Source organism: Diceros bicornis, chromosome 9 (genome assembly GCF_020826845.1).
Source record: "Diceros bicornis minor isolate mBicDic1 chromosome 9, mDicBic1.mat.cur, whole genome shotgun sequence".
NCBI lineage: Eukaryota > Metazoa > Chordata > Mammalia > Perissodactyla > Rhinocerotidae > Diceros > Diceros bicornis.
The window spans coordinates 87,464,591-87,743,419 of NC_080748.1; the positions used below are offsets into that span (position 1 = coordinate 87,464,591).

A 278,829-nucleotide genomic window follows, 5' to 3' on the forward strand; every position below is an offset into this window, starting at 1 on the left:
CATGCCTATTAGAATGGCTAAAACAAAAAATAGTGATGACACCAAATGCTGGTGAGGATGCGGAGAAACTGGACCTCTCATCGGCTATTAGTGAGGGTGTGAGACGGCATGGCCACCCTGGAGGATAGCTGAGCAGTTTCTTATAAAGTTGGACACACACTTAACCATGTAACTCAGCATCGCACTCCTTGGGATTTACTCTAGAAAAATGAAAACTTATGTTCACATAACAGTTCATAGCAGCTTTATTTGTAATAGCCAAAACCTGGAAACAACTTAGATGTGGCTCAACCTCCAGACGGACAAGCACACTGTAGTCCATCCACACCATGGACACTCGAAGCAATAAAATGGGAGGAACCATCAACACGCAACCTCAGGTGGATCTCAAGAGCACTGGGCTGAGGGAGAAAGCCACCCTCAAAATGCACAAGCCCAAGATCCCATTTGTATAACATTCCTAAAGTGACAAAAGTGGAGGGATGGAGACTGGTCAGTGGTGGCCAGGGGTTAGAGTAGGGGGAGACCATTTGGGGGTGCATGAGAGAGTGGACTGAAGTTAATTCTTTATGACTTTATGAGAGGCAGGTACAGAAAACCCAAGCCCAGGTGGCTTACAGGAGAAGTGAGCTCATTTGTTGGCTTGTGTAACTCAAAGCCCAGAGAAAGAGCTCGCTAATGCCTGGATCTCAGCCCCCCTGCCTTCCTGTGGATCCTTGGGGTCCGCTCTCCTCTCACACAGGCCCCACCATGCAGCCATGGAGCTCTAAAGCCTGGGAGGGGCAGCCTCGGTCCTGGAGGCTCTCGGATGCCTGGGGACTCCTGGGCCCCTGTTCAGGCCACTCAGAGAAGATGGGCCCACAAAAGAAAACCAGGGTGGTTTCTGGGAGGAGGGACAATTGATAGAGGTGGACAAATAGCGAGTGTCGCCCACTCATGTCTTGCCCACTTCCCGCCAGCACAGGGAGCAGACACCCAGTGTTTGGAATAACGCCCCAGACAAGGCAAATTCAGGAATGGCAGGGTGATTATGCAAAACCAATTGCTATCCATTGAGTAAAGAACCCACAAAGATAACCCTAGTGGGGTTTGTGATGTTTTGGAAGCTGAGCCTCTCCTTCAGTGGTGTTGAGTAGTTCTGCAGCTGGAGGGGTCTGAAGCTGCCGCCTCAGTAACTGAGATCACCCAAACATATTAGGACAGCGACAGCTGAAGGCAAATCACAGCAGCACACAAAAGCTGAACTCTAACTCACCAAATGCTCCTCTCTACTCACCAAACATTCCTCTCTAACACCCAACACTCCTCTCTAACTCACCAATGCTCCCTGCTAACTCAACAAACACTGCCCTCTAACTCACCACACACTCCTCTCTAACACTACACCCTAACTCACCAATGCTCCCCATCACTCACCAAACGCTCATCTCTACCTCACCGAACGCTGCTCTCTAACTCACCAAACACTGCTCTCTAACTCACCAAATGCTTCTCTCTAACTCACCAAATGCTTCTAAGTCACCAAACGCTGCTCTCTAACTCACCAAATGCTGCTCTCTAACTCACCAAACGCTGCTCTCTAACTCACCAAACGCTCCTCTCTAACTTGCCAAATGCTTCGAACTCACCAAACGCTCCTCTCTAACTCACCAAATGCTCCTCTCTACTCACCAAACACTCCTCTCCAACTCACCAAATGCACCAAATGCTCATCTCTAACTCACCAAATGCTTCTAACTCACCAAACGCTGCTCTCTAACTCACCAAATGCTGCTCTCTAACTCACCAAATGCTGCTCTCTAACTCACCAAACGCTTCTCTCTAACTCACCAAACGCTCATCTCTAACTTACCAAATGCTCATCTCTAACTCACCAAATGCTTCTAACTCACCAAACACTTCTCTCTAACTCACCAAACGTTTCTCTCTAACTCACCAAACGCTTCTCTCTAACTCACCAAACGCTCCTCTCTAACTCACCAAGTGCTCCTCTCTACTCACCAAATGCTCCTCTCTACTCACCACTGCTGAGTCCTGGCCATTGAGAGATTTTTTCAGAGAAACAATCAAACAGAAATGATTGAAAGTTTGTAGATTTACTTGCCTGGAAACGTTATATTTGGGTTATCATGCTTTTCAATTATTAGCAGCTGGGCTAAGTCAAGCAGCAAAGCTGAGGAAGGAAGCTATGGAGGGAAGCCATCTCCCAAGAGTAATTCTGACAATTTAGAGCTTTAAGTGGAATTTGGTTTGGGATGAGAGAAGCCAACTAAGAGAAAAGAATCCTAGAGGTTCTTAGCTGGATCTGAGTGTGGGCATTTTGGTGAAGCCCGGTCATGATTCCCGCTGCTGGACCATCACGGGCTCAGGGGTTTTTGAAGGTAAAATTTACATACGATGAATTGTACTATTCTGGTAAATCGACAGTCCTCTGTAGCCCTCACCCAATAAGATATAAGATGTCTCCATCCGGCCAGAAGTTTCCTTCACTCCCTTCTCAATCGACTCCCCCCACCACCCCCCAGGCAACCTGGGGTCTGAGGCGTCCATCACAGATGAGTCTGGCCTGGTTAAACCTCGTGGAGATGGACGCGTGCGGTCTGCACCCTTGGTGCCTGGCTTCTTCCCCTCAGCAGACTATCTGTGAGATTTATCCATGTTGTTCTGCTGGACATGTTTGTCCTCAGGAGGAAGTGTGGCTCCATCAGGACCCCATATCGTTTTCCTCCCGTTCCACAGCGTCTGGAGAGATGCTGTGCCGTAGCCCCCTAGCCAACGCAGATGGACCCCCAGATGCCTGAGGAGGGGGCTTGTGTCGGGGTGAGGGGCCCAATTTCCTGACCACTGTCTAGACCAAGACTGTCCTCTCCATCCCGCCAGTGCCTGTGTCTGCGGCCCAGCAACGTGGCACAAAGGCCCCCACCAGCTGGTTTAGAATCAATGGCAGAAGCAGCCGGTGAGGAGTGGGTGAAATGCGGGAACCTGAGGCGTGAAGCTGCTCCAGGCAGTGTGGGAGAGGTCGCGAGCAGCGGGGCGACCCGGGCTCAGATGCAGTGAGATTCACCTTACAAGGACGGCTGCGCCTCGGGTGAAATCAGTGCTGGCGTCTCCAAAATTAAACAGCAGAACATGCAGAATTCTCTTGAGCAGTCAGAACCGGATTCTTGTTGCTGAGACTTCACTTTTCCTTACTGCGAAGCAGGAATTGAGAGGCTCAACTGTCAACAAACCAAAGCTCGTTGGCTCACGGGGGGCCTGGAGTTCTTATTTCAAACTTGAAAGGGCCTGGAACAAGACCACATCGTCGCTAATTGGACCTCAGGCTCCCACAAGGCAAAACCCAGCTTATCGTAACCACCCACAGGCTGGAGACGGACGACAGCCGCTTGCTGCTCTGACACCGGGACCACAGGCAGAGCCGCCCCGCGCTTCCAGACCCGCGTCTCCCGCCAGCTGGAAGCCGGCCCTGCACCTCGCAGGACCTCCGATGCGGTGGGAGCGGGGAGGTCACGGCATGCAGCTCAGTGTGCAAGGCCGCTGCGCCCCTCGCCCCTGCCCCCCTCGTCTGCAACCCAACAGCTTCCCCCCTTCTCCTGCCTTCTGGAACCTGTGTGGTCGCTCAGGAAACAAAACACATTAAGTTGTCCAACCTGGAAGCAACGAATAACTGAAAATTAGAGCCAAGCTTCACAGGAAAAAGGTGTGGAACATTGTCGCGCCCTTGCCCGTTCTGTTTTCCATGCAGCGGAGCATGAACCAGCCGTATTTAGGTTTTCTCTCTTTTCCAGAGTAAACACGCTTTGGGCTTTTCCCCCCTTGGGACTTTGGGTTTACCTGCCCTCCCACCTCCCCCACGCCGAGGGACGTCAGGGGGCTCTGGCGGCGGAGGGCTCTGCCAGAAGGGGTGCTCGCCTCCCCCTCACTCATGGGGCCAGAACTTCCACAGGGGACTTGATACTCACGAGGATTCGGACTTCTTCTTCACACCTTTTCCAGCACCCAGATGTTGGGTGCAAACAGTAGGTGCTCCATTAATGTAGGAAAAAATCATAACCCTCACACAGACTCTCCGTACACAGCAAGCTGTGCACTATTTAGCATTTTTTGTACCGCTCTCTGAAGTAGAAGAACAAATTCCTTCTCAAAACTCTCCAACAAAATACAATGTTTCAGTATTTGAATATGTTTTATTTAACTGAAAGCACTGGCTTGGTGTAAGTTCAGCCAGGTAATATATATCAGGAGTCTTAAAGGCATTCGTATCCCTTGTTCCAATATTCTACTTCTGGGAATTTATCCAAAGGAATGAATTCAAAGTATGGAAAAAAATCTTTATGCCCAAAAATGTTCATTATGGGATAGCACTATTTGTAATCGTGAAAAATATAAACAACCATAATGTCCAACAGGGAGATTCTTAGATTCTTGTGGTAAATTCTCTTAAAGGTAATGATGATAAAGCAAGAAAAACTGATGCTTATCTAGAGTTAATGACATTCATTCATACATCCTGAGTTATGGTGAAGTGTTCTGTGCAATAATTCTGTTTTGAAGGAAATAAGATTGGATATATGATACGTGAGAACAACTTTTTTTTTCTAGAACTACAATATAAAACTTGTCAAGAAAATATGGTAAAAACGTTCGCCACGGTTCTCTCTGGGTGATGGGACTCTAAGTGACTTCATTTTTCATTTTGTTTTGTATTCCAGATTTCCTGTAATGAGCACTTTATAATGGAAAACTCCCAATGAGAGCCTGGCTTCCCTTTGTATGTAGTTTCTGCTCGTGTGTGTTGACTGCTGTTCTGGCGCCATTTCCTCTGCATCCTCTTTGCTGCTGAACTGTAAGTTCCTTGAGCAGACAAATGCCACCCTGGAGACCTGGCCTCCGCAGCACCCTGAGGGGCCCTGCACACAGGGGCGGCCCATTCGTGTCCTCAGAGCAGGATGAAGGGCTTACCTGCGTACTTTCCCCTCTGTGCCAAGGAGGAAACAGACAGACGAGGCTCTCAACCTGCCAAAGTACACACACTGGCAAGGCTGGATTGCCACTACACCCCACTGATAAACTCCAATGGGGCATTAATATTTTTGGTCTATTAATGCCATTCCTGGAAATAATGTGACTCACTTCCAAACACTTCCATTGTTTCAGTGCATACTTTCCTTATAAGGCTGCTGTTGGTAGCTGAGGAATTTGCCTGCTGAAGGAAAGTCCTCATAAATTCCCAAACAAGGGTCCCCTATTGTCTGCCTCTCTGGCAGGCGGACAGACATCGCAGCTTTGGGTTCACTTTCTTCCAAATGTGCACACCTTCGAGGACAGAGAACTGGTCGGGGATAGCCATAACCAGGGCCCTTTTGGAGCCACTTTTCTAGCATTTAAGAGAGAAATCGACTTCCAGGAAGACAGCCAAAGGGATAGCTTTTCTTGGGCGAAATACTCAGACAAAGCAAGAGTTATACCCAAAATAAGGACAACTAACAAAGTCCAGCAAGGAACTCTCCAAAAATAATGAGGAAATTTGGAGAAAAGACCAGCCCCAGTCCAGCTACCAATAACTGCCCCACGGGTGGGAAGAATAGCGGGAGAGACACAAATAGCCTGCCGTGCTGGGGCTGGAGCAGCCCAAAGCGGTTACTTCAGCACATCTGGGTTTCCACTACCTATTTTTAAAAGAGAGAGAAAAAGTGAATGTCCGTAGAGATGAGACTGGTTACTGGTATTCAAACACTAAGCTTGTAATCGTGATAGACGCTTTAAAAGATCAAGCAAAGGTGCAGTGTCGGTAATACCCCAAAGCACTGCGAGAGAGCATGGAGATGGCAGTACAGAAGGAACCGTGGGCCTGAAAAAATTATCACGAAAGTTCACCCTTGAACGCCGGGGGTAAGTGTGGTGGTGGCTGTAGTATTCATGCAAATGCTCGTGATCACACTAACCCTGTCTACTGCGCGCAGGATGCGTACACTTGTTTAATCTCATAGCACCCGAACAGGGCAGCGTTCTTGTGTCAAGTGTGCAAATAAGGAAACTGAGGTTCGCGGAGGTCAAGTGTGTTGCCCAAGATCACATAATTAATAAGCAAGCAGGGCCACATTGCAACCCGGATGTAACTTTCAAATTATATCTTACCAGCAATATGGCAATGAATAATTCAAAAGATAATTCCGGAAACTTTCCTGACCAAAAGTGAATTTTGGCGTTGATGTTACAGGCAGCAAGCCCTGCCCCAAAGCAACTTTAAAAGAAAGGCTCCTCCCCCATCTCCAACCTCAGGCATCTACTTGTCAAGTTTTTAGATTAAAGAGAGAAAGGATAATATGAACACCCACGAAGAAATGAGGGATGATATCTGAGTAGTTTGGATTCACCCTTAGACTGGAAATGAGGATACTTTGGGGAAAAATGTTCGATAAACAGTTCCAGTGTGTCGCCTCTCTGCTACGTATCCCCAGTTAGGCGCTTCAGATGGAGCACGTCTAGGACATCACTCCTGATTGTCCCCTGGAGACCTGTGCCGGCCCCTGACCCTCCCCACTGCCGGGAACAGGGCTCCAGGGCCCAGGTTCCCAGCACACCTTCTCCAATCCTCCCAGAAGGACGGAGACCCGGGTGTCCACTTTCTCCCAGTCCAGTCTCTCTGAATCAGGAAATGAATTGGGCGCCAGCTCCCCGGGAATTTCTGCAGTCCTTGCGGACATTCTGTAAGTCCCAGTCCACCACGAGAGTCAGCCCCTTCGATGTGAAGCCAGAGGGAAAAATCGCCAGCAGGTGGGGTCTGGTCAGATGTGGCCTGCGGATTGTTCACACTTGCCTTGACCCGCAACCTGGCAGTAATGTGATCACAATCCACCCATTTGGATTTTTTGGACCCCACTTGTGTTGTTGAGGTGGGGTTTTATTCTATTTAAAAACTGTAGTAATTAGAAGAAGGTGATTATAATTGAATCTAGGAAGTAAAGATGCCTTTAATAAATTCTACAAAACTTCTGTGTATCATATTGCAATAATATTGAAACCAATTAAGAAAAAGGGTAAAAAGATACTGAAGCAGAGGGAAATTCAGACTATCTTCTTAAACCAGAAATGGTACATATGTAGAAAGCACTGTGAAAAGGTATTTAAAAGCGATGAAAACACAGGTACAACACACCAGATTTATAACACGAAGCCCAAACATTATTTCATATGCAATGTTTCCCAAATTTCAGAGTTTTGCCATATCCTTATCTTGTGAATTATTATCATTTATTTAATGCATCTTTAATAGACTCAATTTTTAAATTTAATACATTTATTGCCACCTGAAACAGTATCTGTAAAATCACAGACTTGTTGTACTGGCTGTTCTTTTTCTACAATACACTGAAATAAATTAGCAAATTTTTGTGTGTGTGTGTAAGGAAGATTAGCCCTGAGCTAACATCTGTCACCAAGCCTCCTCTTTTTGCTGAGGAAGATTGGCCCTGGGCTAACATCCGTGACCATCTTCCTCTACTTTATATGTGGGACGCCGCCACAGCATGGCTTGAGAAGTGGTGTGTAGGTCCTGCCCAGGATCCAAACCTTCGAACCCTGGGCTGCCAAAGCTGAGCACGAGAACTTAACCGTTACATCCCAGCAGCCCAAATTAGCAACTTTTAAAATAAAATGTATCCATCCATGTACCACCTGAAACCTTCTGTGTAACCCTCTGTGCTTGGGGACTTAAGGAAAGGGATAGCAATTTACATCTTCCCCCATGAAAACACAGATGGCACAACTGATAAAGCACATGAACAGAGGAATAAAGGCAGTCAAAACAGAGAACAGAGCAGATTTCCTTCCCACCCCCAACCAAAAGGGCACTTGACATACCTACAAAAACATTCTGAAACATCACCACTGGAGTATGCTATGCTACCTATTTTATTAGGGAAATCCTCAAAAATATGCAGGCAAGCCGCACTTAAAATCTAAGGTAATTTTCTATCTCAAGTAAATTCTCACTATAAAAGGACTTCTCCTTGTGGGGCAATAATATATCTCTGGAAAGCTGCCACTGTAATTTGTGTTAACCCTGAAAAATGCGAGAATAGTATAAATATTTGAATAGTTACCAAGACGGCACTCTAAAATTCAAACTATTTTTTTACGCTTAATTTTAAAAATAAGCATATGTATTGCAGAGCACTTGAGAAATACAAGAAAACACAAATAAGGAAATACAATTCACCCAGAGTTAACCACTGTTAAGATTTCCACATGTTCCTGATATCTTAATACCTACGTAAATGCATAAATATGTATTATATCAATGTAGATACGTATTTTCACAAAACTGTGTTCCTGCTGTATATATGGTTCTGTAACATGCTGCTTCTACTTAGCAGTATCATTAGCACTTTTCAAGTTTACTAAAAACTCTTCTAAAATACCATTTTAAAGCCCCATGGTATTTCATAATTGGAAATTATGGTAATTTATCTGGCTGGCGGCACCTCTTTGCTCCCACAACGACCAGGCGCAGACACCCCCGCCTGTGAGCTCGGTGGACACGCGGGCAAAATGAAACATTTGAGATATGTTGTCACTGTGCTGGTTCCCTGCTTTCTCCAACTTTTTCACTTATCTGACCAAATATTTCAACAAATAAAAGGGCTCCTAAGAGTGCGATGTGTGTCTCCACTTACTCAGACCCTGATTCATGCCCCCGAGTGGAGGGCTATGTTTTCATCTGCTGTGTCACTGTGCATGGTGGGGTTTTGGGTTTTTAATACCTTTTATACTCTCTATGTGCTCAGACCTCCCGGTCCTCCCAGCCCTGGCTTCTGCTCTTCATATTATGCTCATGAATCTCTCAGTTCACACACATTTCTCTTTCAGTCCCTTACAAATTTACTGTTTCCTCATTGTAAGTTTTGTACACATTTCTTGACTTAACGGATCCTAGGATCTAACTGATGGTGTTGCTATTTTGAATGAGTCCTCCGTCCTCCCATGGTTGGCTAATTGGTTATTGCTGGCGTCTGGAAATGCTATTGGCTTTGTATATTAATTTTATTGTCCATCATTGTAATTTCCTCTCTTGGTTTTACTAATTTTGAGTCCACTCTTTCAGGTGTTTGAGGGAGTTTTGTGGCTTGAAGCTCTGATCTTGGAATCCATCAGACCTGTCTTTGCATTCCAGACATGCTGTTTGCTAGATCTAGGTCTCGGGCAAGTCATTATATTCTGTTTTTTCCCCAGCTTTATTGAGATATAACTGACAGCTAACACTGTATAAGTTTAAAGTGTACAACGTAATGATTTGAGATACATACATATTGTGAAATGATCACCACATTAAGGTTAGTTAACACATCTATCACCTCACATTGTTACCATATATATATTTTTATGCTGAGGAAGATTTGCCTAGAGCTAACGTCTGTTGCCCATCTTCCTCTTTTTGTATGTGAGCCGCCGCCACAGCATGGCCACTGACAGACAAGTGGTGTAGGTCCACGCCCAGGAACTGAACCTGGGCCGCTGAAGTGGAGTGCGCCAAACTTAACCACTAGGCCACTGGGTCTGGCCCCTGTTACCATATTTTTGTGTGTGGTGAGAACATTTAAGATCTGCTCTCTTAACAAATTTCAAGTATTCAATACAGTACCGTTACCCATAGTCACCACGCTGTACATTAGATCCCCAGAACTTATTCACCTGATAGCTGGAAGTTTGTGCCCTTTGATCAACATCTCCCCATTTCCCCCACTCCCCAGTCACCAATTGAAAACCACCAACTGACTCTCTGTTTCTATGAGTTGGACTTTTTTTTTCTTTTTTTTTGGTGAGGAAGAGTGGCCCTGAGTTAATACCTGTTGCCAATCTTCCTCTGTTTTTGCTTGAGGAAGATTGTTCCTGAGCCAACATCTGTGCCCGTCTTCCTCTATTTTGTATATGGAGTGCCACCACAGCGTGGCCTGATGAGGGGTGTAGGTCTGCACCCAGGAACAGAACCTGCAAACCTGGGCCACCGAAGCAGAGCATGTCAAACTTAATCACTGTGCCACCAGGCCGGCTCTAAGTTGGACTCTTTTAGGTTCCACATATAAGTGAGATCATATGGTATTTGTTCTTCTCTGTCTGACTTATTTCACTTAGCACAATCTCTTCCAGGTTCACCCATGTTGTCATAACTGGCAGGATTTCCTTCTTTCTCATGGCTGAATAATATTCTATTGTATATAAATACCACATCTTCTTTGTTCATTCGTCCACTGTTGGACACTTAGGTTGTTTCCATGTCTTGACTGTTGTAAATAATGCTTGAATAAACATGGGGTGCAGATATCTCTTTGAGAGAGTGATTTTGTTTTCTTTAGATATATACCCAGAAGTGAGATTGCTGGGCATTATGGTAGTTCTATTTTTAATTTTTTGAGGAATCTCTACACTGTTTTCCATAGTGGCTGCACCAATTTACATTCCCACCAACCGTGCATGAGGTCCCCTGTTCTCCACATCCTCATCAACACTTGTTATTTGTTGTCTTTTTGATAACAGCCATTCTGACAAGCGTGAGGTAATATCCCCTTGTGGTTTTGACTGCATTTCCCTGATGATGAGTGATGATGAGCACCTTTTCATGCACCTGTTCGCCGTCTGGATGTCTTCTTTGGAGAAGTGTCTATTCAGGTCCTTTGCACATATTTTAGTTGGATTATTTGTTTTGCAATTGAGTTGTATGAGTTCCATACATATTTTGGATATTAACCCCTTATCAGATAGATGGTTTGCAAATACTTTCTCCCATTCCATAGATTGCCTTTTCATTCTGTTCACTGTTTCGTTTGTTGTGCAGAAGATTTTTAGTTTGATGTAGTCCCACTTGTTGATTTTTGCTTTTGTTGCCTGTGCTTTTGGTGTCATCTCCAAGAAATCATTGCCAAGACCAATGTCAAGAAAATTTTTCCCTATGTGTTCTTCTAGGAGTGTTACAGTGTCAAGTGTTACATTTAAGTCTTTAGTCCATTTCTAGTTAATTTTTGTGAATGGTGTAGGATAGGGGTCTAGTTTCATTCTTTTGCATGTGGATATCCGGTTTTCCCAAAACCAGTCAACTTCCTTGTCTGTACAATGTGCATGGTAAGACCTACCTCAGAGGACGGAGAGACAGTGAAAGGAGATAATGTGTTTAATAACTGTACCATAGGTATTCTTAGACATAGACGTTCTAGACATGTCGTGTGCCAATAGTGAGTTTCTTTTCTCTTTCTTCCTTCCTCCCTCCCTCCCTCCCTTCTTCCCTTCCTTCCTCCCTTCCTTCCTCCCTTCCTTCCTTCCTTCCTTCTTTCCTACCTTCCTTCCTTCCTCCCTCTCTCCTTCCCTCCCTCCCTTCCTCCCTTCTTCTCTTCCTCCCTCCCTTCTTTCTTTCTGATGTTGTATCTCTTATTTCTTTCTTTTTTGGTCCTACTGCATTGGGTAGAACTTCTGGAATGTTGAGTAGCAGTGCAGACAGAGGGTCTTCTTGCCATGGCCCAGACGACATGGGGGAGCTCACTGCTTCACCACCAAGGGTGCTGTTGCTTGCCTCTATTTCATGCTCCTTGTCAGGAGTTCCTCCAGATTTGGGGAGCCCGAGCTGCTTGCATGACTGACACAGTCAAGGAGCACCACTCGGAAGAAGTCAGGGAGCCTGTCAATGTTGCTTGGATCAGTTCTCCAACTATAAAAACCTTCCAGTGATCTTGCTTGGCCAAAGTCCAGGGTGGTCAGGAGGGCCAGCTGGGTTCAGGGTCAGGACCCCTATCGGGCTCCATCAGCAAAGCTGCCCCTGCTGGCACTCAGTGCCTGAGGGTCCGCACCCAGCCTCCCCCTCCTCTGCTCCCAGCAGGAGGATTTGCTCTGGAGGGTTGGCCTAGTAACGCAGTGAGAGTTACCTCCTCCTCTAGCACCTTTTTTTCCTGCTTATCTCTAAGTCCAAAGAGATGCTGAAATGTGTTGGGCAAAAACATTGGGGCAGCTTCCCGGTAGAGGCAGGCTTGTCTTCACGGAGAGGATTTACGACTGTAGATGTACAGCCAGGAGAGGTGATTAATAGCTGGCACATAGACCATACTCAAGGGAGTTTCCCACCAACTTAAAAAAGCAAAAACATGTTGAGGATGTTTCCTTTTATTTCTAGTTATCAATATTTTTTATCAGATAAGGTTGCTAATTTACATCGATGCCTTTTCAGCGCAGGTGAAAAAACCAAAGCTGTTTCCTCTGTTGGTCTACTTCCTTTTTGTTTTCTTAATGGTGTCTTTCTAATAGTAAAAGTTTTAAGTTCTTATGAAGTCCAATTTGTCAAGTTTTTCTTTTATGGTTCATGCCTTTTCTGTCCTATCTGAGAAATCTTTGCCTTCTCCAAGGTTGCAAAGATTTTTCTCCCACAAGTTCTATAGTTTTTTATTTTACATTTAGGGCTACCATCCATTTTGAAGTTAATTTTTGTGTGTAGTGTGAGTCAAGGGTCAATGTTGTTTTTTTCTCCATATGAATACCCAGTTGTCGTGGCACCATTTGTTGAAAAGACATTCCTTTCTTCACTGAGTTGAACATGAATTGACGGTCTACATGTGGGTGTGTTTCTGCTGATGTGTAAAGACACAACTTGTTGTTTTCCATTACGCTTGAATCCTGCAGCACTGCCAAATTCTCCTCTTGCTTGTGGTAGTTGTCTTATCGTGCGTGAATAGGTGTTGATTTTTGCCAAATGTTTTGTTTTGCTCAGTTGACATGATCATGTGATTTTTCTTCTTTTGTCCATTAATATGGTGGATTAATATGGTGGAATGATTTTCAAATATTGAACCAGCCTTGCATCTCTGGAATAAACCCCACTTGTTTATGGTATATAATTCTTTTTATATATTGCTGAATTCTACTATGTACTAATGTTTTCTTAAGGATTTTTGCATCTATATCCACGAGAAATATTGGTCTATAGTTTTCTTTTTTGTATAGTCTTTGTCTGGTCTTGGTATAAGACGAACATGAGCTTCATAAAATGAGTTGAAAGTGTTGTCTTCTCTTCTATTTTCTGGGAGAGATTGTGTAGAATTGATGCCAATTCTTTAAACATTTGGTAGAATTCTCTAGTGAAACCTTCTGGGCCCAGAGATTTCTTTTTTGGCAGTTTTAAAATTATGAATTCAATTTCCTTAATGGCTACAAAGCTATTGAAACTACCTCTTTCATGTTGGGTGAATTGTGGTGGTTTGTGTTTTTTGATGAATTGGTCCTTTTCACTTAAGTGGTCGTAATTATGTAGAGTTGTCTGCAGTTTTCCCTTCATATCTTTTGAGGTCTGCAGGGTCTGTGACGATGGCCCCTGCTCACGTCTGATATTGCTGATTTGTGTCTCTTCTTTCTTTGTCAGCCTTGCTGGAGGTTTATCTATTTTATTGATCTTTTTGAAGAACTAGTTCTTTGCTTCATTGCTTTTCTCTTGTCTTTCTGTTTCCAGTTTCACTGATTTCTGCCCTCACCTTTATTGTTTCTCGGCTTCTGCTTGCTTTCGGTTTACTTTGCTCTTCCTTTTCCGGGTCCTCGAGGTGAGAGCTTAGATTGCTGATCTGAGACATGCCCTCTTTGCTAGTGTATGCATTTAGTTCTATAAACTTCTCTGTCAGTGCTGGTTTAGCTGTGTCCCTCACATTTTGACATGCTGCATTTTCATTTTCATTCAATTTGATATATATTTTAAATTTCTCTTGAGACTTCCTCTGATTATTTAGAAGTTTAGTGTTTAGTTTTTGAGTGTTTGGAGGTTTTCCTGTCATCTTTCTGCTACTGACTTCTAGCTTGATTCCACTGTGGTCAGAGAATACATTATGTGTGATTTCAGTTCTTTTAAATTTGTTGAGGTTTGTTTTACGGCCCAGGATATGGCCTATCTTGGGATATGTTCCACGGGCACTTGGAAAGAAACGTATTCAGGTCTTGTTGCGAGGGATGTTTGATAAACGTTGGTTAGATCCTGTCCGTTGACGGTGTCATTGAGTTCTAGGTCCTTGCTGATTTGTCTGGTTGTTTATCAGTTATCAAGAGGGTTATGTTGAAGTCTCCAATCAGAATTGTGTGTTTGCCTTTTTCTCCTTTCCGCTCCATCAGTTTTTGCTTCGCTATTTTGTAGCTCTGTTGTTTGATGCACACACGTTTAGGATTCCCAGTCTTTCTGGTGGATTGACTCTTTTTATCACCATCCAGTGGCCCTGTTGGTCTCTGGCAATTTTCTTTGCTCTGAAGTCTATTTTATCTGATGTAATATAGTCACTTCTGCTTTCTTTGGAATAACGTTTGCATGATGTATCTCATGCCACTGTTTAACTTTCAACCTGCCCTCTGGTTGTATTTGAAGTGAGGTTCTTGTTAGCTAGCACACAGTTAGGTCACAGTCTGCAACCTCCTCTGCCAATCTCTTCGTGTATTTAGTGCGCCTAGGCTGTTTACATTTAGTGTAATTTTTGACATGTCTGGGCTAGCACCTGCCGTTTTATTTTTTGTTTTCTGTTTTTCCTCTCTCTTCTCACTTCTCTGTTTCTTTTTTCCTGCCTGTCTGTGGATTACTTGGAGAATTTTTAGAATTCTATTTTGGTCTATCTATAATGTTTTCAGCATATTTCTTTGTATAGTCTTTTTAGTACTTTCTCTAGATATTACTTACCTCTCTTTATGTCTTTTTACTGTCTTTAGTCTATCATGTAATTGTCTTTTTTCCTCCACAATGGACAGTGGTATAATTTTTGCTTCAGTTGTCAAACACAATTTAGAAAACTCAAGAGGAGAAAATGGCTTGGCATATTCACACCTATTTTTGTTTACTGTGCTCTTTCTTCCTTCCTGATGTTAAAGTTTCCTTCCTAGGAAAGTCCCCTTAACAACTCTTTTAGGGTAGGTATGCTGGTGACAGATTTTCTTAGTTTTCCTTCAAATGAGAATGCTTTGACTTTTCCCTTCAATCCTGAAGGTTATTTCTGCTGGATACAGGCTTCTAGGTGACAGTTCTTCCAGCATAGGAAAAGTGTTGGGGCTGTTTTCTTCTGGCCTCTATGCTTTCTGATGAGAAATCTGCAGTAATTTGAATTGTTTTTTCCCCTGTGGGTAAAACGTCATTTCATTTTGTCTTTAGTTTTCAGAAGTTGACTATGCTGTTTTTTTGGTGTGGATTTCTTTGGGTTTATCCTGTTTGGGAATTTTTTCAGCTTCTTAATTTTGTAGGCTGATGTCTTTTGCCAAATTTGGGAAGTTTTCACCAACTGTGTATTTATTTATTCATTTGTATTTTTTCCACCCCATTGTCTTTCTTCTCTCCTTCTAGGATTCTGATGACATGAATGTTAGATCTTTGTTATAGTCCCACAAGTCTTGAACATTCGGGTCCTTTTTTGTAAAGTCTATTTTCTCTCTGTCATTCAGATTAGGTGATTTTTATTGTTTTAGCTCTGACTTCACTGATTTCCTCTGTCCCCTCCATTTTTCTGCTGAGCCAATCCATTAGGTTTTTATTTCAGTCTCTCCTGCCAGGAGGCTCCACCCGCCTGGCTGGTCCGCGTGGCCAGCTGGGTGTGGCCTGTCTGAGCACAGCCCCGGGCTCCTGGAGATCGACTGGCACAGCCAGAGCAGGTCACAGGATCCAGGGCACGTGGTCAGATGTCAGGAGGGCGGGACTGGAGCCCAGCTCCTCTTGGGGCAGGCCGGAGTCTGGCCAGGCCACCTTCAGCTCCAGAACCACATGGGCATTCAGACAGAACTGGAGAAATGCAAACTGGAAGAAGTTTCTGGATGGCCTTTCTTTTTTCTGGCGCTTGGTTACCAATGGACGCTGCAGCTTCCCACAGCGACCTTGGACACGTTGTGATGACCCTGCCTGCCGCCCCCCGACTGGCCGCTTCCCAAGTGCAGACAGGCCCCTGGGCAGCACTGCATGGCTGTTGGGCTCTCTGACGGCCTGTGACGGAGGCTTCAGAGGCTCGAAGTAGCAGCTTCTGTCTACGTTCTTTCCTTTTTTGGACAAATGATCTTCCTGTACTGGTCACAACACAGACAGCGGCAGTGATTCTGCTGACACAGTTCCCACTGCCTTAGATGAAACGTCTCTCTTCCGCTCAAGTGCCCTGGGAGGTTATTTCCCTCTTCTGTGGGTAAGGAAACCATCCATGGGCAGCCATGCTGGGGCCTCACCTGAGGAGACGTCCTGGTAAGAGGCTGGCGGGGTCCGCACTGAGCGAGTCTAACTTGGGGCCAGATCTACAGCCCTGTGCTCTGCTCTGGCCTGTCAGCAACCACCCTGAGGACCCTCGGGCTCAGGACCTGCACACGGTACCCGCCTCCTGGGGGACTGAGCTGCATGTGAGTAGGGCCTTCCAGCTGCTGTTTGTCCTCCAGCAGCTTTCGAACGACGTTCTGGTTTATCCCTCCTTTCCGGCCAACCAGGTGGACTCTTGACACACCAAAGGGTTAAAGGTATCAGCTGTGGGATCCACAAAGTAAACACAGCATATTTCCTTAGTCCCTTTCACCAAGTCTGTACACAGTTTTTATGCACAAATTGTGTTTAATGGAAGGAGAACTCATGCTTGTTTCAAACAAATCCTTGAGTTGGAAAGAACGTTCTCTCCTGCGGTGGGATAAGAACGCAGATGAGTGCTTGGAGGGTCAGGCAGCTGGGGCCGGACGATAAACGGCGTTGGTGCACCACCAGTGCAGACCGAGGACTGGCCTGCTGTTCTGGTGCTCAGCAGCCCTGGCAGCATCTGGTGTGGTGATATGGATGCACGAAGGGCACTTGCTTCTTGGCCAATCATAAATCAGTTTCTGTGGTTGCATGTTGAGAACTGCCTATGTCCTCCTCCTCAGTCGGGGTCCCTGCTCCCTTGGACACAGGTCAGAACGTCTCTGGCTCAAAGTGGAACAGGCATGTCCTAACAACACTTTCAGTCAAGATGCCCTTTCCTGTCATTGGACGCCCACGCTGCTGGTGCCCAGAGGGATGGCCAGTGCCGTCCCCCATCCTGTCTTCCCCAGATTGTCAGGTGCTGCTGAGATTTTGCCCCGTGACTTGGTTGTAGGAAACCACAGGAGGAGTCTCGAGGAGCCATGTGTCCTTGGCAAGAAGTTGGATGGTCCTGCAGTGTTTCTGAGACATTCCTCTCTGCAGTGTGGTCCAGCCATGGAGAGTGGTCTCCTGGGAAATAAACACCAAGGAGGTGGAAGGATGTGGGCCCGTCAGCGGGTGGACAGCCACTGTCTAGGAGGTTCACGATGCATTTCGATGTCCATGCCGGTGTTGTGAAGCCGCTCTCACTGGTGTGTGGTTACTGGAGGGGCTACAATAACAACAGGCCTTCAGAGAACGCCAGCTCTTTCAACATCTTATTTACCGTATGGAGAAAGTGCTTGTAAAATCTGGAAACCTCACAGTAGAGCTTACAAAAGTCTCGGTCATTCTCAGAAAGGTCTCTATGAGCAAAGCCCAGCTTACAGAGGATCCGATTACCCAGCGAGGTTTAAGGATAGTCACACCAGAGGGACAACTGACGAGTCACACAAATGGAGTGTTCACATTTGGTCTCCGTTTTTCTCTCCCTTCTGGATCCCATAGTTGAAAATCGTCTCAACTCGCACTTCGTGTTTTCACCGCGGCCTGAGGGACCTGTCATTCCTGAGAAAGGATACGAAAAAGGCTGCCGTCCTCCAACTTGAGAGAGGAGGGGAAGTCCCTTAAAGTTGCTGCTCCAGACACGTCGAGGATCGGGAGGTGGTCATCGCTCAGTCTCTCCTTCCGCCATAAAAAGAAACGAGATAATCTGCTGGAAGCCTCGCACTGCCTGTGAAGTCAGCCGGGAGCGTGGGAATGAAAAGGAAGAGGGGAGAAAACCAGGGGCCGTAGAGACAGAGACAGAGAGACATGGTCCCTGCCAGGTGTCCCGGGCTGGCTGGGCACCGTGCTGCCACATGGACGGGGGTGAGCAGTGTCTGCAGCAGGGCGTGTGGGCCACAGCTGGGAGTCCAGGGCTGAGACCCTGCTGGGGAGGAGGGAGACTCCCGTGGGGGAGGCACCCGGACCCGCTGCAGAGCTGCCGCTGTTCTCAGCAGAAGCCGCCTGGGAAGCACCGTGGCATCAACGACCTGGCAACCCTGAGGCCTGGCCGGGTGCGCGAGGGCCCTTTCGACGCAGCTTACCGTCCTGAATCAAGCACAAAAGGGGCTCCGTGAAAGCATGGGGGTCGGATGCACAGCTGGAGTAAACTCACGTCTGTGGGTGCAGCTGCACTGTCAGAGAGACAGCAAGTGCTTTTCAAGATCCTGCTGTGGCCGCGGGCATCCAGCAGGCCCTTCAACAAACGCCGTCTCACGGACTCCCCAGCAATCCCACGAGACGAGCAGGACCGGCGCGGTGCAGCTGAGGAAACCAACTTCGAGAAGTTCCTGAAGAAGCTCGCACAGCGCAGTAGGCTGGTGGGTTTACTGTGCAAGGACCTGCTGCTCTCCCTGGCCCCACTGATGTCCAGTTTGGCTGCATTACTTGCTTTAGTCAGTGAAACGGGCGTCCCACCCCAGCGCATGCTGTGTGGATCACCGCCTGGCCCCTGATGTCCCTTTCCTCTCGGCCCAGGATCCACACCTCCCAGTGAGAGGTGCTCCTTCAGCCTGGGTCCCAAACAGAGGCAACGTGGAGCAGAGCCCCAGGGATGCCCCACGTGTGTGGAGCGGGAGAGAAGAATACTTCTTTGGTGTTGAGGCTGTTTGTTACTGAGGGTAACCAGCTCGAGTGGACTGACTCAAGGCCAGAGTTCAAGTCCAGCTGTGTGAGCCACAGACCTGCCCCTCTGCACGGAGGAAATGTGGCTGCCTGTGGCTAATGACTGTACCAGAGGGACCCCAGGCCACTGTGCCGACCGGACCCAGGACACCCCTCCTGCGGTCCCCGGGCCCTGGCTCTGGGGATGTGCTCTCTGGGAGGTTTCATGTCTTGGTCATTTTTGTCAGCCCGTCCAGTTTCACTTCTCCCTGTTTTTGACGATGAAAGCCCCTTTCTGGTGAGAAGCCCTTCCTTATGGTTCAAGCGAAAGTGACCCTTCCCTTCCACCGTTTGCCACAGAAGTGGGCACATGACCAGGGCCGGCCAGTCAGAGAGCCCCGCTTGTCTGTCCAGTGACGAGTCGAGGGGTGTGCACGTGAGTGACCTGGGCCAGTCAGAGCCTTCTCTGGGACTCTGGCGGGTCCTGAGGAAGATGTTCTCTGTAGTTTGAGATCATTTGCTGTGAGCCTGAGGCAGGCCACCTTCCCACCACGTGAGAAGTTTTCCTGAGAACAAAACCAACCCAGAAAATGCAGAGCCAGAGATGAGTAGAGGGAACAAGAGATGCTCAAAACTGCCTCTTTGATCCAGCTGTCCCTGAAGCCATAAGATCTGTTATACCTCACAGTTATATGACTAATCAGTTCCTTTTCTGGGTATTGTTTAGGTGGCTTGGGCCTGGTCTCTGTCACTTGCACCCAAAGAAGTGCTGGCTAACGCCTCGTAAAAAGGAACATTTGATGTGCTTGTCGGCATGGTGGAAACCCTCCACCTTTCTCGTTCTCCTTACACACAGGACCTAACTAGACAGCGCACTGGGGAGAAGGTGGAGGGGGCATTTCCACGCAGACTTTGAACGAGAATGTATTTTACCAGTATTGAATGCAGTCCTGCATGGTATACACACCATAGCACTATCCATGCACGGGCCCAGAGACACACACGCACGCGCGCATGCACACACACAGGTGCACACACACACGCGTGCGCACATACACACACGCGTGCACATGCACACACACGCACACGCGCATACGGCTACATGGTGAAGCTGTGGTACCACCACTGTGCCATCTTTGCAGTTGTCATTGGTCCCCCAGCGAGCGGGCAGAGGGCACGGGGCCCTGGGACGGTCACTGAGGACCCAACAGTGGCTGCCGAGGCAGCTGTTTCAGCCATGCTTCTCCGGAGACATGCCTACGGCTCCTGGGCCCAGCTCCAGGGAGGACACATGGATTCCATAGCTGCAGCGACAAGAGCTGGCTGACAAGAACTGTGGGGACAGGACCATCCTGCCTGGTAGAAGCTCTGCAGAAAAGGTGCATCTGGGATGGACGCACAGACGCGGGGTTGTTGGCAGGGGGGCTGAAGCCCGTCTGGGTTCTCACCAGCCTTCGAGGTGCAGCTGGCCGCTGGGGCCTCAACACGTGGCGTCCGCGAACGTGGCAGCTGGCCCTGTCACTGGTCAACTGGACAGGCGCTTGCCCCAGAGTGTGTGCCAGGCGCCCGGCCCTGAGGCCCCTGCTGTGTCACTGGTTTACGCTGTGTCCCCACTTACTCCTGAGAGCTCCTTTCAGGAGAGAGCCCCTGAGCATCCCCACATCCATCCCTGTGTCTGGGCTGACCGCCCTTCCCTCCACGTGGTGGGTAACCTAGGAGCCCTAAGAGACAATGACCCCAAAGGTCCCTGTGGCCGGCATCCCCACTGCCCAGCCGTCACAGCCCCTGACCAACACTGCTGCCCTCTCCAGCCGTGCTGCGGGCGAGCCAGCTGGGCAGTGGTTACAGGATGGGTCCCAGGAGATGCTGTCGGCTCTTATCTCACCTGTGACCTGGGTGGGCTGGGGACATGACTTAACTTCCTGAGCCTTGTGATGGCAACTCATCAGGGTCGTTAAGTAGAAAATGCTCAATAAATTTCAAAGAGCATCCCAAAGCTTTCCATCACTATTGGGGTCAAGCATCTGTTCATCTCAGAGCGTCTCCAACAGTCCCCGTGGCCTTAAACTCAGGGGATTGTCCTGCCGGACAAAGTGTGAATCAACTCTCCACTCATCACGGGAGGAGGGCTCCATGGGAGCCCCCACCCACCAGTGTCAGCTCAGAGGGCCCGGGGCCGGCAGCCCAAAGTGGAGGGTGGCTGCCCAGACTGAAGAGTGCAGCCTCAAGACTCCTGATTAAGGCGGTCCCTGTGCCAAAAAGCAGGCATGACCATGCTCTCCCGCCAGGAAAATTCATTTTAAAGACAGTATGTTGCAATACGCCTCGATCCTTCTCCCTGCCACCCTGCCCCGTTAGCTTCAATTGGACAGTCACAGGCTCCAGGTCAGAGGTTGTATTTTTGTTCATTGTGAAACCCGGCCCTCCTGGCAGGGCCCTACCCCCGTGCTCCCTCTGACCATCAGAATCTCTGTTCTCCAGGGCCTGCCCCACATGGCTGCCAGCCCCCCAGCTCCAAAAGGGCAAAATTACCCAGCCAGCAGCTTAGGGAAAGGCTGTGTCTAATTAAATTTAAAATGCGGACATGAGAGGTTTCCTCCTTCAGTTTTTACTGCTTTTTAGAAACACACATCATTTCCCAAATGGAATATGAGTCCCCTCGCCCCCCACCACTGCCTCCACCAGGAAGCCGGGCCAGCCCCTCCTGCAGCAGCATCGGCCCTGCTCTTCTGCAGCCCCACCCTGGACAGCTCGCCCCTCAGGCCACCGGAGCTAAGCCCGCGTGCAGCCGCCTCTGTGTGACGGTCACCACTCGGGGCCCGGCGGTCAGTTGGCCGGGCTGCAGACGGAGCTCACCGAGAGGACGGGCTTGGGTGGAAAATCACTTGAAATGTTGTTGTCATCTTTATTCTTGGGCAGATGTGGAATCCAACCCAGCAGACATTTACTGACTGACTCCTAGATTGTAGGAAGGTGCTGGGTTTACCCCCTACCACAAGGGAGACCTGGGTGCTGTGGGGCCAGGGAGACGAAGACGGAGCAGCGGCTGCTGGCTGGAGGTGGCTCCTCCTGTCCGCCCCTATCTATCCCCTGCCCACTCTCCTGCCCACTCCCCTGTCCACTCCCATGGCCACCCCCTGTCCATCCCTGTCCACTCCTGCCCACCCCCTGTCCACTCCCCTGTCTACCCCCTGTCCACCCCCTGTCCCTCCCCTGTCCACTCCCCTGTTCACCCCCTGTCCACTCCCGTCCACTCCTGCCCACCCCCTGTCCACTCCCCTGTCCACTCCCCTGTCCACCCCCTGTCCACCCCTGTCCATCCCTGTCCACTCCTGCCCACCCCCTGTCCAATCCCCTGTCCAGCCCCTGTCCATCCCCTGTCCACTCCTGCCCACCCCCTATTCTCCCCAGTCTACTCACCTGCCAGCCTCCTGTCCACCCCCTGTTCTGGGGCTGTGACCCCACCGCAGAGAGAGGGCAGGGTGCGAGGAGGCACCAGTGGTTATGAAGAGCCCAGTGCAGGCCTGCAGGCCCCGCCGCACGGCTGCGGTTCTGTCTGTTTCCTGCACCCTCCCCTGGAGGACAGCACCTGCTTGGTGGAGAGCTCAGTCTTTGCTGCAGGAGGTGACACTTGGTGACGACGTGAGGGGTGGGCGAGGCACAATGGGCGGGGATGTAGACTCAGAGGCCCAGAGCCCTGGTCTCCGACGAGGAGCTGGAGACGCTGTGCTTTCTGTGCTCACCAGTCGGGCGGCTTTGAATGCCAACTCGGAGTTTTTACTCCAGCTGATTCCCTTGTGGTCTGAGCCACATCTTTCCTCTTCTGAAAAATGGAGTTATTGACTAGATGATATGAAATGTCAGCTTTAACATTCTATAGTTCAATAAACAGGATAATTTCGTTTTATTATTAAAATATTGAAGACACAAAAGTTGCTCTTTTTTTACTAACTTTACGTGTTTTGAGTTCTCCTTGTTTCTTTCACGTTTCACCGTATGTGTGTGTGTATTTCCATGTTGTTCATACACTATTTAGTGTTCTGATTTTTTTCAGACAAAATATTTTGTAAGTATCCTTCCGAATTGACATATTACCACTTGTCAATGATAATAAGCCATAAAATAGATACGCCTTGATTTACTGAATTGCCTTATTGCTAGACATTTTGAATTGTTTCCTATTTTATCTGCCTTTTAAATTAGTTCCCTTGGGGTTTGGTGGGTCAAGGGCATGAATTTTTATGTTCTTCTACCGTTTTGTCAGATTGCTGCCCAGGGGTCGCGGGCTATCCTGTCCCCTCCTGCCGCCACCCCCCACGCCCCGCCCCACCGCCTCTGCTTCCCGCCCCGACGTCACTGAGTGGAAGTGGAGCCTCGTTCTTGGGTATCAGTGATGCTCCCCCTCGCGTGTTTGCTCTCCCACGACGTGTCTGTGGGAGCTCGTCCTTCCCACTCAGCTCACGCGTCTGGGCTGTGTTCCAAACCCCTTGCACAGGGATTTTGTGTGTAAGTCCTTCAGTAGATGTGAAATCCACAGTATGGCTGTCGATCTATTGTGCCATATTTGCTGTAAATATTGCCCCTGTTCTGCTCATTTCTGGACGTGCTCTGTGATTTTGTCACCCCACGTGTTCAAGTTCCGTGTGAGACTGCTGTGAGAGCTGCTGTCTACACCGGCCAGACGCCCCAGTCAACACGATCTGCCCAGCGTGGGAGAGATGGCACTTGCGGATGAGGACACGCAGCTCGGAGAAGCCAAACTGCTGATGGTAGAACTGGGAGGTTTTACTTTATTTTTGTAATTTGTCTTATTATGTTTTAATTAAAACAATTGTACACACATAACACAATCACACTGTGAATAAACAGGACCACAGCTCGCCTGGGACTGACACTTAGAGTCCCCTCCTGACCACGTGTTAGTTCTCTTTTTGAAACACCAACGACTTTTAACTTTTAAGCTATTTTTTCTGGTCATTACTTTTACATCACTAAATCATATGCTTTTGTTTTTATTTCTTGATTTATCAATTGTAGACAGCGTCTGCTTATTTCCTGCCATGATGGATGTTTTAGCTCCATCTCCCCCACTCCCAAGTTCCCACTATAATTATGTCCCTATTTTTAGTTAAGTCCATAAATAGTATTTACATTTTCATGCCTATGTAAATATCATTTACTGCTGACCCAAGAAAACACTAGGATTATTTTTTCTTCTGTAAACACTGTCCCCTTGTTTTGTCCCCCTTGGTAGTTCTCATTTTTTTTCTTATATATTCTCTTATTTGTTCATATTCTCTTAATAGCTTTTATTCTCCTTCACCGTTATGGCTGGTGGTCCACTGGTTCTTTCCTGTTTCCCCCAGGATAAGCCCCTCTTGGAGTCAGCTATCATTCTGCTCCAGCCAGAACCGTTCGCTCTCTAGACCTGATGCCCAGTTGTCATTTTAGGACGTCCCTGCAGTTTTTCCGAGTTGGATCCACTATTTTATGGATCCCAGGTCTTCCTCTTTCTTTATTTTGTTTTTCATTTTGCTGGAGCACATGCTCAAGTAAGTTTCTAAAAAGTGTGGGGGGAGGTAAATATTCTGAGAACTTATTATTTGCCTATTCACTCTCTGGTAAATATTCCAGAAAACGTCTTTATTCTATCTTCATTTGATTCATAATTTTTCTGGAACTGATTTCAAAGTAATTTGAAAGTAATTTTCAGGAGCTAAGAACTGAAACTAATCTGACTGATTCAAAAACCAGGGTTCTTTTTACCTGATTTATTCTGGCTGAGAAAGCAAGTCCACCATCATTACTGTCATCAGCAAGTAACTTGAAACAAATCCTTTGAAAAGTAACCTTAGATTCACAACCAAAATATATTCTCACCTTACCCTTACAATGCTCTAAATTTTCCATTTACAAAATGGAGATCCTCTCTTGTTTGTTTGTTTTTTCTTGGTCTGGCATTTTTGGAAACTGCAGGTGAATTTTGGCTGAAGATGGTATGATGGGTCATTTTACTGAGCGCCTCCACCCCGAAGTCTTGAGACCTCGGTCCTGCGTCTGGGTGTTCTCAATGCATTGGGATCACCCGATCTCACTTGTGCTGGGAAAGGGAATTGCCACGATCCTCCGAGAGCAAGGGCAGACAAACACTGACTCGGGGGTCAGCACGTGTCTCAGGCAGCTCCAGCCACTGTAACAAAGTTGTACACACGGCAGGGGCAGCGGGGAGACTTAAACAACAGGAATTTAGTGCTTAGGGTCCTGGAGGCTGGAAGTCCAAGATCAAGGTGCTGGTGGATTTGGTTCCGAGTGAGGGCCTTGCTGCTTTGCAGGTGCCCACCTTCTTCCTGTGTCCTCACAGGCAGAGAAAACCCTGGTCTCCTCCTTGCCTTATAAGGACACTAATCCCACCCCGGGGGCTCCATCGTCGCCACCTCATCTAATCATCTCCCAGAAGCCCCACGTCCTAACACCATCACATTGTGGTTAGGGCTTCAATACGTGAATTCGGGGGGTCGCAGTTCAGTACACAGCAGTAAGCTTTCGAACACGGGGGTTGTGTTTCCTTCATTCGTTTCTAGTTGAGGGTGGAGTCACCCCTCACACGTGGTCTGAGGGGGAGCCTCGCGCACGCCCACATTCTCCATTCAGGCGAGCACCCACTGCGCGTCCTCCAGGGCCAGGGAGTCCCAGGCCTGCGCACAGATCGGCAAGAACAGACACACACCCTGCGCTGGTGAAGCTGGTGAGGTCTGCACCCACACTCCGTCCCCCCGACCCTGGGGGCAAGTGTCCCCTGCTCCTCTGTGTCGAGTCACGCCTGACCACCTGCCCCTGGACACAGACGTCAGGTCCAGTTCACGTCTTTCTAACAGCAAACATCTCCAAATAGGCTTAGAGATTTTTCTTAAAGTTCTTCCCAGAATACGTGTGTAATTTCAGCCTACATTCTGCAGTCATGTTCAGAACACATTATCGAGCTTGCTCTGATCAGTAACTGGGTCTCCAGAGGTAAGTTATTGATCTTTGGAAACAAACGGATTCTTTCAGGGCCATAGTGTGCACTCCTTCACGCAGTAAAGGGCCTGCCAGGATGCTGGCAGGATTAACTCACCTAATTCCTCCATGAACACCGGGCCTTTTGTTAGGGGGCTCTGTCCTGCCATCTTTATTCTGCCACCCCCAACTCTAAACAGCTCTGTGGTTAGAACCCGCCCTTTGTCAAAGAGCACACGGCATTCACACCACACAGTGCTCTGTATTGGTGAGTCATGCCCGGGGTCAAGACTCGGGGAGGTGTAACGTGCTGCCATACCCCTGTCTGGGGTGGTTGAGGAGCCCACCAAAGCTGGTGCCGCCCATTGTTTCCGCTCTGAAGCAGGGAGATCTGGGAGCAAAGGAAATAGAGCAGGGAGCGCATCCAAGGAACGGCAGGAAGGGACTAGGAATTAGTGGGAATTCATCAGCCAAGCTTGTGCCAATTTTACTTCTACAGACTCAGGACACTGTCTGGCTAATGGTCCTGCCTCCTGTTAATGTCTCCTGGTTGCCTGGGTCCAGAGCAGCCAGCCGTGCTACAGGAGAAGCTCTGCCACCAGGAAGGCTGCAGCATTGTCGTCTTAAAATGCTTCTGGGGTTTCCTTTTTCTCTTGCCCCGGGAAAGACACAATGCTGTGCACGTGGACTGATTAACCGACGGCAAGTGGAGCAGTAAAGGGCTTGGCAAAGCTTTCTGTCCTCAAACCTGCTTTCCTTCAACGGTGCGGCTAGCCGGAGGCCCCCACATCACGGCTCACATGCTGGCCTCCTCAACACCAGAGTCAAAACTGTCCTCAGACGTCGGTACAGACCTCCTCATCCTCAACTCTGGAGGTTTCTCAGCCTGGCACTGCTCCCTACTGAATAAATGGTCCCCCTGTTTGGTGTGAAACGTTCCATTGCCTGGTTCACGGATAACCCCCTCTGCTCTGTCTCCCCCCGTCTCCCTGAAGTCTCCTTCCTCTGGCTTCTCTTCCTCCCACACCCTGGTAAGACATCCCCGAGGCTCTGTCCTTTGCCCTGGTCTCTTCTCCAATACTCCCCTATAATAATCCCACCCACTTTGACAAATTCACCTGCCTCTCGGTAGACTGCAACTGCCTTGTCCCCAGTCTCTCTCCTCCAGGCTTTCTCAAGTGGTTCCAAAGACACATGTTCTCTCAACAAGGCGTACTCACTATGGCCTTCCTCTGCCAAGCACTTCCAAGAGTCTCCACTCTCGGAATCAATGACAGAGCCCAGACATCAAAACTCTTTGGTTCAGCACTGGCCGACACTTGGTGAGATTCAGTCTAGTGTCACTTATTGGGCTTCTGTTCCCTCTGCCCGGAATTTAAGGTCAAGTTTTCCCATGAAGCCTAGAAAATTTCTTCAACCATAAGTTCTTTAAATTTGCAACACCAGTTACCTGAATCTCTGTCACAGCTCTTATGGTCCTATGCCTTGCTGTATGGTTACTGGTGGACAGGTCTTCTCTACCTACTGGCCTGAGCAATAGGTCACCCATTTTCATATTTCCTCTACAATACATTGTGGGCAGCAACAGATATTGTTGTATAAATGAATCAACAATTGGTCTCTGAATGTTCAACATTGAACATATATGTAACATTGTGAATTCATTCATTGGGTTGATAAATGTTCAATGACGAAACATTTGTTAAATAGGTGAAAAAGAATACTGTTCCCTCACTTCCAATAGTAGACAGCACATAGAAAAACAATCAAGAAGGGGATAGAGGACTTGAACACCGCTATAAGCCAATGAGACCAAACAGACATATAAAGAACCTTCCACTCAACAGCAACAGAACACACATCCTTCTTGAGTGCACATGAAGTATTCTCCAGGATAGACCACATGTTAGGCCATAAAACAATTCTCAGTAAATTTTTTAAAGTTGAAATCATACATGCTATTTTCTTTGATCGCAATAGAATGAAACTAGAAATCAATAACAGAAGGAAAGGAATATTTGCAAATATGACAACACACTCTTAAACAACCAATGGAGCAAAGAACAAATCATAAGAGAAATTAGAAAGTACTTTGAGAAGAATGAAAATGGAAATACAACATAGCAAAACTTATGGGATGCAGCAAAAGTAGCGCTCAGGGGGAAATTTATAGCTGTAAACACCTACATTAAAAAAGAATAAATGTCTCAAATCAACAACTTAACTGTACACCTCAAGGGACTAGAAAAAGAAGAGCAAACTAAACCTAAAGCTAGCAGAAAGAAGGAAATAATGATCAAAAAAGTTGGTTCTCTGAAAAGATCAACAAAATTGACAAACTCTAACAAAGAGTTCAGAAATTAGCTATACTGACTGAAAAGAAGAGAGAAGACATAAATAACTAAAACCAGAAATGAAAGTGGGGACATTACTACCAAGCTTACAGAAAGTAAAAGGATTATAAAAGAATACTGTGAGTAATAATGTGTCAACAAATTTGATAATCTACATGAAATGGACAAATTCCTAGAAACACCAAGTGACTAAAAAAGAAATAGAAAATCTCAACAGATCTATATGAAGTGATGAAATTGAATCAGTAATCAAAAAGCTCTCACCAAAAAGAGTCCAGGACCAGATGGCTCCATGGGGAATTCTACCAAACATTTAAATAATTAATACCAAATCTTCTCAAACTCTTCCAAAAAATAGAAGAAGGAACACTTCCTAACAGATTCTATGAGGCCAGCGTTCCCTGATAACAAAGCCAGACAAAGATATCACAAGAACACTACAAAGCAATATCCCTTATGAATACAGAGGCAAAATTCTTCAACAAAATACCAGAAAACCAAATCCAACAGCACATAAAAAGGATTATACCCCATGACCAAGTGGAATTTATCCCAGGAACACAAGGGTGCTTCAACATAAGAAAACCAATCAATGTAATACACTCTCTTAGTAAGAATGAAGGAAAAAACCCCAGAGTCATCTCGATGCAGAAAAGGCATTTGACAAAATTCAACACTCTTTCATGATAAAAACACTCACACTAAGAATAGAAGGCATGATAAAGGGTATTTACCAGAAACACTCAGCTAACATCATACGTGATGATGAAAGACTCAAAGCTTCCGACCTCAGATCAGGAAGAGGACAAGGATGTCTGCTTCCACCACTGCTGTTCAATGTCGTATTGGAAGTCCTAGCCAGAGCAATAAACAAGAAAAAGAAATAAAAGTATCCAAATTGGAAAGGAAGATGTAAAACTATCTTTATTTTCAGATGACACGAATCCACATATAGCAAATCCCAATTAATCCACAAAAAAACTCTTAGAGCTGATAAACAAATTCAGCAAAGTTACAGAGTACAGGATCAACACACAAAAATGAGTTGTGTTTCTATACACCATCAATGAATAATCCAAAAAGACAACTAAGAAAACAATTCCATTTTTAGTAGCATCCAAAAGAATAAAATACCCAGGAATAAATTTAACCAAGAAGTTAACAAAGAAGTTGAGAGATTTGCATGCTGCAAACTACCATACACTGCTGAAAGAAATTACAGAAGACAGCCATGTTCATGGATTGGAAAACAATATTGTAACTATTGAAAGCTTCCCAAAGTGATGTACAGATCCAATGCAATCCTATCACACACACACAAATCACAGAAATCCCAATGGCCTTTTTTGCAGAAATGGAAAAGTCAATCCTAAAATTCATATGGAATCATAAGGGACTCCAAACCTCCAAAACAGGTGAAAAAGAACAAAGCTGGAGAATTCACATTTCCCAATATCAAAACTTATTACAAAGCTACAGTAATCAAAACAGTGTGGTACTGGCATAGGAGGGACATATAGACCAACGGAATAGAATTGAGAGTCCAGAAATAAACCTAAACATCTAGGACCAATTGACTTACAATGAGGGCGCTAAGACCATTCAATGGCGGAAAAATAGTCTCTTCAACAAATGGTGCTGGATACTCGCAAGCAAAAGAATGAATTTTGACCCCACCTCTCCATATACAAAAATTAATTTGAAGTGGATCGATGACCTAAATATAAGAGCTAAAATTTATAAAACTATTAGAAGGAAACAGGAGTAAATCTTCATGATCTCGGATTTGTCAATGGATTTTTAGATTTGACACCAAAAATACAGACGACAAAAGAAAACATGGATACATTGGAGTTCATAAAAATTAAAAACTTTTGTGCCTCAAAAGACATTACCAAGGAAGTGAAACGACGACCCACAGAATGGTGGAAAATATTTGCAAATCATATATCTAATAGGGGTTCAGTGGCCAGAATGTATGAAGAATTCTCACAACTCAACAACATGAAGACAAACAACTCGATTTTTAAAATGGGCAAAGGATTGAATAGACATTTCTCCAAAGAAGATATATAAATGACCAAAAAGCACACGAAAAGATGTTCAACATCATTAGTTATTAAGGAAATGCAAACCAAACCCACAGTGAGATACCACTTCACACCTACAAGGACGGCAGTAGTTTCTTTTAGTGGAAATAGAAGCCCTCATAAATCACTGGTAGGAATGTAAAATGGTGCAGCTGCTGTGGAAAACAGTTTAGTGTTTCCTCAAAGAAGCTATGCGTAGAATTGTCATATGACTCAGCAGTTCAGCTCCCAGGTGTGTGTGTGTCCAAGGGCAACAAAAACATACGTCCACACTGAAACTTGCACGTGAGTGTTCACAGCAGCACTATTCACAATGGCCAAAAGGTGGAAACAGCCCAAATGTCCATCAATAGTTGATGGGACACACTGTGGTCTAACCATACAGTGGGACGTTATTCAGCCAGGAAAAGGAATGAAGCCCTGACACACGCTACAACTTGTATGAACCTCGAGAACATGCTCAGTGAAAGAAGCCAGACACAAAATTGTGCTTCCTTTTACGTGAAACGTCCAGAACAGGCAGATCCCCAGAGACAGAAGGCACATCGGTGGTTGCCAGGGGCTGGAGGAGGGGGATGGGGAGTGACTGCTGATGGGCCGGGCGTTTTTCTGGGGTGAGTGTCTTGAAGATGTTTTAAAACTAGACAGAGGTGGTGGTTGCACAACAGTGTGAATGCACTAAATGCCATGGAACTGTACACTTTATCGTTAATTGTTTACGTGACTTTTACTCAATAAAACATATGTAAAATGAAAAGAGTTATATTTACGAGTGAGCCTGTCTTCACATTTGCAACCGCAAGTCACCGAGAACATTTCCGTATACAGAGCCAACCATCTGCACTCCCTTCCCTCCACAGCCCCCGTCCTTGTTTTGCTGCCGTATCAGGGCCGTCAGGGCCCAGATCAGCCCTGGAGACCGTGGGCTATGAAGATGCCACCTTGACTCTGTCCCAGGAACTCTGAAGAGTATCTGACCGTCTCTACCGGCGTCTTTTCTGTGCCTTCAACCTCCGGGGAAGGTCAGAGCTTGGATCTCCTAGCCACAGCCAAAATCCTGTCTGACAAATTCCATCCCATTCGCCTGTGGAGGAAAACATCACCCCCATGGGCCTTATGCAGCAGGGAGGACACAAATTCCTGGACCGGGGCCCACAGATGCAGCATCAGGCTGCCTGCTGTTGAGGCTGGAGGTGTGGAGGAGCTGTGGCCAACGAAACCCTTCGCAAGGGCTAATGGGATGGGCCCCGTCGTGTATGGGGTTGGCTGCTGCTGGTGGCGCTTCTCCAGTAGCTAGAGGAGACCTACGCGGCATCTGGGGCAGGAAACAGAAGCCTCTCAGGCTACGCGTGCTCCAGACCATCAATGCCTCCGCCCACCCTGTCTTCATCCTCCTTCCCTTCCCAGGTCTGGATTTCTTGAGTCTGGACTTAACTCCAGAAGACAAGAACTGCGCCTTCTCTCTCCTCTCCCCGCCCTGTTGAAGGCTTTGAGATGCTTGCTTGTGAGGAAGACCCAGGCCCTGTCCCTCACCCCTGCAGACCACCGTTCTGTGGAGGTTCGTCCACCCCGAGGTGGGGGACAGAGCCCCAGTGCTGGCCTGCGTGTCCAGCTTCGTTCCTCCTGTGAGACCGAAAGTCACAAGCAGTGATGACTAAGTCAGAGATTTGGTCATGTCTGAATTTGCCAGAGTTTCCAGCTCCTGAGGCCAAGTGCAGCCTCACACGCTGACTCCAGCCAGACAGGCCCGTGGGTGCCCCGTTCTAGGTCATTATTTCACAGCAGGCAGTTTCCCCGCCGGCCTTGGATGGTCAAACCACTTTCCATGTCCAACTTGTGCATATCCCAGGACAATTCCCCAGCAAATCTCCTGGAAGAGTGTGCACATGGCCCGGCAGAGTCATGCTCGTCTCAGCCCCAGTCTCCTGATAGAAGAATGTGTGGCATTCCCTGTGGTAACCCACAAAACCCTGCGGAGGTTCCTGGAAGAAAAACCACCGTGTTTCTCCAGACGCTTGAAATGTTCCCTCTAAACGTGGCCCAGAGTCGTTAAGGAGACGGAATTCTTGTTTATCTTTTAAGCAGTGACCATTTATCACGTCTTCCAGCCAGATGCACACTCAGCACTATTCCAGGACACGTGAGTCAGGGGGCCCTGGCCCAGACCCCAGCTGGGACCGAGGATCTGCCGCTGGAGAAGGTGATCACGTTCCTGACCTGTGAGGCCGGGGATTCTTGTTTTTAAGGGCTGGTTAGAGGCCCCAAACCAGGAGGAAAGTTTGTGCGGGTAGAGCGACCCGTGGGGATGTTTATCCACCTGCCAAGGAGGAAAGGCGGAGCAGGGCTCAGGCAGGAGTGGATCCCCCATGGCCTAGAGGCTCTGGGCCCAGTGGGTCCTCCCTTTATGGGCAGGAGCCAGAGCTGCCCTGGAAACAGATGCTGTGCAGCCAGACAGACGGACAGAGGCGAGGAAATGTTGCTTGGAGCAGAGTCCTGAGAGATGAAGGATGGAGCTGAAGCGAGCCTCCAAGGGCCAGGCCAAGGAGGCTCAGGTGACCTCTGCTGACTGCCCAGCAGGAGACCATGGCAGGCCTCGGTTTCCTCGTCTATGAAATGGAAACAAGTCTACCCCGCCACGGGTGGTCGCAATCACGTGTGCCCAGCATGTACCTGCCACAGAAAAACCTAGAAGCTCTCGTCGCCTGTTCTCTTGGCTGAAACAAGGATGCTCACCTCCCCCGAGGGTCTGCTTCTCATCTGTTCGAGGTCCACTTCTCTCTGTGACCGCTGGTGCTGACACTGAGTGTCATGTTCCCCGGGTCCCCACACCCCACTGTTCCATCCAGGATGGGAAAGGGCTGGACGCCAAAGAGAGGGCTGTGCGTTTGGTGAGGGGGAGTCCAGGGCCAGACACAGGGAGGCTGCAATATAGGCCAAGGTCAGAGGGAGCTAAGAGGTGGCCGTCGTAGGCAGAATCCGGGCAGCAGCCAGGCGCTGCAGCTGAGTGACGAGTTAGGGTCACACCACAGTCTCAGGAAAGGAGCTCAGCGAGGCGCCTCCAGGCCCGCAGGCCCCTCTCCTCCTTCCGCCTCTGCTGTCTGCTGCCCACGCTCTGTCCTCGTCCCTGCACCCCCAGGACAAGTCCCGCACCAGCGGTTCTCCGGAAGGTGGAAGGCCAAGTTCAGGAGTCTCCTTGTCCTTGGTCCGCAGCAGTTCTAGGAGAAATGCTTGTGTCCCTGCCCCTTCCTTTCTGGCCTCCCCACGCCTGCCACGCCCTCCAGGGCTGGCACAGCTCCCACCGGGGCAGCCGGTCAGCTAATATCCACGCCGGGCAGCTCTCCATCCACCCACTGCTGCCCGCACGCAGATGGGGCCCCTCTATTGGAAAGCTAGGGTTTGATTCTGCCTGAGGGTCCTGCCTAAGGCCTGGGTCCCAGAGGGGTTTTCTGTGATTTTACCTGTTGTTTGTTTGTGCAGCTTTCCACCTGGCAGCCCCGTGTTCAGCTGTGTCCCTCCTGCCTGGCACGACAGGCCCCCAGGAAAGCCGTCATTACCTGGAGAGACGCTCTACGTGGCCCCGGGCCCAGGACGCTTCCTTCCACAGATCCATCGTGAATCAGTTTGCCCATAAGATGGCAGCAACTCTACACGGGGAACAAGATCACAGACTCATAATTGCACAACCCACCGAATCAGGCAGAGGGATGGACCGAGGCCCAGGGCGAAGTGGTTTTCTCTGAATCCTCAGCAGGGCCTAGGGGGTGCTCGCCTCCACGTCAGGGCTCCCAGCTTCACAGGGCGTCAGAATCCCCGAGCGTCCAGTTCAGGAGGTCTGGGGGCCGAGAACGTGCATTCCTAACACGGTCCCAGGTGGTGCTGCTGAGTCAGGAACCCCTTTGAGAACCAGCGCTCGGACGGCACTTGCTTCATTCGTGGGCCCTTCACCACGGCCAGTGACGTAGCTTCTCTGAGCCCCAGTGTCCTCGTCTATAAAGAGGGAGTAATGACCGCACCCCAGTCAAAGGCCTGGGGGTGACACATCGTGTGCACCTGCCGTCCCAGCCACAACGACTCCCCGCTCTGTTCCTGCCCACCACCACCCTCCAAGCCCAGCCCCTCAGTCCGCTGGGCAAAGCCCCTTCCCCTCCACCGTCTCCCCCGTCTGTGGGAAATCCGTTAGGAGCTGCGTGCAGCAGGCGACGTGGGGCTGTGAGGGGAGCGACTGGTGCCTCTCCCGACGGAGGCATTGGAACCGAGGGTGGCTCGTTTACCTCCTGGTGTCCTGGGCATGTGTCTTAGCTTTTCCCTGAAACATGAAAAGAATGACCAATATCCACTGACAAATAGTGTTTTCTTTCATTCATCACAGACAACGCAACAAGCCGATGCAGCACAATCTCTTCCCTGAGGCTGACCCACCGTCAACCTCACTGGACGTGTTGGATGGGTTGGCCAGGCCACGCAAACCTTCTTTTCATGGAGACACTCTGCTGGGTCCCCTTGGTGCCAGAGGACCAGGGCATCCTGTGCTCTCTGGGGCTGAAGTCCCAGGGCTACTGAACCCCAACCACCCCGCAGCCTCCATTCTTGGCGTCTGGAGGACTCCAGGCTGTGGCTGCACCCCCCTCTACGGTCAGTTCCCCTCTGCTCCTTGCCACCAGGGGAGCCTGAACTCAAGGGCCGTAGATGGGCTGGGCACTCCTGAAATGCCCCAAGTCAGATGTGATGAAGATGGCAGCCTGGCCTCGCCTGGGAGGATCCTGGGAGGTGACGCCCGGGGTGGGCCTTGAGGGGCAAATGCCCAGATGGGCTGACCAGGCCCAGAGGGAGGAGGAGGGCAGGGGCAGGAGGGAAGGGAGTGGGGAGGAGAGGTCCTGGCAGGGCTCCAGGGCGGGGCAGGCACACCAGGAGGGTGACAGGGTGGCGGGGACGTGGAGAGGTCGTCTGGTGTGTGGGGCGGATTCCAGGTGGAGACAGCTTCTACATGGTTATTGTGCGTTTATTGACCAAACGCTTCTGTTGAAATGTACCATGCACACCCATCAGGATTCAGGACACCCCAGCACCCCCAAGGTCCCCCTCACCCGCCACGCCAGGTCCCTCTCGCCTGTCCTGAGTCTTCATACAGATGGAATCAAGCTCTGCGTCCTTCCCTTCAGCGTTACGTCCATGAGATTCAGGCGGTAGGCACTGACGCTGTGGGTGGAATTCCGCTGTGCAGGTAGCAGAGTGGGTGGGTCCTCTCTCCAGGGTGAGGACTGCTGGAGTTGTCCGGGCAGGAGAGAAGGGAGGGCGGCACGAAGAGAACACCACTCAGGAGACAGGTCCCCCTCCCTGTTGCTGGTTTCCCTCAGCTCCGGGAGAGGAGCGCTCTTCGTAACTGCAGACCGTTCCAAAGTGAGAAGTCACGACTGCTCTATTATTATTTCTGTGTCACTTTCCAGGAGTAACACATGGGTCACTGGCATAGTTAGTGTCCACTCCTCGTCCTTACGTCCAGCTGCACCCAAGTGGGGCTAAAATTGTGAGATGGTATCATTTGTCCAGAGACCCGAATCCTTCATTCTACTGACCCAAATCCCTCTCGTCACAATTGGATGTCATTCGTTGTGGGTTTTTTGTCCATTTTTCAGCTGTATTGAGATACAGTTGACGTACAATAACATGCACATATTTAAGATGTACAGTTTAGTGAGTTTTGACCTGCAGATACACCCACACAATCATTACCGTCATCAGGTTGAACGTGAATGTGTCCATCACCCCAAAGGTTCCACCTGCCCCTTCCCTGCTCCTCTTGCCGGAGCAACACTAACTTTTCTGTTACTGTAGACTAATTTGCATGTTCTGGAACTTTCCATAAATGGAATAATACAATATCTACACTTTTATCGCCTGACCTTGTTCACACTGCGTGATTATCTTGAGATTCATCGATAATTCACTCCTTTGTAACGCTCAGCAGCACGTTTTTCTGTCTGAGTATGTCACACCTTGTTTATCCGCTCACCTGTTGGTGGACATCTGGGTTGCTTCCAGGTTTCAGCCGTCACGAACATTCAGGCACCAGTCTTTGTGTGGACACACCCAGAAATGGAATGTCTGCCTCATATGGTCACATGTCTAAGTTTTTAAGAAACTGCCAAACTATTTTCCAAAGTGGTTTTGCTCTTTTACCATCCCGCCTGCAGTCTCCGAGGGTTCCAAGTGCTCCACGTCCTCGCCGACACCTGGCTGGTCGGTCTTCTCAATTTCACCCATTTAGTGGGTTTGTGGTAGTTGTATCTCCTTAAGGTTTTAATTTGCATTTCTCTCATGACTAAATGATGCTCACGTCCTTTTGTGTGCTTCTTTGCTGTCCGTATATCATCTTTGGCAAAGTGTCCATTCAACTCTTTTGCCTGTTGCTCAATTGAGTTTTTGTTGTCTTCTAATTCAGTTGCAAGATGTCTTCATACATTCTAGATGAAAGTCCTTTGTTGGATATGTGTTTTGCAAATATTTTCTCCCACTCTGCTAGTCTTTTCATTTTCTTTAGTGTCTTTTCAAGGGCAAAAGTTAAAGATGAAATTTAATTTATTGATGTTTTTCACAAAGTTTTAACTTTTTTGCCCTATTTAAGAAATCTTTCCCAAACTAAAAGCGACTATGATTTTATCTCACATTTCTTCTAGAAGTTTGATTGTTTTAGTTCACGTGTTTAGATTTATGATCTGTTTCAAGTTGATTCTTGTATGGGGTGTGAGGTAAGCATTTTGAGGATTTCTCCGTGTTCCGTTTTGTTGCGTATGAATGTCCAAACCATCCAGCACCGTCGGTTAAAATATCGTTTTCCTATGAATTGTCTTGGCATCTTTGTCAAAAATGAACTGACCACATCTGAGGAGTTCTATTCCTGGGGTCTCGGTTCTGTCCTATTGACTTATTTGTCGCCTGCAGCGATGACCTCACCATCTGGATTACTGTTGCTTCATCACAAGCCTTGAAATCACGTGACGTAAATTCTCCAACTTTGTTCTTTTTGTGCTTTGTCACGTTAAATCCTTTGCTTTTCTATATAAGCTTTAGAATCAGCTTGTCAATTTCTACTAAAAAACCTGCTAGGATTTTGATTGGGATTGTGTTGATTCTAGAGATTAATTTGAGGAGATCGGCGTCTTAACAATTTTAACAATATTGAGTATTCCATTCCATGAACACAGTATTTCTTCATTCATTCAGGTCTTCAATTTCTCTTTAAATTCTCAATGTCTAGGTCTTGTGCATATCTTTTGTTGAATTTATTTCTAAGTATTTGTGTTTTTAACTTTGTATTTTGAACTAATTATAGCTGCACAAGATGTTGCAAAATAGTACAGAGAGGTCCCCGTACCCACCGCCCTGCTTCCCCGATAGTGGAAACTACACAATGAGGGTAAATTATCAAAACCATGGACTCGACGTCAGCACCACACAATTAACTAGGCTACAGCTCACTTGACTGGAGATACACCCATCCTTCAGCCCCAGATAGTTTTTGCAGGCATTCATTTTATTTTGGGTATGTCCTTGCGCAGTATTTCTGTGATATGTAGATTTGTGAAACCACAACCACATTCAAGACACAAAACCATCCGGTCACCACAGAGGACTCCCTACTGCTGCCTCTTCCTGACCCCTGGTAACACCGGTTCCTTCCCCAGCTCTGTACTTGGTCACTTCAGGAACGTTTCGTAAATGGCGTACAACATGCACCTTTTGAGACTGGACATTTTACCCAGCATAACACCCTTGAGATCCATCCACGCTCTGTCTCTCAGTCCATTGTTGCTTTTCATTACTGGGTAGTGTTCCATTCTGCAGATGGGCCACAGTTTGCTTACCGCCAAGGACACCGGGCTCTTTCCAGGTTTCAGCTGTCACAAACAGAGCTGCTATGAACGTCTGTGAACAGGTTTTTGCATGAACATGAATTTTCATTTCTCTAGGACAAACGCCCAGGCATGCATTTCCTGGGCCATACGGTGGGTGTACATTTAACTTTTTAGGAAATTGCGAGACAAGCAGAATGGACAGAGGTGGGCCAAAATTGGAAGAAAGGGCCAGTCATTTTCCCTTCAAAATCACTTTCAAAAAAAGATCTAGACCTAGACATATATGGTAAATTAATTTTCCACAAAGGTGCCAAGACAGCTCAATGGGAAAAGAAAGTTTTTTCAACCAGTAGTGTTGGATCCATTGGTATCTTTATGGGGGAAAAACATGGACCCTTGTCTCATACAAAACACACACAAATAATTCAAAATGGATCATAGGTCTAAACATAAATTCTAAAACTATAAAACTTCTGCAAGGAAACACAGGAGAAAATCTTTTGCTTGGGGTAGGCAAAGATTTCTTAGAACACAAAAAGCATGAAACAATTTAAAAAACTGGTAAATGGGACTTCATAGAAATTAACAACAGGCACCTTGTAGGAAAAGAAAAGGCAAATCACGTGAACACCTCCCACTGTCCTACACCCCCTTTCCGCTCCCAGATGTTTGCCCAAAGAGACACAACGTGTCCACACCCAGATATGTGTCCATGGAGCTTTGTTTGTAAGAACAGCTAAAACCACGAACAAGTGTCCATCTTCTGGCAGATGTGTGCAGACTGGAGGGCCGTTCGGCAGGCGCCACCCAGCCATGAAGAGAGGTGTGTGTGATGACACGGCAGACCCTGAGTCCTTATGCTGTGTGGAGTCCGTACCCTGTGACTCCAATCACAGGAAACTCACAGCGTGCAAACCGCTTTCTCGTGAGTGGAGCAGAAGGGCTGGTTTCTGGGCGTGGGGTGGACAGAGGGGCGGGCTGCATCCTCTGCGGGTGACGGGAATATCACCATCTTGATTGTGGTGCTAGTTTCACGGGCTTATACACACGTCCAAAAACAATCAAATGACACACTTAGGTATACACAGCCTATTGTACTTTAATTTTAATTCAACGAACTTAAACCAAAGAAAAAATGCTTTACAAAACGTGACTAGATGGCCCTGGGTCAGACACTCATGGCTGGTTCTCGGTTCTCAGTGGTCAGTCAGGGAAGGCCGGCGTCCCTCCTGGACCTGTGGGTGTTGGGCGTCTGCCTCCCGAGCTCACAGCACTGCCCTCCCCCAGAGCTCCTCCCCCTTTCTCTGGCATTCAAGGCCCTCGGCAGCCTGGAGCTGAGCCAACGTTCCAAACTCATCCTTGTCTGCTCCCTGGGTGACCCTGGGTACGTCCAGCATGTCCCCTCTGTAGGCCCCGATGACCTGGCCCCCTCTGGCTGCGGTGTACATGTCTGAATCCCACCTTCCCTCACACGTCCTGGCCCGGCCTTCGTGAGGCCCCAGCCGTGGGCCCCCCACTCCACACACCACCCCTGCCTCGATGACCGGTCAAGCTCCTGGGTCCCAACGGATTCCCACATGAACTAACTCAGAACCTACTAATTGGTGACGTGGTACCACTTGCTAGGTGCCCTGGGTGAAGGTCTCCAGAAACCAGTTGGGAGGGAACGTTAACAGGAAAACCCTCAACCCGAAGTGGGACCCGGCCACCACCGTCCTGGACAGAGCCATCCTTGCCGCCAGTCTGGGGACACGGTACGGCCGGTGGGGAGCTGACCAGGCCCTGGGGAAGCATCGTGGGGCCAGCCCAGCTTTCAGCTCTCCTCGCACCAACTAGAGGCGCCGGCGCATTCCTCCTCCTGCTGTCAGGCCCTCTCCTGCCTTTCTGAGTCACAAGCGTTCTCCAACCCTCCTCTCCACCGTGCTCTGATCCGGCCTGGCAGAGTGCCCGTCCTCCTTGCCTCCCTGGGGTCTCGCTCCCGGTCGGAGCCTGGTCCCCAGCGTCCATGATGCCCCAGCCCTCAGGACCTTCAGCTATCTGGAGGAAAACAGCCCCGAAAAGCCTTCTTCGTTCCTGGGCCATTGTTTTTTCTCCTACAAACTTGGCCCCATGTGCTATTTAACGAATAAAGTTTTGGCTGCCGTCCTGCTGTGAAAAAGGCCTGGCCGAGGCCAGAACAAACAGTGATGGGGCAGGGGGGGCTGCCTTCAGGCTGAGCAGGCTTCCTGGCGCAGCAGCCCTGCTTTTGTTGGATCTCAGACTGTCCTCTGAAATGTCCCTGCGAGATCGGGCTTCCCCCCTTAATGAGGAGACGACTGGTAGAAAGGGTCCCCGAAGGCTGCCTCCTGGAGCCTCCAGCTTCCCCATTCCTGTGGCAACCACTGTTTTGGGTTAACTGTGTCCAGGCCCCAGGGATCCTGGTTAGGCCGGGCATGTGTGCTCGTTTGCACATCTTCTCCCAGCTGCCAGCCCCTGGCACGATGCCGGGCACAGAGGACAGGCTGCACCAGGCTGTAGCCCCCGCCGGGCTCTGTGTTGGCTAGAAACCGACGACTGCACCAGCTGTGGTCACCGTCAGAGAAGCCTGTGCTGTGTGAGTTACACAGTCAGTCGGACATCACCCTGACACCCAGAGGGCTCACGTGTGCCTAGCCATGGGAGAGGCAGGGTCCCGTCAGGAGGAAGTCCCTCAGCACCCGGCAGAGAAGACGTTTGCACGTGTCAGGTTTTCCTCAAGTTCAAAGGCTTTGTCAAAAGCTCAGACACACCACAGAACAGCCAGCAAATGCTGGCAGGAGAGTCCCCAGGGCACACACGTGGTCCCCAGTCCCGGGCCCCCCGGGCTCAGCTGACCCCTGAGCATGTCACAGAGAGTGAGGACCGTGCTGTGCGCATCTCAGTCACATCCCGGCCAACGCCTGCCTGTGGCACAGTCGCACGTGCACAGGGCGGGCCCTGACCCACAGGCTGAGGGTCCTCGTTGGTGTGACAATGTCAGCACTGGAGTTTGGTCTCTTGGAATCCCAGACCCCGCTCAGTCTCTTCTGCTCTGGGCCTGAGATGATGTCACCCTTGTGACTTGTGACGTGTGACGTGTGAGTGTCCTGTGCGTCCTGCGTCCTGTTGTCCCATGTGTCCTGCGTCCTGTGTGTCCTGCGTCCTGTGCGTCCTGCGTCCTGTATGTCCTGCATCCTGTGTGTCCTGCGTCCTGTGTGTCCTGTGTCCTAGGTCCTGGGCATCCTGTGTCCTGTGTCCTGTGCATCTTGTGTCCTGTGTGTCCTGTGTCCTATGCGTCCTGTGTCCTGTGTGTCCTGTGTCCTGTGTGTCCTGTGTCCTGTGTGCCCTGTGTCCTGTGTCCTGTGCCCGGTGTCCTGTGTCCTGTGCATCCTGCATCCTATGTGTCCTGTGTCCTGTGTGTCCTGCGTGTCCTGCGTCCTATGTGTCCCGTGTGTCTTGTGTCCTGTGTGTCCCGTGTCCTGTATCCTTTGTGTCCCGTCCCATGTCCTGTGTGTCCTGTGTCCTGTGTGTCCTGTGTCCCATGTCCTGTGTGTCCTGTGTCCTGTGCATCCTGTGCGTCCTGTGTCCTGTGTGTTCTGTGTGTCCTGTGTCCTGTATGTCCTGTGTCCTGTGTGTCCCGTGTCCCGTTTCCTGGTGTCCTGTGTGCTGTGTCCTGTGTGTCCTGTGTCCTGTGTGTTCTGTGCCGTGTGTGTCCTGTGTCCTGTATGTCCTGTGTCTTGTGTGTCCCGTGTCCCGTGTCCCGTTTCCTGTGTCCTGTGTGCTGTGTCCTGTGTGTCCTGTGTGTCCTGTGTCCTGTGTGTCCTGTGCCCTGTATTCTGTGCATCCTATGTCCTGCTGCTGGGGTAACAAATTACCAGAAAACTTGCAGCTGAAGACACCACTGATTTATCATTTTACACTTCTGCAGTTAGAGGGAAGACGTGGGCCTCCCTGGTTCCCGTCAGGCCGTTGAGGGCTGGTTCCTCCCGGAGGCTGCTCACTTTCCCAGCATCGGGAGGCACCCGCATTCCTCGGCTGGAGGCCCATCCTCCATCCTCACGTCCCACAGAGTGGTGCCTTCTGACCTCTCTCTGCCTATGACCCTCCTGCCTCCCTCTTACAAGGACCCTGCATTTACGGGGCACACAGGATCACCTGGGACAGTCTCCTGTCTCAAGATCCCTCCCTTAATCCCATCTGCCAAGTCCCTTTTATAGTGAGGAGATGTATCTACAGGTCCCGGGGATGCGGACACTCTGCCGGCTGCCACCGCGGGTCAGGCTCTCCCACACTCCCACCTCGAACTTCAGCTTCCTGCCTCCAGGTCTCAGCACAGGTGGACTCACCGCCCAGCACCCCTTCCAAATAGTCCCCACCTGGCCGACCCCCTTCCTGGTCCCTGAAGCCGAGCCCTGCCCAGTGCCTCTAGCGCCCCACGACTCCTTGGAGGGTCTGTGGCCCCCGTGTTCCAACCCTCTCTCCGGGCCGAGTCTGCTCCACCAGCTCCTGCCAGGCCTGCTATGCAGCTGGTCCTCGACATTCCCTTGTCACCCCGTTGTACACTCTGGGGGGCAGAATCCCTTCTGATCTGTCCCTGGGGCCTCGACAGCACCCGCTCAGCCCAGTGTCATGGTGACAACAGTGTCCTGTGTCCACTCCCTCCTTCCCAGCCCCAGCGCTTTGCACTAGGCCGGCCCCGAGGCCAATGGGCTGCAGACTTGAGGGATCTCCACGCCCTTTCCCTGCATGGTGATTCCGGAAGCCGCGTGTTCATCCCAGAACAGGGGTGTGGGGGCCCCTCCAGGAACAGGGTGTGGGGACGTGCCTGAGGGAATGCCAGGCCAGCGCCTTATAGGCCCCAGGTACAAAGCATTGAGGCTGCCTCAGTCTCCTTAGCTGTGAAACGGGCACAAACACAAGTCCAACCCCGACAGGGAGACAGTGGTCAGGCCCTGACTGACCTCATGGCCAGGACTCCCAGGTTACCTTTTATGTGCTGTGTGTCCTGGGCCAGTGTACTGACCTCTCTGTGGCCCAGGCTGTCATGTGCAAAGTAGTGCTAATGACAATGCCTGTTTTATTTATTTATTTTTATTTTTTTGTGAGGAAGATCAGCCCTGAGCTAACATCTGATGCAAATCCTCCTCTTTTCTTTTTTTTTCTTCTGAAGAAGATTGGCCCTGGGCTAACATCCATGCCCATCCTCCTCTACTTTATATGGGACGCCGCCACAGCATGGCTAGGCAAGCAGTGCGTCGGTGTGCGCCAGGAATCCAAACCGGCGAACCCCGGGCTGCCACAGCAGGAGCACACGTACTTAACCGCCTGCACCACCAGGCCGCCCCAGACAATGCCTGTTTTAGAAGGTTTACCTGAGGACTAGATGGACCATACATCCACGGTGCTTGTGAGCTTGAACATGATTCCTTGTGAAAGGAGTAAGCCGGAGTAGTAACTAAGCCACGTGTCAGGCAGGAGAGAATGGGAGGGAGAATCAGCAGTGTCTGTGGCCGTGGTTCTGATGTGGTGAGGGTGGGGGCTGGCGAGAGATGTGCCTGCCCGGGCTGGTCCTGCCCACGCCCCACAAACCCACCTCGGGGGTTGGGCGGGAGCCACGGCCCCAGACGCAGAGACTTCCCACAAGTCAGCACCTCCTGGTCCCAGTTACAACTAAAAAAGGATGTGAAGTGTGTCGGGGGGACGTCAGCACAGGAGGGTGCTGGAGAAGCGAGGGGGCGTGGGGGAAGCCCGGCTGGTCCAGAGCTGAGCCCAGGGCCAGGGCCTGTCCCCTCCCCACCCCCTACCCCCAGATAAGACCCCTGAATGGGACCCTCCTATTTCCCGCCTCCCTTGGAAACGCTGGCCGGGTCTGTGCCAGTCAAGAAGTTCCTGAGGAGGAACGTTGTTTACACCACCAGAGACCCACGTCTGCCGCGAGCACAGCCTGCCCTCGTGGCAGAGCAAGAGGGGCTGCGAGTTCTGGTCTCTGGACCCACCCGAGAGCCGTGCCTCGGTTCTTCCCTGGGAAATGGGGACGCAGCTCCCACCTCACAGAGTGCCCTTGAGAGCGTCCACTCCTGGGTTTACCTGCCTCCTCCCTCTCTCCCTTCCCCCTCCTCCTCCTCCCTTCCCCTCCTCCTCCTCCTCCTCTCCCGCCTCCTCCCCGTCCTCCTCCTCCTCCTACCCCTTCCCCTCTTCTTCCTCCTCTCCCTTCCCCTCCTCCTCCCCCTTCCCCTCCTCCTCCTCCTCCTCCTCCATCTTCCACCTTCTGGTGGCTGCAGCACCTGAAGCCTCTCCTGCAGCCTCACCAGAGGTGCCTGGCATATTCATGTCTCCTGGCCTGGACCCCCAGAGCTCCCTGGGGGAGGTTTGCCCTTAGTCTCAACCACCGTGTCACCCTCCTTGTAGAATGCTGCCCTCTCTGAGCCTCCACTTTTGAACGTGGCCCAGGTCCTCGCAGAAGGGCTGGGTCACCACTCCGCTGGGGCGGGGCACCCACAAGGTGAGACCGGAGCACCTGTGGGGCCAGAACGCCAAGAAACGCTCCCAAATTTAGTTAATTACAAAAGTAAAAGCTTGTCAAGGACACAGCGCAGCCTGAAGGTGCTGCCAGTGGCCACAGAGGGGACCACGTGAGCCAAATACTGGGGGCGGCTCGCATTCTAACCCACAGAAGGAGGTCCACGTGCGCGACCTGGTGCCCTCGCGAACCCCTGGCTGGAGAAGGGACAGCTTTTCTTTCGGGGCAACCGTCACGAATAGGTAATGGGGAGGGAGAAACTGAAAACCCACACTGACCACTGAGACCAGACCGCGGACAGAGGCACAGTCGGGGGGAGAGTGTGCGGGGATCGGGATTTGTGCCCCAAGATGCCTCCTGCTCAGTGTGAGACTCAACAGACAGCGACCCTGCCTGGGGAGTCAAGTCAAAGTCACAGTGAAGTTCCGGGGCCTCTGCCCTTGGCCCTCCAGACCACACAGGGGCAGGCTTCAGTGTGGCGGTCACTGACCGCTTTAAGTTACTTGTTCTGACTTAGAGGAGGGTCCTCACACCGAGTGGACAGCACTGCTGGTCCTGGTAATGCAGAAGCGAACGGCCTCAAGCGGCCGGAGGAGCCTCTGCGGCACTTTCGTCCCATCAGGGCATCTTCCTGCCATCGTAAAACCCGCTTCCTCAGCTCAGACAGGTTTCAGCTGCTTCGACACCCTCGTCACCTCCCTCCAAATGCCCTCGGCATGGTCGGCATTGTGGCTGGTGGTTTAAGTTTTAACTGTGCTAAGAATGTAAGTGTGTGAGCTGGGCGTGATCCTCCAGGTGTGTGACAGGGCTCTCCAGGTGTGTGATGGGCCCTCCAGGAGTGTGACAGGGTCCTCCAGGAGTGTGACGGGGTCCTCCAGGTGTGTGATAGGTCCTCCAGGTGTGAGGTGTGCGACAGGTCCTCCAGGTGTGCGACAGGTCCTCCAGGTGTGCGACGGGGACCCTCCAGCTGTGCCACGGGGCCCTCCAGAAGTGTGATGGGCCCTCCAGGAATGTGATTGGGTCCTCCAGGAGTGCGACGGGCCCTCCAGGTGTGTGACAGTTCCCCCAGGAGTGTGATGGGCCCTCCAGAAGTGTGATGGGGGCCTCCAGGAGTGTGATGGGGGCCTCCAGGAGTGTGACGGGTCCTCCAGGTGTGCGACGGGCCCTCCAGGTGTTCGACGGGCCCTCCAGGAGTGTGACGGGGCCCTCCAGGTGTGTGACGGGGTCCTCCAGGAGTGTGAGGAGGTTCTCCAGGTGTGTGACAGGCCCTCCAGGAGTGTGATGGGCCCTCCAGGAATGTGATTGGGTCCTCCAGGAGTGCGATGGGCCCTCCAGGTGTGTGACGGTTCCCCCAGGAGTGTGACAGGTCCCTCCAGGAGTGTGACAGGGGCCTCTAGGAGTGTGATGGGGGCCTCCAGGAGTGTGACGGGTCCTCCAGGTGTGCGACGGGCCCTCCAGGAGTGTGACGGGGCCCTCCAGGTGTGTGATGGGGTCCTCCAGGAGTGTGACGGGGTTCTCCAGGTGTGTGACAGGCCTTCCAGGAGTGTGCTGGGTCCTCTATGAGTGTGACGGTCCCCCCAGGTGTGTGACGGGGTCCTCCAGGAGTGTGATGGGCCCTCCAGGCATGTGACGGGGCCCTCCAGTCACGCAACGGGCTCCTCCAGGAGTGCGACGGGGTTCTCTAGATGTGTGATGGGGCCTCCAGGAGTGTGACGGGGCCTCCAGGAGTGTGATGGGGCCTCCAGGGGTGTGACAGGGCCTCCAGGTGAGTGACAGGGCCTCCAGGAGTGCAACCAGGTCCTCCGGATGTGTGATGGGTCCTCCAGGAGTGTGCTGGGGAAGTCAGCACCTGGAACACCTCCCTACCCTGCACAGGGTCCCCTCTGCTCCTGCCCCTCCTCCCACCCCCAGCACAGAGTCCCCTCTGCTCCTGCCCCTCCTCCCACCCCCAGCACAGGGTCCCCTCTGCTCCTGCCCCTCCTCCCACCCCCAGCACAGGGTCCCCTCTGCTCCTGCCCCTCCTCCCACCCCCTGCAGTGGGTCCCTTCTGCTCCTGCCCCTCCTCCCACCCCCTGCAGTAGGTCCCTTCTGCTCCTGCCCCTCCTCCCACCCCCAGCACAGGGTCCCCTCTGCTCCTGCCCCTCCTCCATACCCTGCACAGGGTCCCCTCTGCTCCTGCCCCTCCTCCCACCCCCAGCACAAGGTCCCCTCTGCTCCTGCCCCTCCTCCATACCCTGCACAGGGTCCCCTCTGCTCCTACCCCTCCTCCCACCCCCGGCACAGGGTCCCCTCTGCTCCTGCCCCTCCTCCCACCCCCTGCACAGGGTCCCCCTCTGCTCCTGCCCCTCCTCCCACCCCCTGCAGTGGGTCCCCCTCTGCTCGGGTCCCCAGGCTGCCCCTCCCCCTTTTCCCTCCTCGCTGGGCACCTGGGTGGAATTCCCAGCTATCTGTGTTCAGTGAAGGGACAATCAGCCTCACAGGACAGGGACCAGAGGGGACAAGATGTAGGAGCTCCACTCCCTGCCCAGGCCTGGGCTGGTCCCGGACACCATGGGTGCGTGTTGCCATTGGCATTGTCAGCCCTGGTGCCCCCCTCACTTCCCAAGGCCTCAGCAGCCCCCAGACCCGCATCTCGGGCCGGCATCCTCACTCGGCTCCCGTCCTCCTCAAAGGTAGCCCTCTGAACCTGAAGCCGCTGGGGCCAGCGGCAGTGGTGACGCCAGGGCACACAAGGCCTCGGGGTGTCTGCAGGTTCAGGGGTTTCTCTTCTGCTCTTTGCTATGTGGAGTGAGTGGGGGGGCTCTATCTGGGAGTGGCTTTCCACCGGAGCCGGGATCATCCAGCTCTGGAGGCACCCGGAATCCTGGACAGAGGCTCATGGAGTTCTGTCTGTCTATCTGTCTACAGAGCTTGTGGGGTCACGGGTCATGAGGTCACGGGCAGAGAGGGTCAGCCTCCGGGTCCTTGACCCCCGGCTGGCGTGTGTGAGCTGCAAGCCCTGATCCGCCTGCTGATCCCCGCTGACGGCAACGGTGCTTTACGTTCTGTCCTCCCCTTAGAGAACAATAGAAGAGTCAAGTTCTCGAACAGCCACGAAGCGTCCCGCCACCTCCTAGTTCAAGATCTAAGTGGTGGCGCCTTCCTCACTGAAACGGAGAGGGTGTGCAGGAGCCACCAGGGGGCGCGCTGGGCCTTAGCTGCCGCGGTCCGGGGGCCGGTTAGGGACAGGAGGCCTTGCAGGACAGCCTCCATTCTCATCTCTCCGGGAGGAGCAGGACGACTAGACACCAACCTGCACACACAGGCAGGTGCCGGCGCACCGCGACCCCAGGGCAGGGCCGGTGTCCCCCAGAGCCCCTCACACGCTCCCTCCACCCGGGACCCCTGCCTTCCTGGGGCGACCCCACTTTCTCCTGCAGGTTGTCGTAGAATTAGTGACTTGGGCGTTCCTGCCTGGGGAGATGTACCCGCTGTCCCGTGTCTGCTCCTGTCCTGTACTCCAGGCCCCTCCGTGCCCACGTGCCCCGATTCCCAGCACAGTGACCTGGGGGTGCAGCGAAGAACGTTGCTCTTCAAGCAACGTCGTGAATTCTCACGCAGAGTCGTGTGGATACACAGGATGCACTGGCGTCCGCCGTCCATCTAACCGCGGGAATGGAAGCTCCGAGAGGACAGGGGCTTGTTTCGGTCACCTTGTGTCCCCGGCACTTAGAACAGTGCCTGGCTTGTGGTCATCGTCAACAAACACGTATGGATGACCCTGGGGAAAATGCTCGTGACAGTGAAAAACCTGTGGTGCCATGCGATGCCCATTGTGCGAGGAAGCTGTACTTCTCTCTTTCCATGTAGCTCTCCCTGTATATACACCCAGGGAGAAACCCCCAAGAAATAATGAAAATTCTAACAGTGCTTATCTGAAGATATGAGATGACAAGTTAAATGCCTTTTGTTGGTTCCCACAGTACCTGCAATGGAAATGGTTACTGGGTTTGGGGGAGAATAACATCATTGGCAAGAATCGGCTGGAGGGGCGATTGCCATGGGGCGTTTTGGGGGCCTCAGGAAGGGACATGGGCAAGTGCAGCTGTCGTTCCTCCATCTGAGGCATCCCCACCCAGGGGATATGTCGGCCTTTCTCCTGGGGTCTGAGAAGGTGCGTGACTGGCAGGGACTGAGGAACCTGGCCAGGCCTGGGCCCGGGGTGACAGGGGACCCCACCCAAGACCACTGACAGAAAATTCTTAGGTGAGCCCATGTCAGTGCCCCCCACAGACTAGCCAGGGTACCCCAAGGACGAGAAGCCTCCGCGCAGGGGAGGCTAGGAGACCCATGGGCAGCTCGTCTCACGCCTCCCTAAATTCGGATCCCACCTCACTGCCCAGCTGTAACGGCCTGTGCAGGTGGCATCCGTCCTGCTCTCGCCCACTACCCGGTCCACTCCACCCTGGCTGAGCCCCCGAGCGCAGAGATGGGGCAGAAGTGGCTCTAACGGCCAACACGGGCTCTGGGCTCTGGTCCTCTCCTCTTGAGCATATGGCCGGCCTAGCGTACTGTCACCAGCGGTGGATTCACGGCTTCTCTGCTCTGAACAGCACAGGTTTCTTCAAGGTCATCTGCTCTGCTTCAGTCGCCAGGGCCCACCTCACCCCCACCACTCTTGGGACTGGCCGTGTCTCTGGTAGGAAAGACACGTGGGCTCATGGCCACACTCCATGGGCAGCACCTGCTCCGTGGGAGCCCCAGGGAGGGCAGATTGTGGCTGGGCCTCGGCCGGCCTGGAGCACAGAGTGGAGGCTCCGGACCTTTCCTGCACAACCCCTTGCTCAGGAGTCTCTGGTTCCAGGGCCAGCTGCCCAGGAGCTCGGCATGTGAGCAGGAGGCAGGAGCCACAACCAACACACCTGCACACCAGGCCCTCGGGTCCCTCCGGGCTGTCCTTCCCACGCAGGGCTGCCCTGGACTAGCTGCTCCCGCAGACGCCCCCAGACCTGTGGGGGGAGCAGAGCCACCCTGAGGCTAGGTCAGAGGCCCAACGAAAAGTCAAATCTGCATCTGATTTTGGAGGGTTTATGTTCTAAACTAGAGAAAGGTCACCACCAAGCTAGCCTCCCTGTGCAAACATACAGGCCTCTGCCCTCGAGGTACCGCTGTGGCCAGAACAGGCAGCATGTGGCTCGGAATGAGGCCAGCTGCACACAGCGACAAGGGATGGATGATGGAGGGATAGACTGACAGACGGCAAAGGGCATCCCAGGGCCAATCGCCCTCCTGGCCTGGGGCCAAGAGTCGGGCACGGAGGAACCAGAGAAACGACTCAGGCCGATGCTGCTCCATGGTGAGGGCCCAGGGAGCCTGGGGACAGAGGCTCCTCCCACCCTAGCCAAGGGACAGATCACTGTTTCCAGAAGCTTCCTGGGTGCCTAGCTGGCGGCACTGGTTTGTGTTCAGGTGCTGGGACGGAGGGCTGCCTGCTTGGGGTCTGGGACATGGAGCACTTGCTTGAGGTCTTCTTGTCCAGGGAGACGCGCGGCCCCCAGCCTCCAGGGTGTGATGAGACAGTTTGTGTGTGGCGATTCTCAGCGCTTGGCAGTGCGGCCTGTCCTGTGATCTGTTCATCTGACGGTGCAGGTGCAGCCCCACATGCCCCCCCAGGAAGGCCGGTTTCTGGGGTGGGGCCTCAGCGCCTGTTTCTGGCATCTCTGAGCCTCCTGGTCGCAGCTGGGGAGAACTGAGGTGGTGGACGTGTCTCGCCCACGGTGGGTGTTGGCGGGTGTCCCCTCTCTGTCCTCTGATCTCTGGGCCCAGATGTCCCGCCCTCGGAGAGACTGCTCATTACCCGCCCACACCCTCCTGCATGCCTATGTGCACACATGTGCTGTGTGTGTGTGACCATGTACAGGTGTGTGATGTGTACGTCTGCACGTGGGTGGTGTATACCTGCGTGCACACATGGGGTATGCATATATGCTTGTGCATGCATGTGTAAGTGTGCATGTGTGGTGTGTGCGCATGTTCTCATGTGAGAGAGTGAGTGTGCATCCTGGGTGGGGCAGGTGGGACGTGTCTCACAGGAAGAGGCTGGGCCCACACCTACTCAGTTTTAGGTTGAACCACATGAAGTTGTGAATATTCCCCCATCTGGCAGTTTGCAAGACTCAGCGGGTTGAACAAAGAAACTCCAAGCCCCTTGTCTCGTCTCCCTCTGTGGGGCCCCGGCTCCTGCCCACCCCTCACCCTGCAGGCAGATCCCCCCGCATCGTGATTTCCTCGATGTGGCCCTCCTGGCTCCCACTCAGACCCCCAGGAGACGCGGGGCACTGGGCCTCCAGCTGCACGGGCGCTCAGCCCTCCAGGTCCTCAGGGAACAACACTGCCCAGGGCTCCTGGAGTGCCCTGGCGTCATCTCTCGTTGGGGCTGGGAACCCCCAGGTGGATCTGGGGCTGAGCTTGTGGGCCATCGTCGACGAGAGCAGAGCCCACTCCCGGCCCTGTGGGGGAGGCGACTTTGTTTCTGGGTGTTCATGGGGTCTGGCTGGTAGGCTGTGCGATCATGTCCCTGAGTTCGCTTCGCCTCCCCAATTTACATTTCATGGAACAAGACCCATGGAAGAAAGGAGAAGGCTCCCTCGAGGGGAGAGAGGAGAGGAGAACATCTTCTGTTCACTCTTTATTGTGTCTTTTTAAACGATGGCATCATTGCTCACCCAGCGGGTGTGTGAGTCACACCTGGGATGGTTGTTGGCACCCCCGCCACAGGTTCGCATGGTGTTTCTCGGGGCTGCTTCTCTGCGTCCCTCGTCCCTCGGTCTAGCTGAACCCAGGGGACAGAAGTGGAGACCATCGGTTACTGGCCAGAGGGGGCGGGTCTCAGGTGGGACCGAGGAGGCTGGGAGGGCGTCAGGTAGGCGGCCTAGCCCCCTGTTCTCCTTCCTGCCCCCAGGGTCCCCTGCTCGGCCGCCACCGGCGTCTCCTGGTATGAATTACCTTCTCCAGGGCTGCTACGCGCTCTGCTTCACTTTCTTCCTGGTGGAGTACGGGATGCAGCACACCCAGCCGGTCCTGGTCCTGGAGGCCGAGAGGAGCCCGGGGTGAGACAGGCGTCCCCTGCCCACCACGGAGCCCAGGGCCATGTGCAGCACCTCCTCCACCCAAACACATGCCACGGGATCTCCGCTCCAACTTGGGCTGCACCCACTTCATCAGGTCCCGGGAGCTGAGGGCTTGCCAGCCGGGGGTGGCTCCTGGGCCCTGCGCACAAACTCAGATCCCTGAGCAGGCTGGCCTGCCACCCACCAGCCCACCAGCCCACTCCGACGCCTTCGTGCTCTGCCCTCAAAGGCCTGAGCCAGAAGGGCCCCTGAACATGAGAGACCTTAGGGCCTAGCTGAGCCAAGCTCCCCCTTGACTCCAAAGCCAGGCTGTCGCAGGTGTTACAGGTGGCCGGGGCCCACGTCCAGCCCTGCCTGTGTTCAGAACCTCGTGGCCTGTGCTCATTTCCCTGTGGGGTGGTCTCGGGTTTCCACTTCCAACGCTGCCTCTGGGATGAGGTGCCAGCCTCCTTTCCCTTCACAGGGACTACCACAGCTCGGTGTCAAAGGGCCCCACTGGGCCTCTAGCACGTGGAGGGCCCAACTCCACCATCAGAAAGGGCCCTAGGAAGAGGGCTGGACACACAGGCCTCAGCTCCGGGCAAAACTGAGATTGCAGGCGAGCAGGGCAGCAGGACAGACAGGTAACCCCGCCTGGCAGGTGTCCAGGCCAGGCTCATGTGGAGGGCCCACCACAGACCCCTTCCCGCCGGCCGAGCGGCCCCCAGCAGCCAAGGCTTTGCTCTTGGACTCTGGCCCCATCTCAGGTTTTCTGGGGCAACTGAGTCATGGGGATGAGGGGCTGAGACCAAGATACCAAGAGGGTGGAGCCGGGATAGTCTGGCCCTCGGGGCGGAAAATAAAGCAGCCCAGCTGTATCGGGTGTGGCTGAGTCCATCACCACGTCCACCAAGAAGTGATGAGACAAATAAAGGTCTGCTTGGGAAGGACCTGCCCGTTTTTAGCCCAGCTTTGGGAGTGATGGGGCAATCCCCGTAGCCTGGTGGAAGCCGCGCGACCAGCTGTGTGCGTGGAGATCAGGGAGATGTGGGCCGTCTGAGTCAAGATGCAGCAAACCTTCCTCACAGAACATACACTCGGGGAAAGGCAGTAGCAGTAACCACCGTCCCATTAGCACCAGGTGACGCGGCTGCAGACATCTGGGGAGACCCTCCCCTCCCTGCCTGTGCAGCCTCCACCTGAATCCGCACTCCCGAGCAGGCCTCGCTGTCCTCAGTGGTGGGGCTCGCTGACTGGACGCTTTTCATCTCTGTTGTGCTATCCCACGTCCTCTCCATTATTTAAAATGACCGTGTATCAGTTTCACCAGGTAAACAGAGAAATTTTTCTTTTGGAAAAAGTCCAAGCCAATAAGCCAAGATTTGAACACAGTTGTTGATTCTGGGTGGTGGGAAGGTGGGTAAATTGCTATTTTCTTCTTTGTGTTTCTCTGTATTGTTTAAAATAAAATAGACCCCATCCCGCCTATTCCCAGGACCCTCACGGCCTCAGGAATTTGTGGGGCTTCGCTGGCCCCACACACTCTCCACGCATCATAGGGTACAGGCAGTCAGGCCCCGAGGCCTGGCCCGCTTTGCCAAGACAGCAGCAGCGTGGTGGGTCCTCCCACTGCCTGCAGCACCAAGGTCTGCAGCTTCTGCAGCCAAACCCCAACCTGAGAAGCTGGTACAGCCCCTGCAGCAACACCCCCTGCACCTTCTCTTCTTCCTCCCTCCTTCCCTCCTCATATTCTGGCCATTCTGTTGGCTGATGGGTGGGGAGAGAGGGTCTGGCTATGGGTGAGGTGGGACTCAGGTAAAGGTTGTCCCTGAGTCCTTAGGCGGTTAGATGCTGTGTTGCCTGCCTCTCAGCCCCTCCAGCCTTGGTAAAGGCTTAGGTCTCTGCACCTGCCCAGAAGAGGAGAGGCACAGTCCTGCCCACCTGCATGAGGCACGTGGGCCCACCAGAAACCATGGCAGAAGAAAAGTCCCCCCACGTCCCCGACAGGAACCCATGAGCATCACTCACTCATCTTCTGACAAATCTCCCACGTCCATCTGGGACCGCTTCTCCTCTCTCACGGCACATGTGACCACCTGTGGGAAAGAACAGGAGCAGTTTAGGGGCCGGGGGAGGGACTAGACCGTAGGCACCAAGGTCAGACCTGCTGGCCCTTCCCAAGGAACAGATGGAGGTGTGAAGATTGTGCTGGCCCTGAACATCCTCCTAAGAGACAGGGCACCGTCAAGTGGAAGTTTCCAAGTAGGGGATGCTGACCAAGGAACTGTGCCCTTGATGAGGGCCACTGTGATCTCTGGATGATAGATCAGGAGACCTGGGCCCTTAGTCCCAACTCTGCCACTGACTGACCCTCCTTGAGTCTTTAGTACATGTGGTGCCCCTGTAAGAGCCTTGGCGGAGCTAATAACCAGCTCTCTTCACCGCAGAGCATGTTCTGAGGGCAGAGAGACAGAAGGAGCAATCTGGAAAAGAATGACTCCAGGCAGGAGCTTAAATTTGCCAAGAGAGAACCTCAAAAAACTTCCAAAAAGATGACTGCTCACCACAGCAGAGAAATGGAGAAAGATATCCTAGAATATTTGTGTTGGAAAGGCCCAGACAGGCCACTGGGTCAACCACTTCATTTTTACAGAAAATGATGATGATGATGTCACAGTGATGAATGATGGCGGTGGTGATGGTGATGGTGATGACGGTGATGGTGATGGTGATGGTGATGGTGGTGTAGGTGGTGATGATGGTGGTGATGGTGGTGCTGGTGTAGGTGATGATAGTGATGATGGTGGTGGTGATGGTGATGGTGATGATGATGGTGCTGGTCGTGATGGTGATGATGATGGTGGTGATGATGGTGATGGTGGTGATGGTGATGGTGGTGGTGATGATGGTGTAGGTGGTGATGGTGTAGGTGGTGATGGTGATGGTGGTGATGGTGATGATGGTGGTGGTGGTGATGGTGATGGTGGTGATGATGATGGTGGTGGTGATGATGGTGTAGGTGGTGATGGTGTAGGTGGTGATGGTGATGGTGGTGATGGTGATGATGATGGTGGTGGTGATGATAGTGGTGGTGATGATGGTGATGGTGGTGGTGATGGTGATGGTGGTGATGGTGTAGGTGGTGATGATGGTGATGGTGGTGATGGTGTAGGTGGTGATGATGGTGGTGGTGATGATGATGATACCTAATAGTGAGGCTTTCTGAGTACCAGGCACCGTTCTGTGGGCTTTACAAAACAACACTGGGGTGTGGGTGTTACTAATTCCCATTTTACAAATGAGACAGAGAGGTATGGTGACTTATTTGAGCATTTACTGGCAGACCCAGATGTGGAGGCCAGGTCTTCCAACTCCTAAGTCTGTGCCCTTCCTACCATCCCAGCATGATTCCACAAGAAGTTCTTGGGGCGCATGGGCACCCCAGAGGTTGACCCAGGCCTTGTGTCTCTGATGGTGCTGGAATGCGTGCAGGTTGGAGGGAGGGAGGATGAGAAAGAGGTGAGGCCCCCAGGCCAATCCTCAACACCCCGAGCTCTCCCCGCACTGCTGGCCCGTCTCGGCCTCAGCCTCCCACACACGCGGAGGGGGCAAGTTCCCCAGCAGAGCTTGAGGCCTGAGCATGAGCATTTCCCGTGTGTGGCTTGGCTTTGTTGTCTGAGGGTTTTTACCTCCTCGGCATGGTCTCCCAGATCAATCTCCACAAACACAGATGGTTTCTGTGAATGGAAACCAAAGAGGCGTGGATGACGGGCATGGGTGCGCTGGACAGGGAGTAGACTTCCTGGGAGGGATGGCAGGCTCCTGGCCTGGGGCAGTCAGGGTCTGGGTGATTACCACCGGGACCACCAGACGCTGGTTCTGCTCAGCAGGGGCTACCGAGAAGCGGGGGGGAGGGCCGTGGGCAGTGTGGATGTGAGGTGTCTGTGGGCCGGCTCTGGCAGAGAGGCCGAGGGAGAAATATGGCCTCTCGCCTGTCCCTCCTTACCTCTTCAGGTCCCTGAGCCCCCGGAGGGCCTCCCCCACTTTCACCCTCTGAGAATCAGGGCCTCTGGGTGACAATGTGATGCCTGGAGCTGGGGCAGCCCCTCCCTGCCCACCCCAGACCTGCTCAATTGGGCAGCACTGGACTCTGCTTCTGCAAACCTACCTGGTCCCCCTCTGCCCCGCCAGTGAAGACACAGCGAGAGGTGACTGGCCCGAGCAGGTCAGGTGTTGCTGCCCCCGGGTCTCTAACTGGGCACCTGGATTGGCCCAGAATGTGTTTCCAATACAGCACTTCAGTGAACACCAAGAGAAGGGTTTGGGGGGGTAGAGGCCTTCCCAGAACCCCTGGGATCTCCCCAAGGTCCATGTCACAAATCCTGGTGAAGCTTGTCCAGCTGCCTCTACACTCCCTACCCCAGGGACTGGGCGAAGAAGGAAAGCCGCCTTCCCTCAGAAAGGGCCGGGTGAGAGTTCCAACTGCGGCGCTGCCTGTCTCTGGCAAGCGCATCAGGGCAGGGGGCTGGGAGGTGTTTCTGGGGCCAAGGTCAAGCTGGTGGTCACCTCCTGTCAGGGCCCCGCACGCCTTTAGCAACTGCAGTGTTTGGCAAGCTTGGGTCAGGATGCCCCGGCTTCCGGCCGACAGCACAGAGCTTGACCCCAAAGGCTCTCTCAGGTTGTGGTGTGGCTTGGTCCAGTCTGCAGCACGGCCCTGCGAGGTGACCTGGGACCACGTGTCCACAGCGCGCTCACAGTCCAGCAGGGCCGTGCCCGACAGGCCTCCCCATCTGACCTCTGTTTAACTAAAGTGAAAGCTCTTGCCTCCTCCTCCAGAAGGTCCTCCAGCTGTGTGGACTCCAGCTCCCGACCCTGTAAGAAGACACCAAACAGGTAAATAAGGGCGGGACTCCTGCCCGAGGGCACAGCGTGTGTGCACGCGGAAGGACCTCGCCCTGGGCCCTCCCCTCCCCGAGCTCCTGCCACTGGCCTCCAAGCGGCTCTCCGCCACCTCTGGCTCCACCTCTTCACTCTGGAGGGCCGACCTTCCGAGGGCGTCCTGGCTCTTCTCCCGCCTGTGCTCCCTTCTGTCTGCGCGGCTGTGGGGGGAGCGGAGCAGCGGTTGGAGCGGGGGTCCTGGACACGCGGCTTCCAGCCCACACCATCCTCCCTCTCAGGCGTCCAGCAGCCCCAGGAGCCTCCCGAGCCTGTGCCCTGCCCCATCAGCAGAGGGGAGCCTGCGTGTGAGGGGACTTCTCCTTCCCAGGGGCGGGCGGGCAGGGGCAGACCCAGGGCAGAGGGAAGGTGGTGTGCAGGGGTAACAGGCACCGGGCAGTGCCCCTCGAGGCTGGGTCTGCAAACAGCACCGCACGACAATTCCGGTGGGAATGTTTGTGACACAGGCGCCAGCTCTGGGGGGTGCTGCAGGGAGGGGCTGGCAGCCTTGAGACCCTCTTGGTCATCCTGTCTCCACTATCCTCCCAGGGCACCCCGGGGCTCCCTTGGCGCCCCTGCCATCTCCTGTGTCCTCCGTGCGTCTCCTGAGAACCACCTCTGCGGATGGAGACCTCTTACCAGCTGGCATCTTCGGGATCACTTTTTAGGTCCTTTCCCTGATCTTCGGACTCTGAGGAGGAAGTGGTGGAGTTGGTCATCAGCACGTCCATCCTGTGGCCTGAACGTCAGTGTCCTGGGCCACGGCTCGGCTCTGCAGGGACCGACGGGCCACCCCAGGGGTAGGGTGCTGGGCTTTGGGACTAACTGCCCACTGTCCACTGGGACTAACAGTCATGGCTAGAGTGGGGCTGGAGTTTCCTCCCGACGGACTCCCCCCGCACCCCCGCCCCGGGGCGCCGCCCGCTCTAACTTCTTACTCCTGGAGCACAAGGCCCACCCACACGGCCCACCGGGACCTCCGCCCTCGTCGGAGGGAACTTGAGCAAGGCCTGAGGCGTGGGCTTCACAACAGGTGTGGAGACCAGGGACCCTTCAAGTTCTCCTAGTGGCAGCACACTGGACTGGAGGCCACAGACGCGGGGTGTGGGGACCCTCACGGAGCCGCCTATCGCCGGGCTCCTCTCCGGGGCGGGTGGGGAGGGCCGCGGCCCCGGGAGGGGGACACCTGGCTGGCCTAGGAGATCCCTCTGGTCACCAGTTCCTGCCGGCTCCTGTGAGGGGCATTGCTGGGGGCGGAAGGCAATCTTTTCTCCAGGAAAAGTGCAGATGGACGTCCAGTAGCAGGAGCTTTGTCCCAGCCTGAGGGTGAGCAGTGCACCCATAGTTCCCTGACCCGCCTGACGTTCTCGTGTGAGGAACGGCTCGTCCATAAACAACTGAGATGAAACCACATGGGGCGTCCAGGCAGGACGGAGCCTCGTGGACGCTCCTCCTGAGCAGAAGGGTCTGCTGTTTCAGGGGTGCCGCTTCAGTGAAACGCACACCTCTCGAGTCGGGAGCTGGCGGACAGCAAGCCTTCGAGGAGATGTGCAGCTGGAGGTTCTCCTAACTCTCCTCAGTGTCTAGAGGGGGCCGCCCAGAGGCCTCCAGGTCCCCTTTCTGTGTGGCCACATCCGAGCCTGGAATGGTTGCGGCGACAGCTTGGTCCCCCCAACCCAACACACACCCAGGGCCCACGATGCAGACAGCCCAGAGGAGACCCCAAAGCTCTAAATCCTGCTCTTGATGGAAGACCTGGGGCCATGCCTCCGAGTAGGCCCCAGTCTGTAAGGAGGGTTTCCTTACAGACGCTCCCATGCGGTGTCCCTTCAGCCCACAGGCCTCGGGCCGGGGCACCTGCCAGGTGCAGGAGGTGATGCCCCGGCTCCCGGTAGGGGCTGCATCTTTTCTATGGGGGCCCCGTCTGCCTGGTCTCTGCATTCTCTCATGCTGTCCTTCTCCTGGAACATGTCCCCGCCCCTGCCATCCTCCAATGCCACCCTTCATGGGGTCCGGGCGCCCCTGCCCGGCGTTAAGCGACCTGCTCCTGGGATGAGGTTTCGTCACGGCCAGGCCTCCCTGGGGTCAGCATGCGTGGCCTCGGCTGGTCATCGGGCACTTCTCTTCATCTCTGGTCTCTGCTGGTCTGAGTTCCCTGCAGCTAAGAGCCAGGTGTTCTTCATCCTCCTGTCTGTGCCACCACACGGGCTCACGGACGCGTGTCTGTCTGTGCTGTGCAATCCCTGGGCAGATGAAGGGTGGGGGCGAGAGGGAGCTGTGTCTTCAGAGAATATTCTAGAACTTGGGAGCTCTCGGGACCTCCCTGGGGGTAGGAGGCAGAGTGCAGCCCCGAGCTCAGATAGGAGGACTGGAACGATGGAGTGGGTCAGAATCCACAGCTTCTAGCAGGGATTTAAAAGTCGACGTCTTCTGGAAGATCTTCAGCAGCCCCCTAGCCCGTGTGTGTGAGCGTGTGCACGTTTAGAAGACCAGGGCTGTCCCAGGCAGATCTTCAAGCCCTGCCCCTCCCTGCAATATGCATCCGGCAAGAAGGAAAATCAGTGAAGAGAAACACGAGTTCTCTCTGCTCCAAAGGCTGTGGGACTGGAAACGCCGCCATCCTCCGCGTACCTCGGCTCAGGAAGTACCAACACTGAAGCACGGGGCTCACGGCCCCTCCGCGTTCCCTTTGCCAAGAAAGAGCCTGCGTCTATCTGGGCTCCAGGCCTATTGGGCCACGAGTGGTCCCTTAGTCCGAGGGTTGGTTGATGAACATCCGAGGGGCAGAGGGCTGGGCGGTGACCTGTGGGCTGGTGGGCTGCGCACAGGGTCTCAGGAGAAAGCGCACGGCCGGAAGCTCCAGGACGTGAACAGAGGTTTCCCCGCGGGCTCTGTGCAGCTAGGATTTGAACGATCCTCTGCCCACTCACAGGTGCTATTTTGAGTGTGAGGAGCCACTTGCGGGTGGGGTGGCTGGGGGGCAGCAGAGGGTGGGGCAGGGCCAGGGTTGGGGTGGCCGCAGCCAGGTCTCTCGGTAGTTACTAAACTATCAGAAAACGTGTAACAGGCGCAAGGCTGGCAGGGTATGGGCGTGGCATGGTTCCCGAGACCCCACAGTAACTCGTGATGACTCTAACACGGGGAAGCCCCATGTCACAGACCTGACAGGACCTTCTGGAGCCCTGCTCACTCACACCCCGTGCAGCCCCGTGAGTGGGTCCCGTCCACCCACAGGGTCCTGTCCTTGCCTTTCCCCACGTCCTCCTTGAGCTCTAGGGCATGTTGTCAGTTCCATGGAGCAGAGTGCTCGGGGAGAGCTGCTGGGGAGGCCTGTGTAACAGGGGGACCAGGGCAGTGGGGAGGCCTGTGCGATGGGGAGGCCAGCACAGCGGGGAGGCCAGGACGGTGGGGAGGCCAGGGCAGCATTGGGAGACACAGTAGCTCAAGCCCGGGAGGTTCTGCAGTGAGCAGGGCGCGGGGGTTCTGTGTGGTGACATGGGTGGCCAGGGTGCTTGGGGCGGGTTCCGGAACACAGAGGATGGATTCCTGTGGCTCCTCTCCTGGAACAGGCTTGTCCTCCCTGAGGGACATGCTCCCCGGCCAGCTCAGAGGCGCACCCTCTGACTCTCTGGACGGCCCTCTGCCCGTCCTTTAAGGTAGCTGTCCCCTGCGTGTCCTGCGTCCATGTCATCTTCACCCCTGTGGGTTCAGGCAGCACCTGCCTCATTGCCCTTGCTCCCCACGTGGGCGAGCATCCAGCACTGGTCGGTGCTGGGCATTTGGTGAGGCCACTTTTTCTCGTCTCATTTACGATGTGGACAGCAAGGCTGGGAGCAGCCTGCACTGGTGCATGGCTGGGAGGCCTGGGGCTCTGCATCCTGCAGGCTCTCGACTGAGGGAGGCTAAGCCCCTCTGTACGGGGCCCTGGTGCCTCCGGAGAGGTGCCCGCGAGGGGGGACAGTGCGCACGCGGAGGCCCCCGTGTCACCCACCAGCTGGGGACACCCGGCAGCGCCGGGTGGGAATGTCCAGACCCTGTGGGAACCGAGCTGTCCCCCCAGCTCCTCAGCTGAGTCCACTCCGTGGGCGCCCATGGCGGCGTTGCCTGGTACGTGCAGTATTTCCTCGGCAGACTTAGGGCGATTCTTCTTTTGGGAACTTTGCTTCTGTTGACTGAGCCTGGGAAAATGGCGGTGCCTGGAGGTTTTGCGGGGTGGAGGTCGTGGGAAGAGCCACATAGAGGCCCCTGTGCTGCCTCCCGCCCAGCGTCTCCTCCTCAAACAACACATCTTTGGGTTTTTAAACTAGAGAAAAACTAGCGTTTTCACAACACGGCCTCTCAAAATCGCCCCTGGGGCTTGAATTTCCCACCTACTGCGTTCGTTTCCACAGCCCACCGACAACCTCATAAACGGCCACGTGCTGCTGTGAATGTTCCACAAGAACCAGAGATGCCAAGGCCCGGGCAAGTGATGGAGAGTCCCTCCGTCCCTCAGGGTGAGGCCCTGCTGCTCAGAGGCAGGCGCCAGGAGACGCCCACAGCAGGACAGCCGGGTCACTAGGTTCCAGAGGCAGGTCCACAGAAGGACGAGGGCGTTCGGGCGCCCGTCCCCACTGTGGCCATGCCATGACCCCGCTTGGCGTGTGTGAGACTGTGCTGGAGTGGGAAACGCGCTCGACACCAGCTGTAAACCCACACACCTTACAATGTAAAGCTGCCTCACGCCATGCACAACGACAGCCGGCACGGAACCAGGGCTTCCCTGCTGACCCCGTGAGGTCCCGGGGCCCCCAATCCAGGCTCCCTTCAAAGGCACAGGTGTCGTCCCAGGGCCTCACCGCACACCCCAGACACTTCCGTGTTGGCTCCTCCCGGTCTCCATTCTCCCTCCTCCCCCCTGGAATCAGCAGAGCATCCAGCTTGTCACTGCACAGTCCCTGGCCACCGAGCTGGCCCTGCGGAGCCCCAGGCTGGTTCTGCCACCCACCCCTCAGTGCACGACACTGCACCTCGGCCTTCGGGGTTTTGAGCAGGGGCAGTAGGGGGGCCGGGGGATGCGCAGTGGCCCCACCTGGCTCCCTGCACAGCTTCTTGATGCAGCTCGGAGGGTCCCCCTTCTGGAGCAGGCCGCCCACACTCCTGCTCCTCTGGAGCTCAGCCACCTCACTGGCGGCCTTCACCCCCAAGGGAGGTGCCCCGGGGCCCGGCCGGTGCCTCCTGTGCGCGGCTGCGGCGTCCTTCTCCATCCTCCGCCTGCCCTCAGGTCTCAGGAGAGAGGGACACGGCTCTCAGGCACGCCCGCACACGGAGAGCATGGCTTCCCACCCTGCGATGAGCAGCCAGGAGTGTGCGGGCAGTTGCTAGGTGGCCCCTGTGACATCACCGCAGAATCAGAGGTCAGAGGTCAGTCCACGGGGTTGCGAGTGGGCTGTGCTGGGCTCCCCACCTGCCGGCCCCTCCGCCAGAGAAGGCAGAGGAAAGAGCCTTGGGGATGCGGGCCCCTGCCGCTGGGTCCGCTTCACGCCCGGGGACAAGGTTCTCTATCTGAGCATCGCTTTTCCTTCAGGGCACACAGTGCGGACACTCGGGCACATGGACGGAGGACGCGGAGGATTCGTCCTCACGCCATGGGAGAGGAGGTCTCCGTGCAGACGGGGTCCCGGGTGGGCATGGGGGCGGGGCGCTGAGCTGGACTCAAACCTGTGGCTGCACCTCCATCCACAGGAGCAGCCGACGCTGCCATGACACAACCAGAGACGTGACGCAACCAGAGAGGCGAGCACACCAGAGAGGGGAGCACACCAGAGGGGACACACCCCAGAGACGTGAGCACACCAGAGGGGACACACCCCAGAGACGTGAGCACACCAGAGGGGACACACCCCAGAGACGTGAGCACACCAGAGACAAGGAGCGCACACCAGAGACGAGACGCACCCCAGAGACGTGAGCACTCAAGAGAGGAGACGCACACCAGAGATGTGAGCACACTAGAGACGTAAGCACACGAGAGAGGAGATGCACCCCAGAAAGGTGAGCACACCAGAGAGGAGACACACGCCAGAGACGCGAGCACACCAGAGATGTGAGCACATGAGAGACGTGACGCACACCAGAGAGGTGAGCACATCAGAGAGGAGACGCATACCAGAGACACGAGCACACGGGAGATGTGAGCACGCCAGAGAGGAGATGCACACCAGAGACATGAGCAGAGAGGGTACACCCACCAGAGATGTGAGCACACCAGAGACGTGAACACACCAGAGATGCGAGCACACCAGACACGCGAGCACGCACCGGAGACATGCGCACACCAGAGAGGAGATGCACCCCAGAGATGTGAGCACACCAGAGAGGAGATGTACCCAAGAGATGTGAGCACACCAGAGAGGGGAGCACACTAGAGATACGAGCACACCAGAAAGAGGATGCACACCAGAGACATGAGCACACTAGAGACGTGAGCACACCAGAGAGGAGATGCACATAAGAGAGGCGAGCACACCAGAGAGGAGACGTACCCGAGAGACGTGAGCACACCAGAGAGGGAACGCACACCAGAGATGTGAGCACACCGGAGAGGCGATGCACCCCAGAGGTGTGAACACACCAGAGACTTGAGCACACCAGAGAGAGACATGAGCGAGCACACCAGAGACGCGCGCATGCCAGAGAGGCGAGCACACCAGAGACGTGATGCACACCAGAGACGTAAGCACACCAGAGACGCGAACACACCAGAGATGTGATGCAGACCACAGACGCGAGCACACTGGAGACACAAGCCCCCTGGAGAGGCGAGCACCCTGGAAATGCGAGCACCCTGGAGACAGGAGTACACCGGAGATGTGACGCACAATGGAGACGCTAGCACACCAGAGAGGCGAGCACACCGGAGACACGAGCACACCAGAGACGCGAGCACACTGTGCGGACAGCGCACAGTCTCAGCGCTGGAGGTGGGAGGCCCCAGACGAGGTGTGGGCAGGCTGGTTCCTCTGAGGTCTCGCTCCTGGGCGTATAGACGCAGTCTCCCCCCATGTCCTCACGTGGTCATCTCTCTGTCCACGTCTGTGTCCTCATCTTCTCTTCTTATAAGGACACAGGTCCTATGGGATCAGGGCCACCCCAATGACCTCGCATAACCTTAACCACCTTTTCAAAGGCCCTGTCTCCAAACACAGTCACAGCTGAGGTCCTGGGGTCAGGACTTTACCACAGGAGTTTTTTGGGGGACACAATTCAGCCCATAGCAGATCCTCACAGGAAATTTCTGGTATCTTTTTCCAGCACACAATTCTTCCTCAATCATCAAGACCCTGGGGGACCAATCGCTGTGGGTCCTTCCCGGACGACCAGTCGGTGGCACTTGTGTTATAAATACTCAGAATGAGGCAACGGGGACTCCCTAATTCACACGCACGTCTGTCCCCCCGAACAAGCTTGTCACATCCCCGCTCACAGGAGGCCTCAAGTCACCAGTCACGTGGCCGTGCAGGTGCCTACCTGGGGTCTGGGAACCAAGACATTACTCGGAGGACCTGCTCTATCCCGAGGTTCTGACCCCAGAGAGCCCAACAGATGGAAGCCAGGATGGCAGGATGTGAGATCCGGCTCTTCAGGAAACAGGTGAACAGAGTGGGGTCCCCAGAAACCCACTGTGATGTGTCATTGGGCTCCTGGGAGAGGGGCTTCTGGTCCCCTCGTCCCCCAGGGTTTGTCCTCTCAGCCCCTCCATGTGCCTCCCATGGGAGCAGAACTGCCCAGTCCTCCTGGTTCCTCCACGAGGCCTGGTCCCGTACATGAATCTGAGCCGTCCAGGCTCCGCGGAGCCGCCCCAGCCTTTCTGTGGACGCTCATGTCTGGGATGACTGGTGCCGTCACCTCCGACCTGGTGGCCTCCTGGGCAGGCGTTTCCCCTTCACCCCCCACCAGCCCTGGCGCTCTCCCACCGCCCACAGCTGCCCTGCCCAGAGCAGACAGCGGGGGCCGGAGAGAAGCAGGGACAGCACTTCCCTCCCCATGCCCACGCCCACGCCCCCAGGAAGGAGTGTGACCACCACCGCCCTGAGTCCTGAGCTCCCCAGGAACGTCTGCCCCCAAGTCCCAGAGCCAGACCACCCATTCTTCTGAGCACTGACTCAGACTAGAATTAAAGAAACAACTGAGTGACAACCAGATGGAGAAAACAAAGGAGGTGAGAGCACCCTTGTCCCCCGAGGCGGGGTCTCCCCCCAGGGCCTGCTGTGACCTGGCTCCTCCCTCTTGTCCCCTTCAGGAAGGATGACAGCCAGAAGCTCCCACTGCCTCCCCTCAGGCCCATTACCCTTGGCTCCTCCTCTCAGGGGCTGGCCTGTGCTTGGTCTTTGAGCCCACGACCACTGCTGCATCCTGGAGACAGGAGCACGTGAGGGAGCCTCTTTCCCATGCTCCTTGAGCTGGACGCCCATCGCTGTCTACACTGCAGTTCCCAGCAGAACACCGTCCAGCAGGCGACGCCACACCGCCATCCCAGAGAGCATCGTGGTTTCCAGCTCAACCCAGAGCCCCACAACTGGACCTCACTTGTCAGGGGGACCTCACCTGTCAGAGAGACCTCAACTGTCAGAAGGACCTCACCTGTCAGGGGGACCTCACGTGTCATTGGAGGGACCTCACCTGTCAGAGAGACCTCACCTGTCATCACAGGTACATCATCCAGCTCCCCACCTGCCCCGCTCCCCCACACACCCCTCCTGCCACATGTGCAATTATCAGTGGGCAGTCCTCAGTAAGAATAGAATGTCTGTTTTAATTGGCAGTAAAATACATTGCAAATCATCAGTATCTTATAAACAGAAACATTAAGTTACAAATCCATGTTAAAAATTGAAGTTCGGTGCAGCCTAATAGCTGTGTATCCCACAGTTTATTTTTTGCAACATTTTCCTCGGCCATTTTTGTGACAACAAGTAACTTACTATCTGCCATCCAGATTAAGAGTCTGAAGGACAGCGTTTGCACACAAGAGCAGAGATGGGCACGGGGCACATGGTCCCACGTGTCTGAACAGCTGGTGCCGGCTGCCGTAAGGACGGGCTGGGAAAAGCCAGCCAGCAGCTGGAGGGCTGACCGCCCATGTGAGGACCCCCACCCCAGTAGACAAGCAGCCCCACCAGGGCCCTGACAGCTTCCAGGGGCTTCAGAGACATGGTGAAATCCTGATGCTGGGCTCGGGCGTCTGCAGGCTCAGGGCTTCTTCCCTTCCTCGGTTTTCTCTGGAGGACTTTACTTGGCTTCCACGAGACACACCATGTCCCTTTTTGCCCTTCCACGGCACCCTGCCTTCAATGAGTACAGGCTAGATGTTCTGAGTTACTTTACATCAAAGAGCTAATTAAAAACAGTCCTTTAAAAACATGAAGCAAAACAGCTGGGAAATAATGCACATTTCTATTTTAAAAATTTCCCCCAACTTCCACAAGGGGTGGCAAACGTGGATGCTACTCTTAAGCCCATGGACAGCAAAACAACACAATTTGTGCTTGAAGTGGGGCCCTAGCAGACACCGGCTCAGCCTCTCGTGGCTCTGGTGGCACCGCAGGCTGTGGGCACCTCACAGCAGCTGGCAGGAGCGGGGCTCCAACCTCCGGAGGGAAGACTCGACCCCCCCGCCCCACGAACTCTCTGCAGGAGGACCCTGTACCCTGAAATATCAAGAGCATCCTCAAATCGGGACCTCAGTGCAGTTCTGCACATCCCAGCACAAATGGAACCTCCAGCAGGAGGAACCCCAACAATCAAAGCTGAAAGCAGGAGGGCTCGCCCATGGCCGTCGGGCTGGCAGCTCCCGGGAAAGAACAGTGCTCTCAACGTCCCGGCCGTGTTGAAGCAGAACGTCAGAGAAGAGAGCTGGAAGGCTCCCTGCGTGCAAACACTGCAGAGCCAGCAAAAGCGCATGTGCGAGAAGCACACGCTCTGCCAAGGGTGCATGTCGCTGGCACCGCGTTCCACAAAGGCCAGCTCAGGTCACTGGCCACTGGCGTGACTCAAGTGGGCGGCAGCCACAAAAACGGCCCCGGAGCCTCTGGAGGCCGCGAGCTCAACGCCTTCGTCCCTGCGAGCTGCCGACGTGGGTCCTTTCGCTCGCTCCACCCTCGTCTCCCTCCTTCCCCGGGACTGGCCTCACATGGAATGGGTGGAGACCTCAGACTGCTGCCGGATGTAGCTCTGGAAGCTCTTGTCTCCGATGGGGTGCTCCCTGAAAGGAAGGGGGAACGTGAGGCACAGCCCCGCACCCACGCTCCCTGCACTTCTGCAGGTGTCTTCTGTCTACATTCCCTGTAATCAATACGGAAAATGCAGACAGGAAAGGAAGAAAAAGCCCGCCCAAGGCTGCCTGTGGAAGTACACGTGACCCTCGTCACAGCGTGTAGGTCACGTGTGTGCACACGTGTGTAGAGTGTGTACATGCGTGTGCAGGGCACGCACATACATGTGGAGACCGTGAGCTCCGGGAGGTGTGGTGCTAATATCTGGGCAGCGCCTGGTCTGTTGCAGGCGCTCAGTCCTGCTCGCAGATGGACCGGGTGCTTGCACAGCTGCCCCCGGGGAGACAGGACCGAGCGCCCAGCTGTTTCCTCCGCGCTTCACCGCGGTTAATAAAAGGTTCATGACAGGCTGAGGTGGGCTCTCTCAACAAACCGCTGTGAAAGGGACCTGGAATGTGACGTGAATGTTTATGGGACAGGACAGGCTCCTGAGCCCCCTGGTCAATGGGGGGGGGGGGTCTCCCAGGGCCCCGTCACTTCCCTTCCAGATCCAGCCCACAGCTTCCAGGCAGGGAGGAGGAGGACGCACCGCCCCCTGACCCCCAAGGCTGTGTGGGCGGGTGGGGGCTCCACCATGGCGGTCCACACCCGTGGATGGGACAGTCTGGCAGTGATGCTAACAAGGGGACCCTTTATGTAACTTAACCCAATGTGCTAACAACTCGTGAGGCCCATCACACTCCGTTCGTGGGGCGGAAGGAGGGGCACAGCTTGGTGGACCTGCCCGTGGCTGCACAGTCAGCAGCCGTGGAACGGAACACAGGACCTGGCTGAGTCTGGTCTCTGCATGCCCACCCCCACCTCAAGAGATGACAGTGGGGACCAAGACTGGGGGCCAGTCCAGAGCGGACCTGCTCCTGTTGCCCAGCGTGGCCTGGAGAGAGGCCAAAGGTGTGGAAATTCCTGGGGGCAGGGTCGCTGGCCCAGGAAAGCCTGATTTCAGAAGCAAATAGCTTGGGGAGACAGTGGGGTCTGGAGGCAGGAGGGGTCTAGAGGCAGGGAGAGGGGGAGGGAGGCAGGAGGGGGGTCAGTCAGGAAGCGAGGGGTAGGGGGTATTGGGAGGCGGCGGGGGGGAGGGAGGCAGGGGATCAGGAGGTGCCGCCTGGGACACTGTCCAGTGGGCCCTGGAGAGTACGGGGAGGTCCTGCTCTGGAGGAGACAGGCAGCCCACCCCAGGCCCAAGCCACACACAGTGGCTCTAAGGCAGGCCTGGCCTTGGAGCAGCCCCTTCCCTGTCCCCACACTCTTCCAGACCCAGGGAACCCCCATGCACCGGGACGCGGTACTCACTGGCTCCCATACTTGGTCTTCTTGAACTTGTCCCTTTTGTACTGGGCGTGCTCCTGCTCCAAGGCCACAACCCCGGCAATGACCTGCTTCAGCGTCTTGTAGGTCTCCTGGGGGTCGTCGATGAGGAAGGTCGAGTACTCCTCCTGTTCCGGCCCGGCGTACACGGATCTGCTCCCACAGGCCTCTGTCAGCAGAGTCCAGAGGTCAGTGCACGCTGGGAGCACCCAAACAGCCTGCCTCCTCAGGCAAGGGCTGTCCATTCACAGGCAAATGCATGGAAAGAAGCCATCCCCCAGAGCTGGGCCAGCACTGGACCCTGGAGAAGCCTGCGGGAGTGAGAAACCAGGGGCCCAGGAACCGAGGATTCTGCGAGTCTGATGGCCAAGCGTCAGGGCTTAGCCCCTCTCCAACCAGCCCTTCTCCGGGGTGGCCTGTGTCCATCCAGGCCCCACTGCTCACCAAGCCAGAACCAGCACTGATGCTGCGCCAGGCTGGCTCAAAGGCCTGTGGGGTCACCCAGGGTGAGTCTGGGGAGAAGAGGTCGAGGAATGCCCCATCTTAGAAAGGGTGCCAGGGCTCCACTCGCTTCTTTCACCCAGCATTTATAAGGAAACCCCATGGCTGGGACACACGCACCACCTGGGGACACGCAGGGCCCAGAAGCCATGCTCGCAGGTGTCACCTCTCGCCCAGTCTGTGCCAGCAGCTTCCTAGGACCTCTGTCCATCTCCTCCACCTGCTTAGTAGGTGAGTTTCTCATCGGACCCCATGGGAAGCACCCAAACACGTGTGCTGGGCTTGGGGCCTCCCCAACCTGTCCCCAAACACCTGAGCTGGGCCTGGGGCCCCCCGACCTGTCCTCAAACACCAGCGCTGGGCCCCCCACCTGTCCCCAAACACCTGCACTGGGCCCCCTACCTGTCCCCAAACACCTGCGCTGGGCTCCTCACCTGTCCCCAAACACCTGTGCTGGGCCCTGCCACCTGTCCCCAAACACCTGCGCTGGGCCCTCCCACCTGTCCACAAACACCTGCGCTGGGACCCCCACCTGTCCCTAAACACCTGTGCTGGGCCCCTCACCTGTCCCCAAACACCTGCGCTGGGCCCCCCCACCTGTCCCCAAACACCTGCGCTGGGCCCCCCACCTGTCCACAAACACCTGTGCTGGGCCCCCCCACCTGTCCCCAAACACCTTCGCTGGGCCCCCCACCTGTCCACAAACACCTGTGCTGGGCCCCCTGACCTGTCTGAGCTGGGCCCTGCACTCCAGGGCCACAGAGACCAGGTGGCCCAGGTGAGCCAGCATCCAGGGGCTCCTCACCAAACCCCATCACTATTTCCTCATCACAGAAAGCTCCGGCGTCCACTTCCTGTCTTTACTTCCAACTCAGGGGAATCTCTTAATTCTTATTGAAAAATCACAAGTCTGTGCAAAGGAAAACTTGGAGGATTTAAAATTTCAAAGAAAAGGGAATTTCACATGAGAAAGATAAGGGATCCAGACACAAGGGAAAAAGAAGAGAAGAAAGGTGGGGAGGAGCCCCGGGCACCAGCCTGAGCCCTGCAAGCCCAGCCTTTTCGTCCTTCAGGTGAAGTGCAGGGTGACGGGCTTGCGGCCAGACTGGCTGGGCGTCTCCCCAGAGCCACCACTGTCACCGTGTGGACACGGGCAGTTACTTAAGCTCCCGGGCCTCAGTGCACCCAGAGGGAAAGGGGGCCCGGGGCCCCGTTCACCCCGTGAGGCTCCTGGCGAGGGCCTGGCAGGAAGTGTGAGCTGTGGCTGCCACTGCCATAGATGTGGAGGGAGGGGACAGATGGAAAGGAACATCACGGCAGGGACAGTCAGAGGGCTGAGGCCCAAATGAGCAAACGTTTGGGAATACTGTGAAAGGCAAGCAGAAACCACGAGAGAATGCTCGTTGTCGGGACAGGCGCAGTGTCAGCGGGGAGGGCTGACACCCTCACTGATGAGGGGTCTGCAGCTTAGGTGTAGACGAAGAATCACCGGAGGACAGGGACCTGCGGGGAGGGACAAGGACACAGGTGGCTCAGACCAGGCGCTTCTCAGCTCTGGGCGCCATGCTGACTGATCCACAGGGTTACTGCTCTCAGTCCTCGGAGTCACGTGGCCGGCTGGTGCCCCTGCCATCCCATTTCACAGAGGAGGAAATCAGGGCTGGCCTGGTGCGTGACGTGCCCCGTCTGTCTCACGGCGGATGCCAAAGCTGGCTCTGGATTGAAGCCTGTGAATCTGGACGAATCCCATTGCCGGGCACTAAAGAGTGAGGCTGATGGGTGAGTGCTGGGCATGACTAGAGAGGCCAGCCCCGAGGGAGGTCTCAGGACTGGGTGGATGAGCAGATTGTCATTTTGGGAACATGAAGAAGGAGGCGTCCATGGTCATGTATCAGATGCCAAATTCTTGAATGATTATTAAATAGATTACGAGCTAAGCTCAGGGAGGAGAAATAAAATGGATCCCAGTAGCTCACGACACTTCCTCTGTGATAACGTTCTAAAACCAAGAGCTTGTGTGTCCATTTCAGCAAGGCGCTGACACATGTTTATAGAACAGCCCAAGGACAAGATGCGACACTGCAGAGCAGACGATGGGACAGTTAATCAGTGGTTTGTGCTGACCAACCATCCACGTCCCGGTACTGAATGACAGATGGACTGAAGAGCACAGCTCTGGGCCAAGTGAACATGGGGTCAGACACACAAAGTCGGACGACATCAGACAGGCAGGTGACAGCAGGGACAGAGACCCAACAGACCACGCTCCTAAGCCTGACTTCAGCCTTCCTTAGACATAAAGGACAGAACTAAAACTATGCTCTGAACCTAGGTCAGGGGAGAGGCCTGTGGAGACAGTGCCTTTAGTGGACCAATTGCCAAGAGATCACAGTGTGCCCTGGCATGAAGAGGATGGAAAGACTTGACGTGTATTTAATGGTTATGTGCTCAATGCACTGTGCAGGTCACCCCACTTAACCTTCCCAAACTCCCTGAAAAGTGGGCACTAGTGCCTACTGTGTAGATGAAAAAACAAGTGGCTTCCCCAGGACACATTACAATAGTGGTGAACTGCCACCATCTTTAGAAGCTCATCTGCGTTAATCTTGGTCCAGTGGCCCAAACCCCCACGACAGCCCGGCAGCACAGGACCCCTGTGCTATCCCTGCCTGCTGAAGTACTGGGTTTCACAGTCACCACACTTCAGGGGGCTGTTAAAGACACAGAATGGGCCCAAGGAGGGTGGCCAGGCAAGACTAGGCCACATGAGGGATGTGGGGGAGACCAACCATCTCCTCTCCGACAGACAACTGCAACACAGCTTCCTCTGAGCACTAAGGGGCTGCCGTGCCCATAGGAAAGGACTTACCATGTCAGGTGGAAATAAGCCCCATGGGCCGAGTGCTCAGGAAGACAGATTGGCTAATACAAAGGGAGTGTCTCGAGGCGACTGAAATGCTCTGACTCAAACTATCTGCCTCAAGAAAGCACTGAGATTCCAGGCAGAGGCCTGAAGACTATTGAGAAGTGACTGAATGCTTGGGTGTCTAGATGAAGTGAGCTGTAAGATCTCCAATCATGCTGATGTTCTACGAACCCTTGTTGTCAAGATGATTCCCTTACTGAAAAGGAGGCTGAATGTGTGACTTAACATAAGTATTGCCATGTTTGTCCACTGGGTGACCCTGGGAAACAAGCTACACTAAAAAAAATGCAGAGCAGCTGCTTGTGGTGGGAACCGGCCCTTCTCCCACAATACTAGCTGCAATTATTTAGGTTATAAAGCTCCTGGGATATCAAGGACAGGCACAGACCGGCCATCTGTGCCGGTCCGAGATAAGGACCGGGAGTTACAGTGCACGTACACACGCGATAACAGTGAGAAGGAAAAATACCAAAAGTTCCCATAGAAATGGTCTCTACGTAGAAACATGCATAAAAGCAACTCACAATTCTGCTTGGGCAAGTCTCGCCTGTGCGGGGGACGCCTTGCCCAGGACCTCTTTCCATCGGCACTCTCGCCTAGCCACGTCAATTAAAGGGACTCTCCCCGGCGTAAGGGTGTGGATGTTATAAGTACCCGATCTGATGTTTTCTCTTTTCAGTCAATCTGATGTTTCTCTTTTCGATTGATCTGATGTTATTTCCCTTCGGTCGGTCTGTTTCCCTTTTTAATCGACCTGATGTTTTTCCTTCTTGTTATTTGACCTATTCGGATCTGCTTCTATCTCGGTCGATCTGATGTTTCTCTTTTTCGATGGATCTGATGTTTTTCCTCTTTTGATCAGCACTCCTGCCTAGCCACATCAGTCAAAGGGACTCTCCCCGGCGTAGGGGGGCAGATATTGTGAGTGCTGATCTGATGTTTCTCTCTCTCTTTCCCCCCTATTTCTTTCCATTGTTATTGAATTATTATTTGCTTATGCTTATGCTGTAGTATACCAGTATATATATATAGCCTATTGTCTTCCTAATAAATACATACACTATTTCTCACTAAAACTAGCATATTGGTGTCTTATTGGGCCGAAAAAGTCCATTCCATAAGCCAATCTGAACGTTGTGCCCCTTCTTCTCTCCCCTGACACAACAATGTGCCAGACCACTTTCTGTTTGATCGTCCATCCATCCATCTATCCATCCATCATGAATCCATCCATCCATCCGTCATCCATCCACCCATCCATCCATCAATCTATCCTCCACCCATCTATCCACCATCCATCCACCATCCATCCATCATCCATCCACCCACCCATCCATCATCCATCAATCTATCCTCCACCCATCTATCCATCATCCATCCATCATCCATCCGTCATCCATCCACCCACCCATCCATTCATCCTCCACCCATCCACCCTTCATCCATCCATCCACCCATCCTCCATCCATCTGTCGTCAATCCACCCATCCACCCATCATCCATCCATCTATCCATCATCCATCCATCCATCCACCCACCCACCCACCCATCCATTCATCCTCCACCCATCCACCCTTCATCCATCCATCATCTATCCGTCTGTCATCCATCCATCATCCATCCACCCGTCACGCATCCATCCATCCATCATCCATCCGTCCATCCACCCATCCATTCATCCATTCATCCTCCACCCATCCACCCTTCATCCACCCATCCACCCATCCATTCATCCTCCACCCATCCACCTTTCATCCATCCATCCACCCATCGTCCATCCACCCACCCATCCACTCATCACACATCCATCCATCCATCATCCATCCATCCATCATCCATCCATCCATCCACCCATCCATTCATCCATTCATCCTCCACCCATCCACCCTTCATCCACCCATCCACCCATCCATTCATCCTCCACTCATCCACCCTTCATCCATCCATCCACCCATCATCCATTCACCCATGCATCCCTCCATCCATCCTTCAATCATCCACCCACCTATCCATCTATCATTCACCCTCCCATCCATCCACCCATCCAGCAAACAGGTATTGAGTCCTCCTTTGTGCCAGGCTCTGGGGTCAATAAGACTTGCCTCTGTTCTCAAACGGTCACGGTAATATTGAGGTGAACAGATTAGAGATAACTATCATTGCAAGGACAGTGATAAGCACCAGCTATCGGCATGGGGGCTGAAGAGAAGCTCCTGGGAGGGGGAGACTCACAGAACAAACAGGCGTTAGTCAGACTCGGGGTGGCATCAGAAGAAAGGCACAGGGCTTTGCGGCAGTGTGGTGCTGCAGCAGCCCCAGGTGGTGTGGCACCGCTGGGGGCGAAGAGGGAGGCAGCGAGTGGAGAGAGGTGGCTGGAAGGAAGGTGGCCGACTGTAGAAGGCCTAGTCAGCCTCGTCCATGAACCCGAGTCTCACATGGTGGCCTCAACCTCTCCAAGATTCTTGATTCCACCCTCCTCTGTTCTGGTCACTCTTATCAATGCACTGGGAAGAAGCTATCATCCCCCGGCTCCAACATCTTTGCCACCTTGAGGCCTTGTGCAGCCTCAAGGCCACCGCTGCATGGCCTCCTGGAACCCTGGAGCCAGATACTGTGTGTGGCACACTTGCTGGCGGAGTGTGTGTGTGTGCATGCATGTGCATACACATGCTGTTGTCCGTGCATGTGCACATACCTACATGTGAGCATGTGTGTGCAAGTGCGTACACATACACAGTTGTCTTGCATGTGTATGTGCGTGCCCATTCATGCATGTGCAGCTATGTGCATGCCTGTTCAGGTGTGTGTGGCTGTGTGTGTGCCTGTGCGTTTGTGTGGCTATGTGCATGCCTGTGCGTGTGTGTGGCTGTGTGTGTACCTGTTCACACATGTGCAGCTATATGTGTGCCTCTGCACACATGTGTGGCTGTATATGTGCCTGTGCATGTGCGTGCCTGTGCATGCGTGTGCGGCTGTGTGTGTGCCTGGAGCCTGGGCATGCATGTGATGAGCCATCCAAGGGTGCATGTGGGGACTGGAGAACAGGCGTGGCTGAGCTCATAGAGGGGCATCTTGTGCTCGCCAAAGCAGGACTGAAGGATTTTCTCAGCCGTGGCCCACGACTGACACTTGTGGGTAGATCAGGAGAACAAAAAAGGAAAGAGCCTGCCAGGCTCGTTTCTAGGCATATTCAGCCTTATTTCACACCGAAGGGGTGTAGGGCCCATCCCAGAGTCTCTTAGGGCTCTGAGAACTACCAGACCCAACACAGGGTCAGTGCAGCTCACTTGCCTCCCAGCGGGCTCTCCTCACGTCTGCCTCTCCCGAACACAGCCCCAGACGGCCATCCCATGTCACCCAATTTGTGCAGTCTACACTGCTTAATTCAGTAGAGCACATGAGCAATGAATGTCAGGGATCATGAGACTGCATGAGTGTCAGACCTGCAGCTGCTGGGCATGTGTGTGCACACAATGCTCACGTGTCCACACAACTCACGTGTCCACACACATGCTCCCACGTGCACACTCACACGTGTCGACACATGCTTACACGTATGTTCACATGTCCCTCTGGAAAGCACAGAAGAACAAAGTTTTCTGGGGGTATAGAAAGTTATTAAAACAGAGGAGCTTCTCAGGAATTTGGCAGCTCAGAGAGTGCAAGCTAGATCCCATCTTAAAATTATCTGTAGAACCCGTTATTAAAGTAATTTCCCCAGACGGCTGCCTACCCTGCAGAAAGTGTTTCCCCATCAGAGCCATAACGATAAAGCCGCACACAGACTGGAGGCTCCAGGGGCTTACTTCCCCAAGTCACCTCTGTAGAAAGCTCCACGTGTCACCGGGACCCCAGCCAGGTGTCCCCAAAGCTGCCTTGACCTCCTGTGGCAAGAGGCTGGACCCCATCCTGCTCTTACCTTGCATCTTCTCCAGCTTGCTCATGTATGAGTTAAACAGTGAGTAGATGCGTTCCGTCTCACGGTCCCCGTCGATGTCCAGCTGAATGTTTGCTGGGAGGCCGCTGCCCGAACACAGCAAGGAGAGAATGGAAGGAACAATGCTGTTAACCGTGACACGATTTTTTCAAAGATCACTAAAGACGAGGAATGAGCCGACACTGAACTTGTCCCTGACTGGGGCTGGGGCGTTTGTGTGCAGTCTGTGACCAGGGCACGAGTATTTAGAAGTGACCAGCCGTGGTCTTGAGGACCGGAAGCCTCTCAGTGCCCACAGATCTGCCAAGACAACAAGCAAGCAAGGCAGACTTGTGCTGCTACGGAAAGAAGTAACCCAGAGCAAAAGCAGCCCCGCCGACACACTGGGCCCTGAGGGGCGGGTCAGCTGTCCCAGGTGGGGACACGCCAGCTCCCCTCTCCTCCCCGAGGCTGCGAGGGTTCCTGCTCTCTGGGAGGCAGCAGGGGGACTCCATCACACAGACCCCCGGAACCCAGCAGGGGTTCATCCCGGGTCTCAGCGGCTTCGTCTGTGAGGCTGCAGCTCCTGTTCCCCGCCTCCAAGAGCTCTGGGGGACTTGTCACACCCACAACCGCGACACACAGCAGTTATCACTGTGCTCACAAGTCACATGGGCATGGCGACCGGCCGAGCGCCCAGCCGGGCTTAGGGCACCCAGGGCTCCTCCCAGGACTGGCAGAGACAAGCTTCTAATGACCCTCAGGAGGCCCAGCTGAGGTGGGGCAGGAAAAGGGCTGCCTCAGTTTCCAAAGGAGGGGCATGTGCCAACATCAGAGAAGCAGAGGGGGTGTGGGCAGGATGGTGGATCCTTCCAGACCCTTCTGAGAAGAAACAAGCCAGCACCTGCCCCGTCTTCTCTCTGCGTGGAGCCCCCTCCTCCACCGTCCCCCACTCTCCAAGGACGGCGCCGACTACCTGCAGGGGGAGGAGGACCCACGAGGCTCAGGGCTCTTGTCAGTCTGCACAGAGCCTTCCTGAGGAAGGCCCAGGGTGGGGGCTCCTCGACAATGAGGGAACAGCCTTGGAGACGCAGCCCGCGTGAGAGCAGCCTGCCGAGTGGGCGGGGCTGCATTTTAGCCCCAGCACAGCTCCTTGGGCAAACGTCCCTGTACAGTGCACAAGCCGGACAACCATGCTTGGCCCACCGGGCGGCTGGGAGGGACCTGGAGGCTGGAGAGGCACAGACCTACCCGGTGCAGGGGGAGCAGCCGGCGGCCGTGTCCGAGGCCGCCCTGCAGCACAGCCAGTGGCCGTTGAGGTAGGCGGAGGGGTGGTAGACAGTGAGGCGCTTCTGGTTGCACTGGCTCACTTTGGTGAGGATGTCAATCCAGGCCTTGGCCTCCACGCAGTTGTTGGCCTGGATGTACAGGGCTCGCTCAGGCTGGATGACCTGGAACATCTAGGGGACAGAGAACGGGCTCAGGGGCTGTGCAGCAGATCTGCTGAGCCACCAGGGTCACCAGGAGGCCACGAGCCCAGGGGCCGAGGTGGGAGGGCCCGGAGCTGACCCAGAGGCACGGACGAGCCCAGGGGCCGAGGTGGGCACAAAGGGCTTTCTGCTGCCCTTGAACCTGACAGAGCCAGAAGCCGCAGCACCCCCCAGGGGCCCCAGGAGTGGCAGGGCCCATGGGCACTGAGGCCAGTGTGACTCCACTGGGACACCCTGGTCAGCCTGGCCACGGTACTTCCTTTCCTGGGGCCTCGGGGGTCCCCACTCGAAAAGGCAGTAGCATGGCTCACCTGCCCCCCGAGGCCATGACATCAACGGGGCTGGTCTCACTGGGCAGCCTTGTTTTTTAAGCTGGGACAGGCTTTCCTGCAGGTGTGTCCGAGCTCACCCTGACCACCCTCCTGTCCTCGCCCCAGACCTGCCGGGGCCTTTGCATGTGCTGCTGTCTCCATCTGAAAGGCTCCCCCTCCTCCACCTGACCGCCCTGGGGACTCCTCCTTCCAGACAGGCATTACTTCCTCCCCGAGGCTTCTTGGAGCCTCCACTGCCTTTCCTATGTATTATTCATTCAACACACAGTCCTCAGTACCAGGCGCTGTTCCACGTTCCGGAGACACACGAGCCCAAACAGTTTCAACCCTCCTGAGCTTCCAGCAAACAAGAAAGACAAATGTGAACGCAAAGTGCAGGGGGTATGTGAGGGTCAAGGCTCAAAGGGAGGGTCAGGAAAGGACCCTTTAAATAAATGACCCACCTGGTGAGATTAGGATGATTAAGAGTTAGTTAAGTTGAACAGGGAAAGCAGGAGACGGAAAGTGTCCCAGGCAACAGGGACAGTAGGTACAAAGGTCCTGGGGCAGAAGGACAGTAGGTACAAAGGTCCTCGGGCACAAGCACAATCGGTACCAAGGTCCTGGGGGCAGAAGGACAGTAGGTGTGAAGGTCCTGGGGAAGCAGGGACAGTAGGTACAAAGGTCCTGAGGCCAGGGAGGGTCAAGTGCTCCCAGTAGGAGCAGGCCAGGCTGTACTCAGAAGACGGGGGCAGGTGACTAAGTGGAGGTGGGGAGCCAGAGCCCTGGGAAGGCCCTCACGCTGGACTCGTCAGAGGGACGAGGGGAGGCCAGGAGTCAGGACATTAAAGACAATGGTGGCCTCTTCCAAGGGATGGGGTACGTGCTCCGAGTGGCGGAGCAGGTGTCGAGGGATTCGGGGAGCGAGTTGTGGGTCTGGGCTCCTGATGAACACTCAGGCTCGTGTCCAGAGCCCATAGGCCATCCGCCTTGCCCGCACACGACTTTCGCACAGCCTCAGAGGAACCATCTGCATGTGGTTGCGATCCCCAGAGGAGGGCAAGCCTCTGGACGGGGATTCCTGCCCTGCGCATCCTCGCAGGCTGGCCCTCCGACAGGGCTGGCACACTGAGGCCTTCCAAAACGTCTCCCAAAGGGAATGGGACGTTAGCCTGGTAGTTAGGACCAGGGGCAGCGGCTCTGAGGAAGGCAGCAGGAAAGACAGGCCGGTGCATAAATGACGCTAGGGTCGGAGTTATTTTAAAACTAAATTAAGGTCCTGGCAGAACAAGACAGGTCAGCTGCTTCCAGGACGTTTTCCACACTCGTGTCCTTCCATGGATGTCTGGAACGCCGCCAGCCAAGGGCACGGTGATCCCGGTCCCCATCCTGGGGACGGCCGTGGTGGGGCACAGACATGCGAGGCTACAGGACGCTGCCCACAAAGGAGGCGGGCAGTCCGGCTCCCGGAGCAGGTGTGACAGTGCTAACGTCCCTGGGTCCGGGAAGAACACCCCCATCTGCCATGGGCTGTCTGCTGGCCCAAGAAATGGCCCCAAATAGTGCTGGGGGGACGAGTCAAGCGGACAGTGCAGGGCCAGCGGCACTGCTGTCAGGGGCCATCCAGCTGTGGAGCAGCCTCTTCGTCGTCCGGCCAATGCCACCCACTGCAGGCTGGGGGCTGATCTCAGGCCCAGACAGAGACGTGAGTGCAGCGCGACCCAGAGACCCCGGGCCCAGACCAGCCCCAGAGAGTCCCCCGCAGACCCAGAGCGTCCCCCAGACCCAGAGTGTTGCCCACAGACCCAGAGCATCCCCCAGACCCAGAGCATCCCCCCACAGACCTGCAGCGTCCCCCCACAGACCTGCAGCGTACCCCCCAGGACCCAGTGCCCCCCAGCCCCAGAGCAGCACCCCCAGCCCCAGAGCAGCCCCCACAGCCCCACAGCATCCCCCCAGACCCACAGCGTCCCCCCAGACCCACAGTGTCCCCTCAGACCCAGAGCATCGCCCCCAGACCCAGTGTCTCCCACAGTCCCAGAGTAGCACTCCCAGCCCCACAGCATACCCGCCCCAGACCCAGAGTGTCTCCCACAGCACCCCCTGCAGACCCAGAGCACCCCCCCAGACCCAGAGCATCCCCCACAGCATCTCCCGCAGACCCAGAGCGGCTTTAGGCACCTACTGAATACCAGCCATCGAGCTCTGCCCGTGAGTGAGAGAGGCAGACACACAGGACAGGAGGGAGACCGGCGGGTGAGGAAATGCTGCTCAATGCAGGGAGGCCACAGTGTGCAAGGGCCGTAGTAAGAGGAACCAGCCGTCCTCCCAGGCGAGCGGTCACTGGGAACCGCTCCTTGCGTCCGAAGAAGCTGCTCCAAGGTCTAACCCCTGAGCCCCCAGTGCGTCCGCGTGGCCAGGGAGGCGCCGGTGGGGGACGATATAGACAGTGAAGCACATGACTGGGGATCCTGGGAGGGGGCACTGGGCCTGGGGCCACTCTGGCCCGCGGCTGGACCGTCGGGGCCTGCGTTCCCACCACGTGAGTTCCTGCCACTTCACAGAGTCTACTGGCGCATCCAGAGACGAGGTCAGAGCTGGACCTTGTCCTCAGGATGGTGACGGGGAGGAAGAGAGTCCGGACACGGCACAAACCGTGGAGCCCACCCTGCAGTTCTCAGTGACCTCGGGAGGGCAAGGACGTCCAGAGTCTGGAAGGTGTGGCCGCTGAGGGCACAGACATCACCGGCTGAGCCGGCTGTTTCCCCAGACGGCTGCTGTTCTCAGGAGCACGGGAGGAAACCTGTCTGAAGTTTAAGAAGAAAAGCTGGGGCTGGCCCGGTGGTGTAGTGGCTGGGTTCGCGGGTTCAGATCCCCAGTGTGGACCTACACACTGCTGGTTAAGCCATGGTGTGGCGGTGTCCCACATATAAAGTAGAGAAAGCTTGGCACAGGTGTTAGCTCAGGGCCAATCTTCCTCACCAGAAAAAAGAAAAAGCTTAAAAACAGTCATGAGGACACCCCTCTTCCTCCGTAAGGTAAGGCGTCCTTTTCTGCAATGGATTCCAAATTACGACACTTGGTCACCCCCGGTGGGGTCCTGCCTGGACCTTCCTGAGTAATAAGACGCATCGTCGTAATTCAACACATCGTGAGGGACAAGCCGACCCTTCCCCGAGGACGTGCACTGTGACCTTCCTCTGCACCGAGGACACGGAGGGGCTGCGGTCTCCGGCTGCTGAGGATGGCGGGTTTCGCCAGCTCCTGTCCACCTCAGGAAGGGACTTCCTACCGCCATCGTCATCAGGGAGACCCCGGCCAACGGGGCCATCGTCCCCTCCACTCCAGCCCTCGCCCAGGAGTACAGATGGGAGGAAGAGCTGCAGAGAAGTACCCCAAAGTGGGGCCGCTGGGGAGAGACCCACTCGCAACACAGAGAAGACACCACACACGCTCTCCCAAGGGAGGTGAACCGCTGAAGCAGGAGGCTGGAGAGTCACGTCCCCAGGTCACAGGTCAGGGTTTCTTTAAAGCTGATGACTGGGGAATAACTTAAAGGATTTTCAGTTTTAACTTATTTATTATTTATAGCCCTGCCTTGCTCTGAAAAAGACTGCAGGTGACTTACATAAAATACATCTAATGAAATCAGAAATGCAGAAACGGGAACAGATGGGAGGAAACAGGACATGAGTGTGCAGATTTCCAGGTGAAAACAGACAAACCAGAAAAACCCTTGGAGCAGGCAGGCTCCGCACTGAGGCTGTGGGAGGGGGCCGGGAGCGGACAGGAGGGGGACTGGAGAGGGCAGGAGCGGGCAGGAGGGGGCATGGTGCCCACAGCAGGGGAGGGGATGGGCAGCACTGTTTCCTCCTTGACGGGGTTATGAGTGCTCGGTGACCAGAACACGAGACCTCGAGCCTGTGCAGGGCAGCCCCACCGTCTACCACCCGACGGCCCCCACAGTGTCTGGGAAGCGAGCTGAAGGCTGGGTTTTCCTGGGCTGTCTGAGAGGTTAACAGAAGTAGACCTGGCATGAGGTTCCCACAGCCCATCCTGTGGGCACACAGCAACTACTCCCCATCCACAGCCTTGTCCAAAGTCTGACCTGATGCGACTGAAGACAAGGGGCAGCCGCTCGCTCACGCTGATCATGTCACAAGGGGACTCCGCTCACAGGAGACCCCGTCTGTGCTCACACCTGTCGACAGGACTCATGTGCACGCATGAGCCTCGGACGGGAGACCTATGCCAGTATCTAACAACCGTGCCAGTTCCCACAGCCAGGTCTGGGGCCACGAGCGTCCCCAGGGACGGCGGCAGGGAGGGACTCCAGCCCCTGAGTAAAATGGGGCCCTCGGAGTCCTTACAGTCCTGACAAACAAGTGGCTGAGCCTCCACGGGGAGAAGGGAAAGCTTCCCACAGCAGAAACCAACACAAAGCGGAGACAGCACGATGGGTCAGAAAACCATGGAAAGCGAGACTATGAGGAGAAGCAGGTGTCGGCACAGTCAGGTGTGTCTCCTTGTATTAACCTCCTTAATCAGTGGTTCCCCGTCTTCCCTGGGAACCACTGATTAACCACAGGCGGGCCTCCTGAGGGGACCACCCGAGGCACGTGTTGCCTCTGTGGGATTCCCGACAAGACGCATCACCCGGACCCCACGGCCGACCCCAGACACACCCCAATAGAGGGGTGTCCACAAAATCTGGGCTGCGTGCTTCAAAGATGCCAAGGCTGCAAAACATGGGAAAGGCCGAGGACCATTCCAGATCAAGGAGCCGACAGAGGACTGATGTGTCTGTGACCCTGGATGTGGGCTGGCCGGGAAAACAGCGCCATAAAGAAGGTTATGGGACATCGGGAAAGCGACACGGACTGTGGGTCAGTCAACTGTGCGCTGGGGCTGGGGGTCCTGACCCCCGTCACTGGGGAGTCAGGTAATGCAATGTCCTTGTTTCTAGGAAATACACTGAGACATTTACACGATACGTGGAGAGAGATAAGGAGAGCGAGGAATACGCCCAGCAGCTGGGACAAATGCCAATGGCCAGCAACCTCGGGTCCTTATTCTATTCTTGTGAACTTTCTGTAAGTTCAAAACTAGATCGAAGTAAAAAGTGTCAAAGAAATCCCATAGGTCCCCAAGCCTGTCCCTGGTGTCCTGTCACAGGGGTCCCTGGCATCTCATCTTCTTCCGGCAGGTTCTGCCCGCCCCAGCCAACCCGCTGGGAGCACCAGGCCACTTTGCTCTGCAGTTCGGATGCAAAGTCACGTGGCGCCTCGTGAGCACCCAGGTACCGTGAGCCTGAGGAGAGAAGCTGGGTGGCAGGACGTCGGGGAGATGAGAGTACAGAGGATGGGGGGAGCCTGGCACTCACATTCTTCATCTTGAAGGACTCCTCCTCCAGCTGCTCCACCGCCAGGATGTTCTCGATGGGAATGCTGCAGAGCGGCTGGTCTCCTGCACAGAGACGGGTTGTGAGCGGCCCCCAAGGCCCCTGCGGCTTAGGAGGGGCGTCCTCTCCCCTCCTCAGGCCAGGCGGTTGAGACACATGGACCGCAGGCACGGGGGACAGCTGTGCGTGCCGAGAACCCTGGGCCTCACTCAGGCGCTCCCGGCGGGACCCAATGCCTCGGCAGTAAGGAACTGAAGCCCCTCGTTTCGCATTGTCTCCAGGACCATGTTCTCACATTTTTATGGGGAGAAATCACTTTCTCAACGTCCACGATCTAGATCTGAGCCATTTCAGACCCAGGAGAATGAGGCCAAACAGCCAAGATCACCACTGCCCACGAGACCCCGTTTACACACCAGCACCTGGCGGGGCGCCGCCCACTCCCGCCTCCCACCAGGCCACACAGACAAGCAGACAGGAAGAGGGAAGCACATTCAGGTGTGGCAGTTCCCCTTTTAACCGACAGGGCCTTGACAAGCTCTGACCCGCGAGAAGGGCGGGCTCTCCGGTTACCTTTGTTTCTCTGGTAGGTAAATTCGTGGTTTGTCAGGCGGAACCATCTTTTCTTAAAATTCTTCATCCCAAAGCGTTTTCGTCCTTGTGCCCTCTTAATCATGAACCTGTTGTGAACAGGACATGCTGGTGTGTGACCGTCCCCAGCTCGGGGTTCGTCCCCCTGCCCTCCCGCCCGCAGCCCAGAGTCACATCTGCAAAATCCAACCACGGCCCACTACCACGCTTGTCATACTTGACGCAGACGGTGGATTTCCAGCATCTTATAATTTTATTTCTGAGTGAGAGGACTAAAAATTCAAAAGCCAAGTGTCTCTATTTTAGAAAGGTTTAGTCCCTGTGCTGGAGTGAACTTGAGACCACAAGTCGGTGCCAACAGTGGGTTCCTCCAGCAGGGCAACAGCCCCCACCTCCCCTCTGCAAGTGTCGACGAGGACGCTCCCAGAGAGGAGGTGCCGGCACAGCCCCGAGCAGGGCAGGTGCATCTGGAAGCCGAGGCTGCGACGTGAAGCACCTGCCGCCTGGTCGAGCGGCAGGAGTGTCTCCTGACAGAGGATGTTGGGAGTGAGGAGCTGGTGGGGTGAGACCCTGAACCCGGGTGAGCGGAGCTGTGCAGTCTCTCTTCCCCTTTCCCCCAACCGATGGCACCTCTCCGCTCTGCACGTCCAGCAGAGAACAGGCACAGAGAAGCGAGGTAAACAGCACGTCTCAGACACGCCCTGGGTGCAGTCTGAGTGCGTTTAAGAGCAACGCACGAAGGCCACGTGGCTCCCAGGTCCCCATGGCCCCAAAAGGTCGGGGCTGCCCTTGACCTGGGAGCCCAGCAGCCACGTGAGCAGGACGCCCCACTTCTCGGCTGAGGCAGCCCCCCGTCCCTCTCTCTCGGGCCCAGGGCCTTACCCCTCCTTCAGCAGGATGGGCTGCTCCACGCTCTTCGGGTCTCTTCTCCCGGAGGATGAGATCAAATCCAAGAACTAAAGCCGGAGAGAAACCAGATGGTTAAAAGGGGAACTGCCACACCTGAATGTGCTCCCTCTTCCGTGGAAACGACGCTCAGGATACCGCGTCTCCTCCTGACACCACAGGAGAGAGGACACTGGGTCCCCGTGGGAAGCATGGGGTCCAGCACTGATCTCCACTGCGGCTGAGAAGCCTCCGCCCCTGCCCGACCTCCCTCGGCCCCTCCGGGGACGGCCTCCCTGCGCCCAGCTGGGCCCACCGAGAGGCTGCCAGATAGCACCTGGAGGCCCAGCTGCATTTTAACAGGCGACCCAGGGAGGCGCCTCGTGGGATCTGATACGGCGTGGGGCCCCGTCTGTCTGAGCAGCTGTCCTCATCTCCCAGGACCCTCCCACTGTGGTTTCGCCGGGGCGGGGCCTCCCTGCCCAATTCCATGTCCACTGCCCATTTGGATCCCTTCCATTAGCTGATCGCTGCCCCCCAGCCCCTCCCTTCCTTCCCTTCTGGACCACAGGTTTATGATTTCTGAGAGAGAAACATGTGCAATTGCTTCCAAACAAAAGGAAACACCAAAGCTTTAAGATCCAGAAGAGTTTCTCCCCAAGCACTGTGCCCCTAATGGGTCTGGGGTGCCAGGGCTCCATGACTCAGATACATTCTGGGGGCGGGGGACCAGGAGCAGACCACCGGATGGGGCAGAACATGGGAATTTGTGGAACAAACAGGGGCAATAGTCTACGAAGGTATAACGCACAGTCACTTAGGGAGGAAGAATTTAGACGTAAGTGAAGGATGAGAGCCCCAGACGTTAGAGTCCTTGGGGTGGGGCCACAGGAGTTTCCAGCCATTCTGGGGCTGGGGAGAGCCCTGGCACTGGGTGTGGGAGGGTCGCACGACGCTGTGAATGGACTGGTGCTCTGAACCGTTTAAAATGATTCATGGTCAGTTTTATGTCATGTGAATTTTAACTCAATTTTTAAAAAAAGTAACTCTGTTTCTTGGGAACAACATACACTATGGGGGCAGTAAGTCTATGTTAATTGATATCAATACGTACGTTTTTTACTGCATCAGCGTATTTCTGCTCATTGAAGAATTCATAGAATGCAGCCATGTAGGATTCCTTGAAACTGGCCTAAAATGAAACACGTTGCTTAATGAAAGCCTACCGGTCTCTTGGTCATGGCCCAAATCTGAAAAATCCAGAGGCAATGATTATGACAAGCCTCAGCTGTGGTTACTAAACAAAGGGAAGTGCTGGGTACGGGGGTCAGCCGTACCCCAGAGGTTCACAGGTGTAGCCAACCTGAAGTCATAGGAGCTTGTTGAAACCTTCAGATACGATGAATTCCACTTAAGCTGTGCTTTTAAAAGCTAACCATATGGGGGTCCTCGGTGAGTTCTTTGCTACAAATGACTCAACGCCCTTCCCCCTGTGGGTCCCCGGTCTACCATGTTTACATCAGCACCCACCCCGATGGTGGTCGCTAGGACGGAGGCTCTTCGGTGAGCCGGGGGGCCGGCTGGAGTGGGGCAAACCCAGGAATGCAGGGAGGGCCTTTGCAGCAATGGTCCTGAGGCCACCCAGACCTGCCATAGTTTTCATACTGAGGTCCCTTTACTACCTCTGGATGTGAGAATGAGGTGGGTCTGTGCAGACCTCAGACCCGGAAGATGCATGTTCATCTGGGCTTCCAGCCAAGAGACACTAGGGTTGACTGATGGAGAAGAGCAGTCAGAGCCCCGACATGCCTCTATTTTACTCTGATTCAGAGAAGGCCATGTGTCTGCCCAGAAACGGGGGGCTGCCTGTCTGCAGGGATGGGACCCTGGTTCACTCACAGCCCCACAAAGGACAGAACAAGGAGGGATGGTGGGCGCATCTGTGGTCGCTGCTCAACCCTCTGGACAGGAGGGGACACCTCACTCCGCTTAGACCAGCAGCCCAGGTCACAGACAGCCGTGGGCTCCGACCCAGGGACACGCCCACCTCGGCCTCCATGTCACTGTCGCTGAGCGTCAGTGCCCGCCGTCCTCATGAGGCTTGTTCATGGGCCGTGGGGCCTGGAGCAGACCCTCGGGCCTCGGCACCAATGTCTGCTCTGAAGTGAGTGACAATGAAGGGCAGACAAAGATTTCCCACCAAAAGGGGTGAAATGAGCACGGAGGCAGGGGAAGGAAGGGGCATGCAGCTGGCTGCGTGTGGAGCCCTCCGGTCCTGGGCATGGACGTCCTCACGTGCTCGAGGCCGAGGCCACGCCCAGCTCACTGGCCATCCATGGCAGCCAAGCGCTGGGAGCCTCGGTCTGCGAATTGCACACAGCAGTGGACACCACGCTACAGGTGACAGGGACGCACCGCACTACCATGACTTTCCTCTCAAAAAGGAGCTTCACAGCTCAGCTGGGCAAAGAGGCGGTTGCAAGGCGCTGGAAGGTTCTATTTCTTACTGGTTGGTGGGGATGCCATGCTGGTTTTATTGTCCTTTATTCTCATAACTGCATTATACACACGCTCTTTCTCTCGTGTTGAAAAGACGATTAAAATAAAGGACTTACAGACTTTGACTTGGATAAGCTGCCAAGAGTCTGAATCGTCTTTGAGATGAGGGTCAGCGTCCGGGAAGTTTGCGGGTCCTGTGGGAGACGGGAAAGGGAAATGCAGGTTTCGTTTCAGTTTTATAGAAATGTTGTGATCGAGCCCAGAATCACACAGCAGACATAACGAACAAATCACCTGGAAGCTGCCACAGCACAGCCTGTGAGTAAACAATAAACACGCACACACTATGGTCCGGAAAGTTCCTCTGGACCCTCGCACCCCACGAGGTCTGGGAGTGGCTAAATATTGGGATCTCAGGCCACCCCAGACCCCACACCCAGACCCAGACTCCAGAGCCCAGAACTAGACCAAGACCCCAGACACAGATCCCAGAACCAGACCCAGACCTCAGACCCAGAGACCCCAGAACCAGACCCCAGACTCAGACTCTAGACCCTACACCCAGACCCCAGAACCACACCCTAGACCCCACACCCAGACCCCAGACCAGACCCCAGACCCAGATCCCAGACCCAGACTCAGACCACGGGCCCCGGATGCAGCCCACACCCTAGACTCCAGACTCAGACGCAGACCTCAGGCCCAGATCCAGACCCTAGACCCCAGACCCCAGAATCAGACCCCAGACCTAGACCCAGACTCAGAGACCCCAGACCCAGACCCCAACCCCAGACCCAGACCAGAGACCCCAGACTCAGACCCCAGGCCCCAGCATTTCAACGAGGGGCCAGGTGGCTCCTGCTCGGCAAAGTGTGAGAAGCGCTGTGGGGTTCGGCACTCTGGGCCTGATATGCAAAAAGAGCGCTGTTGAATCAGCAACATCTGGCCCAGTCGCGTTCCTCAGTTCTGAGTCCCAGGGGACCCTGCCTGGGATCTCTCTCACCCTTCAGATGGTTTGAAGGCTTAGTTTAAAACTGCTGGCTGGTTCAGGAGGACTGGCCGGTTCAGGAGGACTGGTTAGTTCGGGAGGACTGGCTAGTTCGGGAGGACTGGCTGGTTTGGGAGGACTGACTAGTTTAGGACTGACTGGTTCAGGAGGACTGGCTGGTTCAGGAGGACTGGCTAGTTTAAGTCTGGGTGGCTCAGGAGGACTGGGTGGTTCAGGACGACTGGTTGGTTCAGGAGGACTGGTTAGCTCAGGAGGACTGGGTGGTTCAGGAAGACTGGCCGGTTCAGGACTGGCCAGTTCAGGAGCACTGATTGGTTCAGGAGGACTGGCTGGTTTAGGAGGACTGGTTGGTTCAGGAGGACTGGTTGGTTCAGGAGGACTGGCCGGTTCAGGAGGACTGGCTAGTTTAAGTCTGGGTGGTTCAGGAGAACTGGTTGGTTCAGGAGGACTGGTTAGTTCAGGAGGACTGGTTGGAGGACTGGTTAGTTCAGGAGGACTGGTTGGTTTAAGAGGACTGGCAAGTTTAGGAGGACTGAATGGTTTAGGACTGGCTAGTTCAGGAGGACTGGTTGACCAGGCCTAATGCTCACTTACCGTGTGGTGAGGCGTGAGCTGGAAGAGGTTGGGGGACAGAATGGCAGGAGCAAAGAATCTCAGGAAAATGAAGCTGCTCACAGCTGTGTACCTCACGTCCGGGTCATCTGTGGCCAGGACATAGAGAGCATCGAGTCAACAGGGCTTTCTGAGATGGCAGCAGTGGACTTTGGGGAACAGGGGCTATAACCAAAGCCCTGCTCCTCCCGAGGGCCTCCTGGAAGCGGAGGCGCCGGCCTGCACCTCTCTCCCCACCCTCGTGTCTGCAGTGTCTCTCTCTCCCTCTTTGTATCTCTGCATCTCAGTCTCGGTCTCTCTATCTCTGTGTCTATCTCAGTCTCTCTCTGTCTCTTCTTCTCTCTGTCTCTGTCTCCCTCTCAGTCTCTGTCTCTCCCTCTCCTCTCTGTCTCTCCCACTCTTTGTCTCTGTCTCTCTCAGTCTCTGTCTCTCTCCCTATCTCTGTCACTCTGTCTCTCTCTCTCTCTCAGTCTCTCTGTCTCTCCCTCTTTCTATCTCTGTGTTTCTGTCTCTCTACCCGCCCCCGCCATTACTAAAATCTCAGCACTGTTTGGCAGCTGGGCTGTAACAGACACAACCTCGCTGACCAGGTCTCATGGTGCTATAGGAGATGGCTCATTTTGGAGTGGTTCACTCACATCTGGGGTGGGAGGATATGATTTATTTATATTTATTTACTTCCATCTCACTCTAGAGGGTCTGCAGCTCGGGTGTACCTGCCCCCACCAGACACTAGACACTCTTCAGTCAGGGAAGGAGCCCAGGCTCTCTGAAAGCAGGAGGTCCAGCCAGCCGCGAAGCGCATGGCCTGGGCTCCCCTGTGCAGGCCGAGGCACCAGGTGGGCAAGGGGCCAGGCTCGCTATGGGCCTGTCTGGGCCACGGACACTTCTCTGGGGCTTAGAGGCCAAGGTTCCAGAGGTCTCCTGGGGCAGCAGGACACACCTGGCTGATTCACAGCTCCCAGGGAAGGGGGGGGCAGGGCTGGGATCAGTGACAGGGCCTACGGGACGGGCAGGGAGCCGGGCACCACACAGACCTCCTAGGCCTTTGAGACCTGGCCTGAGGTGGTGTGCGTCCTGCATCCAGGGCCTCAGGTAATCTGATACTGCCTGCCAGGGTGAGACACCTTGCCTTGCCCGTGGGGAGGCCTGCGTGGGTGGCTCCTGGTGGCTTCCCAAGGAATGAGCATAATTAAAAAGATGGGGTTTGTCCCTGGGATCCCTCCTGTCCCAGTCCCCAGAGGGGTCGTCCTGTCTCTGATGCAGGGTGCTGGGCGGTGCCGCGACACCGCAGGGAGAACCGGGTGGGCGCGTGGCTCCCCTGAGTGAAGAGGCTCAAACGCAGACGGGCTGATGCTCCGTCCCGAATAAGCCACAGCAACGACACTCAGCCCGCCAGCCTTCCTGTCCCTTCCGGGGCTGCGGCATGGCTCAGCCGGGACAACTACAGACAGGAGCCGTGTCCCGATGCAGCAGGACATGGGGGAGGGAAGGAGCCACGCGGACGTCTGAGCCCTGGCCCGGCAGCCACGTTAGGATCGTCTTCACACGGACTCTGAAATGTCCCCTTTGCTCTGAGGTGTCTGGCGGGGGGCAGGAAGTGTGGGCAGGGTGGGGGACCCTGCCCGGGCGGGGCTGCAGCTATTTTCCGCAGTAGGAGCATGTTAGCACGGGACCGACCTTGGAAGCGCTTGGCAGCCGCCTCGCGGAGGGAGAAGAAAATGTCGCACATGACGGTCGGGCAGCTCACCCCCGACTTGGTGATGACGTTGAAGATGCGGTCGACGTACTGCCGCAGGTTCTCCTGCAACGGGACGCAGTCAGACACCCACAGCACTGGCCCGACGCTCTCCTGGGGCTGCCATGCTGGCCGCAGGAAGCACCAGGACACTCGGGAGGGAGTGAGTTGGGGGCTAAGGTCTTGCTCAGAGCAGCCATGGCAGCAAGGAGATACTTCCCATTGCAATTAAAAAAACCACCTCTCTTAAAATAGGTCCTGATAGTGATAAGAGGTCAACAACTGGAGTCCGTGGGGGAAGAGCCAAGGCCCCTCCTCCACGCCTGACCTCACCGACAGGGCATAGAGGGCACCGGGACATGACTCCCAAAGGCAAGAGCCTGTCTCCTTTCCCTAAAGGCACGACAAAGACTGAGCGTGATCGGGACGAAGACACCACAGGAGAAGACGTGCACACCAGGGTGGAGTGTCAAACCAGAGAGTTCTGCTGTTTAAAAGGTGGGACTCGGCTGGGGGAGCAGCGTGAGGTGCCCTACTGGGCCTGTTTCTGTCGAGAGGAGGGAAGGTGGCTGGGAAGGTGGTGGGGCGGCTGAGGCCACCTGCCCAGGGGCTCCTCATCCCAGGGGGATGGGAAGGAGCAGGGCCTGAGCCATAGGCCATGAGGACGAGAGTGAACAGGAAAGAAGGATGGTGGCAGACCGCCAACCAAGACTGCTCATTCAACAGCGATTCAGTCGAACCTCCCACCTCAGGCTCCAGGGGTGTCCCCAAAGCACGGCCAGCCGGGCCCCCTCTCCCCGAGTCTCAGAGTGACACAGAGTGACAAGGTGGCCAGGACCAATCCTCCAGGCAGGCTCTGGCTCTAGAAAGCTTTCTTGACAAACCAGAACTCCATACCATGTTGCTTTCGAGGTTTTCACCGTCTTTCAACTTCACGGGGTCGATCTCACAGGGTTTGTGGCTCTGGCAGATCTGGAAAGAGCATTTACACAGGAGTGAGGGAGACAGCTCCGGGAGTGCGGGAGCGCAGGTGCGCAGCGGTTAGCTGACTCAGGAGCTGCATTCAGAGACGGCTGCCTATGGCTAGCCCACCTCTGGCCACTGAAGGAGCACAAGGGAAGAGGCCAGACACCAGGGCAGCGTGTGAGGCCTCAGCCCTGTGAGAACGGGACTTTCTGGAAGACCATCTGCATTAGCTCACAAGGGATCGGCTTCTCAAGGCATAATACTGTTTTGACTTCAAAGTGCTGCCGAGTCTGCACTCAATTGCACAAGAATGCGATCTCAAACTCTCTCACACTGCAAAGAACCTGCTTTCGTGAAACTGTTCTGGGGGACACAGTGCCTGCCCAAGCATCCCGTTCAGGGGTCAGGCAGGGGACGCTGAGTCATTTTGACAGGAAGCCTGTGGCTCCTCGAGTGCGTCAGACAAGCGGTGAGCAACAACGGACAGGCTGTCCACACCGGCCGGGGCTCAGACAACTCGGGCCCACGAGTCTGGAGACACCCAGTGCCTGTGGGAAGTAGGTGTCCTCAGGAGAAGCAGCTTTTCTCTCACATGTCCTTCTGTCTTTAGCAGAATGGTGGGTTTTCTTAAGTATTTTTTTAATTTGAGAAAATGAAAAACACTCTGGCATCACACGGCAGGGAGATCCGTCGCCCCGCCTAGCACTGCTGGGGCCCGCGGGGACCCCCACTCGCCCCCTCTACAGGGGGGCTCGGGGCGGGACCCCCACTCACCTCCTCTATGGTGGGCTTCAGGGTGACGTGCAGATATTGCATGCCCGCCAGCTTCATTGTCTCGTCAATGCACTTGGATGTTAACGAGTTTCCTCGGAAAATGGTGTTGGGGTCCCTGGAAAACAGCATTGGGGTGATTCATCTCCTCGGAATGGCAAGATGTCCACGAAGCAGGGCCTGTTTCGACTGCCCGTCCATTGGCTGCAGAACCTCGCCCGCTGGATGAGTCTGCTTTCCGGTGGTTTAGGAGGAACATGAGACTCCAGTTGTGCAGCTGGGGGTCCTGATCACCCCGCCCTGCCTGTCACAAACCCCCTGCACAGAGCAGCCGGTACAGTTCAGCAAGTCGGGACACGCGCTGCCATCGACTGACCCAGAGCGACGGGAGCCGCCCCTCCACAAGGTGGCACAGGCGCCCACGGGACAGGCTGTGCTTTGTAACCTCTCTCAACCAGGGCGCGTTCTGGGTCTTTCTGAACCCACAGCGCCAGGGAGCAACGCTCTCAGCAGACCTGTCTCCGTGGGGAGGGCACAGGTCCTGGGCGGCAGCGACCCCGTCCTCTCATGTGGCCGTAAAATGGACTGCAGCCCCCCAACCACAGGGACCGAGCTCCTCCCCAAGGCGACTGTTCACCCCCTTCCTGCACACGCACTTTGGGATTTCCAAGAGAAAAGGGGCAATTTTAAAAACAATAAACGTGTCTCTGAAAGAAAACCTTAACCCATATTGTTTCCGCTGGCTGCCCACACCTGAGCTTTGAGGGGACTTCTGCCGTCCTGGGTCCCCGCCCTCCACCCCTGGAGGCACTCACTGCGTCCTCTGCACCTCCGCGTTGGCAATGGCGCTGATGAAGGGCACCACCCGGCCGTAGTGCAGGAAGAGCCGCACCAGCGGGATGGCCGCCTCCTGCTTCTCTCTGCAGACCTCGCCCAGGACATGCGCCGCCGACGCCGAGACGGGCTGTGTCAGGACACTGGTGACCCAGGGGTGCCCCTAGACCGCCCCACGCCCCCCAATAAAGGGAGATGCACATGTTCCTGGGCATGAAACAGGCCCCGGGGCCAGGCTGCGGGGGAACGGCACCAACCGGAAGGAGGCAGCCCAGATGCGGGCTGCAGGTGGGCAGGGGCCGGGCAGGGGGACACAGGATGGGGGCAGGCGTGGTCCTCCCCGCTCCAAGGGCCCACAGGTGCATGGCCATGGGGGGTGAACCTGGCGCACAGGTACCTCCACGTCCGCCGACTTGAGCAGCAGGTCACGCAGAGGGCTGTAGTAGTCAGAGGAGAAGACGTGGTCCTCCGTGTAAACCACATTCAGCCGCAGGGACCCCAGGTCCCCCGGCTTCAGGCTCTTGCTGCCGCTGTCTCGGGGCTGCAGGAAGTACCTGTGTGGGACACACGGACGGCAGCGTGAGGGGCAGCACCTCCAGGGGCCAGTTCCCTCCAGGGCGAGCCCAGCATGCTGCTCGGGCTGCCGGAGTCTCAGGCAGGAGGGAGCTCCAGGGTGATTCTGCAGGATGCCCCCCACAGGGTCCGTCAGTCAGGGGGACAACCCCCGAGACACGCCCTGCAGCGTCCTTGCAGGACACACAGTCACTTGAGTGGTAGTATTTCTGACTGGCCACTCTTCCCTTCCATCTGACCCAGTGCAGCCACGCAGGGACCCTGTCTTCTGAGTTCACTGGCTGGGCAGTTTGAGAGGCATGTGGGACCGACCACAGGGTCCTGGGTGGGCTTCCACTGGGCGAATGTCCCACCCTTGGACAAGGCCTGGGCTGCTCAGCTCAGCACTGCCTCCCACAGGAACCAGACTGATGGGCTGTGCTGGTGCCACCCTCATGGACTGAAAGACATGAGTCCCACCATTTCCTGGTGACAGGAAGTGCCATAAGGCACAACCCCAAAATGTACCCACACGGTGAGTCTGCAGATGTGCCGGGCTCTGGTGTGTGCGTGCAGCGTGAGACGTATGACGAGTGGTGTGAGACGTGTGACGTGTAGTATGTGACAGGTGGTGTGACGTGTGGTGTGTGTGACATGTTTGATGTGTGGCATGTGGTGTGAGGTGTGACGTGTGATGTGGTGTGATGTGTGGTGTCTACATGGTGTGAGATCTGTGGTGTCTGATACGGTGTTATGTGTAATGTAACATGTGGTGTGTGACATGTGGTGTGACGTGTAGCGTGTACACGGTGTGAGATGTGTGGCATGTGACATGGTGTGACGTGTGGTGTGTACATGGTGTGAGATCTGTGGTGTCGAATGTGGTGTGACGTGTGACATGACATGTGATGTGTGACGTGCTGTGACGTGTGGCGTGTACACGGTGTGAAATGTGTGGTGTGACATGTGACATGTGACATGATATGTGGTATAACGCGGTGCGTACATGTGTGAGATCTGTGGTGTCTGACATGGTGTGACATGTGGCATGTACACGGTGTGAGTTGTGTGGTGTGTAACGTGTGACACGTGACATGTGGTGTGTGACATGCGGTGTGGCATGTGGCGTGAGACATGTGGCGTGTGGCCCACATCTTCTCCCCACCTGGCATGTCTGTTACAGGAGATGCACGAAGTGAGAGCCAGAGCGTCAGAGGCCTCATAGTGATGGCCTCCACTGTGACACGAGGCGATTCATGAACTGACCATGAAATAAGGATAGGTGTGTTCCTGGTGCCAGAACACAAAGTGCCCGAGAGAAGACGAGACTGCAGGCCCCAGACGTGGTTAGATCTCAGTCTTTGGGGACACTGGAGTGAGGCAGGAGGCAAAACTGAGACCCCCAGTTTAGATGTCGATTTAAATGGAGACGTGCCTGGCCCTTGCATGCCCTGTGCACCTTCCTCATCAGGTGACACTGAGGAGGGCAGAGGGCAGGAAAGCCGGCCAAGGGCAGAGGCTGGTAAGGGGACGTCCTGAGGACGCCCGCTGCCTGCCTCTGTGGTCAGGCCCAAAGCTGCTCTCAGCTCTCACGCTCTGGTGTGACCATCTCACCGACCTCTCCTGGTGCCACTTCTCACCCGAGACCCTCCACCCCCGGGAGCTGGCAAGGACCACGTGCCAAACCAGAGTGGGGCGGTGGGGGCTCAGAGGTAGCTGTGTTTCTCCCGACTTTCACCTCTGCCCCTGTCAGCCAGTGCACCCCGACCCCCTGTGGGCACCTTACCAGGCCTCATAGGAGCTAGACTGCCGCAGCACCGTCAGCGGAATCCTCAGTTCTCCCAGAAACTCATCTCCAAATTTCAGGTTACTGGCGTTCCAGAGGTCAACCCTGAAAAGCAATGACCAGTACACAAGCATTCTTTTTTTATTTATTTTTTGTGAAGAAGACCAGCCCTGAGCTAACATTCGTGCTAATCCTCCTCTTTTTGCTGAGAAGGACTGGCTCTGAGCTAATGCCTGTTGCCAATCCTCCTCCTTTTTTTTTCCCCAAAGCCCCAGTAGATAGGTGTATGTCATAGTTGCACATCCTTCTAGTTGCTGTATGTGGGATGCGGCCTCAGCATGGCTGGAGAAGCGGTGCATCGGTGTGCACCCAGGATCCGAACCCGGGCCGCCAGTACTGGAGCTCGTGCACTCCGCCGCTAAGCCACAGGGCCGGCCCTACAAAAGCATTCTTAAGGGATGACCTGGGGGGCAGAGATTGTTCCCAGTGCCCCTCCTTTTCCCCAAGAGGGTCTGGAGCAGAAGCAGCCCTCAGCCCCACCACATCTGTCTCCACGAAGAGCCACACGGACTGAGTGCAACTAAAACATGTGCACACAGCAGGACGACTGGGGACCGAAAATGTGCAGCCCGGGCTGGGGAGGAGGGGCCCCGTCTGTGCAGCAGGAGGGAGCCGCTGCATGCCGACATGTCCATCCGTCCCCTCTACCCGGGGGAGGAGGGGTGCAGCGGGACCTGTGGCCCCTCAAGGCGGGGGCATCTCAGACCAGCAGGAGCACAAGAGGGTGACCTCCGTCCACAGGGTCAGCACAGTGGAGGGACTGAATGAGTCCAGCTCTGCTCGGCTGTTGCAGAGGACGGTGCCTGCAGGGAGCTCCCTGCTTCCATCATCAGGAGAGAAAAACTGGGGGTCTCTGACCTCCTTCTCCACCTGCACTCACCGATAGCCCTGGGACCCACCAGCACAAATCACGACCTCTCAAGGAGGCGACACTCCCAACGGGGAAGGGGAGACGGGGCTGGGCCAATGCTGCAGCCACAGTGCAATTCACCTGGCTCAAGAGTCTGGTCACTCACTGACCCTCTTCCTTGAGTGGAATTCTCACTGTTGCTGGGGCCATGGTGACTGTACATGCGTGGCAGACACAGGGATGGACAGATGGCGCTCCCTTGTGCTAACAAGTGAACGTCGTGTACACCCCAGGAAACAACCTAAGCAGAGGTTACTCCATGAGCTGAAAACCCAAGACTAGTTCTCACTACACCTGGTGGTCAGGGGGAAGATTCTAGAAGACTGCACCAGCCCTTCTGCTACCTCTGCAAGTCGGGGCCGGGGCAGCTGACATCACAGAAGGTAAAGGACGTTCCACAGGACACACGTGTCAGGGATATGAAGAGGAAAGGTGTCTCATGCACAGCACTTTTAGAATAAAGGAAGCAGAGCCTTTAATCTGACAAGCGACACTTCAGTAACATGGCAAACAAGTGGCTGCAGTCTTTTTTTCTTTTTAGTAAGGGAAGCATTTAAAAACGTCTTTGGTTTGTATGCTTAAAAAAAACAACTCGGACTTCACTCGAATTCAAAGCCCAGTCTCCTATCAACAGTTCTTTGTGTGAACAAGTCTCTGGACTCGAGGCCAGGAGGGGGCAGAGCCCGAGGGTCCCACACCTCACACCCCGACGGTCAGTGCCTCCGGGCCAGAGCCCCTTCCCACAGCCTGGTTATTGCTCAGAGGCCGGAAAGGCGCTGCAGGTGGGAAGAAGGGCCCAAGTGGTTCTTTTTTTTTTTTTTTAATTTTTATTTATTTATTTTTCCCCCAAAGCCCCAGTAGATAGCTGTACGTCATAGCTGCACATTCTTCTAGTTGCTGTACGTGGGACGCGGCCTCAGCATGGCCGGAGAAGCGGTGCATCGGTGCGCGCCCGGGATCCGAACCCGGGCCGCCAGCAGCAGAGCGCGCGCACTTAACCGCTAAGCCACGGGGCCGGCCCCCGAGTGGTTCTTAAAACTGACGCCAGTGAACATCCGCGCTGTGATCTCCGAGGGCGGTGAGTACGGACCACGAGCACCAAGGATTTTACCAGAGGACCCGAGCTGCTGGGACCAGGGTGCTAGGTGGGGCGATGCCTCCGGGTGGGCAGAGCCTGCACACACTGAGCAGCGTACAGCTGTGACCCTCGCCTCTGAGAAAACGCTGCCCAGCTACCCATTCAAGCGCACCTGCCCCGGGTCAGCCACCACTCAACTCCGGGGAAGTTCACGGCTCCTGCCCACCCACAGCTTCCAACCTCCTAGTGTCAAAGTTACCAAGAAAACGGAAATTCCCTTCTGTCCATTCCCCTACTCGTAGAAACAAAACAAAAAACGAACAGAAGAGATGACTTCTGACCACAGCCAAGCAGGTATCTCGAAACCCCATTCTCGCTCACCGGATTTCGAGTTTGTCCACATCCTCGTCCTCAAAGTCGAAGTGGGACTTCCGGCTGTAGCTGGAGGGCCTGGTCACCTGGTGGTGCAGAGGGGGAGAGCACATTACACCATAACCTCTGCTCGCTAAGCACCCACCGTGATGACCAGCCCCCACGCCCAGGGAGGGAGGCCATGCGCCCCACTCACCACGGACAAGCACACGGGGGTCCTTCTACAACTTGCAAACTGCGGCCCCCTTCCTCACTTAGGCCCGTGCTGGGAAGCCTGCAGGTGTCTCTGAAATGCTGCCTCCTCCAGAAGGCCCCCCTGGCCTCCGCTGCCTGGGGCGGCTCACAGAGCTGTGATAGGCCTACCGCTCACTGGCTTCCCACTCCTGGCACAGGGGTTGGTCTACTTTCTTCTCCATGTTATTCCCGCCTGCCACCTAACACATCTATCGGGTGACTGAAGGGGGCTCTTATAGAGTTTAAATAATTACCCTTAGATACCTAAGGGCTTTAGATGAGTTCAGCTGTTATCCTGAAGAACATGCTCTGTAGCTACTTTCTGTGGAAACTCCTGTGGGCAGCCGCCTGCCAGCCACAGCCCCCAAGGACCACACGCTGCCCTGCCAGGGGCTGAAACGAGACGAGGACCTGACAAGAGGGTCTCGCTGCCGACAGGGCTGAGCCTGCGAGTCACAGGACATGAACTCCCAACAGAAGTGAACTCCAGGGTCCTCTGGTCTGAAGTGGTGAGCCAGGCAGGCACCCGGGCACCCTAAGCAGCAGCCAAGAGCCAGGTCTGGGCCTCCCTGGGTCTTGCAGGCTGCGGTCCTGGCCACCGTGTTCAATCCTACCTGGGGGCCGTTAAACTAATCTAGCGAGTTGAGACCCACATTTTTGCAGAGTGACACAGAAGTACACGAAATAGAACCCAACGTATGCACCACTCCCGGGGTGGGTGAGGATGCGCAGAGCTGGGCACGGCCGCGTGAGGGAAGCACGTCACATGTACCCCTTCGCCTCACTCTGCTGTTTACAGTTTGGAAAGCGCTGATGGAGCCATTCTAGGCAGCCTGGACGTGGAGGCTGTTGCCACCTGTGATGCACAGTTTTCTACATTGCTGACCCAGACCTCATCCCTGCCCTTGGAGACCCACACGAATGCCCTGTGAGGTCAGAGTGGCCACAATGGCTTCCTGCCTTATCTTGAGTCTCTGAAAACCCACTGTTTGCTTGACGGTAAAGCAGGAACATCCATCTGGGACAGAGAGCGGCCTTCAGCTGCACCCTCAGGATCCTGCCTCCAACACTCGGCAAGGCTGCCCAACATGGCTGGCCACTGGCCTCCCCCACTTAAGAAATAAGGGGACTTCCGGGCACCAGCTAGAAAACGTCCAGTTCTCTGCACACGAGACCCTCACTTATAACCCATCTCTCCAACATCATTTTCCAAAACCCCCCACTTTCGCCCCAACCTCACCCTCCATCCTTGTTTCCTGCAGCCCTGATGCTCCCCACACGGATATGCCCCCGTCCCAGACTCCACTCAGATGTCACCACGTCCCAGCAGGACTGGTAGCTGCGTTTGCTCCTTGCTCCCCAAAGCCACTGACTTGACAGTCAGGGACCAAAAGCGACCACTTGCTCACATGGACCCTTCTCCCATGGCAGCAAGTTCACGAGAACAGGAGTACAGGCCTCATTCGTCCCCCCACCCAGGGCCTGGTGACAGGAAGCATTCAGGAAACCTTTTCGGATGGAGAGAGACCTGCCTGGACAGGTGACGTCTGGGCCATCTTAACTGACCAGCCCTGCCTGCTGTTCTGTCCGGGCTCAGGCCTCACGCCTCCCGTCTGACTGGTGCTGGTTCACATGCTGAGAAGCAGCAGGACCTCTGTCCAAACACACTTCCTCTTTTGCTTCAAAACCCTCACTCTTTCCGGGCAGACCAGCCTCCCTCCACTGCTCAGGTGGACTGGGTGGGGCAGGCAAAAACAAAAACCCCAGAACCAAACAAACAATAAAAAACCCCAAGTCCTGACAGATACTAAAGTATTAAATTGTCAGCATTCAACTCAAAACCAGGTCATTCTGGAAGTAACAATTGGCCTTTCTTTCCAGGGAATTGAACCTGGCAAGTGCAGGGTGGGACGGAATCACTCCGAGAACTTTCTGGAAGAAGCAAGTGACCGAGCTCCCAGAGCTGGAGTTTTAGCCAAAGAATCTCGGGTGCAGGGTTTCAACATTAACACTCATGCCCTGAAATACCAACCTCAAAATAAAACACCTCATCAAACTGGGGGTTGTTGGTCTTCTTCTTCACTTTTGTCTTCTTTGCTTCTGACCTGTAATCAAGAGAGGAAGAGATGAGGATTAAAAATAACACCGTTGATGCCAAAGCTCTCAGCCTTCAGATGGAGCTACAAACACGTGGTAACTTACTGCTTCTGCTTATCTCATAAACGTTTCTGGTTGTTTCCAACCCCAGATGGATGCAAATCAGGAACCTTTGCTGAGCCAGAAATACCCAATGTGAAGAACATAAAGGCTTTCTTTTAACAAAGCAATTTTGGGGTAATAAGGGAGACAAAGCAAATCTAAACTGTACATTCCAGCCTGCAGCACGTGCGCCCCTCTGAACAAGGAGTCTGGGCCATAGCTCCGGGTGACACGACCCCCACTCCAGGCTGGAGCTGTGGGCAGTGCGGGCAGTGGCTACTTGCCTGTATGGTCCTGCTAGGGTCACAGTGGCATAGGGATCACACTGCCCGTTCACGATGGGGAGGCCTTGGCACTCGAGGACACTGAGGAGACAAGCACAGGGAGGTCAGGAGGGCACGAGGGGCCCCGGGCAGGCTCTCAAGGTCGCTCTGGGGTCCAACAGGGCAGCTAGCCCAGCAGCTCAAGGCCCAGAGCCATGAGTTCTGGCGCAGCGTTGGTCACCAACAGCCCAGAAGCTCCCGCCTAGTCTGCGGCAGTGGAGGCCCTGACTGGCAGTTGGACAACACGGGGTGGAGAAGGCGTGCGCTGCACTCAGGGTGGAGCAGCCCCGGCTGGGGGGACGGGCTTCTGGGGACTCCCACGAGCGACTTCACGGCCGTCACTTCTGAGGAGCCACGAGCTGTGGGGAGCTTCCCGCAACACGCATTTCCTCTCCAACAATCTCACCAGGTTGTACTGTTGTTGAGTCCATGTTACCGGACGGGAAACCGAGGCCCTGAATGCTGAGGGAGCTACAGCCACAGCCTGTGCATGACATCCATGCCCACGTTCCTCCATCTCAGGCATCGCTCATGCCCCGTCCCCACAAGCCCAGGGCCCGCTGTCCCGCTCACAGTTCCTCTCAACTCTGCAACACGGCCGGTTACACGGACTCTCTGTCCATCCTGGTCACTGAGTCCAGCATCCCTCACTCCTGGTCACTGACTCTGGCGTTCCGCCGCTCCTGGGTCTGTGTCCACAGACTGCCCCTTCTCCTGGTTAGCATCACCTTCTGCTTCTCACACGCTGGCTTCGAGCAGAGGTTTTGATTCACTGGACGTGGTGAATTCCGTGCTGCTGGTCCAGGTTCTGTCACCATCAGGGCCGCGGGGCCTCGTGCCACTCAGCGGTGACGGGCCCTCGGTTCGAGCTGATCTCAGCAATTCTTACTGAAACTTTGTCAAGCAGGCGCCAGCAGCCTCTGTGTGGGGACAGATGTCGCCTCCTGGAGTCGGTGCTCAGTGTCCCGAGTGACAACGGGGCTGCCATGGGCTGGGGGAGAGTCGTATGACGCCCAGCCCTGCAGGAGCCCCTGCATCCCCTGCTCTGCCTGGCCCTGTGGCTCTTCTCCCCGTACAGTCACACAGGCTCAGGGAGCACTGAAGTCCCCTCCCCTCCAGAATGTGCCCACAAACCCCCAACTCCACTCTCTGACTCCTCACACACCTCGGGATCCATGTGGAATACCTCCCTGCCCCATGTCACCAATGCACCTCCAGGATGAGGACTGGACGCTGCAGCTCACCCGTCCACTTCCCTACTCCGGGGTCACAGAGCTAACCGCCAGCTGATGGCATCCAGATGGCTTGCTCGCAGAGTCCAGCTCCCTGGCTGTCTGTGGTGGCAGAGGGGACCTAGTCCCCACTAGTCGATAGAGGCCACAAGCGGAAGTCAGTCTGGCTACAGACAGACGCAGAATCATTTTCCCACAAACATCTGGGCTCCGCTGTCTCCCTGCCGCTGCGGGGTCGGACCCACCAGGTCCTCTTGCTCCCTGTGGGTCAGGGACCTGAGCTGCTCTGCCCTCCGGGAAGCCTGCAGATTCTAGCGCTTGACAGTTTTCTCTGTGAGGGGTTCTGCTCCTGCAGGGCGCTGAAGCCCTCAGAACCGGTGCCAGGCCTGGGAGTCTTCTGTAAATCTCTCCTCTCTCCGTTTCTCTACCATTTTCCTCTGGAATTCCTGTTAGATAACGTTGGGCCTCAGGGATGGATCCATTATTTCTACAGCTTTATCTAATATTTTTCAACTCGCTCTCTTTTTACTCCACTTCCTGGAATAGTTGTTTCTCTCCAGATCACTGGGCTGGTCTTTGCTTGTCTTCCTCCCTCAATAACTCATCACCAATGCTCATCGAGATCCTGTCACTGGTCAGGCACGTCTCCTGGAACAGGACAGGAGCTCACGTCCGGAGCTCAGGCCCAAGGAGCTTGGTCTGCTTGGCCGGCACAGCAGCGAACAGCCAAGTGGTTAACAGGTTCACGTGTAATCAACACGTGTTGGTTCAAGGCCAGATACAACAAGAGAAACGCAGGCGACAGTCGACCCCCTGGTGGCCGCCACCTCAGGCTGAGGGAGAGACAGGGCCCCAGAGGGCAGGAGACAGGAGGCACGGGGCCACGCTCCCTCCTGTGCAGACGGTCGGAGTTGAACACAAACACGTTTTTATTACATTCAGTTGTCAGGAAGAAGGTTCAGAGGCGAGACACGTATGCATTTCAGATCCTCAGAGAAAACAGGTTTTCACAGCAGCAATGTAGATGGCATTGCTGAGCATCTAACGGGAAGTCATTCTTCCTGCGCTTGTGTCTTAGGGACACGCGGGCCCACGGGGCAGCAGCCACCCAGGGAGCATTCGAGACCCCCTTCCCTTAGAGACTAACCTGAGAAACACTCTATTCTTACTCAAAACAAGGACTGGCTCCTGTGCAGTTACACCAAGACACCTCGGAGGAAGAGAAAGCCCAGAGCCTCCACCTGGCACGCAGACGCACCACCTGGAGCACAGCAGTGCTGGACTCCACGGCGCCTCCTCCTGCGGCGTCACCTCACTGGCGCGCTGACCGCTCTGGGAGGATCACAGCTCAGCGCACAGCCTGGGCCTTCCGGGCAGCCTGAGCCCAGAAGCAAAGCTCACTTCACCAGACATGGCAAATTCATGCTTGGGCATCTGTCTCGGCCTATTCAATGCAAGACCAACTCCACGCGCCCTGAGGAACGTTACCCGTAAATAAAGGAAGGGGAAGATCTTCACCGCACTGCCGTTCTCGTGTCCTGGAAACACACAGTAACCAAAACAGTCACCTGATCTGGAATGTAAAGTACCACAAGTACAACATTTCGTGTGTATTTTTTTTTTTAATTTTTTTTTCGTGAGGAAGATCAGCCCTGAGCTAACATCCGTGCTAACCCTCCTCTTTTTGCTGAGGAAGACCAGCTCTGAGCTAACATCTATAGCCAATCCTCCTCCTTTTTTTCCCCAAAGCCCCAGTAGATAGTTGTATGTCATAGTTGCACATCCTTCTAGTTGCTGTACGTGGGACGCGGCCTCAGCATGGCCGGAGAAGCGGTGCATCGGTGCGCGCCCAGGATCCGAACCCGGGCCGCCAGTAGCAGAGGGCACGCACTTAACCGCCAAGCCACGGGGCCAGCCCCCTCCTGTGTATTTTAACATTTATAGGTTTCGATATTCAACCTGACCCTTAAAAACTGGCTATGCCTCACGGCTAGAGATGGCTGCAGCCCATTTGTGCCCATTTTCCTCTTTCCCTGACGGGGGTGTGTGCCGGCGCCTCCACTTCCCGCCCACGAGGAGGAAACACACCTGCCTGCTGAAGCGCCCTCACGGTTACCACATGGCTGCCTGCCGCGGGCCTGGCCCTCTGCTTCACTCTGAAAGGCCTCCCGACCCCAGCTTGCCAGCTCTTCTTTTGTTTCTGTAACTCCCTAATAATGGAAAATATGACCTTTATTGGATTCGAGATGTTGTTGGAAGGTAATTTCTCAGTTGGGTGCCCCCGAAGTGGTACCGCCTTCTCTGTGAGCAGCACCACAGTGCCAGGCGGCGGGCCCACTGCTCCTGTGTCTGTGTGGCGGGGAGTGCTCAGCGAGTGTCGGCAAGGTCGTCAGAGGGACTTTCGTCTGCTTTTGAGGTGACGGCGCTCGAGAGTGGAAACCCCCCTCTCAGACAAGGTGGCACGGGACACCCAGGGAGACTGTGCTGCTGGGACGAGGAGTGAGGAGCTGTGGGAGGAGGCAGGCAGAGGCCAGCCTCTGCACCAAGAGAGAGCTCAGGTCTTCTCTCCCACATCCTCCAGCACAGATGGCTGCTGTATTTCTCTGTGTGCACTCACATCTGAAGGAAGGAGACACGGACCCAGAGGAAGGCTCACGAACAGCCAATCCAGCTCCATCCCTAATGTGACTCCCTCACCCGGCACAGCCTCATGCACGTCACACACTCGCTCCACAGACGCCATGGAACCTCTGCTCTGTGCTCAACAGCTAGGCTCACGGCCTCCGGGCGTTTCTAATGCTTTTTCTCCAATGAAATGAAATGCTGAGGTTCTTGTGTTCGCGTGTCTACCCGTGAGAGTGTAGTCCAGGAGCCTCACATGGCCTCAGGCGCTCGGTACGGGCTCCTTAAATAGTCCTGACGGGATGACCAAAAGACACTGAGTTTTCCTTTGTTGGAAACAAAAACGAAGCAAGAGATAGGGCCCCTGAGTCCAAGCTGGAAATCCTGTCAAAAAGACAAGCCGCTCACACGTGGGGAGGTCACCGGGACTCGCAGATGCCGAGTCCACGTGCAGACAGCACGAACGTCAGACAGCCTGGGCCTCGGTCAGCATCCAGTCAGCACACGGGGACGTAAGAGGGTAAAACAAGACGACGAGGACCAGCAAGGTGGGGAAACGCCCAGGTCGGAGGAAGTAAGACTTCTGCCAGCACATCTAGAGCGTCCTCCCGCGGCAGAACCACATGAAGCCCCAGCTGAGGGCCCGCCCAGACGGAAAGCCTTCTGTTGCTACTTATTTTGTAAACATTTTCATTTCTTTAGGCTTTCCAGCTCCCCAGCTTTCACCCTCCAGTCAAGGCAGGCAGGAGACATGAGGCAGCCCTGGGGGTCTAGTATTAAGATCCCATGCTCTCACGGGGTCTGTGTCTGGTCAGAGAACCACACCACCATCTGTTGGTTGTCACACTGTGGCGGCTGCATGTTGCTGTGACGCTGAAAGCTCTACCACTGGTATTTCAAACATCAGCAGGGTCTCCCATGGTGGACAGGTTTCAGCAGAGCTTCCAGACTAACAAAGATTAGGAAGAAAGACCTGGCCACCCACTTTCAAAAAAATCGGCCATAAAAACCCTATGAATACTAGTGGAGCATTGTCTGATAAAAAGCGCCAGAAGGTGAGAAGATGGCACAAAAAGACCAGGCAGGGCTCCGTCTGCCATTCACAGGGTTGCTAGGAATTGGAATCCTCCCCACAGCGCTGACGACAAAGGGAGATGACGCAGCTGGGACAGCCCACAGGGAAGATCCCTTATCAGGGGCAGGAGGAAGAATGAGTGAGGACGATGGGCCCCAGCCTCCTGATCTGTGGGGTTTGTAAGGGATGGACAACCTCAGGAAAGGAATTTCCAGGCACCTGCAGTTTGGGGAAGGTGAGCCTGTGGCAGAGACGGGTGAGCAGGAAGTGGGGAGAGGGAGGCCTGGAAGCTCAGCCCAGCCAGAATGCCCCCAGGACCCCAAGTCTGTCCCAGCCAGGTGAGGGAAGCCGGGAGGACCGTCTGCCTCAGCAGGCATCACCTGACGTCGGGGGCTAGGTGGCGGTCCCCAAAAGATGTGGCACATCCCAGTTCCGGAACCTGTGAGTGGGACCTCATTTGGAAAAGGGCCTTTGCAGATGTAATCAAGTTAAGGATCTTGAAATGAGGAGATCATCCTGGATTTAGGGTGGCCCTAAACCCAATGACAAGTGTCCTTACAGGAGGCAGACCTCGCAGACACAGAGGAGAGGGCCATGTGCCGACAGAGGCAGAGACAGGAGGGCTGCAGCCACAGCCCAGGAACGCCCACAACCCCAGAAGCTGGGAGAAGAAGGAAGGACCCTCCCCTAGAGCCTCCAGAGGGAGCGCAGCCCAGCCGGACCTCAGACCTCTGCGCTCCAGAGCTGGAAGAGCGTACATGCCTGTCGTTTTAGGGCACCAGGACTGTGGTGTTCATTACGGCAGCCCCAGGAGACTCAAACTTCGACAAGGGAATGACCTGCAGCGGGGAAGAAAGAACGTGTCCGGACTGTGTGCCCAGGCCCTGCCCGTTCTGTCACGTTCTAGTGAGTAAAGTGGGAATAAGTCACCTGCTGCGGGGCAGGGAGAGGCGAGAGGTGACTCTCAGGCAGGAGAGAGACTGTGGGAACGAATCTGCCTTTGCCCAGCGGGCTTCTCAATGGTCCATCATTCCAGCCTTGAGTTTCTCCTGAGCCTGTAACACACCTCGGGGTTGGCCCTAGCCCTTGTAACCTCTGAGAAAGCAGGTCACGAGGGAGAACACACATGCCCACGGGGTTCCTTCCTACATCCGGGCAAACGCTGGCAGAGACACTGTTCCTCCTGTTTACACGAGGAAGGTGACACACAGAGAGGGGAAGTGGCCTGTCCCCACGGTTGGGGGACATGCACTAACCTCGGACACCGGGATTGGGCCCAGAGCCTTTTGCACCTGATCACAGGTGATGCCCATTGTCTCCTGTTCCATCCGGAATCAGAGCCAGTTGTGGAAGGTCCTTGCACATGGAACAGACTTAGACAGCTCTAAGGAAGAAAGCTATGGAATATAAACACAGCTGTGGTGTCAGAAGGAAATTTGTAGCCGTAAAGGCCCACTTCAAAAAAGAAATATCTCAAATTGACAACCTAAACTTCCACCTTAAGAAACCAGAAAAATAAAAGCAAACTAAACTCAATGCGGAAAGAAGGCAATAATGAAGATTAGAACAAAGATGATAAATCAGAGAATAGAAGATGACAGAGAAAAATCAACCAAAAGTGGGGTCTTTGAAAATGTCAACAGCTGACCAAGAAAAGCAAAGACTCAAGGTATTAAAATCAGTAAAAGAGGGGGCACTACTAACGGCCTCACAGAAAGAGAGCAGTTTTACAAGAAATAACAGAAGATGGAGCGAGGCGGACACTCAGTCGGGGGGTAGAGGCTCGGGATTTTTAATTCCCCAAACTGACCTACAGGTTCAACACAGTCCCCACCAAAACGCAGCTGCTATCTGTGCAGAAGTTAACCTGCTGACCCTAAACTTCATGTGGGAATGAAAGGAGCTCAGAACAGCCACACGACCACGAAAACAAGGACCACATGGACGACTCACCTCCTGATTTCCAAACTCATTGCGACTCTGAAGTGACCAGACCGCAAGGGCACAGGGAGAGGCACGCAGATCAGCAGACAGGAACAGAGTCCCCAAGACGCCACACACTTATCGTCCAAGACAGCCAACAAAGACACAAGACAGTTCGGTGGGAAAGAAGGGTCTTTCCAACAAATGGTGCTGGCACAACTGGGTATTCAAACGCAAAAGAGTGAACGCAGACCCCACCTCACGCCATACACAAAAATCAACTCCAAATGTGTCCAAGCCCCATGGGTAAGAGCTAAAGCCATCAAAATCTTAGAAGGAAAACACAGGTGTAAGTCTTCATGATCTTGGATTAGGAGATGCTTTCTTAGATAGGTACCTAAAACACAGCAACAAAGTAGATAAATTGCCTTTCATCAAAATTTAAAACTTCTGTATTACAAGACACTATGAAGAAAGTGAAGACAACCAACAGAACGACAGAAAATATTTCCAAATTGTATATCTGAAAAGGGCCTAGTATCCAGAATATATGAAAAGCTCTTACATCTTAATAATAAAAATACTAATAACCCAATTTAAAGTCAGCAAAGGACTTGTACAGACATTTCTTGGAGAAGATCTAGACATGGCCAACAAGGACAAGCAAGGATGGTCGGCATCTTCAGTCATGACGTTTAGAGAAATGTACGTCAAAACCACTTCATGCCCACAAGGATGGCCACAATAAACAGACAGCCAGGGGCCAGCCCAGTGGCGCAGCAGTTAAGTTCATGCTCTCCACTTTGGTGGCCCAGGGTTCGCAGGTTCAGATCCCAGGTGCGGACCGACGCACCGGTTGTCAGGCCATGCTGTGGCGGCGTCCCATATAAAGTAGAGGAAGACAGGCATGGATGTTAGCCCAGGGCCAATCTTCCTCAGCAAAAAGAGGAGGATTGGCAACGGATGTTAGCTCAGAGCTAATCTTCCTCTCACACACACACACACAAGACAGCCAATAGCAAGTGTTGGCAAGGATGTGGAGAAACTGGAGCCCTTGCACACTGCTTGTGGGTGTAGAATGGGTCAGCCACTGCGGGAAACAGTCTGGCAGCTTCTCAAAAAGTTAAACATAGAGTTACACCTGACCCAGCAACTCCACTCCCAGATCCAAGAGACATGAAAACATAATTTTGTACAAACACTTGTATAAGAATTTTCAGAGCAGTATTATTCACAACAGCCAAAAAGTGGAAACAACCCAAATGTCCATCGATGGATGATGGATAAACAAATGTGGTCCATCCACACAATGGGGTACTACTCAGCCATTAAAATGAATAAAGCACTGACACAGGCTACAACACGGATGAACCTTGGAAACATCATGCTGAGTGAAATAAGCCAGACACAAAAGGCCACATAGTGTATGACTCCATTTATATTAAAAGTCCAGAACGGGAAAATCCATAGAGAGAGAGTGGATTCGCAGTTGCCAGGGGCTGGGGGAGGGGATGGGGTGTGACTGCTCACAGGCACGGCGTTTCCTCTTGGGGTGATGGAAAGTTCTGGAGTTAGACAATTGTTAGTGGTGCTGGTTGCACAACCTTGTGAATATACTAATATTGTGCACTTTAAAATGTTGAATTTTATGATATGGAAAGGATATTTTTTAGTGAAAAAAAGTACAGGGGAAGGGGAGGGAAGGAAAGAAAAGCTACTGGTTCCTCAGAAACTTGTGATGTCCTTGATGGAGGATATGAGCCTGGTGGGACATGGTGGGATCCCCACTCCTCCGTTCCCCTCACTACACCCTGTGGGGACCCCTCAGCCCCGGGACCCTGAACAAAGTGTGCAAGGGTGTATACAGGTGTACTAGCACGTAGTAGTGTGTGGGCTAGCATGTACGCTAGAGTGTGCGCTAGAGTCTGTACTAGACTGTGCACTAGAGCGCATGCTAGAGTCTGCGCTAGAGTCTGTGGTAGTGTGTGCTCAAGTCTGTGGTAGTGTGCGCTAGAGTCTGCACTAGACTGCACACTAGAGTCTGCGCTAGAGTGTGCGCAAGAGTCTGCGCTAGAGTCTGTGGTAGTGTGCGCTAGAGTCTGCACTAGAGTCGGTGGTAGTGTGCGTTAGAGTCTGCGCTAGCGTGTAGTAGAGTGTACGCTAGTGTGTCAGCATGTGTTAGCATGTGTACTAGCCTGTGTGCACTGTGCACTAGGAAGAAGCAAGCAGGACTCCATCAGGAACACACCGGGCAGCAGACCCTGGTCCTTTAACTGAAAAGATGTCTGCACAGAGGTATTTGGGGAGCTCAGCTGCCCTCGCCTGTCTGGGCGACACCACTGACAACACTCCCCCAGAGACTCCAACCTGCAGCCACTGCCCTGTGCTCCTCGTCCACAGACAAGGGTACAGTTCCCGCTTCTCCACAACTGTGTGACATGGGAAGCAGGGTGGGAGAATGGAGCCCCCAGGCCATCACAGTCCTGACGAACTGCCCTGTTCGTCACACCCCGTGGGCATGGGGTGCACGTGGGCGTGGGGTGCACATGGGCATGGGGTACAGGTGGGCATGGGGTGCACGTGGGCATGCTCACACATGCTGCTACTTCCTGCAAAGCCACGCCCTGGTCTAGCAGGGACCTGGGGGACAATCATTGTTTGGTTGATGGCCGCAGAGCCCAGAACTGAGGCTGCTCTTCAGAGGCCGGTGGCTGAAGCTGCTGACAGGACGGGCAGAGGCCCACAGCCTTCCTGAGACCCCTTCCCGCAACCCACAGGTGTTCGTCGAGTGCCTGGATGCTCGGGACCCACCCATGGGTGGAACAGGGCTGGCGTTCTGGAGAGGAAGTCGGCGTGAGCAGCGAGTGAGGGGGTGAGGGGCAGGCAAAGGAGGAGCCAGCCCAGACCCCAGACCCCACGACCAGGAGAGCAAGGAGGCAGCGTGCCTGGATGGGGGCAGTGGGAGATGTGGTCAGGAAGGCAGGGGACATGCCAGGTGGGATGGGAGCAGGTCCACAGACCCACAATGGCAGCCGTCTCCCCCAATGCCAAGCTCAGCGGCTGCTCCTCTGTGCAGCCGTCTCTGTGGCCTTCCCCTTCTCTGGGTCCGTCCCAGCACGCTGTGGCCTCTGGGCCTCCCCTTCCTCTGCTGGCCCCTGTGACAGCCCTCCCCACACCTCTGGCCTTCCAGTAAGAGAGTGTTTCGGCACATGACACATCCCTACATGGTGCTTGTTACAGCAGGCGGGAGCTGTCCAAAGCGGGAGCCTGGCTGACATGGGAGCCCATGGCACCTCTGGCAGCGAGCAGGCGCTCAGAGGTACATGCTGCACGAGGGACGGACGGACGGAGCAGTGAGCGCCGGGCCTCCGTGAGGCAGCCCAGCCTGGAGAAAGCCCTGCCCACCAGGCAGGTGCCACCTCGGACGTCAGCACCGAGCCCCTCACCGCAGCTGCGCAGCCTCCCAGGGACAATGGCGAGATGAGTGTGACAGGCCCGATTCCCAAACGTGAGAGGCCCGAGTCCCGCTCAGCACTCGCGGAGACGCCAGCGGGAGAGGAAGCAGCGTCTCATTTCCTCTGGGGGCTCCTTCCCACTCCGCTGGACAGACGGGCTGTGAGACGAACTGCAACATGCCCAGGACACGGGTATCTGCCAGGCCCTGTTCCAGGTGTTGGGGACCCAGCCCCTGCCCTCCAGGTTCGCATTCCAGGGCGAGTGCACCAAACACAGTCCCCACCGCAGGCACATCGGTGTGCCAAGGGGCGGGCAGGACACCGAGGGCTGGCTGTGCCTGCTCCAAAGGGAGACGGCCCCTTGGGGACATCTGAGCAGAGACTTGAATGAAAGGGGATCTGAAGGAGGGCATTCCAGGCAGAGAGGCACAGAAGCAAAGAGGCAGAGGCGGCTTGTTCCGTCTGAGGACCCCCAGGAAAGCCCCTCTCCGGGGCAGGTGGGCAGCAGGGCCCCGGCCCAATGAGGTTAGTTCCTGCCCCTCCTGGGCACACAGGAAGGAGCGGATGTCCCCCACAGCGCTGACCTCCGCGTGTGGCCAAGCGCTGGTGTGTCTGGAGCCTGATGAGGCGGGTTCGAGCAGACGTCAGAGCAGGAACGCGGTCGACTGGAGCCAGGTGGGCAGCAGAGGGGAGAAAGCTGTTCCAGAGCAATCCCAGCTCACTGCTGGCGTGAATTTAAACCAGTGAGAAACACGGAGTTTGTGGGGCCCGCTCCTAACCAGGCTCGCTGCAGGGCGCCGTCGTCTGCAAGGGTCCAAGCCTGAAGCTACAGCCTGAGGCTACTCTGTTCCAGGATTTGCTCCTCCCAGGAAACATGAGCTGCACAGAACCTTCCCAGTTCCCATCCTGACACTTTCTCTAAACCACAGCTCCTTAAAAAAAGCAAAACCAAAAAAGGGGCCAGGTGCCCAGCACGCCCGTGTTTCCTATCAGAACCCCAAGCCCTCAGCCTGAGGTCCGAGTCATGGGCTCTGGGACTTCGTGTGCCAGCAGCGGGAGACTGGACAGAGCTGCCGCCCACAGTCCCAACTCTAGATATTTGTGTTCCTGGAACCACAGCCCAACGTGCACCCTAACAAGACCCGGAGAGCCGGCGGCCGCAGAGTCCTGCTGTCACACGCGGACTTGGAGGTGGACGGACGTGGGATGAACGTGCCCAGCCAGCAAATCAAGGCAAGGTCTCCCTGCCCACAAATGTGTGGGCATCAAGGGGCTGCATGCACTCCTTGACCAGCCGGCATTTCGGCAGGATCAGCAGGAAGGCCCTCTCGATCTCTCGTGGGCCCCACCACCAAAGGACTGACCTCCACATGTCTTCACGTCCTTCCTGACAGAGCAGGCCAACCCCCAACTGCCCTTCACTCGGAGGAGCCACCTGGTTCTCCAACCCCTGGGCCACTCCGGGGTGGGGCAGAGCCCACCTTCCACCGCTGCCCACTGGTCCTGAAAGATGGGCACGTGGGCTGGTAAAGACACAGGCAGGGTTCACTGGGCAGGCAGCGAGAGAGGAGGGTCTCCACTGGGACGTGTGCACCTTGAGGCCTGGGGTCAGAGGGCTATGGAGTGTGCAAAATGGTGTGTGTGTCTCGGCATCTTCTGAGAGTCCACGCTTCCTACAGGTGACCTAAGGGATCCGCGACCCTCAAGGCCGAGAACCCCACCAAGAGATATGGAGACCACCTTTAGACACGTGCACAGACGTGCATGCTCATGCACCTGCACACTCACGCATGTGCAGACACACCAAGCATCAGGGCGGGAGGAGCTCTGGATTCGGGGTCATTCAGGCCCCGGCTCTGCCCTCTGGCCTCGAACATGCCACCTCACCACTTCCTCTTTCTAACGCCGGGTGTGACACCAACGTCTCTGTCTAAACATCGCCCTGAATGACTCTGGCTGTTTGCAAAAGCCAAACACGTCACCTCCAGGACAAGCATTTGCTCTTTCGAGGGTATTCAGAACTACATGTTAGAACCTTTGAAAACGACGTCGTCTGGGGGAATCACTGAGTCTGGGAAGAATTTGGATTCATTTGTTTGAAAAACAGCTACCCGCCCCACTCCCAGGGAGCAGACCAGCAGCGATGGCCGTCTGGGTCTTACCGCGTGGCCAGCTTGTGGCAGACAACGCCTGTGTCGGTGATGACCTCACTCAGCCGCAGCTCCAGGTGGACCTTGCCCTGAAAGCACAAGGACAGAGGTCATGGCCACAAGTGGCAGAGTCTCTGTTCACAAACGTGTGGTGACGCCTGACCCCAAGAGGTGTCCACTGCGCTTCCACCCGCCCCCAACTCAGAACCCAGGGACCAGGATGGGTGTGGCTTCCCACAGAGTTACAGATTCCAGCCATTGGGCTCCTAGCTCCGCTGACAGCAGCCGCCATCTCAGAAGAAAGAAGTTAAAAAGCACAAGCAACGGTGGAGAAGCACTGTCCCCACATGTCTGCTTGCTACAGGTTATGTTGCCCACACAGTGTGGGCCTGCGGTCTGGGCAACTGTGTCGGAGGCCTCAGTGCTTCTGTGTCCACGCTGAGGCCTGGATCAGAGGCCAGGGAATGTTAGTCCTGCTTCTCTGGCAGGAGGCTAGTGCTCACGGATGCTTCTATAAGGAGAGCAGAGGTGCTGTATTTCTACCCGTGTCTGCCCACAGGGTCACACTAGCGGGAAGACAGTGCGGACAGCGAGGAGGACGTGACCAGGGCGTCATCAGGGGTCAAGGGTCATGAGGGGGAGAGGAAGAAGAGGCATAAAGAAAAGAAGAAATAACAATAACATCTGTCCCTCAAATCCAGCAGTGAGTGTGATGTGCACACTTACGTGAGTGTGACACATGCACTTACGTGAGACAGTGAGTGTGACTCGTGTGCTTACATGAGTGTGATGCACGCACTTACGTGAGAGTGACATGTGCCTTTAGTGAGAGGTGCGTGCTTACGCAAGACGGTGAGTGTGAAGCGTGCGCTTACTTGAGACGGTGAGTGTGACACATGCTTACGTGAAACGGTGAATGTGATGTGCACTTACGTGAGAGTGACACGTGTGCCTAAGTGAGAGTGTGACGCACACACTTACGTAAGACGGTGAGTGTGACACGTGGGCTTACATGATAGTGTGAAGCTCGCACTTATGTGAGACGGTGAGTGTGATGCGTGCGCTTACGTGAGAGTGTGACACGTGCACTTACGTGCGATAGTGGGACAAGTGCGCTTATGTGAGAGTGAGTGTGACACATGCGCTAACATGAGACGGTGAGTGTGATGCGTGCACTCATGTAAGAGTATGTATCGTATCGCTGAATTAAAACCATCTAGAAAAAGGAGGCTGGATTGATCATCCCTAGGTCCTTTCTGACCAGGACGTCTGGACCCTGCAGCCTGGGGAGCTGATGGCCGCCTCGTCTCAGAGGATCCAGGATAGGGTGGATGAGACAGGACAGAGCAGGCGGGCGAGAGAGCGCGGGCAGGATTGCTTGGCCGGCCCCCACAGCCTCCTGAGCTTGCTCCTCTGGACGCCCCTGTGGACACTCCTGTGCGGCCGGCTCCCCTTGGCAGCTCCAGAGACTCCTGAGTGTCCTCCCCCCCGGGCGTGTGCTGTCCCGTCCCGACACCGGCTGCTCTACTCCTCTTCACCCATCGGCGCTCCAGCATACCATCCACACAGCTCCAGTCTGCAGCTCCAGCGTCCGGCCCCCATGAGGTCCTGGGATGAGCTCATCTGTGTCTCCCCGGACCGTGTCCTGGGGCGTCGGTAGGGAGAATGTGCTGGCCTTTCGCCAGCAGAAATCCCGGTTCTGGACCAGTTCCGTGAGAAACCATCTGGCCAACAACGTGAGGTTTCTGGATCCGCGTCCCCACGTCGCTGCCCCCGATAACCGGCCCTTCTGGCTGAGGGAAGGCCGTGCCGATGGCGTGATCCAAACAGCTCACTGTCCTTTCGCCTGCTGGAATCAGAGCCTGAACTTTGAACCACCCAAGAAGCGTTTCACCAAAATGCACGTGGCACTGATTACGAGAAAGGAGAGGGCCCAACCCAGACGTCTCCATCACAACAGCCTTGAGGACGTCCATGACGTGAGGGAGAGCCAGGTCATGGAGGGCTCCCTGCACTCCAGAGCTGAGACACAGGGAGCTCGCCCGCCCCTGAGCCTGGCCCCACGTGGAAGCATCGCCGTTGTCCTTTGACAGAGGCACCAGGATCCACTTATTTGGAAAATAAACAAGAAACCAGGACCTGGGGTGAGACAGCTCGGGGGTGACGCCTCTCCAGCCTGGTCTACGTGTGCCTCCTTCACCCTAGCCCCTCGCATCCTCATGTCCGCGTGTGTCCCAGGCGGCCACATGCTCTGCAGGCCCATCCTTGGGGCAGGGGTGATACTGGAAAGTACATGTGCCATAAACACTGGCTGCAACTTCCCCACAGAAGCCTTTCTTACAGCAAATCAGCTCCTCCCTTTAATGGGCTCGGGGATTGCGAGCCCAAACAAGTGGCTGCTCCCGAAGGCCACAGCATGGGGCCAGCCCGCAGCATTGCAGGAGGACAGCTTCGAGATTCCCCACAAGATGCAGCCCACGCAGCTGCCACGCCCACGACGACGACACGGGAGATCTGCGCGGACAGGGCAGCAGGGCCCCCTGATGATGAGGACGCCAGGGTCGGCCTCCTCCTGGGGCAGACGGCACAAGGCCCCAACCGTGGCAGTCCCGACCTCAGGAGCCCCGACCTCGGCCTGGGCGCCCACGCCACACCCAGCTGTGGACAGGGCTGGGTGCTGGCCTCTCGGGCCTTCCCCTCACCTGCCAGAAAGAGTGGCCGCAGGGAGGGTGGGAGCTCTGGGCAGCCAAGATGCCCAAGGATAAGTCCAGGACACCAGGACCAGCCCGTCGGCATCACATCCCTGTGATCCTGGGCGATGCCCAGTGACCTGAGCACAGAGCCAACATCTGCAAAGGGCTTTGACCGGTGCCCGCCACGTGGACTCTCGGAGTGCCTGCGGAGGGACACGCTCGCCTGGAGCAGCCAGCCTCCCCAGGAACCAATGGGCTCTTCCCACAGGGAGCCCTTGGGAGCTTCTACCGGATGCGTCCCTCATCTGACAAGCATGCAAACAACCGCTCCGGGGTCAGCCTCCACCTGCGCACGTGTCTGGTCCCAACCCCCTGGCTGACTGCCCACCCCTGCAGCCGGCGGGAGTAAATCCTCAGGCCAGTAACCAATGAGGGGCCTCAGTGCCAGCTGGATCCTCAGGCAGAGAAGACAAAGACTCAGGGTGACAGCAGGGCCTGTGACAGAGCTGCTCCTGCAGCAGGGGTGAGAGCTCTCCGGATGACCCATGGTCTCAGCACAAGCCCACAAGGTGGGCGCTGTCCCCTCAGCTGAGATGAGGACACGGGGGCTGACAGCAACACCCCGCCCTCATACCAAGCCCAGGACGAGAGCTCGTGACAAAGGGACAGAGTCAGAACTCGGCACAGGACGGCTCTGTGACGTGTGTTCACTGCATCCTCAGGCGCCCTGGGCACCACTCCTTCATGGATTACTCTTTAAGACTGGCAACGGCCATTCAGACCGACATGTCACTGACGTATCTTACTCAGGCTCCAAAAAGCCAAAGAACGCATCTGGGTTGGATGGACCCGGGCCGCTGATGCCCGTTTCCTGTTTCCCCCAGAAAGACCCCGTGCCGGCCGTGCTTCCTCCCGGGCGAGCACTTCCTCACCACGACCGTACTGAGCTCAACAAACAGAACAACACAAACACCACCCAGGGCGGGAGGCTGCCGAGGAACTCAGCAAACCTGCGGCCCCCAGCTCACGTCTGCCTCATGGCTTCGCTAAGGTCTGGGCGGTGCCTCTCGCGCTGTGGGCGACAGGCAACCTCCTGCACAAACAACCACAAATGCCGCACCCCAGGCATTGAGGGCCACACCCTCCGCCTCGGGGCAGGAAGGGCGGGTTTTCTGGGCTCAGCCTCCGCAGCCAGCCTCTTGGCCCACAGAACCTTCGACACAGACATGTCTGAGCTACACGAACCCCACGGCGCCCTCCGAGAAACTGCCCCAGGCTTGTGTGGACCCCACAGAGGCTGTCTCCACAGGGGTCACAGACCCCATCCGCTGAGCAAGGGGTCCCAGCCTGGCAAGCCCTGGGACCCCGACTGGGGCAGGTCAAGCCCAATGGTACAGCCGAATCCTGCCCAGTAACTGTGACCCGGGCAAGATGGACGGAGACCCAGGCAGCTGTCCTGCATCTATCTTGGTTTACGTGGACAGAAAACCTTAGGACAGAGCATTAAAAATGCTGATTGGATAGTTTTTCCCATTCCTATTTGAGGTGAATAATGACATCAAGAAGTTTAAAAAAGCAGCTGTGAACTGACAGCAGCACCGACCCACCAGGTCCAATTCCACCTGGAAACTCTTCACCAACAACAGAGAACATGTCCCCAAGCTCACACGACATCCCAGACAGACCCCCTGGGCCCTAAACCACACAGGACACATCTAAAGGAACAGAAATCACACGTGTCTGCTCACAGACCACATGGGAACTAAACTAGCAGTCAGTAACAGAAAGACACCTGGAAATCCCAAAACATGTGGACACTACACCACACACTTCCAAACAACAGAGAGGCCAAAGAAGAGGTCTCAAGAGAAATTGAAAAGTATTTTGAATTCATTTCTTTCCATAAATAAAACTTATCAAAATTTGTGGGATGCAGCAAAAGCAGTGTTTCGAGGGAATTTTCAGCATTGAATGCATATTGGAAAAGAAGAAAGACCTGAAATCAGTCATCTAAGCTTCCACCTCAAGAAACTAGACAAAGAAGAGCAAATTAAATCCAAAGTGGGCAGAAAAACAGAAGTAACAAGAACGAGAGCAGAAATCGATGATTGAAAACAGGAAATAGAGAAAATCAACAAACCCAAAAGCTGGTTTTTTGAAAAGATCAATAAAACTGATAAACCTCTAGACATGCCAACTAGGAAAAGAGAGACAGTACACAGATTACCACTCACTAATGAAGACGGGGGCCGTCACCCCCGTTCCAGGAAGCTGTCCTGGGTGGCTTGGCGTTGGGGGTTCGCACCATGCCCTTGTCACACCAACAGGATACACAGCTTGGAGGGTGACCCCATGTCAACCTTGGCCTCCGTCAGTAATCACTATTGATGTTGGCCCAGTGAGCGTGACGAGTGCACACAGACGTCAATAGTAGTCATGGTGCCAGAGAGGGGCACACGGGTTCTGTGAACTTTCCCTCAACCTTTCTGCAAATCTAAGACTGCCCGAAAAATAAACTTTATTAATTCCAAAGGGAAAGAGCGCTGGTGGTTCCATATGATTTCCTCAGGCAGGCGTCAGGTCCCTGGTCCGCAGATGCTACGTGCATGCAGCAGGGAGCAGCCTCCCTGAGTCCTGACCTGCAGGGCTGCGGGGCAGACCAGCGATCAGTGCAAAGGTCAGCAGAGGTCAGCGCAGAGGTTAGCACGTCAGCAGAAGTCAGCTCAGAAGTTAGCAGAGGTCAGTGTAGAGATCAGCACAGAGGTCAGCAGAAGTCACCAAAGAGGTCAGCAGAGGTCAGCGCAGAGGTCAGCAGAGGTCAACGTAAAGGTCAGCAGAGGTCAGCAAAGAGGAGAATCTGGGACCACGCAACTGAGCTCTGGGACCTTCTGCCCGCTGTGAGGAGGTGAGACTACTGAGAAGAGAGAAGATGAAAGTAAAGAGCAAACCGAACAAAAGAAACGCAGAAACGGACGTCGAGGGGAAGGAAGGAGGCCGGACCTCGTCCTTGCCCTCCTGCACATCCTGGGACCCATAGAAAGGTTCAAAGCTGGGTCCTGGGAAGTGGATTCTTCCAGAAATTCTCCAAACAGGACTGTCTGACCCACAAGAGGAACATCCCGGAGAGTCCACTGTGAGGCGGTTTCTGCCCCATCTAGTGGTGCAAGAACGCAATGACCTAGTGGGGCTGTCAGGGTCTGTGGGGTCGGCTCACCTGTCTGCGCACTTTCCTGAACACACACTTTGATAACAAGTTTACCAAGACAAAACAGAGCATCGAGCAGAGTCGTTGGCTGCCGCCATCCTTGGAGGAGTCGGGGGACTGGGCGGCTCAGGTGCTGGGGGCTGCCCCTCCCACTCAGCACCAAGAGGGCCCGCGGTGGAAAGAAGAGACACCTCCAGATGCGAGCTGTGACGTCCTACAGCACAGGCCACAGTCCAGGCCCGTCCCTGCCAACCGCCTCATTATGATGTCCCCATGTTCTGATGTCCCCATGTCCTGATGTCCCCATGTCCTGTTGTCCCCACGGAAGGTCAGGGAAGGAACAGAGTGATGAGCTCTTTTTAATAAAGTGATTTACCAGACACCTTTGCAGACAGTTCCAGAAGGAAGCAAGGCAGGTTTTTTTTCTGTCAGGAAGATCAGCCCTGAGCTAACATCCATGCCAATCCTCCTCTTTTTTTTTTTGCTGAGGAAGACCAGCCCTGAGCTAACATCTATTGCCAATCCTCCTCCTTTTTTTTTCCCCAAAGCCCCAGTAGATAGTTGTATGTTATAGTTGTACATCCTTCTAGTTGCTGTATGTAGGACGCCACCTCAGCATGGCCCGACAAGCAGTGCGTCGGTGCACGCCCGGGATCCGAACCAGGGCCGCCAGTAGCAGAGCGCGCACACTTAACCGCTAAGCCACGGGGCCGGCCCCAGCAAGGCAGTTTTTAAACCGTCTTCCCCCATTTTTGACTTGGCCCCAGTTCTGGGGCACCTTCTCTCCAACACGCCCCTTTGTCAACTACAGAGCAGATGGACTCCAGAGCCACAGGCCGTCCTGTGCCCCTCTAAAAACCGTATATGTGGCGTTTCAGAGGGAAGTGGTGCAGCGGAGAAAGATGGCGATTGCTCTTTAAAGGTCTGAGTCTGGCGGCGCTGCTCCTTCTGCACACGGCCCCCTGCGGAGCAGGCACCCCCCCCCCCCGCCCCCGCCCCCCTACCAGAACTAACCTCCCTCAGTGAAGTGCCCGCACGGCGCCTGGAACCTCACGGGTGGTCAATACATGCCGTCCTGCCTCCTTTCCTCAAAGGAAGAAAGATGTGCACTTGCCGTCTGTAATTCACAAATTCCCAGGAACCTGGAGTCTGCGTCCCGTTTCACAGGTGGTAAGAGTCAGGCTCAGGGGACAGGACTTGTCCACGGGCTCTGAACACATCGGTTAGAAAACAGTCCAAACATTCCACAGCTGCATGGTTAACACAGCACCCAGGTTTACGAGGTCTATGGTGGCGGAGCGGTTCTGGATCCTGATGGAGGCAGTGGTTACAGAAAATCTACACTCATGATGAACTGCACAGGATGCATGCATGCATGCACATGCATGATGACAGCTGCACGAGATTCACACCTGTGCTTGTGCACGCACGCGCACATACACGCTTGTACACATGTGTACACTTGACACTGGTGAGATCTGGATGATCTGTGGATGGCAGGAACATCAGCGCCCTGGCTGGGACCTTGCACCAGGCTGTCCCACAGAGGGGATGGCAGCGAGCCCGCGTCCTTCCCGACGTCAGTCCTCAGGGACAAACAGCACAGCACACGTCTGCTCATCATTACTCCCTGTGTCCTGTTGTTTGAGACTTCCTGTGAATGTGTAGCCACTTCAAAGTTAAAAGTTAAGTAACAAAAAAAGAAGGCAAGAAAAAAGAAAAGCTACCCTTGCCAATGAAATCAAACTTAGACCTGGGGCGAAACAGCTGAAGTCCTTCCAATGACGGTGCCAAAGGCTGTGTTATTTCAGAATAACAGTGACAGGGGGAATGGCCAAAATAAAGAGCAGGAAGGGTTCCAGTCACAGGCACCATCACAGCACATCACTTCTGGAACCTTCTCTCTAAAGAGGAGATGTCCGAGTCACCTGAGCAAGGGCGGCTGGCCGTGTGTTCCTGGCGCTGATGTTCATCTATTGTTGGAACTCTGCTCTTGGACTCGGGGCACAGTTACTCGCTCTGAGTAACCATAGTGTCTTCCAGTTTCCGCAGCAGGCGTGGGCCCCTCGGTTGAGCTGATCAAGCGTGAAGCACGAGGACAGCAGCTCTTTGGCTCACCTCCTCAACCCTTCTCTCTGGCTGTCTGTGGATCGACACCAGTGGCCACCAGGGGCCTGTGTGCCCGAGGCCTTAGCAGGCGGAAACCTTGAACCCCCCGCCTTCGCCCTCAGAGCTCAGCTGAGGCCGCAGGTCCCCGAGGGAGCGTGAGGACACGCAGGCCCACCCAGACCTGCCGACGCCGACGAGCAGCCTGGGGTGGGAAGTCCTCATGAGGCACCAATTTCAGTCTGTCCTCATCACTGCCCTGTGACATCAGGAACTGCCCAGAGGTTCATAAAACCCTGCCTTCCAGATGAGGAAACTGAGGCCTGAAGACGACACCGCCAGCATATCTCCCTAGTGGATGGGGCACTGAGCTCCAAGCGGGCCGCCTGTGCCAGAGACCCTGCGTGCCTCACACACCCCAGCCAGCCTTGGTGTCTCTCAGGCCCCGCCAACGAAAATGCGCGTGCATCTCAGTGTCATGTCCAGTCACAGCTCCCGGTTGTAGAATTCCAGACACCGGCATGGGGTTGGGAACCAAGGCTTGACTGGGAACCACACACGCCAGGAACACGAGAGGAGACGAGGTGGGCTGCCCTCCCAGCAGACACTCTCCCAGACACACGGCAAGTCCGAAAGCCACCTCCTGGGGAGGTTGGGAGCCTGGATCCCGCCATCTCCTCGACTAGGGGGAGAACCCCCATCCTGGGGGGTAGCTCTTTCCCTTGGACAAGGGGGTCAGCCCCAGTGAACACACTGCCCAGCCAGCCAGGGCGAGGCCCGACGCTCCAGCTGGTGGGAGCCGCGCTGGACTAGTCACTTCTCTGGCTCCACGTCCCTCTCTGCCGAGTGAGGGAGCCTGAAGCAGGGCCTGCAGGTGAGTGTGTGTGGCCCTCATCCTGCAGCTTTATTTTCTCTTTACCTGCAATTATGTGCTACTGTCCTGTCGCATTTTATATTTTTAAAGCTACTTCAACCATGCGTGACAAAGTGTGACAATGACCAATGGAATAAACAAAATTAACAAACCTGCATTTACTCTAAATGAAGGACACAACTTGCTAACCGTTATGCCCTGTGAAAACTAGAACCCGCGTCTGTCGCTTCAACCCCAGTCAGAGTCTCTGACCGTGCTCCCAGGCTCCACTCAGGGTCTCTCACCTGCACTTCCGAATCAGCATCCACATGCTGCAGCTGGAACCAAGTGTCCCTGTTGTGGTACTTCTGCAGGTCCTCCTTCTGAATGGCCACCTTCCCTAAAACACAAGCACAGAGAAGAAGCAGTCACCAGTGGGAACATATCCTCTGGACCCAACAAGGTTCATATGCAGAAGTCTCTCCATCAACACTGCGAATTATCCCAAATGGTATAATCCAAAATAGATAATCAGGTAAACTGATGAAGCCATGCTGTCTTCCTTCCAGTAAGATCAATATTGGCGACATTTCATCTAGAAGGCGCCCACCTCCCACCCCATCAGCAGCACAGCTCACACCCCACCCCCATGGCGGGGCCACTCACCTGCTCCCGTGATGGGAGCAGACCCTGTGCATGGACGGAGCCACCTTTTGTGAGCACTTTTACTCCTTGCACGTTACCCGAGGTGGTTGTGGCGAGTGATCGGGAGAGGTAGGGGTGCAGGGTGGGGGCATTTCCTACAATAAGAAACGGCTCTGCCAGGCGCCTGACAGCGAATTGCTCAGGACCTGAGAGGAATGTGGGACGGGGGTGAGGGAGCGAGCACTGAAGGCAGCCCCCTGGCCACGCGGTGGTGAGACCAGGACACGCCACATGACCATCCCTTCCTGTCTCAACATCACACTGCAAAGTGGGGATGTGGCAGCATTTGCTCGGTAGGGCTCTGAGGAGACTTCATGGAAGTGTGTGTGTGTGTGCGCGCGCGCCCGCACGCACTTGTATGAGCTAAAGCTTAGAATCCGTGTGTGTGCATATTTAACTTACACAGTGTTCACGTGTATGCAAGTGTGCTTGTATATTTAGCTCATATAGCATGCACACGTGTACATGTTTGCATATTTAGTTTAAATGTATGTGCACATGTGAGCATGCATATATTCAGCTGAATAATGTGTGCATACATGAGCATCTGTATGCAGAGTCAGCTTACACAGTGTGTGTGCACACATGTGTGCACGTGTATGCACAGTCGGCTTACACAGTGTGTGCGCACACGTCTGTGCACGTGTATACACAGTCGGCTTGCAGTGTGTGCGCACAAGTGTACATGCATATGCACAGTCAGCTTACACAGTGTGTGCGCACACGTGTGCATGTGTATGCACAGCTGGCTTACAGTGTGTGTGCACATGTGCGTGCACGTGTATGCACAGTCAACTTACATAGTGCGTGCGCACACATGTGTGCATGTGTATGTACAGTTGGCTTACATAGTATGTGCAGACGTGTGTGCATGCAGATACACAGCCAGCTTACACAGTGTGTGTGCATAGCCGGCTTACACAGTGTGCACACACGTGTGCATGTGTATGCAACGTTGGCTTACACAGTGTGTGTGCACAGATGTGTGCATGTGTATGCACAGTCGGCTTACACTGTGTGTGCACACACGTGTATGCATGTGTATGCACAGCTGGCTTACACAGTGTGTGTGAACACGTGTGTGCATGTGTATGCACAGTCAGCTTATATAGTGCATGCACACACGTGTGTGCATGTGTATGCATAGTCATATTACATAGTGTGCATGCCCGCTGTGCACATATCTGCAGTCGGCTTACACAGCATGCATGTGTGCACACGTGTATGTTTAGCTTACATAGCACATGTGCAAACCTGTGCTTGTCAGGTCCATGGTCACGACGGCACACGTGTGCACTCAGGCCAGCTCACAGCAAAGATGGAAACTGAGGACGCAGCTGGAAGGAAGTGCCGCCTCCCCATCGCCCACCTGGGTCTATGACTCCATGTCTCCCCAAGCGTGGTCACCAGCCACCTGCGTCAGGACACCTGGAGAGCTTCCTAACATGCAGGGTCCTGGGCCCCATCCCAGAGGAGGAAACAGAATCTGGCGTGAGGCCCTGGAATCTTCATTTTTAGGAGGCCTCAGGGGACTTCTGTGGGCCCCAAAGTTGGAGGACACTTGCATTCCTTACCAGGCTTGGTGCTTTGGGGCTAGAAATTCAGGAAAATGCATATAAACTCACTTGCGCAATATTACATGATACACGTTAGTATACATTACCCAGTGTAGGTTTAAAATCACTGAACATACAGATAACCCATTACCCAGTGTAGGTTTACAATCACTGACTGCAAACAGATAACCCATTACCCAGTGTAGGTTTATAATCACTGACTGCAGACAGATAACCATTACACATCTGCTTATTCACTCACTTGACTCCAGAAGTAGCTGGGCAGATGGCAAGCACACGCCCACCCCACCCTGTGAGGACAGGGCACCGGGCACTAGGCTGTCCTCTGGTCCCCACATCAGCTACTGGCGTCGTTCACCCATCCCAGTGGCCTCCAAGCAGTGCAACCACGCTATCCATCGGGGAGAGGAGTTCAGCGCCTGCGGCCACACGAGCATCCCTGTTTATATATGTACGCATGCAATACACACCTACACATGTCTTAGGTTCCTGATAAATCATATACAAAAGTAGAAATGATAAAGGACGATAGGAAAGTAAATATTTTTTTAAAGTTCAAATGTTTCTTTCTGCACCCCCAGGACACAAACACCCTAGTTTAGGATCATGGTCCAATTACAGAAGTGAGAAACTCTGGGTCCCTTCTGATCTCCGTCCACCCCAGCATCATCTGCTGCAGTGTGACCACCCTGGACACTTCCCCGCTCCCACGCCCGCTGCCGCCATTCGGTCCAGCCAGCGCCACCCCGCAGAGCTCTTAACTGGCCAGCCTGGCCCTCCCCAACACGCCCCGCAGTTTTCTCCTCAAGGGAAGATCTCTCTTTATTTCAGGTTTCTTACAAAACGTTTGCTGGCTCCCATCTGAAAAGAAGGAGAGTCCTAACCCCGAGCCAGGCATCCCACAGACTCACAACGAGGCCTGACCCTCTTCTGTAATTTCTGGAACATTCTACCTGGCAGTCCCCTTACATACTTCTCCTCACTCGTCCTGCAATAATCCTGGAGGGGCAGGTCGCAGATGAGGCTGCATGTGACAGACACATCCACGTTGCCTGTGAACAGGCGTCCCCCCAGCAGGACTGCACCCCCACCTGCTACGGCTTTTGCTTCCCTGCCTGACTTCCATGATTTATTCTTCCCCAAACATCCTCACCCATGAGGTCTCCCTGCAGGGTCGCCTCCTCTTAGCTGCCCCCTGGGTCTTGCAGGGCCTGGACTCTGTTCTACTTCCCAAGGCTCACACGAGACCTCACTGGGGCCCAGCCCGTTCTGTCCCTCCATGTGAGATTTAAGGAAAAGAAGAGGATACTCTGCTGTTTGGTCCTGTGGAGTTCAGAATATGCCGCCCCAAAACGTGCCACTTTGACATAAGGATTTTTTGAGCTGGAGGCGAAAGAGAATCAACCAAAGCAGGAAGACGCCCCACAGCCTCCCCGCCTGATGGCCAGCAGACGCCTCAGAGGGACGACGACAGCCTGCGTCCCCTCCCAGGACATTCAGGGCCCAGAAGAAGACCGGAGTCAGCGCCAAGACCCTGCACACACAAACCCCACCCCAATGGTCCCCCGTCTTTACCTGCGCGCAGCCTGCCGCCCCTGGAAGCTGAAAACCTCTCTTGTCCGTCTTGTCCCTTCTCTGAAACACATCGTCCTCTGCTCAGATGCTGCGCAGCCCGAGTCTGGGCAGCGCTCCGACTGGCCCATCACTGAGGTTCCTCCCACGGGACGTGCAAGACAGGCATTAATATTAACTGCTAGTTTCTCACTGGTGAATCTGCCCAATTTCACAGGTCCCAGCGAAGGCCCAGGTGGGTGGAGGAGACTTCCTCCCATATGGTCTTCACGCCTGTCTGAGAGCTGGGTCGGCCCATCTCTGCCCTGGACCCCAGGCCCTGAGACACACCCACCAGCGCAGATGGCAAAGCAAACACGAGGAAGCTCCTGGGAGAGCAGAGTGCTGGCGACATCCAGCGAGTTGGGACGACCCGATTCTCCAGCCTCCACCTCCATCTGTCTGCCAGTTGTGCCGGTCGTCATTTTACAACGTTTCACATTCTCAAGGAGAAGGTAACTTAGCTCACGCTCCCCACGTCATAAACAGCCTCGAGACAGACCCTGGAATCCTGCAATCAGGGCTCGTCAGTTCAAGGGCAGTTCATTCACGCGACCAGTACTTCCGTCCAGCTGCGATGTGGGCAAAGGACACCAAGCACTCCCAGGGCCAATACCACTGCCCACTCAACTCTGCTGCCTCAGCTCTCACCACGCAGAACCATCTGGAGCCAAACCCTGCCCAGCCGCATACGGCACAGCACACAAGAGCCACTGCGAGAGAGATGCAGAAAAGCAGTGGGCACGGCCGCAGAGATCCAGAGAGACCCAAACCACAGCCCCTGTGGGACTTCCTCAGACCGGCATCAAGGTAGGAGGGCAGGACGGCCCCTCAGGCTCCTCCCTGGCTCGGGCCTCCCTCCCACCACACCTCACCACAGCCGGCGCCTGCTGAGGCCCTGACCATCCCCCAGCCCACCATCACCGGGCAGAACGGCCTGAGAGACCCTCCTTCCTCTCTGCCTGGCTCCTGCAAACTCCATCCTTTTCCCCCTGATGTGAATATGATTTTGAGTCTTGCAGGAACAAAGCCACATGAAACAAAAAATATCTTGGAATTATTCATGTTTCTAAATGCTGTTCTGAGAGACAACCTGATCCATAAACCACAATGTCTGCTTAACCGTCTCTGATGTGTCACAACCCACAGGTGTCCCCATCACCCGAGTGAGATCCCTTTATCATCTGGACGGAGGAGTGCCAGCTACCTTCACTCAAGCCCCTGCATCTGCGTCGGGCTGGCCCCTCGCCAGGACATACTCCTCACTCCTGGACTCCAACGCGTGGTGGGGGCACGCCCGGCACACTAGGAACTCTGAAGGCGAGCACGGGCTCCTCCAGGCATGAGACCAACAAATCAGACACGGCAGACCGCGAGAAGCCACTGACACAAATTTATCCCCAAGAACTTGGTTTCTCCTCCTGGCCACAACATAATTACTATCCGTAACTTTAAATTCTCCCTAGAGATCCAGACAGCCACTTATTTTTATGGCTGTAAAAGCGAAGTCTAAGTCAGCCACATCCCATAATTTTAAAGCTAAGAAATGCTAAACCACGGTTTTGCTGGCTATCTTTAAAAAGAGCAGGTACTTTAAACAGAATGATTAATAGACATCTTATTTGATTATTTTGAGGGGAAATAACCTCAGAACCAACTTGATCAGCTTCTCTGATCAAAATGGGCAAAAATATTTTTTAGTTTCTTTTTCCTTAGTATTACCACTCAAAAAAGCTCTCATGTGCTTCCGAGGATTAACCAAATTCCTCTTCACTCTAGAAAAATCTGAGCCAATACCAAGACCAGCACTGTGTCTCCGTGTTCAGTCTCACCCATCACATGGGTGTGAGCAACGCAGGCACCACGGTGAAACCCCAGCTCTGAATAGAGACGGCACCCACCTCCCTCCCTCTCCTGCTCCCGCCCTCCCCCTGCACAGACCTTGGCGCAGCAAGTAGTGCTGGATAACGACAAGCCGGGCCTGCCTCCAGCAGACACGTGACAAGAAGCAGAAGAAACGCTCCAGGAGGTGAAGGCAGGAGAAGATGCAGAGGGGCGGCTCATGCAGGCGCTGCCTCCCGCTAACCAGGGTCTCGGCTGGCTGGCAGCAGCCTCGTGGGCCTGGGGAAGGCCTGAGGTGGGCGCGGGCAGGGGACGAGTGTGTGCCGAGGCCAGCAGGCAGGGCCTGATGCTGGGAGAGGGACTAGGGGGCCTAGGGGCCCATGAGGTCACAGGGACACAAAGGAGGAACCCCCGCAAGGGCAAGCATGAAGGATTTGGCATCACTCTGAGGGCAAAGGGAGCCTGCGAGCCGGAGCAGCAGAGTGCCAGGGTCGAATCTGGATTTCACACCCATCGCGCCAACGCAGACACACGTGGCACGGCTGCCCCCAAGACCCGGGAAGTGAGCACCATCAACTTGCAAATCTTGATCAGCTTCATTTCAGAGTTAAGGATTCTGCTGCGAAGCTCCTATCACAGCTCCATCGAAAATGAAGTCAAATGTGAATTATCTGAGTTCCTATGTGATCCTTGCCCGTGTGTTTCCTGAACAAACTCCTGTTATTTCTACTTAAATCACAACAGTTTCCAACAATACCATTTGTTGGAAATGCAGACTCTCAGGCCCTGCCCCAGACCCATGAATCAGCTTCTGCATTTTAATGAGTGTTCGAAGCTCTGATCCACACTGCCAGAAAACTACCAGAGGCGTGAATCATTTCTTCACAGGCAGCGCTTTATGTGGCCTCAGCACCAAAGCTGCCCTCAGACTTTTTGAATTTGAATCAGAATTTCTTGCCATCTGTCGAATGGAAACCCACCACCCAGCATGTCCACCGGACTGGGAAGGCGAGGGAAGCTGGCGCCAACATGGCTCCCACCAGAGGAGGTGCACAAGCTGAAAGGGCTTTCGGTGGAAGAGGATGACTCCTTTGTGACCAACAGGCTTTGCAGAAAAAGGCCTCCCCAGCCATAGGCCAGCATCTGCCACCCCCTGTCCTGTGCCAGTATAGAGCTACCCTCCTCAGGCAGAAGTAAATCCAAGGATCCGAGAAGTAAATGCAAGGATCTGGTGTTCAGATGCAGACGCCCGAAAAAGAGGTGATCCATGATCACATGGTTCCACTCCAATAAAGGGGAAACGTACACCAGGAGCTGGGACAGACATAACTGGGATGGGGAGTCCAGGAGGACTCCTGGTTATGGGTCTGCACCAAGTGGATTTTTGGTGGTGGGACATAGATGGGGCTGGAAAATGGTGAACAGTAGTGGTGGGAGAGGAATGATGGATCAAAGGACAGGATGAGGGCTGGAAGGTGGTGGACGGTACATAATGGGTGGAGGAGGTGGAAGACAGAGGATGGACGGTGGATGATGGGTGGCGGTGATGGCGGATGGTAGGTGGTGATGGCGGATGGTAGATGGTGGTGGAGGGCGGATGGTGATGGTGGATGATGCATGGTGGTGGATGGTATGCAATGTGTGGAGGGTGGTGGATGGTGCATGGTGGGTGATGGTGGAGGTTGGATGGGAGGTGGTGATGGTGGAGGACGGTAGGTAATGGGTGGAGGATGGTGGGTGGTGGGTGGTGGAGGAGGGTAGATAGTGATGGTGGATTACGGATGGTGGTGAATGGTGGATGGTAAGCAGTGACGGTGGAGGGCAGTAGATGGTGGGTGGTGATGGTGGATGGTAGGTGCTGATGGTGGATGGTACATGGTGGTAGAGGGCAGATGGTGGAGGATGGTGATGGTGGATGATGCATGGTGGTGGATGGTGGATGGTAGGTGATGGGTAGAGGATGGCAGGTGGTGGGTGGTAGAGGAGGGTAGATGGTGATGGTGGATGATGGGTGGTGGTGGATGGTGGATGGTAGGTGATGGGTAGAGGGTGGTGGATGGTGGGTGGTGGAGGAGGGTGGATAGTGATGGTGGATGATGGGTAGTGGTGAATGGTGGATGGTCAGTGGTGATGGTGGAGGGCAGTGGATGGTGGGTGGTGATGGTGGAGGATGGTGGATGGTGGGTGATGGGTGATGAGCAGAGGATGGGTGGGTGGTGATGGATGAGGGACGGCAGGTGATGGGTAGACAGTGAAGATGGAGGGTGATGGATGATGATGGTGGATGGTGGGTGGTGGATGGTACACAATGGGTAGAGGGTGGTGGATGGTGATAATGATTGCATCTCATGGGAGGGGATGGTGGTGGGTCATGGACAATGGTCTTCTCTTGTACTGAGATAAATAACTCATTCGGCCACTATCACCAACCCCATCTCCCACCCTCTACCACCGCCACCATCCAATCATTTTCCAGCCCAATCTATATCCCACAACCCACCATCTACCTGGTGGTACAAATCCATAACCAGGATCATCTTGGACTTTTCCCTCCCCATTAGTCTCCACAATCGATCGATTATTGCCTCTAAATGAACGCAACAAAGCATAATCTAAGATGAGGTCAAGATGAGCACAGACCTGAGAACCTGGCTGCTGAGGTCTGAACCCCAGCTCTACCACCTAAAAGCTGTGTGACTTGTCTGTACCAGTTTCCCCATCGAAACATGCACCTACTTCACAAAGTTATGAAGATTAAAAGAGCCAGTATTTATAAAGCTCCTAGAAGAATACCTTGCGCATAGTAGACGCTGTGTAAGTATTTGTTAAATAGGTAGATACACACCAGATCCTTCAACTGACATCTCTCCTCCTTTCCAACAACATGAATTCCTGCCGAGTGGTTCCAGAATAAACAGGCAGCACGCAGCACTCACCGTTCTTCCAGAGTGAGAGTACGGAAGATGGAAGGAATGACAGAACAAAAGTGCAGCTCGTTGATGCACTGGATTAGCTTCCTGGGATCAACACAAATCTCTATCTGCACCCACCCAAAACATTTTTAGCAACAGAGTTCACTCAAGTCTTGACACATGATAGCCCGATAAAACTTTGACAAAGCTTTGTGTGTGTTTTCAACTAAGCCAGCCTAGCCCGAATACAACAGGAATCAACACGTCCCATTCCTGCATGAAGGCTCTCCCTGGCCCCCTGTGTTTGTCATAAACCCAAGATTTGAATCGCCATGGAAGCCCTATCACCCAATTCCGACAGCCTGAATAAGAGGACTGTGATGGCTCACGGGAGGTGACTCGGGGCAGGAAATAAGCCCCACACATGGACAAAGAAGCAATTCACATGTGGGCCCAGATCCTAAAACGGAACACTGGGTGAAGAAGGAAAAGACAGAGCATGAGCTCAGAAAGGGAGGCAGGGAGACAGGGAGGCCAGGGGGTCTACAGCACATCTCCCCGCTGCCCACTCGGAACAACGCGAGACCAGATCAGCAGGACGTGTCAGCCCCTTTCCCCAGCCCCATTCCTTCTGGGGAGGCAGCGGACCTGGTGTCTCTGGTGGAAAGGGGACTGCCGCTCTCCCTTCCCCTGGTCATCTGCCTGTCTTAGGTTAGCAACGCTTTCACACCCACATATCAGGCGGTTGGTGCCCCAAGTCCCAGGGACAACATAAGACTAAACGCCAGAGAAAACACCAAACATTCAGGCTGAAATCCTGTGAAGGCACCAACCACACATCGAGAGGGAAAAGTCATGAGAGCGAGAGCCACTTCTCCCGGTGATGGAAAGAGGACCCACTAATGGTCTTTAAGGAAGCAGAGGACCTCCTGAGATGCCAAGGCAGCTCCAGACGACCTTTCTCCACCCATGTCTCTGCCCACACCTGTAGACGTGCCTCTCTCCTCCCACGTCTATGCTAACGCCTGCAGACTCGCATCTCTCCTCCCACGTCTATGCCGATGCCTGTAGACGCGCCTTCTCCTCCCACGTCTATGCCGACGCCTGTAGACGCGCCTCTCTCTCCTCCCACGTCTATGCCGATGCCTGTAGACGCGCCTTCTCCTCCCACGTCTATGCCGACGCCTGTAGACGCGCCTCTCTCTCCTCCCACGTCTATGACGACGCCTGTAGACGCGCCTTCTCCTCCGACGTCTATGCCGACGCCTGTACACGCGCCTCTCTCCTCCCACGTCTATGCCGACGCCTGTAGACGCGCCTCTCTCTCCTCCCACGTCTGTGCCGACGCCTGTAGACGCGCCTTCTCCTCCAACGTCTATGCCGACACTGGACTCACTTCTTTACAAATATGACAGGGTATTGACTAGTTAACTCAACATCCCTCGCTGTGCCTCAGGCAAGTGTCTTATCCTCTCTGAGCCTCCGCTCCCTCCTCGTGTATCAAATGGAGGTGGCATCTACTCCCGGGGTTAATACAAGGCTGAATGGTGTGCTTTTGTGCCCATGAAGACACCCAGCACAGCCCTGGTATAAATAGGCATTCCATACATGTCAATTTCCTATAACTACAGAATCACCTGAAAAACTTAATACAACTATGGAATTCCAGGTGCAGCCCCCAGAGAATCTGGGTCCAGCAGCCAGGACAGTCCCTGGGCGCCTGGATTTTAGCGCACTTTCCAGGAGCAAAGAGGAAGCCTGCTGCTCAAGGACAGACAGAAGGTGCGCTCGTCACTGCGCCACGAGCCATATTTCAGAAAACTGAGACGCACTAAAAAGGCTTCTGGCATTTAGGGGACGTGACAGGTAGATGGTGCAGGTGGAGGCCTGTGCACGTGCACGAGTGGGGCTCTACACATGTGTGAATGCACATGTAGGTGTGTTTATGCTGAGACAAACAGAAAGGCCAGTGTGAACACTAAGAAGTTAAGCCAGAGAACGATTTGGGTCCGATTATGGAAGGTCTTGAATGCAAGCTAGGGAGTACGGATTTCCTTCTCCACCTAAATCAGGCACGGTGGCTTCCAACATGGCAATTTCTTTTTTTTTTTTTTTTTTTTGGTATAAATCAGGCTCTAAAATGGAAGCATTCAACCCCAGAAAACGGTTTCTTAAGATGGGAGACTATCTATAAAACACAGTGATTTTCTAAAATGGAATAAATATAACGTGTGGAAGTATTTTGAAAAATCATCCATTCTTTCAACAAACGATTAGTGACTGCCTCCCAAGCCCAAGCCAGGTGTTGGAGACACGAGACAGAGTCGTTTTTGGGCCTTGACCATGTTCTGAGCCTTTTCCTGGCTGCAGTGGGACACCCGTGGCAGCTTCAAACTGGGAAGAGATGCTGACGGCCGTCGAGGAGAAAAGGCAGCTCTGACAGCTGTGGACTGAAGGCAGGAGGGCGAGGGACAAGCTCTGAGGCCATGGAGGCCACGCCCAAGCAAGAAAAGTCATCGACACCAGCGGGGTGGTGAGAGGGGTGGGCTCCAGGGTACCCGGTCTTGGCTGGTGAGCCAGGAGGGCAAGGAAGGGGCAGGTCGGGGTTTGTTCGGCAACGAGGAACATGTGGTAGCCACCATGAGTTCAGTATGACACACCTGAGATGCTGCAAGACACCTCAGGGGCCCCATGGGGAGAGCTAAGGAGGTAGAGAGAAACCGCCAAGGTGGAGAGAAACTGCCAAGGCCCGGGGGAGTGACAGCAGGATGGCGTGAGGCCAGGAGGCGGGGGGAGGGACAGTGGGACAGCGAGAAGCCAGGAGGCTGGGAGAGGGACAGCAGGACGGCGTGAGGCAAAGGGAGGGACAGAGGCCGGGGGAGGGACAGCAGGGGAGGTAGACGCCTGTCCTGAGTGCTGCTGGGATGTTCATTGGGACCTGGATGGAAACATCCCGTCCTGGCTCCATGCTGACCTCCTGAGTGGTCTGGGCAGTGAGCAGGAGCTGGTCGAAGCCCCAGAAGTGAGAAAAGGTGACGAACAGCCACATGACTCAGAGTCAAACGCTGGCCCAGGAGCTAAACACCCAGAGTGCCCCCCAGGAGGCTGAGGCCACAGCCGGGTGTCCCGTGGGCCCGGACTCCAGCAGCTGCCACTGTGCCCACACCTGGGGCCATGCGGACAGGACCAAGGCTCCTCAGACAGAGGTGAACCCTGACCTCAGGGCCTTTGCTGTTCCACGTGCTCCTCCACACTCAAGGTGGGCTCACTCTCTCCAGGAGCCCTCCACTGACACGCTAGTGTCTCTAAGAGCACCCAGGACTGCTAAGAGAACCCTGCTACCTCTGAGAGCACCCCAATACCTCTCAGGGCCCCTATTACCTCTGAGAGCACCCCAGCACTGCTCAGAGGACCCTGCTACCTCTGAGAGCACCACAATACCTCTCAGGGCCCCCATTACCTCTGAGAGCACCCCAATACCTCTCAGGGCCCCCATTACCTCCGAGAGTACCCCATGCCTGCTGAGAGGACCCCACTACCTCTGAGAGCACCCCAATACCTCTCAGAGCCCCCATTACCTCTGAGAGCACCCCAGGACTGCTGAAAAGACCCCGATACCTCTGAGAGCACCCCAGTACATCTCTGGGCCCCCTTACCTCTGAGAAGCACCCCAATACTTCTAAGGCACCCTAATACCTCTAAGGGCACTTCCATACCTCTGAGGGCCCCCATTATCTCTGAGAGCACCTCCATACCTGTGAGAGCACCCCAATACCTCTGAGAACCCAAATGCCCCCTGAGAGGACCCCAGTACCTCTGAGGGCACCCTGATAGCTCTGAGTGCCCCCTAGTACCTCTGATAGGACCCCAATACCTCTAAGAACTCTAATACCATCCCCATTCCCATGGAGGGGTGTCAGAAGTCCCAGACTGTCGGCCTGGGGATGGTGGGAGGAGCCCCCTCTGGACACCAGCCCCAGGGAGAAGCCCTTGGAAGTCCTTTGGGGACAGGTTTGGGGGTCACTGTTCCCTCACCCTGAAGGGCAGCCCCGCAGCCTGTCTCCCCCACATGAGTCTGTGTGTGAGGCTCCTCCACACGCTGACAGCGTGGGGTCAGGCAGCCCATTCCAGCCATGGGGGATGCCACCTCCAGGCCAGCCGGGCGCCCAGGACCTCTTCCCACCACCACCCAGCAGGGCCAGATGGGCCACATCGACTCTGCTGCCCAGAGCAGGGTAAGAGACACCCCACTTGGGCCAGAATGAGACCCCGTTCAGTAGGGGCAAGAAAAACCTCCATACAAGCACCTACCTATGATGGAATCCCTCCGGAAAACGTCTCTATCAAAGACGTAGAAGGACAGGTGACGGAAGCTCCGAGGAATCTCGCAGTAGAAGTCTTCTCCGTAGAAGGGGCTGCATAGACAGGAAGAGGAGAACCATTAGACTCTGATGTACTGGCCTTGTCGTCAGCCATCTCACTGGCGTCGAGTAGGGCCTGCAGACTAAGCACTGACCACGGGCGAACACGTGGAATCTCATTTCTAAACGCTCCATAAACACGATATCCTGCGTTTCACTTGTGAGATGTGAAATTGCAGTTTCTTAATTGGGGCAAAATTGAGCTCAACAGTAAGCAGGCAGCAAATCTAGTACAACGTGGCCCCTCACTCGTCCCAAAGGCACCTCACACTAAAGGAACAGAATGCCGCACTGGGGTAGCCACAGCTCAGGAAACCAGAGCGCGAGGCAGACATGGCGTTAAATGACGTCTGCTGTGTGTGCAGGCACGGCCCCGACTCTCCAGGGCTGAGACATTCTGAGGTCTGGGCAGCGAGGCGCTGCCTCACTTTAAAAGTAAAACTCGGCCTTCCAGTTTCACACACTGCTCCCCCTTCTCCAGAAGTCGGGGTGAAATCCTAACTGGGCAGCCGTCCGCGCCTCTCGCTGGGGACAGGACCCCGCCCACCGCAGGGTGTGACCCGTCGCACGAGTCACCACAGACAGAGACTCGAGGTCAACTGCAAACTCTGATCAAGGGGCAGGGAGCCAGGGGACCATTCTGGTCGAGCCGGGCTAGCCTTATCAATCACTGGCTCACAGAAGCCACACGAGCAAACAGACAACAGCACCACGTGGGACCTGCGTCCGCTGGTGAAGAGTGGAGCCTACACACCGACTACCTTGGGTCTGACACGGTTCCCTTTCCAGGCACGTTTATGGCTAAGTCCAAAACAGGAAGAACTAAAACAGTCTGTGCACCCTGGACCACACAGGAAAGAAAGGTGGAAACAGGAGGCTCCGAGTGAGAGTTCATTGTGAGGCGGACTCGACAACTGGAAAGAGGGCGGGGGGCTAGCTCCCAACAGAGAGCTCCAGATTCCAGAACCATATTCCGCCAATTCTGAGGATCCTTTCCCCCCACGTTTTAGCATCTCTGGAGTCGGAATGTGTTCTGCAATCAGTGTAAGGATGGTTTCATGGATTAATCAGCACTGCTTTCTTGCTGACGCATAATGGTACATCTCATAACTGACAAATGTCACAGATTCCACAAAATACAGTATTTTTGTGGCACGATGCACCGTCGCTTGATCTGGCATCATCAGTGTCCGCTTTCCACCATGCTGTTCCCACAATGAAGTAAAGAAAACCCCAGAACACTGACTTCCCCTAAACGCAGGCCTGTGATACGCCCGAATCGCCCGGCTCCTGAAGCACCTGCACCACGTTCTGATTATCCTGCGGCTTGGGATCAGCTCGGCACGGCCCAGTGAACCCAGAAAGGTGGAGCAAATGGGCCACCCTGGAGCCAGAATGAGACCCCCCAGCGGGGTGGCGGCTGTGGGGAAACCGACCCAGGATGAGGGGGAGAGATGCCAGCCTCCCAGCAGAGGCCTCAGCTCTGGGCGTGCAGGCACGAGGAATGAGGGCGCTCCTTCAGGCCTCCGCTCACCCCAACAACAGGACAAAGGTCGCTAGCTCCTTCAAGGAGCTCGGGGCTGCTGGGGGGGCGGGGTGGCGAGGACCAAGAACCTGTCATGATATAGGAGGGATACAGGAGGCGGGTGTGACGGGAGAGTGGGAATCAGCACAGAAGGGAAAGGGTGCAAAGGAGAGGACAGCGGCGGACAGGGAGGGGGCCGACAAGACTCGGGTCCAGAATCGGCTCTGCCCGCACCTGGACCCAAAGACTGGGGAGTCGGAGAGCAGGATCAGCAAGGAGGAAAGGGCTGAGAGAGGCCGCATCTGGCGGGTCTGACAGTGAGAGACCCAGACGCCAGCCCTGAGCGCCCTTCCTTCCAGCTGGAAAGGCAGAGCACACTTGAGAGAGAAGAGCGAGGCAGAGGGCTCACGGTTCCAGGTTCTGAAACTTACCGCCAAGCACCAGTAACAGAAGCAGTGAGGTCCTGTCCATGCACAGACAGACACCCTACTTGACCCCACACACAAGTCACCTCAGAGTAGTCACACACCTAAAGGTGAGGCTGAACTATGAAGGAAATCGAGGAACAAATCTTTGTAACCTGGAGTTAGGTCAAGATTGCTCAGACGTGACACCAAGAGCACAATCGCTGAAAGAAAAAACCTGGGTAAGCCAGACTTCATCAAAACTAAAAATACTAAAAATTTTGTGCTTTAAAAGACACCATTAAAAAAGTTAAAAGACCAACTGGGAGAAAACATGTGCACATCATAAAGAACCCTTCCAACTCAAAAAGAAGAAGACAAATGATCCAATTAAGCAAAGAGCAAAAGATTTGCACACACACATCAACAAAGATGATGAGCAGCCGCAGCACATTCAGGGCTCAACATCGTGGGAAGATGCACCAGCGAACGCAAAGAAAACACGAGACACCCCTCACACCCACCAGGACGCGCTCATACAAGACAACCAGTCACACGTTTTGTCAGGATGTGGAGAAGTCAGAGCCTCCTGCCGCTGGTGGGAACGTAAACCGGTGCTGCCCCTCGGAAAACCGCTTGGCAGCATCTCAAGTTAAACGTGGAGGGACCACATGACCCACAATTCCCCTCCTAGATGCACCCAAGAAACGAAAACCTGTGTCCACACAAAAACCTGCACGTGGATGCTCTACCGCCAAAAGGGGGGAACGACTCAGTGTCCAGCAAGTGACTCACAGAAAACAAAACCTGGGGACCCACACGACGGCACCTGTTTAGCATAAAAAAGGAACAAAGCTGATGGATGCTGCCACCACGAGCCTCAAAAACACGTGAAGTGAAGGAAACCAGATGCAAAACACCACTTTTTTATGTTCCATTTACGAAATGTCCAGAGAGAGCAGGTGTACATACAAAACAGGTCATGGATGCAGGGCTGGGGAGGGGTGATGCCACAGGCTCTTTGTGGGTGTTCTGAAATGGACTGTGGTAACAGTGACACTTCTGTAAATCTACTAAAAATCTCACAGTGGGACACTCTTCACAACCCCTCCCCAGCACCCCCCTCATCACTCACCCTCAGGAAAAGGGCTGAAATGATTCGTGGGTTCTGTTCTGGGCACTGGAGCCTGAGAGGAGCCTGCCTCCTCGGGGCCTGTGCTCCAGCAGGGTGGCCAGCTTCCCCTGGGCACACGACACCCAGGCCCTGTTCTGAACCCACATGCAGCAAATATGCAGCCCTCAGAACCCCTACAAGGTGGGGAAACTGAGGCACCAGGCAGTTTAGCTTGTACACGTTCACAAGCAAGGAAATCATGGGGCTTTGAATCCAGGTGTGGCCAGCAGAATAATGTCCATCAAAGATGTCCAGGTCCTAATCAACAGGGCCTGTGAATGTGTCACCTCACACGGCAAAAGGGACCTTGCAGGTGGGATTAAGTTGAAGAACTTGAGTTTAGAAGGTCAGCCTGGACTATCTGGGTGGGCCTGATGTATCACAGGGTCCCCATAAGAGGGAGGCAGGAGAGACAGAGCCAAGAAGGACACATGATGACCAGAGCACAGGCTACAGCAATTCAGGGCCTCCAGACAAGGAAGGCAGCAGCTTCCAGAAGCTGGATGAGGTGGGAAATGGATCCTCCTCGAGGCCTCCAGAAGGAACCAGCCCTGCTCACACCGACTGCGCATTTCTGGCTTCCCACTCTGGAACTGTAGGACGTAAGTCTGTGCTGTTTCAGCCACTAAGTTTGTGGTAATTTGTCAGAGCAGCCACAGGACACCGACCATACAGAACACAGCTTCTCACGCTAACTAGTGGGCTCCGTTCTCCAGAGTCAGGGGAATGCACAAAGAAACGGGACACGGGAGGAAGTACAACATGAAGTGAAATGCAGCAGTGCACCAGAGAAGCAGTGCAGACGAAGGGGTCGCATTCTCTGGACACCGCACAGCAGCTCGCTGGGAACAGGAGAGGCGTCTGGGGCATGTGCCCTCCCTCCAAAGAGCTGAGCATGGACGCCGCTTCCATGGGACCTCCAGACCCCGCTGACGGCGGCCACGCCACGGGCTCTAGAAGGACGGACGAAACTCAGAGAAAGGTGACCACTGCGCCCCCGGAGCTGCGGGGCCAGGTGGGGGATACCAGCCACATCCGCTCCTCCTGCTCAGACCTACACCTTGACAACAGGACAACTTTTGTTTGGATGGAAATGATTTCATAATTTTTAAAATTCAGCCAGAGATTGCTGGGAAGATGATGGCATAGGTGGACTCTGAACTCATCTCCTCCCACGGACACAACAAATTCACAACTACCCTTGGAACAATTATCCCTGAGAGAGAACTGAAAACTGGATAAAAGGAACCCCTGCAACAAGGGACAGTGCTGACTGAGGTGGAAGAGGCAGAAATTCCTTTCAGAGAGGGAAAAAGACACATTTTAGCCATGGTGCTTCATGGCTGGGAGCAATCCTAAGGTACGCAGCCTTCCCTGGAGGAGTCGGGGATCTGAGCAGGAGTGTTACCACAATAAGCATCTTTTGGACTCAGCACAACCAAGACAAGTGTCAATACCTGGCTTTGCTGGCTACTAACAACAACGGGGAATACCCCCAGAAAAGCTATGGGAGATAAGGGGAAAAAAAGCCTGCTCTTAAAGGGCCCATGCACAAATTCAGCCACTTCAGAAAGCAACCTAAAATCACCAGAAAGAAAGGGGCACAGTCCTTTGGTGAAGAGATTCACAAACATAATACTAAAAAAAGCCATCAAACCACAAGGGAAGAGAGCAAGAGAAGAAGAAAAGAACAGACAAGAACTACTACAATACCCAGAAAAAAAGTAACAAAATGGCACTTTAAATGCCAATGGACTAAATGCTCCAATCAAAAGGCATAGGGTGGCCGACTGGATAAAAAAACAAAACCCACATATATGCTGCATACAAGAGACACACTTCAGACCTAAAGACACTCACAAACTGAAAGTGAAGGGATGGAAAAGGTACTCCATGCAAATGGCAATGAAAATAAAACTGGGGTAGCAATACTATTATCAGACAAAATAGACTTTAAAACAAAAACTATACCAAGAGACAAAGAAGGGGACTACATAATGATCAAGGGAACAATCCAACAAGAGGCTATAACACTGGGAAATATCTATGCACCCAACATAGGAGCACCTAAATATATAAAGCAATTAACAGACATAAAAGGAGAAATAGACAGCAACACAATAATAGTAGGGACTTTAACACTCCACTTACACCAATGCATAGATCATCGAAACAGAAGATCAATAAGGAAACATTGGCCTTAAACGACACATTAGACCAGATGGACTTAGTAGATATCTACAGAACATTGCATCCAAAAACCGCAGAATACACATTCTTTTTGAATGCACACGGAACCTTCTCCAGGATCGGTCACATATTAGGCCACAAAACAAGTCTCAACAAATTTAAGACTGAACTAATACCAAGGATCTTTTCTGACCACAACAGTATGAAACTAGAAATCAACTAAAGGAAGAAAATTGGAAAAGCCACAAATATGTGGAGATTAAACAAAATGCTACTGAACAACAATTGGGTCAACAAAGAAATGAAAGGAGAAATCGAAAAATATCTGGAGACGAAAATGAAAATATGACATGCCAAAATTTATGGGATACAGCAAAAGCAGTTCTAAGAGAGAAGTTTATGGCAATACAGGCCTACCTCAACAAACAAGAAAAATCTCAAATAAACAATCTAACAGTGCACCTAAAGGAACTGGAAAAAGAAGAACAAAGCCCAAAATCAGTAGAAGGAAGGAAATAATAAAAATCAGAGCAGAAATAAATGAGATAGAGACTAAAAAAAAAACAAAAGAAAAAAAATCAATGAGGGGCCGGCCCCGCGGCTTAGCGGTTAAGTGCTCGCACTCTGCTACTGGCGGCCCGGGTTCGGATCCTGGGTGCGCACCGACGCACCACTTCTCCGGCCATGCTGAGGCCACGTCCCACATACAGCAACTAGAAGGATGTGCAGCTATGACATACAACTATCTACTGGGGCTTTGGGGGAAAAATAAATAAATAAAAATTATAAAAAAAAAAAATCAATGAAACTAAGAGCTGGTTCTTTGAAAAGATAAACCAAATTGACAAATCTTTAGCTAGACTCACCAAGAAAAAAAGAGAGAAGGCTCAAATAAAATCAGAAATGAAAGAGGAGAAATTACAACAGACACCTCAGAAATACAAAAGATTATAAGAGAATACTACAAAAAGCTATACAACAACAAATTGGATAATCTAGAAGAAATGGATAAATTCTTACAATGATCCAGCCTTCCAAAACTGAATCAAGAAGAAATAGAGAATCTGAATAGACCAATCACCAGTAAGGAGATCAAAACAGTAATCAAAAACCTCCCCCAAAATAAAAGTCCAGGACCAGATGGCTTCCCTGGTGAATTCTACCAAACATTCAAAGAAGACTTCATACCTATCCTTCTCAAACTCTTCCAAAAAATTGAAGAGGAGGGGAAGTTTCCTAACTCATTCTACGAGGCCAACATTACCCTGACACCAAAACCAGACAAGGACAACACAAAAAAAGAAAATTACAGGCCAATATCACTGATGAACATCGATGCAAAAACCCTCAACAAAATATTAGCAAATCGCATACAACAAGACATTAAACAGATCATACACCATGATCAAGTGGGATTTATTCCAGGTATGCAGGGACGGTTCAACATTCGCAAATCAATCAACGTGATACACCACATTAATAAAATGAAGACTAAAAATCACATGATCATCTCAATAGATGCAGAGAAAGCATTTGACAAGATACAGCACCCATTTATGATAAAAACTCTCAATAAAATAGGTATAGAAGGAAAGTACCTCAACATAATAAAGGCCACATATGACAAACCCACCGCTAACGTCATTCTCAATGGTGAAAATCTGAAAGCTATCCCTCTAAGAACAGGAACCAGACAAGGATGCCTGCTTTCACCACCCCTATTTAACACAGTACTGGAAGTCCTAGCCAGAGCAATCAGGCAAGAAAAAGAAATAAAAGAGATCCAAATTGGAAAGGAAGAAGTGAAACTGTCATTATTTGCATATGACATGATTTTACATATAGAAAACCCTAAAGAATCCACCAAAACACTTTTAGAAATAATACATGAATACAGTCAAGTTGCAGGATACAAAATCAACATACAAAAATCAGTCGCATTTCTATACACTAACAACAAAGTAGCAGAAAGGTCAAGTAAGAATACAATCCCATTTACAACTGTGACAAAAAGAATAAAATACCTAGGAATAAATTTAACCAAAGATGTGAAAGACTTCTACACTGAAAACTATAAAACACTGTTGAAAGAAATTGAAGAAGACACAAAGAAATGGAAAGATATTCCGTGCTCTTGGATTGGAAGAATTAACACAGTTAAGATGTCCATACTTCCTAAATCAATCTATAGATTCAATGCAATCTCTATCAAAGTTTGAATGACATTTTTCAGTGAAATAGAACAAAGAATCCTAAAATTTATATGGAACAACAAAAGACACTGAATAGCCAATGGAGTCCTGAGAAAAAAGAACAAAGCTGGAGGTATCACACTCCCTGATTTCAAAATATACTACAAAGCTATAGTAATCAAAACAGCATGGTACTGGCACACAAACAGATACACAGATCAATGGAATAGAAGTGAGAGCCCAGAAATCAACCCACACATCTATGGACAGCTAATCTTTGACAAAGGAGCCAAGAACATACAATGGAGAAAAGAAAGTCTCTTGAACAAATGGTGTTGGGAAAACTGGACAGCCACATGCAAAAAAAAACAAAGTAGACCATTATCTTACACCATACACAAAAATTAACTCAAAATGGATTAAAGACTTGAATGTAAGACCTGAAAACCATAAAACTTCTAGAAGAAAACACAGGTGGCAGTACACTCTTTGACATTGGTCTTACCAGCATATTTTCAAATACCATGTCTGACCAGGCAAGAGAAACAACAGAAAAAATAAACAAATGGGACTATATCAAGCTAAAAAGCTTCTGCACAGCAAAGGAAACCATCAACAAAACGAAAAGACAACCTAACAATTGGGAGAAGATATTTGCAAACCATACATCTGATAAGGGCTTAATCTCTAAAATATATAAAGAACTCATGCATCTCAACAACAAAAAAAACTAACAACCCAATTAAAAAATGGGCAAAAGACCTGAACAGACATTTCTCCAAAGAAGATATACAGATGGCCAACAGACACATGAAAAGATGTTCAAAATCATTAACTATCAGAGAAACGCAAATCAAAACTACAATGAGATATCACCTCACGCCCATCAGAATGGCTATAATTAACAAGACAGGAAACAACATGTGTTGGAGAGGATGTGGAGAGAAGGGAATTCTCATACACTGCTGGTGGGAGTGCAAAGTGGTGCAGCCACTATGGAAAACAGTATGGAGATTCCTCAAAAAATCAGGGATAGAACTACCGTATGATCCAGCTATTCCACTGCTGGATATTTATCCAAGGAACTTGAAAACACCAATGCGTAAAGATACATGCACCCCTGTGTTCATTGCAGCGTTATTCACAACAGCCAAGACTTGGAAGCAACCTAAGTGCCCATCAAGGGACGAATGGATAAAGAAGATGTGGTATATATCCACAATGGAATACTACTCAGCCATAAGAAACGATGAAATCCAGCCATTTGTGACAACATGGATGGACACTGAGGGTATTATGCAAAGTGAAATAAGTCAGAGGGAGAAGGTCAAATACCATATGATTTCCTTCATTAAGTAGTATATAATAACAACAATAAACAAACACATAGAGACAGAGATTGGATTGGTGGTTACCAGAGGGGAAGGGGGGAGGGAGGAGGGCGAAAGGGATAATTCGGCACATGTGTGTGGTGATGGGTTGTAATTAGTATTTGGGTGGTGAACATGATGTAATCTATGCAGAAATAGAAGTATAATGATGTACACCTGAAATTTATACAATGTTATAAACCAATGTTACTGTAATAAACAAAAAATTTAAAAAAATAAATTAATTGAAAAAATAAAAATAAATAGAGGAAAAAAAAAAAAAGAATAGAACTACCATACGATCCAGCTATTCTACTGCTGAGTATTCATCCAGAGAACATAAAAACATGAATGCATAAAGATATATGCACCCCAATGTTCATTGTGGCATTATTCACAATAGTCAAGACTTGGAACCAACCTAAGTGCCCATCAACAGACTAATGGATAAAGAAGATGTGGCATACATACATAGTGGAATACTATACTCAGCCATAAAAACGATGAAATCTGGCCATTGTGACAACATGGATGGACCTTGAGGGTATTGTGCAAAGCATAATAAGGCAGAGGGAGAAAGTCAAATACCATAGGCTCTCCTTCATAAATAGGAGATAAAAATAACAACAACTACAAACACAAAGATGAAGAGATTAGACTGGTAGTTACCAGAGGGGAAGTGGGGAGGGAGGGGGGCAAAAAGTGTGATTAGGCACGTGTGTGTGATGATGGATTGTAATTAGTCTTTGGGTGGTGAACATGATGTAATTTACACAGAAATCAAAATATAAGGATGTACACCTGAAATTTACATAACATTATAAACTAGTGTAACCACAATAAAAAAATTAATAAATAAAATAAAATTCGGCCAGAGACTGGGTGAAATTTACTTAGAAAACCATTTCTTTGTAATGAAAACAAAATCTTCAGAGGGAGACTTAAAATGCTTAAATTGTTTTGAGCATTTCAGAGAAATATCCCTCTGAAAACAACAAGAAATACCATCTTATCTTTCAATGGAAGCAGAATGCCTACAGACTTCCATCCAGTAACTGCTCCCTAATTTAACAAACGCTCACAAGAAAGTCCCACTTCTCAGCATGTTCCCTACACTGGACTCTGCTCCAACGGCGAGCCCTCCTGTGACGCGTCTGCACTTGTGAGGCTGTCTGATGTCAATGGACCCCAGAGTGTGACATGCTGGGCTAATGTCCAGTTCACAGCTCCTCAGGTGAGACATAACTCTCTCAGTTCCCAATCATTCTGACTGTGACTAAGAGCCTGAAGCGTCGTGAAGATCAGCGACATAACCTTCAGGAAATCCTCTGACTCCTTGGAGGAAACGAACTCCAGAAAGTAGGCCAGTGTGAGTGTATGTGTGTGCGTGTGCATGTGTGTGTGTGCATGAGTTAGCACGTGCACAGGCTAACGTATGGGTGCGTGTGCATGTGCACATGCATGTATGTGGGTACATGTGTGCACGTGCACGTATGAGTGTATGAATGTGCATGCACATGTGTGTGGACGTGCATGTGCACATGTATATGGGTATGAATGTGCATGCACATGTGTGGGTGTGTACATGCATATAGGGGTGCGTGTGTGCGTGAGTGCATGTGAGTATGCATGCACGTGTGTGTGCACGTGCACATGCATGTAAGTGGGTGGGAATGTGTGTATACATGTGTATACACAAATATCCAAAGACACAATCAAACGTGCACACACACATGCTCCTCACAGTGCACTGTTTTTGCTAACGGGGCACAGTGCGGCCGGCCTCCCCACAAGTCTAAAATCATAGGGGTGCTGGAAGATGACGTACACTTCAAAACGAGACTGGGCTTCAGCACACACACTCTCCGGTATTCAGACCCGTGAACCCCACATCTCTGGAGAAGGTCAGATCTCTGGCACCACTTCCTCTTCCACAGGAAAAACCACCATTCACCTGCGAGCCTGAGAAAGGAAGCAAGGGGAGGCGGCGGTGGGGACCCCGAGACAAGTGTAACCGAGCACGGCAGAGCCATGGACCAGAGGTGGGAGCCAGGCACAGATGTGCTCAGAAACAAGGCTGCCGTGTTCTCAGTGAATCTCAGGGGTGAGACACAATCCTGCACAGCTGTGAGGGGCCACCAACGGGGACTCCGACTAACACTCAATATTAAGACACACGACACGTTCTTCTCTGTATTCCTGCCCAGGTTCAGGGACGTGGACAGGGACACGACCCCTGGGAGCTGCGACACTTGGAACGCCTCACCTCACCCCATCGGCGCTCCCATCCCTGCTGCCCCCGAGGACCAAGGGCCCTGCAGCCCCACCAGCTGGTGAGCAGCAGGCCTGCCCCGCCTGGCATGAACCTTGTCAGTAACCATGCAGACCAGACGGAACAAAGGCACAGCCTTCACTCGAGTTTGTAACCAAGAGGGGAAGCACCCCTTGGATAACCTCCAGAACAACATCTACAGCACCTGAACAGGGAGTTATCCTAAAACAGGGACAGGCTGCCCTGCAGATGCAGGGTTGCCATGAGGCTGTGATGGTCGGATCCCCCACGGCCCCTGAAGGTGTAAGCTGCTATGTGCCAGCAAGACTATCCCCACTGTGTACGCTTCAGGACACCTGATACCCGGATCTGCCTCAGCGGAGGAATAGCAGGGCACAAACGAGATCAGGTTTAAACCACGGGGCTCGCCGTGAGGGGGAGATGCAGCAAATGGTGACAGGGCTGGTGCAAAGGCCCTGGAGTAGGCAACCCTCCAGGTGCTGGGACAGGCAGAAGCCGGTGTGGGCCAGGTGGTGGGGAAGGGAGAGGCTGGGCCAAAGGGGTTGTGGACCCTGGAGTCTGAGTTTTGTGCTCATTTTAAAGGGAAGCACTGGCAAGTTTCAAGGAGTGGTGCAACGGAGGCAGATTTAAACCCCTGGAGACATGGCTCACTCCACTTTTGTAACCTGTGATTTCTTCACAAGGAGCAAGCAGGGCGACTCCAGGCCCCAGAGAAGGAAACCTCTTTCCTCAGTGATTGCACAGAGTCTCCCCCAACCCAAGGCCCATCTCGATGTCATCCAGGAAGCCCTGAAGAAACTTCTAGAAGAACTCAAAACACTCCAAAAGGAAGCTCAGGGAAACTGCTGGGACCATTTCCTCATCTTTCTGGGACAGTTAAAATCCCGGAGAAGAACCATGAAACCTCCCACGACCACCAGGCCTGCGGGTCACCCTCTCAGCCCGGTGAGGGCCAGCACTGCATCTTCCCTGAGCGCCGGGCTCAGCCGCGCTTCAGGGGCCCCGACGGAGGGCCGAGGGCCAGGAGAGTCTCTGAGGTCACACACCAATGCTGCGTTTCTGAAGTCCAAGGAAAGGCCGCCTGGGCTGAGCCTGCGGTGGGGTGGGTCCTGGAAGTCAGTCTGACCAACCCCGGTGAGGCGGCGCCTCAGGGTTTGCCCACCCTGACCACGTCCGCCCAAGGGCAGCTCTGGGATGACACCCCGGCCTCCGCTCGTTCAGCTGTTGCTGCTTCGGGGCCATCGTTCGTCCACACCTGACGGGAGACATGTCAGTTGGCATGTAAGGACCCCACTGGACAGTCCCTTCACAAACTAAACGTCCCTTCTGTCTGTCACCTAAGCCGGGCTTTCCCATACAGTGGCCACCAGCCACAGGTGGCTACTTAAGCCTAAACTGATCAACACTAAATGGTATTTAGTATTCGGTTCCTCAGCTGCTCACGACCTCATGTGCCAGTGCTGCTCTGCTGGACAGAGCAGAGACCACTTGGCGGTCTGTGCAAGGTTCTGTTGGACTACCCTGGTCCTGGAGCTGAGGGGCTGTGCCCACGGGAGGACCCAGACCTGGCAGCTCAGGGGACCATCTGCTCACCTGCTGCCCCCAGGGGCCCACGTGGAGGTGGGTTTCCCTCCAGACACGGCCGCTTGGTGGCCGGGATGCACAGGGCTGATTGCTGGATGAGGAGGCAAGTCAACACGTCCCCCGAGTACCCGAGACAGAACCCGTGGTCCTGCCAGTACCACGGCTGTTGGAGCCACAGGGACTAGTCCAGAGGGACGCAAGGCAGGCAGGTGACTAGATTCGGAAGGACCAGAACCTAGTGGGACGAGAAGAGAGCCAGGAAAGCAACCGAAGGGTGGGGGTCGTTCCAGTGACCACGGAGCCCCACAGAGCGGCCTCGGCTTCAGAGCTGCCGTGAGAGCACCTACGTCTAGAGCAGGTACTGTCCTGAGGGGGCAGCTGCTGTCCTGAGGTTCAGAAAGCCGACAGAAAGACGGTGGCAACTGCTTCCCCCTCATGTCCCAGGGACACAGCCCTGAAGCCACCATCACGCAGTAACAGAACTGCTTCCCAAGGCCTCAGGAAATTCTGTGCTTTCCTGTGGCAGATATTTCCAGGGACCCCCTGAGAAATGGGCAGCATATGCGAATCCTGACTCCTCTGTCCCTCACCAACACCCCACCCCACAGCCCGGGACCCCCACCCCAGTAGGTAGGACTCGGCTATTCTATCTCCACGTGGAACTGTTTTCACTCTTAGGCTGTAGTTCAGAATTACCTGGAGAGGCTTTTAGGAGACACGGCTACCCGGCCCCACCCTAGAGAGCCCTCTTTAGGGTGACAGGTCATGAAATGAGAGCCATTGATTCCACACCCATGTAAGCTCTAACACAGAGCCTCGAGGTCAGACACAACCTCAAACTACTCACGGGTGGCACACCGGATTCTCTTCAGTGAAACCGAATTTCACCCTGTATCCCAGGAATGCCTCTCGCCGTCCGGCTGGCGAGGCTTTGTCTCAGATGCCACAGGGACGGAGGCCTCTGCACCCAGAGTGCTCTCCACAGGAGGGGGCCAGGCAGGGGAACCACGTGCTCACAGAGGGGTGTGGAGTCCGAGACGGAGCGTGGGCCCCGACTGCCAAGGTCTCGGGGCTATTTATCATGGAAGCTCCATCTCCCCATCAACTGTGCCCCATCCTTCCCCCGAAATTTAGCACATGTATCCTGGAAAGACGTTTTTCACAGTAAGTTGATTCATAATTAACTTATGTGTAAATTTTTAGAATTTCTCTGTTTTTTTCACTCCTTTATGATCTGAATTTTGTTTGCTTCAAAAAAGGACACATTGGTGGAAAAGAACACTTCTTTTTATTTTAACTAAGAACAAGAAGTCCCTTTTTCTTTTTAAGAATGAAAATCTATTGACGATTTTACATTGTAAAACCAAAATCAGATCCACTAGGATGGCCAGAACCAGAGACAGCAAGACGTGTGGCGAGGACGTGGAGACGCTGGACCCCAGGTCCTCAAAATGGGAGAAGTTACCACACAGCCCACTGCCCCACTCCCAGGAATACATCCCAAGAAACGGAAACACACAGCCAACCAAGACTTGTAGCTGCAGGTTTACAGCATCCGTCACAACAGCCGAAAAGTGGAAACGCCCACCAGCTAACACTGCGGTGACCACATGATGGAACGTGGCTCAGCCTTAAGAAGGGACGACGTCTGGACACGCCGCAACGTGGACAGACCTGGGATGTTGTGAAGGGAAAGAAACAGACACCAAAGAGCACAGACCACAGGGTTCCACCTACACGCATGCCCGGAAGAGGCAAATCTACGGAGAGAAAGTGGATCTGTGGCCACGGGGGCTGGGGGCTGGGTGCTGGTAGGAAATGGGGTGGTGAAAGGGACTGTGTTTCTTCTTAGGGAGATGAAAATGTTCTAAAATTGACTGTGGTGATGGCTGCACAACTCTAAATATAATAAAAACCATGGAATTGTACCTTTTAAATGGGTAAATTATATGATATGTGAATTATATCTCAATAAAGCTATTTTTAAAAACCAAAATGTGAAAAACATATAAAGTTATCAGAAAGCAAAAAAAAGAATTAACATTCTAGGGCTTATCCTCTTAGAGGCTTTTTTTTTTCTCTAAAGATATATGAATACAGAGTAAAAACAGATTTAGACAGGGACCCATTTTTTAAATAACAGTGGAATTACAGTGGGATTACACATAGTCAGCTTTTTCCTTCAACATCATGCCATCTACCACTTTCCAAATAAGTAAATAAAACGTTAAACATCAGTGGACACACAGCTCCGAGGGAGCAGTGACCATGATGACCCAGGCCTGGTCCTCTCAGGTTCACAATTACAGGCAACAGGGTCTCTGCCCGGCTGTCCCCCTGGGATAAAGGCCTACTGGGGGCTCACCTGGTGGAAGGGCCCCCACCGTCCAACAGCTTTGGTGCGTAACACACGACCCCCAGAAATGGGGACCGATGCACCCCACACCCACAACACTGACCTCACCAACATTCACACTCTTCGCTAACCTGACGGTAGAACATCCAGCACTTTGATTAGAAAAGTTTAAATTATTGGTCAGGCTGAGTACCTCTCCCAGGAGTATGAGCTTTCTGTCTCATTTTCTGTTGAAATGCTCTCCTTTTCACCTTCAGGATATTAACTTACTGAGAAGTTTTAAATCTATGCTGCAAATTAAAAGACAAATAACTGATGCACAACACTTACGGAGTATCTTCTTTAGCAACACCACAAATTTAACAGTATCCGTCATGGGGGGGGGCGGGGGACGGGCATGCGATCCCGCCATTTCCCAAATGCGCCCAGCCAGGAAAACGTGGGGTCCAGTGGTGGGGCCGCGTGGGGGCGATTAGGCCCCCTCCCTGCAGCCCCGCGGACAGAGGACAGAGGTGGACTAACGCCCGCCCCAGGCCAGCACAAGCACAGCCAGGCCCCACCGCGGTCCTGCGGACCCGCCCCCTTCCTGGTCAACTGGCACGTCCACCCTCGTCTCCGCGTGGGCAGCAGAGGTGGGAGCGTGTTTCCCAAAAAAATGGAAAGGGCGGGTCCTCGGGGGCAGGGGGCTCCACGCCCACCATCTCCAGTGCCTGGGAGGCAGCGTCTTCTATGGGGTACTCAGGGAACACTCGGCCGAAGCGTCCCTTCCAATGAGCGGCTTAGCCTGGGGTTCCCCGCACAGCCTGCGATCCGCAACGGGACCGACCCCCTGCAGTCGGCCCCACGTGCACCCTCTTCCCAAAGAAGAACCCGGCCCAAGGACTTGGCTCGCCTTGAATGCCGCCACGTGAGAGGAAATCGGCGCCTCCTCCCTCGGTGATTACCGGAGAGGCAGCGAGTCCACAGGATCCAGCGAGCTCCCCTGGGGGGGGGGAAGAGAAAACCCGCCTGCAGGAGACCCATGACCCCGAGGCCCTCCTCCTTCCCCTCCCCCTCCCCCTAGAGCCCAGATGTGCACCCAGAGATTCAGACGGGGCCTCCTAGGGACCCGCGGAGAAACACCCACACACACAACACCCAGTCTGTGGGGCCGGCTCTGCCCCATCCCCCTCCGCCCCATCCCACTCCCCCATCTCACCCCCTATCCCACACAGCCCCATCCCACTGCCCCATCCCACTCCGCCCCCACCCCACACCGCCCCATGCCACCGCCCCGTGCCACTGCCCCATCCCACTCTGAGGCCGCTCCGCTCCCGCCGCCCTATCCTATGCCGCCCTATCCTATCCGCTCAGGAGAAAAGAGGCGGCCTGGTTTCCCGTTTCCTGCCGTGGGGCAGAGGCGGCGTCCGTCGTCCATCTGGGGCGGGGCGGGGAGGCCGCCCGCCAGAACGAGGAGCCCCACGGGAGCCCCTCTGAGAGCGATCTATTCTGACAACGGTTTCTGTGCCTCCAAGTCTGAGCTGCCCCCAGCCGAGGGCGGCGTCCAGAGGCGGTGGCCTGAGGCTCCCGGAGGGACCCGAAGCCCGGGCGGGGCGAGCCTTCCAGAAGGGCGCCAGCCTTTCTGCGCAGCCCGTGTTCGGCCAGTAACACGCGTGAGGGCAGACCGTGAATGGAGCTGCGTCAAACCTCCCTAAACGGAGACCACCCCAGCGTCCGGGACGCTGCGGACCGCGGTCGCGAGTGCGCACGCCCACGCTGCCGCTGCCTACCGGGCCGCGTGCGCAAGTCCGCGGGGTGGGGGTCCGCCGGCCGCTCCGCGCACCGACCCTCGGCCGCTCGACGCCTCAGCCCTCGACGGCTCGGCCCTCAGCCCACGGGCCCCCGGCCGCTCGGCCCCCTCGGCCCCTCGGCCCTCGGCCCCCCCGGGCCCCTCGGCCCCTCAGCCCTAGACCTCTCGACTCTTCAGCCTTTGGCCCCTCGACCCCTCGGGCCCCGGACCTCTCGGCCCATCGACCGCTCAGCCCCTCAGCCCTCGGCCCCCCGGCCCCTGAACCCTTCGGTCCCCGCACCCCTCGGCCCCCTCGCCCCTCGGCCCCCTCGCCGCTCGGCTCCTCGGCCCATCGACCCCTCACCCCATCAGCCCATGGACCCTCGGCTCCTCAGCCCTCGGCCCCTCGGCCCATTGACCCCTCGGCCCCTCGGCCCTCGGCCCTCGGCCCCTGGGCCCATTGACCCCTTGGCCTCTCAGCCCTCGCCCCCCCCCGCCCGGCCCCGAAAGGAGCCTGGAGGTACCGCCCCCCGCAGGCGCTTGGAGGAGGAGCACCTTCCGGTTTCTCCCCATCCGCCCGACGGCCTGGAACGGCGACTCGCAAACCCCGGAGCCGCGCCGCCCGCCCTGCTCATAAGTGTTTCAGCTTCCGGTCAGACCGCGCGTCCTGAGGGGCGAGACCCCAGCCCCCCGCGGACCCCCGCTGACCCCCGCCACTGCCTGGGCTCGCCACGCGGCCCCCCGCGGGCGACGGCGGCTCCCTCCCCGCAGGGGCGGGATGAAGACGCGCCTTGTCCTGCGGGTCTGAGTCAGGGCTGAGGGTCAGTGACCCCGCCGGGAGGAGAGGTCAGGCCGGACCACGGCTCCGCCCAGACCTGGGGCAGACGGACTCGTCACCGGCCGACCGCAGCCCCGCTTCGGGGGCTCTGCACGGGGCACTGAGGGTCAGCGAGGGGCCGCCGCCAGGGCTCGGGACAGAGGACACGGGGCCGCACGGGGCAGGCCAGCCCAGGCCGGGCGGGACACCGCGACGCTCTGCCCGGAGCACCGGATGGAACCAGAGCCGCGGCCCGGGGGCACCCTGCAGCCTGACCTCCCGGCGACCCAGCTTCCGGCGCGCAGCCATCTCCCCTCTCCCAGACTCAGTTTCCCCAGCTGCAAGTCCCCTCCTCACGGGGTCACGGCGGGGTCCACGGACGCCTGCACACTCACACCGCTGCCCGTGGCTCCCAAAACGCCAACCCCACATGTCCCTCCTTTCAGCCCCGCGTCCCCCAAGTAGAAACCGCATTCCTCAACCCCAAATCCGGAGCAGACCGGTCTTTTAAGGCCGGGTCATGCCCTTTAAAGTGACTGACGCCAGGATTCTCAGGGGAAGCAGAGGGGACACGGCAGCGTCTCAGGCGGCAGACCGCAGCGCCCTGATGAGGGTCGAGAGCGGCAGGCTGCGGGGACGCTGTGAGGGTCTCCTGCCAGGGGTTCTGACTTGCCCAGGGGAAACCCATTAACTCTGGAACCCTGCTGGCCCACGGCTGCCCTCCCGCCAGGAGGGGAGGGAACCACGCTGACCGTCGGCTCGGGGAGGGCAGGACGGTGTGAGGGCACTGACCCCTTCCCACACAGGAGCATGGGCCGGGAGCCGGCCCACAGCCTGTCCTGCCAGGGTCCCACCCAGGATCGTGCCCGACTGGGCCTGGGACGGCCCTGCCATGTACAGCAGGTGCTCAATGCTTGCACAATAAGAGCAACCCAGCGCTGGCTGTCCACTGAGCTTCCCCTCCGCTGAGTTCTGAGGGAATCCGCACATTCTGGCACCAGGTGGTTCAGGAGAAACTGAGGCAGGATGGAAGCCCGATGTCAGGAAGGGGACACTCAGACCACTGCCGGCTACCCTGGACCCAGAGAAGCCTCTCAGCATCCTAAACCAGGGACCCGCCGCCCACCCACGCAGCCTGGCAGTCCAGGGCACCCCCACCCCGCAACAGCTGGGACTCAGAGGACCCGATGCTCGGGGTCCCCGCCCTCGAGCTGACGAGCAAGTCTTCACGCAGGGGACCTACCACAATCCAAACCCTTCCAGACACGGGTGACACGGAGGCCCCTTCCACGGAGTCGCCCCATGCAAACACATGGAGAGAAACGCATGAGAGACGTCTCCCCGGCCAGGCCTGGCCCTCATCCCACACACTGGCTGGAGCACCCAGGGCCGTGGGGACGCGTCCACCTACTCCAGCTGGCGTGGAACATCTGGGCCTGAGGCCTGCATTTATGTCAAAAGGATTTCAGAAATTAGAGAGCAAAGTAGATGTTAGGAGAGAAATGTTACTTGTGTTGTCTCATAACTTCAAAGTCAGTGTTTTCTAGTCAACAACTTGGTTTTTATTAAAACCTCTGAGAAACTCAAGTCTTCCCAAACCACAGCCTTCCTCTACTCAGATTCGAGCCCCAACAGCTTCCACCCCTACACCGTGGAGCCCAGGGTCTGACCCGGTCTAGTCACTTCCACACACGGCAGTACTGTTTTCTGAGCCATCTGCGTCTCAGCGTCTCAGGAGGACTCCCCAGGCATCACCCATTGCTCCCGAATTCCAGACCGGAGGGTGCACCCGTCAGCTCGGGAACGGGAACGTTCTTGGTAGGAACGACGGGATTTGAGATTCTGTAATTACACCCTCGACACTAGGCGAGGAGCCAGCTCCTCCTCACTTAGCTCTGGAAAGCGGTGATTTTACTGTCTAACAAACAAAAGAAGAAAAATGTCCCCATAATACCACTACCCAGAAAAAATAACCACATTGACATTATGTCCACATATTCCAGACCATTTTTGGAGCAATCTCAACTTTTTAAACAAAAGGAATCTTCCTATGAACACAGCTTTGTAACTTGGCTTTTCCACTGAACAGACAAAACCCAACTCGGAGGAACGTAAGAACCCAAACAGCCCAGAGAGAGACAAGACGGGCTGGAAGTTCGGGGTGGGGGTCTGAGCCAGGGCCCTGGGGTCGCCCTTCCCACCAGACAGCAACACGCATGACAAGAGGAAGCAGGAGGGGAGGGGCCTCGGGCGGACAGGGCGGGTCTTGACGGCTGCGGGGTCAGCACAGCCTCCACTGGAGCCTCCAGTGGGATGAGAGTCCTCCACACACGTGCGGGAGAGGTAGGCCTTCTCGTCCCCACAGCAGTCACTTTCCGGACAAAAGGAGACGGAAACGCGGACACTCATGGAATGTTCCTGCAAACGCCTGGACCACCAGACACTGAGAGCTCCTCCTCGGCACTCTCGACAAACGCCTGTGCAGTCCTGGGCGGGCAGCTGGGGCTGCCCCCAACCCTGCAACCCCACTTCATGGTGCCTTTTAGTTAAATCAACAGTAAACACATTATGAGTTGCCATTTAAATGACTAAAAAATCATAGCTCTAAAAAGTTAATGTGAGGAGCTGGCCCAGTGGCATAGTGGTTAAGTTCGAGCATTCCATTTTGGCAGCCCAGAGTTTGTGGGTTCAAATCCTGGCACGGACCTACATGTCGCTCATCAAGCCATGCTGTGGCAGGCGTCTCACATACAAAAATAGAGGAAGATGGGCACAGATGTTAGCTCAGGGCCCATCTTCCTCAGCAAAAAAAAAAAAAAAAAAAAAAAAAAGTTAAATGTGGAGGAAGCTCACTCTCAGCATCAGGAAGGTGCTTTTCATACAAGGACAGAAACTTCACCCCAAATCACATTCCTGGAGACAGGACAAGGCCAGGAGAAAACCTTCTTCTCTCAAATGTGTCCGATCCAAGGAGGCCTTACAAGGAACCTGCAACACATGCCGCCTCTGCACCTCCACACACCCAAGTCAAAAACAGAGGAGAAGGAGAGGAAGGTATGAGGGGCCTTTCCTAAGATACACACTCCAGGATCAGCAGAAACCCCGCAGACACAAGTCAGTGCCGGCCCGGGGAGCATGGTCAGAGCCTGGTGGGATCAGGAGGAAGGACATGTGTGTCCCCTCCTCTTTCTCAAATGTCCCATCTACACTGGGGCTCAGTTGGCAGACAGACAATGCTTGGCAGAAGCAGTGGGCTCTGGGCCGGCCCCGTGGTTTAGCGGTTAAGTGTGTGCGCTCCGCTACTGGTGGCCCGGGTTTGGATCCCGGGTGCGCACCAACGCACCGCTTGTCCAGCCATGCTGAGGCCGTGTCCCACAGACAGCAACTAGAAGGATGTGCAACTATGACATACAACTATCTACTGGGGCTTTGGGGAAGAAAAGGAGGATTGACAATAGATGTTAGCTCAGAGCCGGTCTTCCTCAGCAAAAAGAGGAGGATTAGCATGGATGTTAGCTCAGGGCTGATTTTCCTCACAAAAAAATTAAAAAAAAAAAAAAAAAGAAGCAGTGGGCTCCAACTGATGCCCCTAGGGGCTGTTGGGGGCTCCCGCTGGAGCGCCGCATCCCCCAGACTGGGCGCGAGGTCCCGTGGCTCTGACCAGCCACTTGCCAGGCCACGGAGCCCTATGGCTCTCTGGAGCTCAGACATCAGACATGGGCTCTTTATCCTCCACAGTGACTTTGCCAAATGAATGGTCACATCTCAAGGGTAAGCTGAGCCTGGAGGAAACTGGGGAGACACGAGACCCTGCTCCGGAAGTCAGCCTCTCCACACAGTGAGCAGGGAGCAGCTGCTTCCTCGGAGGCAACGACTCAACTCCAGGGTGTGGTGGGCTGACGACTGCCCAAGTTGGTGGCCTGGTCCACTGGCACTCCCCCACCTGTCACTCAGGCTTGTCCACTTCCTTCCACCCTCGCAGCCGCCATCTGAGTCTGGCAGAGGCCTCCAGGCCCGTCTTCTGCCTTGGGCTCTGCCCTTCTAGCAGAAGCCACTTAAGACTGTCAGCTGAATCTTAAAGCACCATCTTCTTCATGCAGCACTTCACACACGGCCTCCCCACCACTCTCTCCCCTGCTCTGGAATTCCCAGGAGACGTGTTCAGACAGCATTCCTTCTTTGTGTCTCTAAACCTCTCTCACACTCCCCACTTCTTTGTGTCTCTGGGGGACATTTGAAATTGACCTTCTGGTTTACCAGTTTTCCCTTCAGCTATGTGTAATCAGCTGAAAGTTCAATTCATCAACTGAGTGTTTCATTTAAATTCTTGTGTTCTTCATTTCTGGAAGTTCTGTTGGGTTCTTTCCCAAATTGGTTCAGTCATTCTTTATCATTTCTCATCCTGCTCATGTTTTTAATCTCGTCTCTTATTAAAGTCCTTCAACTTTGGGGGCCAGCCCAGTGGCACAAGCGGTTAAGTGCATGTGCTCCGCTGTGGCAACCCGGGGTTCGCCAGTTCAGATCCCCGGCGCGCACCAATGCACCGCTTGTCCAGCCATACTGTGGCGGCATCCCATATAAAGTGGAGGAAGATGGGCACGGATGTTAGCCCAGGGCCAGTCTTCCTCAGCAAAAAGAGAGGAGGATTGGCAGATGTTAGCACAGGGCTGATCTTCCTCACACACAAAAAAAAAAGTCATTCAACTTTGTTAGCTGACGTTCTGCAAACTCGCAGGTCTGATTCTGCTGTTTACTGCTTCTCTTGGAGAATGCACATGATGCTTTATTTCTGGTGTTCCTTGTGTATTTTCTCCTCTAAGCTCACGTTCCTTGGAAATTTATTTAGAATACTCTGAGATCTGGGTCGACAAAGATGCTTGGATTTGCTCTGACTGGCACATCGCTGCCTCAGTGGATGTTACGAATCCAGAACTACACGAGTGTACACACAGGATTGAGGTTTTTGGGCATAGATGTGTGGATTCCGGCTGCAAACTCACTAGAGAGCCAGTTTTTCGTTTGGAATATTTAGCAGCAAGTGGAGGCAGCAGTTTTCCTTGCTAAGCTCTCTTATGGGGAGAGTTCATCTGTCTTTTGCTTTTACACTACAGGGGGAGCTTTGGGGCCACCAGCTTGGAAGGCCCATTGGTGTGAACACGGTTTCTGCCTCAATACTTAATGGCCACATACACCCATACTTGTTAAGCTCTTGGAATTATTTTGTGCAGGTTTGTCTCTTTCTTTGCTGTCAGTTTTAACTTTCTGCTTAGAGCACCTCTCTCCTTATCTGGCATGTTAGATAAGCACTCAATAAATATTCACTGAGCTAATGAATAAACTAATAAACAAAAAATAACTGAGCTTATTAAAACTGTCTGTAGGGAAAGTGTGAATCATCAGTGAAGGGCGAGAAGCTCCGATGAGTTGAGAGCGTTGCCTCAGCACACTCACCAGAGGTAACGGCTTCTGAAGACAGCGTCTTGGGCACTTCCACCTGATTCCAGATGCGTCACAGGTGGGCAGCGTTACTACATCATGATTTTTATAGCTCTCAGCCTCCCTTTCCTGCCCCAGAAGCGCGTTTTCTAGGGCCACCGAAACCAGAAACCATCATTTCTATTTCGAAACTTGTCTGAAATATTTTGAAGACAACGGTCCCCATTTCTCAACCTCACCTAAACAGAGGTTCCCAAATACATTCCCTTCCCAGAGAGCTCCGTTCAGCAGGTCTGGGGAGAGCCCAGCCTCACAGAGACTGACTAATTCTACAGGTTTACAACCCTCGGCCTCAGACATCAACTGTTTAAACAGAGAAGGGATTTTCCTCAATTAGGCTCACAGAAATCACCCTGGAACTGACAGTAACATCTTATCCTATCGTCAACTTCCCCACCAACCCTGAAGCCAGACCTGACCCCTGACAAACTCCTCAGTCTTCCCATTTTTCTTCAACAATTATGTCAGAGAACCTGGAGAATGCATTCAAGTGAAACAAGCACCAGCCCGTGGCCCAAGAGCAGCCCTGCCAGCACTGGCGGCAACGGGGTGGACGGAGAATGGAACGCACCTCCTCTCAGGGCAGCAGAACCTGAACAGCTTTCTAGAAACTAAACTCGTTCAGTCATCAGAATGTGCTGTTCGTCCCACTCAGAAGCAGCAAGGGGCATGGATATAATTCATCTTCTCAAAGTGTTCTCGACCTCAAAAGAGCTGTTTGGATGGACCCACACAGCCCATGATTCCAGCCCAAAGGTGGAGAGGCAGGCTGCACAGGGACCCTTCGCTCCCTTCACCACTCACTGTAAACAGCTCGAGCAGGACTCCACTACCGGCTTCAGCGCTGCACCGACTACAAACCACTCACCCCACCCCCACCCCCGCTAGCGCTGCACAGGGGCGTCCTGCCACCTCACTACACACATTTCTGGTTTCTCTCTTCCGGTGCCCTAGGTCAACTGCTGTGACTTTCGGTGCCGTCACTTCCTACCCTCGGGGTGTGGTCCTGGTCCAGGTCCAGCGCCCGGGAGCTTGTGAGAAATGCAGACTACGGCCCCGCCAGAGGCATCCGGACCCGTGTTTAACAGCCTTCAGTGAATCTCAGGGAAGCTAATGTGGAGAAGCACTGATGACCTTATCACACAGCACACTCCTCAGGCCTCATACCTGTGAGTGCTGCTCTTTCTTACAGGACCCCTCTCTTCCTCCAAGTCCGGCAACGAGTGTTTTCTCAGTCTCCTACCTCAGTGAATGGTTGCCTCCATGCCCTTGTGGGCAAGCCTCTAGAAAGATTTAAAGGAAGGTGGTAGAAAAAGCTTTCCAAACATTTATCCTCTCGAAATCCCTGATCTGTCCTCCTTTGTTGTCGAACACACTTTGCAGCTCATCTCTAATTAGAAAGAACTCAACCAAGTCTCCAGAGGCAAACCACGGTCACACTGTGTGCCGGTCCCCTCCAGTGCAGGAGCATTCAGGGACATTAGGGCAGCACGGAGGCTCAGGCAGTCACCGCCCCGGATGCAGAGCCACGTGAATACTGCCGCTCCCACCCGAACTGAGCGACACAGAAAACACAAGACGACATGTGTGTTCAGGACACTTTCCACATGGAAGACACGTTAGGATCAAAAAAAGCAACAGCGCCGTTACCAGAGCGACTTCTCCACAATCTTGGTCCTGAAAACCTCCTCCTGGTCCAGGTTCACGGTGCAGTAGCAGTCCCGCATCTTGTTGGGCCCTGGGTAGCTGGGCAGATTCTTGGCTTCACCTGAAAAGCAAATGTACCTATATCACCAACTCACACAGGATTGGTCAGTCCCCTCGCTCATCACAGACCCACTTCCAACATAGATTCACCTCACAGCAATGCACCTGCTGGCGTCTCGTGCACTCACTCAATCCTTACAAGGCCGTGGCCTTCTGCTACCACAGTCTAAATATGAGGAGAATCCCGCTTGCACTGAAAAGTGGGAGGTGACACACGAACCTCAACAACCAGAGGACGGGGTGGGCTCCACCAGCTGGGAATCAAGGGTTGTTTACCACACGAGTCCCTTTAATTTTTTTTAATGTTTAAATTATGGTAAGATATATATAATTAAAATTTATCATCTTAACCATTTTTAAGTGCACAGTTAGTATATTAAACACATTCACACTGTTGTGCAACCATCCCCTCCATTCATCTCCAAAATGTTCTCATCTTCCCAAACTGAAACTCTGTCCCCAGGAAACACTCACCCCCCACCCCTGGGCCCCAGCACCACCATCTACTTTCTGTCTCTATGGATGTGACGGCTCTAGAGACCTCATGGGAGTGGGATCCCACAGCATTTGTCCCCTTGTGACTGGCTCATCTCACTCAGCACAGCATCCCCACGGTCCACCCACGTTGTAGCAGGGGTCCACCTCCTTCCTCTTCAAGGCTGAATGATATTCCGCTGTGTGGATGGACCACATCTTCCTCACCCATCCATCCCCAGATCCCTTTTTATTTTGAATTTAATTTGATAGCATTAAGTCAAAGTTGCAGCAATAATTAAGGAGAAGGACTCTTTTTTATCAACAAGAGTAAACTATGAACTCCAGCTGCTTAAAACACAAAGCAATTAGCCAGTGAGGGAAAAGTCAGAAGGAGACACCTGCTCCAGGTGACCGTCTCCCTCCCACAAGCCCCGTCTCAGCACAGCAGCCCAGGGAGCATCGAAGCATGTTTGGAGAAAAGGGAGGAAGCTCCACGCAGCCAGCATGCCGGGCCAGCCCTGCAGAAAATGCCCACGATGTCACAACTCCACACGTGACCCTGGGTCTGTCTAGAGATTGTTATCAAAGCCACACTGTGGGCCTCCTCTGCTGGAGGCTGAGAGCAGGCAGGCAGTCACGGCTCCCTCGTGCACTGTGAGTGAGCAGGGGAGACGATGCCCAGGGGAAGTGCGCTCCATGGAGGGAATGCCTCGGACATTTAGAACATCGAGGCCGTCCGTGCCTTCTGCTCCTTTCGGCTCTAGGGACACTGGCCCTGGGCGTCCGCAGGCACCAGATGCAGTGCTGGGAGAGGACAGGCCTGAGCACCCAGTGCCTTGCCAACACAGCCAGGCACACGCCCATGACACCTGTCAACACCCTTAGGGCCAAACTACCTCATTCTCGTTAAAACTGAAAAAAACACAACAGAAACCAAAACCAAACCTGAGCCGCAATTCGGAACTCCCTCTTCAGGGCTCAGTGCTGAAGGCCCAGCCTCAAGCCGCAGTGCAGCCACACCTTCTTGTGCAAAACCAACAAAGACACACACGTCACTCCCTTGGGGAACTGTGCTCTTGTGTAAAGATGCCAGTTTGCAAACCGGCACCTCCAAAGGGCAGAGAAGGCTCGATTTGTTTGAAGCTTTTCTTTTTTAACTTTCCATCAATGTTATTACTTGAAGACAGAGTAGAAAGCAAGTTAACAGAAGTCACTCAATAAGTGGGTGGATGTTTTCTGTGCCAATAAACCTTATTTCTGATGCACCAAAGTGCTTTTAGGATTTCTAACAGCACAGTTAGAATCTGTGCTTGTGGTCATCTCCTGCACATGACCGGACATGACACCTGCTTCTCTGGGCCTCGGTTTCCCCAACCGTGAAAGTAAGAGAACACTCTGGCTCTCCAAATGTTCTGGTCGAGACTCTTCTAATTCAAAAGTTCCCAGAAATTTTCCTTTGGGAATCATCAAGAAATCGTCAATGACTATCAGTCGGTGAAGAAGAAGTAACAGACGAATGTTTCCCCACAGCCACTGTTATCCATAAGACACCTCAACGCTCCCAGGACACGCCACTGTCACATGAGTTGAGCACATGAAGACGTGGCCAGTCTGGTAAGAGGCGTGTGAACTGAGCTAAGCTTCAAGTCAGCTGTTACATGTCAAGACAGATTTTCTGAAGGCTCTGGCCTATGTGAAAGGTCATACATGCACACGAACACGCATGCAGGGAGCGTGACAGATCCATAGGCACCATGGGGAGGGATGTGGCCTGGGGGGCTTCTGAGGGAGAGTGGGGGGAGGCACAAGGAGGCGCTGCTCCCTCCGAGAGCTGACCTGAAAGGGCGGCCACAGCACAGGTGCCAAGTCCAATACGGGCCCTTGGAGTCTTCCTGCTCCATGTCTGAAACTGACCACCTCTGCAGCATTCACAAATCTTTAACCTCAAAACCAGCCTGACCTTGCTGACTTCCAGCTGACGCCTTTATGATATGAATTAGGGCTTATCAGTATTTCCCTTGGAATTTTTTTCCAACAAATGAGATATTTAGCTGCAAAAAAAACCTTTGTGAAAGCCTTATGGGAGATGGTCGTTGGTGGAAAATACAGAACTCGGATTTTGTTCCTGTTTATTCTCCAAAGAACCTCAGAACACGAGCAATGGTAGCTGACACTTCTCTTAGGACAGAAGAGAAAGATAAGCCTTCTCTGAACAACAGACACTTAAACATGTGTAAATGCCGCATTCTCTCCTGCTGGTATGACTGCAGTCTACGTTCCTCCCACCCACTGGCCCCCAATCTGGACTGTTATAGAAGCTTCCTGGTTGCTATGACAATGGCGACAGAGAGCCAGCTGGTGGACTGGAGCCAACATGAATAAGCCACTCAGACATGGAGGGTTGGGAGCCGCAGCTAGCACGCTAGCCTGGGCCGCACCATCTGCCCGGGTCCTTACCGTGAGGACCCTGCCTGGACCAAGAGGGCCAAGAGTGAAGAGTTAGCCCGAGTCTCTGCTCGGCACCCATAGCAGAGCTGGGGTGGATGCCCCAGCTCTCAGGGGTTGTTTCTTCTCAACCACACTCAGAACAAAGTATTGTTTCTCCACATCGGTTACTTATGTCAAAGGCTGGAGGTGCTTCCCTTCCCAACTGCATGTATGGGCCTTTCTGTCTCTCTCAGGGGAAAAGCATTTTCTTTTTTCTAGTAGGTAGAGACATTCACATGAGCAGGCAGAGCTATCCCTGGTATACAGCAGGTGCTGAATGATTTGTTGAACGAATAAATGACGACAAGGTAAAAGGAGAGTAGACTCTGGTTTCATTCTAAGAACCAAATAAGTAATCATTTCACGACTCCTCCTCCCATTAACCACATCTCTGAAGTGTACACGAACCATACCCGTCCGTCGGCAGATTGGATGCAGACAGCAAATTTGGTACCCAACGCCATCTCTGAGCACCTAATTTACTAATAGAAGTAAAGGCAACACTTAGGAAATAGTCACATAAACAGCACTGAAACAGCAAACCCTGATTTCCAATTACAGGGATCACGCAGAGAATAAGTCGTGGTTCCGGAGCACCACTGGTAACGACGCCCCTGCGTGCCCTCAGCGAACACGCCAGGAAACCCGACCCGCAGGCAGCCGGTCGCAGCTGGGCCCGGAGAGGGCGGAGCCTCGTGCGGACGCCCAGGCCTCCTTGGAGGGGCCACAGGGGGCTCTCAGTGCCACCACCAGATTCAGCCCTGATACAGAAGCTCCCACCCCGTCTGGAAGGCTCGCTGCCCTTGAGGGCCCTCTGTACCCCGAGAGGATGTCGGGGGTCTTCACAGACCCTGGGCACCCTAGGAGTGGCTCTGGCGACAGCCCTCACCCACGTCACCTGAGAGGGGTCTGACCTTGTTTGCTGCCTCCAGCAGCTGCAGAGTCCGTGTGCTCTCAACAAGCAGTGGAGGGAAGGATGGAGGAACGAACAGAGCGGCCTCAGAGGGCAGGGGAGGGTGGAGGGCTCTGACAAGGCCTCGTTCTTCTAGCTGCGAGCCGGCCAACGCCAACAGAAGGCCTTGGGGTGCCTTCACTCCTTCCTCCAGACGGTCAGGGTCTACCACGTCACACAGATGTGGAACTTCGTTCTTTCCTACTTAAGAATGCGGTTTTCAACTCGACTACAGGTCAACCTGGCTAAATAACACATGAACAGGTCCTAAGCCTGGGACACTAGTCCCATAAAAGCAACCCCTCCCCGGCCCCGTGGCCTTGCGTACAGAAGCATAAGAGGTAGACTTAGCTCCTGAGGCCCCACAGACACAGGGGCCTCTGACTCACTCTGATTTACACACCTCAACGGATCCACTGATTCTGGCAGCCAGTACAGCCTACTGTAACAATATGAAAGGATCAATTTCATGGTTAAAATATTCTGACCCCTTGAATGTATTTTCGACTGCCTTGCTACTTCAGCAATTGATGTTAACAGAACAAAACTCCACAAACCAGATGGGACTGGATTTCTAAATTGTATAAACAACCTCCTCCACTGCATCCTGATTAAGAAGTCTGGAAGACGTGCTGAGCAGCCTGGACCCCCAGGGCATCGTCCCACCATGGCAGCGACTGCTCCTGGGAGGAACAGTACTACATATACTTTGGATTGCCTCCAGTTTCCAAAAAGCATAGTAACACGGTACAAGATAAAAGACAAGCATAAAATAAAGCTGTTAAAATGCAAATTAAAAGTTCGAAATACGGTAAAAGGAAGGAAAGTGACATCTCTCCAGCCCCAACATGAGTGATGCAGTGATCAGCTGGCTCCAAGCTTCCTGGTAGCTGAGAGACAAATGGAAACACAGCGGAACACATAACTCTCATCCTTCATTTAAAAATGAAACACACACTCCTCCAGGAGGAAGCTGCACTGCTGAAGCCTCACACGGGAGACATGGAGTGAAGGCTGGGGCGAGTCTGCATGGCGATTCCACAAAAGATGCCGAGACATGCTCGTGAGGCTACTTCTCGTTCTGTCATCCACATCCTCTCTCCACTGCTCCGCTCGACTCAGGCTGGAGCTCCCACACTCGGGACAAACTCCAGCCAGCATGTCCACTCCTGACGCCCATCTCACAGCGGGCTCTGGAGACATCCGGTAGCCAGCAGCCCAGGGGAGGGCCCGAGGGTCCCTCACGCAGACGGGGCAGAGGCCGTGCTTCAAGGGCAGGGACGGTGGGTGGACGGACCCTCGGGAGAACTGGCCCTGCGCGCTGGGACCCCAGCCTCCAAACCTCGAGCCCCTCCCTCCTCACTGCCAATGGTGATTGGGTCCCATTTCTCCTCGGCCTCCAGCACCTAGAACAGCGTCTGCAGACGGAGAGCTTCCTATAAACATTTGTTCCAACGAAAAGGCAAGTGAGTGAGTGAATCACAGGACCCACTGGGAGGGCTCAGGAGCACTGACCCTGCACTCAGCTCCCAGAGACACCTGCCAAATGCACAGACAGAGATGGCCACAGGCTCCTCTCTACTCCTCCCTCGAGAGGTGAGGCCAGGGGCCTGCCCTTTGCTCTGGGCTGGCCTCGGGGGCTTGACTGACCAAGGGACTGTGGCAGCAGTGACTGCAGGACTTCCTGGGTGAGGTCAGAGCCCTGTGGCTTCCACCCTGGTCCCTGGGACTCTGCACCGGAGCCAACAGGTCACACTCCTGAAGCCACCATCAGAGGGACCGCACCCCTGACCTCCCAGCGCCCTTGCCTCGCACCACACAGGTGGACCTGCAGACTGGCCCATCCACCAGCTGCCTACCACAGCTCCACCAGGCCTCATGGCCCTGAAGGACCGCCCAGCCAAGTCCAGCCCAAACTGTGGGTCCCAAATCTATGGCCCCGAAGTCATGAGATAAAATAACATGGTAGCTCCTAAGCCTTCAAGCTGTGAGGCAGCACCTAGCGAGAACACACAATTTCTTCAGCTTCGGAAGGTTCACGGATTCCTGGATAGAGCAGCATTTCCACTCTCCTTCCACACACACTGGGGACCATTTAAATCACGCGATGAGTCTAGCAACAGAATGTCCAACAGATGTCCAGGCGTGACCTTAACAAGTGGGTCACAGCCCGAGGAAGCACAGAGAGACACGCGGCCGGTGGGCGCCACAGGGAGACTCTCACGGCACTGCCCTCAGTGCCTTATGATTCTGACTCCACGTGCATGTATCACCGACTCGAGAATAAAGTGTGACGGATGAGCAAACGGGGCAAATGGGATAAGGGGACAGCCCAGTGTCCGGGCAGCACCATCAACAGCTGGATGAGGGCAGCTCGGAGGGCTGTACCTACCAGAAACCACAAATCACCCTGACCGAGCCCTTCCTGAGGGCCCACTCAGTCATTCCCAGCAGCGAGGGATAGTGCCACACAGTCCTTATGACGTTTGCAATTTCAGGATCCAAGACTGTTGTCTTTAACGTCCCTTAATGGACTAAGGGACCTGCGTGAATACCACTAAACAGAGCCCTTGCGTGGACGTGAAGGAGGCGGGGTTCACTGCTCTGCTGGGCAATGACAGCATTAGACCGAGAGCCGCGTTCTCACTGCGTCTGCACACGGGCCACTCACAGGAGCTTCCTGCCACCCTCCACCCTCACTGGCCTTACATCTCACCAACTAGGCAAAAGGGCTGCTTCCCAAGATGCTTCGTTTCCATCTCTCAGGAAGTTGTAATGTTCTGAGACTGCTGGTGGAAGACCCCTTCCCACTGTCCGCCAACACTGTCGTAAGAAATACACAACCTGGGACACCAGCGTCCGATGGCCCTCAGGTGCGGTGACCCCAAGCCCTGGTGCCTCTTCGGCAGGAAGAACTGTCCTCTGCCGGGAGCGGACCCTCAGCAAAGGCGATGCCCAGATGCAGGCTGTTCTCCCTACGCGGCAATTTTTAAATTTTGAATTAGTTGATGCCATTTAAAAATAAAGTGATTCCACATTTTTTCTAATTCAGAAGTCTCACTCCTTTTGAAAACTCGGAAGATTCAGTCATATTGGGATACTCCTGTGGTAATGGTCGCTGGCCGGGTCGGGGTGGCCCTCTGAGGGGCACCTGCCGGGACTCGTGCATTTGGGGCCGTCCTGCCCTCACATCCGGGGTGTGCCTGGACCCGCTCAGGTCCTTCTGTGCGTCGTGACGCCCAGAACAGTCTGGATAAGAAATGCCACTCCCCAGAAGACTTAGTGAAAATTCTAGCAGAGAACAAACACCAGGAACTCTGGGATCTGCCCCAGACACACCTATGGGGGGCTGCTCCTCCCTGCCCCTGCACCCCAGTTCTGCACCCTCATCAGCCCTGGGCCTCAGCTCCTCAGGGTGCTGGTCCCTCGGCCGAGATCAGCCTCCACCATGCGAGCAGGTCTGTCTGGTTCACCTGAACAATGGGAACTTCTGGCCAGAGGGACAGCCCTGTGGCAGCTGCGTCGGGGGGAGGAGACAACTTGGGGCAAAGGTCTGTGGTGGCTCTGCAATTACAAAATGCAGGGCTGGCACCACCGGCCTGGCTGCCCGGGGACCCTGTGCCCCCCACACCCACGTGCAGCCTTGGACTTGTATCTCCACCTGAACCCCAGTCTTCCGAACAGGGTGCACCCATGAGCATCTCCCCCTCCTCCACCTCCTGCTCCACCAGGCTGTCCCCTTCACGGCACCGGACACAAAGCTTCCTCAAGGAGCCCAGCAGCCCCAGTGCCAGCACAGTCACCACAACGGGGGGAGCACCTTAACTTCTCTCTGCTTCACCTGACAATCAGATCGCCAGGACAGGCGTGAGGATGGGGGAAGGAAACTGGGAAATCTAAAGAAAAGTGCAGTTTAGGCTCCCAGACTAGAAACAAGGCCTAAGACACCAAGAACGCCGACAGAAAACCACCCACTTCTCCATTTTCAGATTTATTTTGTAGACAACAGCACATCCCCAGAATCACTTACAGCTCCAGTTCTGGACTGAATCCAACCTATCCAGCACCTAAAACACACAGCACGTCAGCCGCTCTGCTCTCGCACTTAGAATCTGGTCTTTTTTCATCAGAAAAAAAAAAAAATGCATGGTCTATTCTCTTATTCTTTTCCATTAAACTAGAAATTAAAATAGTGTTCTTGGACAGTAACTCAATCTGAAATAAAAGCTGTAAAATTAAGTCAAGAAAAGGGAAAAAGAAACCATTAGTTCCTTTTAATTTTTAAAATGTTGTGTTGAATGGGTATTTTTGATTCCTTGAGAACTAAAATTTTGTGTCTGTTTATGAGACATTTTTTCACCTAACGCTGCATGTTCTAACGGCTATTCAGGCCAGAGTAGAGTAAGCAGGCTGCCAACAACACAGGCATTTACTGCTGCCACCTGAACCCTGAAGACGACACACAGGAGTGACCTCTGCTCCCACGACCCTGGCTCACAGCAGTAACCCCGGAAGGACCTGAGGAAGGTTTCCAGAAAAAGGCAAATCTGACCAGACAGTGGGAAGATGGCCTGCACAGACCTCGAGGCCGGCACCTGCTTTCACCCGAATCACGCAGGTAACCTTGTTCTCACCTAGCAACAAGTGCGGGGGGCGCAGAGCCCGTTTCGTCCTGTGCACACAGCCGAGGCCGCCGGAGTGCTGGGACCCCCAGCATGGACAGGCACGGGCTCCAGTTCTGGTCCAGGGCTCCCCACACACCACCTTCCGGGAGAGCGGGTGCGGCGCGGAGCTGAGGAGGAGCCGGGGAGGGGCGCCCCAGGATCTCGAGAAGGCACTGAGCCTCGGTTTCCTCGGGGGTAAAACGGGGTGACTTCTTGCTGGGAAGGAGTGCGGGAGCCCCGAGGCACCGGGCGGGTGTCTGCAGGTGGTGGTTCTCGCCCTGCAGGCTCCAGCGAAGGGAGAAGGAAACACACTCGTGTGCACACAGCTCCCGACGTCCTGGCTAGCAGCCGGGCTGAGAGGGCGGATTCCTGTCGAGAACCAAGAGGGAACTGAACAGTGGCCCACTCACGAGCTAACAAGTCAGCTGCAGACGACACGAGACGCCCAGCCTGAAACAAAGGACTTTCTCTCAACAGCGGCAGCCAGAGCATCAGCATTCACACTGGATTCCGAGCCCCAATCCCACAGGTGACGAGGAAGGCCAGGCGATGCACAGGAGCGGGTGGTGCTCCAGGAGAAACAAGCTTCGGGGACCTGGATCTTTGGTAACGGGCAGTGGCAACACCACCGCTGCCCTCTGCCCAGAGGGAGACGCATGTTGTCAATCTGCCATTTGGTTAGACTGACCACTATGGAGGGACAAGCAGGGGTTCCGGACCATCACCACGCGGTCACATCTGTGAGAGTGAGAGAGGGAGTGTGTGTGTGTGTGTGGGTGGAGTGAGTGTGTATTTGTGAGTGTGGGTGAGTGTGTCTTTGTGAGAGGGAGTGGGTGGGTGTGAGAGTGTGTTTGTGTGCGTATGTGGGTGGGTGTGAGAGCACACTGTGCAGAGGCGCCACGCAGCACAGCCACGGCACGCTCCGGACTCTGAGCTGGTCCTCTGGCCCCACACCGCCGGCCATGTGACCCTGGATGGGCTACTGACCTCTTGGTGCCTCAGTTTCTCTCGCTGGAAGGGGGAGTAACTCGTGACCGAGTCACCACGTGTGAGCCCTGAGAGCCAGGCTCTTGAGCATCACTGTTACCACCACACACCAGGGCAAGCAGCCACAGACTGTCATGCACACTGGCACACTCGCACCAGCCGTCAGCAGCTGTGTCCCTGCTCACACTAGGGCCGGCCCTGACTAGCCGCTGGAGTGACCTTTCCCACCTGAGCTCCCACAACACCTGTTTGTGTCTCTTCTGCAGAATTCTCTTATGTCGCCTGAAATCCAGTCTCTCCCTCTGAAAGTCAAACCCCTACAGAGGAAGAGCCTGGAGCATCCGAATTCTCCGGAGAACATGGCCTCTGACTTCCCTGTTTGGGGAAATACTCAACAGATCTGAATAAAGTTGCATATTGCAAATCCCCAAGTAAATTTTCACATGGTAAAATGTAAGCTGGTTACTAAGATTAGCGCATAAGCTTCTGAAAACAAGACACGTAAAAGAACACGTGTCTGTAGAGAAGACATGAGAAATAAAAAGCGTGACGTCCTAATCACTAAAACAGCAACTCAGGACGATGCTCTGCTTCCCCGAACTCGATGAACCGGAGGGTCTGTGCTTCCTCCCCCAGCTTGGCTCCACTGCCCCAAGCCCACGGCTCTGTTGGGCTTTGATTTTCTCATTGCACAGGAATTTCTAGAAGGTTATCAGGAAAGGGGGTGAGGGTGAGAATTTCAAGGTAGCTGAGAATGGTGACAAAAATAAAAGAAACAGAAACGGCAGGAATATTCCGAGATTTTTTTAAATGCAGGAAACTAAGGTGAGGATATAGTGGAAACTTCAGGAAGAGTGAGGACCCCTGGAAACTGTGAAGACGAGGATACAAGCTCTCCCTGGGCAAGGAGGCAACCTCCACATCGATCCCTGCACATCTGGACAGGATGTGCCAATAAGCGCAGACCACACAAAACAGAACATTCGATCTGTGGGACACCGCCAGTGCTACAGGGAATCTCAGACTAGGAACACTTCACCTCACACTCCCCAAGAACCAGGAAAAGGGCAGAACACCTGGGTCAACACCTGAGCCAACACTTGGGCCAACACCTGAGCCAACACCTGGGCCAACACCTGGGAGAACAACTGAGTCAACACCTGAGCCAAGACCTGGGAGAACACCTGGGCCAACACCTGAGCCAACACCTAGGCCAACCCCTGGGAGAACACCCGGGCCAACACCTGGGAGAACACCTGAGGTAACACCTGGGAGAACACCTGGGCCAACACCTGGGCGAACACTTGGGCCAACACCTGGGCCAAGACCTGGGAGAACCCTTGGGCCGACACCTGAGCCAATGTCTGGCAGTGGGCGCCAGTCCCACACAGCCACACCCTACCTGCCTTTCCTCCTAGAGAGGTGTTATACATTTGCTTGTGTGTGCGTGTGTGTGTGTACATGTGTGTGTCTTGATTTCTGCTTTTTTAAAAATGGCTTTATTGAAATAAGATCAGCATACTGTAAAATTCACTCATTTAATGTGTACAATTCAATGTTTTTAGTATGTTCACAGGGTTGTGCAACAATCACCACAGTGTTAGGACACTTTCATCCCCCCTAAAAGAAACCTGGACCTGTTAACTGTCACGTCCCCTTCCCTCTCACCTGGGCCCTGGCAACCACTAGTCTACTTTCTCTCTACGTAGATTTTTGGATACTTCATACAAGTAGAATCATATAATACGTGGCCTTCTGAGGCTGACATTTCACTCGGCATAACGTTTTCAAGGTTCGTCACCGCTGTAGCATGTGTTAGGACTTTGTTCCTTTTCATGGCTGAATAATATTCAACCACATGGATGTAGCATGATCTGTTTCTCCATTCTTCTGTTGATGGACATTTGGGTTGTTTCTAGCTTTTGGCTATTGTGAATAATGCTGCCATGATATTTGTGCACAAGTTTTGTGTGAACATATGTTTTGAATTCTCTTGGTTATATTTGTGGGAGTGGAATTCCTGGTCATGTGGTAACTCTGTGTTTAACTGCCTGAGGAACTTCCAAACCATTTTCCACAGCAGCTACGCCATTTTGCATTCCCACCAGCAGCGTACGGGTTCCAATTTCTCCACATCCTCGCTGACAATTACTATTGTCTGTCTTTTCAATCATACATTTGTTTTGAGTCAGAAATACCTGTTTTCAATCTTTTCTGTTTTATGATGGCAAAATGGGGGGATGATTGTGGCAACAGATTTAGTAAGACAGACATTTCGGTGCGCCTGGCCAGGCAGATAAAGAAACTGTCTCCGAGGAGGAGGGACGGAGCTCCTCCTGCACAGTGGCAGGTCTGGGACGTGTCACTTGGGTTTCACGTCCCATTTCCGACCAGGAGAGCAAGCTTCTTGGCCCCCAATCCAGCACGAGCGATTCTGGGTGTGCATTGCCCAAGTTCAAGCCCTGACCTTGAAAACACAAAGAGAAAACACCTCCCACAGGAGAGCCGGACAGGACAGCAGGCGGGCTGATCTGCAAGTCAGGGTCAGAGCCTCGGTGGACAGTGGATAGAGTGGAAACATCCTATCTTTACAGCTTTCCTTTAAAAATGTTATGTGTATGTAATTTTTCGCTGTTATTGTTCAGTAGCACTAGTAACGCACGGCAGAAATCTCAACTGAGGAGACGGGATTAAACTCCAGGAGCCTCTCCAGAAAGAGCGTTTTACTGACTCCCATTTCTTAGTTCTTTGAGCAAGCATCACAAATTTAAATAAGGGCCTCACTGATATTTCTTGGTTTGTCAATTTAAAATCCTCTGTCGACTCCTGGCATGAAAGAGGAAGAACTTAGGGCCACATGCAACGCCTCCTCCCCTCCATCCCCCACTGTTGTTGCACTATTTCTATGTTGTCAAGTCTTTCACGTTTCACCCTGCTCTGCACCTACAGCTGTCTTATGCGTTCCCTTCATAAGCTGATTCTCACTATTCTAACCCTACAGGCCCTCCAAGCACCGAGGTTCCATGTGGCTGCTGCACATCACATCCAGACACGGTGGCTTCTGTCATGGTGTCACCTATGCTTCACTCCTTTTCCCTTTGGCCTGAGCACCTCCTGAGGCCACTTTGTCTGGGGGTGAGGAGGATGATCTTTACCTGTCCAGGTATCCATAAAGATGGACAAAGTATAAATCCAGGATTCAAACGCCATTTCCCTCAGATCTTTCAAGGCATTGGTCCATTTGTAAGAGCTCTTTAAAAGTATTAAATGGTCCAGATTTCAATTCCATCCTGCAGACTCCTTCACAGGCAACATGCCCCCAGTTTCTCTCTTGGAGATTTTAGGGGCAAATACAAGCTAATATATTACATAATGGTAGCATACACTAGTCTAACTGCTGCTTTTTAAAACTGGTATCGCTGAAGACCACACCTGAGGAGACTGTCAGTGCATTGAGAACTTCCTCCTCTTTCAGGGCTGCATAGTTTTCCACTGAGTGAACACAAGTTTACTTAACCCTCCCTAAGGATGGGCACTTTGGTTATTTTCAGTCTTTTGCTAGTACCAAGAATGAAGCAGTAAATAACCTTGCATAGATCCCATTTCTGTATGATAAACAATAAATTCCTAGAATTAGAATTTCTGGCACAAAGGGTCATTGGTAATTTTCATAGAAATTTATCATATTGCCAAACAGCTCTCCACAGTAGCAATTTAATTCCCACTACCGCATTTGAAAATGCTGTGTTCCCATGTCATTGCTAGTACCGCATTGTCAAAACTGTGATCTTGACAACCTAGTGGTGAGCAATGGTGTGCGTGTTGTCTGCACTCCATTTATTATGAAGAGCTCTTGCAAAGGATCTCATTCCTTTCCATTTATTCAGGAGTTAAGGCCACTCCCAGGTCATCTGCACATTTTCTCTCCTGCTCCGCATTCTCAGTCCTCTGTAAGACGAGGTCCCCACAACCCAGCCCTGAGGGAGGCCAGGCACGCACCACTCTGAAGGAATCCATAAGAACAAAGTTTAGGGGAACTGAAATCATCTCTGCTGTTGAATTCTGATTTTTCCAACTGTGTCTGGATCCACCGCTTCTGACTAACTCTAAAACACCCAGCAGCGTGTGGACGGGGCCCCTAGCAGCCCAGACGCTGCCGAGGGTCTGCCACCTCCCAGAGTTCTACCTGGTGGAGGCCGAGGGCCCGACTGAGGCCGGCTTCACCCCCACAGTGCAGGCTTCTGGATTCTAACAGCAAAATATTCTTCAAGGTCTGCATTAGCGTTATTTTGGAGCCAAGGAAGGAAGACAATCTGGAAAAGATTGCATCCCGGAGAGTTATATGCGTGTTGCTGCCGTGAGCCCACTGACAGGTCTTGAGGCACAAAATGAGGCACCTGACCTGGCCAAGGATGCCGTCCCATCTGCAGTGGAAAGGGTCTTCTCCAAGATCTAGGTTTATTTTTCAGAAACAGTCAACATCTGACTTCGCCCGCTCTTTTCTACCCTGTACTGTACATTTTGGCGCTATTTTTGCTTTTCTTTCTTTTTTCCACACCATTCTATGAAAGATTCTTGACTTGAACTTGAGAAAGAAAATTTCTTAGATGTTAACAAAAGATTAGAAAAGCCATTTTCTTCCTTATAAAATCAGAGCCTGCCATTAATACATTGAGTGCAAAACAGAAGTTCTGGAAAGAATTTCAAATGGGCGAGGTTCCTTCCTTCGTCGTGTCTGACCTGCGGGGGAAGCGGCCTGGACGCCTTCAGACACCTGAGGCACATCCCAGGTCCGGGACCAACACAAGACCCACACGGAATTAGACCCGCATATATTCTGGGTCGAGGGGCTCTGAGAGGCCTCTGACCAAAGCTGGAACCTTTCACACATAATCCATCATCTCTGCAGTCGGCTGCATGAACAACAGGCCCAGTTCTTCAGTGGCTTGTATTGTGTGGTCGGGCCACCTCCAACTCTCCCTGGGGTCTCCCCACGAATGAAGGCAGCTGTGACATGGCCAACTTAACACAGGCAATGTGCTCACGTGACTTCACACGTAGGTTAAGTGTAACATCCGTAGGGGTGCACATGTGTGACACGCCTGTTACCCTGCACACGTGGCACCTGTGGGGGTGCACGCGTGTGATATGCCTGTTACTGTGCACACATGGCATCTGTGGGAGTACATGTGTGTGACACGCCTGTTACCATGCACATGTGGGCAGGTGTGGCCTCTGTGGGAGTGCACATGTGTGACATGCCTGTTAACGTGCACATGTGGCATCTGTGGGAGTGTACGTATGTGACACGCCTGTTACCATGCAAACGTGGCACCTGTGGGGGTGCACGTGTGTGATATGCCTGTTACTGTGCACACGTGGCATCTGTGGGAGTACATGTGTGTGACACGCCTGTTACCATGCACATGTGGGCAGATGCGGCCTCTGTGGGAGTGCACGTGTGACACGCCTGTTAACGTGCACATGTGGCATCTGTGGGAGTGTACATATGTGACATGCCTGTTACCATGCACACGTGGCACCTGTGGGGGTGCACGTTGGTGACACACCTGTTACCATGCACACATGGCATCTGTGGGAGAGTACATGTGTGACACGCCTGTTACCGTGCACATGTGGCCTCTGTGGGAGTGCACGTATGTGACATGCCTGTTACTGTGCACACGTGGCACCTGTGGGGGTGCATGTGTGTGATACACATGTTACTGTGCACACGTGACATCTGTGGGAGTACCTGTGTGTGACACGCCTGTTACCATGCACATGTGGGCAGGTGTGGCCTCTGTGGGAATGCACATGTGTGACACGCCTGTTACCGTGCACATGTGGCCTCTGTGGGGTGCACTGTGTGACATGCCTGTGACTGCGCCTCTGTAAGGAAGGCTGGCATTTACCGAAACCCTAGCAACACCGACTTTCATCTGCAAGAAGCAGAGAGGCTGCTCCCTCACAAGAAACCAACAGAATCTAAGATCCTTCTCCTCCTCCTCACTCTCAGCAGCCAGAGGGAGGGGTGGTCAGGGAAGACAGTGGGAGGGAATGTGGCTGATGACAAACAAGAGGGACCCAGTCACCATGAGGCTGGCCATGCCCAGGGGGTGGGGGGCTGGAAGCAGCCACTGAGCAAGGTGCCAGTGACCTCCAGAGCTTGGGACAGCACCCTCCTTGCAGCCCGAGTCACCCAGAGCTGGCTAACTCCTCTTCTCCAACAACAAACAGGAACAGTGAGATGGAGAGAAACAAGCGGTGGCTCCCGAGGTCTGAGGACAAAGGCAGCACAGACACGGTGACGTCACAAGACAACGGGAGAAGATACCTGAAACCATGTGTTTGGTAAGTCTTCTTGTCTCCAAACCATATACAGAGCCCTACAAATCAACAACTAAACGACAAGCAACTCCATGTAAAAATGGGCAAGGGACCTGATGGACATTTCTCCAAAGACATACAGACAGCCAACAAGCCCATGAAAAGATGCTCAACACCATGTGTGAAAATGCAAGTCACACCAGTGAGACACCACTGCACACCTCAAGGACAGCTGGAACTTTTTTGTGTGTGTGTGAGGAAGATCAGCCCTGAGCTAACATCCGATGCCAATCCTCCTCTTTTTGCTGAGGAAGACTGGCCTTGGGCTAACATCCATGCCCATCTTCCTCTACTTTATATGGGGCGCCGCCACAGCATGGCTTGACAAGTGGTACGTCAGTCTTCGCCCAGGATCCACACCTGCGAACCCTGGGCCGCCACAGCCGAGCACATGCACTTAACCGCTACACCACCGGGCCAGCCCCGGAACGTCTTTCTAAAAAGAAAATAACAAGTGTTGGTGAAGATGTTGGTGAGGAGAACTGGGGACGCCAGAACACTACTGGTGGGGATGTAGAACGGTGCAGCCGCCCCGGAAAGCAGCATGGCGGTTCCTCACAACCTAACACAGAGCCACCACCTGACCCAGCAATCCCACTCCAGGGACGGACTGAAAGAAACCGAAAACAGGTTTCAAACAAAACTGTGTACACGCACGGTCCTGACAGCGCCACGCACAGGAGCCAGAGAGTAGACGCAGCCGTGTCCGAGCACACGTGAATGTGTCTGTCGTGAGTGGGGCCCAGGGTCAGTGACGAGCAAGGGTTCCTTAGGGAGCTCGGAGCGTCCTTCTAGGTGATTAAAAGGTTTCAAAACCAGAGAGAGGTGGTGGTCACACAACATGTGAATTCACTGAATGCCACTGGATCGTACACTTTAAAATGGCTAAAATGGTGAATTTATGTTACATGCACTTTACCACCATTTTAAAAAAAGGAAAGATGGTTAGCAGGGCCCTGGCAGGGGCGACGGTTGTTCAGTGACCATCTACAGTGCCACACTCCACCCGGGAGCCTTCTCTGGAGCAAGAAAGGGCATCAACAAAGAGTTTCTCTGGGTTTCACATTTCATTTTATTTATTTTTTTTTTTTACTTTCTGTTGGGGTATATAACATGCACTTGGAAAACACAACTCGATGAATTTAATGTGTATACAGCAGTGTGATCTGCACCCAAACCAAGATGCAGAATACTCCAGTACTCCGGAACATTCTCACATCCCTTCCCAGATCAATAACCTGCTCCCCACCCAGAGCTCAGCACTCTTTAGAATTCTACGACATCCAGTAATTTTGCCTCCTCTGTACCTCGTGAACACAGGGCCAGATCCATTAATGCACAGGGGTTGCAGTGATGTTCCAATTCCAGTTTCCACTTTAACTCACCAGCTGAGTGATTTCACGAGAAGCTCACCCCTCGTCTGCCATTTATTTAGTGACCACTAGTGAAGTTCACGTAGAAAGTCAGCATTAATGCTTGATTATTCCTCCTATTTACCAGGTTTTCAAACAACTAATTAGCTCCCTGTCATCCTCAGAAGGTGAGTGATTTGGGTTTTTTGTAATTTTTTTTGCAATTATTATCTTTTATTGAGATATAATTTACATATCATAAAATTCAATCTTTTAAAATGTACACTTCGGTAGGTTTTAGGATATTCACAGAGTTGTGCAAACACCACCACTAATTTCAAAAGATTTTCATCTCCTGAGAAGAAAGCCAGTCCGTGGTACTCACTCCCGTCCCATCCCGGTCAACCGCTAACCCACTCCCTCTCCACGATCTGCCTCTCCTGGGCTTCTCCTACAGACGGAGTCACATACTGAGGGGCCTTTCATCTGGCTTCTCTCATGTAGCGTCCTGTCGTCAACAGCATCTATGCTGTGGCCTGTCTCGGTACAGCGTGTTTTAAAGGGTAGGCTCAGTGTCACATGACTCACGCACGTCTGCTCCTGCACCAGGCACTCGGGAGAAACACCAGACAAAACCACACAACCCGGTCGGGCCCGCCGGCCAGCATCTCTAGGCCTCAGTTTCCCCACCTGTAAAGTGAGAGGCTGGTCATCGGGACAAGCAGCTCCCCACATCCGTGGTCCATGGCCATCCCGGGCCCACCTGGACCCGCTGCTCAGAAAACAGAGCCCGTGTCTGCTCACCTCTGTGCATCGCCGTCCCAGGCCTGCTCCCGTGACCACCTTCCCACAGCGGTCCTGACCCTCTGAGGCTCTGAATCGCCCAGGTCAGAGCGCCTCCTCATGGCCTCACGAGACCCTCCCTGAGGCACCGTCAGCTGCGGGCTGGACACACGGGCTGTACAGGCATTCAAGCTTTCTGACCCGCCCCCCTCCACCACTCAATCGGGACCTGGAACAGCCTCCTCACCCTCTCTAGGAAGAACTGCCCTTCCCAGCAAAATCGGTTCTGGCAAAACTCCCTCCTCCCCTGACAACCTCCATCCGTCCACTCTGAAGACTTGGCACACCGCTGACGCACACGGGGCACCCATCACCTTTACACCATCCTTCCCTCTGCACCCTCAAAAGCAGTCTGTTACCCCCCACATCAGCGCTCCCTCTCGGTCGGACATGCAGAGCCCCGCGCTGATGCATGTCTGCATGTCCCGGCTCATCTCCAAGCACCTGCTTCACTTCAGGGCCACGCTCCGGCCACACCATCCGTGTGCCAACATCTGTGCCTTCTCCTTTTGCCTACAGGCCAGGCTGCCCTCCACCAGCCACGTCCTCCTCCACATCCTGAACATCCGCACCCTCCTCGCCCCTCAAAGCCACGCCTCCACGTCCGTCTCCAGCTCCCATGGCATTTCCCCATTTCACTGAGGTGACCTTTAGGATCCCACACCGAACTTGTGTTTTTGTGCGTGCGGCCCCTCCCCCTGCTGGGAGCCAAGGCCAGGCCTTGCACACTGTGTCACCCGCCTGCTTCCAGGGCGCTCTCAGCAAACACATGTGGAGCAGAGGAACGTCCTTGGAGCTACCTGAGAACCACCTGGGGGCCAATCTGCCAAGGCAACCTCAAACGCACCACTCATCCATCCTCCGTTAGCCGAGCAATAACACACCCTGCCCACCACACCACTGCGGTGCAAAGTCAGGTCACAGGTGTGAGAGCATTTTGAAAGTGGAAAGCACCACAAGCAGTCAGTCCTGTGACCCCGTCCAGGGCTCCATATTTTCACCACAGGCTTCTCTGCGGGAGCCAGCACCTGAAGACTTGTCACACAGAGAACTTCAGGAAGAGTCGGGCCTGGCGGGCACCTGCGTCCTGCACCAGTGATGCCTGGGGTCCCCGTGGCTGGCGCCTGGGGCTGGAACAGACACTTACAGGAGCCCCAGGGCCCTGCCCTGAGGACCGGTGGGTTAAGGTGCATGTACAGTGTGGACACTGCCCTTGGGGACTGCAGACACGGCACAGAAAGGCTTGGCAAGACCTGGCTAGCCCTGGCTGGAAGCCAAGGCTTCACAGAAGATGTGAGGTTGGGGTGACCCTGCTGCGGGAGATGAGGAAGATGCAGGGGGGCCAGGTGAGGTGGAGGCTGGCTTAGATCTAGAGGAGCCATGAAACCTGTGGAATGTTCCAGAATACAGGCTTCCTCGTGCCTGAGGCCGGCAAGGAGAGCAAGGCAGTTGGAAGGCTCACAGTGGAGGAGGCAGCACCTAGGGAGGGATTTAAAGAATGAGGTAATAAAATCTTTGAAATTATTTCTAAAGGGCTGTGGGCTGTTCCCTGAGCTGTGACCCGGATGTGCCAGAGTAGAAAAGCTCCATATAGCGTCTCCCAGTGCAAGGCAGACCCAGCGCCAGGACCCCAGACCGCCCGGCACGTAGGACCCAGCGCATCCGGTGTGACTCACGCCTCAGCCCAGCACTGAGGCAGTGGGACCTGCCCACCCCTGGGTTCCAGACCTGGCACCCACTGCAGAGTCGCCTCCAGCGCCCTCAGGGCTCCAGCATCTCACACAGGAAGTCGGGGTCTCTCCACTTAGCTCCAGAGCTGTTTAAGACTCCACAATGTAACACCACCACTGGTGGAATCAGGCAGAACACTGCCCGGGTCACAGGCGGCCGTAGGAAGAACTGTGGCCATGGAATGAGACCAACTGACACCTCAACTCAGGATGCTTTTAAAATTTTGCTGAGATGAGGAAGAAACTGAAAAGTGATGACAGAACTTGCAGATCAACTCTGCCTTCCTCTCCCCTCTCGGGCGGTCGTGTGGGGCAAGGAGCGGGGGCCTCTGTGCCCCTGGTCTGCCCTCCCCTCTCGCCCCTCAGGAGGTGCGTCCAGCCCCTCATCTTTAAAAACCAGGAGCTGGGGGGCTCCCTTCTCCCAGCAGGGACGCGAGGAGGGGGCAGGCGAGTCAGAAGGCCCACGAGGCTCACGGTGACCCCACAGGCCTCACCAGGCGCAGGCACCACCTCAGCCCGCCTGCAGCTCCATTTCACAGACGAGAACTGAGGCCCCATGGCCGGCGGTGGAGGCAGAAGCAGGATGCCCACTCAGGGTCGTCCGCGCCCTTGGCATGCTGCAGGCGGTACCCTGGTCAGGACGTCGTGTGCCTTTCCAGGACAGGCCGATCTGGCCCCCGCAGCAGCCGCACTCTGAAATGAACCTGAGCCCGGAGGGCCCTGCGGGCACGAAGACACTCACTTCCTCGTGGAAATGGATTGCGATTCCCAGAGGCTTCCTGCCACGGCGTCCACTTCCTCTGAAAGCGCCAGGGCCACAGCGACCCAGCAGGCCAGTGGCGGCCACCCTCCTCTGGCCCTCACACCTGCTGCCCTCCGAGCCCAAGCAGCATGCCGACTCCTCTCCTCTCCCCCGAGAGAGCCACACCTGTTGTCCTCTCAGGGTCCGGGAGGCCCAGAATCCCTCTGAGTGACCAGAGTCGAGATCACACAAAACAAGTGAATGGCCAAAGGTAAGCCTGTGGACTGACCGCTCCCACAGAAGGCGCATGTCGAGCTGGGCTCTCAAGGCCCAGAGCAGGGAGCATAGTCGGGCCCACACCACGGCTCTGGCTCCCATGTCCTCACCCTTCAGAGCCAGGGCAGCGCCAAGTCCTCTGAGGCAGCACACTGGCACAGAAGTCACCGCTGTGGTGACCTGGCAGCTTTACCAGCTCTCTGACACGACAGGATGAAGGGCCCTCAGGACCCTCCACAGGACATGTGCCTGTTGCCTGGCGCCTACTGGACTGCGGGTCTGAGTGGACACTCTGGAAGCAGCCTTGGCCAGCACCCTCCTCCGGGGACGTTCTTGTCCAATTAAAGTTCGAGGGTGAAGGATGAGGCTCAAAGGCACCAACAAAGGCCCGAGAGTCCCAGGAGCACCCGGGTCTCTTCCAGAGACTTCATGGGGAACTGCAGGCTGGCTCGTGCACACAGAACCACGCCCCGGAGAGAGCGCCTGCCACGGAGGCAGGCTCCACATCTTGGCCACCTGCCACATGAGCCAGGCCTGCAGATGGACCCACGGAGCCCACGGTCCCCCAATGCGCCTGCGCAGAGCACCCCTCCAGCAAGGTGCCACCGGGATCAGCCCACCACAGGCCACAGCCCCGCAGGAAGGCCTCACCCGAGACTCCAGCCAGCAGAGACAGCCTCTCCACCTGACCATGGTCATCAGGGATGACAACCAAGGAATTCGATGGCGGTGTGAGCTCCTGGGCTACGTCAGTGAACCCAGCCACAAAGATGGTCTCTAATCTGCTGTCCCCGACAGAGAACCACACACCAACAGCCTGCACTGACCACTGGATTGAGTCTCAATGGCAATTTTAGAATAGGAGGAAATTGCAAAATTACAACTTTGGTTTTTCTCTCCGTATTTATTACTGCAAAAGGCTACCGGAGAGAGAGGTCAGATTCTAAGTGCAAAGAGACTGTTGGGTGCTGCTTGGTTCTAGTGCGACATGCCTTCCTCTTTGGTCCTAACTCATAAACACTGGCAAACCACGAGCTCACACAGAAGCGGTCTACCCCACTCTGAGGCCACTGCCCAGACCAGCCCCCGCCGGGCCCTGCTGCCCACACCCTCAGGACTCATCAAGGGGCCTTCACCGCCCACAGATGGACGAAGTTGGGGAAGATGGAGCCGGCTCTCCTGTGGGGAGGGGTTGGGAGAACGGCCCCACTGGAGGTCCTAGGCCCCGGCCCCCCTGGGCTCTCAGCTGTGTCCCCAGTGGGCCACCACCCATCTGATAAACTTGTGCCCCACACCAGCGTCCTACCACGCCGGCCAGGTGAGGGCCTCACTGTCAAGGCCATACGACCAGCGAGCGGGGGTTTGTACAACAGCCGCTGCGGCTCTCAGGGCGCGGAGGACAGCCCGTGAGGCAGCACTGCCGACGCCTCCTCCTCGGAAGCTCTCCACCCCGAACTCCCAGGGCAGCCCTGGCTTTGAGGGGCACCTGGCGTGAGCGGCTGTGGGAGAAAGAGGCTCTGGAGCCCCTCAGCCAAGGGCAGCGCAGCCTTGGGAGTCCCCAGCCTCCTGCATGGGGACAGGGACTCCTCCCCACCTGCTTCCCACCTCCGAGAAAAGCCACCATCACATCAAGGGACCATGGCTCACAAAACGGAAATTCACCATCCACACGGACACCAGCCTGCGTCTCCACTGTGCAGCACCCACAGAGCCATGCTGTCTGTCACTGGTCTGTCCTCTGGGGGCTGGTCTGTCACTGGTCTGTCCTCTCGGGGCTGGTCTGTCACTGGTCTGTCCTCTGGGAAGCTGGTCTGTCACTGCTCTGTCCTCTCGGGGCTGGTCTGTCACTGGTCTGTCCTCGGAGGGCTGGCCTGTGACTAGTCTGTCCTCTCGGGGCTGATCTGTCACTGGTCTGTCCTCGGGGGGCTGGCCTGTGACTGGTCTGTCCTCTTGGGGCTGGCCTGTGACTGGTCTGTCCTCTTGGGGCTGGCCTGTGACTGGTCTGTCCTCTGGGGGCTGGCCTGTGACTGGTCTGTCCTCTGGGGGCTGGCCTGTCGCTGGTCTGTCCTCTGGGGGCTGGCCTGTCGCTGGTCTGTCCTCTGGGGGCTGGCCTGTCGCTGGTCTGTCCTCTGGGGGCTGGCCTGTCGCTGGTCTGTCCTCTGGGGGCTGGCCTGTCGCTGGTCTGTCCTCTGGGGGCTGGCCTGTCGCTGGTCTGTCCTCTGGGGGCTGGCCTGTCGCTGGTCTGTCCTCTCGGGGCTGGCCTGTCGCTGGTCTGTCCTCTCGGGGCTGGCCTGTCGCTGGTCTGTCCTCTCGGGGCTGGCCTGTCGCTGGTCTGTCCTCTGGGGGCTGGCCTGTGACTGGTCTGTCCTCTGGGGGCTGGCCTGTCAGTGGTCTGTCCTCTGGGGGCTGGCCTGTCAGTGGTCTGTCCTCTGGGGGCTGGTCTGTCACTGGTCTGTCCTCTCGGGGCTGGTGTGTCACTGGTCTGTCCTCTCGGGGCTGGTGTGTCACTGGTCTGTCCTCTCGGGGCTGGTGTGTCACTGGTCTGTCCTCTGGGGGCTGGTCTGTCACTGGTCTGTCCTCTGGGGGCTGGTCTGTCACTGGTCTGTCCTCTGGGGGCTGGTCTGTCACTGGTCTGTCCTCTGGGGGCTGGTCTGTCACTGGTCTGTCCTCTGGGGGCTGGTCTGTCACTGGTCTGTCCTCTGGGGGCTGGTCTGTCACTGGTCTGTCCTCTCGGGGCTGGTCTGTCACTGGTCTGTCCTCTCGGGGCTGGTCTGTCACTGGTCTGTCCTCTCGGGGCTGGTCTGTCACTGGTCTGTCCTCTCGGGGCTGGTCTGTCACTGGTCTGTCCTCTCAGGGCTGGTTTGTTCCAGGGTGTGAGGCTCTCGTCCACTGTGAGCAGCAGGTCATCACTGCCCATCACCTGTCCTAGGGTGGGCCACCTGTTGCTCAAGTCTTTGCCACACAGAAATTTTCAATTCCTATATAATCAGAGCCATCATCTTCTCCTCTGCCAGCTTTTAGTTCACTCATCACTCAGGACATTCTCCCACATTCAGAGCTTATTCACAATATTCTCAGGATGTTCCTGGTACTTTTATTTTTCACAGTGTAACCTTTAATCTGTAAGGAATTCGGTTTATATGGCGTGAGTTAGGATGTAATTTTTTTCAAGACAGGTAATTAAACCAACTCCATTTTATAAAAATACCTCCCTTTCCCCAGTGAACTAAAACACCATCTTTATCACAAATTAGGTTCCCATATATACTTTGATCTGCTTTTGTATTCTCGCTGATATTTTTTGTCTATTAGGAACCTAAGAATATCCAGCTTAACATTTAAAAGTGACTGTGTTACTGGAAGATGACACATATCCAGTAAACCCCTGCTTAGCAGGCGGCTCTATCACTTTTGCTATAATCTGTATTATAGATATATTATCTATAATCACACTTATACACAAAGCAGGCACCCAGCCCCTTTACCTTCTGAATAATTTTTCTGGTTTAAAGTCTAGCTACAGCTAATAAGCCAATGTTGAAAATTCCACGTTTATTCTTTAATTTATTGTCATTTAAATTTAAACTCTCCACGGCCCTCTGAGAGTGCACAGCTGCTTGATTAACACACAGAACTTGAGGGGAAGTTCTCTGGTCAATCCTGGCTGTCGTCTCCCAAAGCTCTGCCGGGCTCTGTGGCTCTCCCGAGGCCTGCAGACGCCTGCTCACTTCGGCTCTTCCTGGGTTCTCTTCCTCCAGACGCTGTTCCTTTCCCACCACTTCTATTCTTAGCTCCCAGAATTTGAGCCTTTGGCTGGCCTAGACTGTCTGCTTCTCATTTAACCAAGGGCCAATTCACAATTTTCCATGAATTAAAATAAATTGAATTCACAGAAAATCCCCAATCTAATTTCCACCATTACGTCTAAGCAATGAGAAGTCCTTGGAGCCACAGGGACCATCTGTCAGCCCCTCCCGGCCAGAGCACTGAAGAGGGAGGCAGCTCCTGATGGTGGGTCTGGGGGACCAGGAGGCAGGGAGGGATGGAGTGGGCAGAGATCAGGCCAGGCAGGGAGATGGGGACAAAGGCCGAGAGGGCAGAGAGCAAAGGCAGGGTGGGTCAGGAGGGTGGGGGCACAGGGCAGAGCAAATGTTCCAAACAGCTTGCACGGCGGCCTGAACCAGAAACACAGGACCCGATAACCACTGTGTGTGAAACTAGTGACCGTCGGCTGCAAACATCCAATCTGCCGACCAAGGAAGAGGACCCCAGAGCCTCGTGCACCCGTGCGGCCCCGTGTCTTCCCCACACTCTGCGACTGGCCGAGGGACCACTGGGATCTCACCTCTTAAGACACGACATGAGTCCACCCTCCTGGCCTGCTCTCTGAGTGTCTGCCTCTCACATCACGCCAAGCCTGTGACGCAGCTTCTCTGCACAGACGTGTCTGTGCCGCCCAGGTCAGGCTCCTCCTCCCCATGGGGCTGGGCTGCCCTCAACCTGGACGACCACCACGGCCCGGGCAGGCGGCTGAGCCCCTCGGAACGCCTCCAAGAGGTTCCCATGGCAGCGACTGCCCCTCGCGGGCTCCGCTCCCAATTCAAAGGGCGCCTGGCCCGCCACATCCCAACCACCCAGGAAGCAGAGGGCTGCCAGGATCAGAGGACGAGCAGGGCCTGCGAAGGCAGGAGGAGCCGTGGTGCGTCTGAGAGGCTCAGTTTCCTGCTGTGCTTCCCAGAATGGAGCCAAGCCTGGTCCTCCCCGGCCGGCAGCTTCCACCCAGGGCCCAGCACCCCGCCAACCCGCCCTCCGCTGCCCTCTCAGATCAGGCATGCGCCTCTCACTAAGCCTCAGTTTCTCCGTCAGGAAAACAGGAAAATAGTGCCTGAGAAGAGCTTAGCTTGGTTCCCGGCACACTCACGGAGTCAGACTCAGCAACGGCTGTGGCGATCCTTCACTCCCGCACAGCATCCCCGACACGAGCCGGTGTCCCCGACAGCCCCTGTCGTCTCGGGAGCGTCCCTGGGGCCGGATCACGGCAGGGGACACCAAGGGGCAGGCTCGGAGCAGCTGTGGGGCCTGGTCTGGGGGACACACCCTCGCTCCAGGGGCTGGGATCTGCGGGGCTCAGCAATTCCCCCATCACAACAGCTGTGCAGCCTGAGTTATCCTGAACCGCCCTAAAACGTCCCCGTAGTAAATCCTAGTCTTTCCATAAAAATCTGGTTCCATCACAGTGAATACGCGACTGATCAGAGAGGCATCCCAGATATCAGAACGGCAGCAAAGGCACGCATCACTTAATTCAGCTCAGAACTCAGGAAAGGAGGCCGGGCAGCAAGGAGCCAGGGAGACCCGGCCCCTGCGGCGCCACCTCGACTGCTTACTCTGCTGAGAAACTGTCGACCCCTCAGGTCAGGCCATGAGCTCTCAGAACCGCATCTCGGTCACGGATGGTCGGCTTTACTCCAGTCCGGGCCTCTGCTCTGTGGTCGGCTCCGAGCCCCTTTTCTTGGTTCACTTCACATCTCTGCCTTGGTTACAGTCTTCCACTTGGTTCTCTCAACCCCTAGAACCCCATCCGGGCACGTGGCCCCTGTCCACAGCCTCTCTCGTCTCCAGCGTCAGTTCTAAAGCTCATCTCTAGTCTACACCTGCCACGTCTACATACTAACCGCAGACAACCACACTCAGGAGCACGGTAAGACCAACCGGCCTCTATCTGGCACAGCATGGGCAATTCACATCCACGGTCCTGTTCAGTCCTCCCCCAAGTGGACTGGCTGTGCGGACACCAGGCTTCAAGGCCTTCTTCTCCCCAACACACGACTAGTAAACGTCAAAGCTGAGACTGAACCCCAGACGACGGACCTTAAACCCGTGCTCTCAGCACCGCACCAGGGTCTGCACACGCACGTATGAAACTGAGGCCGGCCCTGTTCTCTAACCGCCGTTTACTCCAGCTCCCGCCTCACAAGCAGAGAAGGCGGCAGGCCCCACACACCAGGGAGGGAGGGGTGCTCTCTGGTAAGATCTCCCAGTCTTAACAGGACAGACAGCTTTGAGCACACATGGGTCGTTCTCGTGGAGCATCCCAGCAGTAGAAACCCCGTACACATGCCCTGTGTCTCAGCCCCACAGTCGACGGTGACAGTGCAGTCTTGCCACAGGGAAGGAAGGTCTGGGGGTTTTACCCGCTGTGGGGTCGTGGTTCTTCATATTCTAACTCTGCTTTTCTGTATCCCCCAAATCTTCAGTGGAAATGTTTACTTTTTTTTTTTTTTTTTTTTTTTTTTGTGAGGAGATCAGCCCTGAGCTAACATCTGCCAATCCTCCTCTTTTTTTTTTGCTGAGGAAGACGGCCCTGGGCTAACATCTGTGCCTATCTTCCTCCACTTTATATGGGACGCCGCCACAGCATGGCCCACCAAGCAGTGCGTCGGTGCGCGCCCGGGATCCGAACCAGCGAACCCCGGGCCGCCGCAGCGGAGCGCGCGCACCTAACCGCTTGCGCCACCGGGCCGGCCCCTGGAAATGTTTACTTTTGTACACACTCGCGCACACACATACACACACACACACAGCATCCCAAGACTCAAGGCAAAAGTTACTGGCAACATTCAGGGGACGAGAGGAGCAACTGGGCAGGGGATCCTCAGAACAGAAACATGGGGGAGAGGGGAGGGCAGCACAGCAAAGACCCTCCTCATCACATCCCTCACTGCCCTCCTCCTCCTCCTCCCCTCCACCCAGGGGCTTTGAACGTGCGGGCGCCGGAGCCCAGACCCGTGGAATCAGGTCCCCAGTGGGTGGACCAGGCCCGGGTGCTGTCTTAGCGCTCTGCAGGGGATGGCCACATGCAGCAGCTTGAGGACGACTGCCCAGCTGGCCCCCGCAGGCTTCTCCTCTGGGTCCCGGAGCGCGGAGGTACGCACGTGAGCACTACAGAGGGTGTCCGAGTGTGAGTTTCTCCCACCACAAAGTGGTCAGTGGGCTGTGAGGGCCGCAGTGTTAGCCTGTGCCCAGCACAGTGCATGACAACACACCACTGGGTCATTTAGCCCCCCGCCCCTAAGGGGGTCTGGAGAGGGCCTCAGTGCATAGGACACACTCCTCTGAACTAACAAGCTGATCCCTGGCTCATGCTTGTCTGGGGACCGAGAGTCCACCCTAAAAGAGTGACCAGCCAGTGGGACTGATCTGAGAGATTCTGGCGCTAAGACCCTGGACATGGGATGGTCCCAACCTTCCACCGTGAGATTCTCCAAAAGTTGTGGGGCTGACACGTCGTCATTCAGGGCAGCTCAAGGTAAAAAAATTAAAACTATAACACAGAACAGCTAATGGCGGATGCCACAAATGGGCTGGTGTCTCTAGGAAAGAAGGCTCTCCCCACCCCACGCTCAACAACGCCATGAAAAGGCTCTGTGTTTTCAACTACACTCACGACAAGCTCCTTCCAAAATAGCCTCTACCCACACAAGCTGTTCAAAAAACCGCAAATGTAACAGCAGAGTTGGTGACAGCTCAGTGCAAGGTTGGTGATAGGGCCCTCCCCGATTGCAACTTGAGCAAAACTTGTGCTTCCAGGGGCTGGCCAGGCACCGAGTTCTGGCTGGGGTGACGACGCACAGCACTAGTGACTGCGACCCATGAAAACACTGTACGAGGTCAGAGGAGGGACAGATTCCACCCTACCCTTTAATTCCAAACAACAGGCAGGAGCGGGGCTTTTAGTGGAAGAAACAATAGCAAACAGCAGCTACACCCCTTGTGTGGCCACGGACGTGGCACTGACCACCCTCCCCAGTCCACTCTGACCCCCCCCACCCCACCTACACCCAAGACTAGGGCAGTCAGGCAGTCCGTACAGCGCGTTGTCAGACCACTGGTGACAGCAAATACGGACAGGGGAACAAACTCTCCATCAACGGGCGTCAGCAGAGAGTCCAGAGGGGGCTCCCGAAAGGGGCTCCTCCCTGAGCTACAGCTGCTGAGCCGGGCCAGCTCCTCACACCTCGCCCCTCGGGAGCTGAAGGAAGCTAGCAGTGGAGGGAGGGTTTTCACCCAGGCAAGTCAGGGCGCCTCTCCCCAGAGCCAGAGCTCAGCACACGTCATGAGGAGCACTTTCCACTGATGATCACGCAGAAAGTGCGGCTGGAGTCTCAGCTCAGCTGTAAGGGAACAAGCTTTAAACCAGGGGCCCCCCAACTCCCACTGCATGGGAACCCTCAGGAAGCAAAGACCGCCAGGCCCCGTCAGAAGTACGGATTCTATAGGCCTGGGGTAGGGTGAAACATCTGCATCAAACAAGCTCCCAGGTGAGCTGCTGGTGTGGGGACCCCCTCGAGAGCCCCAGGCTGAGGGGGAAGAATTCGAGTAGGGGGTGATGGGCATGCCTGTTCTCCCTGCCGGCTGCAGGTCCCTCCTCTCCCACCTCCAGGTGGGCCCAGCAGCCTCCTCTTCCAGGGGCAGCAGAGGTGAAGGCAGCTCAGGAACAGGCTCAGCTCGCAGTGCACATGGTTTCAAAGAGGAACCTCAGAGGAAGGAGACCCTGTCCTCAGAGGGGGGTCAGAGGCCAACAAGGTGGGCTGGGACACACAAAGAGACAGGGCAGGTGCCCGGGATGATGCACAGGACAGGGGGCTGGGACAATATACAAGGACGGGGGGACTGGGACGATGCACAAGGATGGGGGGCTGGGATGACGCACAAGCAGTGGGGGGCTGGGATGACGCACAAGGACTGTGGAGCTGGGATGATGCGAAAGGACTAGGGGGGCTGGGAAGGGCTCAAGAAGGCACTAAGACTCAAGGGGAGAGCCAAGCTCTCCTGGGGAAGGCTGACCAGGAGCTGGTAGGCACTAGGAAGCCTTTCCTGACTCGGGGAAGGGGGCTGGGATGGCCCTGGGACAGGCTGAGTGAGCGATACTGGACCCTGAGCCACACCATCTCCAGGACCAAAGGCTGCTCCTCTCCTCCTGCTGTTCACGGGTAGAGCTTCTTCAGTGTGAGTCATCTCCTTCCTAGGACAGTCGCACACGAGGCACCTGGGGCTCGGAGGCCCCCAGCACACCCAACACCCTAGCACCCCAGCAGCCGTGGCCCGGGTTCTTTCCACACAGCCCCACACATCCTCCAGGCATTCAGCAACAACGACCTGACACAGCACTTGGATGGTGCGTTACGTGTGAGGAGGAACAAAAGGAACATCAGAAACGTAAGGCAGACCCCTAAGCCCATCTGCAGAACAACCACGTTGCCTCTGATAAACTAAAACAGAGAGAAATGCTAATGAGAAAACCAGATGAGTGGCCCAGATTTCAGGATCATTCAGCAGTTTATAGCAGAGATCTGTTCACATGCAGGATGCTCATTAACTTACTCCACAAACCATTGTCAAGCGTTTACAAGGCACCAAGCAGACAGCGTGTGGGGTCCAGGACCACCGGAAGGAGCTGCTCCCTTCCCTCGGCGAGCTGACATCCTCGATATTCCAAAGCCAAACCACAAATTTATCTGCAGAGTTTATAACGAATTTCCTCTTGTCATGTGCTAACTTTCTGTTCTGGATTTCCTGGGGTTTCCTTTATTAGACTTGAGTCCAAAACTATCTTGGAAAGACTCTGGTCATCTAGGCCCCGCACACGTCACGGGGAGGAGGAGGGAATGAGAGAAGTTACTCAGCAATCACTGAACCAGAAGGGGCCAGGGCAGCGGCGTTTCCGGCTCCCGCATCGCGAGGTCCAGACACAACGCCTAGCCATCCGCTTGCTAAACGGTGCATGACGGGCCAGGAACCTCATTCTACATCGGAAAAAACACCACCTTATTCTTGACTGGTCTTTAAACTGCACAGGCCAAAATGAGTGGCTCTTTACGACGTACTTGATTTTACTCATAAAACCAGCTTGTTTTTCTTCATTCTTCACTCATCTTTGTTTACTTTTATTCGTTAGTAAAAATTGGACAAGTTTTTAGTAGAAACCTGAGAGTTCGTTAAACGTACTCTCTCACACTTGTTTGGCGCTGATTTCCAAGTGTAGGGAGAAGGCAGATGCTCTGAATTGCCAATGCAATGATCCAGAACGCTCAGTCAGTCCCGAGGAGGGAGAAGAGGGCTGAACTAGCTCGAGTCTCCTGCTCGGCTGGTGTCCATGTGCGGAAGACACCCCGGGCCTACGGCCCAGCCCCACAGAGAGTCGGTGCTGCAGGAGGCACAGAGCAAGGCCTCACCAAGTGAAGGCACCTCCCTCGCTGGTGGGCGTCTGGAGACCTTACCTCACTGTGAGAAGTGACAGCTTCCCCAGCATCTCCTGGGCCAGAGGTGCACATGAATGCCTCGCCTCCAAGACGGCCCCGCAGCCTGAGCCGGACAGCGACCACAGCTGGCCTGTGCGAGGCTGCTCCGCACACAGAGCCGCACTTGTCCGGTGCCTGTGACGGGGCCTGCGTGCCGAGGGCAGGCTCATCACAAGACGCTTCCTACGGCTTCCAAAATAGCTAGCTGATCATTCATACACACTTCCTGTCATGTGAGCCTGTGCCAAGGAGATAAAACCACGGAGGGATCCAGAAAGAAAGGCAGAGAAGTCAAAACTACATACCAACTTCAGTTGTCACCTAGAGCTCACAGTGTCTGCTGTTTCTCCAGTTTCTTCCGCAACACACGCAGCCTCGTGTGAGTGTTTTTAACTACACTAAATGCTCTGTAACCGGCCCCGAGGTCAGAACACCACAATCTCTTGCTTCTACCGCACGCTGAGGGAAAGCAGAGCCTCCAATTATGTCGCTACAGACACACCTGTTCCTGCAAAACTGCATTTAAACGTAAGATTATGCTTCTTCGCTAATATTTTTCTTTTGAGTCATGAACAGATGCTCAATGAAGAAGCAGGAAGGCTCTCGATGAAGAAAACACACGGGCTCGGACGCGGCCTCCAGCCACGCTGGTGACATCCTGGGGCCCCCTGTAGGGCGACCTGATGGAGCAACCAGGAACCCAAGGCCTGTGGGGCTGGTAACGCAGCTAAAACCACACAGTCAGGGAGCACGGGGGCCGGACCCCAGGCGCCTGCCACCAGCTCATGCCTTCCACGCCAGCCACATCCTCTTGAGGAACCTGCTGGCCTGCAGCCCTTTCAGCTGGTCCTGAAAATATCCCTGGTCACCCACCCGACCCTGCGACCTCGAGCAGGTGCTCACCCTCTCTAGGCCTCACTCTCCTTCCAGGTGACAATGACACTGAGGCAACGTGTGCTCTGGTCTGCCACTTTACAGACCTAAAGCCACTCGACCCTCTGAACAATCTTATGAAGCAGTTATTACGGTCGTCAGTTTACAGTCACTAAAACTAAGAGAGAGAGGTCAAATGACTTGCCGAAGGTCACACAGCATGTCAGTTGCACAGCCGGGAGTGTCAGCAGCAGACTGGCCACTCTGCCCTCAGCCCCGGGTCCTGCCCTTCTCGTCCACCCGCCAGACCATCAGGCGGTGTGTTTGGTCCACACTGCGGGCGTCCTTCCATCCAGTGTGCATGAGATCCATCTGCTCTCCTCCCAAAATGTGACCGGCAGCTCTTCAAAGCCACACTCCTGGGGAGGCAGAGAGCTGAGCAGACACACCTTTGGTTTTCACAGGCGTCCAACACTTTGCCCCAGGCACCTCCACCCCCAGCCCAGTGTTGATGTTCTCAGGTGGCGCCCTGTGTACTGTAGAGCACTGTGGCTGTGGCCAAGGGTCTCGGCCCACTAGGTGCCACCCTCCCCGCTCCCAGTGGTGACAAAGGAAAACATCCCCAAACGTGGCCAAATATGCCCTGGGGGCAAAAGCGCCCTGGTTTAAAACCATGGCACTAAAGAAGTTGTGTGTCTGAACACCCTCACTCCCAGGCAACCTGGGGCCCCTGGACTAGACACGCGACGAGCCCAGGATGGTCCCCTCGGAGCCAGACGTGGGGACTGTCGCCTGCCTTCTGCATGTCCAGTCAACTCTCAGGGAAGGAGCAAGGGCGCTAGTCACCCGCAAACAAAAAACTCCAAGAGAAACTCGAGCACCTTCTCCTCCCCGTTCTCTGCTCTGCTCCCTCAGGATCCATGACTCTGAGTCCCGTTACTGACCTGGCAAGCGGGGTGCTGGTGTCCCGGAGAGGCAGGCAGGGACTTCCTGCTGCGCAGCTCCTCAGGGCCAGGAGTCCCGGTTTCTTTGGAAGCCCCAGAGTCAGGAGGACCTTCCAGATGGCCGAGACTGGCTGTCCTCATACTTTGCCCAGGTCAGAGCCTCTCTGACTCAAGTCCTGAATGACTGCTTTACTTTCTGTCCCCACCCACCTGGCCTCACAACAAGGACTCTACAAATTACAGAGGAACCCGAAGAGGAAAAACAGACAAAGGACCAAAATCTGTGAGTCTGTGCACAGCTTGCTGCCTGGAAGACATGCCCACGGCTGTGAGCCCCGCCTGCCCCATCCCTGTCCAATAGGCCCAATTCTACCTGAAGGAGGTCTGAACTCCAAGACACACACGTATATAAACACACGAGAGGTATCCTGTTATCTACGAACCCATGCCTGGCCCTCCTCCTGCTTTCCAGGGACCTCATAAGCCTCCATTGTAAGACAGGCCACTGTGATCTGGCCCAAGAGAGGGAGACTGATGACCACGGTCGCTAGGCAGGAGCACCCCTCCTCGAGCTGTCAAATGTGGGGACACTGCGCTTCAGAACAGGTGAAAGGTGCACACCTCGCCTCTGTTCCCAGGAGAACAGGAGAAGCAGGCCAGACCGTCCCTGTCCTCCTCAGCACAAAGCAGAGCTCACATCTCAGACCTGAAAATTCCCTGGTTATGACTATTCCCATGAATACATGACTTTGTCGAGGGGTCTCTGTCTTGTTTATCCTTTGTTGGCAACATCGTGGAAGGCAGGCCTCTCCGGGAAGTCCCCAGTCATGGCTCCCTGGCCCACACGAAGCCCCTGGCAGGGGCGCCAACTTCGTGACACAATCCGGGTGGCCCACGTCAGACCCCTGGGCTGACTTCAGCCAACGCTCGGCCTGCGCAATTCAGAACTGCCACCTAACTGCCCATGAGTGCAGGTTAGCGGGAGAAGAGCTTTGGAAAACTCACTTTCCCCAACTAGGATCTGTAACTGACACATCGAGTCAGACAAACAGCTCTTGCCGCCGTCTGTGACGACCCTACAAGTCCTCAGTCCCGCACTGACTTCTGAACGCTGCCCCACCCTCGCTTCCCCCAATCCCACAACTCCTCCCAGGTCAGATGTGTACAAACGCTTCCCAAATTGTTCTGGAATATCTTACTCGGAAGACAATGCCGTCAGCACGTTCAGGCCGTGGTGACGCCGAAATCTGGACCAGCTTCCAGAGCACGAGGCGGAGACCATCACCTCCTCTGATGAATGATTGACCCCGCTCGCTGCTACCTGGCCTGCTCTACTGAAAATCAGCAGGTATGTCCTACCTTAAAACCGCCCACTTTCTTATATTCACAGAACCGGCGGATTCCAGCGCAGCTCCCAAAAGGAAAGCTGACCGGGCTGGGGAGAGGTCAGCGCGTAGAGGGCAGGGGTCCCGGCTCCGAAAGGAAAGCGGAGGAACACAGAACTAAGTTGTTACCAATCACAGTGCATAACGACCAGGTGAAGAACAGGTAAAAGAGTGTAATTTGGGGACCAGACTCTGCCTGTACCCCGCCCTTCCCCGCTGACCACCTTCCTCCCCGTGACCAAACGGTCTGCTTGTCCAGAAGGACATGGAGACAGAGAGAAAGGCTTCCCCAGAGCGAACCCAGTACACTTCACGAAACAAGACAACAGCAACAAGATGCTGAGCAAAACCACAATGACAGTGGCTTGTCTTCCCACATGACCTCTGTGTCCAGTCAGGACAAGTACAGACATTCTCGGTCCAAATGCTGAGAAACTCTCCAAACACTCGATGCGGAGCCGAGGGAGCAGGAAATGACGAACAGAGAAAGGAATTTGCAGATTCCAGATGGACAGAACCAGCTGGGGGCTCAGGAAGCCGCAAGCAGTCCTCCGCCGTCACCTCCGTGACAGTCCAGCTGTAGCCAACCAGGCTCAAGGGCATTGGGTTCCCTCAGGCAAGGCCTCCCCTTGAGGCCGGTGTCTGCGTCTGAAGAGCAGGCAAGTTGGTTCCTAGGGCTCACAGCGAAGCCAGTGCAGACAAGAGCCGTGTGGAACCCCCTCCACGCCCACCCATGTCCACGGGCCAGAGGAGCCTCTCCTCATAACCTGCAGCACTGCCCGTCTCAGGATGGCCGTCCCCTCTCGTCACTAGACCCCCAACCCTCTCGACACCAGACCCCGATCTGCCCCAACCTCCTGTCACAGACTCCGATCCCCCCAACATCCTGTCACCAGACCCCCATCTCCTCAACCTCCTGTCACCAGACCCCCATCCCCCCAACCTCCCGTCACCAGACCCCCATCCCCTCAACCTCCTGTCACCAGATCCCCAATCCCCTAACCTCCTGTCACCAGACCCCCATCCCCCCAACCTCCCATCACCAGACCCCCAACCCCCCAACCTCCCGTCACCAGACCCCCATCCCCACAACCTCCCGTCACCAGACCCCCATCCCCCACTAACCCTTCTGTCATCAGACTTTGTTTCCCATTAACCTCCTGTCACCAGACTCCGTTCCCCCACAGGGCGCAGGCTCCTGTGAAGCAGGGCCACCGGTCACTTCTAACTGACCACAGCTCAAGTGCCAATGTTTGCTGTGGTTTCCTCGCCATGTTTTCCCTCTCTGGAATTCTGGGACATTCTCCTGAGCGGCACAGCCCAGCCCGGGGTCCTCGGAGCTGGTCAGACTGGGAATTCCCACCTGAGTGCAGCTAGCTAAAAGAACAGGCAGGAAACAATTAGGGTAAAAAAGCTGTGAGAAAAACTCCAGGTTGTGGGACCTAAAAAGTGTAAGGTTTCTGATACAAATACAAAATATTAAAAAACAACACAGAAAAAGCTCTCCAGCCTTAGAAAGTGGAAAGGCAGGTGTCCCAGCGGGACCCCAGGGCATGCCGGGCCACGCACCCTCACGCTCTCAGACTGCAGGCATCCCTACACACACCCATGACCCTGGGGCCAGGCCACCGAGCCACGCGACCCACCGGGTGTCAGCAGGGTGTCTGCAGCCTCCCTGTGTCGGGCACAAGACAAGGATGAAGACTTGCTTGAGAAACAGGAACCATCTTTAAACCCCACATGTCTTACTCTGGCGAACAGGGCAGTTCCTGGCACCATGGATCTCGGCCAACAGGAAAGAGTCAGCAGGGGTCTCAGAAACCCCTCTCACACCCCCACACTGGGCACACAGCACGTGCACTGCTACCCGAGACAGGGCCCAGGCCCGCATATGTGCATGGGCGTGCATGTATGCATGTGTGCGCGTGTGCCCATTTGTCTGTGTGTGTGCATGCGTGTGCCCGTGTCTGTGTGTGCATGTGTGCTCGTGCGCCCGTGTGTGTGTGCACGTGCCCGTGTCTGCGTGTGTGCCGATGTGTCTGTGTGTGCGTGTGTGTGCGTGTGCCTGTGTGCGTGTGTGTGTGCGCCTGTGCGTGCTCGCGCACACATCCACGTTACAACAAGAGGAGACCTCGTAAGAAAGTAACAACAAATGACTCCCCGGCTCATCAGACCCTCTGCCTGGCTGGTGCAGCTCTGCAGGGAGTCCAAGAACACCAGGCTCCCCCAAAAGCCCGATGGCTCCCGGACATCCTACCGTTGGGGGGGGTGTGTTTTCCACGTGAACATCATACAGGCAGAGTTTACCACCCTTGAAACTCACCCCTATAAAGTGATAAAATACCCAAGTGTTTGGTCCTAAGTTACAACTGCTAAAGGTGGTCGTCCAGGACAGGCCGAGGGGCCTGCGAGAAGGCTGTGCTTGCCCAGGCGTCTGGAATTCCCCAGCCCAGCCCTCGTCACCAAGGCCGTGGGAAAACCAGCCTGTCACAGCAGCCAGCCCCAGACCTCTGGCCGGGTCCCCTGGGGGCTGCACACTGATGGATTCCTGGATCTCTGCTGATAGCGCTGTACCACAGTCTGACCCCAGCCTCGGAAAGCCCCGGTGTAGCTGGGCCAAAACAAGCAGATGCCCAGAGCCTTGGGGGCCTGGGCTGAGCCACCTCTCGAACACCCAAGCTTAAGTGCCCGCTCCACCCGCCTCGCGCCTTCGAGCCTGCCTGGTCCAGGGGCTTTCCTCGCATAAGGCCGTCTGGGCCTGCAGCTGAGCGTGGGTCACGCCCTATCGAGAGGAGGGGAAGATCAGACAGAAGTCGGAGGGCGAGAGTCAAGAAGAAACAGTGCCACCTCCCCAGGGCAGCCTGCAGGCTGTCCACACGGCCGGCCTATTTGAGGCACAGTCTCAGGTGAGGCTGCTCAGGCATTCCAGGCAGCTCTAGACACTGCAGGGAAGTGGGTCGGCTCTGAGCCCCCAGCTGCCCTGGTCTCTCCAGGACCACAGGTTCACACAAGGGTGTCACTCTGCTGCGTAAGTCCAATCAACGGTCATTTAAAGATTCCCTAAGAAGGAGAAGGCCTCGGTGCGAGCTAGTTGTCTCTTGTCGAGGAAGGGGTTTGACAACACACCCAGGGAGGTTGTTCCTCGCTGACCACACACGCGCCCAGACTTGGTGACCACAGTTCATCACAGGACAACTTAGGCAGTCACAAATGCTCTTGCTGTGTGAAAGAGAGACCACAGGAGCTAAATGGAAAATGAAATCTTTTTCCTCAAAAGAAGAAAACACAACACAAAGCTAAGAAGGAGGTCTCGGGGCAGGTGGAACATCCTCCACTCTGTGACTGCTCGGCTGTGGGGGTCCTGGGGTCACTCTGTGTGGCCTCATAACGGACATAACAAGGTGGGAGAGAAACCACCTGACAAAACGCCAGAGACAACTGGCCGCATGCAGACCCGCTGCAGCTCTGGAACCATGGAGCCCAAAACAAGGCTCCAGAAGACATACCAACCGTCAGCCTCAGCTCTGTCCATGGCCCAGAGAACCAGAGCTGGGCCCAGGCCTGGGGTTCCCACCAGACCCACGGCCAGCAAAGGGGAAGGCGGTTCTCAGGAGAGGCTGGCGGCCTGGGCCTGAGCCTGGTGCTGAAGGAGGCACCACGGGCTCTGTGCTGGGAGCAGAAAGCGTGGCTGCCTCGGTGCACAGGGGCTGTGTTGGGGCCAACGCGAGTCACGTCTCCAGGCTCCGAGCCACCCGACTCTAAGGACAACGTGTGGCCTCCTTTGGACTTTATACCCTTGGCAACTGGCGGCCAAGACAGAACGATTCTTCACATTTTGGAAATTATTCAGGTAACAGGTACAGAAACGATATGAAGAGGAAAAAACAGGAATGAGAGTCATTCCTAGATGACTTAGGAGTGAAGGGCACTGTCCTGGGTCTAGAAACGGTTCTGATTTACCTCGACCCCAGGTGCAGCTTCCCACCTCCCGCAGCCCTCCTCCGAGGGGCATGCTGCACCGTACGCGCTCCAGATGTCGGAGCCGCAGCATGGGATTCAAGCTCACTCAAACACTGAACCTAAGGAGGCCACGCCTCAGGACAGGTAAGTTCTCGACCCCAGATCCAGCCCTGCAGGCAGAACACCCGCAGAACACCCACAGAACACGGAATCACGATCTTTGACCCTACAGTCACCTTGCTGGCCCACCACTTCCAGCACAGATAAAATGCGCACTCGAACCAGAAGCCCCCAGACACTGATGCCCCCGGGGCTTGAGTCTGACCTAATGGCCCTCGTGTGAGAACACTGCCTGGGTTCCAGCCCTTGGAGCCAGCTGGGAAGCTCCTTTCTTCTTCTTTCTGAGGATGATCGCAGGACTGGCATTTATACCAAAGTTTGCACATGTTAACTGTTAATTCTGGAGCGGCTCACACGTGAGGAGCAGCTCCCGGTCACCTGCTGTGGATGACGTGACTATAAGTCCCTTAGTCCGAGTCAGTTTCCTGAACACAGCGGCTGCAGCACCAACCCCCCTCCTCGAGTCAGCTGTTCACGCCCCTCTCTCGAGCCAGCCGGCTCCCTCCGCACTGCAGTGTCACCCACTCAGTTCTGGACTCGGACAGCAGCCGGCTGGTCCTGCGAAGAGCGACCCTTCTGCCATCTGGTAAATTACCTTATCTTTCTGGGCCTCGGTATCCTCTACAGAATGCTCTTTCCATTTTTAACGTTGCTGTGGTTTTTAAACCCTTCATTTCCCTGTCCATGCACATAACTTCAAACGCGTGCATTAGAGCAATGTCCCTGCTTTTTCAAAACAGACCTTTTATTTCTTCCTTGCCTCCCTCTTCCTGCAGAAGCGTTTCCACGGGTCCCACCGCAGGGTCCCACCGAGAGACTGTACGTGTTATCTGGGCTTTCTTGTTCTTTAGGGGGATAATCGCAGAGAGACACTTTCTGCCTGCTGCTTTTCATTCTAGTCCTGCCCCGTGGAACTTCCTGCTCGTCACACAGCCTGGCCTGGCTCACACTCTGGGAAAGCTGCAGAGTTTTCCACATCATAGAATCTCCCTTTCAACCAGCATTTACTTTGCTTCCACTTTCTGCTGTTGGTTCACCTAACCGCTGACTGTGGTGGGCCGCATGAATGCTCCTGGCCACCACCACCTGCTGGTCACAGCAGGACATTCGGTGATGCTGCCAGCTCCTCCTTCCTGTGCTGGGCCCAGACCCCGACTCTGACGTGGGGACGCAGACTGCACAACCAGCGAGGACCCCCTCTCAAGCACCATGACCTTATATCTGCTCTCTCACCCCGGACCTTCCAGGGCTGACGAGCGCCTGCAGGACACAACATCTGCGTCCCCACAAGGCCGGTCTACAAACCCCACTCTGCCCACCCAGGGGCCAGAGGCCCATCGGCACATCGCACTGGCCGCTCCAGCCAACCATCGCTGTGCCCCAGCTGCGTCTACTGCCCAGCTCTGCACCACACAATGACTCCCCGACCTCTGGAAACACTTCATGGCAGGTTTGAGGACGCCTTTCCTTTTCTGACCTTGCCCCGTGCCTGCGTGCATATGGAGGGGCTGCTCCCTCTTAGCCGGAATGCTCATTCGATACAAGATGAACCCAGCAAATGGCTTCAAACGGCACTCACAGTGACAGGTCCGCCCGAGAGATTTCCTCACACAAGCTCACGGAGCTCCACAAGAACTCTCCACTCCGACAAACAAGGAAACTGAGGCAGAGCGGGCTTAGCAGACATGTCTAAAGTTGCGGAGTGAGCGAGAAACATTGGGGACTCATCTGGGACTCCCCCAGTGAGTCTACCTCCTCTCCTCGCTGGCCCCCAGGGGCTCTGGTCCCTACGACAGCCATGGCAACCTGCACCCACCTCCACGGTCGCTCAGAGGGAGGGCGCACCCTCCACTTCAAGTGTGACCTCAAACCTCACTTCTCAGTGAGCTCACATCTCAGTGGGCAGCTCCCACTCCCACTGTTTCCAGCGAACACATCCGTGACTAATCGTGACACCCCCATGTTGATTCCCCGGACACCTTCAGGAAGGTGCGAGCATTTACACACGCAAATGCCTCCTTAGCCTCAGAGAAGCAAATCTAAACGTTTTCTAGCAAATGCTATATTCCAGCCAAGAGACTGTCCACGGGGCCGCCACAGGAGCCGTGTCCCGAAGTGCCCGGGGCCGAGTGGGGTGCCAGCGGCCCTGCTCGAGGAATCACCTCCGGATTTCTGTATTCTGTTCAAGACCACATCTTCCCGATTTCTCTCCTCTCCAGCTTCTCCTCCTTGGTCAGCGACTGCCACACCTCAGAGCATCCAGGCCAGCACCCCCGCTGTCCACCCACAGGAGTCAGCGGCCCCCTTCCCTCTCCTCAGAATGCTGACCGCCTCCTGTCCCTAAGAGGCGCCACTTCTCTCTTCCCAGCCCTCTGCTATCCCCCACCATTCAAACCTCAGGTCATGGAGAGAGGAAAGACAGTACTAAGTGCTAAGGATAGGACGGGTGGCGGTGCTGGGCCGCTGGGCCACAGGCCGGGCCACACTGGCAGGTTCCTTAAGTTCTCTGGGTCTCCCTTCCTCAACGTCAGTGTCATGGAGCAGTGAGGATCTGAATTAAACGAAGTCTGCATCCCTCTCACCCTCACGTGCACAGCAGAGCCACCCCCTTCCCAGGAAAACCTGGAGCCATGGGCTGAGATCCCTGCTGGCCCCGGAGCTGCGGCTCCCCAGGCTCTCACATTAGTCCTCAGGGGTTAAAAATAGCACAGGCAGCCAGCTGAGCTCGGTTAATAGAATATCCCAGTTAATTTTAGCATCAGAGAGCTCAAGAGACTATAAAATCTTTGATGCCAAGACCCGTGGGTGGCCAGCACAGCCCCACCTTACACTGTCACACACACACTTAGCTAATGTCACTGATGTCACTCCTTAAATTCACAAAATGTTTTCTGTAATGGAGAAAACGACTCCTCCTTAGCCTGTGAAGACTCTACTCCTCACAACAACCATTCTAACGTATTCAGCAGGACCACCACTTCATCTGATCCTCACAGGACCGTGCTGGGCACACGCCTGCTTCCCCTGGAGGAAATCGTGTTAAATATCACACTTCTAGCAGATCAGACCTAGAGCCCTGTGGCCCCCTCCCCTTACACCAGGCCCCCTCCCCACCAGCCACAAGGCCAGGGGAGGTGCAGACCAGGGGCCTCGGCCACCATTCCCTGTGCTCATCTCAGCTGCACCTGCCTGAGGGACCTCCTGTTGCTGGCGGGATTATGTGCGCGCCCAGATGGAGGGAGGGAGAGCGGGGGCAGGCCGCCTGGGCCCGGCCTGCGGGACGGGAGGGACCATCAGCTCCGATGTGCTGTGGGCGGCCCAGCCTGCCTCTACCCTTCTTGGTGCACCAGCTCTAACCTTACAGAGAAGGACCACAAGAGCGTGCTCAGAGCTCAGTGGAGCACCAGGGGGGCCGCACCGGACCCAAGGACAGGGAAGGGAGAAGAGGGAACCAGGTGGAGCCCGCCTCACAGGGGACACACACGCCAACACCCCAAGCAGCTCCAAACTGCTGAGGGTGCCCCCTCAGACCCGACGATGGAAACATTAAAACATTAACCGAGCAGGAGGGCTCGTCTCACTCCGGAGAGCAAGGCAAGGATTGTTTTTCTTTAGCTTGAGAGAAACCCCCTTGTATACTGCTCTTAATTGAACACATTTATGAAGACGAGATGACACTTTTAAAGACTATTAATACTAACTATTACGGAAAAGGAAAATATCACTGGAAGTGAAGCTACATTGCGATGCCCAAGGAGCGTCGTGTCCACAGCGACACGCCCCGAAGGAGCGTCTTGCAGTGGGCCATTCTCCCAGGCGCACCCCTTCCTGCCACAGCCCTGAGTCATGGAAAGTCGAGCACACTTCCTCAAAGCAGCCGCCTCATGGGAAGCGCGCTCAGTCTCACATGGCGCGAGAAACAGGTGTCGACAGACGGTGCCTACAATTTTTAAGGGTACAGAAGAACTACCCAAGATAACTCCGCAAGGTTGAAGTGGGGGAAGCAACAGGTTCTTCAAGATGAGGACTCAAAACAGCTACAATAGAAACACCTTACTTTCACTTGGCACGTTCTTATGTATTATCTCATTTGCAAAAAGTGGAAGGAAAAAGAAAGGGGAAGAGGAACAAAAGGAAGAGATTCTTCCCATTTTCCCAGCGTGAGCCTCTCAATCAGACCACATACCATCACACGTCTCAAAACTATTTAAGAACTAAAAGGTCAGGACCCCACACCTAAAAACCTGTTCATGCCCCCAAAAATGTTCCGCCTTTTTCCTTAGCACCAGGAGCACTGATGTTGCTTACTGGTATAGCTGCAGGGAGAATTTTTCCTTTTGTCTTTTTCTGGGAGTGAGGGGGCTGGCGTCAACATAAGCCTGAACAGCGCCGTCTTGTAAGCTCCCACCGGATGCAGCAGACAACAATGGCCTACATTCTGCAAACGGAAAAATGAGGCTATGAAAGGGGACGATACTCGCCCTGGGTCACCCCGCAGGCCAACAGCAGACACGGGGCATGCAGCCAGCTAGCCTGGAGTCGAGGCTCAGAGATGAATGGACGGTCCGGCCAGCATCTCCCAAACAAGGAGAGGCAAGTGTGCGTGTGACCGGGTGTGTGTGTGATCCACGTACGTCTGCCCTGCCTCCCAATCAACGACATGCCTTCAAGACCAGGGCATGCAGGCAAGTCAGAGCCGAGACTGGAGGACTAAGGGGAAAAATGGAGAGCTCAGTGCACCCCCTATCACGCTCGGGATCCTTCTCATCCCGTCTACTAACAGGTTTCCCTCAACAAGACTAAGCCCAAACCAGCCCACACACAGCTCACCTGCGGGGTCTCCACACCAGGCTCTAACTCGGCAGCGCGGCTTAGACCATTTCTGTGCTCCGACGCAGGAGGATGGCCTGCCCTGTGTGTGTAGCCCTTGCTCCCTGCACGCCCCCAGCTACAGCAGGTGCAGGCCCAGCACTGCAGGTGGAGACCCTCGGAGAGGAGAGAAAGCAGGGGCTTCTCAGAGCCAAAACAACGTCCATGGAGTTGGCTGGCTGGTGCACGGCATTTCTGCCCGTCCTCTCTGCTCCAGCCCCCGTACATGGGGGTGCTGCAAAGGTTCTGACCCCTGGTCCCCACATGGGGTTAGAGATGGCAGATGTTGTTCTGGTCACTGCCCCAATCCTCAGCTGAGCCGGGCATTCTCTCGCTTATTTAAAGAGCACAAAAGAGACACCTAACCAAGCAGCACCTTCCAACTCCCTTCCTTCCACACCAGGCCCCTCCCTGTTGGGGTCCAGAATCCGCTGAGAGCATGCACTGGCAGGCTAGTGGAGCTGCTCTCCTGGACCTTCGGGTGTCTCCTCACCCTCCGCTCTCACACACTATGCCATCTGGAAAGAAATCAACCCCCTCTGCTAACATACCATGTTCCAGAACCTCCTCAGTCGAGTCTGAGGCCAGCTGTGCCGGCCTGAACCACACAGTCCGCAGACTCACCCCTGCCCGCTGCCCCCGGAAGCCTGGCACCAGTCCCCCACAGCCACACCCCCAGGCCCCCTCCTGCTCCCCTTGGTGAAGGAAGCACCTCGAATCCTCGGGGTGACTGACCCAGGATCGGGTGAGGGGTCATGGCTGAGGGGCCCTGACAGAGGCACCTCCCCGGCCAGTGCTTCAGGCGGAGTATGATGTGGGCGCTCGGCATGAAAGTGACAGCAGAGTTCAACCAATAAACAGGAGGAACCCTCTCCGCAGACTCCTCAGGCTGAAGGGCTGCCACATCCTGTCCGCAGGGCTGCTGAGCCAAATATCAGCAGCGCCTCAGTGATGATCCATAAACCAAAATAAAGCAGACAGGAAACAACGCACTGACTGGGGGGAGCTGGAATTCCTCGGGCAGCGAGTGCAGTCGACAACTGACACTCAGTGACTGGGTGCCTGGCTCCGTTCCGCGGCCTCTCCACACGGGAATGGAAGGGAATTTGGAGCACCCCTGGGGACAGGCGTTCAGTGGGCAAGAGGGACCCTGAGGGCGGGCGACACTCGAGGTCCTTAGAAGCCCTCTCCCCCCGCACATTTACGGCCCTGATGTGCAAGAGTCACTGCAAGCACTCATCTTGTTTGGGGGGGACTTGCACATCACCCTCCCAAGACAAAACATAACTGGCAAAAGGCAAACCTCTCCAGATGAACCCAGAAAATCCCCACAGAGCCTTCCAGCCCACTCCAGAATCTGCATCACATTTCTCTCCCCGACTCTCACCCAGTGAGAAAGACAGGATCCTCTGCCTGAATGGCAGGCCCTGGTGGCCAGAAGCTCCTTGCCAGTTCTCAATGGAAAGGGGGGAGGAGGCGCCTCCCGTATCTCCCCGCCCTGAGGGAGCCCTGGGCCAGAGCGCATTCACACACAGACATGAGCACACACAAACACACACATGCACACACATCAACCTACAGAGATGTGTGCACACACAGACACCAGCCAGCGGCCCACTGGCTCCATGTCCCTGGGGAACACGTGGAAGAGCTTACATTTACTCAGGACAGCAAGCTTCTGGGTATTTCTGGGCGCAGCAGCTGGGGTAAGACGCGGCACCCTGAGGTCGGTGCCTTTCGCACCTGAAATGCACTATCCAGAGTCCCCACGGGCGCGCACGCACTCACGCACACACAGGCACACGCTCCTAGCGGGACCCGACCGCGTCCGGCACCGCACTGCCCCCCCGTCCTCCCCAGTGCAGGCGACCCCACCCCGACCGGCCTCCAGGGACCCAGGGACGCTCGCGGCGCAGAGGAGGCGCGGGGAGCCCGGTTCTGCCCAGCCCCTAACTGGGGGACGTGGGGAGGGGTCGAGGCGGAGGTCCGGGGACGGGGGGAGATGGGGAGAGGTCGCGGCGAGAGGACCGCTGTCCCCAAGGAGAGGTGGTGAGGGGTCGAGGGGGCGGACAGCCGTCGGGAGTGGGGGCAGATGGGGAGGGGTCGAGGAGAAGGGCAGGCATCCCCAGGGGGAGGTGGGGGAGGGCAAGGGTCGAAAGGGAGGACCGCCGTCCCCGGGGGGGTGGAGGTGGGGAGGGGTCAAGGGGAGGACCGCCGTCCCTGGGGAGGGGTCGAGAGGGAGGTCTGGCGTCCCCGGGGTGGGGGAGATGGGGAGGGGTCGAGGAGGAGGACCGCCGTCCCCAGGAGGAGATGGGGAGGGTCGCGGCGGGAGTGCGCAGGGCAGGAGGCGCCCAGCTCTGGGGTCGGGGGCAGGGCGCCCGCCGCGAGCCCCCATAAGGACCCGCCCGCGGCCCCGGCGCTCACCGATCTTGATCCTCACGCTCTGGAACACTCGGAGCCCCTCTTCCTCCACCGCCATGCTTGCCCGGAACTGGCGCTGAGCCCCGCGAGCAGCCCGAGCCCAGCCGCCGCGCTCCCGGCTCTGCGTCCGACCCCGCGCCCGGCCCGCGGCGCCCCGCCCCTGGCTCCGCCCACGTTCCCGCCCATTGGCCAAAGGCGGGGGTGGGGGCGGGTCGGCTCCGCCCACTGCCTTGCCCCGCTCCCGATGGGCCGAGGCCCACAGAGGGGCGGGGTCTGAGCGGTTCCTCCCACAGCACAATCCCAAATGCCCATTGGCTGAGGTCTAGGAGGCGGGAGCGAGGCAGCTACGCCCACAGCTCAACTCCAGCTTCCCATTGGCCGAGGTCCAGAGAGGGGCGGGGTCAGTGGCAGAGGAAGGATCTGCAGGGACCCCGCGAGGAGCGGCTAGCCGCGCCGAGGAGACCCGGAGAGGGGCGTAGGGTGGGGGACTGAACTGGGGGCACGGAGACGACCTGGAGTGGGGAACTGCGGTGGGGCGGGGGGGCGCGGGGGCACCGGGCAGGGGGCGGGGTGGACCTGGCGGGAGGGACGGGGCGGGGGGCACGGGGAGGGGACCTGTGGGGGGAGGGGGGGACCGGGCGGGGGAGTAGCACGAGGGGTACTGAGCAAGAGGGACCCGAGGGGACCCGGCGGGGGGCGCCGGGAGCTACTGAGCAGGGGAGACTGGCGGGGGGAAGGGGCGGTGCGGGGAGGGCACCGGCCTGGCCCACGAGGGTGGCCTGAGCGTCGGTCCTGGCACCCAAGACCCTGCTGTCCCGTGTTGCTGACCGGTCGACTCGGGCGGGGTCTCGGGATTGGGGCGGCCCGTGCCCCCTCCACTCCCTTCTTTTTCTTACACTGCGAGACTCTGTATGATTAACTCGGTTTTGAGGTTTAAAACTAGCACATGCACGCGGTTTTAAGAAACTTAAACACGAAGGTATCCAAGGAAAAGAATACCCTGGCCCGACTCAGCCCACTGAGTGGTCCAGAGAGGGCCAGCTGCAGGGGCCAGAGAAGCAGGAGGTGCCGTGGGGGATGGGGAAGCCCTGGGGTCTGGAGAAGGACACAGTCGGGTGAGGTCCTGCTGGGCAGCCACAGCTCCCCATGCTGGCCATCTGCCCTCCTGCCCCTCTGCTGTCCACTGGCCTCACCCACCCTGGCTCCCAGCGCAGCGGCTGCTCACACAAGCCAAGTGCCCTGGCATCTGCCCTCCTGACCCCCACGCGTCTGCGGGGTTCCCCTCCTCACCTCAGTCTGCCCTGACTTCCTCCTCTTCTGCGTAGCCCGCACACACACCCTGCCTACACCAGAACACAGCTTCGTGAAGAGAGGGGCCTGGTTTTTCACTGTTTTATCCTCATTTCCTAAAAAAATGCTTAGGTACGTGGGGAAAGGATTAATAACCATTCTTTACCAAGACTCCTTGAACCTCCCTCCAGGTCCTCAGTCACCTGCTGACCTCATCCTCTTAAGGCCTCCGTCCGCGGTGTTTACCGGTAGTTTAACACGGAGGCTAGGATGGCAGCTTCTCCTTTGTTCAGACTCCACCGTTGCTCCTCTAACTCCGGGACCTCAGGAGGTTTCTGTAGGGTGCGCTGTCGTGTGCCATCCAGATGCATCCCCCCAAGATCAAGCTTTTGCCTCCATCAAGATAACTGAAAAGGAACCCCAGCTCCTGAGTGTCTCAGAGGGTGGGCTGAGGCCTCTGTAGACCTGCACCAACCCTTCTTCCCTCCCATGTTCACAGCACTTTTTTTTTGAGAACACTCCCAATAAACTCTTGCACACAGACCTCTGCTCCAGAGTCTGTTTCCAGGGGAACCCAGCACAAGACAGTTCCAGGAGTGCTCTGGGAGCAGCCTCCACGGGGGGTTTGAGTGCTGGATGCCCACTGGCGTGCCGCTGGTGGCACAACAACCCGGCCAGGCAGTAGTGGTGGTGAGCTGGGGCAGAAGCTGCTGAAGGAAACACGCTGGGCCGCAGTGACCCCGGCCTTGCAGAGGCGGGAAGTCTGGACTCTGGAATCAGGTGGCTGTTACCCAGAACAAGGCAATGAAGAGGTCTCCAATTTAAAGAAAAGCGACAAAAAAGAGGGCTTCCTTGGTGCCGTGTGAAGACACTCTCATCTCCTGCAACCAGAGAACCAAAAAGGGCCATGGATCAAGATCAGTCTTGAAGATAGCTGCACTCCAGGGAAGGCTGAGTGCTCAACCCAAGGAAGGGTGCTCTTCCAAGGTCAGGACCCTGATTGGGAAGAAGGGAGACCTTGAGGCTTTGGGGAGGGTCATCTGGATTAATGCACTCAAAAATCTTGAACCCCAGATCTTCTGGACCTGAAGAGGTGTCTTGCTTCTCCCTCTTAAAGGCAAATGCTCTCTCTGTGCTTGAAGATGATGCAGAGATCTCTGCACGACATACAGACACCCCAGTGATCGGCCTCTGGCTCCGCGCCTCCTCCACATCAGCCCCACCAGCTGGGGAAGTGCTGAGTCTGACGAGGAAGGAAGGTCCTATCTGCAAAGGAGCGTCAGGACCCAGGAAACACGTGCCAGTGTGAGCTGGCCAAGTGCACGCAGAACCAGATCCAGACAATGTTGGATTCAGGGGAGGCAGAACACAAAGATGGACGAGGTTAGAGTTTATTGATATGGGATCATTCAACTGTGATGCAGTGTTTGGCACTCTGGCAAGTACTCCATGTCACTAGTGTGGCCTTTGGAAGGTTGTAAAAAGCGATGCCACACATGAAATGAGGTGCAAATTCCAAAAGGTCATGGCAGACAGCAGAGGAAGGTGTCCAAGTGTTCAGAGCAGTGGCACAGGAGAGTAACGGTACTCCGTAAGCCCAGAGGGCGTTCAGCTTACACACGTGATGAGGAGTGTGCTGGTGACCCTCAGCAGGGGCCACTGTAGGACTGGGCTGAGGGTAGAGAAGCTGTTCCAGGGAGCAGTGGGCCCCCTGGTAGCCATGAGGATGATGGACAGTGACATAGTAGAGGCCAGGTGGTGACAGTTAACCACCAGAAGCAAGGCAGGTGCAGTTACTGTAGTGAGCAGCAAGACTGGAGGGGCAGCCCAGGGACCCTGAACTGGAGGATGCTGTAGAGATTGTCAGCGGAGCCTGAGGTCAGGGGTAGGAAAGAGAGCCAGCCAGCAAGAGGATCGCTCAGTTCATACACCCAGAGGAAGTCAGAGATGGGTGTCAGGAGGCTGGAGAAAGTGCCCCCATAAAATGTCACAATCCCTTGCCCAGTTTCCTTTCCCAGAACCCACTGCCAGGAGGAGAAGACCAGCTATAAGTGCATATGTAAGGATTCCCCCAGAACTCCCCACAGGGGCCTGTACACCTAGGCACCTAGAGGGAAACACCTATACATTTCAAGGCCTGTTGGGCTCAGGGTCTGAGATGACTTTGGTACCCAGGGCCCCAAAGATCATCATGTCCCTGTTAGAGCGAGACTTATGAAGTCCTGGAAATAAACAGAGTCCTGGCCCAGGAGTGGGTCCCAGTAGGTCCAATGGATCAGTGGACCCACCAAGTGCTCCTTCCCTGCCCCTGAAGTAAAATTGGTGTGGACATGTGTGACAGTTGGCGGAGCACCTACATGGGTTCCTTGGTGTGTGGGTTAAGAGCCATTACCGCAGGGAAGGCCAAGAGGGGTGCCAAGGTGGAAAATCACAAACAATAACACATCCTGGGGAAAAGACAGAGATTGAGACTGCTGTTAAACACCTAAAGGGTCATTTAATTCACCAGTCCCACCTCTGACACCAGAAGGGCTCTGGAGGATGATGGCGGACCACCACAAACTCAGCCACACGGGAGCCCGTATTGCAGCTGCTGTGCCACGTGTGGTGCCGTGCCAGGACACACAGGCACAGCCTCTGGTCCGTAGTGTATGGCCATGGAGCTGACAAGCGCACTGTTCTCCATCCCAGGTAAGGAGAATCAGAAGCAGTTTACACCACATGGCAGAGACTCTAGCACACTTACGACCTCGCCCCTCGTTGGGCTTTCCTGCTGGCTGTTAGAATATAGTCCAGAGAGGCCTGGACTCCCTGGGCACCTGCAGATCATCAATGTGGTTTGCTGTGTTGACGGCATCATTTTAATCAGACCAGATGAGCGAGAAGTTGGTGGTTCATCAGAAGCTTTGATAAGACGTGTGTGCTCTAAGACACATGTGGTCAGGGGGTAGGAAATAAATTTATGAAGATTCAGCAGCTCTCCCCATCAGCAGGGCAAGCAAGAGTGTCCGTCGGCACCGGCCTCTCTTTCCCTCTGAGCAGCACAGAGGCCTGTGCCGCAACTTCAGGATTCCTTGCTCAGCAAACAACCTGCAGAGAACTGTGCGAGCACCACGCCTTCTCAGATCCGGTTCTGCATAGAGGAATTGATCGTTCATTTTCTGGATTGGAATCTGTTCCCTTAGAGCTGTGATAACAAGAGACAGGAAAATACTGAAGGATTAAAGGAGAAGGCAGGAACGTCATAGGAAGTACCTATAATCTCTTCTGTTTGTCACTCACTGTTACCGTTTCTCTCTTTGATAGAATTCTCTCCTGCACCCCCCAAAAATACTTCTTGAGAAGTATCAATCTATCAACAAGTGGATATTTATGTATTGCTAAGACAGCATAATTAAATCATTTCTTGTTCATATCTGATCAATCCACTTTCAAAGGATTTGAAGTGACCTAATATAAATGACCAATATATCATAGAATAATTTTCAAAGGGAACAAAAAGAGTATTGAAGGAGGAAATTGTTGTATCAAATATCTATGTTGAAAACAGCTACTGCAATGAGAACAAAGCTCAGCATGGGTTTCCTGATAGGCAGGGTGGAAAGGGAAATGTGGACATATGGTATTTTACATGAGCTATGTTATCTAATACAAGGAAGTGTATCAGTTTTTCAGAAAAGACAATATTTTGGCTAACTAAGCAATATGAGGAATTTTTTAGGTAATTTTTTTCATTAGGAATATTCAACAAGTTAGAGAAGGACATTTTCAGTCTCAAATGACTCGCCTTTGCTGACATGCTCACTGTGTCTGGCACATAATAAAATTTCAACTAACGCCCGTGGGATGAATGCGGGGGTTTCCCCCGTTGTCTCATGAAAAAGCTGGGAATACTGTGTTGGATCAGAATTCTGATAAAATCTGTTCAGGCACGTGGGTATCGAGGATGCAGCTCTCAGTGACCCGCAGGCCACAAGAGGAAGCACTTAGAGAGTCCGAGGGGGGAGTAACCACACAGCCTGAACAGTCTCTCTGGATATTAGTTGTTTGGGCCGCACAGAGGAGAGACGCTGAAGAGTGAGCACGTCCACACTGACGCTGGGAGCCAGGAGGTCTGTCCTGCTGGTGGACAAGAGGCTGGTGCTCAGGGGCGAGTGAGCGCGACCTGTCCACCGCAAGACGACGTTGGAAGCCCCCGCCAGTGTGCACCTTCGCTGGGGTGTGAGGCCGCACTGCCGGGAACCGTGAGCCCAAAAATGTGAAGAAAATGACGTCACTTCTGGCTGGAAGCTGAGAAAGCCCTGCTGTCTTCTCCAGTCTCTCTCCTGCTGCCACGACGGAGAGGCCTCGTTCTGAAACCCAGAGATAAGACAGAGGCAGCCTGGCCCTGAGTCACCACACGGGGGGCAGCGGCCTGGAGACCAGCTGTGGTCTGAGCTGTGCTTGTGAAAGTGGTAAGTGAATTCTGTTGTGTAAAGCCAGTAAGATTGGGAATCGGCAGGACAGCCCGAGCCTGTCCCATCCACACAATAAAAACCTGAGTAGCCTTTACACGGCGGCTATTCGATTAGTATCAGAGGGTCTGCAATCTGGGTTAAGGGTACCACATCACCCCAGATCCTGATGGGGTTGAGTAGACTTGTGTAAGGCCTCGACTGTTTATTATGAAGAACATTCCCTCAAACTATTTTGTTATGATAATCAAGTTTGACTTGTTATTTTTGACTCTAGTAAGCCATATTTCAAGGTGCTTTTTGAAGACACCCTTGAAATCAGCGATTACTAGACTCAAAATCTTGTCTTCTTAGCTATGGCAGGAAGGCATGTATTTTTTTCTTCTAAAATCTCCATCATTATCCCAGAAGTTAAAGGAGAGAGGTTCTGATTCCCACCATTTGGGCTGAGGATTTGCTGTCCAGACTCTGTTCTGACACTCGATTATCACGGCAGAGTCACAACACGAGCTCCACAGGAGAAAAGACCCTAGAGCCGTGGGAACCCAGCCTGTGCCCCTCAGATGCTCCTGTCCAGGGAACCAGGCCCTGGGGACCCAGCGACACCTGCAGCAGCGAGTCCCGAACTGTCCTCAGCATCATTACAACCGAGAAATAGGTTTATGAGGCCAGTAAGAGCTGGTCCTTTGGTAAAACATTAGACCGAGAGACCCAGAGAACAGTAACGAAACTTTAAAAGGCGAAAACGTACTCGTGTGCCCACCATTACAACACAAGTATTGTTATTTTTCTTTGTTTCCCTCAAGGTTTTATTAATGTTTATATCCAATTTTACACAGTGGCCATACATTGCAGTTTGTTTGAAGGAGTATTTGCTCTGTTTATCGATTCGTTCGTTTAGCAGAACTTTATTGAGCTCCTGGCACATGTCCTGAACCTGCACGGTCCTGGGGAACACCAGAGAAATATGACACACGCAGCCCGACCTCGGGCCCCTTACACCCCCGGGGGGTGGCGGCTGAGTAACCGGGGAGCTTGTCTTCACAGCTCTCCCTCTCCTGCCTTCGCTTCAGCTGGCAACGGTACAGCAAAAGAGACAGGCAGCAGAGGAAATCCTAGAAGCAGACTCGGTCTCTGAGGCACAGATGCAACGGCAGCACCGCGGGAAACACTGACAGCCCATTTCCACGGCTGTGGTGGCTCCTTGAGACAGAAGATCCACCTGCTGACAGCCCCACCCGGTGCTGCCCTCGCCCTTCACGCAAGCTGGGTTGTCATTCCTCCCAGCTTCCGGGGTGTGGGTGACACAGAGGCAGTGGATGGTGGCAGCCAGTGAGAAGTGAATTTGCCAGATTGTGCCTCATGTGGAGGCCAGTGGCGGCAGAGAGGCAGAAGGCAAAGCTGGGGGCTCGGGCACAAACACAGCCCCATGGGCGTTAATAAATCTCGTTTAACTTTGAGAATGAAAAGTGATTGACTGACACTGCTTTCATTACATTTATGGTTTGTGACACACCACTTAAATTACTTTCTATTCCTTCCAAATAATTGATGTGAACACAGCTCTTCTCCCCAGATCATCTCTGAGTCTCCATCTTCAGAACTGGGTGCCGGAGGTGTGTGGCCCTACAGTTAGGCCAGTGTCCAGCACATCAGGAGCAGTCAGTTCTGGTGGCCTTTTCATCATCAGTCCCCCAGGGCGGGGGCGGTGCCGTCCTCTCACACCTCCTGTCCTGCAGCCCCGCCCCGGCAGGTGCTGGCTCTCAGGCCGGCTGGGGAGAACGTGAAGCACAGACACTGGCTCTGGCTCTGGGACCTCCGGATGCAGGTCCGTGCGGTTCCCTCGCCAGGCCTCCACCCCTCCAAGCACGACGAGGAGAGTCCTCAGTCATCCTCCTCTGGGGATGCTTGGAGGGAGGCCTCGGATGACCTGAGGTGACGGTGGCCCACGTTCACACCGAGATCCCCTCTGCAGGAAGCAAATGCCCCTCAAACGACATTATGCACACAAAACCACCAATGCTCACTGCAGCTCTGTTCAAGAAAGCCAAATACCAGGAACAGCCTCCAACCTGTCCTTTGACAGGTAAACATGGTTAACACTCAACAGCAGAAAGCTACAAACTGCCAATACACACAACCTGGGTGGGTCTCAAGGCTGAGAGACAAGACTGTCACACACTGTGCGACTCCATTTATACAACATTCTTGAAATGGCAAATTGTAGAGATGGAGAACAGAAAGTGGGGGTCAGGGGTCAAGGGTCAGGGAAGGGGAGGAGGTGGCTGTGGCTGTGAGAAGGCAGCAGGAGGGACCCTGTGGGACTGAAATGTTCTGTCTTGACAGTGGTGGTGGCCACAGAAATCTTTACGTGTGATAGAATTGCACAGATCTAGACACACACACACACACACACACACACACACACACATGAATGCATGTAAAACCGGTGTGATCTGAATGAGACGGGTGGACTGCGTCCATGCAGTCTCCTGGCTGTGATCTTGTGCTATGGTTAATGCAGCCCTGCAAGATGACATTGGAGGACGCTGGGGGAAAGGCACATGGGGTCTCTGTATTAGTCCTTGTAATTGCATGTGAATCTGCAATTATCTCAAACTAAAAATGTCTTTTAGAAAAAGGACCATATGGTGGACCTGTTCTTGCTACAGCCACACATGGGCCACGTCCCCTCCTGGGAGACTGAAACGTGGCTACCCACAGGAAGGGTGTGACCTCGTGTTTACTCACCTTGCCCTGTGAGGATCGAACCCTTGTTGTCAGGAGAGGAAGGCTGGGGCCACAGGAAACCTCCAGGTCCTCCCTTGCAAACGCTGCCACAGGAGACCCGACCGCACCCTGCAGACCGCTGTGCACCTGCAGCCCTGGAGCCCGAGGGTGAGCCTGGCCCCTGCTGCGTCCCTTCCCCGGGTCTCCTCCAGCAGCTCCTCCATCTCTGGGGCCTCACTGAGCTCCACCTCCCCAGGAAGCAGGCAGCTCTCCGTAACCCAACTGTGCTCTCGATTATGGGATTTTGGTTCTGTTAACAGTGGGGCCCTCCTGACCGTCTCTCAAACCAGCATCGGGTAAAGAGCAGCTTCTGGATTCCAGAATCCACATTCCAGAACTGCTCCAACTTCTTATTAAAAGACCCACAAAAGTACATACACTGTAGGTCGTGACCTGATACACAGATTTTGCAGAACAACACGCATCCTGACTAGATAGAATGTGTTCTGAAATTTTACAGTCTATTCTAGCTTCACTTAAACGTATCTGGTTTATTTAACTTTTAAAATTGATTTCGGGGGCCTGCCCCGTGGCTTAGCGGTTAAGTGCGCGCGTTCCGCTACTGGCGGCCCGGGTTCGGATCCCGGGCATGCACCGTCGCACCGCTTCTCCGGCCATGCTGAGGCCGCGTCCCACATACAGCAACTAGAGGGATGTGCAACTATGACATACAACTATCTCCTGGGGCTTGGGGGGGAAAAACAAAAAGGAGGAGGATTGGCAATAGATGTTAGCTCAGAGCTGGTCTTCCTCAGCAAAAAGAGGAGGATTGGCATGGATGTTAGCTCAGGGCTGATCTTCCTCACAAAAAAATAAAATAATAAAATTGATTTCGGGACCCTCGATTAGCTAGCGAGCCGCCCATGCTGGAGGTACCGGCCCACCAGATCCACCAGTGAATTTCCAGGAATTTTCCCAGCTGGTTAACAGAACCATCGTTAAATTAACTTATATAAGCTCACAAAGTTTATGAAATTATGTGAACCCATGCTCTTGAGGTTTTTCAGTGTCTATCACGTGGTGAAAACATGACACAATGACCTGCCTTTTGCGTCTCTTTCCAGCTCAGAGCACCTACACCACGGGAACTAGCAGGCGAGACATGACCCTGCTCTTTCCAGCTGGTTGTTAAGCATTTACCAGCACGTGGAGGACTGTGACCCACAGTTTGAAATGCCCTATTCGGTCAGTGCCCCTCAGCTGTCTCGTCCGCCTTTGTTTTTAGGTGAAGAGACTGAAGGGAGGTTGTGAGAGAGCCCCGGACCCAGGACTAGCCAGTGTTCCAGCTGGGAGGGGTACCCTGTCTTCTGATTCTGAGTCCAATGCTGTCACCCCTACAAAGTGCAGCCTGTCGACTCTCCTGCCCTGGAGGTAAGGACCGTCGGTACATAGCTGGGCACGAAGCTCTGGGGCTGGAGGAAGAACCCCTGTCGTCCAGGGCTGCCACCCCTCTGAGACGTGGATGTGGCGGGGAGCAGGCCCTTGTTCCAGGCACATCCGCTCTGCCGCATATTCCAGGACCTATGGCCAGTTGGACGCTGGTCTTCTCTGTCAGGCAGCTGGTGCTCAGCCGGGGCGGGTGCTGGGCAAGCAGGGGCAGGAGTGGAGATCCGGCCAGCTCTGGGGAGGTGTGGGGTCTTGGCTTTCTGCCATCCTGCTGATGGGCATGCTTCTTCATTTGCCCCTTCCAGACTTACTCAGGATATGTTGTGTAGGAGGTGGGGGAAGAGGATCGAGAGTGACGGAATAGGAACTTTGACCCTTAGCACTGTTCCTCCAAGGCCGCCCCGGAGAGAGCATCTGACGGGGAAACCGCTTGTAGTTCTGTGTGGCTGGACGAGATGGGCCCTTACCACCCTTACAAAACACTGGTGATTAGGAGCTTCCAAAGTGCTTTTCTCCCATCACCAATTTCAGCTGCTACAAAAGCAACATTACGGGAAGTTGACCAACCACTGATGCTCCCGCCTGTCTTGTGTGGAAGCCGTGTCTGTGTCCTATCCGCACCTCCAGCGGTCTTGTCCCGGAGCATTTGTCTCTCCACGGTTGTAACCAAGGTGCAGACGGCTAGACCCTGCCCATCCCTACAGAGCCACTGTGTTCCTCCTTGCTTAACTGAGTGAGCACAGAGGCCCTGCGGGCTTGCCCCAGGCCATGGGGCCGCTGAGCTGGGCTCCACTGGCCTTCTGCCTGTTTGAGGGGACAAGGTAAACGAGGCCACGGTTTCCAGCTTCCGTCCACTCCCTGCATTTTTCAGCTTTAAATAAGAACAGACACGATTAGCAGGGCTTCTTTTCTCTGGTGGAAGCACGGTACAAATTGCAAGTGCCTCTAATGAGAGAACGGCCGGATGAACGCCATCATGACGAGGCCCATCACCCTGAAGGCCTGGCTTCATAGTCTCTGCTTCTCCCGCAAGATGGATCACAGCAGAGACAGCAGCTTCACGCAGCCTGGACAGAAGGAGGAAAGGCAGCTGAAGGACCCACCAGGCAGACGGGGCCTCCTGGGCTGAAGCGCCATGTGCAGCTCCCAGCTGGATTATCTTCTTTGATTCTAGTTAAATTCTGGCTCATGTGATGGAAGGGACTCAGAATATAAATTTATGGTGATAAATTAACTAAACTCCTGGGATATTACCTGATCCTGTGTCCACTCTGAAGTTACCTTTAAAATAAACATATGGAGTCTTAGGAGAGGTCTCAGTCTCATTGAGGTGGATTTTTAAAAACTAAATTTCTATTTTACCAGACTAGAAGTGTAAGAGAAATTAGAGCTGGGTAACCATGACCCCCCCAGCACAGGAATAAACCCCTATTCTCTACTCCCCAGGGAGAGCAATCCTCTGGAAGCTGGAAGCCAGCCATGCGATCCCTCTGCTCACACCCTGGACAGGCCTCGTCTAAAATCCTGACACCCCCGTCCCGTGCAGACAGGACCCTGCGTGATCTGGCCCCACCGTCCCCTGACCTCACCTCCCTCCACTGCATTTGTCGCCCTCCAGGCCCACTGGCCTCCTCGCTGGTCACTCGGCTGGAAGGTCCTGCCTGCGACACCTGCATATTGCTCTCTCTTCTTCCTTTGGGGCTTTGCTCCAGTGACACTCGTCAGGGACATTTCTCTGACTACCTTATATCAAATAGCTGTCCTCCCCACCTCCCTTCACCCTCTATCTCTTCACTCTGCTTTATTCTTCTTTGTAACATTTACCACTACCTGACCTCTTCTATACGTAATCGATTGCTTACTCTCTGTCTCTCCCGACTTGGTGGGGTGAAGATATCTATTTAGAATTCGCTTTGCAACAATAAACAGAACACTCATCTGCATTCAGATGATGCTTTTATAGTTTTTTTTCTTTTTTTCAAATCCTTGAGACTCTCCTCCTTGGATAAATTGGCGTATCCGCTTAGTAATAAGAACAGTAGTGTTGGTGACAGTGGCAGCTGCCACTGGTTGTGAGCTGCGCTAGGCCAGGATGCCACCACCCTCACTGGACTATCACAGTGAGGCGTTAAGTTCTGTGCAATCCCCACTTCATGTAGCACAGAAATAGAGGTTCGTGACTGTCTCAAAGCCACACAGCTAGTCTCTGAACTTTTAAACAGCAGTTCTTCATTGTAAGAAGAAAAGCGTCCAGTCTCCACTGGGCACCTTTCCACTTGCTCCAAGAATCCAAAGTCAGGCTTTTTGGACTTCATACACTGTAGTTTTTAAACCATGATGAATACAAATCTGAAGACAGAAAGGACTGGAACTCGGGATGCCTGGGTTCCACGCCCAGCTTCCAGAGCTAACCCGAGTCTGCTTGGTCCACAGGCTGTCCCTGAAGGGAGCCTGAGCTGATGACTCAGCCTGTCGCTTCCTTCCTGCTCTCTGGAGGAGGGCTTCCCGCAGGGGCACAAGGAGGACTGCGGCTCCCACTGCCCCAGTGCAGTTCCAGAGCCAGGAGGCAAGTCTTCCCTTTCTGGGCCTGATGACCAAGGCCTATGTCAGGTACTGAGCCCAGGAGCCCAGAAGTTACCGCCTGGGGGGCGGGCAGGCATTGAGGAGATGCGACGCCGCCAGCACCATTTCTGAACTAACCCAGTGGGAACCTTCTGGTGGATTTCCCCGAATTCCTTTCTAGCCCTCAATGCTGAGTTTACAAAGGCCATTGAGAAGTCCCAGGCAGGAAACACATGCAGATTTATTTTCTTAACTCTTAAGTGGGTTTAAGGCAGAGAGTTGAGGAAAGTAAGCAGAAGCAACTGCTCCAGCTCGGAACAAGAATCTGGCGTTGACATTTTGTTCCTGGCCCCCTTCTGACTTGCTAAGCGTGTGTTAGCATCCTCTGTGTCTTAATTTTCCATGAAATAATCAAAAATACAACAAAACGGTTGTATAGTATTTTGAAATTCGTGTTCAAAAGGACAGTATTTGGTTCTTCTTTTTTGAGAGGATCTTGTACTTTCGTTTCATCTTTGTTTTCATTTTTTTGTTCTCTAAGCTAAATGCCAACATTTAAACTATATATAAATAGGCACAATTGTGTAATTATCAGCATGAGACTTTTAAGATAGACTCAGATATTCAAAGGCTTCTGCACCAACAGAATTTTTTTTAAACTCCCAACCATGTTCAAAACGCCCTTGAAAGCTTGACTTTTCTATGAGACTTTCAGAGCTAATTGGCAAGGCCCAGCTCAGCCCAGAGCGTTGGCGAGGATCACTAGCTATATTTAACCTCCCGGCACTGTACTGAAATGCTTCATTCCTGGCTAAGTCCCTGGGCCGAGCTACAAGACTATCTATTCAAAACCCAGAGAGGCCCAGGTCACTGCTAACCCCAATGCTGACTTTCCCCCCAGAACCCGGGAAGTAGTGAGAGCAGCGGAGATTTCCGAGGGTCAGCACCCAGCAGGCACCACTAACACCATGGACGCACCTGCTCAATGCACTTCTCAGCAGCATTCTTTGTGAGGTGGGGCTCACATGGTTTCCATCGTGGCCCGACGGGCTGCTGTGAGCCACCAAGATTCCTTTGCCGGCTCGTGGCAGAGCTAGGGGCTCAGGGCCCATGTCGCATCTGCTCTGCAGCCCCCAGCTCACGCTCATGCTCAGAGCAGCCCCGTAATCATTGGTCCTCTGCTTTTGCAAAAGGTCCCAATCACCGAGACTCCAGAGTCACACGTGGAAGTCACCAGAGTTAACATCACAAGGGAGAGTTTCTCACTTACACATTTTCTTTTAAGGCAACTGTGAAATAATGGGGCTATAACAGAATTTATAGGGCCACTGTATTTACTTTGTCTCAAATTTTCTTCTTAAGAAATAAAAGGAGATTGCATTTTTGGCTACACACACTTGTCACTAAATCTTTGTACTTTCTTCTCTGTCCAATGAAGGCATCTCATAGACTTACTAGGATGGGCAACATCGGCGTCTCCCCACGAAGCACAGTGAACTAAAAATGTAGTTGAGGCAACAGGTGCTGAACCTCAAAAAATCTGTGCTTACCAGTCTCAGTGTTACTGGAGCCAAAGAGAGTATTCTTTTTAATTTCACATGACTGCACTCAAGTACTAATTACACCCATTACAAGTTCTCTTCATCACTGCCGATGGCATAATTTGACTGCAAGTGCTTTGAAAATATAGACACCTGGTGTTCCAGTAACTGAGTCAACCGTTGGGTTTACTCAGATTTCTAACAGGGGCGATTAGCATGTGCCACCTGCTGGAAATCATGACAACGTCCCCAAGTGAAAGGAGAAGCCTGGAAGGTTGTCTTCCAGAGCAACCCCGCAAACAGGCTCCCGAGTCTCAGCAGGCCTGGGGCTGTCGGGACCCCTCCTTTCCGCCTGGAGAGCTGGTGGTCAGACGACAGGTCCATCGGCCAGCTGGAGTTGTTCCAGATCTCACCCGGTGGCTGGGTTACAGAGGTGATTCTGTTCCACTCAAGCCCTCCCTGGGCCCTCACCAGACTAGCCTGCACCCCACACCTCCTGGACCAGGACTCAACCCTCAGCTGCATCGTCACGGCCAAAGGGCCAGTTAAAAGCAGCTGGCTGGGTCCCACCCCCTGAGGCCCTGATTCAGCCGGTCCATGGCAGAATTTGCCCAGAATTTGCTTTTCTATCAAGTTCCCAAATGATATTTCACTGTTGTTCCCGAATGGAATCTTCCAGGGACTAGCGGGGTTCTCGAGACATGGGACTTCAGTTTTAACACTGGAGCAGTCCTGGGGCAAGCCGGACAAGTTGTTTCCCTGGGGTCTGCACTCTGAGAACACTAACCTGAAGTATCTACCCCAGTGATGGAGTCACACTTCTAATATTAACAGTTCAGACTTTCTCCTTTGAGATGTAAATGCACAAGGCAGATAACAGAACACACAAGTCCCTAACACCTAATCTGGATTTGTTTACAAGAACTTTTCTCTTATAAAGAGAAACTTTCAAAGAGGCAGCTGTTTGGGGCCGGCCCTGTGGCTTAGCGGTTAAGTGCACGCGCTCCGCTGCTGGTGGCCCGGGTTCGGATCCCGGGCGCACACCGACACACCGCTTCTCCGCCCATGCTGAGGCCGCGTCCCACATACGGCAACTGGAAGGATGTGCAACTATGACACACACCTATCTACTGGGGCTTTGGGGAGAAAAAGGAGGAGGATTGGCAATAGATGTTAGCTCAGAGCTAACATCCTCCTCAGCAAACAGAGGAGGATGAGCACGGATGTCAGCTCAGGGCTGGTCTTCCTCAGCAAAAAAAAAAGAAAGAGGTAGCTGCTCAAACAGGAAAGAACCTTCGAGAGACCATGTGGTCCAAGCCAAAGATGAACTTTCTATACTTCACTTCTTTAGGGCTTAACTCTAAACTTCATAGAATGTCATGGTCTTTTCTAATGTCAGTACGTAAAATCATTTCCACATCTTGATTTTATGCACTGAACAGCTTTAGTTCCATTCATTGACTTTTTAACAACATCTCTCAATCAGTAATATAACAAAGCCCCACACGCCCAGGGGCTGCAAGTAGCCAGTGTCACTCTCTTGGTTCTGAGGTTGGTGGGCGGTCGTCCTGGTGGCTCGGGCTGGTGGTCCCACTGGTGCGAGTGGGGCAGCCAGGGTCTCCCGCTGCTTGTTCTCTCCATCTCGAGCAAGCAAACCAGCTCGTTCACGCAGTGCCAAAAGGGTTCCCCACAGCAAGAGTGGCGGCTGCAAGATTCATGCGTTTTTCAACATCTGCTCATGTCCCATTGGTCAAACTACGTCAAACTAGTGGCGGCCCCCAGAGCCAGTGTGGAGAGACCATGGGCCCAGAAGCTTGCCATCCTGCAGTCTGATAAATCTCATTGTTTCTTTTAACAAAAGCTTCATTGTTTCCGAGTTGTCTTTAAAAGTAACTTGTGAGAAATGGGAAAGGCTGACTGGCGGAGCCCTGACCAAGTGTCCAGCTGACGAGGCCTCTCGAATTCTCAAATCTAGGGGGCTGGCCAGCGGGTTGCCCAGGGCTGTCCCAGTCACAGCATCCACAGAAACCCCTCAGCCCTGGGCAAACCGAAAAGGCTTGTCACCCTGGAATCAGCCGTGAGATTTGAACAATTGTCACCCACTTTGCAGGCGAGGAAATCGTGGCTTGGCGACCCGAAACAGTTCCCCCAGATGCGCTCATAAGTAAGCAGGGGGCTGAGCCAGCGTCAGAGCCGCAGCTGCCACACCGGCTCACTTCAACAGCTAAGAGGCACGGTCAACTTTGGGGTAGGCGCTATCGCCCCGTCTGGATCACTCGCTTTGTTTAAATTCATGATTCCAAATTACTTTGGTCTGTGTCGAAAAATAAAACTCAAATTTACCTTCAAAGGCAGAGTTACCATATTTAAGGATATTACAAACAATGTGCTACTGGCTCTGAGGAAGTGAAAAATGCTCTGAAGAGCAGCATCATCACCATGCGAGCACGTGGTCTTCTACCAGACATCGGTGCGGCTCAGCAAAAATGGCCGCACTGTCCACCGGGCCCACGTCCTGTCCTGTGCCTGCACCCTGCGTGCTCGTAGCTGACTGCATGTACAGGCGCTGTGTGAGGTGCTTAGCACGCATTAAGTCACTCGATTCTTCTACAACCCCGTAAAACAGATGTTATGGCTAGCATTCTTTTTTTACAGGGTTTAAGCATCTTGCCCAAGGTGACATAGCCAGTAAGCAGCAGAACCATGATTTGAACCTGTTTCCTGTCCCAAGTCCTTGCTTAATCACCACACGCAGGTGCCTTCGGCTTAGGCACAAAGGTCCAGACGGACCCAGGCCCCAGTGCACAAGCTCTTCCCATGCCCTGCAGCGCAGCCCACGCTTGGAGGACCCTCCCTTGTTCTGCTGAATAAGTTCAAACGGGCTGGTTGAAAACCAAGGGACCCACCAATTCCCACCAGGTGTCCTCTTGGTGGAGATACCGCAGTTAAACGGCGCTGGGGCAGGGCCCTCTGCGCTGGGCCTACCTGGGCCTTGTCTCTGGCCAAGGGCAAATCTCTGAGCAGCTCTCGACAGAAGCACAACACTGGTGAGAGCCTTCTTACTGAGACAAGGCTCGACACCTCATAGGAACTCTTTAAGAGGAGGACCTCGAGGTGCCACTGGGGTGAGGATTCGGAAAGCTCGCTCTGTGTGCCTTCCTTTGAAAAACAACATTTAAAGCAGAATCTATGCATTTGTTTAAAGAACATAGGGGAGGGCCGAGGGCTGTCAGGGGAGGCAGAGAGCGGGCCTCACCTCTGGGGGCACACGCCAGCTCCTCAGCAACTGCCTCTCCGGAAGTTCCAGATTTCCATACACCATCCTCACAGCACTGTTCACTGGGTTACCAGTCTCAGACAAGGGGAGAGTCTAGCACAGACTTCTTACTCTGCCAAGTGAGAACTGAGCTAACTTTCTCTAAAGAAATCTGACTTGAGGGCTAAATTTCTGAGTCCTTGCAGGACGAACAGTATCTTTATTCTTTATCCTCACATGTGACATAGACCCTAGGCTAAAAATACGTGTCCCTTCGGACGCTGGAGTTAGGACTTCCTCATCTTCTGGCTCCTTGGGTTGCTGCCCATTGACTTTGTTCTTCCCGAGTGAGGTCTCCCACCTGCCCGCCCACCCACCGGCACCGCACGGAGCTCACGGGGCTGGGCACTTCTCTCGGCCTCCGAGGTCTGTCCAGGGTGTCAGCTCCTTCAGCCTGAAGACACAAGCCCTTGTCTGGGAAACATTCCTGTGTTGTTTCTTGGATAATCCCCTTATTTGATTTTATCTGATTCTCTTCCCTGAATGCCTATGAGTGGGGAGCTGGAACTCCTAGCCCGATCTTCTGTGTCTTCTGTCTTCATCTCAGAATCTTCATCTTTTCTTCTTTTTACTCTGCAGTTTCTTCAACTTTATTTCCCAGTCCCTCTATTGAACTTTTTACCTGGCCGCCATATTTCAAACTTCAAAAAGTCTTTGTTGTTGTCTAAGAGCATCCTAGTCTTGAAGATACTGATTAGAGAGGTTTTTTTATTTTTACATTTTCTTGGGTCCCTGAATAATCTCTCTTTCTTCAGGGTCTTCCTTAGAGGTCTTCCTCCCCGGCGTGTGCACGTTTCCCTTCTCTCTCCTCCTCCTGCTCTGCGGCTCCCTGTTTCCATCTTCAGGGATGGATTGTTTGAAGACCACGTGTGGACTAATCCTCCTCTTGTCTGCTGCCAGCCCCTCCTGTTCTGTTCACCATCCTGGTTTTGATGAGGCTCTCAGGAGGAGAAAAGACAGAAAGTCGTTTTTTTTTAAGAATTACTTGTTTTGTTTTTTTCCTGTTGGTCACACCTGCACCTGGTACAAAATTCAAACAGTACAGGAGGTAGACGAAGACAGCAGAGCCACCCTCACTCCGTGCACTAGCCCCAGAGCGAGCAGGAGGTCTGTGCGTGTTTAAATGGAGACTCATATCGCAGCACACGCTGCACACGACCCCGCTGTCCTCTTCCCCTGGCACAAGTTCTCATTTTTCTAAATCATTGCATACAGAGCTACCTCATTCAGAAGAAACTGCACAGTTTCCCATCACATTGAGGCACCAGCGTTGACTGGACCACCTCCCCGCTGAGAGGCGTGCCGTGTTTCCTCCTACAAACACCCTCCATGCACCTTCAGTGCAGGGCTCCACGCAGTCACTCAGGCCCGCAGCTCCTGCTTCTGGCCGTCCTCAGAGCCTGTCTTGTCTGCGTGGTCACAGCTGCCCAACCCCCCTACCCCAGGAAAGGGCAGAGGAGGCAAATCCATGATGCAAAGGCCTAAACCCAGAGATGGCACCCGTCACTCCACTCCCTTTCCTGGAGCAACCCGTGGCCACGGCCAGCTGCAGGGGAGACGCAATGCGCTCGCCACGTGCCCAGAGGAGAGAAGGGTTTGTGGACGACACACAGGCTCCTCCACAGAGCTCGCTGCGATGCTGATTGCGTTTCTTGCTGTTCCGACTCCTTTCATAACTTTAAGGCCAATGTATTTCTTTTGCTGCGAATGTCTGTTTCTCTTTGTTGCTTATTTTTCCATTGGGTCTGTGGTCTCTGAACGGATTTGCTGGGACTCCTTATCTACCAAAGAAATTAACCTTTTGTCTAGGACTGTACCTTGAAAATACTTACCCCAGTTTTGTTGTTTTGTCTTCAGATTGTGTTTACACTGATTTTTTTTCACGTTAAGATAGATTTTATTTTTACGTAATCAAATTTATTAATATTTTATTTTTTAAATTATTTCTATTAATCTCATATTTTATCTTCTCAAGTTTTGTGTCACTCAGAGAGACCTTCCCTTTATTTTTACAATGGCTCATATTTTCATTTACTACTTTCATTTTCTCCAGTTACATTTTGGATTATCTAGAATTTATTTGGCATAAGGTATGAGGTGAGGATAGAAGTTAATTTGTCAGATGGTATTGAGTTGTCTCAAGACCACGTGTGGACTACTCCTTTCCAAGATGACCTGGGGTCATTTTCATCGGTGGATTCCTATATAAACCTGAGGGTGTTTCTGGGCTCACGGATCTATCATTTCCAGATGAGCTCTACGCCCACAGCCATGATCCTTTCTCTCAGGTATTTTTGTGGCTATTTTTGATACTTTTTCTGGTCTAGTTAAAAAAATACACAACACCTGTGCGTGCTTGTCAGGATCATCTACCTGGGAAGGCTTTGCACATCCTTTCCTTGTACACCCTCTGCATCCCACTGGCTTAGGCCTGTTCCTGCACACCCCCTGAGTCCCTCTGTCTTAGCCTTATTCCTGTACACCCTCTGAGTCCTCTCTCTTAGCCCTGTTCCTGCACACCCTCTGAGTTCTCTCTCTTAGCCCTGTTCCTGCACACCCTCTGAGTCCTCTGTCTTAGGCCTGTTCTGTACAACCTCTGAGTCCTCTGTCTTAAGCCTGTTGCTGTACACCCTCTGAGTCCTCTGTTTTAAGCCGTTTCCTGAACACCCTCTGAGTCCTCTGTCTTAGGCCTGTTCTCCACACAACATGATGCTTGTTTTGCTTTGTAAATCAGCCTGACGGTCTTTTTTTTGTACTAGGTGAGTTGAGCTTATTTTTGTTCATTTCTTGACATGAAGGACCCCATTGGTCCTAGTTTATTCATCATATTCATGTTGTTATTGTTTCTCCTTAAAATAATTCATTCCATGTGCCCCCATCTGCTGTTTGTTTTTCTTGATTTGGACGTGGGATATTTCATTCCAGGAGATATTTCTAGTCACTGTTTTCATTCTCTTCCAGGTCACATATTTCTGCATCTTCTGCTGTGTGTGTTGCTTGTTCCTTTCTCTTTATTTCATGTTTTTTATTTTTACTCTATCTCTGTAAGGACCCTGTGCTCCTTTCATTCTGTTTATGGCTCATCTTCTACTGTGGAGAGTCCTCCTTGTACAGCTGTGGGTCAGAGGTTCAGGTGGGGCCCAGGGCCCAGTCTCCTTGCCCCATTCCCCAGAGACTGGGGGTGGGTGTGAGATGGAGGTGGGTGTGAGATGGGGGTGGGTGTGAGACTTGGAGGTGGGTGTGAGACAAGGGGTGGGCATGAGATGGGGGTGGATGTGAGACTTTGGGGTGGGTGTGAGACAAGGGGTGGGTGTGAGATGGGGGTGGGTGTGAGACTTGGGGGTGGGTATGAGACAAGGGATGGGTGTGAGATGGGGGTGGGTGTGAGATGGGGATGGGTGTGAGATGGGGATGAGTGTGAGATGGGGGTTGGGTGTGAGATGGGGTGGGTGTGAGATGGGTGTGGGTGTGAGACTGGGGGCTAGGTGTAAGATGCATTCTGTGTGAGATGGGGGGTGGATGTGAGACAGGGGTGGGTGTGAGACGGGGGGGTTGAGTATGAGTTGGGGTGTGGGCATTAGATGGGGTGGGTATGAGATGGGAGTGGGTGTGAGACTGGGGGTTGGGTGTGAGATGGGGTGGGTGTGAGATGGGGTGGGTGTGAGATGAGGAGTGGGTGTGAGATGAGGAGTGGGTGTGAGATGGAGGGTGGGTGCAAGATTGGGGGGTTGGCGTGAGGCAGGGGGTGGGTGTGAGGCAAAGGGTTGGTATGAGACGAAGAGTGGGTGTGAGATGGGGTGGGTGTGAGACGGTGGGGTGGGTGTGAGAGGATGGTGAGTGTGAGATGGGGGTGGATGCGAGAGGATGGTGGGTGTGAGACGAGGTGGCTGTGTGTGGCTTCCGCGGCCCCAGTGAGCACCCCAGCATACCCTCCACCTGAAGCTCCTGCCTGTGTGCCTATCCGGGGCTCTAACCCATTTCTTTCTCACTTTTCGCGCCAAGCGGGCCTGATGCCCACACGACGCCCTCTCTGCCTTCCCTGCGGACGTGACCCTTACTCTGAGGCGTCTGGACCTGCAGCCTCTCTGGGTTCCCGGCTCCCACGTGCTGTCCTCACGGCCTCCCGATGTCCCCCGTCTGCAAGGAGTGGGCCCTCACCCATCTCCTGGTTTCGTTGTAGGTGGAACGTGTTTCTCCTTCTCATTTTCTTCGTTTATTTTCGTTCCCCGAAGAGAAGGGGAAATACCGTCCTCATTCTGCCCTTGCACCGCGTGACGTCCCGGTGGCTCCAGTGTCTCCTGAGGCGTTGCTGGTGGTGCTTCTAGATCCTCGCGCGTGGTCTGGCCTTTTCTCCCTGCAGCTCTCGGATGGGTCCCCATCCAGAGGTTCTGAGATCCCTCTGGCCGGGTCTTCGTGTGGCTCCTTCCGCCCGGCTTCCCAGCCTTCAGGCGTCGACTCAGGAGTGGGGTCTTCTTTCCGCGCTGGGAAATTGTCCCGGTAGGTCCTACTGTTCTTCACTCTCCTCTTTCTTTCGCTGAAACTCCTGGTAGTCAGACATTTTATCTGTGACTCTGGTCCCCCTTGTCTATTTCTCCACCTCCCTTTTTGAGATTTGTTCTGGAAGACTCCTTTGGCTGTAGCCTCCATCTCTTCTGTCGGATTTCAAGTTCAACAATCACAATTTTAGTTTCTTGCCTGTTCGTAAATGTCATCCTGTTCTTACATTATGGATATGCAGTATTTCCTTGACTCTTTCTGAGGACAAGAATTAGACTTTTAATTTAATTTTCTTTTGTTTTCTAACTTTTAGCTATTTTCTCTGGTCAGTTGTCTTTGTGCATCTTCATCACTCTCCTCTTGTTGCTGATTTTCTTCTGAAAGTCTGAGGATACTTGGGTGCTTGTGTATGTTAAGAATCAGTGGCTCATTCTGATGAGCTGCTGTGGGTTTTCCATGGACTTCTCTGAATGGAAGAGTAAGCTGGAGTTCTGTGTCCACGGATGGGTTTACCTGGGACAGACGTGTGAGGAGCTGTCAGTAGGCTGACAATTCCAGCTCCTCCGCATCATCGACATACCCAACCCAGGCCAGAGTAAGGAAGGTTGCACTCTTTGCCCCAGACCCACGCTAGAAGCTGTGGCCCCACCCAGGCTGCTGAGTCAAGGTCTTTGAAGAAGAGCCCTCTGGGTCTGCCTACTGGGAACCCGCCCACTGTAGGGGAGGGTAGGGGGAACAGGGGAGGCAGAAGGGCAGTTGCTGGAAGCCTGTTCTCAGACAATCACACCCCAATCACACCCCATGTCTCCAAGCCTCTCTAGGGATCCTTCAGCAAGATGACAGCAGCCTCCACTGTCATGCTCTTCTGCCCTTCCCACCCTCAGAAGTAGTTTGTCATCCGAATTTCCCATTCTCTTTGCCGGTACAGGCTTATTCTCCTTGTGTTGGGTTCCTTCCAGCCCACTGGGGCCCGAGGAGGAAGGAGCTCGTGCTGTTCAGTGCACTCAGCAGCCCGCTCCATCATTCAGCTTGAGTCAGGACAGATGCCCCCGTGCAGTGCCCAAACCTTGGGGGCATTCTGCCACTTCAAAACACCCCATCCATAATGTTCCCAGGGTCTTTCTTAAATTGTGGACATGAAAATAGACCTATTTCTCTTCTACGAGCTTGAGTAATGCAGAGTCTAGAGGGTGAATTACTGACTTTAGTCTCGTAAATGGTACTCTGCAGCAGGTTATCTTTTCCCAATCATGTCTATGGCTGATTCATTCTGGGTGCATGATTTGTTATGATCATCCCTCGTCTTCCCACTGTCCTGCCAGCTGGTGATTAGTTTCCAGCTCATGCTGAAATGCTTGGACAGTTTTGGTCCTTGGTACACCTCTTCGTCTGTGTTGAACATCGCCCTTTTGGATGAAATGGTTTTCCAGGTAAAGGTCAATCTCAGAAGGGTAAGACTGTCGTACACATGGTGTGCACTGAAGGCTCTGACATAGTTTCATTTTGAACCCGTCTGTGAGGAGCTCTTGGAAGACCTGGTACCGCTTCCGTGGTCCCATCACTCCTCCGGACGCTCTGCAGGGTGCAGCGTGTTCCCACTGGCCCCTACTGCTTGAGCTCCATCTCCTTGTGCCTTCTCATCTCTCGTTAGAAGAATGCCCTGTGGCCTGAATCAACCTGTGGCTTCACTAATATGCCAAATCCCTATACTCAAAATATCAAGAGAAGGAAAAACAGTCTCTTACTGACCAAGTGCTCCATTCACCTGCACGTTTCACCCCAGTGGCTCTGCTGGATTGGGAAGTAGTGTTCTGACTCACTGTGCAATTCGCTGACATCTGTTAAAATTAGATATCACAGCAAATGATTATTCCATGCTCATGGGCAAAATATCACATATATTAGCATGTTATTAACATTAATATTTAAGACACCAGCTGTGGACTACTGGAGTTCCAGGACATTTTCTTTAGATGAAACTAAGCACAACACAGCATATTAAACATGCTCGAGAGGAGCCGCTCTGGTTGAGCGTGGGAAGCATGCTGTCCACCCTCTCAGCCTCACACTCTCTAGTGGCTCACGCACCGACCTCAGGGCACAACCTGACAGAGAAAACACACCAGGAATGAACCAGGAGCTCATATTAAAAGTGTATGTGTGAGTAGACATCACTCAGAGAGATGACGCAGAATCCATGGGACAGGGAAGAGCTTCCAGAAAAGCATCCCGGCCATGGTGGGTGGGTGGGGCATCGATCAAAAAGAAAAGAAATTAAAATTACAAAGAGAAAATGACTAGGTCTTCCCGAGGCCTTGGGGGCCTGTGCAGCTGGGGGCTCTGAACTTGAGCTTCTTTACTTTGGGCTACATCTGCATTTTTCCTGCAGAGGAGCCAGTGGTGCAGGAGGTCGGAGATCCTGCAGAGAGGTCGGGGAGTGGGATGGGAAAGGCAATCTGGGTTTGGCAGTGAGCAAGTGAGATTTCCAAATTCTTAGTGTGGTCTCCATTCAGCCTAGAGGCCGGGAACCTGGCTGGAAAGAGTTCAGTGAGCGTTAGCTGTCAGGGAGCTCACCCAGCGGAGGACACAGAGGAAGAAATGGAGGACACCAAGCCCCCCACCAGCCCTGTCCCCTCCTCACCTTCCCAGGCCCATGGTGTTAATGGCCCTCAGGAACGAACACCCTTCACCTGCATCTCGTTACCTCAAGGAAGCAACAGCTTGTCCTCAACTGATGACCTGGTCAAATCTTCAAACGTTTATGAACCAAGATGCCTACTGTATGTCTACAGAAGAAGGGCACTGTTGCCATTGAAACACCGCAAGTGTATTTCACCGAGGCATTGCGAACACAAAGGTGTACGCACAGGGACCCATCCCGGACCAAGAATCGGAACACATGGGGTCCAGCTCTGTCTCCATCCCAGCTGAGCCGACCTTGTAAGATTGAAACGATGTTATTACTACTTATTGTATCTGGGTGCCGTTTTGACAACAATCACTTCCATTTTTAAAAATTAAGTAACCCAAGAGTGTCTCTGGCCCAAGGATAAGACAACTGCAGAATGCTTTTCTGGGGCTGGCCCGGTGGCACAAGTGGTTAAGCGTGCATACTCCGCTTTGGCAGCCTGGGGTTCGCAGGTCGGATCCCCGGCACACACTGACACATCGCTTGTCAAGCCATGCTGTGGCGGCGTCTCACATAAAGTAGAGGAAAATGGGCACAGATGTTAGCTCAGGGCCAACCTTCCTCAGCAAAAAAAAAGAGGAGGATTGGCAGATGTTAGCTCAGGGCTGATCTTCCTCACACACACACGAAAAAAGAATGCTTTTCTGATATTTAAAACTCAGTTTTGTCCTGGGAGAAACAGGCCTTAAGAACTCCTCAACTTACTATTAATGAAGTGATGACTAGTAGGGAAGAGGATAAAAGGTCTGAGGAGGGAGACTGGGGTCCTATTTTTCATGCAAACATAACTATGTAACTATAAACCAATATGACTGTGTTTCCATCTGAGGGACTCACTATAATTTCCAGATTTTAGCCAAGCGATGACTGTCCAGTGATCCAGGCTTAACAGAGCACTCTTACTCCAGGAAGTTCAAAGCACTTTAAAAATTCTTCAAGTGGCAACATCAACCTAAAGATCTTGCCAATAGTTCTTGGTTTTCCTAGTGGTGGAAGTGAAATAAAGAAGGCCAGTCGACTAGGGATCTGCAGATTGTTCTGTGGAGGAAGGCAGGTCACCATGTTTTCCCAGGAAGACAAACATCCCCAATGTGTAAAACTAGGTGGAAACAGAAACTACCTTACCTTGTGGTCTTAGGTTCTCCAGGGTGGTGTCTGTCCACTCTGGACAGCTCAAGTGAGAGGAGGAATTTATTGGAGGATTCTGGATCTGTCATAAACTCAAAGGAAGCAGGCTTCTTGCAGATCTAAACCGGGGCCTGGAAGGCAGCAGGAGCCCGTCGGCCTCCGGGTGCAGCTCCTCCGTTCCTCCCTCCAAGTCCCTCAGTCTGCTCTTCCCTGAAGGCTTCTCTCCCTGTTTCTATGTCCACGAGATGGAAGACGGCTGCCTTGTCTCCCAAGGTTTTGTGGGTGTCTCAGTGGCAACACAAAGACAGGCTGGCTGAATCCAAATACCAATTCCAGTTTCTAAAGGGATCATTTTATTGATCCAGTCAACTGGGGCCCAGGCCAAGGGCAGGGGTGCGGGCGTCATAAGGTAAGAACATGGCAGCCAGGGGCAGGTCTAGGGAGCTGGGGGTCCTGGGAGCTGGGCAGACACCCCAAAAGGTGTCTGCAATGCCCATTTATAATAAGAATGTAATTGGAAGAGAGCAGAGATGACGCGATCTCTCCACAGATTTGAGGAAGCCGTCAGCACAGAGTTAAGAGGCTCACATCCTAATAAGCCCAGGACTAGGGAGCTGTGTTCCCTCAGGCAGGTCCTGTCAACCTCCCTGAGACAGTTTCCTGAGTGGGAATACGAGACTGGACTAGGACTAAATCTATCCATGCTTCTCAACCATTTTTTTCTTGCTTCCACACCATTCACCTGACCAACCACTTCCATTGACAAAAGTGCTCCTTTGTACTGGCAGGGGTGATTCCAAATGGCCGCGCTGGGGAAGCAGGTAGGGGCTGGCTCTTGGAGGGAACCACCAGGGCTAGGAGGTTCATCAGTGTCTTCTGCGGAGGGAGATGGGCACCGTTTGAACTCTACCCACCAGATTCTGATCCACATGCGGACCCCCCTCCCTACCTCCCAACACCCATTGTGGATTACTGTTCAAGCGGTGCTCATTCATCATATAAGGAGTCATTAGAGGAACTGAAGACACCTAGCCTAAGGAAGGGGTGAGGGGGCAGGGGCTACATTAAGGGGCTGTCATGGGCTTCAAGTCAATTGAAGCATGACTTCAATTGGCAGACTTAGAATCAAAAGGTAAAGGTATGAAAAGGTAAATTTCAGATCACTTCAACTATCTCCTCTGAATTCAAGTTGCCCTAAATTGAATGTGCCTCTTCCAGAAGTCTGAAGGCACTTCCCCATCCCTGCAGTTATTCACTTATCAAAACCCACGAATTGAGGAAGATGGAAGAAGACAGTACCAGCGCCTCCATCATCCAGTCCTGAGACCTGGGGGCACTTTTGTGTCAAAGTGCTTCTCCCTGTGGTCTTCCTTGCCTCTTGTAACAGGTCTGAGGTATCAGGTCCCTGAGTGTCACTCGTGAGGGTGCTGAGGTCGGAAGGTGAGTGACGTGCCTGAAGATAGCGTCCAGGTGTCGGAGTTGGGATTCGACCCTGCGGTTCGGACTCCTAGCCCAGGACTCTGCCACTTGCCACGCTTGCTGGAACAAGAGTTCTTAATGCCATCAGGGTGCACTCCTCAGCACACACTTGGTTCTATACATTCCTACTGATAGAAAGGATGCTGAGCACCAATAAAAAAATAATTTGTTATTTGGGTCCTCGATTTATCTTCCTCATCAGCCTTGGTAAACTCGACCCAAACTTCCAAAAGCATAGTTTGTGCACGTTGTTACCCTCTCCATGGCTTCTGTGAATTTTTCCAATCTTCCTACCTCTTGGGCCCCTCATCCCCTCGTCACGTGAACATCACATTCTTCTCACGATTCATCTTCTGGTTAAAGTGGAGGAGAGGGGGGTCATTCGTTTTCCAGCCATGCTTTCTCGAAGGGAAGGACATGTTGCCAAAAATGCTAATGAACTACTTCCTTGTTTTTATGACAGAGAAAATGGTTTATTTATTTTACAGTTGCATCTGCGTTAACACGGCAGCCAGTGACAGTGTGTTGAGCCTGGGGCCCTGTTCCCTGCCTGGGCTCCTGAGGTGCTGGGGCATCTGGAGGCTCCCGACACCACCCCCAGGGCCCAGAACACACACATATTCTGTTTAGTTTGTGCCCCCGCAGAGCCTGACTTCAAGGGCCACTGAGACAGAGCCAGCCCACAGGGCTGAGCCACACCGGAGTCCACTGCCGTCCTAGCAGCCAGTGCCCTTGGCCTTCCTCCAGCGACCACCCTCTGCTGACTGCTCTGTTCCCCCAGCACCCGCTCCCCGCCCCTTACCAGGCATCGACCCTCCCCTGCAGATGACATGAGCTTCACCGAAGGCCAGCCTTGAGCACCAATAACTAGTGAAAAACATAGCTGCTTTAAAGTAGCACAGACCCCTGCCAGTCTCACTGCTTCCCACAGCCAGAAGGAAAATAATTCGGGCGGATACCTGGCAGGACAGGGTCCTGTCGCGAACATGAGAGCCTCTGCATGGGAGACAGCCTCAGCTCTGCGTCTGTTCTGGTCACGGCAGGTCCTGCGCCCTAGTCTTCTTTCCACGTGGAGCTGGGAGCTCTGGGCACAGCTGCCCTGAGGGGTTGGCTTTGCCCAGATTTCCCAGGAAAGTCAGATGAGCTCTCCCCTTGGCCTGGCTTGGAGGAAGGAGGAAGGTGGAAGAAGGAATAGTACTCTTAGGATCCTTCCCAGCTGCTCTTAGCGGCCTGAAAATTTCAGTGCTTTCTCCATATGTGGTCTCCTGGCTGCAGATGCCTGGGGACAGCCGAATGCCTCGAAAACAGGGTGTGACTGATTAAGCAAAGACATATTCACCAGCCACACAACCAGAAAATGTGAGAACCCGGAGATGTTTAGACGCCAAGGAGATTCTCCTTTGCTTTACAAGAGAACCTGTCTTGGGAACGGGGTGTGGGGTACACGTTACTGAACTCTCTCAGCTCCGTGGAGAAGAGAAGTAGTGTCAGGGAGCAGGGGGTGGGCTGTAAATGTGGGGTCAAGGCCTAATTTGCACATCAAATTGACTTTTAAAAAAGTAACCACACAAATCTGATAAAATCCATTTAAAAAAATAAAATTACTTCATTCCATTTTAAAAATTAAAAACAAGTTAGCTTTTCCAGGATGTCTTCTAGGCTCTGTGAATGCTCCTGATTCTTACATGTTGTAAGAGGAACAATTTTGTATTTGCTTTATTGAGTCTATAATCCTTCCAACCATAATGGTGTTGGCTGCACTGTTCCCATCCTGCAAATATGAGCAGGTGAGCGTCTCCCACCGTGGACTCGGTAGGTGCATCTCTCCACCCGCAGAGAAATGGATGACACTGAAGCTCATCCTTTGTGTGTACGGCTTGTCCTCTCTTCTGGGTTAATTCCCCAAGAACATCCCCGAGTGGGACTCTTAGAGCTAAGTGAGTCTCCTTAGGGCTAACATTCTTGAAAAGTGATCACATCACTAAGGCGGCAGTTGACACCACCAGCACTCAGTTACCGGCAGCTAGAATTCCTTTTGTTCAAAACACCCAACAAATACATCCAGTTTATACAAAGAGCACCTCCCGAAGGTCCCAGGGACATGCCTGTCTTGTTCCTGACTGTGTACTTCAAAACATATGGATCTCAAGTTACCTTTGGTTGCTAATTCCTGGCTCAGTCCCACTGCCACGTTATCTGTGTGACTGCCATCCTTTAAGCAACTCAGCATATGGTCAAATCCTGCAAATTTTATAAATGTTCCTCCTGTGTTGAAAACTTCTATGGTTTCCTGTACCTGCAATATTTCCAATTTTATCTTTTTTTCCTTGAAACACAGTAAGTGTAGTTGTCCTAGAATCCATGTCTCCTGATCTCAGGATCTGTTGTCTCCAAGAGTCTTTCCTGAAGATTCTGCCGGTTCCGTCCTGGGCGATTCACTTTGCAAGAGGCTCAGGCGCCGGAGACACGGGAGAGTCGAGGCCTTTGGAGGGAGGCCCTCACTTCTTGTCATTTCGGGGCGTCGTCAGCGCAGGGCGTCCTTAGCCAGTTCCACTATCCGAGGGTGTTTTCGCTGCCCGGGAACGTGAGTTTGGGCTGCAGGCACTCTGCTCTGCAGGACCCAGCAGCTGCTTTGGGGCAGGATTCTTCCTGATCCGCCTTTGCCTGAGGGAGCCGCCTTTGTCTCCCATCAGACACCCCCCATCTCTCTCACCTCGAAGACCTAAACTTCTCCCCTGTGAGCTGGCTCAGGACTCTGATTTCTTTCATCACACCCTCAAAACTCCTGACTCCACATCAGCTCCTCCATGTGTGTAAGATGGTGTCCAGAATTCTCAGTGTTTTCAGTGGGAGGAGAAAAGCTGGCCCACCCTCACTGGAAGGAGGCACCCGGGTCTGTGGTTAAGGATCTCGGCAACCCACGCTGGAGGGCACTGGAGACACGTTCATTTGTTCTGTGGATCCATATTTGTGAGCACACTTGTCCTCCAAAAGCTGACGAATCGGAAGTAACTTGAGATTGTTTTTAAACCATTCTGTCCTGCGGAATGAGAGTAAAACCCGTTGCTCTGCTTTGATCTCATTGCTCTTGTGGGATGGCAGAGGAACATAAAAACCAAACTCAAACTTAAAGTTACGGTCACAGGACACAGGAAAAAATTATGAATATTAAGGATTTAACTAATATTTATTATATCACAAATGCTTTATACCATATATTATATATGATATAATAATCAATTACATGTATTGTCCTTCACATATTCAGGTTATCTCTTGGTAACATTTCAAGGCATTTCTAATAAACTCAATATTTGAGTCAATATTGGGCCAAAACACTGATTAAGGCTGGAGCTGAACATACAGGTGTTATTTGAATAATCAAATCAAAAATAGGCTTTGGTGTTTGTTTTCTGCAGAGTATAAGTAGAAACTGTGTAACATTAAACATTCAAACCAGCCCAACACAAAACAAATCTCTCCTTAAAAATTTACAAAATGGGGCTGGCCCGGTGGCACAGCAGTTAAGTATGTGCTCCGCTACTGGCAGCCCGGGTTCGGATCCCGGACGCGCACTGATGCACTGCTTGTCCAGCCATGCTGAGGCGGCGTCCCACATACAGCAACTAGAAGGATGTACAACTATGACATACTACTATCTACTGGGGCTTTGGGGAGAAAAAGGGAAAAAAAGGAGGAGGATTGGCAAGAGATGTTAGCTCAGGGCTGGTCTCCCTCAGCAAAAAGAGGACGATTGGCATGGATGTTAGCACAGGGCTGATCTTCCTCACAAAAAAAAAAAAAAAAGGAAAAAAATTTTACAAAATGGGGCTGGCCTAGTGGCATAGCAGTTAAGTACATGAGCTCCACTTTGGTGGCCCGGGGCTCGCAGGTGTGGATCCTGGGCACGCACTGATGCACCACTTGTCAAGCCATGCTGTGGCGGTGTCCTATATAAAGTAGAGGAAGATTGGCATCGGATGTTAGCTCAGGGCCGATCTTCCTCACACACAAAAAAAATTCACAAAATGCAAAGTGGTATCATGGACTGGGTCTCGGAACAGAAAAAGAACATTAGCGGAAACTAACATTGACACTACTAATTAAACGCCAGACTTTCCAATTTTCCACTTTTATGAGTAATTCTTCCACGTGTATAAATTGTCAGAGCTTCAGATTATTCCCTCAGGAAATATTCCCAGGAGCTGCTAGTTCACTGACTTTTCTGGTCTGATCTTGTTAACAACCAAAACTTAGCTCACGCCCGAGTGGGTGGGTGCATCAAAGTCCAGATGGTGCCGCTGACGATGAACTTTCTGGTTCATGGGGGCCACGTCTGGTGTCAGGTGCAGGGCTAGGCTCCTCCCTGACAGCACTTATGTGACGAGCATTGATAACAACGTGTATCAAACACCATGAGAGCCCACGTGATTACAAAACCTTTAAATATCACTTATTCCATCCAGTGTCTACGAGTGAGCAGACTGGGCAGGACGCTGCCCCCGCCCTCCTTCGACTGGCAGCAAGGCTGAGCACCCTCAGAAGTTCCTCGCACGTGTGGCAGATGGGCTTCAGAAAAGGAAGGGAGCAGAGCCGCACAGACAGCCCCGCGGAGGACCAGCTGGGGACTCACCTGCAGCATCCACACGTCAGCCCATCATCATGAACAGCAGACATGGAGCATCTGCTGAACACTGGGCTTGACTGATGACAATAGCCGCGTAAAGGGAATTAATGATTTTAGTAGAATTCCTCTGAATATGACGTATAGATTTTATAGTTTAGAAATCTTAATGAAGCCTTATGTCTTAAAGTGCCGGCTGTATGCTTTAGGTAGTAATTCTTATGTCTATCTCCTACTGTATATGCACAGTTTTCTGAAGTTAATACTCGTGAACAATTCTAAACTAAAATAAATTAGTTCTTTGAAAAGCCCAGACAACTTTTCAACTGTCAATATATCAACAATTTTACCAGCTTTCAAGGTCTTCTGCCAAACTTCCGAAGATCATTAGAAGGAGCGAGGTACGGCGTGCCCCAGTTGCCTGAAGCAGGGCTAGAGACAGTCATGTTCTGATTTTATTCACGTCTTATTTTTCCCAAGTCTGATTCAATTTAAGCTTGGCTCATTCTCCTTCAGACTGAAAGCCACTGAATCATGCTAATATGCAGAACACGATTCCTTATAAAATGCCCTGTTTCTATTCTTCATTTACACATCGCTGAACAATAAGTTCCCATTCACTTATTCTGCACTAGACAGTTTTCTGTAACAGATACTGTGATGTAATGCAGACTCCGATTGTGGAATGAAAATAATATCGCTATTTTGTTGTTAACCAATTCCTCTAATCATGTCATTTCCCAAATTATGCACATGATTTTGACAAAGACGGATGACACAACAGATACCCTAGCATCACTTTTACTTCATTTGTCCTGTGGAAAACCCATCCCAGCCAGATAAAAGCCATGGAGAGAGGAATGGCTTAAAATGGCTAAAACTCTCTGTAACTAATCCTCAAGTCAATTGGAAAAAAAAAACTTTAAGGAAGATCTGCCACTTAAGCTACAAATAAAAATATTTGGAGTTGTCCAAATCATTACAAATTATTTGAAGATAGGAGAGAAAGGGGGTAGTGAAGGAGGAAAGGGGACAGGAGTGAGGGGAGGGGGAGGAAGAAGCAAGGAGAGAAGGAAGAAGGAGAAGGAGAAAAGTTGGAGGAGAAATCCCTTGAGCTCATCTGTGAGCACGGGGAGGCCAGCTTGTCATCAACAGGGCCCCACACAGTGTTCAGGCTCTCTAGAGAGAACTCCCCCTGAGCGGAATGTCCGCTCCTCTTGGTGAAGCGCCCAGGCTCTGCCCTGGGCCCTCTCCCCGGCGATGCCATGACGACGGTCACGTGATCCACAAACACAACGTCTCCAGGACTGCACCGCCTGAGACGCCGCTCTGAAGAGCGCCCTCAGTCGTGTCTTCGAGATGCACAGGGCCGGCCGGCTGACTTTTCCCGACAGCAGCCAGAGCCTGCAGTGCCCCTGGGAGAGAGCCTACCAGGATCACAGGAGGAAGGTAGGAGAGGCAGGGGCCACGGAGCACCAGGGCTTTCCCCGGAAGCTCGTTTTCTTTTCAGAGAAGGAATGGTTGAAAGCTGGTCACATATGTTGCCATACAGTAAAAATTCCACTAAGTAGCTTCTGGTTTTCACATGCCATATTAAGGACCATCCTTTCTCAATTATGGCACGTGTTAATAAAGCACTAAATTTTTCCTAAATGACTCAAAAGTATCTTAAGACAAAAAGATCCAAGGGACCCTTTCCCTATCAAAACAGCCAACTTTTGTCTCCCTTAGTAGATGTGTTATTATTTCCACTTATTTGTTGCAAACGTGGACATCCTTTGAGAAGGTCACCAAGTGGAGCTGACCAAGCCCGCTCGGCAGGTCGTGTCTCCACATCTGTGTTCATCAAGGTCGAGAAGTGCTCTTAAGAAAGGGACGTTCTGGGAATGGGTTATTGCTCTGTGATGATCCCGCAGGTTTCTGCGAGGTGATGAGGCCCAGCCGAGCCTTTCTGCCCCACCCGGAGTTTGCCCACCCGGAGTTCTGCCCCACCCGGGGTTCTGGCCACCTGGGATTCTGCTCCACTGGGGGTTCTGCCCACCCGGGGTTCTGCCCACCTGGGTCGTGGTGACACTGGCCTCAGGGCGGCTCGGGTCGCACTCACTGGAGGGCTGGCCCAGTGGCCCCCACACACCTGGGCCCTGCACCCTCTGTCCGCCATTGAGCACCTGTTGCCTGGCTGTCCCAGCGCTCACTTCCTCAAACCTTGTCCTCCTAGAAGCCTGCTCGGTGCCCTCTCGCTCAGAAGCACAGCCCATCGCCCTCTGGTTCTGCTGTCTCATGTCACCGCATGACATGACGGATGTAACATATTTATTATTTTATCTCGCTTTTTCCCAGAGTCTGTGAGGGAGTGGCCATGTCCTGTCACCGTGATATTCTCAGCATGCAGAGCACATAGTTTGATCTTAGTGAAGAGTTGTTGGTAGGGAAGACTGAAAGGGAGTGATGGCAATAATAAGTATAAATCAATTAGCATTGCCTCTTTGAATAATAGACAAGAATGTAGAAACCGTGGGTGTTTCGTTGTTCATTTTTGTATCCCAGAGACCAGAATGGTCCCTGCTAAGAGACAGGTGGTTGATAGACACCCCGGTTTAAGTGAGTAACCAGGCTCTATACCTAAGAAACTGTAAGATAAGGAAGATTGAAGTCATCATTGTGGAAAGTGGAGAGCTGACTGGATAGAGAAAGTCAACGTGTTGACAGTCGCATGGGCCCCAGATAGTTGGGATGCGTGCAGATCTGCCACGTCCCAGAAACACATGGTTGCTGGGTCTAAGAATGGGGTGCTGGAACACCCCAATATGGATTCAGCAGAAGGCATGCGGCTGGGGTACCCATGACCCCTGCGTGAGGTGTTATAGGGAGGATCACTCTTCTTACCTGGAGGGGAATGAAGTGAAGGCAGGAGACAGACAAGGAGAGAGACTGGGAGCCATGCAACGTCAAAGAGTCAGGCTCTGGCACAACTGACTGAGGAAGCTGAAAGCAGGGGACTGTGAGTGAGGAAGGGGTGGTTCCAGATGAGGACGATGCCTGGAGTCCTGGCAGCGGTTTTCTGGGGAGGAGAGGAGAGGTCAGGACATGAGGAGGTCAGAGAACGGAGGGTGCCGCGAGTGCAGGGCTGTCCCCGTGGTGTAGAACTCATTTGGGGGAAGACAAGACTATGGTCCAGATGCTAAAGGCCCCGGGGAACGAGGGGAAACAATGAAGCAGAAGGAGGGTGAGGAGCAAGGATGCAAGTGTGGGGGCCACACTGCCCTGCCTGGAAGCAGCAGTAAAGAAGCAGCAAGACCCCTTTTTCCACTGCAGATCTCACCGATTGGCATTAAAACTTGGCTCAGAACAAATTCTTCCTCTATGTTAAAAGTAGGGGGCAGTCAGCTTTTTAGAGTAATTTAGTTTCTTACTGCTCGGCTGAGAATCCCCGGGAATATAGGGACTTTGATGCAACAGAAGGGAGAAAAATGACTTGCAGGAGAGGCCGAGCCCAAAGCCACGTCTGGAGTCAAGAGCCTCGTCCTCAGCCTGCACCACAGGGCTGATACTGAGAACCCGAGCACCCACTTGTGCTAAAAATAAAAAAGAAACTGCTATTGATATTTCCCTAACATAACAAAATATAAATACCTCAGCTCTAAGCCGATATCTTAATTAATAGGGAAACACTAAAGGTGTTCACTACAAACTAAGAAATAAGACAAGGATCCTTACACTCTTTTAAATTGTGTTGGAGGTATTCACCAATGCAACCAGACAAGACAAATCCATTAGGCACGGAAATAGAAAGAATTAGGTTTTTTTTTTTCTATTTGTAGGTGAAATGGTTAAGTATCTGGAGAACCCAAAAGAATCAATACAGCATTTGTTTTTAATGGAAAAACAAATATAAATTGGGAAAAATAATTGCAATTTATATCACAAAGTGTTAATATCCTTAAATATAAAGAACTTCTAAATGTAATAAGAAAAATACAAACAACCTCAGATGAAAATGGGCAAGTGATATGAACAAAAGTTTACAGAAAGAATTGCAAATAGTTCTTAAGTTATAAAAGGATTATCAACTTCACTTACAGTAGAGAAATACAAATCAAACTTGCACTCTAATACCATTGCACAACTGTCAGATTGGCACAAATCCCCAAAATTGTTGTCAGTGCTCTGGGGAGAGAGGCATTGTCCTGCAGTGCAGATAGGCATGCAAAAGGCACAGCCCTGTGGGGGTAATTTGGCAATATCTAATAAAATTACACACACATTTACCCTTTAACCCAGCAGTCTCACTTCTAAGTATCTGTTCCAAAGGTACACTGGCAAAGATACGAAAAGAAATTGCAAAAGTTACTAATTGCAGCATTGTTTGTAATAGAAAAATTGGAACTAACCCAAATGGCCATCAAAAGTGAGGGGGTGAATAAGCTAGGATGCCTTCACAAAATGAAATACTATACAGCTATGAAAAGGAATAGGAAACATCTATATACACTGCTATGAAGTTATCACTAGAATATGTTGTGAAATGGAAAAAGCAACATGGAGAAAAATATGCTACATTTACCTAAAAAAGAGAGAATGAAAATGTGTATACACACACATTCATATAAATATATTTACACATACACACATATTATATACATCCTTATATTTTCAGAAGTGAATGGAGTAACCATAGAGTTAGAAGATTTGTCAACAGCACAGAGGGTGAAGATGACAGACATGGAGCCCAGACCTCTTAGAAAAAGAAGTTGTTCGACAGATTTGACTTTGGAGCCCTGTAAATATTTTACATATATTATAAAACAAAATTAAATTTAAAAAGCATTTCAAATTATTGAAAATAAAATGAACCTAAGTGTAGATGCAGTTGGTTTCATAACTGTATTGAGAGGAAATATTTCAGTTCTCTTTAAAACTCAGGAATTTGTGCCATTTGTGGTGAGATCCCCTAATGACCAAACAATAGCAAAAATAATAATAAATAGCCTGTTTCCAGTAATCATATTCATGGCGACAGTGTCAGTATTATTCTTACGGGCTGTTATGTGTTCTGGGATAAAGCAAACGAGTGATCCCGTTGGCAACACTGGGAACTGGAAATTTCAGCTCGGAGAAGGGAAATGCAGATCAGTGAGCCGAACCGAAGGGAATGTCATCCTGAATTGGAGCCAGAAGGACCAGGTGAGCTCTGTCAAACTGCAAACCTAGAAACAACAGACTCAGTTGTGATCAAAACTCCAAGCACCCAGATCGTGGTCTCTCAGTGCCATTCCCACCAGAAGAACCAGGCTCAGTGGTAGAAACAGCTGATTCCAAGTTGAGCTCAGATATGCACGAGTAACCCTGCAACCCCTGTCGTTCTCCAAGGCAAGGAGGCGATCAGGACCATTAGCACTGTGCAAAAGGCCGGCCGGAAGAGGCTCTTGCTGGCCAAAGATGAGACACGTTAAATTTCAGTGAGGAAGTCATCATCAGTGCGTTGAAACACATCCAGAATGTTTGAATCTTTGACTTCCTGCTGATATTGCACAGAAACACCTCATCAGCCACCTCTGGAAGACACTAAGAACCAACTCACTGATTTGAAAACTGGTAAATACAGAGAACCCAGCATGTGTCCTGCCAAGGCAGAGCTTGTCCTCGTAGACGTATTCCAGTGCATCAGCGCAGAATGAATGAGGGAGTCACAGTGTCCAGCCAAGGAGTGGATCGAGGATCGTTCATTGCTGCCAACATCATGCAGACAGAGAGAGGCAGAAACGTGTACCTCCTGATGAAACATCGCAGCATCGCCCGTGGCGTAGTCTTGCCAAGGAAAAATTCAACCTGAATTTCTGCCAGTTTAAGGAAGTGCCAGGCACGCGGGCAGCAAATCCCGACTGAGAAGGTGTGTAGGACAGCTTATCTGGCTTCCTCACAACAAACCGCACGGGGGAAAAACAGGGAGAAACTCTACATTAGAAGAAGTGTAAGAGATATTTCAACCAAGTGCAGCGTCTGACCTTTTTACTGGGGTCCTAAGTCAAATAAGCAAAGAAAAAAGAAAGAGAAAGAGAGAGAGGGAGAGAAACAGCAGAAATGAGGACAGTGCCGGATGTTTAAAGAACTACTGCCATTTTTGGTGTGTCTGGTGTTGCAATTGTATATTTTTAAAAGTTTCCCTATCTTTTAGAGATGTATGTTACAATATTTAGGGATGGAAAGGATGTGCTTTGCTGTAACCTTGGGGTGGGGGGCGGAGATGAAGCAGCTTGGCCAGGACCTTGTTTTGCTGAAGCTGAGTGAGACCAGCTGGGGGCTCACTGTTTTTCTCTATTTTTTATTTATGTTTGAAATTTTATACTGTAGTTTAAGAAAACATAATTTTAAGTGAAAAAAGTAGAATGGTAGTTACAGTTAGATACCATTTTCATAAATTTAAAAACATAATAATACAATATATTGACTACAGGTACCTCCACATGGTGCAAGTCCAGAAACAGGGATGGGAGAGGTGCAGGCCGACGCCAGGGGGCCGGGGCACAGGCACAGGGCACCTCAAGCACAGCCGAGACGCTTCTATTTTAAAATCTGAAATGACTGTGGCAGCTGTGGGCGTTTGCTAATTCTCCACGTGGGCTCTTCGGTGCTCCTGGAGCCCGTCTCAGGACTCTCCGTGCGTCGGGAACACGTCCTCAGGAAACAGTTGTGTGGGGAGGAGAGTGAGGGAGGACGAGCAGAGCGAAGGACTGACCCTCACAGAGGGCTTTCCAGGATCAGCTGCGCTGGAGACCAGAGCAGTGTCTAAGGTTCAGCCAAGACCAGACGGCCCTCTCACCCTCCACCCTGCTGCGAGGCACTGGAGCAGCCAAATGAACACCACCAGCACTTGAAGCACAAGGACGCCACCGAAGACTTGAGACCCACGAGCAGCCAGCGTCCAACTTTACGGCCCCAGGCCCTTTGAAAAACAAACAAGCAAATCACAACCAGTTTAAACCTTGCAGCAACATACTAGACGGTCTCCCCTGTTTTCTGGAACACGGATCACAGTCGAGCTTTGGGATCATCGAATCCCAGAGCCAGGAGGGCCCTCCAGAAGCCGTCTGATTCCTCATCCTGTTCAACAGGAGAAACGCCTGAATTACCCGATATGTGGTTGCTTATCCTTCTGTGAGATACCAACAGATGGGGGGCCATGTTTACCCCAGCCAGCTGAGGCCACGTTGACTTCTGGTCAGCAGCCGTGCCCCCCCCACCACCACCACTGCATTCGGTCACTCGGTCAGCACACGTGCATGAAGGGCCTGCTCAATGCTGAGCGCACGGGGAGAGCGTGGTCGTCATAGGACCAGAGCAAGGAGATTCAGCCCCCCCCGGGGGCCTGCGCTCAGCGGGTGGTGGAGGCCAGTGCACGGGTAGCCCTGCTGCAGGGTGATGACTCTTCTTGTAGGAGGAACGTGGCTCCCTGGGAAGCCACACGAGGGTGATCTGACAGATGAGGAGTCGGGGCCGGAAGGACTTCGGGCTGAGGCAGGAAGGATGTGCAGAAGCTGCCAGGCCCCTGCTTTATCTCTCTCTCAGCGCCTTGGCCTCTGTCTCTTCTCCTCTGCTCCCCGTCACCAGCCTCTGCCACCTCCCAGCATGATGCTGTAACCAGGAGACCCCAAAATCACTGCGCGGGCCTTGCACGCTGACTGCAGCCCTTCCCTCCATCTGGCTGGTTCGCTCACTCCCACACGACCTCTTCTGACTTCGTGGAGATCTCCAGTGCTTGGCCGTCTCCTCCTCAATTCTTCCCCCTCCCCTGCCCATCTGGCTGAGTTTTCTGTGGTCTCTTTTCAGTAACACACTTGTCAGTATCGCAGAACCATCTGCCCTCTTCTCCTTTTCTCACACGTCTGACAAAACCCTACTGGAAATGTCTGTCTACGTTCTCCTGCCTGTACCGGGTGGCTGAGGACGGCGGGGACAGTCCCCCTGCACCATCGTGACTGCTGGCCTCCAGCAGGCCCACAGAACGCCCACAGTCGGCCGGGCTTGGCTGACCTGCTGTGCGGAATGACAACCGTGCATTCCTGGGAGCTCCCCAAACGATAATTCTGCTCTCTGTTCTATGGTCCTCTCTCTCAACTGGATCCTTCCATTCAATAATTTTTCAATTAATTTTAATTTTTATCAGAGTAATATAAGCACATTTAAAAAATCAAATAGTATCAAAAGACTTTAATGAAAAGCAGTAGCAGCTCCTCCCCTCTGTGAAGCCCCGTTCCGAGGCAGCCACACTGAGCACTTTTGGCGGTTTCTCCTGGTTTTTACCTCCATCTCTCAGAAGAATATGCTCATTTGCCGTATCTTCTCAACATAGATATAACTCAATTTTTATTAAATCAATTACCAGTTATATTGACTACGCAAAATCATGTACTGTTGAGTCAGGTTGTAATTATGATTACATTTTCTTTCTCTTACAATTTCTTGTAACAATTGCCTTCTTTTCATAGTTTCTTTAGTTTTCTACATATTTGTATTTATTTTTCAAATACTCCATCAGTCGTCAAATGCTGATCAATAAGTTCTCAAATACTCAAACACATCCACTAGTCTTTCAGGTCCATCTCTCCCCTTGGAGAATCCGTGTCTGCAGCCCTCCGTCCTCCTGCCCCATCTGGGCTGCACACTCTCTGGGCTGAGCTGACGTCCCTTTGCAGGTCTCCTGTGTGGAAAATCCTTCCCCTGGATGCTGTGTTTTCCTGCGTCTTGATTTACACCCTCAATGTGATGAGGCACGTCCTGAAGTGGCTTCCCTAGAACAGATGCATCAGAGGTTTTTGTTTCCTTGGGGTTTTTTATTTGTTTCTTTTTGTTTCTGTGTGTTAAAAATGCTTTTATTCTATCGTCACGTTTGATAGAAAGTTTAGTATAAAATTTCAGATTGAAAATAACCTTCCCTCAGTATGTTAAAGGCATTGATGCTCATCGTTATTTAGGGTAACGTGACACACTGTAACAAATAGACCCCAAGTGTATAGAGGCCCAACTCCATCACAATGTGACCCTGCTCCTGCTCCTGTTGGCGGGCGACTCTGGGGGCTCCACACCAGCTTCTCCTCTGTGGCTCCTCCAGCCTGTGGGGCTTCATGACACCTGGTCCAGCAGGAGGGGAGAGGGAGCCCTGAAGGCTTGCTGGCGTCACAGGGGCCTCTGCCTGAAGCCGGAACATCCCTCTGCTGACACTGCATTGGGGAGAACTCGGCACATGGCCCCACCTAAATGCAAAGAGTTTGGGGAGATGCAGCCTGGCACGACGCCCGTTTCCCAGCGACGGCTCTGCACCACAGCCGTGAGTGTGAGCCATCTTTAACGGCCAGCTGCCCTCTCCACTTCACCTACATCTTCCCTAAAAGGTCCGGTGCCATTCGGGTTCCTGCAGACCGAGAGGGTATACACGTGGGTGTGGGGTGTTTTCTCCCTGGAAACTCTCAGGATCTTCTCTTTATTCCTAAAGTTCTGTCATTTTATGATGACATGTTTTCATGTGAGTCTCTTTTAATTCATTTTCATGGATCCTTTCATTCCAGAGACTAAAAATTTCCTCCCCCTCCGTTTTCTAGAAATCCTACTAGTTTGATTCAGACAGCCAATATTGAGCCTCTAGTTTTCTTTTATTTTCTCTTCTATTGCCCATCTCTCTATGTTGGGTTCACTTTTGGGAGATTTCTTGGTTTTACCTTCCAACTCTTTAATTCCATTTTTATTTCAGTGATCACAGTTTTAATTTTCAAGAACTGATACCACTAATTATTCCTTTTTCCCTGAATCTTGTTCTTGTTTTGCGAATGCAGTAACTTCTTTTCTCTCCAAGGTTTTACTCACAGTTCACTTGACGTTTTCCCCTGATCCCTTCGTCGTCTCTGTTTCTTCCAAGTCCCATTTTTCTGTTTCTTTCTTTCTCTCTTTCACCTTGGAAATTTTCCTTCAGTGTCTGGTGAATGAGGTACTAAAGATTGACTAGAGGCTTTGCACATTCTGGTTAACCCGGTGGGGAACTGGCCTGTGGTTGGAGGACTCCCCATGTGGTACGTGGTGGTCTCTCTCGGGGGGACCTCGGTCTCCATGGAGATCTCTTGCCTGGAGCATCTATGACTTCCTAGGAGCAGAGCAGGGCAACCCTGACCCTTGCCTCAGCTGTGCCCCCTGTGTCCTCAGTCCAGAGTCTCCCAGGCTCCGTGCCTCCAGAGGAGAACTTCTGGTACCTTCTGTGGGAGGAGCGTGGTCACCTGCTTCATGAGAAGGGCAGACAACTGCGAATGTCCCTACTCTCTGCAAAGACTCAACAAGGACCCGTTCTGGCCCCGTTGTGGTCCACGGCTCCTGATATCTCTCAGCCCTGCACATCTCCGTGTTCTTCGAGGTGAACTCCGTCATTCTCATTGTCTCCACCTCGGCAACTGCCTCTGATCCCCACAACAGTGACTCCAGTTCCATTCTCCTCATCAAACTTTCTCCCCAAGATTGAACATCCGTTGATGATTTTGCCCAAACCAATCCTTTCTGTGATGGTTATAAAATGGCGATTTTACATATAATTTATATATAATGTCTCCACTCCTTCTACATCTATCAACTGGCATTTCACTGTAGGGAAGATCTTCCTTCCCCCTGTATTTCCTGTGTAAACAGACGAGAGAGCATCAAGTAAGACAGCGTGTTCAAAAGACCTTGGTCAAAGGAAGTGCTGTGAGAAGAAAGCTGGTGCTATATTTTTAATAACCGTGATGAATCTCAAATTTTCATCTGCAGCTTGAACTAACTTGCTTCTAGATAGCTCCACATGGTCACCTCAGACTAAACATGCCCAGCACGGGGTTCACTGGCCACCCCCAAACCTGCTCACCACGTTTACTCCTGTCCTGGCGTCAAGAGGTCTCAAACCTGGAGGCCTGGGGCCATTCTTCACCCCTTCCTTCCTTGTCCCTCCCTCCACCCCACAGACACCTGCCTCCCACACCTCCTGCCATCACCGGCATGCCTGCTCACCAGCCCACGGCCCCGGGTGACTGCACCAGCCGTGCGACTTGCCAGCCTGCCTCTGGTCTTGTCTCCTTCCACATACAGTGACAGAGGGTCTCTAAATCACGTGTGTGGTCCTGGGGCTCCCCTGCCTCTGTTCTGCAGTGGTTCCCTTCACTTCTGTGTGCTCAGCCTGTGAGTCAAACTCTCTCGCCATCCAGCCCTGCACCATCTCCTGGCCCTCTGCACACGTGTCTGGTCCCACCACTCGGCTCCGTGGGCTTGAGTGCACGATGCTCACGTTATCATTTCAGTTGGAGTCAGCTGGTGGAGCGTCCCAACGCTGTCACTTTCAGATTATCAGCCAGCAGGTCCCAGCAGTTAGTGATCTGTAAGGAACTATCTAGAATACGGAAGGATTCCTTTTCACCGCAGTGGTGATACATATAGTCCTCATGCATTTAGTCCATCACATTTTACAATGTAAATTTCTTCCCTTGTTTGTATGTTTTCTGAGAGGAAACTGCAGGGACCATTGTGCAGTTAATCAATGTTTGAGGCACTCATCTTGATAATATTGCTGGAGGCTCGAAATTAGAGTGAGGCAGACACAGGGACATATTTCACTGTCTAAAGGCCTTTGGCAACAGAGGGCAGAATAAAAACATTGGCTGGCGGTTACCTTTAGTGAATTCTCACTTCTCCCACTTAATTCTCTACCTGAAATCGACAGCATAGGCTCATTTCTGAGGGCGGTCATTCCCTCCAGGGGCTACTCAGATCCTGAATCAAGACTGAGCCTCATTCAGAACCTGCTGCCCTAAGCTGGAATCTTGGGTGCCATGAATAGTGATCTATACACGTCCCAGTGCCCGCAGCCCGGACTCTGCCCAATCTAAGCTCACGTTAATTATCTGCTCAAAGCGTCCTGGGGTCACGCCGCCTACTCTGTGCTGTAGGTCCAGGATGCCCAGCCACTTGTGGACACCCGGGCCCCGCTGACTCGAAGCCACCTCCACCTGAAACTCAAGAAGCTGAAGGTACGGTTCAGTTCTACCTCTGAGTTACTGTCACAGTGAACTAGAAAATGTCAGCTGGAAAACGTAAAAGGCAGGCTCAGTAAGGAATAAACCAGTCACGTATCAAAGATAAAATGCCGTCTAGGCAACAATTAACCTCGTCTGGCCCCAAATGGAGCTGGTGGGTAATTGCACCAGAAATCTTTCTCTATGGGAGGGGGAGGGGAGGAAATTCACAAGAACAATTTATTCACAAGAACAGTTTAGAGTAATTAATTAGCATCATTCCTTTAAACCAGACCATTTTGTGACCACATCAGAATATTTATTTCTTGAAGTTTAAGCCATCTGGTGAGATCGAGAATCGCATGGTTATGCTGATTGTGACGCCCCAACAGCAAAACACACCTTGCGTCTTATGTACCTGTTAGGTGATGGTGTCCTGAATGGGCAGAACAAAAGCTAAGTAACCAGTCTCGGGCAAACCAGCAGATCAACCCATTTGAAAAGCTAAAACAAGAGGATTTTGTTTGCTCTGAGCTCAGATCTTCTCTTCTGAACAGTGTCAAATATCTCTCTTAAAATATGAAGTGATTCCTCATGAGTGTCACGGTCACAGGTCAGAGCTTTTGAGGATGACCTAATTTCACAGTGTATCGTCCTCGTGTGGCTGCCACTCTGAGCACGTGCAATTCCGCCCCATCCTAATGATCCCAGTTCACAGACAAGGGGCCTGTGCACATCACGCTCATCGCTGGAGCTTGCTCAGCTGATGTTTGAGGAGGTGATGTAAAACCCACCAGGTGCTCAAGTCAAAGGTAGTGCGGGGTTGAAGGAGCCTCTGAGTCGGTCTGTGCACAGCTGTGGCCTGGATGCAGCTATTACTTCTAAAGGCTCCTGTGTGTCTGCCCACAGCTGGAGGAGGAGCGGCTCGCTGTCATCGGCAGGGACAACCGCCTGCTGCTGGAGAAGGTGTCCTGCATCATGGGGACCAGGGGACAGGCCGACAGCAGAAGCAACTGCACACACAGGAGGTAACTGGGGCCCTCCACCCCAGGGTCAGCACCAACCCTGGAAGGACCCTGAACACTCAGCCCCAGGGCCTGAGCAGAAGAGCTCCTCCTGAGCCAGAGCGAGGCGGTTCGTCCCCTCTCAAGAGAGCCACAGGCCAGAGAAATGCCTTGTCCTCTGTGGTCCCAGAACCAAAGCGTTCCCCGAGATCAGGCTGATCCTCGCACAACAAACAGGGACACAAGCAGTAGCTTGCATTGCCGCGTGCTCCCTGTTCAGTCCTCACGGCGACACAATGAGGGAGGGGCTCTGGCGCTTTTATGGGTGGGGAAGCTCGGGCACGGAGCGGTGACAGAACTTGGCAGCTGGAAAGAGGTGGAGCACAGGCAGTTCTGGAAGCCTGCTCCTCCAGCAGCAAGAGGTTTTGCTTCTCTGCCAGGAGACCGCGGGGCCCGGTACCCGTCTGGAAAGAGTGTGGAGGTCACGTACTCCTGCGCCCCGTGTGGGACAGCGAGACGACCAGGCCCGGCCCAGGGGCTGGGGTTTCTTTAATGACCTGGTTGTTTTCGCTGAAGTGGAGTTTTCTGTGAGGTGGAGGAGACGGGCCTTCATGGTCTTTACAGCCACCCTGTGAAGGCTTAGAGACAGCGACGAATCCCAGAAGCCCCTTTTCTCTCAGATGAGTAACCTCTGTCCCCTGCGCCCTACACATCCCCAGCATTTGCTCACTGGCTACATCAATGTCCTTTCCTTTTAAATGCAAAAGTTCAGTAGTGACTGTGATGGATGACTGTAATGAGGCGGGTTTTTCCAGAAGTGCCTGATCCTTTTAAAACCTTTAGCCTGTACCTGCCTCCAAGAAGCTCAGAGTGGTTTCCAGATTCATAATAAATTAAAACACAGCTGATCCCCCGACACCAGAAAGTGTATAACATGGGAAGGGTGCCATCCAGCCCCAGGCACCGCCGGAGGAGCAGACCCTACCCTCCTGCTGGGCTGGGTCTGTCCAGATTCCCAGTCAGAGCACTTGGTCTCCTGTTTCTCCAGGTGGTTCACTGAGAGCTTCAGGGCTTCACTCTGGAGGGTTTGGGGAGGTGGGGGCTGGGGGTCAGGAGCCATCAGAGCTTCCTGCCTGCACCTGCTGTCCAGCCCGTCACTGAAACCTGGAGCCACGGGTCAACTTCCGTTTTCCTGGGGCAGCTTACATTAGATCTGGAGTCACTTTCTGCTTTACAGACATATCTAGCCTGAGCATAAAGTCGCTGCTCCATGCTGCTACCTTAGAGCTGTAGTGAGGGGCCTCCAGAGCAGGTAAGCCCCACCCAACTCAACCAAGGAGGGGCTCCCGTGGGGTGATTCTCCACCTGCGGCAGGAATTCTCTTTGAAAACGCAAATCCCAGTCACGCCTGGAGGTGAAGTCGCACGATCTCCCCTCAGAACCTGCCTGATTTGTCCTCAAACACAGAAAATGAGAAAAGAAGGAGGGAGAAGAGGAAGCAGAGGTGACTGGAGAGGTGCCAGCTGGTCAGAGGCCCAAAGAAGGCCCTGGGCTTGGACCAGGCCTCCCCGGCTGACACCCCGGGACTCAAGGAAGGTTTGGGAAACATTTAACAGTTTCTCTACATTGTTTTCTCTTTTTTGTTATGTTAAGACATGCAATCACCAACCACCCTCAACCAGTCCAAACCCCACCGCAAGAGCAAAGCCTGAGGCCTGCGTAGATGGGCCGAAAAGTGCCTAAGAGATGACCTTTGACTCATTCTTAATGCTAAGACCTCTGCCCCCAAGGAGCTTAGGTCTTGTTACTGTAACCTGCAGTGTAGGTGGAAATACATTTTCCCACTGAGCCTGGGCAAGCAAATGCCCACCTCTCCCTTTTGAATATTCATTCCCATCCGAAATAAAAGGCCCCTGCTGTCCCATGACTTTGGAAATGATTCCGCGTGGCCTCTGCTTTGTGTGCCAGTTTTGTGTCTCCTCTTCTGGTGGAGAGTCCAATTTTTAACTCGCCAGGAAGTGAACTCACTGTGGTTCAGTAACAAAGGGAGACAGACGAGCCAGACTCCAGAAGTGCGAAAGGGATGTCAGGGGCCAAAGGTGGGCCTGTGAACCGACTGGCTAGTCCCATGCTAGGAAGTTTTCTCTGCCTGCTTCCCAAGTAGCAGACCACCTCATTGTCATCCTGCCTGGATTTTAAAGCAATCTTGTCTCGTTTCCCAGGCATTTCTCTTTGCTCAGCTCCGGGCAGTATGCTAAGAACAAATGTGGTAGCTTTGTATGTCCAAAATCAGAGTGAATTCACCTCCACCACGGCTCTGACACCTGGAGTGTCAAAGTAGGTGGCACCAAGCAGCCTTCAGCTAATGGCCATTGCAAAGTGATGGTCGAAATGGTATCTCCTTGCGATTAGTTTAATGGAGGCCCTGCAAGAATGAAAGTCTGTGATTTTTGTTAAGAATGCATCAATTTGGAGCCTGATAACTGGCTATTTCATTTCTCTGTTGACTCTCGTCTTTAATAAGGACACTTGCCAAATTAACACATGGCGCTTAAGAGAAGCAGCCCATTTTCAGGGAAAACTTGGCTGTTTCCGGAACACTGCAAACTAGTTGGTTTAAATAGTGTAGATATATCTAGCTAGCTAGTTGCTCAACAGCAAAAGTCAACTCTATGAGAGAAACCATATGACCAACAGTTGGGCTTTCACTCCTGATTTTATTTTTTTGTGGCTTTGTTGAGATGTAATTGGCATACAGTAAACTATATATTAGCCAGCCTTGGGGTCCAGTGGTTAAGATTTGGTGCTCTCACCCTGGAAGCCTCGGTTCATATCCTGGTTAGGGAGCCACACTACCTGTCTGTCAGTTGTCCTACTGTGGCAGCTGCATGTTGTTGTGATGCTGAAAGCTACGCCACCAGTATTTCAAATACCAGCAGGGTCATCCATGGTGAACGGGTTTCAGCAGAGTTTCTAGACTAAGACAGACTAGGCAGAAGGACTTGGCCACTCACTTCTGAAGAAAATTGGCAGTGAAAACCCTATGAATTGCAGTGGAGCATTGTCTGATATAGCACTGGAAGGTGAGAGGATGAGACAAAAAGACCAAGCAGGGTTCCGCTCTGCAGTACACGGGGTCGCTAGGAATTGGAATCAACTTGATGGCACTAACAACAAAAAAACTATTTATTTAAACTGTACCATTTGATAAGTGTGATGTAGGTTACACCTGTGATGACATCACCACCATTGAGATGATAAATACTTCCACCACTCCCAAGTCCCCTTGTGTCCATCAGGAATTCCCCCACCTCTGCCCCTTCCCATCCGCCGGCAGCCACGCATCTGCTTTTCATCCCTATGGACGAGCTTACACCCTCTGAGTTTTATGTGAGTAGATCCATGCAGCATCTGCATTTTTCTGTGTTTCACTCTGCAGAATGTCGTGGTTGAGTGGGTGGACAGACGTTCCTGTTTGTGGCCAGGTGGTGCTCACTGTATGGAGCTATCATGGTTTATCCATTCACCTGTTGGTGGCCATTTGGATTGTTCCAGTTTGGGGCTACTATAAATAAGGCTGCAATGAGCATTCATGTTAAAAAAAAAAAAAATCAGAAACAAATATCTCTGCCCAAGACTGAAAACTCAATGACGAATGAGAACCTCACATAGAAAGTTCCAGCATGACAGCACGAGGAGCTCACTGGATCCACGCCCCAGCAAAACTGGTGAAAATTTTTTTTTAAACAACTATTTAAGGTGTATGGAAATGGTCCTAAGGAAATATAGCATGTGAAGAAACATTTATTCAAGAAAATACTCTAAAATTTGGCGAGAATAGCTATAGTCCACAGAGTTTGAACTGGGACACACTCCATCCCAGCTCAGCAAGGTGGAGACTCCACTCCAGACTCTATAGCCAAGAGTGCAGGGCTCTCTCTCTCTCCAGCGCCCAGCTGGAGGGCTTTCTTCCTGGGAAGAGCAGGACTAAAGCATTTCTCATCCTGACCCAAGTTGCCTATTGCTGAGACTAAGTCCCAAATGAGTGTGGCCCAGAGGTGAGGGGGTCCCTTCTCCTGCCCAGCTCCCACTTGGGAATGGAGCTCTGCCTTGGGCCTGGTGTTGCTGAGAATACTGGGGCCTGATCCCCTGCCTAGCTCAGAAAGCAGTGGTTCAGTGCTGGGAGAGTCAAGCCACAAAGATCTGTGTCTCCTTTCCCCAACAATGGAGGGTATCACTCAAAGAGAAGCTTGCCATTGTCCCCACTCCCAGCTCCAGAGCTGAGATTTTACCCAGGGGGAGCAGCAAGCCATAAAACAAAGAATTCCTGATCTCTCCTCAAAGGAACTGACTTTATTTGCAGCAGAGTGTGGGGAAGTCCAAACCTCACTGGACATGAAATAAAAGGCATCCAAATTGGGAAGGAAAAAGTAAAGCTGTCTCTATTCACAGATGATATGATCTTGTATATGAAAAAATCCTCAAGTAACCACTAAAAAAACTATTAGAACTAATACACAAGTTCAACAAGGGAGCAGGATACAAGATCAATATACGAAAGTCAATTGTATTTTTATATGCTTACAATGAACAATCTGAAAATGAAATTAAGAAAATGATTCCATTCACAAAAGCATCAAAAAGAATAAAATACTTGGGAATAAATTTAACAATGGAGCACAAAACATATTCTGAAAACTACAAAACATTGTCGAAAAAAATTAAAGATCTAAATAAATTTTAAAAAATCCCATGTTCATGGATCAGAAGACTTAATATTGTTAAGCTGGCAATATTCCCCAAACTGATCTACAGATGCAGTGCAATCTCTATCAGAATTCCAGCTGACTTTTTTGTAGAAATTGACAAGCTGGTTCTAAAATTCATACGGAATTGTGAGGGACACCAAATAATCAAAACAATCCTGAAAAAGAGGAACAAAATAGGACGACTCATATGTCCTGATTTCAAAACTTACTACAAACCAACAGTAATCAAGATGGCCTAAGGGCAGACATTTAAATCAATGAAATAGAATTGAGAGTCCAGAAATAAATTCACGTGTCTATCGTCAATCTATTTTTAACAAAGGAGCCAAGACCATTCAATGAGAAAAGAATAGTCTTTTCAACAAATGGTGTTGAGATAACTCTGTATTCACATACAAAAGAATGAAGTTGGACTCTTTCCTCACACCATATAAAAGAATTAACTCAAAATGGATCAGAGACCTGAATGCAAGAGTTGAAACTATAAAACTTTTGGAAAAAAACAGAGGTGAATCTTCCTGACTTCATATTTGGCAATGGTCTTAGATATGAAACCAAAGCATGAACAACAAAAGAGAAAATAGATAAATTGGACTTAATCAAAATTAAGAGCTTTTATACTTCAAAGAACACTATCAAGAGAATGAAAAGAAAACCCACAGAATCAGAGAAAATTCATGTATCTGATAAGGGATTTGCATCCAGAATATATAAACTCTTTCAGCCCAATGATAAAAAGACAATCCAACTAAAAGATGGGCAAAGGATCTGAATAGATATTTCCCCAGGGAAGATATACGAAAGGACAACAAATACAAGAAAAAAATGCTCAACATCATTAGTCATTAGGGAAATGCAAGTCAAAACCACAATGCAGTACCACTTCACACCCACCAGGTTAGCTAGAATCAAAAAGCAGATAATAACAAGTGTTGGTAAAGATGCGAAGAAATTAGATCCCTCATCCACTGCTGGTGGGAATGTAAAATGGGGCAGCCACTTTGGCAAATGGTCTGACAGTTCTTCAAATGGTTAAACACAGAGTTACTATATGATTCAGCAATCCTACTTCTGGATACATACAGAGGAGAAATGAACACACGCCCACAAGTAAAACTTATACATGAATGTTCACAGCAGCATTATTCATAATAGCCAAAAGGTGGAAACAATCCAAATGTCCACCAACTGAAGAATGAATAAACAAAATTTGGTATACCCCTACATGGAATATTATTCAGATACAAAAAGGAATGAGGTACTGAAACATACTACAACATGGATGAACCTTGAAAACATTATGCTAAGCCTGTCACAAAAGGCAATATATTATATGATTCCATTTATAGGAAATGTCCAGAGTAGGGAATCTATAGAAATAGAAAGTAGATTAGTGGTTGCTTAGGGCTGGGAGGTAGGGAGGGATAGTGAGTTGACTGCTAAAGCGTACAGTGCTTCTTTTTGAGAGTGATGGAAATGTTCTCGTTGACTGTGCTGATGGTTGCACATGTATAAGACACTTGTATTAGATCAGGAAGGAGTTTTTCATCTTAAAGGAACAGGCCTTAAAATGCTAAGTAAGCCTTACTGCTGCAAAGATGGTGGAGTAAGAAGACCAGGAACAGGAAGCACCAGGAACAGGAAGCACTGGGAAGCTGTCTCCCCGCCTGGACAACACTGGCACCAGAATCCATGTGAAGTGACTATTTCGGAACTCTGGAGTCTACTGAAGGTTTGCAACTTCCAGCAGGGAAGGCTTGGACAGTAAAGTGTGGTTAATTTTAGTCAATTTTAGCTCTTAGCAAAGTAGCAGCTACCCATCTCCCACCCCAGTCTTGTGACAGGCAGCTCTGCACATGTTCCTGGAGCAGCTTGTGGGATCCAAAGTAAATAAAAAAAGGACCCTGACCCCCAAATATCCAGTCTGTGCTCCAATCACTGATTGCAGCTGCTGATCTCAGATGTGCAGATGAAGAGGCACAGCTGTTCTTGCTGCATCTCCCGCCACTGTTGCAAGACCACCCTCCTTCAGCTTAAATGACTTCCAGGAAATTTAAAGGACCAGTGACCTTTCTCTACCTCTCCCTCATTTTTCTCTTTTTCCCCTTTTTGGGAGTCAGACATTAAAGACTAGGACATTCAGAAACAACTACATATACAGGGAAAATTAGAAAGTGATTGTGAATTCCCAAGGAAAGCCTCAGAAAAGAAATAAGACGACATTAAATTTACACCTCCAGCTGATCTTCAGCACAGAGACAACCTAAAGCAATCAAAGTATTAAAAAATAAAAATAAGGGGCTGGTCCAGTGGCATAGTGGTTAAGTTCCCGCACTCCACTTCAGTGGCCTGGGGTTCGCAGGTTCGGATCCTGGGTGTGGACCTATGCACCACTTATCAAGCCATGCTGTGGCAAGCATCCCATATATAAAGTAGAGGAAGATGGGCACGGATGCTAGCCCAGGGCCAGTTTTCCTCAGCAACAAAAGGAGGATTGGCAACAGATGTTAGCTCAGGACTAATCTTCCTGACCAAAAATAAATAAATAAATAAATAAATAAAGTAAAAATAAAATTTAAAAACCCCAACAAACCCTGAGATAGGGGGCGAATCTGATTTCCAGAGTTACCACATTATTAGATTCAATTGTCCAGTGTTCAACACAAACTCACGTGGTGTATGAAGAAGCAGGAGAGCATGGCCTATTAAATGGAAAAAAGGAATCAACAGAAACTCCCTGAAAACAACTTGACATTGGATATAGGAGACGAACACTTTAAAACAATGGTTTTTAAAGATGCTCAAAGAACTAAAGGTAGATATGGATAAAGTCAAGAAAACAATGTATGAACAAAATGGAAATATTCATAAAAAGATAGAAAACCTAAAAAGAAATCAAAAAGAATTTCTGGAGCTGAAAAATACAATAACTGAAATGAAAAGTTCACTGGAGGAATTCAAAGGCAGATTTGAGCAGGCAGAAGAAAGAATCAGTGAACTTGAAGACAAGACCATGGAAACTATCGAGAATGAAGAACAGAAAGAAACAAGGTGGAAGAAAAGTGAGCAGAGCCTAGAGGGCCTGTGGCCACCATCAAGTGGACCAACATACGCATTGTGGGAGTTCCAGTAAGAGAAGAGAGAGAGAAGGGGGCGGAGAGAATATTTGAAGAAATAATGGCTGAAAACTTCCCAAATTTGATCCAAGAAGCTCAACAAACCTCAAGTAAGATAGACTCAAAGAGACCCACACCAAGACACATTATAATCATACTCTGGAAAGACAAAGACAAAGAGTGAATCTTGAAAGCAGCAAGAGAGAAGAGAATCATCATGTACAAGAGATCCTCAATAAGATTATCTGCACGTTTCTCATCAGAATCTTTGGAGGCCAGAAGACACTGGGTCAGTATGTTCAGAGCGCTAGAAGAAAAAAGCTGCCAACCAAGAATGCTATATGCGGCAAAACCGTCCTTAAAAAGTGAGGGAGAAATCAAGACATTCCCAGATAAACAAAACCTGGGAAGCTCGTGACCACCAGACGTGACCTGCAGGAAGTGCTTGAGGGAGACCTGCAGGTGAACGAAAGGACACTGGGCAGTAACTCGAAGCCACGTGGAGGAATTAAGATCCTAATAAAGGGAAGTATATGGGCAAATATCAAAGCTGAGATTATTGTAACAATGGTTTGTAACTACTTTTTGTTTTCTAATGATTTAAGAGACTAATACATTTAAAAGAATTATTATTTTATGTTTTAGGGCACATGCTGTATAAAGAAGTAATTTTATGACATCGATAACCAAAAGGGATGGAGACAGAGCTGTAAAGGAAGTTTTTATATGTGATTGAAGTTAAGGTTGTATAAATTCAATTTAGAGTGTTATAACTTTAGGCTGTTAAATGCAATCCCCGTGGTAACCACAAATAAAATAGCCATAGAATATACACAAAAGGAAATGAGAAAAGAATTTAAATGTTTCACCATAAAAAATTAACTAAACACAAAAGAAGATAGTAATGCAGGAAATAAGCAACAAAAAACTGTGAGGCATAGAGAAAACAAATAGCAGAATGGCAGAAGTCCCTCCTTAGCAGTAATTAATTTAAAAAGAAATGGATAAACTCTCCAATCAAAAGACACATATTGGCAGAATGGACAAAAACACATGTTCCAACTATATACTGTCTACAAGAGACTCAATTCAGGTCCAAACACACAAACAGACTGAAAGTTAAAGGATGGAAAAAGATATCCCATGCAAAGAGTAACCAAAAGAGAGCAGAGGTGGCCATACTAACGGCAAACAAAATATACTTCAAATCAAAAAAGGTTACAAGAGTTAAAACCCTAGAGGTAGAATTTGGCTAAATGAATATTCAGAGAGGAAGGAAGACAAATGAACCCTACTGCCAGTTACTCATGCAAGCAGAGGAGAAAAAGGTAAAGTTTATCCACAAATAAGGGATAATCCAAAAACTTTTGCTCTGTGTTGCCACAACAGGCCACGGCGAGACAGGACCCCACTCATCAGTACAGCCCAGACCCCGACCCTCCCCATGCACTCTGCCCTCTCTTGTCGGCACCCAACACACGTGACATCGAGCCTGTTAAACCTCAGGTGGCCACAGATTGTCCCCGTAGAAAGAAAGAGCAGGCTTGGCTGGATGATGTCAGCTTGCACAGCGATCCCCGTGGGCGGTCTCATAAACGAAGGCCAGACGACAAAGTGAACAGCTCTGCCTTGGACTAACCAAGCAGTTTTCACTGAAAACACTGTCTCAACAGCAACGCCTCCCCTCCCTTAGTGCCTCTGGGGCGCTTCCTGTGAGTAGGAATCTAGAATGTTCTTTGAGGTCTAGCTAGCTCTTATTCACCCTCAGTCTCGGCTTCCAGGTCATGTCCCGAGGAAGGGTTGACACCCACTCTAACTGACGTTTACTTTCCACGCCCTCTGAACCACGATGATCTTTTCACAACGTGCACTACCATTTGTCATTCGCAATCATTTATTTGTGAGCCTACCTGTTTGCTCGCGGCTCCTCACAACCACAAGCCTCACGACCACAGGGCTCCCTCCATGCCGTTCACCAGTGCGGACCCGGGGCCCAGCTCCCTCCCTCCCCTTCACCAGTGTGGACCCAGGAAAAGAATGTATCAAATTTTTACACCTCATTAAAATATTTTCTTGAACATCATGTAATGGGTTCATCGCGTGTTCTCACATGACGGCACCCTCAGTTACGTAATCAGCTCCTTGTTGTTAGGCCCATAGATTAATTCAGAATTTCCACTACTATAAATGACACTGAAATGGGCACTTTACGCACTAATTTTCATGCAGACTCTTTTCAGTCCTCTTTTTGTGTTGAATGAAATTGCAAATCTTCATTGTTTTTGACCTACAAAAATGTCAGTTTCGTTTGATCCAATCCAGTGCCCGCCCTTTCTGTAGCAGGGACGTCAGTGTCCCCTCCCCTGAGCTGTCACTCTCTCTCGGCTGGCTCTCATGCTTCCTTTCCACTAGTTGTTCTCTCATGCCCCACTGTACCCCCCGGTCCCCTGACCCCCTTCAGTGGGGGTACCCCTTTCCCACCGGCCTTCCACCAACACCGCACCGATGCTGCAGATTCCTTCCCACAGCCTTGTCTCTAGCCCTGAGTCACCCCAGTGTCGGGGGAAGAGGAAGAATCTCCCTCTGCCCTTTCCCTTAAGGTTCTTATGGCTGGCCAAATAATTAACAAGACAGGTTAGCAGGAGAAAATAATACCAAGTTTAATAACATGTATACATGGGAGAAAGCAGGGACGCTGCGTTTCTCAACACAATCGCAGAAATTCTCATCTTAAATACCATGTTCAGCCAACGACAAAGGAGGATGTTGGGGGTAGGGGGAGTCAGTTACGGGAGATTACCACTAAAGCACAGTAAACAAGAGTAAGGTTATTATGCAGATTTAAGGCCTCACCTTCCACACTGATAAGCCTCTAGAAATGAGGCCATCCCCCCCTTCCCAAAACAGAGAGGGAGATAGTTTTACAAATGGAGATTTCCCTTATAAATGTAAATGATTGTCTGGTAACTGCTCGCAGGGCCATCCAGAGAATGTGGCCAGAGAGACAGAACTTCCGATAAGATGGGCTTGTTGGTGCCTTTCCTATTGTAACATTTATCCTACATTATCTTTACAGCCATAATGATAGATCTGTTCCAGGAAAGAGCCACCATGTCAAATTCTTTAGGCAGTTAGTGGGGGAGGTCAAATGTCCCTAGAGAAAACAACCAAGTAGATTTCAGGGTGGCCAAATCTTGATCTCCCACACCAGCATCAGACGATCCCACCTAAATGCTCCACCTTGACCCAAACCCAGTTAGACCACCGCTCAAGTTCCTGCTCCACCGCCACTCAGTCTGTGGGCAAGTTTTTCACCTCAGTCAGGCTGACAATGGTGCCAACTCTAAGGATTAAGTGAGATAATCACATTTCATAGATTCTAAGATACACTCCACCTCCCTCCCACACACACACGCATTTTGGTGGCTCTGAGGAGGGACTGCATCTCAAAGTGTGTGGTGTGGCGTGGCATGGCGTGGCTTTGTTGGCAGCACCTTTTCTTTCTTGGTGGCGTATAAAACACTTACGGCAATCTGTTATCAATGACACACAGAGTGTTCAATGTATTTAGAACAGCGCTCAGTAGATGCTCTGACAGTGCTGAGGGTGACGCTCTGCTGCTTTTCCCTATTGCGCCTGCTCTCCCATATTCACCTGGTCACTTGGTCCTAACCCTGTGGTCCTTTCTTCCCTCCTGGCTCCTCTGCTCTCCCACTGTTGATCAGAAGCCAGCTGCTCTTGCTTATCCCTCTCTGACGGCTTCCTTCCCCATTCGGATGCAGCCACCTGACTCAGGCCTTGGGCATCTCTCACCGGGACCACCGCAGTGGACTCCCAGTCACTGCCCCTCCAGTCTCGTGCTCTCCAACCCCTTCTCTACCCTTTCTCCACAGTGATCTTTCTAAAGTGCACATCTGAATGTAGTGTAAAGCCCCTCGGTGGCTCCCCATTGCCTTCAAGATGTCAGAACTCCTTGAGCTGCCTCCAGGCACTCCAAAGTCCAGCCTCTGTCAACCTCCCACTGCACTTCTCCAGAGGTGCCATGCCACCTGGGATGTCTTTCCTCTCCTTGCCTGCCTGGTGACACCCACCATCCTTCCAAGGCTCTGTCCCAGCATCACTTCTGATTGCCACCTCGTCCCCCTGCCCTCGGGAAGCCCTGAGCATTCCCACCTCTGTGCCCCAGCTCATCTACAACACTGTGTTGCATTTTCTCCTCTATATGTCATCTCCCCTCACTGGGCTCAGGGCTGTGTCTGTTCATCTCTGGAGCCCAGCACCTCCCAATCTGGGCACCGGAGAAGGATGGGCCACTGCACTTTTGTGAAACAAGAGAACTAGAGCTCCCTCCCGCTCTGGGAGCCCCTCCTGCCCTGTGGGCACTCAGGCGCGTTCTCGTGAATGCAGAATGAGGACTTTGTCACGGGCTTTAACTCTCTCAGTATTTCAAGAAAGATCTATGCTGTTTTTTGGAGTCTAAACAGGAGGAAAAGAGAACAGGAACTTTGCAGAGTGCAAAGAGAAAACAAAATCATTCTGGAAAGAATCACAAACTCAGAGCCTTTGTATCGAGCTCGAGGATGGTGGAAAGACGGGGAGAGGGCTGAGGAGTCCCGAGGTGCCATCGCCAAGGATCCTGGGAGGCAGCAGACATGCCAACTGAAAAGGTACCTGTGGGGTTTTTTTCATTCTAAATCCATAGCTATTTGAAATTTCCATTCACTTCATCAGATTCATCAAACATATGGTCTCACTGATTCTTTGCTGTTTTAGGCATTTTATTCTATTGTCAGCAAGCATACGCCAAATGGTCTTATCCTAACAACAGAAGACACAGAACAGTGACTCAGCGGATGAATTCATCCACTATTTCCTCACACAAAAAAAAGAGGAGATGAAAATGAGCTCAGCTGATTGACTATAGGTTGTGGGAGAAAGATTTGGTGAAAAATAATAACTTAGCCGGATAGTATGCATAAAACCTCACTGGGAAATCATGTGACAATCTTGAATTCGCTGTCACACACTGCATCCAGGAAGGCAAAGAAAATTAATAATTTGATAGTTTGCCACATACTTTAATCTCTAAACTCTCCCTCTCCATCTTATCCTCTTTGCTGGCAAAACCACAATTCTCAATGAACAAACGTGAGATTTTAATTTTGTCATTAATTATCCTGCTCACAAATGTCCTCCTGAATCAATTAAAGGGTGTTAGATCTTCACTCACTTCCCTTACCTGTATGCGTAGCTGTTATGCTGTGGGACATTTCAGCAGATTGCATTCCCTCTAAATCTAGGTCATCACAGAGAAGAATGTGCAGATATCATGGACATCAAAGTTTAAATAGACACCCAGCTCAAGCCCCACCCCTGAGCAAGGCCCCAGGGTTGTGCTGGTCCCACAGGCATCTCAGTCAGCGTTGGTTCTACCAACGCTGGTTTCCATGCCTGGTAGGGACATTAAAACTTCCTGCCCGTTTGCCGTGGATATTTCTTACAGAATCATTTCTTACAGAAGCAGGAGGCTTGGTGAGAACAGCACCTTTTCAATGATGCGTACCTAATGAGCAATTACTGATTACTAAGGCATCAGAAAATCTAGTTTGTTTTGCCATTTACATTGAAAACGTGAACATGTCGTGTCAAATCTTTATTTTTAATTATAAAACTAATATTTGTTTATTGTAAAAAATAAAATATCGAACAGTGCAGAGTGTACGTAAAAGGCCAGGCTTCTCTTGGGCTGATCTCCCTGGAAGGACCGCTGTGAACAACTTGACTTTTAGTCATTACGTACATATATTTGTTACTATATTTGTTTGTTCAGTATGTACATATATTTGTTTGTTGTTGTATTTCTTTATTCATTATGTACGTATATTGATCCCAACAAAAATGGGATCGTCCTCTCCATTCCCTTTTCAGCAGTGATAAGGTATTTTTATACAGATGTGCCTAATTTATTTAACCAGTCCCCTAACTACAGAAATTTAGGTCATTTCTGGTTTTTCCCTATTCCAAATGAAACTACGACAATCAGCTCAGCCCACAGGTATCTTTGCACGTACTGTTTCTGTGACCTACTTTCCCAGAAGTGAAGTTGTTAGAGGAGTGCGTGTTCGATTTTCCGACCCTTCCACATCGCCCTCCAGAGTGCCTGGCGCTCCGCACCTCCCTGCAGTGGCTCCACTGTCTGCTCCTCACACTCCTCAGCACTCAGCTGTGCATATTTCAGAATCTCGTTCCATCAATTTCTTCCTCAGTGAATTGATTGTCTGTTCATACCCTTTGATCAATTTCCTCCTGGGTGTGTCTCTTTTAGTTACTAACATGTAGTAACTGCTTATATATTCTCAATATTTACTTTTCTCTATTACCAACGTCACAAATATTTTTTCCCACATCATCACTTATCATTGCACCTACGTTTTTCTAGGTAGTCAAATCTCACTATTTTCCTTTATGGCATCTGGTTCTTGTGCCATACATAGAAAGGACATACATAGAAAGAGAAATATTCTCCTATATTTTCTCCTAATGCTTTTGTAGTTTTCTTGATTAATTTAACACTTTCATTAATATGGAATATAATCAATATGGATTTTTTTGTACATTGAGTAAGTTAGAGATCAAAGTTCATTTTTTCCAAATTTATCGCAAGTTAAAAAAACCAGTTTGCAATGTCAAAAGCTTTTCACTTTCTTCATGCTTGGTACAAACTGCTCTCAGATGCGGTGGCGGCTCACACTCCCCGCAGCTCTCGGGGCTTTCCAGGTCTTCTCCAGTGCCGGGCCACCTCCCGACGGCCTGCTCTGGCCTGCTCCTGCCTCCTCGACTCTCGCCCGGCCTTCTCCTCGGGGAGCTCTGTTTATCCATGTTGCTACTCTGCTGCCTACTCCAGTTTACCTCTGTCTAAGGTGTTTTCTGACATCACTTTATTTTCAGTATTTCTGTATCATTTTATTTCAGGTTTGTGTCTTCTAAGCAGAACGCTGTACTTTTTATCTTTTTAATCTAGTCCAACAGGCTAGTTTTTTCCATTTATAGTTATTGACATACGTGTCATGTTTGCTCTCATTTCTGGTTTGTTTGTTTTTGTTTCTTTACCTTTTTCCCGTGTATGTGTTTTCTTTAGCAAATGTCAAGAAAATGCCTGGAATCTATGTTTCTAAACCATCTTCACGTATTTACTTTGACTCTTGAAATTCCGCTTTCACACAACAGGGAGCAGAGAAGCCGGGAGCACAGGCAGGTGTCAAGACCAAGTGAAACAAGCTCTCCTGGAAGTGGGGTCCCTGCGAGCAGCCCAGCGGCTGGAGAGTCACAGCGCTGCTGAGTGTCCCCAGCAAGGCCTCCAGGAGCCTGAGCCGGTGCGGGGTTCTGACAGAGACCAGCCCCCGGGAGCCAGGCAGTGTCTTGTCTGCGTGGGCCTCTTGCTGAGCTTGTCTGCCCTGTGCTTCCCTCTCAAGACAAACGTGGGACCAACCACAGCCCATGGCCTCCAGATCCCCAGTGAGAATGGTGACCTGAGTGTCCCCGCTCAGAAAACAGCTCTGTCCCCGAGTGGCCTTCAGGCCCTGTTTTTGGTTTTCAGGGCCTCTGGCTTCTGAGTGTCTGCGCAGGAGGAAGGTGGTGTCGGGCACAGAGAAAAGGGGCGACACCAGCTATGAATCCCCAGCGGGGCGTGGGGCCCTGTGCTGCTCCTGACAGCCCTGCCTCCCAGCCTCGGAAACAGGAGGGACTGCAGCAGGAGGGAGCCGGGGCCGGTCACACGACACTGTCATGTAGGGCTCTTCACTTTAGGAAGAAAAGCAAAATCAAGCTCTTGGAAAACTACACATTTAGGGAGGAAAGAACTCCCTAAAGGAGTTCTTGTAGGACCAGAAAGTTGAAAATGGTTGAAAGAAACCCCAGTAGCCGCCTTTGACCAGCTGTCTGAAGACCAGATGCCACCTCCCGATCTCTGATCTCTGGTGCAGGCAGGACCTATGGCTGTTCACCTTTAAAATTCCAGAAGATATGCCCCTCATTGACCTGGTGAGGAACCCGCCCTTCTCCCCAGGGCAGGATTCCTCCCCCTCCCCCTTCCCCACTCCCCTCCCCTACTCCCCTCCCCTACTCCCCTCCCCTCCTCCCCCTCCCCTCCCCCTCCTTCCCCCGCCTCCCCCTCCCCCCCTCCCCCTCCTTCCCCCGCCTCCCCCTCCCCCCCTCCCCTCCCCCTCCCCCTCCCCTCCCCCTCCCCCTCCCCCTCCGAGTGCGGCTCCCCTGGGAACACTGCACGTTTGGTAATTTGCTGAAGGGCTGCGTGGCCAGCTCTCCTGGACGTCTCAATCTTTTTTTCTTTTTTGCTAGTTTATAACTTTCCATCTTCCTCACTCTACTCAGATCATCCTCATTTATCCCTAACTCCAAAGTGAGAAATTACTGAACTAATTTCATAACTGTTTTTATGGAGGGAGGATAGATTTCTATAAAATCATCCAATAAAGCCCGTTAGCCATCCGGCAACTTCCTGGCGCCCTCAGTGAACAGGAAGGATGTGTGACTTTAATCTGGTGCCCCAGCCCCAAATAACGCACAGCACCAGGAGGAAACAAAAACGAAACCAACACCAACAGTCTGGAAGAGACAGGTGTTTGTATCAGCGCAGAGCGCGCGGTGGGGACGCAGTGGATGTGAGCGGACTCGGAGCTCGCTCAGCCCCCGGGACCTGCGCTCCTCGTTTGTGGAGAGGTGATGTGAACCACCTCCCAGAACTCATTTCAGGGTTAAGCGAGTCACGTTTGCAAAGATGGCTGTGAAAGTGCCTGGCGTTTACTTGATGAGCAATAAAATGTTCTTTCTTTCCTTCTTTACTGAATGCATCTGCCACACAGTAAAAAAAAACTAAAAAAAACCCCACTAACTCGGAAAGATATCTGCACCTCCATGTTCATCGTAGCACCATTTACAACAGCCAAGACATGAAAACAGCTTGTGTCCATCAATAGATGAATAGATAAAGAAGATATGGTTATATATATGTATAACAGAATAGTATTCAGCCATAAAAAAGAACGAAATCTGGCCATTTGCAACAACATGTATGGACCTCAGAGGCGCTATGCTAAGTGAAATAAATCAGACAGAGAAGGACAAATACTGTATGATCTCTGTTATATGTCGAACCTAAAGAAAAAAACTTAAAAACCAAGCTCACAGACACAACACGATGGTAGTCACCAGAGGCAGTGGGTGGGGGATGGGAGAAATGGGTGAAGGGGCTCAAAAGGTAAAAAAAAAGTAGTAAAGACAGGGCCTTTAACATTTATGCAAAACCTAAATTCTCTTTATTGAAAATCATTCACTAAGAACACTTTGTGGACCAGTAGTACCTCACGACATTTACCCACCTCAGGGATTTTATAATCTTAGTGTGGGGGGGGGAGCTGTGTATTGGAGAAGCAAGTGTAAAAATAAGTGGGGTGATGAAAACATAGTAGGTGCTGTGAAGGTCATTTCAATTCTTAGATGAGGGCTCGAGGCAGGAATAGGGGGACATTTCTACAGGGGTAGTTGGAATCCAGAATTTAACTGTTGAAATAACCTGCGACATCATTGAGCAAGTGCTCACGGAGAGCCTGTGTGGACCAAGCACTCTGCATCGCCCCAATATGGATTTATTATTTTAGGCTTATAGTCAGAGCTGAAGGGGAATCCAATAGGTTATATTTAAAGGTTTTAACTATTTAAGATAAGGGAAAAAACTTTAATGTGGCTTGTTTTAAGCCATAGGAATCCGTTACTGTGTTTGCTGAGGTGGCTTTTCAACTTACCCTTGGGCTATATGTAAGTTTGGGAATGTCAGATGATCATGTTGGCCATCCCTTGATGGGTTGTTTCCTTGATTACATCTTAACTACATCATGCAAATAAAACTGTAAGAATTCAACTCCCAGCATTTTAGATGAAACATTGATTTGTGCGTCTTGGTGCCCCCGCCCCCATACACACACACACACACTGTGGAAGGTCAGGGTGAGTGGATACCCTCCAGCCAAGGAGATGGCAGTGACCCTTAATTCTCTGCCTTCTCCAAGTCCAAATGATTCCACGGCAGAGAAAGAAACCTGATTCCACCTCATTCCCCAACAGACCAGGTCCCACTACCCCAGACTTTATCCGCAGCCAGTTCCCAGCATTAGCCTTCAGGGAGCGAGGAGGGGAAAAAACAAGACACAAAACTCGGGGATTTGGGTTGTGACCTGAAGCCCCGCACCTCCAGCACCAACAAGCCGGCACAGTTCACAGTGCAGCTGTGGAAGTGCCGACTTAGCATAAACGTACTTTGATGTATTTTAGAAAGATTTTCAACACAAAATTGAAATAATAAAAGATTATCTGATTATTTAAATAGACGTTTCTCTAAAGAAGATGTTCAAATGGCCAACAAGCCCCTGAGAAGATGCTCAGTGTTAGGGAAACAAAGGTCACAACCACGAGACCTCATACCACACTCTAGTTGACAAGAAGCAAAGGACAGACTGTTACAAGTGTTGGTGAGGATGTGGAGCAACGGAGTCCTCATTGTCTGCTGGGGGGAATGTAAAAGGGCACAGCCACCAGGGGAACAGTCTGGATCTTCCTCAAAAAGTTAAACACAAAGTTACCATATAACCTAATAATTACACTCCCAGGTATCTACCCAAGAGAATTGAAAACATATGTCCACACAAAAACCTGCAAGTTCATAGCAACATTATTTATAATAGTAGAAACAACCCAAATGTCCATCAACCGATGAACAGATAAACAAAATGTGATATAATCATACAATGGAATATTATGCAACCATAAAAAGGAATAAAATTCTGGCATGTGCTACCTTGTGGGTAAACCTCAAAGACATTATGCTCAGTGAAAGAAGTTAGACACAAAAGGCCACATATTCTCTGATTCCATTTATATGAAATGTCCAGAATAGGCAAACCCATAGAGACCCAAAGCAGATTAGTGGTTGCCAGGGACTGGGGGAGGAGAACTGAGGAGTGATAGCTAAGCCATATGGGGTTTTCTGGGGGGAGGAGATGAAAGTCTTCTAAAATTGGATTTGGTATGATTGCACAATTCTGAATATACCAAAACCACTGAAATATATACTTTAAAAGGGTGAATTTTTTTAAATTGATGTCATAATAGTTTATAATATTGTGAGATTCCAGTTGTACATTATTATTTATCAGTCACCATATAAATACGGTCCTTAAAAGGGTGAATTTTTTGGTATGGAATTATGTCTCAATGAAGTTATTTTATTTATTTTTTTTGGTGAGGGAGATTAGCCCTGAGCTAACATCCGTTGCCAATCCTCCTCTTTTTACTGAGGAAGTTTGGCCCTGGGCTAACATCCGTGCCCATCTTCCTCTACTTTATATGTGGGATGCCACCACAGCATGGCTCGATGAGTGGTGTGTAGGTCCACGCCTGGGATCCGAGCCTGCAAACTCTGGGCCGCCGAAGCAGAGCACACGAACTTAACCACTACACCACCGGGCCAGCCCCCAAAGTGTTATTTTTTTAAAAGATTATATGATTAATTCTAAATAAGGTAGAATTGTCAATGAATTGAAATACTCCATTTCCCATGTATTCTAGTAAACTGATCCTTTACTGTCCTCGCCTAAGGAAGGTGTTTGTTTTTATACATTTTTTTGATCCAGGAGAAACTAAACTGAACTTGAGCAAGGCCACGTCCACGCCTGGACCCAGAAAATGAAGCGGGAGGGGAGGACTCCAAACACGACTGGGAGAAGAAGCCGAGTCTGAGACGTGGTGATGGGGATGGCTGGGCCAGGTCCCCTCCATGGCTGTCACTCCCAGAAAGACCATTTTTTTGTGCTTCTTAGGCTGACAGCTGGAAACGAATCATGCATAGTAATATTGGGAGTTAAAGTTTTTTTTTTTTTTTAGGTGAGGAAGATTGGCCCTGAGCTAAGATCTGTGCCCATCTTCCTCTATTTTGTACGTGGTATGCTGCCACAGCATGGTTTGATGAGCGGTGCGTAGGTCCGCACCCAGGATCTGAACCTGCAAAACTCACACCGCTAAAGCGGAGCGCTTGAACTTAACCACTATGCCACTGGGCTGGCCCCTAAAAGTTTTTGAATTAGATTTTTTTCCTCCAGCTATTAATAGTTACTCTGTTATCGTATTTTGTGCTGTTGTGGATTTGTTTATAATTCCCAGGTGGATTTGTGTAATTTACTTTAAAAATCTGTGATTGTTACTTCAATGAATATCTAAATAATCATCCCAAGTCCTTTACTGCTCCCTGCAGGGGGCCCATTAATCAGTGGTGTTTAAAATCACAGACCTGGAGTCAGACAGATCTTGATGTGAATGTTGACTCTTTATCTGATCTGCTGAGTGACTTTGAGCAGATTACTCAACCTCTCTGAACCCCTCATCCATAGAGTGAGATGGTGTTAGAACCTGGCTCGCGCTTGGCCTTCAGTGAGTTGTAGGGTCGATCTTCAAACCTCTCCGGGTTGTCCACATCTGTTCCCCGTCCTGAAGCCTCATATGGGAACAATGCTGTGTTAAGAGTCTGGATCCATGCTGAATCTGGGGAATAATGGTCTCTTGATAGCAACTGTATACTTGGTTTACAAGCCCTTGTGTTTACACCTCTTTTTAATGGTACAACTCAGGGTGACATCAGCAGCACTTTCTGACTGTACAGTAGTGTCTTTCGTGCCTTCATCCTTACCCCAAGGACCACCTCATTCCCCGAGTTGTCTAGTAGCCTGGTCTCTGCAGCCTTGTCCTGAAAACCCCCAGTGCAAGGAAATTTAAGCAATCTATCATAGAACTGGAACATTATTCTCCTTTTCTACCTGCCACTTCCCAGAGAGCTGTCTTTATAAAGACGGCCAAATTACTCCACATGTCAAGCAGCAGCTCTCTGCAGGGAAACAGGACAAGACTTCCCATCGCAGGGTGACTTCGACTCTTTCCTCTCTGAACTTTGCTCAGAGAGTCTTTAGTCGGCAAACGGGCCTTATTCCATACACACCCCTTAGGGTAAGAACTGGCTGTCCAGGAGCTCTGATTCTGAAGATAACTTGAAACAGTAAAGTATTGGGTATGTTTTCAGATGAAGAGATATGTTTGTCCCATATTACACTGTGTGTCAAATTAGTTTAAATATGTACAACTTTGAAATGCTTTTGAATCATCATAAATATAATGAACAGGAACAGTGATGGGAGGGGGAGGAAAAGGAGCCAGAGGAGCAGGAGGAGGGAGAGGGGAGGGGGGCCGTGCTGGGCTGTGCTGGGCCATGCTCTGTCATGCTGTGCCGGGGGCTGAGGCCCGGGTGGCACTCAGGGAGGCAGGAAGAAGCCTCTGCAGAGTGGAGGGGGTGCTCCCCTCAGGACGGGCCGGGCCTGACTCCAGCGCCCCCTTCCATCTCCATCTCTGGGCCCTCCTTGGTGTCCCCCAGCCCCAGTTACAGCTCCACCAGGCAGCGGCTGCTCTCCCTTTTCTCAAGGACAGTGAGACACGGGCCTACCAGAAACTCCACGTCTACTTTGGGCTAATTTTGTCGAGTTTTACATTGCTCACCCTCTTGCTGCTAAATCAGCCAGAAGTGGCCGAAAGGACCACACAAGGCCGCCCTTGCGACTCCTGGATCCTGATCCCAAATGGAGAAGGAGGTCCTGTAAAGGGCAGTCTCCTTTCTTCTGGCCTTGGAGCGCATGTAGGCCCCTCTGGTTGCCATGTAGTCCTGAATGTGAGGGAACATTCCGGAAATGCAGCTGTGGGCAGCTGGATAGAGTATCCAGGCCCTTCCAGTGTGAAGGTCTAGAACTTCTTACATCCAGAAACAGCTGTCTGGCCGGGAGGTTAGACTTGCCCAGCAGAGAAACCAAACTCCTGTGAGCAGAAGTCGGGTTCCACAAACTGGGTCGGGCAGAACACCAACTGTGTGTGACGGAGCATAATCAAAACTGAAACTCCACGGGCTTAGACGCGGGGACGGGAGCAGCTGATGTTGAAGACAACCTGAGAAAAGCAAACTGCAGTGTGTCTTCAGGCCCGTCGCTGTCCTGGCCTGCCTCACGCTGAGTCTGAGCCGCTCAGAGCTGCCTCTTGCTGCTGGAGACACTGCCACAGCTCCTGGTGTGTATCAGCGAGGACTGTTGTGTGTTTCTCTTCTCCCCTCAACCTAACTGTACTGTCCTAAAACACTGGAGACACTTACATTACTCCTTTAAGGACCAGGCTATTTTCATGCAGCCCATAGCAGGTTAGGAGAAACCACAAAGAGGCCTGACGCTCAACCAGCAGCTAAAACTTGAGGAACAAACTCTAGCAGTTCTGAAACTGGGGCCCTCGCTGGCTCTCAGGTTCTGTGACCTGGACCTCATGACAACCTTCTGATGACCCTAGCTGACCAAGCACCTGTCTGGCCAGGGACTTCCACAAAAGTGAAACACCTCAGGCCAGCGTGGCTCACCTAGACCCTAGACAAGAGCCAGTGGATGCACGGGGACGTGGCGCCCCCAGCGCTGCCCTCTGGAACTGCAGCGCCGACTCTGGGACGAAGATGCTGGTGACTCAGGAGCAAGCTCAGGGCGCTTCCGAGTCACCAGAAGACTCTTTAGTTAGGATTTTCTCTCTTTCTACAACTTTGATGAGAAATCTTAAGGCGCCTACAACTCCAATTCCCCTAATTAGCATTCTTTTTCTCATGTTTTTTCCCAATATCTTCCTCAAATTGTAAATTGTAGCAAAATAATCAATTGTTCTCAACCACTATGTACTAAGTAACCCAGAATCCTGAAACCTGACCAAGAAGAACACGTCCAGCCACCAAGCAAATCAGCGATTCTTCAGCACAGGTTTATGGGCTGTTGTTTTATAGAAAGATTCTCCAAATTTCGAAATTCAATTTGGGAAAATATTAGATTCCCCAAGAATCCTAACAGAATTGAGTTTAAGAAGCAGTAGGGGTAAGATCTTCCTTTTACCCTCCTAGGTTCTGTGGTTGCCTAAGAACTGAGCTTACATGAGACAGATTAACAGGGGAAGAGCATGCAAATGTATTGAATGTTTTTACATGTACGTGGGAGTCTTCAAAAGGTAAATGAAACCTGAAGAAACCATTAGGCCTTAGAGCTTATACACCTTCTTAAACAAAGAACAGTGAATTGTGGGGATGTGACAAGACAGAGGAGCTGGGGCCCAGGGCAGTACTTCGTAGGATGGTGGTTAGGAAATATAGGGGGGAATCAATGGAAGATCAGGGCTATTTCAGGAGGTTGGTTTGTAGAGACTCCCCATCTTTGCTGATGAGAATGTTCTTCTCGTCTTAGTGCAGGGGCACCTTTCTTGTGGGAAATTTATGGCCTGCTTTTAGGTAGAAAGGGGGCCATCAAAGAGCCCTTCCTGCATCTAAAGTTTCTCAAAAGAATCAATATACCAAAGTGGCGTGTTTGGGGGTGACCTGTTCTGAACTCCTCAAATCCTTATCTAAAATCCATGCAAAATAATGTTTCCACATGAAACATTTCACGGCTTACCAGCAATGCTGTCAGTTAGAAGAGGATTCAGACAGCGGAGCAAATACCAGTAAGTATGTCTATTCCCTCTGGTATTTCCCTCTGTTTACATGGTTATTGGCACTGTTGGTGCAATGCACATTTGCTAGACATGCACGGGCAGGATTCATTGGTCACAAAAGCTACTTGCAGACTCTGACCGCTGCCACTGATGGGAAAGATTATTGGTTCTTCTCGTTCTCCTCTGGAACACGAAGGCCTTTGATTTTTATGGAATCCCTTCTCCACTGCTCAAGGCATGTGGGTTTCCCTTTCCCAGTAGAGTGGACCTGCTCTCACCCTGGGTTGTCCTACTGTGCCCCCTAGAGGCCACAGACAGCCCTGGAGGAGACCTAGTTGTGAACGTAGATGTCACCAACAGCTTCATGGGAAGAGAGAAATGCCGGCTTACATTGAGCTTCACACGGCAAACACCCTTCAAAATTCCTTTTAAATGTCTCTGTTCCCCCTAACTCTTTACTCTGAGTTCCAGCTACCTCTCGTCTCTTCTGTCTTTCTCTCTTTTCCCATGTAGCTTTGATAGCTCTTCTACTTCCCTGGGAAATTCTGCTCCAGCCCTCAGTTTGCACCTCACACTCAACAAAACCAAAATCTCACCATCAAGCTGGACCCACTGCCCTTATAAGCAGTACAGCAACCATTATCATCCTTTTTTCCCTTTCCTAAATAGGACCCTTGTAGATCTTTCATCCTACCCCAAGTAGCTAATCAAAGTATTTGCCCAACAAAATATAGGTATCTGAGGGACCAGGTGCAGAGGGGGATTCTGCTGGTAATAAGGCCATATATATGTAGGTACATATGGGGATGTGTGTGTATCTCCAGTTTAAATGATTTCACACTTTTTTTCAGTGATATACTCCTGCTATTTTAAAAAATTGTCCTTAGCACTGTGTTTTAAACAGTAATAATATATCTTGGCTTAAACAAGATGTGTGTTAATAAAATACTTTCAGTACTGGGCAACAGCTCTAAGACTCAGCTGTTTTTTTCACACATTAACAGGTCACTGCAGGAAACTTTTCATCATTCATCTCATGGCCCCTCACTCTCCCTGTATCAGCCGGACTGCATTTCTTCACTCCCTGAATGAGGTGGGCTTTCTCTCGCCACCCACCAACCCCCTTCCCCTTCACTGAGCCGAACCCTCCTCAACCACTTTGCCAGCCGTCCCCGCCCCCGGGGCTGTGATTCCCTCATGGGGCTCAGCACTCTGTAAGGCACTGAGTTCACGGCTTCCCCTGTTGGGCTGCAGGTTTCCCAGCTCTATCCTCTCTTTGTTGTCCCGGCTCCTGGCACAACGGCGGGCACGTGAGACTAGAAAATACACGTGAAGGCATCAATGAGAAGAATATTTTATATTAAAAAGTGCTTTCCTGAATTTGGCGTCAAAACTGAGACTGATGGCCACTCCTTTGCTAATAATGAGGTTTGTGTCTGCGCAACACAAATCAGAGCGCTATTCAGTCAATCTGATACATTTAGACAGACGATCGGGTAACCAGCTAGAGACGACATCTGTGAATTGGATGGTAACCAGCTAGAGACGACATCTGTGAATTGGACGTTTACCCTTATGTAGAGGCCTGGTCAAGCCTGTCACCTCCGGGTGACCAGCTGCCTGTGTCCACAGACTGGCTGTCTCTGCAAAGCTGCAGTGGGGCACGTGTACGATGACTGGTCATTGTTATGACCTGCAGACATCATGGAAGAAAGAGTGTCCAGAACCCGATGCTGTGCCCAGGTGACATGGCTTGCTGTAAGCAGCTCTGCAGTCCTATTAATGCTGCATTTTCAGGAAGTGAGCTTGGAGACACAATGGACGTGGTGAACCTCTCCAGGCATCCCTTCAACTGCACAGGCAGAATATGATCACCCCCAACTGAGGGCATTTTCCCTGGAGAAGCTGCCCCTCATAGAGTAAACACCACGCTGATGCGTCAGGGCGCTCCTTTTCCAAGCCCCAAACCCAGTTCTCCAGGAGGATAACTCCCGAGCAGCAGACTCAACAATTCCCCGTGTTCCTGTCAAGTCCTGTGGGCATGAGTTATCCATGACCCCCACTGACATGGAAATGTGACACGCACCCGATCACGTGCCCTAACTTTGACCAACTGCACAAATCAATAAACAAACCAATAGTCTTTCTCAATGGAAATATGCTCAAAATAATACACCACATACACTCAACTGTGAGAGGTCCGGCAAAACGAAGATTTTCCCAGTGCTCCAGTGAACACAGGGTCACAAAAGGAAGCGGTTGGCAATGCTCTGAAGATTCTGAGATGATCATTTTCCCCAGAATATTTCCCCCAGAACTTGCATTTGCTTAAAACCCCAAGGTTAGAGTCACTAATGGGTAAGACAACAGAAGACCTCGTTGGTTCAGTGCCTGAGTTCAAGCTGTGGCTTTGCTTCTGATTGGCTCCATGACCTTGCACAGGTAAGTTATCCTCGCAGGGTCTCACTTTCCATAAAAGTAAATATCACAAAGCTACACATTTATAAACCAACAGAAAGCCTCAATCTAAATTAACAAACATTTATTTATCAAACATCTTTTATCTGGATAGAAGTTAATTCAAAGGACTGTAATTAACCAAGATTTTGTTTTCTCCTTAAGAGCCTCCGCCCCTCCACTATCACACAGCCTTCTGGTGGCCTTGGTGTCCGGCAGGTGGAAGTGCCCGTGCGCTGAGCTGCCACTGCCCGGCTCTGCTGAAGACGCCGACAGCCCTCAGAGCCCGAATGGATCCAACTGGCCAGTTTCTAAGTGGGCGTCCAGTGCCGACCCGTAGAAGAATGCCTGCAGCAAGCACAGCAGGACACGGACAGACACACCGGAAATCCAGGTTTGATGTTTGGGTATTCCAGGTTTGTAGAAGTGTCGATGACAACAGAGATGTTTGCAAATCACAGACTTCTTGATAATTATTTAAGTCCTTTCACAGCCTCAATATTTTTCCAATGTCAGCCACCAGGAGTCTACAATGCTTAAATGACTCTCCCGTGGTGACAATGTCACATCACTTCTCAACCCGATGAGCAAGATTATTGTCCTTTCCTCATTTCACAGTAATTTAAATTCTTGAGAAATGTTTGTGATGTTTATACTCTGGTCATTCTGAAAATCTATGCTTTGTTTTCTGACTATTTCATGGACTAGTTTAAGGAAGGAACTATTTTAAAAAATAGCAAAACAGAGATGTACACATATGCAATTTCACAAGATTGAGTATTGTGTAAAAGTATCGATGTGCAGCTGTTCCCACTGTTGGACTGACTTCAAACGAGTTAACACACCCGAAAAATCACGGGATGAAAATTAATTATTATCTAAATTAACTCGTGACTTAATTGATGGCATCAGTGTCCTGTTCTCTTTCTAAACGTGATTCTTCATCGTCCTATTTTGAAGGCTGTGGAAGTTACTCCTGCAGAAAAACAGGTAATTTGAGGGGCACAAAGCAAGCTGCCCTGCCTGCTGCCCCATGTCCTCTGCTGGCCCTTGGCCTTTACCACCCCCTCCCACACCTGAGCAGTGACATCTGATTGGTGCATTTAGGTCACAGGTGTGGGTGCAAGGGAGCAAGTGAAGGGAATATCGTGTCCAATACACACATATACCCACCCTGGTTGTACATCTTTTTAAATTGCTGCTACCTAAAATAATGTGGCCATCCCTGCACGTGAGTCCAATGAGCCCTGTGGGCACTGGCTACTGTTTTACTTCACATCCTTGGTCAGAGCCCTGAAGACGAATGCGGCAGCAACACGGTCCACAGATGGTGGTCCAACGAAACACAACAGACGGGGAAAGCAATCCAAATCCAGATGAAGTTGTTATTCCAGAAAGAGAAAACTGCTGCTCCCTCTGTGACAGGAGTCCAGCGCAGTCAGCCGGCCATGCAGTAGCTGGCTGGCCGTCAGAGCCCAGGACTGGCGAGGGCTCAGGACTGCACTCCTAGAGACTAGGCAATGGAGCATCTGAGGGGAGGGGAGGCATGCCGTTTTCTCACTGCCGCTGCAGGCACTGAGGATGAAAAAGATGAAGGGCTGGTTCTGGGTAGGTGACAAGTTTGCCCTTTGGCCAGGCTGAGGCCGGGTGAAAACAGGCCGCCTCCTTTTTTAACTTTTTTTTTAACTTTTTTTTCGTGAGGAAGATCAGCCCTGAGCTAACATCCATGCTAATCCTCCTCTTTTTTTGCTGAGGAAGACCGGCTCTGAACTAACATCTATTGCCAATCTTCCTCCTTTTTTTTTTTCCCTAAAGCCCCAGTAGATAGTTGTATGTCATAGTTGCACATCCTTCTAGTTGCTGTATGTGGGATGCGGCCTCAGCATGGCCGGAGAAGCGGTGCGGCAGTGGCGCCCGGGATCCGAACCCAGGCTGCCAGTAGCAGAGCGCACGCACTTAACCGCTAAGCCATGGGACTGGCCCCAGGCCGCCTCCTGAGAGCAGGCAGGGAGCAGGCAGGAGTAACACCAATTCTTCGCTAAGTTTCAACATATGAATTTGGGGAGGGACACAAAATTCAATCTAGTCCCACGATTTATTCCTGTGCTTTTTTTCTCATCTATACCTATGATAACCTACTGCCACATCGTCATCACTGCTCTTAGAGTGACGCTCCTTAGGTTAAAGCTTCCATCATTGTATTTCCTCCACCACGCTTATTAACTCTTGAAAGTAAACTGATACGGCTTACAAAGATTTCCAGCAACAACATTTGAAACGAGAAATGATATTAACTGGAACACTCTGGGAACCATTAATAGAAACTTTACTAAAGCCAAGAACACTACACGCCCCTTCAGTGGGGTGACCTGAAAGAGCATGAGATTCAAAGGGAGCTGAGTTTCAGCAAATCCCCGACTCAGAGCCCACCCTACACGAAGCTGATGCCATCACAGCACAGGAAGGAACGAGGGGAAAGACATGCCACGGGGGAAGGTACTTTGAAGATGGAGACGTCTCCTATGGAGACTGGTTATTACTCAAAGACTTGTGGGACTTAGAAATGAATTACTGTTTCTTCAGATAGTCAAACATCACAGCAATCGTCTTGATTTGAATGCAGTGGAGAGGATTCTGGAGCTGCCACAAAGAGCAGAAAAGAACAAACTGGAAAAAAAGTGATAAATGGTGGCTTCAAGGGTATGTGTTTCTTTTATTAAATGCTTTTGCAGCAAAGCTCTTAATACATGAAGACATTTGGAAAGCCTGGCCGCACGGAATGAAACAAAAGATGTGTGGACCTCAAACACATCTGGGAAATGTCAACATGTA

At 52.8% G+C, this 278,829-nt stretch overlaps 2 protein-coding genes across 6 annotated transcripts; one reads left to right on the plus strand and one right to left on the minus strand.

The window, feature by feature from the left end:
- Window positions 1–65,367: 65,367 nt before the first annotated feature.
- Window positions 65,368–205,397, minus strand: RASA3 (RAS p21 protein activator 3). Of its 5 annotated transcripts, none has more exons than XM_058548553.1 (24): window positions 205,270–205,397; window positions 159,377–159,494; window positions 134,448–134,551; window positions 121,795–121,889; window positions 112,645–112,721; window positions 100,137–100,217; window positions 99,686–99,758; window positions 97,429–97,505; window positions 95,000–95,104; window positions 93,059–93,215; window positions 92,643–92,791; window positions 91,831–91,945; window positions 90,988–91,062; window positions 90,033–90,156; window positions 88,335–88,441; window positions 86,848–86,925; window positions 85,347–85,424; window positions 84,230–84,303; window positions 83,330–83,436; window positions 82,739–82,821; window positions 76,806–77,014; window positions 75,558–75,661; window positions 68,197–68,380; window positions 65,368–66,836 (listed from the first exon to the last, which is right to left on the minus strand). In XM_058548553.1, the coding sequence occupies exons 1-24, from the start codon at window positions 205,322–205,324 to the stop codon at window positions 66,761–66,763; spliced, it is 2,505 nt and encodes an 834-aa protein (XP_058404536.1). In that variant the 5' UTR covers window positions 205,325–205,397; the 3' UTR covers window positions 65,368–66,760. The 5 variants fall into 5 exon arrangements, with proteins under 5 accessions (XP_058404536.1, XP_058404534.1, XP_058404537.1 ...); XM_058548551.1 differs by lacking the exon at window positions 205,270–205,397 and adding an exon at window positions 168,044–168,225; XM_058548554.1 differs by lacking the exon at window positions 159,377–159,494 and having other exon boundaries at window positions 205,270–205,350.
- A 32,984-nt stretch (window positions 205,398–238,381) lies between these two features.
- Window positions 238,382–250,278, plus strand: CFAP97D2 (CFAP97 domain containing 2). The gene is made up of 3 exons (XM_058547720.1): window positions 238,382–238,471; window positions 248,977–249,057; window positions 249,952–250,278. Exons 1-3 carry the CDS (start codon window positions 238,382–238,384, stop codon window positions 250,072–250,074), a joined length of 294 nt encoding a protein of 97 aa, XP_058403703.1. The 3' UTR covers window positions 250,075–250,278.
- The last annotated feature ends 28,551 nt before the right edge of the window (window positions 250,279–278,829 follow it).

Excerpts from the sequence above, each read along its gene's own strand:
- RASA3 (XM_058548553.1), bottom strand. The coding sequence starts at position 205,324 with ATGGCGGTGGAGGAAGAGGGGCTCCGAGTGTTCCAGAGCGTGAGGATC. Across the intron at positions 84,304-85,346 it reads ACGCTGATGCAGTAAAAAAC|TTCTTGGATTTGATCTCATC; the intron begins GTACGTATTGAT and ends CTCCGGCTTTAG. Across the intron at positions 66,837-68,196 it reads AAGACCAAGTATGGGAGCCA|GGAGCACCCCATCGGAGACA; the intron begins GTGAGTACCGCG and ends CCTTCCTTTCAG.
- CFAP97D2 (XM_058547720.1), top strand. The coding sequence starts at position 238,382 with ATGCACAGGGCCGGCCGGCTGACTTTTCCCGACAGCAGCCAGAGCCTG. Across the intron at positions 238,472-248,976 it reads ACCAGGATCACAGGAGGAAG|GTCCAGGATGCCCAGCCACT; the intron begins GTAGGAGAGGCA and ends TCTGTGCTGTAG. Across the intron at positions 249,058-249,951 it reads TGAAACTCAAGAAGCTGAAG|CTGGAGGAGGAGCGGCTCGC; the intron begins GTACGGTTCAGT and ends GTCTGCCCACAG.